At 38.5% G+C, this 211,486-nt stretch overlaps 13 protein-coding genes across 23 annotated transcripts; 7 read left to right on the forward strand and 6 right to left on the reverse strand.

Annotated features, from left to right (window-relative positions):
- Nucleotides 1–2,686: 2,686 nt before the first annotated feature.
- Nucleotides 2,687–28,420, forward strand: LOC117297539 (vitellogenin-A2-like). The gene is made up of 31 exons (XM_033780632.1): nt 2,687–2,792; nt 3,843–3,872; nt 4,087–4,122; nt 4,824–4,987; nt 5,592–5,726; nt 6,954–7,070; nt 7,347–7,517; nt 8,102–8,250; nt 8,815–8,953; nt 9,575–9,732; nt 10,512–10,683; nt 11,335–11,577; nt 12,642–12,890; nt 13,580–13,797; nt 14,393–14,484; nt 15,087–15,211; nt 15,646–15,810; nt 16,777–16,969; nt 17,777–17,951; nt 18,420–18,605; nt 19,276–19,366; nt 19,931–20,137; nt 20,733–20,909; nt 21,357–21,533; nt 21,874–22,002; nt 22,698–22,857; nt 23,428–23,681; nt 24,278–24,455; nt 24,974–25,099; nt 26,498–26,673; nt 27,482–28,420. Exons 1-31 carry the CDS (start codon nt 2,753–2,755, stop codon nt 27,638–27,640), a joined length of 4,791 nt encoding a protein of 1,596 aa, XP_033636523.1. The 5' UTR covers nt 2,687–2,752; the 3' UTR covers nt 27,641–28,420.
- A 15,365-nt stretch (nt 28,421–43,785) lies between these two features.
- Nucleotides 43,786–57,507, forward strand: LOC117298007 (kelch-like protein 30). Of its 3 annotated transcripts, none has more exons than XM_033781220.1 (3): nt 43,786–43,916; nt 52,429–53,231; nt 55,499–57,507. In XM_033781220.1, exons 2-3 carry the CDS (start codon nt 52,463–52,465, stop codon nt 56,563–56,565), a joined length of 1,836 nt encoding a protein of 611 aa, XP_033637111.1. In that variant the 5' UTR covers nt 43,786–43,916; nt 52,429–52,462; the 3' UTR covers nt 56,566–57,507. The 3 variants fall into 3 exon arrangements, with proteins under 3 accessions (XP_033637111.1, XP_033637113.1, XP_033637112.1); XM_033781222.1 differs by lacking the exon at nt 43,786–43,916 and adding an exon at nt 44,067–44,139; XM_033781221.1 differs by lacking the exon at nt 43,786–43,916 and adding an exon at nt 51,303–51,360.
- Nucleotides 45,051–50,903, forward strand: LOC117297709. The gene is made up of 3 exons (XM_033780859.1): nt 45,051–46,012; nt 46,718–47,145; nt 47,305–50,903. The coding sequence occupies exons 1-3, from the start codon at nt 45,051–45,053 to the stop codon at nt 50,901–50,903; spliced, it is 4,989 nt and encodes a 1,662-aa protein (XP_033636750.1).
- Nucleotides 57,508–63,420: 5,913 nt separating the features above from the next.
- On the reverse strand, nt 63,421–81,524 carry LOC117297596 (eukaryotic translation initiation factor 2D-like). Its single transcript, XM_033780709.1, has 13 exons — nt 81,434–81,524; nt 78,057–78,247; nt 76,413–76,496; nt 75,045–75,243; nt 73,631–73,884; nt 72,941–73,058; nt 71,812–71,961; nt 70,845–71,003; nt 69,204–69,293; nt 67,446–67,538; nt 65,951–66,083; nt 64,495–64,669; nt 63,421–63,869 (listed from the first exon to the last, which is right to left on the reverse strand). Exons 1-13 carry the CDS (start codon nt 81,487–81,489, stop codon nt 63,796–63,798), a joined length of 1,776 nt encoding a protein of 591 aa, XP_033636600.1. The 5' UTR covers nt 81,490–81,524; the 3' UTR covers nt 63,421–63,795.
- A 2,961-nt stretch (nt 81,525–84,485) lies between these two features.
- LOC117297962 (small integral membrane protein 15-like) lies at nt 84,486–86,498 on the reverse strand. The gene is made up of 2 exons (XM_033781159.1): nt 86,384–86,498; nt 84,486–85,438 (listed from the first exon to the last, which is right to left on the reverse strand). Exon 2 carries the CDS (start codon nt 85,394–85,396, stop codon nt 85,085–85,087), a length of 312 nt encoding a protein of 103 aa, XP_033637050.1. The 5' UTR covers nt 85,397–85,438; nt 86,384–86,498; the 3' UTR covers nt 84,486–85,084.
- Nucleotides 86,499–87,400: 902 nt separating this feature from the next.
- Nucleotides 87,401–92,791, forward strand: LOC117297979 (cytochrome c-type heme lyase-like). 2 transcript variants are annotated; one of them, XM_033781182.1, is made up of 5 exons: nt 87,401–87,526; nt 88,908–89,282; nt 90,298–90,569; nt 90,981–91,064; nt 91,258–92,791. In XM_033781182.1, exons 2-5 carry the CDS (start codon nt 88,926–88,928, stop codon nt 91,469–91,471), a joined length of 927 nt encoding a protein of 308 aa, XP_033637073.1. In that variant the 5' UTR covers nt 87,401–87,526; nt 88,908–88,925; the 3' UTR covers nt 91,472–92,791. The 2 variants fall into 2 exon arrangements, with proteins under 2 accessions (XP_033637073.1, XP_033637074.1); XM_033781183.1 differs by lacking the exon at nt 87,401–87,526 and adding an exon at nt 87,549–87,788.
- Nucleotides 92,792–93,944: 1,153 nt separating this feature from the next.
- LOC117298037 lies at nt 93,945–101,342 on the reverse strand. Of its 4 annotated transcripts, none has more exons than XM_033781263.1 (6): nt 101,275–101,325; nt 98,440–98,854; nt 97,460–97,682; nt 96,115–96,330; nt 95,099–95,307; nt 93,945–95,037 (listed from the first exon to the last, which is right to left on the reverse strand). In XM_033781263.1, exons 2-6 carry the CDS (start codon nt 98,800–98,802, stop codon nt 94,987–94,989), a joined length of 1,062 nt encoding a protein of 353 aa, XP_033637154.1. In that variant the 5' UTR covers nt 98,803–98,854; nt 101,275–101,325; the 3' UTR covers nt 93,945–94,986. The 4 variants fall into 4 exon arrangements, with proteins under 4 accessions (XP_033637154.1, XP_033637156.1, XP_033637155.1 ...); XM_033781265.1 differs by adding an exon at nt 100,393–100,544 and having other exon boundaries at nt 93,945–95,307; XM_033781264.1 differs by having other exon boundaries at nt 93,945–95,307; nt 98,440–98,857; nt 101,275–101,342.
- Nucleotides 101,343–104,397: 3,055 nt separating this feature from the next.
- On the reverse strand, nt 104,398–124,268 carry LOC117297631 (ubiquitin-protein ligase E3C-like). Of its 2 annotated transcripts, none has more exons than XM_033780766.1 (22): nt 123,979–124,268; nt 122,246–122,365; nt 121,673–121,726; nt 120,562–120,789; nt 119,507–119,619; nt 118,526–118,680; nt 117,492–117,642; nt 116,775–117,010; nt 115,800–115,945; nt 115,071–115,252; nt 114,367–114,453; nt 113,895–114,049; nt 112,720–112,934; nt 112,320–112,427; nt 111,342–111,515; nt 110,781–110,922; nt 109,757–110,001; nt 108,232–108,353; nt 107,481–107,670; nt 106,485–106,641; nt 105,905–106,035; nt 104,398–105,256 (listed from the first exon to the last, which is right to left on the reverse strand). In XM_033780766.1, the coding sequence occupies exons 2-22, from the start codon at nt 122,309–122,311 to the stop codon at nt 105,086–105,088; spliced, it is 3,228 nt and encodes a 1,075-aa protein (XP_033636657.1). In that variant the 5' UTR covers nt 122,312–122,365; nt 123,979–124,268; the 3' UTR covers nt 104,398–105,085. The 2 variants fall into 2 exon arrangements, with proteins under 2 accessions (XP_033636657.1, XP_033636659.1); XM_033780768.1 differs by having other exon boundaries at nt 122,246–122,384.
- Nucleotides 124,269–124,536: 268 nt separating this feature from the next.
- LOC117297615 (protein Asterix-like) lies at nt 124,537–128,829 on the forward strand. The gene is made up of 4 exons (XM_033780733.1): nt 124,537–124,729; nt 126,056–126,152; nt 127,382–127,479; nt 128,076–128,829. The coding sequence occupies exons 1-4, from the start codon at nt 124,674–124,676 to the stop codon at nt 128,143–128,145; spliced, it is 321 nt and encodes a 106-aa protein (XP_033636624.1). The 5' UTR covers nt 124,537–124,673; the 3' UTR covers nt 128,146–128,829.
- A 5,737-nt stretch (nt 128,830–134,566) lies between these two features.
- LOC117297462 (glutathione peroxidase-like) lies at nt 134,567–156,164 on the reverse strand. 2 transcript variants are annotated; one of them, XM_033780511.1, is made up of 8 exons: nt 155,949–156,034; nt 150,199–150,289; nt 141,525–141,604; nt 138,730–138,877; nt 137,639–137,784; nt 136,834–136,858; nt 136,560–136,619; nt 134,567–135,187 (listed from the first exon to the last, which is right to left on the reverse strand). In XM_033780511.1, exons 2-8 carry the CDS (start codon nt 150,271–150,273, stop codon nt 135,143–135,145), a joined length of 579 nt encoding a protein of 192 aa, XP_033636402.1. In that variant the 5' UTR covers nt 150,274–150,289; nt 155,949–156,034; the 3' UTR covers nt 134,567–135,142. The 2 variants fall into 2 exon arrangements, with proteins under 2 accessions (XP_033636402.1, XP_033636401.1); XM_033780510.1 differs by lacking the exon at nt 150,199–150,289 and having other exon boundaries at nt 155,949–156,164.
- Nucleotides 156,165–156,188: 24 nt separating this feature from the next.
- Nucleotides 156,189–161,065, forward strand: LOC117297463 (NADH dehydrogenase [ubiquinone] 1 beta subcomplex subunit 7-like). The gene is made up of 3 exons (XM_033780513.1): nt 156,189–156,389; nt 157,665–157,833; nt 159,594–161,065. Exons 1-3 carry the CDS (start codon nt 156,278–156,280, stop codon nt 159,691–159,693), a joined length of 381 nt encoding a protein of 126 aa, XP_033636404.1. The 5' UTR covers nt 156,189–156,277; the 3' UTR covers nt 159,694–161,065.
- A 984-nt stretch (nt 161,066–162,049) lies between these two features.
- LOC117297819 (elongation of very long chain fatty acids protein 7-like) lies at nt 162,050–177,274 on the reverse strand. Its single transcript, XM_033780968.1, has 8 exons — nt 177,176–177,274; nt 175,016–175,111; nt 172,664–172,851; nt 171,635–171,715; nt 170,687–170,743; nt 168,109–168,214; nt 166,895–167,031; nt 162,050–165,906 (listed from the first exon to the last, which is right to left on the reverse strand). The coding sequence occupies exons 2-8, from the start codon at nt 175,062–175,064 to the stop codon at nt 165,703–165,705; spliced, it is 822 nt and encodes a 273-aa protein (XP_033636859.1). The 5' UTR covers nt 175,065–175,111; nt 177,176–177,274; the 3' UTR covers nt 162,050–165,702.
- Nucleotides 177,275–179,116: 1,842 nt separating this feature from the next.
- On the forward strand, nt 179,117–202,919 carry LOC117297981 (FYN-binding protein 1-like). Of its 3 annotated transcripts, none has more exons than XM_033781186.1 (11): nt 179,166–179,252; nt 180,938–181,063; nt 181,759–182,458; nt 182,972–183,095; nt 186,992–187,053; nt 193,918–194,057; nt 194,868–194,923; nt 197,751–197,982; nt 199,111–199,276; nt 200,881–200,958; nt 202,569–202,919. In XM_033781186.1, exons 2-11 carry the CDS (start codon nt 181,058–181,060, stop codon nt 202,625–202,627), a joined length of 1,623 nt encoding a protein of 540 aa, XP_033637077.1. In that variant the 5' UTR covers nt 179,166–179,252; nt 180,938–181,057; the 3' UTR covers nt 202,628–202,919. The 3 variants fall into 3 exon arrangements, with proteins under 3 accessions (XP_033637075.1, XP_033637077.1, XP_033637076.1); XM_033781185.1 differs by lacking the exon at nt 179,166–179,252 and adding an exon at nt 179,447–179,607; XM_033781184.1 differs by lacking the exon at nt 180,938–181,063 and having other exon boundaries at nt 179,117–179,252.
- The last annotated feature ends 8,567 nt before the right edge of the window (nt 202,920–211,486 follow it).

Raw genomic sequence — 211,486 nt, forward strand, 5'->3', positions numbered from 1 at the left:
CTCTTGCCCAATTTCATAGTGCCGCTTAACGTTAAGCAAATTTGTTGTGCTCACTGTAGCAGAACAAATTGCTAGGGTATTAACGTTTTTCACCGGTTAGCAAAGAAATTAGTTGGCCTTCTTTTCATTCATTTTCGTCCAGTAAGCATCAGATGGTTAGCATGCCGTTTTGCGTGCTTACGGTTAGCAGCGTTAGGAAATGGAAATCACGCAGTAAGCACAAAATCATCTGTTAAGCAGAGCTATGTAATTGGACCCTGTTGATGCTGTGAGTTCATGGATGGTCGATTCTTCCTCAAAATGTAGCCTGGATCTATTTGCATAAAGCCATCAATGCATAGAGCAAAGCAAAGAAAATGGCCTTCAAAATCCTTGGAATTAACAATTCTGTTGCCAGATACTGGGACTGACTATAATAATACAAGGGCAAGCTTACAGATAGGGGATACTTTTTTGTTACCAATTTGGAAAAGTTGGTAACAAAAGAAACTCAAGAAAATTGCAAGTTTTTGGTGTTTTACTTGGGCTGTACATTTCACAGACATGACAGCCTCCGTATGTTTTGGACACCAGGGCCAAATTTCCTAGAGCTGCTTAAGCAACAATTAGTGCTTACTTACCATTGTCATGCTAAGCAGAAATGGGCAGGATACCAGTCACAAATTGTACTTGTGACATGGTAGTTTGTCTGGTAACATTATTCTAGTAAGCACAGTTTTGTTATGCTTAGCTAAATGTTGTGCTAAAGCAGCTCTATGAAGTTGTGCCCGGAAATTGTAAGTAAAAATTGCATTTTTTTGTAAAGCATTGAAACAGATTTGCTGTCAAACAAGATGTTTTTGTTTATGCACATAGCAGCTTTAAGAACTCTGCCTGTGGCCCTGAATAGATTAAAAGGGATTTGTTTGCCAAGGTTGGGGGGGGGGACCTTGGTCATATCAGCTGATTTATACTTGGTCACTTGCCAACCAGTACAGGAAGTTTATTTTGTATATGGGCTGACCTTGTTTTTAAGAAAGGAACTTTTAAAAACTTATTTTCTCCTTAGATCTTTTTCTTTACTGTTGACTTGCTCAGTGAACACAAAATCAGACATAAGCTCAGCCCAATTTCATAAAGCCTGTAAGCACAAAAACTTTTGTTCAGCAAAAATAGGTTACCAGCCAGTATACCATATGGTTTGCTACGACTGGTACTTGGCTTAACCATTACCCTAGTAATGTCTTGCTTAGCCAAGAAATTTGCTGTTTTGCTTAACAGCTTTAGAAATTGTGCTAAGCAAATCTTTCTGCTAAGCGAAATTTTGTAGGGTACCAGTCACAAATAGTAAACATTATATGGCATTTTGGCTGGTAACCTGTTTCTGCTCAGCAAGATTGCTTGTTTCCTGGAGGTGTCTTCGCAGCAACAGTATACCAGCAAATAAATTTGTCCAGATTTCTCTCTTTCGTAAATCATGCCCCTGCATTAGGCATTCAAATGAAAAACGAAAACAAATGTAATTTTTTATCCTAAAAAGCTTTACTTTAAAGGCAGTGGACACTATTAGTAATTACTCAAAGTAATTATTAGCATAAAACCTTTCTTGGTGATGAGTAATGGGGAGAGGTTGATGGTATAAAACATTGTGAGAAACGGCTCCCTCTGAAGTGCCATAGTTTTCGAGAAAGAAGTAATTTTCCATGAATTTTATTTCGAGACCTCAGATTTAGAACTTGAACTCTCGAAATCAACCATCTAAACGCACACAACTTCGTGTGACAAGGGTTTATTTGTCTTTCATTATTATCTCGCAACTTCGATGATCGATTGAGCTCAAATTTTCACAGGTTTGTTATATTATGCATATGTTGAGATACACCAACTGTGAAGGCTATTTTTTGACAATAACCAATAGTGTCCACTGCATTTAATCAAAATGAGAAATGGTCAGTATCAATAACTAAAAGTATATTTTACTGCCATTTTCAAGGGGGTTGAACAGTACCTCACTTTAAGAATAATCATGCATACCATCACTGACAGACATAAACAATTATTCTGGAAATTTTGACAACACTCCATGATAAAAATAATAATAATAATAATAATAATAATTTTTTGAGACATATCATAGGAATTATTTGATGGAACAAACTCTAAAAAAAACAGATTATATTCAAATCAACATTATGATATCCTGCACTTGTAGCCTATAACAACAACAGCGGCAGATTATAGCAACTCAACTTTACTCTTATCTTGGTATGAACATTAGCTGAATTTTGGTCCCGATATAATAGCAATTAGAGTTGTTTATCACGTCCCGTAAAAAAATTTTTCCATTTACCAACCCACCAACAAATCCATTAAAAGAAATCTGTCACAAATGGGTACAAACTGCCAGTGCATGCTAGGAGCCTCCTGTCCAATCACATGTGATTGCAGCATAACCTTATCCAAGGTCAGTCTAGATTGACCAATCAGAGAAGAGTCTGTCTGCACAGCCCTGGTCAGCCCATGTAGCTGTGACTAATCAGAATTCCGCCCCCAAAAGTTTCAGCCAATCGGATGCTAGCTGTAGTCCAGTGTCCATTCTGTGTGTTCCTGCACTTTGAAGCCAGCAGTGTACTATGATGTTGTCTGGCAATTGTATGCAAATGAAGTTGAGGGTATAAAATAGAAGACAGGACCCAGAGAACTTCAGAAGTGGGGAAGAAAAGAGATTCTCTAGTTTCATCAGCAAATCGCTAGGAAAGAGAGAAGAGAAGTCATGAATGTTTGGCTGCTCGTGTTAGGCTTTGCCTTGGCAAGTAAGTTACAACTTTTCAAACATTGTTTTATTTCATCTCTGTTAAGCCTGGTTTCCTATACTTTCTGCGAGTGCAAATGCAATCTGAGTTTTGATATGACTTGTGCTCAACTCCTGCGAAACATTTGCAGCAAAACTTTGTATCACTTTGGCATTCACAGAGAGTATGAACCAGGCTTTACTTTTTTCATATTAGCTGTTCTCATTTTTGTCATTCTTTTGCTAGTTGAGCAACTCCAATGTATTCCAGTTTAACCGTGATAACTTTGTGTGTCTCATGCATTTTATTTATTCTCATGTAGTCAAATTTTTCTCAAATTTCTTGGATTTGAAAAATAAGTGTCAATTTGTATGTTTACTTCAATGTCAATTATTAATGTAAAGTTCAAGATTTAAATTGTCATTATTCTCATCAACAGTTACCCTTGAGGTACCTAGTTATTATTGACGATTCATTACCTACGTTTGGATGATTTATGAAATTTATCAGGTCTATAAATATTTGAGTAGATGATTGATTGGTTCTTGTTGGCATTCAGCCAAACTTCAGGTTCAAGACTTTGAGGCAGGGAAAAGTAATTAATCACTTAACATCCTATTAGAATACTGCCCTCTGTTGGTAGAGAAAATGCTGTACCATTCACTGAAGAACATCATGCTTTAATAACAAATTTGGTGCAACATATTTTGACAAGTTGATGTTGGGTTTTTACTTAATTTATTTTCAAGAAATCTAGTTTTTTAAAAACTTGAAGTAAAAATTTAAACTCTGAGACAGGCTGGTGCTCATAGTTAAATTAACTCATTGTAATAATTATTTCAATGTTCTCCTTTGTATATTTTTATTTGGCTTTTGTAGGAAAAGAGATTTCCTAGTTTATTTATATATTTCCCCCTTTTCCTCCTTTTTTTAAGTCAGTGACTGTTTGTTTGATTGCTTCTCACATGTGTGGACTGTCAAGCTATATTCAAACGCAAAACCTTGTTTTTGTAGTTTCTTTTTCAAACCAGTCTCACTCTCTTCTTTATCTTTTCTTTTGTTTTATGCCAGATGCCGCAACCACCATCGTTAAGAACAACGGTATGTTAGCAATTCTTCTTTTATTAATTTTAAATATTTATTTCTAAAAAACTTAACTATTGTCTTTTTTGAAAGAATTTTAACAATTTCTTTTGGAGCTTAAAATCTTCTTACAGCTTTTACTGTGCAATTTTTGTTGATTTTTGTTTGTAACTTTCTATTCTCAATAGAAAATTTTCAAAAAATTGTATTACTTTCTTTATTTGAATCACAGATCTTTATGACAGCATTACCATCAACCGTAACTCTCGTAAGTACAATTAAGTCAATTTTCTACAGAAAATTAGGAAACTTTAAAGGTTTTCTGTTAATGAACTGATGCACATTTTGTAAAGAAAAGTTAAGTTGATCTTTAAAAACAAGAAAAAGACAATATTATTTGGTTTTCCCTTACACCGATGTGTCTAAGCACTGTAAACTCAGTACTTTCCTAAGTTCTGTGAAAGGGCAATCTCGAAAATAAAATTCACAGAACACTGAAAAGTACTGAGTATACAGTGCTTACACACATCGGTGTAAGGGGAAAGTACTGAGTATACAGTGCTAACACACATCGGTGTAAGGGGAAAGTACTGAGTATACAGTGCTAACACACATCGGTGTAAGGGGAAAGCACTGAGTATACAGTGCTAACACACATCGGTGTAAGGGGAAAGTACTGAGTATACAGTGCTAACACACATCGGTGTAAGGGGAAAGTACTGAGTATACAGTGCTAACACACATCGGTGTAAGGGGAAAGTACTGAGTATACAGTGCTATAACACATCGGTGTAAGGGGAAAGTACTGAGTATACAGTGCTTACACACATCAGTGTAAGGGTAAAACCAAATAATATTCTTTATCCTAGATGCAAACTTATCATCTATTAAAGAAAAAGACGGGAGATTTCGTCATTGTCATGTATTGTATTCTTTTAACCTACCCCCCCCTTCCCCTCCCCATTACAGCGGAGAAGTACCCCACTGAGTTCGAGCTTGGCAAGACCTACAGGTACAACTTCACCGGTGATGTCAGGACAAGCTTCCCTCAGACCGGCAATGAAACGATTGGACAGAGAATCAACTGCACAGTCGAGATCGTCCCACTCACAACTGGCTTGTGGAACATGAGGGTAAGGCTCAATTTCAGGATTCAAGATTCAAAATAGGCTTGGGCGATACATAGCAATCAATAGTCGCAACTATGACACTAGTCGCACTAGTCACCCAGGCTTAATTCAAAATACGTGTTGTCATGATAAAAAGCATGAAATTTGTCATTCCTGTGTACATGGTAATTTAATACAAGTAAAGACAAAACAACAATGGACAACAAGAATTAAATTTAAAACTTAACAGAAATATAAAAGAGTGAGGGCGTATCAAACTTAAACCAACAAATATGGAAAGGGAACCTTGTTATCTCAACCATGTACTATTAAAAAGCTTTGTTGCATTAGGGGAAACAAGGAGTCTTTAAATGTGTCAGTCTTTAGACATAGTTGGGGGACCCTGGGCGAGTGACTTTGAATAATTTGAGAAAGTTAGATTGAGCTCCTTTTTTGTTTGCTATTCTTGGCATGTTTTGGTAAGAAAAAAGGGAAAAGGGTTGGGGAGTTTTTGAACTGTGGGGGAGGGTTGATACTAGAAGAGACTAAATCCATTTAGATTTATATCCATTAAGAGAAACATTCCTCTCTATATATACTTGAGTTTTTCTTTTTTACTCATTTCCAGATGGTGAACACGACAGTCTTTGAGATCAATGGAACCCATGATAGACTTGAGACGATGCGTAACTCCACCAACGCTACAATGGAGCTCCGTAAACTGGCCAAGCACAACGTCACCTTCCAAGTGTCACAGGGAAAGGTATGAAATTCATTTCAAACTTTGTACAATTTGGAATATTTTATGGTTGAATAAAAAAAACAAAATTATTGAGCGGGATTTGAACCTGGGACCTCCGGATTAGTGGATGACAAATCTGTTTTCTACTCTTATAGGGCGCCCTCCTGTGTCAAAACAAAGGCAGTATAATCCAGGACTCGTTTATTTTCATTTTGTTCTCATCGTGTGAGATTACCTTTTATTATCGTCATATTTTTCTGAGGGGTCATGGTCTTTAATGTTTCAGTTTTTCTTTTCCTCATAAAGAGATTTCTCCTTTTTAAGGCATGGGTTACTAATTGTGACATTGATTTTGCTTATAAACAAATTTGTTTGATAAGTTTTGAGATAAGTTTGTGTCTGCTCTTTTGGTCTTGGATGACAAAGATAAACAAGTGTGTCAAATCTCATTACCAAGATAAGGTTTAAAGTTCTAGTGTTTTCGGTATTTCTGCAGTCAAAGTATAGGCAAGGTCATCGAACTAAAATGACAATTGTTTGTGATCCCTGTGGAACGCTTTTCGTTTTTTTATTACATAACCCCCCCCCCTCTCCAAACCACTTGAATTGCTATAAAGACGATTTATAGATAAAAGTCACCTTAGTTTATCTTGTTGATCAGACAATGGCTGTTGTTAAATAATAACAACAATCTTTGCCCCCGATGTCATAATCTGGACTTTAAAATGAAGAGGTTCACTTTTGTGCTTGTTGAACAAGATGTAATTACATTGTCACGTGCTTGATAGATTTTAAAGATAAATGCAAAGTATTAAATCAAAATTGACTGATGATTGTTGTCTTCCAACTTATCGATAGAACACCCTCCTGTTAGTTTTGTTGTTTTTTTTTGTGTGTTTTTTTTTTACTTCTGCTTGATATTTTTTACAATACTCTCTAGGAGTTCAAATTGAATGCATCCTCTTTTGTTATCAAAACATTTAATGCAAAATTATTAACAAAAATGTTCAAGACATGTAAATGGAATACTTCGCAAAATGCTTAGCATTCCTGCTTACCAGAAAAAGTTTATTAGCTGAGTTGCTATGTATTGTACACAACGTATGGCTGTTTCCTCACTTAAATTTGCTAAGCAGATAAATATGTTTTATTTTACTATACAACAAACACAACAAAACTTAGCAGTTTTTGCTGTGAGGTGAAAAGATTTTTTTAAAAACTGTTCTCTGACCTTGCTTGTATTTGTAGATTGAGACCATCTTCACCAACAAGACAGAGCCAGAATGGATCACCAACATCAAGAAGGGAATCCTCAACATGATCAGCCTCCAGCTGAAGAAGGACAAGGTTTATGAGACAGACGAGGTCAGTCTAAAAACAACAAATATAATTAATACATGTTGAATTTGCTTCCTAACAACGACAAATATATTTAATACATGTTGAACTTGCGTCCTAACAACAACAAATATATTTAATACATGTTGAATTGGCTTCCAAACAACAGCAAATAAACTTAAAAGATGTTGAATTTGCACCCTAGCTAGGAATATATTTTATAGATGTTGAATCAGGGATAAAGAATATTAATTTGGTTTTACCCTTAAACTTAACTTAATGCATTTATTGTCTTGTGTACAGGAGGGAGTGTCTGGTACCTGCAAGACCCTGTACACTGTCAAGGAGACTACCAATGAAGACCTAGTCACCATCCTCAACGTGACCAAGGTCCGAGACCTGACCAACTGCACCAAGTCTGTTGTCAACAAGGAAAAGAACTTCAAGGCTAAAACCTGTGACGATTGTGAGAAGGTACAACATTGTTTCTTTTAATCACTCTTACTAAACTACTCATTTCTTTGTAGGTGTCTTAAGAACTTGGCCTAAATATTATTTAAGTTTTTCCATTATAAAATGTGCAAACCCTGGTACCAAGTGGTAGACCCTAATTTGTGATAATAATAATATCTAAGTAGAAAGATCGGTTTAGGGAGCCTTATGATAATTTCTAAGTCTTATAGCCCTAACCTCTACCCTAACCTCTACCAAACAAGGTACTCAAGGCACTGAGTATACAAACTTTCAGAAAGATAGGTAATTCCAGAAGATGAATTCTGAGACCCAATGAGAATTAGCACCTTATAAGGGTTTACAAGGTGCTACGGCGCATTAAGCAGCCACAGCCAGGAACACCGGGGCGAACCCCTTCTCTTTTCGATAAGTGCGCTGGGTTCTTTTACATGCGTTACACAACACATGGGACCAACGGCTTTACGTCATTGTACCAGACAATATTCAAACTAACGCACAAATGGTCTATTTCATCAATGTGTTACACAAATTTTGTTTGTCTAAAAAGCTTTCCTTCTATTTATCTGCTTCTCTCGCAAATGCAGACCGAGGACTCCATGGATGCCACTGCCACCTTCCAGTACAACATCACTGGTACCAAGCAGAGATTCATCATCAACCAAGTCAGGTCCGATGCTCGCTATGTTTTCTTCCCTCTTGGAGTTAAGGGAGGTTCCATTTCCGTCCGTGTCAAGTGAGTAAATCTTCCTAGTGCTCCCTCTTCTTCTATATTCAAGAGCTTATAGACCTTTCTATAGACCTTAATCGTGTTGCCTCCATCTTGGTCATGTTCCTCGTATCGAATAACAACAATGATTGCTGATAATGATTAGGAACCAGACTTTTTTGTTCTTCCAGCCTCGGCTTGGTTACATTGATACAATGGGAACAATTCAAGATGGCTGCACCGTGATAAAGATCTATTGCAGTGTCACAACTCAAGTTTTTGCCGACCAAGATTGGAAAACTATGGAAAGCCATGAATGCAAATAAAAAACCAGATAGCCATAGTTTGAGGAATTGTTACACAAAATATTCAAAAGTATACTGAATTAGGAAACAAATCAACAAATCATACTAGAATATGTTGCCATAATGTATTTTAAAACGATTGATTGTTTTGCTCACATTCAGCTGGCCATGCCAATCCCGTTGTTGACTTTGTTAACTTTAAGATTTATAGTTCACTTTTAGAGACATCACTGCCTGGACATTATATCACTTTATAACATTTGTGATGATTTTTTTCTCCTTGTAGCCAAACTCTGAGGCTGTTCAGCGTGACCGAGGATCCCCTCTTCGACATCTCCAAGGAACAGGAGTCTCGTGGCAATCTCATGTACAAGGTCCCTGAGGTGGTTAAGGTTGAGGAAGAGATGCTCAACACAGTCAACAAGGTAAAGCCACAGACAACACTGTGAGGGCAGGGCCCAATTTTATAGGGCTGCTTAAGCAGAAAACATTGTAAGTTTCTGCTTAGCAAAAGTAAGCAGGATACCAGTCATCAGTTGTATTTGTGACTTGGTAGTTTAGCTGGTAATCTTGTTGTTGTAAGCAAATTCGACAAAACAGCCTCAAAGCACTATGTACAAAAATAATGCTAGACATAAAGATAAATGCTTTCTGCTGAAGACAAGCAGAGTATACTGTTCAAAACGTCAAGACCAAACTGGCTCTTTTCAGAGCCAACACTGCCTCATGAGAGAATAAGTAACATCTCTGACCGGGGCACCAGACTGTTATCTTTAAAGTTAGCTTTCTCCTGAAGCCAAGCAGTGAATGTTTGAAACTGTTTGAAACGTCGAGACCAAACCGGCTCTGTTCAGAGCCAACACAAAGAGAATTATTACCGGGTTGTACCCACAAGTTTACTATTATTTATATTTTATTCTTACAAATGTCATTAGTAGAAAAATTGCAAACAAAAGAGGTTTTATAGAACTACTGTATACTACAAGCAAAGTAAAAAAATTTGTGGTTATCTGTTTTTACTAAGCAACTTTGTTTGTGGTAATCAGGTTCACTTCATGCTGAAGAAACTGGAGTCACAGTCCCTTGTCAACTTCACCGTTGATGCACCAAGTCACTTCATCCTCCTTGTCCGTAGTCTTACTGAGGCAAACTTCAACACCCTCCAAGACATCTGGAATCTTGTCCGTGACAAGCCCCTCCAGAGGTAAGAAGACATTCCCTCATTATATTTTTTTATTTTTTTTTTATTTTAATTCTTCGGGCAATACAAACATTATAAAAACAAGCAGAGGCCGTCCAGGGAAAGGCAAAGTCGTAAAAACTGTCCTCCCAGACCTTGCTCGAAAAAAGGTAAAAATTGATTTACTATACATAAACACAGAAATCAAAAATCTCAACAGAGTCTTAATGTATATTAATTTTGGTTTAACCCATTGTACACTGATGTGTGTTAGCACTATTAACTCAGTACTTTCCCTAGCTTTATGAAAACAAATCACAGGCATATTATTACTTGTGTGGGATTCAAACCCATGACCTATGCAATTCTAGAACAGTGTCTTACCAACTAGACCACTGAGGTTGCCCTGTAGCTAGAGGAATTTTGGATCCTTTAGCAGCGGGTACTGCAACGATTTAATAGTTGGAAATTAGCGTCGGGATGAAGAACATTAACTTACACACATGTGTGTTTGCACTGTATACTGAGTACTTTCCCAAGCTCTGTGAACAAAATCACAGGCATATTACTAGGATAGGATTCGAACCCACGACCTTTTGATTTGTCCTCCTGGTGTCATTCTTCAATTTTATAACTATTATCGGGTCTATTGGATTTGAGGAATTGCTTGGTGAGTTATAAAGGTTTGCGGTAACACCATGTGTTTACCTACTTGATGGGTAGATTATTTTCTTTCTAGAACTTGTCTTGCTGTTTATTTCTCTTTTGCAATCATGTCTGTCTCCCACCTCTTCTCATCCTAGGAAGTGGCTGATTGAGGCCCTCCCGTACGTCAACCAGGAAGAGATGGTCCTTCTCATCAAGGAGCTGATCACAACCGAAGAGACCCTTCTGACCACTGAGGAGAAAATGACCCTCATGATGAAGATTGGAACCATCAGGAAGCCAACCGTTAAATCTGTTGAATACCTCAAGGTTTGTCAAACTTTCTCACGCTATTTCTAAATCAGTTTCCTGGGTTTTTCCTGGATGGACAATGTGACAGTAGAGTGTTAGAAGTGTAGGAGAGCTGAGAAGAGCAATTGAAAGAGAACAGGTGATGGCGGCGACTCCAGGAGTGCACCGCTATTACAATTCAAAAATGAGCTGGCCATGGACCAAAGGCTTTGTCGAATGATGATGATGATGGGTGTGCTTTTTTACAGTTCTTTTAACTTTGTTTTGTTTTGTGATCGTGAAGTTATATTTGCAACTTTTTGTTATTTTTTTATATTTTAAGCTTAGTTTTGATTACCTAGGTAACTTGATCTTTAATTCAAGATACCATTTTGAATAAACTGCAAAAAAATCTCAAATGAAATAGATTTTTTCACACTTTGGTAAAGCCAACTTCATAAGCTTACTGCAACCTTTTAAGCTTTGAAGCAATTCATGTGTTTATTAATATAACAAGTCAAGCCATGACAAAAGCTTTAAAACTGTAATTCAAATTTGGTTTCACCCTGTTTCATCACTCAATTAAAATTTTGTTTTTGCTTCAAATTCTTCTATGATATTTACGAGCCCAAAATTCCTCTAGTTTTAAAACCCTAACTTACAAAATATTTTTGCATCGTATTCTTTTAGGACATTTGCGAGCACAGATTCCTCCAATGGCCCCACAACAAGAAGGTCAACACCGAGTACGTGTACAACATTACCAGTGTCCGTTATTCCTGCTGGCGCTCTCTTGGTGTCCAGATCAACATGCTGAAGAAGGAACACAAGTACGTCTCCCCATCATTGGTCCAATCTGTTACCAACTGTGAGAAGACCTTTGACAAGATCACCAAGCTGACTGTTTGGGACGAGACCGTCTACAAGACCAAGGTAAACAACTTGGGGGTTTAAAAGGGAAGGTACACGTTTAGTATTTACTCAAAACAAATACTAACTTAAAAACTGACTTGGTAACGAGCATTGGAGAGTTGTTGATAGTATAAAACATTGTGAGAAACGGCTCCCTCTGAAGTAGCATAGCTTTTGAATAAAAGTGATTTCTCACTAAAATAATAAAAGACTTCTAGCTAGAAGTCTTTTATTCCTATCTCAAAGCACACAAATTCGTCCAACAAGGTTGTTTTTACTCTTATCTTTTTCTCCCAACTCCGATGACCAATTGAGCTCAAATTTTCACAGGTTTGTTATTTTATGTATATGTTGAGATACACCAAGTGAGAACACTGGTCTTTGACAATTACCAATAGTGTACCTTCCTTTTAACCATAGTTTAACCATTCCATTTTTTATCAATTTAATTCAATGCATTTAGGTTTTTATTTTACTCAAAAAATAAAAGATTATATGAATGTATTGGAAAAAATAAAGATAAGCTGTACTACAATCACAGATTTTTTTTCAGCAGTTAAATTTTCAGAGCTACCTCATAAGAAACCAAGTTACATACTTTCCCTCATCCTATGTAAAGATAGAAGCTACTCTTTCAATCATATTTATATATTAATTATCAGTTTTTATATAGCGCTTTTTCACACCCGAAGGGCGTCCCCAAGCGCCTTAAAATTATTACCCCTGGTCACTGGGCCTTAAATCATTCCTTGAACCATCTCAGCTCCCTGGGGAGTATCAAGCCTGTGCAACAAATATGCACTACTCGGCTAAATTATTCACAAGAACCATCTCTGCCCTAACAGGTACCCATTTACCCCTGGGTGGAGAGAAACAATTATAGTTAAGTGTCTTGCTCAGAGACACATCTGTCATGACCGGGATTCGAACCCACACTCTGCTCAACAGAATCACCAGAGCTTGAGTTCAGTGCTCTTATCCGCTCGGCCACGACACCCTATTTCTCCGTTTTAGGAGAATATGCCTAACAAAGAAATTACCTTTTTCAATCCATCATAATCTTGTTTCTTGTTTTTTCTGCACAGACCGCTGCCCAGCAATCCACCAAGGTGCTCGGTGACTCCATGACCCTTGAGGAAGCCAAGTCTCTCCTGGAAACCGTCAAGACCACCAAGGTCCGCGAGATGTGCTTGGTTGCCATGGGACAAACCGGCCTCCCAGACTTCATCCCAGTCATCCAACCAATCATTGAGCAGAAGTTCACCCAACAGACCCTTGATGTCAGAATCGCTGCTGTGCATGCTCTCAGGAGACTGAAGGACTTGCCCAACAAGGTAAATATGAGTATGATCTACTTCAGTCTCCTGACGATGACTAGAGCAAGCTAGTCGGAATGTTGAGACCAATTTAAGAACTCACTTCGCGGTAGTGCAGTTAATAACAATCCTATAAGCTGAAGTAGTAGTCCCAGTCATTTTTCTATACCTTCCGCCCAGTTACATATTAGTTAAAAAGCAGGACAGTTCTTTGCAGAACTGAGAAGACTCCCGAACAATCCAATAAATCTACTTCGCGGTAGTAGATTATAGAAAGACAGTTCTCTAAAAAACAAACTCTACCCGGCAAGTAGATACACACATGGTGTAACTGCAAACCAAAGGTGTGTGTAAATATATATCTGGTTTGTGGTAATACCATGTGTGTATCTACTTGTCAGGTAGATCCTGTGTGTATCTACTTGCCAGGTAGCTTATGTTCTTTTGAGAACTTGTCTTGCTTTATGTTCTATTACCGCCGAGTAGATTTTCGGCACTTGGGAGACTTCTCAGTTCTGAAAAGAACTGTCCTGCTTTTTAACTACTACCTGGGCCAGAGGTAGAAAATCGGTCGGGACTCTAATGGATCGAGGAGAAATTTCTTGGATTGGTACATTTTTACTAACTCTTGTTTCATGTGAGCAGATTGCATTTTTTTGTTTAAAAATGAAATCTTTACCCTTTCTTTATTTGTTCTTCTCCCATAGGTTCTCTCCATCCTGCTGCCCGTCCTTCGCAATCCCTATGAGGACTCTGAACTCCGTGTCAACTGCTACCTCGTGATCGCCAAGACCAACCAACGCCCAAGTGTCTTCACCCTGATTGGCCAGGAGTTGAACAGAGAGAAGTCCATGCAGGTCAGATCCTTCATCTACACCCACCTCAAGTTCCTTGCTCAGGATGTTCAGCCCTGCAACAGGAAAGCGTGAGTAGTTTTTTTTTGGTAACGACTTTAGTCATGTAGGATTTGAAACTTTGCATGGTGGAAATACAATATGGAAAGGGTTGCGGTAACACCATGTAATGACTATCTCCAATGAGTTGGGGTGGTTCTGAAAAGAACCGTGTGTTTTAACTCAGCATTTCGATCAGTATGCTCTGATCATCTTCTTGAGAAAGCTGTTTGTGGACTTTCAGTCATTTTAAGAAATGGTTACGCATAACAAATTATTATGATATTTTTCCTACTTTAGACTGTTTTCCGATTTTTATTGCCCTTGGACAAATCAGAAAAATTCAGATTAAACAGCCTAAAATGTCTATAAGAGCCTATACTATGTGCACGTGTAGGAATGTACTTGATAAAATATTTATACTTAATGCAACGGGTCTTTACAATATAAAGAACAACTGACAGGCTCGCAATGATTTGTAACAACTTTCCTGTCCTGTACAGAGATTTATTTGTTTGGTTTCCCTTGTGTTGTTTACTTGTCTTGTAACAAGGTTAGCCTATAAAAACTGATCAATTTTGCACTTTGCTGAAAAAGTATTGTTCATGTATTTTTTTTATCAATCAGTACTTTGGCTGCTCGTTATGCTCTTCGTTTCACCAAGCCAGTCGATATGGGACCTACCTACTCCAAGGTCCGCGCTGTTCGCACTTTCGACCGTAAGTGGAAATATAGTTATAAAAGTAACCTAACACTATTTCTTATGGGAGGATGTTGCAGCCAAGTAAAGAATTTACCCACCTGTTTCATTAGAATGAATAAAATTGTGGTTTTTTTTGTCTCACCAATAAGGATTCTAACAGGGTTTTTTGTAACTAACCTTTTCTAATAAGCATAATTTCCTAAATGATTTGAGAGTTAGCAAAGAACAAGTAGAACTATTACAAAATCACTTGATTGTTACATAATCAACAATTGCTGCAGTAATTTGGGGAGTAAAAACATCAATGGTATCAAAAACCCAGGACCCAATTTCATAAAGCATGCAAGTACAACAATTTCCTAAGCAGAGAAAAATATTGTTTAGCAGAAACTGGTTACCAGTCAACAAATTCCATAATGTTTACACTGTGTGTCTGGTGCCCCACTCATTTTTTGCTTACTATACAAATTTCCTAAGCAGCGTTTTTTGCTTAACAGCTTTAATAAATTGGCTCCTGACCCTTTCATCTATCCAAGCTTCCTTTTGGTTTGTTTGGTTTACAACAACATTGCATGGCTGCATCAGGATTTTATTTTTAATTTTTTGTTCATTAAATAGAGGAAACTAAGATGGGAACCAAGATGGAGGTCCAGACTATCTTCTCAGAGGGAGAGCTTACCCCAAAACGCACCAATCTTGTCGGAGAAGTTGAACTGTTCGGAAAGAAGACCAAGATTGTTGAGGTAGCCATAATATTATTTTATTTATTTTCTCTTTCCACAGCATGCTCTAAGTTCCTAAAATTTGAAGAGAAGGTAGCCGTGTGGTAATCACTCCTGAAATTTATGGAAATCAAAAGTTACTTAGTTTGAAAGTACAGCAGTTGCCAACAGTATAATGCAATTTGAGAATCATTTCACTTCGAAATAATGTGGTTGTGGAAAAAGATACAAGTTTTTTCCCCCCTCAATTTCAATTTGATAATTGTAACTGTCAGAAACCTATCTTAGATTGGGTGTTCCAATAACAAATTATTCTTCCTGCGTGGGTTTCACCATGGTTTTGTTGTTGTTTTTCTTCTTCACTTTTGTTTGTTTTCCTGACACTCAAAGAACATCTTCAATTTCTAACATTTGTCTTAGGAACTCTAATCAAAGTTACCTTCTGTTGTCTTTAGGTTGAGGTCAAGACCAGTGGCATGACCAACTTGTTGGAGAAGATGCTCGGGCATGACGGATTCTTCTACAAGCGCAAGAGTGTCTTTGATCTGCTCAAGGAGAACACACGCAAGAGGCGCTCAGTTTCCACCAATGAGGAGGAGCTTCTCAAGATCAACAAGAAGGTAAAGAACTTCTTCTCTTCAACATTTCTTCAATTCATCTGCTTAAAAAAACCTGTTCTTTCCACTTAAGAAACAAGACTTGCATGAAGTGTCTTGAAGGTCCACTTCATTCTACTCACCTGTGGAGCGAATACTACAATTGCATTGTTCCATATGCCGCCAGGCAATTAGAGTTTTACACACAATAGCGCCCTCTTGTGTCCTATCCCCTGACGCACTGTGACATTCCTTACATTAATGCACGTATCGTCTAGCCTGTTTCACTCCACTGCAGGAGGAAAGCCTCTTCACCAAATCTCCATCTCACTCTATCCTGCGCTGTCTATTGCCAAGCAATGCCCCTAAGTTCATCTCTCCATCTTTGTCGCCTTCTTTTTCATGCACGTATAAGAAAGTTTGTCCATAAGTACTTAAAATCAAAGTCTGGGTACATTTTCAGTCTAGTATTGAGTGGAGTACAGTACTTCGAGTGAGATTATTTTGCAAGATGAGTGGTGGTAACAAAATTGCTACTCGAGTTACTCAAGTACGTGAGCTACAACACTGATTTATAGTTGAGAAACAGCCCTATGAGATGTTTATACAACTCTTCTTTGATTCTTAGTTGAGAAACAGCCCTATGAGATGTTTATACAACTCTTCTTTGATTCTTAGTTGAGAAACAGCCCTATGAGATGTTTATACAACTCTTCTTTGATTCTTAGTTGAGATACAGCCCTATGAGATGTTTATACAACTCTTCTTTGATTCTTAGTTGAGATACAGCCCTATGAGATGTTTATACAACTCTTCTTTGATTCTTAGTTGAGAAACAGCCCTATGAGATGTTTATACAACTCTTCTTTGATTCTTAGTTGAGATACAGCCCTATGAGATGTTTATACAACTCTTCTTTGATTCTTAGTTGAGAAACAGCCCTATGAGATGTTTATACAACTCTTCTTTGATTCTTTCTTTGGACTCTAGGTGAGCCCATATGAGGTCAAACCTGAGGAACCCCGTATGCAATTCATTGTCTCCATGTTCGGCAACCGCATCAACCATTTGGACATCAACAAGGATTACCTCACCACCCTGATCAAGGAAGGAAAGTTCAAGACTGACTTCAGCAACCTTGACGAGGAGCTCGCCAAGAAACAGGTCTTCAACACCACCAAGGGTAAACATCATTCTTCATATTTCAACTGCTTTTTATTAAGGGAATAAAAGGGTAGCGACGAGTTTAATGGCCGTTTAAACCTGGCAGGATCGTTGCCGTGTGAAAAAAGGCCCGAGCCAAAGGCGAGGGCCTTTATCGCACGGCAACGCCCCTGCAAGGTTTTAAACAGCCGTTTAAAAACAATCACTACTCTTTTATTCCCATTCATAAATACCTTTTTGGTTAAAAGGCGTAATAAAGGAAGACACTGTGTAAAACTTATCCATTTCCGATGTGTTTGAGCTCTGTACGTCCGTGTGTTGCACTGTTATGACTGAGATGCTTATTTCCGACCGTTTCTTGATTCGTTCGTGCCCGTATAGTCTTGGTGCAAGACGTTCTCGTTTTCCTTTCACATACAGCGCGGCCAACTCACCGACAGCGCCCGCATCGACCGTAACAAGAAGTGTCTTGCACTAAGACTAACCGGTTATAAACAGAGTCCAGCTGGTCATTATCAACCATTTAAACACCCCCACTTGACGCGCTCTCCACTTATAGGAATAGCAAAAAGGTATTTATGAATAGTGTTTTAAGGGCACCGGACACCATCGATTGTTACCCAAAATAATTGTTAGCATAAAAATTAACTTGCTAACGAGCATTTCTCAAAAACTGCAGCATCTCATCAGGTAGCATTAAGGGATGCTTTCTATCATCATTATCTTCAAGCAGTGGAAGTTTAATAAAAAATCTGTGGACATTGTGTTCTGTGTCAGACAAAAAGTACCCAGACCCTTAAACTAATTATGACTAATGTTCTGATAGGAATGATGCTGATGGACCAGAGATACGAGTACCCAACCATCATGGGTCTGCCTCTCTCCTTCAACACCACCGTTGCCAGCATCATGAGAGTAACCATGAACACCACCGTCACTGCTCTTCCATCCCTCATCTCTAAGCAAGAGAGCTTGTCTGCCAGCTTCAACATCACTCCTGAGTAAGTGCTCTTTAAAGGGGTTTGATACCTTTTGTATATCAAGTTTTCTGTCATGTCATTTGGTTATAATTCGCTATTTTTATTTGGTGCTTTTGCCCTGGTTTACTAAAGTCTTCAAGGACACCAGCAAAATAGCGCTTAGAAATGTAGTATTAAGCGTGGTATAAATATAAATTGTTATTATTATTTATAAGTATGTCATGAATTCCAACTCACTGTGAAAGAAGGTGTATGTAATATATAGTTTACCTGCAGAAGTGTCTTAGAAAAAAAATGAAAAAACCCCAGACTGGGTTGCTATGAGAAAAATATGTATAAACTAGCAGGGCTAAAGCAACTGGCTGATGACATAATGTAGGAGCTTTACTGACTATAAAAGAGAGCTATCCCACATAATGGTAGAGAATAAATAATTCTTCTGACTTACATGTGATATAATAGTTAACTGATTTGTTTTTCTGTTAATAGGGTTATGGTGAACGCCATCTTGAAGATGGGAGTCCACACCCCCTTGATTAAGTTCGGATCTGCCGTCAACTCCACCTTCAACTTCACCCTGCCAGTAAAGACCAACATCACCATCGACTTCCTCAAGAAGAAGTATGAGCTCCTCATGCCACAGATTGAGCAGAACCTGACCTTCATGAACTTCACGTAAGTAATAGAAAATAATAATAGCAGCTTCTTATATAGCGCGCATAACTGTCACTCAGTAATGCTCATTTCGCTTTAACATACAGTATTTTCCTGCAAGGTATGTGGGACTACGTTTCAATTATGAGACCTACTCCTTTTACATAGCACCATGTAATGGTGTACACGGTACTGTGTTGCAATATGGCTGCCAATCATGGTTAAGTATCTTGCTGAAGGACACAGCTGTCACGACTTGGACTCCAACCCACACTCTGCTGATCAGAAACACCAGACTTTGAATTTGGTGCTCTTAATCGCTCGACCACGACACTGCACAAGTAGAGCATCTTAAAGATGGTTATTTCTGAACTAAGCAGCATCAACTATAGCTATTGGACATTATATTTATAATAAAAATACACAATTCTTATATAGCACCCATCACAACTGATGGGCGTCTCAAAGCACTCAGTATTATTCCTACAAGGTATGTGGACCTACGTGTTGAGGTTTGAGACTTTTTTCTTTATATAGGAGTTTGAGAATCAAAAAGAATCTCCCTTGATGTTTGTTTCAACCAAAATTCACCAGCGTTTTTAGAATTCTTGTTTAAAAGTTTTTGCTTTCAGTACTCGAGTTGTCTACGTGCTCATAATTGATCCATATTTGTTACTTCCTCTCTCTTTAGTCACAAGATGTACAACTTCTGGCAGGGCAACCAGACGACCGAGAACCACACCGTTGTGAACACCACTCTTACCAACAGAAAGCCAGTCAAGGTATGGAACAAACAAACAAACCTGGGACAATAAATCAAAATGAATGGCTAGACATACCAAAAGTTTATTTTAGAAAACAGCGATTAATGTCAAGATTCATTTATTTTCTAGTGTTTGATTTATCTTTGTTCATACACTTTACATAGCTATTTTATTTCTTAATCCTTCATAACTAAAAACTTATTGTTGAGCATGCAGGGGCATTTTGAAGCAAACATTTTTGAATGAACAAAGAAATATTGACCAGTGCAGGACTTGAACCTGCATCCTCGGGATTGATGTGCCTGCACTCTACCAACTGAGCAACATATCACTAGTTTGGCAGCCTCCCTATTTTGTCAATATCTTTGTTCGGGCTGCATTTTGAAGCACTCTTTAAAGACAATTCCTGTATTGAACCTGCAACCTCCGAATGAACGTGCTGGTGCTCTACCATTTGAACTATATAGCCCTGGTTTGGCAGTCTCTCTATTTTTTTGTCAATATCTTTGTTGGTGGTTGCTTTTCGACGCACCCTACGAAGACATTCCTTCATCCTTGTTCTTGTCTCATCTCTTCATCCAGAATGTGATGTGCATGGAGCCCTTCCAGGACCAACTCGTCTGCATGAACATGACCTATGTACCACGCCTTGGTCATCCCACATCCCCCTTCCATCCACTTACCGGACCCAGCCATCTTTCTATCTTCAGTCTCAGGAAACCCATGGCACCCAAGACCATCAAGCTTCAATACAATGTCAAGAATGTTGATAACTGGGAGAGAGAGAAGGTCAGTTTAATCATAAGACAAATTTGAGGATTAATAATTATAAGGTTAAAGATAAAGATATTTTTTTATCAGAACTCCTTGAGCAGGTGAAGCTCAAAACTTCTAACTTAGATGTTCGAGGCCACGCTGTTTTATCAGACGCCAACCAAACTCTAGCTAAATTGGTGAAGGACTGATACACCAATGCACTAGTCTCTAGTTCAAGTCCTGGCCATTGTCATGAGTAACTTTGTTTCTTTTAATCCTTCGCCACGATGAGTTTCTTTGAGTTACCAGAGGAAAATTGTCTGTGCCCCTTCTAGAACCAAATTCAATGCCTGAATACTTGTATGAAGCATTTGCAGTATGGAAACAAATGTTGAGTTCAATTTAATAGATTTTGAACTACAATGACAATTCCGGCTTTTTATGACGTGTTTGTTCTCTTGTACATTTATGTGCCTTTGTAGGTTGTTTTTGTTTGGATGTCTTTAGATAGTGATTACTCTCACTTTTTGATTATCTGCAGTCTTGTTCTCTGTAGTCTTATTTTTGGTGTTATTTCTTTGTTTGTACTGTTTGCCTGGAAATAATTAAATAAATGAATTCCTTACAGAACATCGACATCATCATGACTTTGACTGGCAAGAACTGGGAGCAGATGGAATACACCAACACCACCACCCTTAACTTCCTTCTGAACCATGCCAATAAGAGAATTGAAATCACTGTTAGAGACACCAACCGCCCAAGATGGAGAGCTGGTGTCGTCGCTGTCAACAAAATGGGAGAGGTAGGTTGAGTCGATTATTGTGGAATAACTCATACGTATATGAATGGGTTTTTATATTCAAATGAATAAGAAATTTGACTTTCATTGGAGCAACAATGTGAAATGAAAAAAATGAAGTTATTAACTTTCAAAAAAAGAGTCAACTCGCTTATTCATTCTCAAAGATTTATTGCAAGATAAGAATTGTTGAAACAAACAAGTGTAACAAAGTGTGCAAAATATATCCATGTCCATTGATCATCACTAAATGTGGAAAATACAGAAATAATCTGACCTCGTCTATAAAAAATACTTACAAAATAGTCACTGAAATAAAATACAAAAAGCACTGATCGAATAGTTTTTGTCAACACAATGGTTACTATGAAAATAATAATTCCTAGCCTTTCAAAAGTTTCAGAATTTCTTAAAGATAGTGAATATTACTTTCCAACCGTTGAATTTCAGGAGGTTGACATGGAAGCCAAGTGGGGTCTGCCAAGAACCTACACCCAGAAGATCAACAACACTGACAAGGACTTCAACCGCGAGTACTTCCTGAAGGTCAACAGCCAGAGCTGGACTTGGAACAACACCCGTAACATCACCATGTTCTGGGCTGACACACCACAATGGCTCAAGAATGTAAGTTCTTTTGTTTAGACCCCTTGCAATACGCGCAGCGTACTCACATGCGCCTATCCTGGGTGTCATGTTGGGTGTTAAAATCGTATACAAACATGCACAAAAGAGAGTCGACACCCAAAATTACGCGCATTGTTCGGAGGCTTGTTATGTATTGTGTAAGAGATCAATAGCTCTCCTTGCATAACGCAAAACGCTACAAGTACGCTGAGGTCAAATTGCTTATCAACTGCAAATCCAATAGTGTTATTAAAAAGAGTGTAATTATTTCCTGTTTAGTGTTATTATTACCTTGTTTTAATAATTTGTTTCTTGTGTATCTCTTTGGTGAAATATACAGGTTACCTACATCACTAAGACCCACGTTCTGCCAAGGATCTTGGATATGATGACCACCACCACCGAAGTTGACATCCGCCGTGAGCCAGTCTTCAACCCCATCATCAACTCCACCACTCTCTCACTCAGGGTGAGTTTTATTCCATGTTTGTTGAACGCTAAGCGTCATGTCTGCACACTCAGTACAGTACAACACACTCAGACCTGGGCCTGATTTCAAAAACTAGCAAAGCACAAAACAATTATTGCTTACCAAAATTAGCTTACCACCCATTGACTGGTATCCTACTTAATTTTGCTTAGCAGAAAAGAGTTGCGCATGATTATCTGCTTAAGGAGCTCTATGAAATTTGGCACAGACTCCACTTCAAATACAAACTTCTTAATGTATATCTTAGTTTCAAACACAAAATTTTAAAAAGCCAGAAGCGATGTTTTACTCGTCTTTGTGATTCAAATAATTATGATTCCTTCATGTTATGGTTGGTGTTTTTATACCACCACAATGACCTCAAAGAAATTGATGTAACAGCAAGAAATGGGACCTGGTGAGCATGTGTATGAAAGATACATTGCTTCCTGTACGGCAGGGCACTTTATTCATCAGCAAAGTTTGAATCTTGTTACGGTAACTTGAGGGTACTATAATATGGGAGCACCCCATATACAGGAAATTTCGTTGTATTTGTTTTCTTTTTTAAACCAGAACCCCTAATGATCAGCTTTGCTAAATGGACACATACCCTCAATATAAATTTATAAATAAATCAATAAAATCTATCGGGAAAAAAACCTAAATATTCTTTGAATATTTGTATGTATTAGGTTAAGGACAACCGTACCATGGATGTAGAATTGCACATGCCTATTGAGAAGGTGACAATCTTCAATGTTACCGTCCCCGTCAACTCCTCTGTACTGAAGGAGACCCTCCCCAAGGCTGTCTCCATCATCCAGAGACGTGTGGTTGAGAAATACCTGTCTGGTAAGATTTCTTGGATATATATTTTGTAGTGATATATATTTGGTTTGCTGTAACACCATGTGTGTATCTACTTGCCAGGTAGATTATGTTCTTAAGAGAAAGTCTTGCTTTATACACTACCACCGCGAAGTAAATTTTCGGAAGTCAGGAGACTTGAGTTTTGAAAAGAACTGTCCTGCTTATTAATTACTACCTGGGCGAAAGGTAGAAAATCAGCCTGGACTACTACCTTAGCTTTTAGTGGATCGTTACTAAATTCACTATCGCGGAGTGAGTTCTCAGCATTTTGACTAGCTTGCTCTAGTCATCGTATGGAGACTATTCTTACTGATGCTGTTTTGCGGGAATTTACCCCTTTTTTTGGCCCCAATTGTGGGCACTGTTTGCCGAAAATTTTCCCCATTGTTTTTCCAAAATTTGAACAACACTTTTAGACTTTACAAACCATGTTAATTCGATCAAGAACCATCAATCTACCTATTGCAGTAGTATTTCAAATACAATATATTGAGGGACAAGAAGTTGCTTTTCGTAAAATAATATTTATTTTTGTTTTTTTTCCATTTTCAGGCAACTGCACCTACAACACTACCGGCAACTTCAAGACCTACGACAACTTCACCTACAACTACAACTTGACCGGAAGCTGCGCCCATGTCTTGACCAAGGACTGCTCTCCCAACAAGCGTTTCACCGTCTTGGTCCAGAACACACCAACACCCAACAACCTTGTACACACTGTACCCATCGTCACTGTCTTCATCGAGAACAACAAGATTGAGCTGCTCACAAGATCCCATCAAAATCACGAGGTTGTCATGAAGGTAAGAACTCTTTTGATTTTGATGACATTTTGTAAAAATGTCGGATTTCTGACTGTAGTATTGTTGTATATATACAACAATACTACAGTCAGAAATCCGACATTTTAAATATATTTAATTCATGTTAAATTTGCATCGGGGACAAAGATAGTCATTTTTGTTTTACCCATATTAAACTGATGTCTGTTAGCACTCTACTCGATACTTTTCCAAGCTCTGTGAAAACAAATCACAGGCACATTACTCGAGTGGGATTCAAACCCATGACTCTTGCAATCGTAGAGCATTGTCTGACCAACTAGTATTGCTGTAGGTTTGTACAATAACTTCTCCTGGTTGTGGGTCGACATCCCACCCAAAGTGTTTCTGCTGTTTCAGGGGTTTTTTTTTCTGTTGGGAGTTGGGAGTAAGGAGAAGAGGGTTTTCTACAGGTCTCAGAAATGTCTTAGTATTCATTGTTTCAACACTGTTAGGAATTTGTTTTCATTTGCACTTTAAATAAGTTAGCATTTAACTAACACCCCCCCCCCCCTCTCTTGGGACTGTGGCGATGGTATCCTAAAACTTTTGTCCTTATTTTTGTTTTTATCTTAAAGTTCAACGGTGTTGAGGAGATGAGAACTCACGACTCCCCAGCCATGGACTATGAGTTTGGTAAGATTGAGCGCAACCAGACCCACTTCACCATCAAGGCAACTCTTGGTCTGACTGTTGTGTACTGCAAGGATAATGTCACTAGCTCTGTCTCACCGTGGTACGTCAACAAGACTTGCGGTAAGTATATTTTTGCTCTCTTTTTAAATTTTTCTAATTGGCATAAGTCACAATTGTGTACCCTACCTTGAGGATAAAGGCACTGGACACCTTTGTTAATGGTTAAAGACCAGTATTCTCACTACGTGTATCCAAACATATGCATAAAATAACAAATTTGTCAACATTTTGACTCAATTGGTCACTGAAGTTGCAAGAGAATAATGAAAGATAAAACACCTAAGATTTGCATGAACTTTTGGGCGTTCAGATGCATGATAAAAGGCATCAGGCCTGAAGTCTTTAATATTTGAGTGAGAAATTACCTCCTTTTAAAAAGCTTTCCCTGGAATAATCCTCTAGGATTTTCAACCCACATCTAAGACTAACACTTCCTTCCTTGTCGTCTCGCCATTGGGAGTGATTAAGTGCCCTTTTTTAAAAGTACATGGCTTCACAGCAAGAATAATTGTAAAAGAAATGAAATTATTATGGAAGCAGATTTGAGATGATTTTTGACTCCTTGTTTGATTTTGTAGGACTTTGCGGTGACTTCAACGGAGAGACCTTCCATGAGATGAAGAACACCATCAGGGAGGAGCAGACCAACAGCACTAAGTTTGCTGCCAGCTGGCTGGTACATGGAGATAGCTGTGAAGACCCCAGTAAGTAATCATAATAATATAGGTTTTCTCGGTCGAATTCAGTATTATGAATTTTCATGCGTTCGAATTAAAGTTGTATTGCCTATCCACTTGTTACTGCGTTTCAAATTCAGAATTTGGCCATTCAATTTCGTTTTGAGTCGAGTCAAATTCCTTAGCACTCTGTTCAATTTAGCGTATCGTCATTCTTTTTCGAGACACACAAGTCTCAGAAGCGTCTGCGAATTTGAATGCTGCTTTGATGAATTGTTAAATTGAATGGTTATTTTGTGAAACCGAATGACGCAACATTACCTTTGACTAATCATAAAACGAAATCGAATGACCCTTTTCAGTAGCATTCGATTTCGCGCGAAATAGAATAGCTTCGTAGTTAAATTGACTGCTCATTTTCCGAAATTGACCGAGAAAACCTTCAATAATATCAAAGTCTTATATAGCGGTCGTATCTACCAAACAAGGTACTCAAGGAGTTGAGTATATACAAACTTTCAGAACGATAGGTTATTGCAGTGATGAATTCTGAGACCCAGTTGAGTAGCACATTATAAATGTCAAGGCTTGGGACAAGTAATACAACCACAAACAGAACAACAAAATTAATTTAGTGGTAGTTGTGTGTTGTAGTCGAGCGGATTAGAGAACCAGACTCAAGCTCTGGTGTTTCTGATCAACAGATTCTAGGTTTGAGTCCAAGCTGTGACGCTTGTGTCCTTAAGCAAGACACTCAACCATTATTGCTGTGTCCTTCCGATGGGACGTAAAGCTGTTGGTCTGGTGTGTTGTGTAATGCAAGTAAAAGAAACCAGTGCACTTATCTAAAAGAGAAAGGGTTCACCCTGGTATTCCTGATTTGATTGATCGCATATTGTGCCACAGCACCTTGTAAACCATTACATGGTGCTATAAAGAAACAAGTCTTAGTTTGACCTCAGCAATGCATGGGGCTGAGCAAAATGTGTCGTCACAATACAAATCATTATGGCAAGACTAATTATTAAGTTCAAGACTAATTCTTTGTCTCTGTGTCCAAATTCATACAGCTGCTTAAGAATAATATATTGCTTAAAGAATTTCCGTTAAGCAACCAATTTGCAGGATATCAGTTAAAAATGCTGCTATGTCTTGTTGTATTTTGGCTGGTAACCATATTTTGGTGAGCATAAATTTCTTGTGCTGAGCTACTTTTTGTGCTTAAGCAACTCAATGAAATTTTGCCATGGGGTCGATTTGACAAAGAGATAAGACTAGTCTTATACAAATTAGGACCAGTAACTTGTCTTAACTTACTACTAGTCCTATCTCTTAGCATTGGCTAGGACTAGTCCTAAGTTTGGGAGAGTGTGATTATTTGTTTTAAACTTTCCAATAAATGGTGTATGATATTTATCCTTACAGCATGCAAGCTGACCAAGGAGCAATTGCACCCACTTCCTGAGGTTGTCTACCTTGCCAACAAGCCCGCTGCTTGCTTCAGCAAAGAGCCCATCATGATGTGCCCAATGGGATGCTACAACGATAGTCCAGAGAACATCTTCACTGGAACTTTTATCCCAACCAAGCAGTTCATCAAGGTCAGTTTAATACTAGGATAATACAAGGATAAGTTTCTTTAATTATGTGCCTCTCTTAATATTTATGCATGACATCATTATTCTTACAAAAAATGAGGCTATGGGCGCAAGTCTCCTATCACTTGCAGTGGCTGCGCCCATCGCCTCGTTATGGATTAGCATTGTGATGTACCTCATGCATAAATATTAAGAAAGGCGTATTATTGCTGCGTCTTTCGGATGGGGCGTAAGGAAGTATGTCCCGTGTGTTGTGTAAAGATCAACAGAACTAAGATTTTGCAGGAGAATTATATAAATGATTTCTCATACAAGTTATGGAATCTGAAAAGAACTGGTGATGTAGCAACTCAATAATTGATTACATTTTTTGAAATTATTAAGAGATCTTGCTTAGATATACAGCATTAACAATGTGCTTTGTGTGATTATAAAAAAAAATCTTTGGGGGGGTGAAACTTTCTAGTTCTTATATAGGATTTGAGGCATTGAATGGTGAGGTATCAATATATATTTGGTTTGCGGTAACACCATGTGTGTATCTACTTGCCACAGTTTGTTCTTAGAGAACTGTCTTGCTTAATTCTACTACTGCAGAGTAGATTGTTGGGGTGTTCGGGAGACTTCTCAGTTCTGAAAAGAACTCTAGTTCTTATTTTCCATGACAATAAATTTGAATCTACTGTGTGCACATTTTCTTACATTCTTTGGCCAGGTGGTTTCAACATTGGAGGAAACAATTGGCTACATCGTATTGACAAATACTGTGCAACTGAATTAAATCTGTTTCTTTAACTGTTATCCTATGTAGGTCGGCTACTTCTGCATGGCATCTGAGGATGTTAAGGTGACCAAGTCTCAGATGCAAGCCCGCAGCGAGCTCATCAAGGAACAGCCAGTTGACTTGTGGCGTGACGTTGAGGTCCCACATGGATGCATCTGCAGCAATAATGCTTGCAACAAACAGTAGACACCCTAAGAAAGATGTACTGAACTTTTTGTATGTAAAGACCCCCGACTAAAGATTAACTGGACATGTAACTAAATGAATTATATCGAAACATTGAATGCTTCACTTTTATTGACTTGCCTGAGTGGAAAATCCTCATGATGAAATTTAATTTCTTGGATTTGGGATTGGTGAAGGCTACATGTTAAAGGCCAATAATTTTTTGGAAAGATCTTGAATTGTGCTTTTTTTTCTTCAGTATTAACCGTAATGTTGTGTTACTTTCTGGTCATTTTGTTATCGATTAGTCTCTATCTTTATATTTTGGAATAAGAGTTTTTTCTTTTTCTGTAGTGGTAGAAGTTTATCCTTGTAGTCGATGCTCGTAGAACTTTCCCTCCTAAATTTGTTTCTGAATTTTCTTTCTCTGCTAACTCCCTATTTTGTTTTAAACATTTTGTTTCTTTCACTGTTCAACTCCCCAGTTCTTCTTTTTGTCTCTTTTAAAAGTTTATGTAATCATAGTCCTTTATAGAAGTAAAAAAAATGCAAAAAAATGTAGTGCTCCTTCGTAGTGCACCTTTTCTGGTACAACGTCCCTACCTTATAGATCTTTATTAGTGTGATTTCGACTAGACACAATACTGTTTTTTGTTTTTCAGCTTAGATCACTGTAAAAATGGATGCACTGTTTTTATATTGGCCGTTTGTATGTTTTATTATGTTTGAGTGGTTGAGGTTTGAGAGAAGGAATGTAATATTTAATTAATAGAAAAATAAAATAAGGCAGGAAAAAGTAAATTCGTGTTCGTTTCATTCTATGATTTTTGATACTAAGGGAACTTTTTCATCCAAACAATTTTAGATGCTTTGTCCTCTGTCAACAAACTAAATCTTGAATTTGTGTGTTAGGAGTCGGAGGTTGGGGTGAGTGTTTGTCAGGTTTCGGTTATTCTCCATTTTAACTTGACCAGACCTATATAGTGTTTATACACAGTAGTGTGTTCATCGTTGGCCATAAATAATTGACAAACAGAACATTTGAGCTTTTCAGAATGTTTTTCTTTATTTCTTATTTGTTTATTATATTTTCATGATAATTTTTTTTTTTACAATTCTTATATGATCTTAGACTTCACTTGATTTTACAATAGGATATAAAAAGGGAAACGGAATGTATATTGAGCAGAGTGGTTGAAGTTCTGACTTATAAACAATACCAAGTTTTATTATTTGTCAAAATGAAAATGAAAACTATTCCGGAAATTTTAATGAAAAATATTGGTATACTAGTGACTCAACCCTGATTTACAAAAACTTTTAAGTGAATCTGGTCATGCGCCCTCTTCTTGGGCCCATTTTCTTATTCATTATCCGACACTTGAATTCCTCGATCTCCTTAACCACTACGTCCACTGTTGGTCGATCATGAGGCATCCTTCTCTGACACTTCTCACACAAGTCACGAAAGAAAGACAACTTCTCAATGTTTTTGTAGGAGACAAGAAGAAACAAGTGTCCCAAACTCCAGACGTCGCTTTTGATACCTCGTTTGCAGACGCCCTCTATCACCTCCGGTGCTATATGCGGGCAGTTTTTGTAGCACCACGCCTTTCTTGCAGAGGTCCACATGAATTCAGGAGATGGAATGTCTATCCGGGCGGCAATTCCTAGGTCGACTACTTTCGCTGCACACTTATTGGAGTTATTGCTATCACACCATACCACAATGTTCCCAACGTGGAGGTCATTGTGAGACCATCCAGCTTCATGTAAGGCAAGAACTCCTCTTGACATATCAAGACATATCTGGATCCAGTCCAAGGTCTCCAAGTTGGCAGGAGGCTTGGACAGAAAAGAATGTAGGTTACTTGATTTTTTAGTGACTGGATCTCCCACAAACTCAAGGGCGAACGATTCATGATCAATGATGCCCCACACCTTGGGGATTTCCTTGCATTGTTGGACTGCCAGCATGACTCTGATTTCGTTTACCATATCGTTGTATTTCACAGTGCCTGTGGCTAGAATTTTTTTGACAGCAACTAGAGTACCATCTGATATCTTCTTCTTCAGGAATACTTCTCCATTAATCCCCTTCCCAAGACAGGTTGGTTTACCTTGTCTCATCACGTCCTCTAACTCGCTTTCGTGAAGAACTGGGATGAACGAACATACAGCAGGTAGAGGGACAGCTGTGAAGAAAAATGGGTCTATTTCTTGGGCAAGAAATGGGTCTATTTCTTCAGCAAGAGTTTCTTCGGGATGAATTTCTACGGGATGTGAGGGTCCCTTCCTCTGAGCTTTGAAATCAATCTCTGGAAGAGTTTGAGTTTCATTCACAAGCCTCCTATGGAAATAGAAAAAAAATGGATTGTTTTAGTTGGGGATGGGTTTGAGCGTCTTTTATCAATAAATTCCATTGTCAACAAATAATTAAGTTACTTACTAACCCCGGCTCCTGCTATTTAAGAGGGTTAGCTTTCTCTGATCATGTGTTCTTTTTAAAGAAAAACTGTTTCTTTTGAAAGTGATTCGATCTTGGCCTCACAACAATCGATTTGCCATTCTATGTGGGAGAAAAAAAAATAACCTTTTATTGATAACTTTCGGTGAAATATTTGCGGCAGGCTTGGGTGGGCGTTTACGGATTCTTGCCCGGAGGGGCGCAGCCCGGTGTGTTGGTAACTGTAGTTGGCACTCGGGGTTTGAAGCCCGGTGACCTGTCGGTGTTTGGCATGCAGGGATTGAAGTCTCACGAGCCATTGGTGGCGCCATCAGAGGAGGGGCAGCCGATGTGGCCGCAGTCGGTGGAAGGATAGGGGACATGTTTGGTTGTTCCATTGATTGTCTAGGGGAAGGCTGTCTTGGACGAGTTGAATTATCCTCTTCATATCCCATAGCTTGCAACCAAGGTAACATAGAGCCAGTTTCGCCACTATAAAGAAAGTTGGTGGCAATCTTAGTAAGAACTTTTCATACGGAAACATACTCTGCGGCTGAAACTTCAAAATAATTAATTTATTGAATGGAAACTTCAATGTATTCACATTTGTCATGTTCACATACTTTTACACTTTGTGTTATTATTGTAATGAAACAGATGTTTTGTACTATTTTTGTAAATAGACTTATGTGTTGGAAATTAAAATATTATTCTATGAAGTTGCTGTGGTATTTACCCGATATCTAGCGGTTGTGCCATCATGGCGTCTACCCTTTCCATTACTCCCTCAAATGTTCGTCCTTTTTGCACACTTTCCTGAAACCAAATAAAGGGGAGAGATTTCATTGAAAAGGAGATCAACACAAATGAAGAATATGTCTTTATTAAAGAAAATGGATTATTAATTTGATTACTTTGTTGTCGAGGCTTACCTGTGCGTGCGTTGAACCATCACCTTCACTCTGAGGTTTGGATTGGTTGACTTTATCCTCAGGCGATAGGGAGCCACTTGGATCCGCGAGTGTAGATACAGAGGCAGCATTTTCATCTCTATTGGAGGCTGGAGATGTTCTTTTAGTCTCACTTGTCGAAGGGACGTTGACACTTTTATTCTCTGCACTTGTCGAACTGACTTTGACACTTTTATTCTCTGCACTTGTAGAAATGACTTTGACGCTTTTATTCTCTGCACTTGTCGAAATGACGTTGAAACTTTTATTCTCTGCACTTGTCGAAATGACTTTGACACTTTTATTCTCTGCACTTGTCGAAATGACTTTGACACTTTTATTCTCTGCACTTGTCGAAATGACTTTGACACTTTTATTCACTGCACTTTTCGAAGGGACGTTGACACTCCCCTCAAGAAATACTAGCCCAGAGCATTCTTGTTGGGCACCGTTCCTTGATGATGAGGGAGCATTACAGCTACCACTCGGTGGGGTCTGAGGATTCTTTGGCGCCTCACTCGTTGTTTTCTGCTCTGAAAGTGTCTCACTTTCACTGTGAAAACAACACTCGTTTGTGTTAACAACATAGTATTGTCGGTAATCAACTTTTAGCCACTACCAATTTAAAACAATACTCATCAAATTGTACGAAGCCATCTGGCTATATCAACGATCAATGAATCTTCATTTTAGTGCTGTTTATCCTGTTTTGTTTTGTGTTGTTGTACCGGGCACATCAATCACAAGCATCGGCTTTTAGGGTGGCCTCCATGTGCAAATAATTAGACAATAAATGTTCCATTGAATAGAGTTGAATTGCATTCTTACCTGAGTGGTTGGTCATTTATCATTTGAACCAACTCTGAGACATCGTTGACTGTCTCATCATCTCTTCCTTCGTCAGACTTAATGGCGTTAGCATCTTGCGATGATGGCGGACGTGCCAGGTCTACGTCTTCCCCTGTGATGCCAAGTCCTCCCTGGGAAGATGATGTTGAACTCACATCGGAGGAGGATTGCTCATCCTCATCCTTTGTAGCAGATGTGGCAATTTCAACATCAGGATTGATATCAATTTCAAGATCAAGATTGATATTTTCAAGATGCACTTGAGAGCAGTAAGCATCTTGGTAGATCTGCTGCCTCATTTTCTCCATTCTCAAAACTCTATCTTCTTGCTCAGCTGATCTTCTCAACCTTCGAGAAAGGACACAAATGAGTATTACAACTTTATATTGAGGTCATAAAGTGAATATCCACCTGTCATCATGTCAATAAGTGCAAGTGCGGTTTAAAAGTGTTAAGTCAACCGTTGATGTATGCAGGCAAATAGTCACATTCTTCAGTTTAGTGCAATTTATTTAGTGCTGTTTAATTTTTGTTTGTTTTGTATTGTTGTAACGGACACATCCATCGCAAGCCTTGGCTTTTAGAATGATGCTCGATGTGGAAATAATGTTCAGTTGAATTTAATTGCATTGAATGGAAGTTAATTGAATTCTCACCTGAGTGGTTGGTAATTTATCATTTGAACCAACTCTGAGACATCGTTGACTGTCTCATCATCTCTTCCTTCGTCACACTTAACGGCGTTAGCATCTTGCGATGATGGCGGACGTGCCACGTCTTCGTCTTCCCCTGTGATGCCAAGTCCTCCCTGGGAAGATGATGTTGAACTCACATCGGAGGAGGTTTGCTCATCCTCATCCTTTGTAGCAGATGTGGCAATTTCAATATCAGGATTGATATCAATTTCAAGATCAAGATTGATATTTTCAAGATGCACTTGAGAGCAGTAAGCATCTTGGTAGATCTGCTGCCTCATTTTCTCCATTCTCAAAACCCTATCTTCTTGCTCAGCTGATCTTCTCAACCTTCGAGAAAGGAAACAACTGGCTTTATATTTGAGGTCATAAAATGAATATCCACCTGTCAATCATGTCAATTAAAGTCAATTGCGGTTTAAAAGTAGTCAGCCGTTGATGACACAAGTATTTTTCTTTGTTTACTTTCCATTATATTAAGAGAAGAAGTTGTCTAAATATTTATATCAAGTGATATAATTGTTAAATAAGATATTCTGGGAGAGTGTGAACATTTACCTGTAAAGAATCCTGCTGGTTGTTGGAAACCTTTCGGGTGCATCTGGGATGTGCCATTTTGGCAGAAGGGGTTTGGGATTGTTGTTGGTATCTTCCACCAACCGACCGGGCGGGTATGCCTTCCATGCCCAGTATAACTCTCTGTTGATTATAGATATACTTTGTTAGTTTCACATCTCTCTGGGGACAGTGCCTTTTATGAAAAAATGAGCATTGTAAAAACATCGGCGACGTTTGTTTACTGTGGTCATGCAGTGGGACGACTCTTTATTTAATAAAAAAACCAAGATAACAACAAAACACATTATGATTAGGAGAGCCTACTTTTTATTCGGGCAAAACATTCACAAGATATACCTGACACACAAGTATGTATACAAAAAATACAAAAAATAGTTAATGGCCTGACGTTTCGACCCTATCAGAGTCTTTCTCGAAGGCTAAAATGATTATATAAAAAATACTTAACAAACTTAAGTTAACAGTGGAATGCCCAGCAGAGTTGGCCTAAAAAGGTAAAAAATTAAACTGTCGTCAAAAGGCGTATGCGATACTAAAAGTATTGTGTATTGGTTTCATCATGAACAAGTGAACAAAATTGAAAAGTTTATAAACTACGGTATAATAATTTGTTTTAGACTTACCGGTAATTCACCGAAGTCAACTTCTCAATCGCTTTAAGCACTGTAATCATTTTGGTCGAAATTTCTCGTATTGAGGCAAAACTCAGCTGAAAAACTTGTTGATAACATTCGGGAAATGTATATCGCCAAAAAATCCCTGTCTGTCGTACAAACGCATAACACGGACAGAGTTACTTCTGTTATGTTTTGTGTTTATGTATCTCAGGGAGGTGCGCACGTGGGAACGGTTCGGTTCGAACGGGCGCGCTAAACGCAGCTTGTGTCGTCACAATAGCTTGCATTGATTACGTCATTTAATATTCCACACGCGATGCACCACGCAAAGACCTTTATGCAAATATATTTTATTCGATATCCATGGTTTCATTGTTGACTTTAAACATTGGGTCAATACGTCACATGTCGATGTCCCGGCCGCGTTTTAGTCATAGATATAGAATTATATTCTATTCTACATCTATGGTTTTAGTACCGGAACATGGGCGCGCCCATAGATATAGAATATTAGTACCACTCTATATACCACTCTTAAATGGCCAGCCACTGTCTAGGATTATATTTGTAGCCCCTTATTATTTGTTTGTATTAGTTTTTAATTAATTATGTTTTAATTAGTAACATTTTAAGGACCAAACAGGAACATCTATTAAGCTTATCAGCCTTCTTCCAATGAATGGTGTATGCTGTTTATCCTCACAGCATGCAAGCTTGCCAAGGAGCAATTGCACCCACTTCCTGAGGTTGTCTACCTTGCCAACAAGCCCGCTGCTTGCTTCAGCAAAGAGCCCATCATGATGTGCCCAATGGGGATGCAACGTTGAGAGCCCAGAGAACATCTTCACTGGAACCGTCATCCCGACCAGGGCCCAATTTCATGGCTCTGCTTACCGCCGAATTCTGCGCTTATGATCGCGATTCTCCGCTTACGTGCAAGCGCCGAATTTCTGCGCTAGCCTTGTATATAAGCGTAGAATGCCTAGTAACGTGGAGTACGCACGCGCAGAAGCCCAAATTCGCCGCTTACCCGTGAAATACGCTTGCCGTAGGCACATAATTTCCTGCTTCCGTACGTGCAAGCGCCGAATTTCTGCGCTAGCCTTGTATATAAGCGTAGAATGCCTAGTAACGTGGAGTACGCACGCGCAGAAGCCCAAATTCGCCGCTTACCCGTGAAAAACGCTTGCCGTAGGCACATAATTTCCTGCTTCCGTAAGCGCCGATTCTGTGCTTACGGTAAGCAGAGCCATGAAATTGGGCCCTGATATGCTAATTAGCGCTTGCGACCAGCGACCAAACGTGATTGGCTAAACATGCCTTGCAGGCGTGGCTTATACTAAACGCTAAACCACCATGGGAAATAAAGTTTACATGTAGTTTCCCAACATGTACGTTTACATAGGCAGTTTTACGTAAGCAATTTATATACGTGTACCCTACAGACAATTCAATATGCATCGGAAACTTGTAAAATACTTAATTATTTCAACAAGATCTCAGCTGGATAATTATAGAACATTCTCCCATGGATTCTTAACAACTGTTCCTGTAAACCTTAAATATAAAGTAATGACCATTTATTGGCATAAATACAGGTATTGTCCAAGGCTGTGTCGTGAATACTGCTAATGTGCAAGTGTCAAGCACAATAAAATACGATAAACCCTCGAACACCATTTTATTTGACAGCTCTATATTTAGCAAGGATTTAGCCTAATATCTGGGGAATATGCACTTTTCGCCACAATATGCATACAATAACAAACCTGTGATATTGAGCTCAATCGGTCATCGAAGTTGCGAGATAATTATGAAAAAAAAAACACCATTGATGGTTGTCTTCGAGACCTCAAATTCTAAATCTGAGGTCTCGAAATCAAATGCGTGGACTACTTTGAAACTATAATGGGACTTCTACGGTGGCTCATATCCGCCGATTCATAGATAACTCTTGTTTTATTTTACGGCGATATATCACCATACTATTGCGTTATATCGCCGTACTAGTGCGTTATATCGCCGTATTATTGCGTTATGTCGCCGTATTTTATTGCGTTATATCGCCGTATTTTATTGCGTTATATCGCCGTTTTTTATTGCGTTATGTCGCCGTACTTTGATAATGTTGGGACTGCTTGAATCAGCAATAAACGAGTATAATTCACAATTAATGTGCCCTAATTAGAAAATAAGTAATTAAAACAAGGTCTCAACTCACCTGAAAAAGTGGACCTCGGACGTCGTACCTTGTGTCTTTGCCCCGTAGAATGCTGATATCACAATAAAAAACGGCGATTATAACGCAAAAAAATAGTACGGCGATATAACGCAAAAAAATACGGCGATATAACGCAATAGTACGTCGATATAACGCAATAGTACGGCGATATAACGCAATAGTACGGCGATATAACGCAATAAAATACGGCGATATAACGCAATAAAATACGGCGATATAACGCAATAAAATACGGCGATATAACGCAATAATACGGCGATATAACGCAATAGTATGGCGATATATCGCCGTGAAATAAAACAAGAGTTCTCTAGGAATTGGCGGATATGAGCCACCGTACACTTCAGCAGAGGGAGCTGTTTCTCACAATGTTTTATACCATCAACCTCTCCCCAATACTCGTTACCAAAAAATGTTTGATGCTAATAATTATTTAGAGTAATATTACCAATAGTGTCCACTGCCTTTAATTGTACTCTATGTACACAACTGGCAACTGAGGGCCCAATTTCTTTCAGCTGCTGCTAAGCACAAAAGTATGTGCTTAGCAATGAAATTTCTACAAAATTTCCATTTATTGCATTGCTTGTTACTGGTATTCAAGTGATGTTTGCTTATCCTGAAAATCACGTGAAAATTTGGTTGGTAATTCTGTTATTAACAAGGAAAACATTTCAATGATAAGCAAATTTTTGTGCTTAGCGAACCCTGCTAAAAGAAAAAATAAGTACATCGGCGGCGTGTTTTGCATTAGCGCCCTCTACCGACACAATCAGCCAGGTACTGGGCGCGAATTTTTTTTTCAAGGATGGTAAAGGCCAATAGATTTGCATACACGCTCCCATTGGCTGCCACGCACTTGAGTGTACCATAGAGAATGTATGCACTGTATATTGCTTAGTCTTGGTGCAAGACGTTTCTCGTTTCCCTTTTCACGCACACCGCGGCCAATTTACCAACAGCGCCCGCACCGACTCAATCCGCACCGACTCACGTGACTTAGTTCACTCACCGCTCCCCCGGAGAAACGTCTTGGTCCGTGTACATGTTTGAGTTATGTGACCTCCGTATACATATTCAACGTGTGGGTCAACAAAATACTACGCACGCGCACAACTGGAAACAGAGAAGCGGGCCAGCCTGGTAACCTGCATGCATCGTTGTCCGAGTAAACATCGCTGCTGCCGCGGGAACCCGGGAAATGCACATGTGCGTTTGTTGTTGTGCGGTGGAAATCCGAAAAGTTTGCAATGTATTATAATAACAATGACTTCCCTGGCACCGCCGCCGGGCCGTGGCCGCCTCGGCAAAACTCGATGGTGTTTATTTGCGGCAGAGAACTTGTTACTTGTAGAATAATAATTTCGAAATTAAAGAAAGACAGTCAGTTATTATCGGTATTAAGCACAATTTTGGGAGAAGAAATCACACCAACCGCCAGTATGAATATATGTGAACAATGTGATTCCAAAGATGCCAAGTGACGAAAGGGCAAAGTGATAGGGAACGAAATTAAACAACAGTTCTCGGCCAATGTTGGTTGACATCCAAATGTTCACTAAGTTGGTAATGTCTTATAAGTTATTGTACACTACACTAACTTCTGAAGAAATTTAAGTCGTAACCACACTGCTTCTCTAAGAAATGCAACTCTTCTTATAAAATCTTTTGTGATTATTTAAAAATCAAATGTCTCTTTGTTTTTTTCCTGTGGCAAGTTTCATTAAAAGCAACAGATATAATTTAAATGCGAAAAGGGACTCATTAGCCCTTTCAAAAACAACGTGAATTACTGCAAGATAACCGGGCCAGACAAAATTTGACTGGTCTTTTGATCATTGTTTGGACAGTGTGTGTACAGCTTAAAGTTTGCTAATAATAGTCCACACTTGATTGAATCTGAACAAAGATACACAACAGATAAGTGTTTCATTGATTGAAAGACATTCATTTTAATAACATCCATTTCAAGTGCCATCAAAATAGTTATGTACATATTTACATGTATTTTTTAGTAAAAGAACTTGTATGTAAAACTTAAAACAACAGATGAAGCCTTTGTAACTCGATTGTAAATAATTGCAGGTAATCATTTAAATTTTGAAAGGTATACATTTACTGCCTATTAGTTGATGCTGTCCAGTGATATATAGCCACATACATGTAAACTGTTTTTGACTAGGAATTTACATGTGACCAGCACACCACAAGATAAAACTATGTCTCAGTCTGACTTCATGTGCCAGAGACAGTAACTTGTTGGTTGTTACAGTAACAAAAGGCTATGCATAATGTGTCAGTTGCTTTTCAAAATCATCATTTGCTACTCAATATTACCATTCAGGATGCAAAAATGCTGGATGAAATTGTTCACTGCTAGTATACATAGAATGCCATGAAAAAAAGCAGATTTGCATTGAGGTTGGCAAACTACAACATACTATACAACTTTTTTTTCACCAACAATCTTACTTGGTTGTTAACGTTTTCAGCAGCCTTTTTTTAATTTGACTACATGTTGAGCAGTTTGAAAAAGAAAAAAACAAGAAGACCTAATCAACATGTTTTTGTCTTGAACCTTTGGCAATGATACAATAATAGTTGTTTAAAAATTGAGACAAGTTCACTGTGCTTATTATTACAACAGGATGAAGAAAGGACAATCATTGTTTGGTTTCAGTGTAAAAACTCACTGTTCATGAAATTAATATAATAACACATGTTGACTACTTCCCTCTAAAATAGTGTCGTATTGGAGAACACACAGTTCTATCTGAATTGGACTTGTCTTTTGATCATTGTTTGGACAGTGTGCCTACAGCTTAAAGTTTGCTAATAATGGTTCACACTTGATTAAATATGGACATAAACAAATACATGTACACATAGTCATTGACTACAACCAAAAAATCATCATTTAATTGAATATGGTCAAAATTCAAGTGCCATTAAAATAATTATGTACAGTTATTTTTGGTTTTAAAAACAACCTCAGGTGAAAACGTGATATTAAACAATTGACTGGTTCAGGATGGAGCGTAGCTGTCCCAGCTGGCCATAGCACTTCCGGAATGCTGAACTCTTGGTTGATGAATTACCCCTGTTAAATTAAAAAGAAAAATTATGTTAAGTTAAAAATGTGGAGTATCCATAATTTTTTTGACTAAAAGTTCTTGGCTTTTTCCTTCTCACAGTAGAAAAGGAAGTAATTATTATTTGGTTAAAACAATAGCACATACAATGTACATGTATTGATATTTGCAAAACATCATGGAGATAATCTAGCTCTCTTTTAAATGATTAAAATAAAATCCCTTTCATGACATTGCTGCAAACAATTACAAGTATTTTAAAAAGTTGGGTGAAAACAAAACCTTGTAAAGCTTGATTGTCAATTAAGGCCACATGTATACAAAAAATATATGTTGATAGTCCCGGCTTTTCAAAAAAAGAGGGGGATGAGGACTGTTTATTTTTGTATTTTTTTTTTCAAAGGTTGCTGCCAAGCATTGTAGTTCAAACTGGCCACAAATTCTCAAGTTTAGAGTCATCACTTTAAATAGTTTTCAAAAGATTTGTGTTGTTTTCAAGTGCCCTTGAATTACTCTAGAAACTTGTAGAAATTACAAAATTCCTCATTATACTATAATTTTTAGAGTGCCCCTTATTACCAAGGAGGAAATGAATTGGTACCCTTGCCCTTTGCAAAAAAGGAGCATACATGCCTGAATATTTATAAGCTAAAGCCATTATAAGAGACTATGGAGAATGGTTCACTAAAGAATAGAGGCTGAGCCACCCATGTGAATAGGTCATAAAAACATGAAAGGAATGAAAGCCTGGGCATGCAAAAAGCTTGGTTGAAAGAGCTTGCTGGGTATTAGTTGACAAAGCTTTTCACAAGAAGCCATTCACAGGTCTGTCATAAACTCCAAATGGCATAAAGGAATAACCCTCTAAGTACTTGAGTTGGTAAATAGGTAGAGCAATAAAAATCAGCCACAATACCATTCTTGGAAAAAAGCACCGACTCTTGAGCAATGAATTGAATAGAACATCAATTACTAATTATCAAAGTAGAGATTATAGTTATACACCATATCTACCTTGTTTAAGCCAAGAGACTATGGCAAAACTCTAAAAAAAAATTAAAAAAAACCTGCCTACCACTATGCTATGTCACTGTGATTTTCTTCAAGATGCCTAAGATTATTGGAATGTCACACAATAGTCAGATAGTAATCATTTTTAAAAGGTACATACCATTTCGATACGCAATGACTTTCGTCAACAAACAATCCACAGCATCTGTTTTTGACCAGCAACAGTAGTTCCTTCCCTTTGCTTGATCAAAGACTCTCTGGACTTGCAAACAGGATCGAGTACTTGGGCGATTGTTCCAAAACATGATCTGGTATATCCGAAGTAATATCAGCAGCCTCCAGACCGAGTTTGCTTACTCGGTCTAACCATGGCGGAATACATTCCTCCATGGTCTAACTGATCTACAGCCAGAGCCTTAAGCGGCAAGACGACAACAACCAATGATTTCTCGTCAGCGCCGATGTCGTCGTTATCATGGTTATCGTTTCCACCAACAACAACTTTCAAAAAGTCCACAATAACTGTGGAAGCTTGGAAGATCAAGCTTTTTCCAAACCCCATTGGTAAATTGATAAATATATCATTACCCTGGGCGAAGAGCGTTAACTTGTTGGCTCTTAAACTTATCAAGACTTAACTTTCTTGCAGCAAAATCGATAGCTTCGTCTCTACTCTACCAAACGCCACTTTATACTTTGAGGGCTAGAGGTTATAGGGCCCCCACGCACAAATGCACCGTCGAAGATTTTCCATGCGCGACGCTTTTGTTGTCGTCGTTGAATTGTACAAGTAGATGCCATGCCAAGCTGTTCCCACCAAAGACGTACAGATACCAGACTGATGCCGATACTGCTACGTCAGAGTTATGCAGGCCAAGCGCAGCGGCATGGTTGGAATGTGCTCGGAATTTCCCGAGCGATTTGTACACGGACCAAGACGTTTCTCCGGGGGAGCGGTGAGTGAACTAAGTCACGTGAGTCGGTGCGGATTGAGTCGGTGCGGGCGCTGTTGGTAAATTGGCCGCGGTGTGCGTGAAAAGGGAAACGAGAAACGTCTTGCACCAAGACTATATATTGCTCTATGGTGATACCATGGAGGAAGATGATTGTACACGTATTATGGCTGCAATTCATATAGCTCTATGCTGCAACTCTATGGCTGCAATAACCTAAAAGTAAAATACACAATGTGTGGCCTACACTACGTTCGCGAACGAACGCCACTCACGTCATAGCAATTCTCTGAACTTTGCAAAAAAACACTAGATTTGAGTTTCAAACTTTAATAATTCACAGTTGACTGCGGCTGTTTTGGCAGTGCATCAACCTTGGCTCCATCATCAGTGTGATATGCCTGCAAACAGCTCTTATTTCGGGAAGTCCCATGATGGGGTTTTCGCTCAAATGGCTCTGCTAGGCCTCCATGCTGCCGTAAGCAAAAAACCAACGCTTGCGGAAGCAGGGAATTCTGTGCTTACCTCAAGAGTATTTCACAAGTTGTGGGGGGATTTTGGCTTGCGCGCAAGTGCCTGCTCCACGTCAGCACTGGCAGCCCATAATTTCAACTGCTTTACCGCAAGGGTAGAAATCGACGCTTGGAAGCAGGGAATTCTTTGTTTCTTTCCAGCGTTTTACGGGTTTTCCCAGCGTTTTACGGGTTAGCGAGGGATTTTGTACTCGACTTTAGCATTCTACGCTTACACAGCTAGCGCAGAAATTTGGCGCTTGCTTGCATATTAGCGGAGAATAAGGATCCTAAGCGCAGAATTTGGCGGTAAGCAGAGTCATCAAAGAGAAATTGTATCTCGACAGTGTTCTGTGCCAAATTTCATAGCTCTGCTTACCGCCAAATTCTGCGCTTAGGATTGTGAAGTATCCCCGATATGTGAGATGGAAATAAGTCACCAATAATTATGAGAGGAATCACCAAAGTGTAGAATAATAGATTTGCCTTAACGATAACTGTTTTATTGCTCAACAACTTTAACTCGTGAACTGCAATAACTATGTGTCTGCATTACATGTGCATTAAAACAAGAAATTTCTTCACTAGCTTTGTAAGCATAGAATTCCTCGTAACATGGAGTAGGCATGCGCACAAGCCAAAATCCCCTGTTAAACCGAGAAATACACTTGACGTAAGCGAAGAATTTTCTTTTTCGCATGCGTAAATTCTTTGTTTACGGTAAGCAGAGCCAATAAAATTGGGCCCTATAATTGCACGACAAGCGCAAAATTTCTGTGCTAGCTGTGTAAGCTTAGAATACTTAAGTTGAGTACCAAAATCCCTTGCTAACCTGTAAAACGCTTGACAGAAACAAAGAATTCCTTGTGTAAGCTTCGATTCTTTGCCCTTGCGGTAAGCAGCTGAAATTATGGGCTGCCAGTGCTGACGTGGAGCACGCATGCGCACAAGCCAAAATCCCCCCCTCCCCACTATCTTATGAAATACTCTTGACGTAAGCACAGAATTCCTTGCTTCCGCAAGCATTGATTTTTTGCTTACGGCAAGGCATGGAGGTAGCAGAGCCATTTGAGCGAAAACCCCATCTGGGGACTTCCTAGACTTGTGGACAAGTCGTTAAATCGGCCCCACGTGCTGAGATAGTGCTCCCCCGACAACACTGCTCTCGCGCGAACTCACTGCTCTCGCGCGAACTGATGGCTCCCCGATTTTGACTCGAACTCACTGCTCTCGCGCGAACTGATGGCTCCCCGATTTTGACTCGGAGTCAAAATCGGGGAGCCATCAGTTCGCGCGAGAGCAGTGAGTTCGCGCGAGAGCAGTGTTGTCGGGGGAGCACTATCTCAGCACGTGGGGCCGATTTAACGACTAGTCCACAAGTCTAGGGACTTCCCGAAATAAGAGCTGTTTGCAGGCATATCACACTGGTGATGGAGCCAAGGTTGATGCACTAAAAACAGCCGCAGTCAACTGTGAATTATTAAAGTTTGAAATCTTTGCAAAGTTCAGATAATTGCTATGACTACGAGTGGCGTTCATTCGCGTACGTAGTGTAGGCTATGCATAGTGTAGGCTACACAGTGTGTATTACTATTAAATTAGGCTATTGCAGCATAGAGCCATGTTATTATGTATTGCAGCCATAATAAATATGTTACCACCATAGAGCAATATACAGCGCACACATGGTACACGTGGTTGTGTAGCTGAATTCCCACTGCCTGATGAATAATTCAGCGTCAAGTGCGTGGCAGCCAATGGGAGCGTGTATGCAAACCTATTGCCTTTACCATCCTTGAAAGATCGAATGCAAACGACCGTAATGTCCTTCACTTGTTCCATGACATGTGTGGTATCGATATAAACCATAGAGCTATTTTATGATTAGCCTTTATAGTGTGTCAAACCAGACGACCTCGGCAGGCAGAGTGACGTACTAAATATTCGTGTTTGTTGCACCGACCTACTTCTAGGCTCCGTTTTTAGACAATTGGTGCAAGATATGCGAAGAGATTTCCTATGGTAGAATGCAAATCGTTATGTCCTTCACATGTTCCATGACATGTGTGGTATCGATATAAACCATACAGCTATTGTATGATTAGCCTTTAGTAGATGTCGGTTGGTCAAACCAGACGACCTCAGCTCGGCAGGCAGAGTGACGTACTAAATATTCGTGTTTGTTGCACCGACCTACTTCTAGGCTCCGTTTTTAGGTATCAAATAGTGAACCACAAGGGGAACCTGTCCTTGTATTATATACCTGATTCAGGTATATAATTTATAAAATAAGCATATAATCCGAATAGACATAGAGCCGTCGTCCAGTGCTAGTGCAGTATAGTATAGTGGTAAGTAAACTTGATCAAGTTTTGAGGTTGGTTAGTGTTTTAGGTTTTATGGGTTTCGTTCGTCCGCTATCGTCTCTCCCGTAACGATAGATAGAGACGATAGTGGACGAAACCGAAATAGTTCGGGAGTAGGAGTATTGTGACCCCATATTCGATCTTTTCCTCATTCCAGTGTATTGACCATTGGCATCCACTACCTACCTACGTACAGGACAGCTTGTTTGTAATTTCAAACTTCCCCGTCTTCCTTACCACCACTGCCTACCTTGTTGCCTGTTGGGATTTAATGTTCATAAATAATATAAAAATGGCTCTCTTTTAATTTTTACATGTCATTGCTTGTTCGTTTGTTTGTTTGTGTCACTGCAGCAGTTTGTGCAGTGAGTTTCGCTTATTCATGTGTATTACCTTTAAGTTGTATTTAATATGTACCCATTTTGCAGTGCATGACCTTTAAGCCAAGTAGCCTAGTGACAGTGCATTAAGGTCATCCTGTGTATGCTAATGAGGTCAACGTCCCCCACAGCCCCACACAGAGTACATGTGTGTGTTATGTTACATGCAGCCCATGCAGCCCATGCTTGCCCCATCCCACAGCATTCCATTGTGCATCCTTTTACATTACATGTGGTTGTTTTTAACATGATAGTTCCAGCTTTTCAGAAGTATTTCTCAAGTTCTCTATAATTTCATCCAGTGTAGAAAGCCCAATTCGGTAAGCATATTTTTCTCTTTATATTCTGCAACAGTTTGACTTACAGTTTACAAGGCAAAATCAGAGTTTTTAGACAAAGTTTTGCAGTCTGTTTCAACACTTTATTATGATCTTGTTCTTGACAAAGTTTACATTTGTACACATTTCTATTGTTAAATGCCAGTTCATGTATTTCCATGTATCTTATTATTGTTTATGTTTGGCATTAAATTACAGATTGTATCTTGACCATTGCAACACAAGCTTCAGTTTGACAAGTGTCTTCATTTGCTTCAGTTACGTTGTTTGGTTATGAATACTCAATCCTTTGGACTGTAGAGACCTTAAAAGTATGACGAAACTCCTTGGTGTTTAAGTAAATGCCAAGGCAGCCACAATACAATCGAACATTACTACCTGAGTGGATAACTAGTTACATCATGTCACAGTCACGTTCAAATGACTCATCATCGGAGGTGTGTTTTCCGAAACAATCAAGTGCAAAGTCAATCAGATCATCACGATCACATGGAAGTTCCCGTACACAATCAACATCAGCCTCGGCTAGGTCTGCAAAGATGGAGCTCGCTAGACAGGAAGCCGAACTCAAAGTTAAGCTTGAATTCGCAGAAAAAGAAAAGTTTCTGAAGCTTCGTGAGCTGGAAGAAGAAAAGCAGTTTGAAGTGGAGAAAATAGAGCGTGAGTTGAGGAGGGAGAAATTTGAAATGGAGAGGCAACTGGCAGAGAACCGTGCTGCTGCAGATGTTTTCACTCAATTTGAAGAAGCTGCATCTTGCCGATCTGAGCTTATTGATGTGCCGGTTGATACCAGTCATAATCTGAGGAAGTTCCTCGACGCAGAGAATGCTGACCCCGTTCCTGCAAGTGAAAGCCCAGCACCAGTTCCGAACATTTCACTGAACCCCTTTGCAGAGCCCTTCGACACGATTCAACAATTCCCTAATCATGATGCGACGTTAGTCACCAACAGCTCACCAATCCAACATCACACTCCACAGGATGGGTGGACCAAGATAGCCTCGTCACTTGAGAGAGTAATTACCCAGCTAGCTGAGAAGAGTATCCAGCAAGGTGAAGTAAACAAGCGACTTGCGGTCTCAAGCCAACTTCCAAAAATTAATGTTCCTGTGTTCGTGGGAGAGCCACTTCACTATCCACTATGGCAGAACGCCTTCAACGCCCTCATCGACTCAAAGCCACTAGACGTGGACACCAAGCTAAATTATTTGAACCAGTACGTAGCGGGAAAACCGAGACAAGTCGTCGAGCACTACATGCTGATTGGAACCGAGGAGGCGTATCAAAAGGCTAGAGATGTGCTTGCCGATAGATATGGCAACACAAGTGTCATCAGTTGTGCTTTCACGACAAAGTTGGAGAAGTGGAGCAGGATACCCCCAAGAGATGCCGTGGCTTTGAGAGACTTCTCAGATTTCCTGGACAAGGTCAGTGCCGCTAGACTTACGATACCGAGCCTTGGTATTTTGGATTTTCCCAAAGAAAACGCCAAACTTGTTGAGAAGTTGCCCCATCATCTGGACTCCAAGTGGAGAGACAGTATCGAAAGGTGGAGGTTTAAAGAAGGACCAGGTACCTACCCCCCATTCTCGGAGTTTGCTTCCTTCGTCCGTAGAGCAGCTGATCGAGCTAACATGCCAGAGCTCGAGGCCATCACAAGGAGCAAGGACCCCCCCAAGTCGACTAGCCAGACCAGTCCCCCCAGCAGACCATCAAAGGGTCAGAGTGCTAAGTCTTTCTCCACGACAACAACCGATAACGAACGTCCCTCTAGTAAGCCATCCAAGAATGCTGCAGGCCCATGTGTGTTTTGTGATGGAGATCATCACATTGAGAAATGCAAATCATTCAGGAGGAAACACTACAAGGACAGAAAGACGTTCTTCTTCCAGAGACGGTTATGTATGGGCTGTGCGTCCAGTGATGAGCATCAAGTTAGAGAGTGTAAGGACCGACGTAAATGTGAAACATGTTCTGGTAGTCACTTGACCAGTCTCCATCGCAACGACACGAGACAACAGCCGGTGAAATCTCAAGATGAGGAAGCGAAGGTCGCTAAGGACGAAAGTACGTCACATTGCACAAAAGTTTGTGCCAGTCCCCATCAGAATGGTGAAGGTGACCACTGCATGATCATCCCGGTGATAGTTCGAACCAAGAACAACCCAAGTAAAGAGTCCATAGAGTACGCAGTTCTTGATGATCAGTCCAATAGCTGTTTCGTGAGCGAGAGTCTTTGTGATCGTCTTGATGTTCAAGGGCCAGAGACTCAGCTTCTTCTGACGACGATGCAAGAGCGAAACGCATGCATCACAAGCAACCGAATCCTCGGTTTAGAAGTTCTTGACATCGCCAGAGAACATGCTGTTGACCTCCCTGTCTGTTTCAAGCGTGACGAAATCCCTGCCAAATGTTCCCAAATTCCTAAGCCTGATGTAGTCATGCAGTGGCGCCATCTTGAGCCTATAGCCCAGAAACTGATGCCGTATGATCCAAGTATGAAGATTTCCCTGCTGATAGGCAGCAACTGCCCCAGAGGAGAGGAAGACCCGTATGGTCAGAAATCACTTTTAGACTGGGGTGTAATTGGTCAGATGTGTAGATCTCCTCGAGTAAAAGATGATGCTGTCTGAAACAAGATGTTCTCGGCTGAAGCTTACCCTCACTTTGTGTATGGCACAAAAGTCAAAGAAGTGTTTGATGCTGAGAAAGTTCTGCGAGTACTGGAGTCAGATTTCCAGATGAGCACCAAACACAAGCCATACTCAGTGGAAGATGCGAACTTCATTAGAATTCTCGAGACTGGAATCACAAAGAAACCGGATGGCCACTACGAGATGCCTCTACCCCTGAAACAACATGTGTCCCTTCCCTACAACAGAGCGCTAGCTGAGAAACGATGGCAGCAGCTAACAGCAAGATTCAAGAAACGACCGAAGTTCTTTGACGATTACTGTGTTTTCATGAAGGACGTCATTCAAAATTGTGCTGAGCAAGTCCCTACTGAACGTCTTGAGGTTCGAGACGGCAAGGTGAACTACGTTCCTCATACAGGTGTGTACCACCCTAAGAAACCAGACAAAATCCGTGTAGTTTTTGATTGTTCTGCTCAGTATAAGGGAGTTTCCCTCAATGACCACTTGATGCAAGGTCCTGACTTGATGAACGGCTTGGTGGGCATCTTGTGTAGATTCCGCCAGGAAGAAGTAGCCATCATGACTGACATCAAAGGAATGTTCCATCAGTTCTTCGTATCCGAAGATAATCGAGATCTCCTTCGATTCCTGTGGTGGAAAGATGGTGACCCAAATAACAAGGTTGTAGACTACCGGATGAAAGTTCATCTGTTTGGTGCAGTCAGTTCCCCTGGTTGTGCAAACTTTGGTCTCAAGCGAGCAGCCGATGATGGTGAAGAAGAGTTTGGGAAGCAGTCTGCCAACTTCATCAGAAACGACTTCTATGTTGACGACGGCCTGAAGTCAGTAGCCACAGTGAAGGAAGCAATCGACCTGATCCAAGCCAGCAAAAGTCTATGTGCAAGTGCAGGGTTGAAGCTGCACAAAATTCTGTCCAATAAGAAGGAAGTGCTTGAATCTGTTCCCGCTGATGAAAGAACAACTGGAGTTAAAGATCTTGATCTTCATGTAGATCCACTCCCTCTAGAGCGAGTACTTGGAGTCACATGGTGCGTTGAAAGCGATACTTTCCAGTTTCGTATAGAATTACGAGATCGCCCCTTCACTCGTCGTGGTATTCTTTCGGCAGTCAGCTCGATCTACGACCCCAATGGCTATGTAGCACCCGTGACATTGAAGGGTAAGCAGATTCTTCAGCAGATGTGCCGTGATAAGCTTGGATGGGATAACCCAATCCCAGAGAGTCTTCGTCCGCAGTGGGAGAAATGGCGTCTTGAGTGTGTTCACCTTGAACACTTGAAGATACAACGATCCTTCAAGCCAGAAAACTTTGGTAGTATCATGGATGCCGAACTTCATCACTTCTCCGATGCTAGCGAGGAAGGATACGGCCAATGTTCCTATCTCCGTCTTGTGAATGAAACTGGAAACGTTCATTGCTCCTTCGTCATGGGAAAAGCAAGGGTGACCCCACTGAAGCATGTGACCATCCCAAGACTGGAATTGGCTGCAGCAACCATGTCTGCAAAAACAAGTGAGTTTTTACGAGCCGAGCTTTCTTATCAGAACATGAAGGAGTTCTTCTGGACTGATAGCAAAATTGTTCTGGGATATGTGACCAATGAATCCAAGAGGTTCCACGTGTATGTTTCAAACCGTGTACAGCAAATTCGCAACGCAACCGACCCAAGTTCCTGGCAGTACGTTGACACACAATGCAATCCTGCCGATGAAGCTTCCCGTGGTTTGACTGCTGAACAGTTGGTGAATAAATCTAGTTGGTTGACTGGACTGGAGTTTCTTCATCAAGGCGGTGCCCACAAAAGCCCACAAGTAGAAATGCCAAAGCTCGATGAGACAGATCCCGAGGTGAAGAAAGCTGTAGTCTACGCGACCCATGTTTTGGATGCAAACAACAAGTTCCCTGACCATTTTGAGAAGTCACGATTTGATCGGTTCTCCAGTTGGCATCGTGCAAAGAAGGCTGTTGCTATATGTCTGAAGTTCAAGACGAGGCTTCACCAAAGAAATCCCCAAGGTTTGTCTAAGGTGGTTGACATTCATCCATCACCGAGAGTAATCATCCAGGTGTCTGAGATGAAGAAAGCAGAGATAGAAATTCTCAAAAAAGTCCAGTATGAGCACTTCAAGAATGAAGTTGAAATTCTCCAACAGCTCGGAACAAGAGGAGAGTTCACAACGAGAGAGTTAGCTCGGAAACGTAACCAGAGTCTCAAAGCGACTAGTTCTCTCTTCAGACTTGACCCATTCCTTGACGATGCTGGTTTGATTCGAGTAGGTGGACGGATTGAAAGAGCCAATGTGTCATCAGAGTTGAAACATCCAGTCATCTTGCCTCGCAAAGATCACATCACTGAGTTAGTGATAAGGCATCACCATGAGAAAGTGCATCACATGGATAGATGTACTACACACAACGAGATGCGCCAGAGAGGGTACTGGGTAATCGGCGGATCAGCAGCAGTTTCAAGCTACATCGCTTCATGTGTAACATGTCGAAAGCTCCGTAGACCTCTGCAGAAGCAGAAAATGGCTGAGTTACCAGAGGACCGACTTCAACCTGCGCCCCCGTTTTCGTACTGTGCTGTGGACTATTTTGGTCCATTCTACATCAGGGAGAGACGAAGCGAAGTGAAACGCTGGGGTGCACTGTTTACCTGTATGGCGTCCCGAAGTGTCCATCTAGAAACAGCGAATTCCCTTACTGCTAGCTCCTTCATCAACGCCCTGAGTAGATTTCAAAGCCGAAGAGGGCCCATCCGTCAGTTGCGCTGTGATCAAGGAACTACCTTCGTTGGTGCCCGTAATGAATTGAAGGATGCACTAGCAGACATGGACCAAAACAGAGTAAGAGAGTACCTCCTGGAGTCTGACTGTGAATGGATCCCCTTCAAAATGAACACTCCGCACTCGAGCCACATGGGTGGTGTATGGGAGCGGCAGATAGGCACGGTACGTAGTATACTTTCATCTCTTTTCCTGAAGTCTGGAAGTCAGCTGGACGATGAAGCCTTCCGAACCCTTATGACCGAGATAGAATGCATCATTAACTCAAGGCCTCTCACGACTGTCAATCTGTGTTCTCCAGACGCCCCCGAACCGCTAACTCCAAATCACTTGCTAACCATGAAGCCCAAGGTTGTACTGCCCCCGCCGGGAAGATTCCAGAAGGAAGACGTGTACTCGCACAAGTGGTGGAAAAGAGTACAGTATCTGGCTAACGAGTTCTGGGTGAGATGGAGGAAAGAGTTTTTGCACAACCTACAGGAACGCAAGAAGTGGACCAAGCCCGAGCGGAACATCCAGAAAGGAGACGTTGTCATATCCAAGGAGACCGACACAACCCGTAACCAGTGGCCCCTTGCTCGAGTGATCGATACTTATCCTAGTAAAGACGACAAGGTGAGGACCGTCAAGCTGTTGATGGCAGATGGTGAACGAGACAGCCAGGGAAGGCGTAAGCGCCCTCCATCTATCCTCGATAGACCAATACACAAGTTGGTACTCTTGGTTCCTACCCAGGACAAATGTCTACTTCAGAAGACCAGAGACGTCCCCGACGAAGAGCCAACATGGACCACTACCTTGACTAAGTGAACTGTTTACCGTAAGATTGATTGATAAGCCATGGCTTAAAAATTCCTTACTGATGCTGCGCTAAGTGTATAACTGATGCTGCGCACAGTTGAGGAGCCATGTCACTGCAGCAGTTTGTGCAGTGAGTTTCGCTTATTCATGTGTATTACCTTTAAGTTGTATTTAATATGTACCCATTTTGCAGTGCATGACCTTCAAGCCAAGTAGCCTAGTGACAGTGCATTAAGGTCATCCTGTGTATGCTAATGAGGTCAACGTCCCCCACAGACCCACACAGAGTACATGTGTGTGTTATGTTACATGCAGCCCATGCAGCCCATGCTTGCCCCATCCCACAGCATTCCATTGTGCAGCCCTTTTACATTACATGTGGTTGTTTTTAACATGATAGTTCCAGCTTTTCAGAAGTATTTCACAAGTTCTCTATAATTTCATCCAGTGTAGAAAGCCCAATTCGGTAAGCATATTTTTCTCTTTATATTCTGCAACAGTTTGACTTACAGTTTACAAGGCAAAATCAGAGTTTTTAGACAAAGTTTTGCAGTCTGTTTCAACACTTTATTATGATCTTGTTCTTGACAAAGTTTACATTTGTACACATTTCTATTGTTAAATGCCAGTTCATGTATTTCCATGTATCTTATTATTGTTTATGTTTGGCATTAAATTACAGATTGTATCTTGACCATTGCAACACAAGCTTCAGTTTGACAAGTGTCTTCATTTGCTTCAGTTACGTTGTTTGGTTATGAATACTCAATCCTTTGGACTGTAGAGACCTTAAAAGTATGACGAAACTCCTTGGTGTTTAAGTAAATGCCAAGGCAGCCACAGTTTGTTTGTGTGTTTGTTTGTTTATTTGTTAATTTGTTGGGGTGTCTGTTGGCTTGTTTGTTGATTTGTTGATTTGTTTGGTTGTTTGTTTGTTTGTTTGCTTGCTTGTTTTGATGTTCGGCTGGGTCTTTGTTGTGGATTTTTGGTTGGTCTCAGTTGGGTTTGTTAGTTAAGTGTGCTTGTTAAAATTTATTGTCTTTGTTTTATCTAATTTTAGTTCTCATAAATTTGTAATTTTTCTTGTGTATAAATATTCTCCTGTCCTCTTAAAAAATTATATAAAAAGGTAAATCTGTATTTTAATTCAGTCCTTGGACTGCGACAATTACATGTTTTTTTTTACAATAAACCAGTTATATTATAATAATAAAACACGATGTTCATTTATTTGTAAAGAACAGGCCAACAAGGTGGGCTGACAAATTATTCAAGGGAAACAGTTTCAGAAAATTTCGCATGTTAGGGCCTACACAGTTTCCGTACTAAGTCCCCATACACTGTGTTTTTAAAACAAAATTATGTGCCAATCCTGTTAATTTCCCTGGTTGCCTCCCAGATGAAACTGTCTTGTTCCGCTACTGGTAATATTATCATAAAGTTTGTAAACATGTTGTTGTGTTGTTTTTTTTTTCTTTTATGTGTGGTTGTTTTGGTATAATGACTTGACAAGTTTCTTGTGTCTTCGTTTCAGGTTTTTGACATTGGACGTCTCAACAATTACAAAGATGTCCAGTAAAGCTTCATGCGATCAAAGCCTAGGTGTTGTCAATTCCATGCCTGACGCTCTGCATCAAGACTCATCTGCCAATCGTATACATCACAATGCCCATCCTGCTATACTCTTGGAGGGGTTGAACACACTACGCAATGAGGAGAGCTTAACGGATATATCCCTTGTGACTGAGGATGGGCAACAGATTGCCTGTCACCGTGTGGTTCTTGCTGCTTCTATCCCCTACTTCAAGGCCATGTTTACCAGCGGCATGCAAGAGACCAAATCCCAGCAAGTTCGCATGCAAGGTATCGCTGGGTCTACTCTGAGGTTAATTGTTAACTACTGCTACACAGGCTCCTTCATTATCACAGAAAATAACGTGGAAGAAGTTGCAAATGCTTCAAACATACTTCAGTTTGAGTCACTAGAGGAAGAATGTGCCCGATTCTTGGGTAGTCGTCTCAACGCCACAAATAGTCTGGAAACAGAAATGGTTGGTCAGCGGCTCTTTAATCGGCAGCTGAGTTCACAAGCTCATGACTATTCGGTTGGGAACTTTACCGATGTGACTTTCTCTCAGGAGTTCTTGGAGTTTTCCGAGGAGCAGGTAGATGACTTCATCTCAGAGAATCTATACATAGATTTGGAAGAGGAGGTGTACTATGCCGTCATGAGATGGGTTAAGCATGACTGGGAGAACCGCAACAGTTACCTCTCAACCTTGTTTACGAAAGTCTTTTTTGAACTGATGGACAACAACTTCTTGCTGGAAATTGCAGGTAAAAAAGTGTAGATTTCTTTCATTTACAGCACCAAAATTCAAACTTGAATGTGAATAAAGAGTTTAAAGTCACCTGGAAGTGGTATTTTTTCAAAATAAAGCTTTTGTCACTAATATATGTGTTTTGATGAGTTGAATGTGAATAAACAGTTAACTAAGGTTTTAAAAAATCAGTTCTTATGTTATTTACAAATTTAAGAGTAGACCCCGACCCGAGAGGGCGCTGTTCGTGACGTCAATCGAGGCAGACTTTGCCTGTAAACACAATTGCAAAGTACATGTACGGACCAAGTCGTGAGTTTGTACGTTTAAAAAAAAATTTGTTTTTTTCCGGCAATGCCGACCAGGTGTATTGCTGCTGAATGCAGAAAAACACTTTTTGAAATGTACCAACTCACGACTTGGACGTACATGTACTTTGCACGTGTGTTTACTATACGCATTGCAGGCAAAGTCTGCCTTGAACGATGTCACAAAAGGGGTAGGCGGAGTCAGCCCCAAAAACAACTTTATATATTTTTTAAACATATAAATCACAAACAATTACTAAAAAAATTGTTTTATTGTTCGTAAGCATATACTCTTATGCTTGAAAGAAAAAAAATTATATTTCCAGGTGACTTTAAAAACTCTTTATATATTCACATTAAAATTGACTTATTGCTGTTTGTAAAAAAAACCATTCATCAAATATATACGTTGCATGAAGGAAGTTGAAGGAACCTGAGTGCGTTCACATTCACTTTACAATTTGAAATCAAGCTGGTCACCAGAAGCTGACGGGGAATTGCGTTCATGCTGGCCGGGGCTTGGCAGTCAATACTCCAGTATAAATTTACAATTTTCTCATAGAGTGCCCTTTACCAAGGAAAAAGGTGCTCTTGCAGTTTCTAGACCGAAACATATAGGGCTGCATGCCTCAACAATTCATTGTTGTGGCTGACTGTGAGTGTGGGTTCAAGGCCTGGTGTTGACACAATATGTGTCTATTTTTAGCAAAATACTTCATGGGTGGTTATGCAGTGAACATGTACATGAAGGCCTGATGTTGTGTTATGCACATTGGAGAGCTTAGACAGAGCAGCACTGATTGGTCCCCGTGTTTTCATAGCAACATGCGCTTGTGATGCTCTGTATGGTTCTTACAAACATGTGCATTGTGTATTAATATTTATTCATAAATACCTCAGACAGTTTGGCTATTCCTATTTGTGGAGAGCGCGTCACGTGGGTGTGTATAAACCTTTGTTTATGTCCATCTAAAGGGTTGAAACATGGGCATGACACGCGAGCTTGCACCTGTGCTTATAAGACAGTTCATTCATTCCTATTGGTCGAGGAGAAACGGCTGAAACAGTTGTGCCACATCACGCAATACGCGCGACGTGCACAGCATTCCCTTATTGAGTTGTTTACCCGATCGGGCCGAGGGCCTTACCATTTCATAGCTGGAGGGGTGTTGTGTTGAAAGAAATCATTGAACAATTTAAATTTTTGCATTTATTTTTCTTGTTGACCAAAAAGTGTTAATGTTTTTTGACCGAAAAGGTATGAATGGGAATCAAAGTGAGTTGGTTCGGTTTTCAACTAGTGGATAAACCAGCCGAGGCCTGGTTCTTGGTAATTACCTCGACTTCATCTCGGTAAAATTATCAATTATCGTTGGGTTTAAACCACTAGTTGAAAACCTCTTCACCACACATTAATTCCCTTAGCATGAGCCCATTCAGATGCTTTGTTGTTTTAAGTGCTAGGTGTACATGTCATGTCGGGCTATTACGATCACCTGCATGGCATTTGGTCAGTAACTGTACATCACAGGACATCTGTACATCACCTCACAGTTTGTTTTTTGTTTGTTTAGATGACTTTCTCAGTAAGGGAACTTGGCAAACCTCCCCCCCAAAAAAGGATCAACACCAAGTTGGCAATCAGCCAATCTCTCTAACGATCATTGGTTTTTAACGTTAATGTTCATGAATTGCACAAATCAAGAAATTTTGATTCATTATAAAGTAGACGACAATACTTAATTCTGGTCAATGTGAAATCAACAGTTACATACATGTAGCTTGGTAGGATTTGAACCCACGATCTGTAGTCTAACCAATGTACCACGGTGACCATGTAACATAAAATGATTTCACATTGTCCCTCTTTCTCTGTCAACTGCTAGGCGATACGAAATTATAGGGTTGAACTTCCTTATTGCTTTTAATTTATATTAAAGGATAATTCTTCATCTTCTTGTACTTTTCTTTGTAGCACAAGAGGCCTTACTGCATGTACGAGAAGCGGAAGATTGCTTAAAGATCGTTAAGAAAGCACTTTCATTTCACAAGGCACACGCTGACTCAATGTTTCTACCAAACAGCCAATCCCACCTGTCCGCTAAAGTTCACACAATGAGGAATTTTTCAGAAGTCATGATTCTCATCGGAGAGTTCCGAAATCAAGCTGAGGGTCTGAATCCAAAATCCAGCAATCTTCTTCTGTACAACCCTAAGAGTTGTAAATGGGAGGAGTTACCCCAGTCCCCTTTTGACGGTAGTTGGGAATTCTCCACATCAGCCACAAACATCAATAATGATGTTTTGGTATTGACCAGTCGCCATCGAGCGTGGCTGTACATAACTTGCGAGAAGAAGTGGTCATTGTTGACCAATCGAATGGAACACCGTAACGGTGAATGTCTGGTGACTCATGAGAACCAGGCTTTTGTCCTTGGTGGTATGACGCCGGTTGCAGGTACCGTTATGACCAGCGTTCAGTATTTTCAAGCAGTCACTAAGCAGTGGTTAGATGTTTCACCTATGATCAGCGGTCTAACTCGCACCTCTGCGGTAGACTGTCTGGATAAGATCTATATTATAGGAAGCACCGGATCGCGTTTGATCTCCGAGATGTTCTGTTACTCCTTTCACTCCGATGAATGGGTCAAATGTTTGCCGCTGTCGCAGCGATTAATCAACCCAAAGATGGTTGCTGTTAAGGGTTGCTTGTATGTCCTGGGTCATCTGGATGACTTCACCATGGCTATGCTCAAATATGATGTCATTGCCGCAACGTGGAGTAACACAGAGGCTCCATTAGTGGCAAGGAAGGGTGCCTCGGTCAGCGTTTGCAACAACAAAATCTACCTCTTTGGCGGCAAGGTGGAGAGTAACGATTACCAACAGGCATACGAGTTTACGATCGAGTGTTACAACCCGGAAACTGAAATTTGGAGTATCCATGATACATCGCCTTGGTTACTGAATGGAGAGCAGACGGTCACCGTATTAAACCCTTCGTTCCCGCCTGCGTTACATTTTGGCCCCAAGAAACACTGAATGTTTCAGGCATGACACTTAACAGCTGAAAAGCTGATGTCCTCTTCTTTTTTGGAAGTACAAAGAAAATCAAATATTGTACACAGCTTGTTTGACAAGATTTGTGTAAAAATAATTACTGAATATACATGATAATGTAAAAAAAAACCTTAATTTGTGTGTATTTTCATTTTATTTTTACTTTTTTACAATACAAAAATCTCCAAATTACTTGTCACTAATAACTGTTTGTCAGATGGATAAATTAGGAATAAAATAAATAAAAAAAACTGGATGTATGATTCAATGGCACGTTTTCCCTTAACAAACTTTAGTCTGCAAAGTTCCCACCCAAATGTGTTGTCTTTTACCCAAGGAACATTAATGCATATATTCATATCCTGTTTTATAGTGATTTACAGTACTTTACAGACCTTGTCAGTACATTGTATTCAGCGCTGGTTGATACCAGCATTAGAGCAAGGAAACTAGGTTGAAAGCAAAGGGAGAAAAGTGGGTCTCAACCATGAATTTATGGTGTACTCGTTTCTGTTTCTACAAATATCTTAGTTCAAAGCAACAGTACGGAATTGGTTTTTGCTAACAAAACTTTTAAAAACATACGTACATTGTACATTCTAATCCATGAATCTACACTTTCTTGTCCATTCTCCTTATCGTATTAAAATCTCTTATTTCTCATTTTCACCACTTCCTATAGAAGTGTTTGTTTTTTTGGCAACTGGTACGTGTATATTCAGACACACCTACATGTATGTTCCAAAAACCCTATGTTCATTCATTCACTCATTCATTTATTAGAAATCACATGGCAACCAAACGCTTAATTGATTGATAATTGTTAGCATAAAAACTAACTTGGAAACAAGCAACATGGAGAGGTGTTGGTAGTATAAAACATTGTAGGACGGCTCCATCTGAAGCAACGTAGTTTGTGAGAAAGAATTAATTTTCCATGAATTTGATTTTAAGACCTCAAAATTAGATTTTGAGGTCTCAAAACCAAGCATCTACCCGGTAAAAACACACAACTTTGATTTTGTACAAGGGTGTTTTATTTTTCCATTAGGCCTATTGTTTCACAACTTCGAGTTCAATTTTTCACAGGTCTTTATTTTGTGCATTTGTTGAGATACACCAAGTGAGAAGCCTGGTCTTTGACAATTCGCAAAGGTGTCCAGTACCTTTACATGTTACATGTAGGGTTGGGGGTAAGGGTTATGTATGGTAATGGTTAGGGTTAGGGTTATGTATGGTAATGGTTAGGGTTAGGGTTATGTATGGTAATGGTTAGGGTTAGGGTTATGTATGGTAATGGTCAGGGTTAGGGTTATGTATGGTAATGGTTAGGGTTAGGGTTAGGGTTAGGGTTAGGGTTATGTATGGTAATGGTCAGGGTTAGGGTTAGGGTTATGTATGGTAATGGTTAGGGTTAGGGTTATGTATGGTAATGGTCAGGGTTAGGGTTAGGGTTATGTATGGTAATAGTTAGGGTTAGGGTTATGTATGGTAATGGTCAGGGTTAGGGTTAGGGTTATGTATGGTAATGGTTAGGGTTAGGGTTATGTATGGTAATGGTCAGGGTTAGGGTTAGGGTTATGTATGGTAATGGTTAGGGTTAGAGTTATGTATGGTAATGGTCAGGGTTAGGGTTAGGGTTATGTATGGTAATGGTTAGGGTTAGGGTTATGTATGGTAATGGTCAGGGTTAGGGTTAGGGTTAGGGTTATGTATGGTAATGGTCAGGGTTAGTATAAGGTTAGAAGAATATTTAAAAGCAGTGGACACTATTGGTAGTTGTCAAAGACTAGCCTTCACAGTTAGTGTATCTCAACATAAGCATATAAAATAACAAACCTGTGAAAATTTGAGCTCAATCGGTCATCGAACTTGCGAGATAATAACGAAAGAAAAAAACACCCTTGTCACACGAAGTTGTGTGTGTTTAGATGGTTGATTTCGAGACCTCAAGTTCTAAATCTGAGGTCTCGAAATCAACTTCGTGGAAAATTACGTCTTTCTCTAAAACTATGGCACTTCAGAGGGAGCCGTTTTTTACAATGTTTTACAAACCATCAACCTCTCCCCATTACTCGTCACCAAGAAAGGTTTTACGCTAATAATTATTTTGAGTAATTACCAATAGTGTCCACTGCCTTTAATTGGGGGTGTCAAAACAGGGATTGTGGAATATCTATGAGGGTTGTAACCATGCTCTGTTTACAGCTCTTGCAATACATCACTGTATCATTTTGTTCATGTGTACATAGAGTACATGCATCCATAAACCGTGTTTAGACTGGATTGGTGTATAGCAGCTTGTGGCCAGTATAATGCCCATATTATGTAATATAATTTCTATGTAGGGCAGCGATAACCATAAATGTGTAAATAAAATGAAAAGAAATAATTATTTTACAAGGTTATGCAATTCTGTGTATCTTGTATCATTTTACAAGACAAGATAAAATGAGTTTGCACAAAGTAAAGAAATTAAAAAGATTGTGTTGAATGTGTTTTGTACCAGGAGATGGTTTACTAAATTTATAATAATTTTTAATACTGTATTTTATACAGTATTTATATATGAGCATTCAAACCACGCATTATTACTGAAATAAAATATATAATTTTTTTTTTAATTGTAATACTTTTTTTAGTAATGAATTTTTATAATGTATAAATATTCTTAGGATTTGATCAAAATGTATCTTGAGTGGGTCAGTAGCCCTGTTGTAACAGCTGCTAGACAGTTAATGATAATGTTTGGCCATGCACCCTTGAACTAATCATGTTAAAAAATCGAATTACATGTACCTTGTGCATTCAGGGGCATTTCCTGGTATTGGTAATGTGAGATTTACAGTTTGTTGTATAGATTCAAGTTGAGTGAAGGCAAGAACTTGGGTTATCTGCAACCACATACAAATATGCATCATTGTTATGTTCCTTTCTTTTATTTTAGTTCATTTTCATTTCATTATGTTACGAAATTCTGGTTGTGAAGGCAATGACTCTCAGAAAAGTTAACTTTATTACCCAGGGATGATATTTGGTCCTTGGACAAAAGTAGGAACATTTTCTCAAGCACAGGGGTTGACCTAGTTCATGAAGTGTATGCTGTGATAAAGTTTTCAAGCAAACAAATTTGAAAACAAAGTAGGAAGAATATTAAGCCTGATCACTGTTCTATAGCCAAGAGCCCAATGGAAAGAAGACAAATGAGGAAGTTTCAGTTTTAGATGTGGGGGAAATTACATAAACCCCAGAGGATTATTCCATGGAAAAACCCAGCCAGTCAGGTAGGGACTGAAAACCCAATCCATTCCAACCAGCCCTGAGGACCAGCTTTCCCCTATGTAACTTTGGCCCAGGCATGTCAAATTGTATTTATATTTACAACTTAATACCGCAACATAGTCTCTGTTATAATACATGTATATTATGCTTGAACATGTGTGTTTGGACCTCAAGAGCATGCCCTGAAATACTGGTTTACAATTAAAATAGCTGTGTAATGGTGTACTACTGTAGTATTTTGACAGATTTATGAGCTTGATTTTGAAATAATTAAAATATATGGTATCGGTAACACTTGCAAATGAGCCGAATGTGTGATTAATGGTAATGAGGCTTGTAACCCAAGGACTGTAGATACTTTTACTTTCGTAGATGTGTGTATAGATGATTGATATGATATGTGACCTGTGACCTTGTTTACATAAGAGCCACCAAGCCTGGACTTCCTGGAAGCTTGGCAGTATTGCACATAGCCATGGAAGAAAACAGGAAATCTTATATTTTTTGGAGATCGCATTGACTAATTCTTATCAACTTTTGATATGTCAAGCTTTTACTTTCACAACTCTTGGATTTATGTGGAAATGATGACACAAAATGTCAACTTCGCCCTATGACCAGTGCAGTATCTTGCCTGCCAGAACAGCTAAAGTACAAGGTCACACTTATTGTGAACTAAGGTCACATGGTCTATCTCTCTTGGTTACTTACACTGACCAATTTTGTAATGGGCAACCTGGTTTCAGGAAGGTTTTTTCTACTCGTTTGTTTCTGGTCTTATTCAAACATTTTCTTGTCTGGAAAACATTTGAGCTACTACAAGTCCTGCAGTCCTTGTGGATTTTTCTTCCAAACTCTCGCCCCAAAGAAATTAGGTTGGCACAAATCTTCCTTTCAACAAATCTTCCTTATTTGTGAATATGATTTAATATTATAGTTTTGGTTAGTACAATGATTTACTAATGTACAATAATTGTATACTTGTGCTCCCCTTTTGGTAGAGACTTCTTCATGTTTGCGTGTGTTTTTTGGGTGTTTTTTTTTTTGGGGGGGGGGGGTCTGGTTGAAATCCGTCCTAAAAAGTTGGCTTTTTATTTCCTGACGAAAGGGGACCCAGTTCTGTTGCATGTATTGATGTTTGAATTACATAACATGTATACTAACATCACGTATTGATTGACAATCGAGCTTGAAAATGTCGGGCATCTCACCAATGGGTTTATTTCTGTCAAAGGTATGGGGTTGTGGGGATTGTTTAAAATGGGAACTTCAAGAGGGTGGTATTAGGAGTAAAGTAAAGATAAAAAGGCTTGGGATGTAAAAGGATAAAACAGGAGGAAAACATACTGGTACAAAATGGGAGGGGTGGGGGATAATTGTATTTTTGGGGCAGGGATGTCAAAAACTGCCGGGAGAGGGGGGGGGGCGGGTAAACCTAGCATATTATTAAACAAATCATCCGTTTGAGCCCCAAACATGAACACTGGCAATCTCAAGGAACCAAAGGTGTAGTTAACAATTGTTCCCTTGTCCATTCCATTCCTCGCCCCTCTCCAATGTGACCCGGTTCGATTCCTGGCCAGGGCCATATGTGAGTTGAGTTGTGCGTTGGTGCCAGCAGTCTTTTTAACAAATAGAATATTTTGAGTTGTTAGCACAGGGTACACATTACATCTGAGAAGAATAAAACGAACGTTTCATTAATTCAAGTTTGTTTCAACAAAGATATGTTCCCTTATAGTGAGTCATTGCTAAAGACAAGCAAATTTCATGGCACTGCTTACCATAAGAATGAGTACCAACCCAGTCGCATTAATTCATTGATTTGTACAGTCACTTGAGACAGGAATGCATCACACTACTCCTCATTTTAACAAAATAATGCCCCCATGCATTAACATTGAGTAAAATTGTTGCGCCGATACTTGCTGCTAAAACAAAGGATTCAAACGGCCTCTAGCTACTGGGTCTAGAATCGTGAGACATCTGCTATAGAATGGCAACCAAAGGTTGTGGGTTTGAATCCCACCCGAGAGGGATACGCCTGTATCAAATTATACACCGAGTTTTATACAGTGCTAACACACATAAGTGTGTAAAGGTAGAACCATGGAGAATCTTCTCTATCCTTGATGCAAATTTAATATACTGTTAATAACTGCGGCCAGTTTAAACTGGATTTGTGAGTAAACATTCACAGGACTTGGGAAAGTACTGAGTATACAGTGCTAACACACATCAGCGTATGGGTAAAAAGTTGAATATTGTCGACCATTAGGCGATTTTGCCTGGTACCCAAGATTTACTTCATACATAGGTAAAGTTGGGTGACAAGATTGTCGCTGATCGAACTTGTTCCATATTGAAGCATTGACCAGTGTTAAATTGTACATTCTTGGGCCTTAAATTGTAGCCTTGAAACAGTGTTAGAGCAATTTATAAACGCAATTAGTTTAAGTTAATTAAATTAATTTAAGAGACCAGGGTTGGAGTGCACACAGTTTTAATGACACAAGAAGATACAAATTAACTGAATGTTCTGCCCTTGTTCAGGAGCTTTATTTACACTCAACAAGTCATTATACACGCGAGAGAAGGCCCAAACCAGAGGACGCCCTCTCTGGCGAGCAGATTCCCCGATTGGACTGCAAGGGCCGCCATCAGTGTTCTGACTAGACTGTGGGCCCCTGTCTTTATCCGTCAGATGTTCAGGCTATGTTCCGACAGGAAGTCATGCTGGCGTCCTCTAATGGTCGATCGGCACAGCCGCTCCACAGCCGCTCCAATATAAACCAAGTGACTTTTTGTTTACAAAAGTGGGACTGGGACCTTGTACATTTTAAACATTCTTGGGCATTTTGACCAGGCAAGATCAAGCCTGATACGTCACAGAGCCAACGAACGCGATTACCTCCATGTCCCCTGGTCATTGCGTTGGTGCCCTTGACATGCTCGAGTAGAAATTTACAATTTCCTCATAGGATGCCCTTTTTACCAAGGAGAAAATGCCTTGGTACCCTTGCCCTGTAAAAAACGAAGCACCAACTTCTCTGTTAGACTGCAGGCTGGTCGCTTCATGTTTGATTTCTGTTTACCTTTCAAAGTCATTGTCACTGTCCCAGTGTGCTAAGGATAATGGCGGCCATCGTAACTAAACAAGCTTAGTAATGGTTGTTCGGACAGGTATTTCACTACTCCTCACTGACTAGGCTAAGACCGGCTTATTGCACGAGGCTTAAAGGCACTGGACACCTTTGGTTATTTTCAATGACCAGTATTCTCGCTTGGTGTATCCAAACATATGTATCAAATAATTTTGAACTCAATTGATCATTGAAGTTGCGAGAGAACAATGGAAGAAAAAACACCCTTGTTGCACAAGTGTGGTTTCAGATGCTTCAATTCGAAACCTCAGTTGAGGATGGTTGAGGTCTCCAATTCAACTCAAATATTTCAGTGAGAAATTACTTCTTTCTCAAAGCCAACAGTACTTCAGTTCCTTGCTCTATGTTCAGAGGGAGCCGCTTCTCACAATGTTTTATACTCCATCCACAGCTCTCCATTGCTCGTTACCATGCAAGTAAGTTTTTATGCTAACAATTATTTTGCGTAATTACCAATAGTGTCCATCCCAGTGCCTTGATTGACTGACTAAGCTTAGACTGTCAAAGGTGATAGCTGGCTATAACTGCCTGGTCTGAGACCACTGGCTAAGACCATTTTATTGCTGAATGCCCAGGATTGAAACACACATTTCACCACTCTCTTTGCATAGCACAAGATATATTAAAGCCCTTTACATCGGGAACCCTGATCAAAGGGTTTAGTTTTTTGCCATAAGAGTTCCTTAACAACAAGAACACCACTGTCTTTCTATAGCACAATGACTCGTCCATTCACCATCGCTGACTCGCTGGTATGGTTGCTATGTCACCTTTTCTTTTTTCCTGTTTTGGCGGCAAGCTCTAAACCTTGGATGTGTTTCTTTGGGATCTTGTAATGATCTGTATGCACATAAGGGGGGAATTAATAACAATAAATAATAACTAGATTTTATACAGTGCTTTATCTTCATGCACCTCGAAGCAGTATTGTTTTTAATTATGAGACTATTTGTAGCACTTCTTAAGGGTTCACAAGGTGCTACGGCACATTCAGCAGCTACTGTCAGAAACACAGAAGCAAACCCCTTCAAATAGTGATAAGTCATGTTAGTGTTTACTGGGTTCTTTTACAACACACAGGACCTACAACTTTAAGTCCCAGCAAATGGAAAAAGCAATAGCGGTTAAGTGTCAGAGCCAGAGCTTAAATCAAGTGTGCAACACAGGGACTTATTTTTTCCTCTTTATTAAATCTTTAAATACATCAGAGCATGATGTTAACACCACTGTATAGACACTTAATTTAGGCTTAAAGAAACTCAACACACAAAGTTAATATTATTGCTTGTCTCTGTGTATTTCTTATTAATTGAAGATCATTTTATAGAAAACGCATTTCCATTACTTTCCAATTTTTCCCCTTTTTACTCTTTTATTTTTGAGTAGATTAATTGCCCCTTAGAACAAAGCTTTGCATAAAACCGAAAGAAAAACAAGGAGAAAACAAAGAAAGACTTTTACTGACCTGTTAGTAGCGTCTCAATGAACCGAATCTGTTTCCCTTGTATGATGACCTGCGACCCTGACCCTTGACCTGGCATCTGACTGATGGAGCTACTGGCTGCCACACCTACTTGAAGTCGGTGTGCAAACTCCTTGGGCTCTATGCCATAAAACTCCAGGTTTTGTATGACTGTAACCTGCACACACACAAACACAGAATGAGAGAATTGTTTTTACCTGATCATTTTTCAAATTAATGAAGAATAATCTGGTGCACACTGCTTGCCAGCCTCAAAGGCTTTGGGTACTTTTAGCCCGACACAAACACAAATTCCACAGATTTACATTAAACTAGGAAGTTTTAAGATAATGATGGTAAAAAGATTCCCTTAAAATACTACTTGCAGTGGCACTGTAGTTTTTGAGAAATAAGTATTAAAAAATTTCACAAAACTATTTTTCGGCTCAGGAGATGAAAACTATTTAAGTATGTACAAAGGAATAACGCGACTCTCCTGAAATCATTGCTCTGTGATTTTGCTTTTTTTCTCAAAAATTGAGGACTAATGAAGCTGAAACTTCTACAGGAATTATGTTTACATATTCACTAACAGTGAGTAGGGATTCATGTCATGGCAAAAAACTTGATCTACAAAAGTTTTTAGAGAACTAAAAGATTAGTGTGATAAAAGGACACAAGTTTAATGACTGAGGCTCGAACCCACACTCCGCTGATCAGAAACACTAGAGCTGAGTGCTGTGTGCTTGACCCCTCAACCATGACATACCAAAAATATTTTGAAGAATGTGTTGATTGAATATGATGGTCTAGTCATGTATATCCGGGCTCGAATTCATGAATTCACCGTAACATGAGTTGTCAGTATCACCAATCACCATAGTGATTTGAATTGTGACATCACACTTTACTAAGCAACTACGATTGATTTGCAGATAAGACCAATCATAGTTCTTTGTGAAACCATAGTTCTTTGTGACATTTTGACAATATTTTTAACCTGACGGGGGCCTATTCCTAAGCATTATTGACAATGACTATAACAAAGAAATCAATAAGATGAAATGGAAAAAAATTAATATATATCTTTTCTTTTGGTGCTACATTGTTATACTTTTCTTAAAGCGGTGGGCACTATTGGTAACTACTCAAAACAATTATTATCATAAAACCTTTCTTGATTACGAGTAATGGGGAGAGGTTGATAGTATAAAACATTGTGAGAAACAGCTCCCTCTGAAGTAACGTAGTTTTTGAGAAAGAAGTAATTTTCCACGAATTTGATTTAGAATTTGAGGTCTCGAAATCAAGCATCTGACGCACAAAACATTGTGTGACGCATGGAGCGACAAGGGTGTTTTTTTCTTTCAACTTTGTTATACGCCCTTGAACAGGCTGGTCCTGGAGACAGCGCAATATAAATTCTATAAATTATATGTTAGAAAAAGGGCAAACTTACATTCTTATTGCCAGATTTTTTCTCAATCTTGAGCTGGATTGGCTGCAATTTTCCCTTTCTTACACTTTTTGGATTTGATGACCTTTGACCTCCAACTAAGACCTCATAGCCAGATGTCATTTTCCCATTACACCTTGGACAGAAACAAGACAAAAGTAAATTAATCCGTAACTTTTAACAAATTTATTTTTTATAAAACTCTGCATTTTAAACACAACTCGGCCTTTAGCTGCGACGATTGAATGTCATAATAGAGGACCAGATTTAGACATTTTGTTCATGTCGAGTCACACAAATTGCAAAAGTTTGTTTTATTGTTGAATGTTGATTCTTGTTTATTGGGTGGTTGTTGATGACATATCCAAAATCGGACGAGAATTTCAAGCCAAAAGTGACCTAATTTGCATATTTAAATTAGGTGGTAATTAGCAATCTTTAAGGTCAATTATCTCTAAAACAGTTCATTTTATGGACAAGGTTTGTGTTAGAGGTGAATAGAAACCTGACCTTGAGTATCTAAAAAACACATTTGTATACTCGATTGACCCTTTCCAAATAACTAGGTCAAAGGTCACGGGGTAAAACATGCGTTTAATTGGTTTCCCCACTCAAATGCATTTACATGGCATATCATGAAAGTGTAATAAATACCATGAATGAGTTCTTCGGGTTGAATGATTCCCCTGTACCAATTGACCTCTATCAATGACATTCAATGAAACAAAATTCACTGAAATGACCTCTCTTACCAGCTAGGTCAAAGGTCAAGGTGTCAACTTCATGTATTTTAACAATTGACCAGAGCTGGATTGTTGTCCTTTTTCTCTGGTAGCAAACATTCACCTCTAATATAAACCTTGTCCATGAAATGAATAGTTTTAGAGATAATTGACCTTAAAGATTGCTAATTACCACCTAATCTAAATATGCAAATTAGGTCACTTCTGGCTTGAAACTCTTGTCCGATTTTGGATATGTTGTAAATAACCACCCAATAAACAAGAATCAACAATAAACAAACTTTTGCAATTTGTGTGACTCAAAAGTCTAAATCTGGTCCTCTATAAACCAATAATAATAATAATTTAAAAACAATATTAACTGGTACAAAAAGGGAAGAAGAAAATCACAAAGCAATGAATTAGGTTGTAGTGTTGGTACAGGTGCTTGGGCTGCCACTTAAAGGCAGGGTATAACTTTGGTAATTTCTCCAATAATTACTGACCATAAAAATGACTTGGTGAGAAGCACTGCAGCTGTTGGTAATAAATAACATTTTGAAACTGAGTTCCTTCTAAGGAATGTGGTTTCAGAGGAAGGGATTCTAAAAAATGTCACTCTGAGAAAGGTTTCATTCGCATATTGTGTATTTCAATTGTGTATTCCTGCGTTGACACAACTGCTCCAGATATTTGGTGATATCTCAGAAATGCTACCACAAGCTGTAGGACCTACATTAATAGAGGATTTTGAGATGTTGAGATTACTGACTGACCTGCTAAATAACTGATCCCATCTTAGCTTGTCCACATAGCCTTCAGATCGGTTGATGAGAGCATCGTGCAATGTGCCGTCTAAATAGACAAACCTGTAAATGAAGCAGAAAGTCAAATGCTCGGTCAAATGTCTCGTTTAATAGGAAAAAAGCTTTGTAAACAACTTTGATATACTTTAAAATTTTGGTTCTACTTTTGCATGCCCAAGACCTTTCTTATCATTATCCATTGTTTGCTCATAAATATTCTTAAATACCCCTGACAGTTTCGCTATTCCTATTGGTGGAGAGCGCATCATGTGGGGGTGTTTAAACAGTTAATAAAGACCAGCCGGAGCTGTTTAAGACCTGCTGGCTTTCCGCGTGTTGGGCCCGCAAGCTCATGTACGCCAATTTTATTACGCGGAATGCAATTAATCATAGCTTTTATAGAAACAGTGCGTAATCTGTTTTTAAACACGAACACACAAAACCCAACACACACCAAACAGATTGTTTAGAAGGTTTTTGAAACAAATATGTTTGCTACAAAGGGGCATTTATGAATGGGAATAAAAGAGTAGTGACTCGTTCTTAAACAGCCGTTTAAAATCTTGCAGGGATGGACAAGCATATTACTTGAATTGTAGTTACAGAGATGCAACCAGGTGTTGAAAAAAAAATCTGACAATTTTTGTGGTGACGTTTTGGACACCCCAACCTCGCAGCCAGAAATAGGGACAAACCTGGACTGAATATACGGAATCTGTATATTTTACTAGTTTGGGGGTCAAACAGACTTTGGGTCGCACAAAAAAAGTTTCAACAGCCCAATTGTAACATTAATGCAAACAAAATTCAAAACATAAAAAAAATAAAAAAAAATAAAAAAAAGTTTTTTGGGGGGGGGTTTTTTTTGGACGATCTTACCCGCTAAATTTTTTTTTTTAATTCTGCCCTTAATAACCCTTTTTTTTCGTCAACAGCCATTTTCATGGGTTTATGATTTGAAGATCGGTTGTATAAAAAACTTATTTTGCAATAAAAAATGTTCGGTCAGCAATGACACTTGTAAATAGCGCGGATGTAGAAATACATGTACAGATATTATGTAGGCTGATAGGGTCCTACCTAAATACTTCCTTGCCGTTAACTAGTCAACTCGCTAGGTGCCGTCATCTCGCTGTCAACACCTCCAATTTGTTTTTAAAATCCACAAAAGAGGCATAAAACTGTAGTGTATTAGCTTAAGGAGAAGTTTCATAAGTTTTAGGTAACATTTCGGTGTACAAATTTAGGTTTTTTTTCTTGTGAAAAAAATTATCTCTCATCAGCAGAGCAGAGCTGCAGTCGGCCGCCATCTTGCATTTCACAGGCTTGTAAAACACGACAACAGAGGGGCCCTTTTCTGCATTTGGAATAGTCTTGACCTAATTCGTCAATGATCGGTACTGCATGGTGTTTTATGTACTGTGCTACGTGTAAATTGATCGGTGCCGTCTTGGGTCAAGACTAAAACTTATCCATGCCTGCCATATCTGTGTGGTTGAGAGTTGACGGCGAATTGACTGACACAAGCGAGTAGATGGCGAGTTGACGGCAATTTGTAGGACCGGGTGCATGCGTTGTGATTCGCGCGCGATACCAGATGGGATTGTGTTAGTTTCTCCATGGTTTGGGGGTAAAAAATAAGAAAAGTCGGTTTTCCGATTTAAATCGGAAAAGTTGCATCTCTAGTTATTATTCTCGAGACCATGAAAAGCTTCAAACATTACTTACTTGGCATCAGCTTTATCAACAAGGTCATTGAGTCTGATGTAGTTAGTCACAGCATCTCTCAAGGTTTCATGGGTCATCCAATCACCTTTGCTGAAATGATGAAATGGTATTGTAAAACATTATATATTTGTAGGATTTGAAACTTTGCATGGTGGAAAAACGATATAGAAAGGTTTGCGGTAACACCATGTAATGACTATCTCTATTGAGTTGGGGTGGTTCTGAAAAGAACCGTTGGTATCAACTCGGCGTTTCGATCAGTTCGATCAGCATACTGATTGAAAGGTCGAGTTGAAACCAACGATTCTTTTCAGAACCACCCCAACTCAATAGAGATAGTCATTACATGGTGTTACCGCAAACCTTTCCATATTAAATATTTGGTTTGCGGTGACACCATGTGTGCATCTACTTGCTAGGTAGATTTTGTTCTTTTGAGAACTTGTCTTTCTTTATATTCTACTACCACTAGTGTAGATTTTTGGACTTCGAGAGACTTCTGAGTTTTAAAAAGAACTGTCCTGTGAAACAATTTTATTGTGAAACAATTCCGAATCTGAAGCCTCGGGCATTGTCCAAACCTCGGCTCAGGCTCCAGATGCAATTTGATGGTGGAGATCATCTATAATGCACACTGCACACTGATGATGGAGCCCATGTTGGAGCCTAAGCCTGTGCCTAGGTTTAGAAAAGGCCCATTGTGACTTTGTGTACTGAATGAAAATAAATACTGGAGGTTAATAACATCCACTTCAGACTGGTGCTCAAGATTTGCGCCGAACCTAATTCTGAATACGGTACGTAACAAGTTTGTCGTCTGAAAACCGTTTAGAAGTCGAAAGATCAACTGTTGCAGTTGCTTAGGTTAATATTAGTTCGCCTGTCTTAAAGCCATTATACACTTTCGGAACAGAAATAAAAATAAAAGTTCACACATTTACAAATAACTTACAGGGTTTACAGAAGATAATGGTGAAAGACTTCTCTTGAAATATTATTCCATGAAATGCTTTACTTTTTGAGAAAACAGTTATCAATTATCGATAGCTAGCGAGAATTACGGATTAATTTTAAACACATGTCATGACATGGCGAAATATGCGGAAACAAGGGTGGGTTTTCCCGTTATTTTCTCCCGACTCCGATGACCGATTGAGCCTAAATTTTCACAGGTTTTTTATTTTATATATAAGTTGTGATACACAAGTGTGGGCCTTTGAACAATACTGTTTATCGAAAGTGTCCAATGGCATTAAACTAAAATTTATTTGGGTTGACCTAGAGTCGCTCCTAACTAATCCATTTGGTTCAGCCGACTCTAGCGCGCCTGTCTTTCACCGTGGTGCAGCTATTCTTCATTTACTAGTCAGCTCATTAAAAAAGGTAGATCTAGGAAAAGCATGACATTCTATCAATATAAGGACTCCATGTCAGACCTGTTGTGTGATTTTAATAGCGTTTGAGTGCAATCTCCTTTTTACAATTATATAATTATTTTCTTATCAGTGGCAGGGGTCTGGTTGTACACATCTTAAGATGACAGTTTTTATACTTTTGTATAACCTTGACAGCCCCTAACCAGTTTGTAATAATTGTGATGTCTAAAGATTTAAAATCAATAAATCAATAAATAAATCTTACCTGTACCCCGATGAGCGTAGTACTGGCAGCATATCACCAGAGACACCACATAGAAGTTTGACCTCGAATGAACCACCACCAGACGCAGCAGGTTGATTCTTACTGTCCCTAGGGTCCTGTGTTTCACTGGTTGATGTTGGCACAATGAATGAGCGCAGGCTACAAAAGATTTTTGTTTAAAACATGACAAGATGATTTGTTTGTATTTCATAACAATTCTACATATTCGTTTGAAGTTGTTATTCAGCCGGCAGATAATTAGTGTAATTTTGTGGATGATTGAAGAAGTTAAAAACTTAATTTTGTGGATGATTGAAGAAGTTTAAAACTTCCCAACCATTACCTGCTTCACTATGACAAACAAGGACAGATGTGCCTTGTGAAAACCACATTTTTTGCGTCCCATCCGAAGAATGCAGCAATATTGTCTTGCTTAAAGACACTGGACACTATTGGTAATTGTCAAAGACCAGTCTTTTCACTTCGTGTATCTCAACATATGCATAAAATAATATGCATAAATGTCACACAAAGTTCTGTGCTTTCAGATGCTTGATTTCGAGACCTCAAATTCTATATCTGAGGTCTCAAAATCAAATTCATGGAAAATTATTTCTTTCTCGAAAACTACGTCACTTCAGAGGAAGCCGTTTCTCACAACGTTTTACTATATCAACCTCTCCCCATTACCAAGCAAGTTTTATGCCAATAATTATTTTGAGTATTTACCAATAGTGTCCACTGCCTTTAAGGACACAAGTGTCACGACTGCAACTCGAACCCACACTCTTCTGAACAGAAACACCAGAGCTTGAGTCCGGTGCTCTTATCCGCTCAGCAACGAAATGCCACACATGTGTGTAAACATCTCTGTGTCTAAAATGTGCAGTTACAAACAGAGCAACTTATACAGAATCCCTTATTCATGTTAACTCGGTCTCAAGAAACAATGAAGTAAATATGTTACTCTGGATGGTCTTTGTCCACAGACACGATGAAGTCAATTCCTTTCTTCTCCTCTTTGACCTTGAGTAACCCTTGACCTTGCAGCATTTGAAGGAACTTAGACAGCTTCTTGAAGCTTGTCTTCTTCATGTCCAGCGTCTGGTCCTCTGGACTTGGTAAAAGAAAAAATAGCTTCAATCAGGGGGTGAGAGTCATTTCTGACAAAAACATCTCAAACTGGGACCCATACTTTAGGAGGGTATGTTGCAATGCTGACATTTCCATCTGTTTGTTAACATCAGGGCCCAATCTCAAAGAGATGCTTAAGCACAAAAAGTAGCATAAGTACAACAACATTATGCTTACCAGAACAGGGTTACCAGCCAAAATACCATGTTACATATAAAAAAAAATGACTGGTATCCTGCTCATTTCTTTTCAGCAGAAGATTGTTAAGCAGCTCTATGAAATTGGCCCCTGGTGATGTAGATTTGTAGGAGCTGCTGGGAACAGTATCTCAAAGAAATAATCAAAGAGCATGATTTCCTGATATGTAAGGAACACAAGTGCGCCCTCAGTGTTCAAGTATCTGATCTAGCATATTTACAACAACAAGGTCAAGTTTGGGGTCGCAAATTTGGGGCTCAATCTCTTTTCCATTTTAGCTTTGAGCTTTGAGGCTGTTTGCGGCCGTTATGGGCACTTATGTGCAAGCCACCTATTGTGGCCACTATGGTATCTAAACGGTTAATACAAGAGTAGTTTATTGGTAAACTTCTACAGTGTCAATCTGTGGCACTGATCGATAATTAATAATTAAAACATCGGGAACATGTGTCACGGGTTATCTCCTCACCACTGTTTGCACAGCATATTATGAAGCATCTTCGAGATAAGGCCTGTACATGCTTGGTTTTGGAAAGGGCAAGGGAACCAAGGCATTTTTTCCTTTGTAAAAGGCACATGAGAAAATTGTAATTTTTTACCGGAGCATTTCAAGGGCACCAGGGCAATGACTGGGGAAACTGTGGGCAATCGCCGCTGTTGCCTCTTTGAAGTATCAGGCATGCATCTTAGAGTACATGTATGTGCCTTTATAGGAGGGTTACTATGAAACTGAGACAAATGATAAATAATAAGCTAAAACTCACCAGCAGGGTACAATATGTGACCTATAGAAGTTGCTTGTAAGGAGGGGTAAATCAGTGGACTTGACAGACGATTTGAGACAATGCAAAGTGCATTGGTATAACAGCTTATCCATCCGATCTACAGAGGACCAACAAGATAATCAACACTGTTTGAAAGATGAAAAGCAAATTATACCCATTGTAAAAATACATGTTGTAAAACTACTATTATGTCTTCATTTGTTAAAGGCACTGGACACCTTTGGTAATTACCCAAAATAATTGTTAGCATAAAAACTTACTTGGTGACAAGCCATGGCGAGCTGTTCATAGTCAAAATCATTGTGAGAAACAGCTCCCTCTGAAGTAACATAATTTTTGAGACAGAGGAAATTTCTAACCCAAATAATAAAAGACTTCATGCCTGAAGCCTTTTATTATACATCTGAAAGCACACAAAGTTGTGCAACAATGGTGTTTTTGTTCGCTTTATTATTCATTTGCAACTTTAATGACAAATTGAGCCAAAATTTTTGCAGGTTTGTTATTTATATTTAATGCATATGTTGGGATACACCAAGTGAGAATACTAGTCTTTGACAATTACCAAAGGTGTCCAGTGTCTTGGTTTTCATTGGTTAGTCAACACACCGAAGGCAGGAAAGTTTCTTGCAAATGGATCAAATCTTCAAGATGGCCGTCTCATCTTACCTGATGCAGATATTGGATCTTCTTCTTCTCCTTCTTCCATCTCCCCAACTCTGACATCATCACCTGCAATCCCGGCTGAAGCATCTTCAAGACTCAGTCCATCAAGATGAAGTCCCTTCTCATCCTGACCAGCATCAGGAAGAGGATTCCCCGGCTCAGGAGATGATGATGGGTTGGTGGAGTTACCGTCTTGGGTATCAACTTCTAAGTTAGGCAGAGGAAGTTCAGGCAATGGTGATTTATCTCCAATGGACCTGCATCACAGAGGAAATCATACAATCAGCGCAACAAGGACAAACTCAGCTCCATTAAAAGGTCACATTATATAGATTTGTCAGTACAAGATTTTATAATCAGTCTGGTTACCAAAATCAATCCAATTGAAAAGTATTGTATTAACTTACGCATAGGCATTGGTGGCAAAGACTCTACTTCAAAGTAATCTAGCGTTGTGCACACAGCTTTATAATAACACTATAGTACAAATACTTGCTTTTCTGTCCCTTGTTGTGGAGCTTTATAAGCTTTACACTTGGAAAGTCAAGACATTTACACAGAGCAGAAGGCCTAAACCAGAGGACGCCCTCTCTAGCAAGCAGATATACCGAGCGACCAGCAGCGCTCCGAAGGGGAGTCATGCTGCACCCCCTACCGGTCAAGCGCTGCCGCTCCACTATGCTCAACACAACAGGGTTGTACACTATTTACTTGCATAAACCTTAGAAGCTTTGGAAAATCTTATGAATAAGTACCATAGGTTTTATTCACTCCATCAGTCACAAACAGTATACAAATATTGAGTGGCTCAGAGTGGAATGGGAGGAATATTATCGCAAGGTAAAATTTGGACTGTTCCATTTCACGAGGCAAAGCCGAGCGAAATGGAACAGTCCAAATTTTACCGAGGGATAATATTCCTTCCATTCCACGAATTAAAGCCACTCAATATTTGTTTCAAATAACTGACATATGGATCCTTGTCATTTAATGTATTTTAAAAGTATAACATTATGAAAAACCACACAAATTACTATTACTGACAGCCAAAAATCATATAGCGCCGCGTAGCGGCAACAATGCACAAATTGGATCACAACCTTTTGCACAGGTGCTCCTTTGTTTTAGCAGCGGCGCGACGTCGCTGTACTGCTCAAAAAATTCCACCAAAGTTCCACCAATCAAATGACAAGGATCTGTATGTCAGTTATATAACTACTAATATTGTATGTTAATGATGAGGTTCCTTTTTATTTGTCACAAAACTTTCATTTCAAAGCATTTTCCTTTTAAAAAAGGGAGATTTTTCATGGCTTTCCTTTAGTGCTCAAACTAGAAAACCATTTATTTGTGGAGATTTTCTAGAGCTACCATCAACCACTTACTTTTTTCCCCCTGATTTATAAGAGGTACTCACCAAAGCATATCTTTAAAACAATGGATGACCTGAACACCTCTCCCTTTCATTCCATTGGCTACCATATCAACGGTTGCCATGGAGGCGCGGCCTATAGCAACAGCGGCTTGATTTCCAACAAGGGCAACGGCACACAGCTGCCCTTTGCTGAGTTGTGGTAAACCTCCATTCTGTGGTACAACGCCTGGTAGCATTAAGTCTGTCAACATTTCAAGGGATGAAGGAAAACACAATTTATGTGATTAAAAAAATGCCGAAGCCATCTGACCATTCAATATCATCCCCTTTGGTTTTGAATATTGGAATAAAAGAATGGTCACAAGGTCCTAAATGGCCGTTTAAAATCGGCAGGGTCTTGGTCATGTGACAAGGAACCTGACATATCTGACAGTAATGTTTCTCGAAAATCCATTTTGGGGGATAAAAAATGTGATATCTTTTTTCATAACCGAGTTACTTTGAGTGAAATGATTCTCAAACACTTTATACTATAAAAAACTACCGTACTTCTGAGTAAGATTTTATTGCCATTAATTTTACATAAGTAATTACCAAATGTATACCTTCCCTTTATTACAATAACGCATTCAAAGTTGTTTGATGATTTCCTATATGAGTTATTATATTACTGACATACAGATCCTTGTCATTTGATTGGTGGAACTTACTTCACGTGACATTCACTATAACTCCCAACCGCAACAGCGATCAAAAAGACATATTCCCCCATGGGGAATAGCATTTCCAATTCAACAGTTAGGATCATCCTTGTTCCCAATGTTTTTGAGCAGTACAGCACCGCCACGCCGCTGCTAAAACAAAGGAGAACCTGTGCAAAAGGTTGTGATCCGATTTGTGCATTGTTGCCGCTACGCGGTGCTAAATGATTTTTGGTTGTCAGTACTTTGTGTGATTCTTCATAATATTATACTTTTAAAATACATCAAATGACAAGGATCTATATGTCAACTATATAAAACAAATATTGAGTGGCTTTAATTTGTGGAATGGAAGGAATATTATCGCTCACTAAAATTTGTTCCGTTTCACTCGGCTTCGTCTCGTGAAATGGAACAGTCAAAATTTTACCTTGCGATAATATTCCTCCCATTCCCCTCTGAGCCACTCAATATTTGTATACCAAAACAGACTACCAACAGCTCTGGATTTGTTTTTTTGACCCTGTGAGTGAACAGTCAGGAAAAGTTTAAACATTTAAATGACGCACAGTTGTGCGAAAATACTAAATGCTATGGAAGACAAGGAAAGAGTTGTAAAAGATCACGGTTTGTGAGAGATAGGGAAAAACAGGAGTCATTCCCCATCCACCTAAAAGATAAACAACAAAAACCAGCAGTTTAGACAGACCTGCTCCTCCAGATATCTTGTCCAGGACTGGCGGCCATGTTGATAGACTGGGAAGTAGATCTGGGTGCTTCCACAGTGTGTAAACTGCAACATCAAAATAACACATCATCATTATTAGTGACAGTTTCTTTGGTTCTGTGCATTTTATACACACTGTACTCAACACCACTTTAAAATCTTAAAGGCACTAGACACCTTTGGTAACGTCAAAGACCAGTATTCTCGCTTGGTGTATCCAAACATTTATGCATAAAATAACAAATCTGTGAACGTTTTGACTCAATCGGTCATCAAAGTTGCAAGAGAATAAATGTGTGTGCTTTTAGATGCCTAAAAGGTCAAAGATTTCAGGCCTGAGACCTTTTAATATTTGAGTGAGAAATACCTTCTTTCTCAAAACTACGATACCTAAGAGGTAGCCATTTCTAACAATGTTTTATATTATCAACAGCTCTCCATTGCTTGTTACCAAGTAAGTTTTTATGTTAACAATTGTTTCGAGAAATTAACAAACATGTCCAGTGCCTTAAAGCAAGACACTTCACCATGTGATGATTATTGTGTGATTTTATATGGGTGGTCTTCAGTGAGTATGATTTAATGTGTATTTCGATATTTTTAGACAAGCAAAACCAAAGTGCATTTCACTGGTGTGTCGTGAACGAGCGGATAAGGCCACTGGTCTCAAGCTCTGGTGTTGCTGATCAGCAGAGTGTGGGTTCCAGTCCCGGTCGAGACAATTGTGTCCTTAAGCAAGACACTTAACCATTTTCCATTGTCCTTCGGATGGGACGTTAAAGACAGTGGACACTATTGGTAATTGTCAAAGACCAGTCTTCTCACTTGGTGTATCTCAACATATGCATAAAGTAACAAACCTGTGAAAATTTGAGCTCAATCGGTTGTCGAAGTTGCGAGATAATAATGAAAGAAAAAAACACCCTTGTCACACGAAGTTGTGTGCTTTCAGATGCTTGATTTCGAGACCTCAAGTTCAAAATCTGAGGTCTCGAAATCAAATTCGTAAAAAATTACGTCTGTCTCAAAAACATTGTTACTTCAGAGGGAGCCATTTCTCACTGTGTTTTATACTATCAACCTCTCCCCATTTCTCGTTACCAAATAAGGTTTTATGCTAATAATTATTTTGAGTAATTACCAATAGTTTCCACTGCCTTTAAGTCGTAGGTCCTTTGTGTTTGTAATGCACATACAAACCCTGTGCACTTTTTGTTAAGAGAAGGGGTTTTCATCAGTCCCTACCTGACTGAATGGGCTTTTCCTGTAATAATTCTCTGGTGGTTTTCCTCCAACATCTTATACTGAAACTCTCTCTCCATTGGGTTCTTAGCTAATTATGGTGATTAAGTTTGCTTTTCTGAGAGTCCTTGCTTACAGCCGAAATAGATAATAATAATAACAATAATACCCTTTTTATCATACCCATAGGGGCGAAACAAAGTGCTCAATATTTTTCCTGCAAGGTATGTGGAGCTAGGTTTTTGAAGAATGAGACCTTTTTCTTGTACCACCATATAGGTCTTTTCACAAGTGGGTTTTACAAGGTGCCGCACGGAGCATGCTGCTGAACAAACCGGGAACACCAGGGCGAACCCCTTCTCTTGAAATTAAATGAAATCATACCTGTTGGATAAAGCTGTTTCTCAATCTGGAAAAACACAGGTGTCCCCGTCAAGCAGTATACATACACAATACAATCTGCATGGGTAATAATCTTCATGACAGTCATATCATCTTTGTTGGGCGTGAGTTCGGCAACTTGATCTGCGTCCAACCTTGGAAACTGCTCACAGATTGTGCTGCGAAGCTTGCGCCTACACATTAGGAAGACAAAAATAAACAAGATAAAAATAATTCAAAAAATGAAATAGACATTTGTAAGTAGTTTATCTTTAAGTTGGCTAAAATCCTTGATTCTGATTGGTCGATCCATAGCAACAAGAGTGTGATATAAACCTTTATATAACACCCAAGCAGATCCTTGCCATTTGATTGGAGGATTGTCCGTCACGTGATAGCAAATAACAGTACCATTGCACGCTGAGTCACTCACCGTGCTTTTTCGTTCCATCCGAAAAGTACCATTGCACACTGGCAGCGTGCAATGGTACTTTTCGGATGGAACGAAAAAGCTGAGTAAAAACATCACTGCGTGCGCGTGTCTTTGGTAACGCAGCAGGTGTTCTGCAAGAAGGCATAGTAAAATTACTAGCATTCGGCTTCTACAGTTGAAATTGTTTGTTTTGAAAGTTGTATCTTTCAATCAAAATTACAAGGTTCTACTTGGATGTTAAATAAAACAAATAATGAATGTTTTTCATTCGTGCAATGGTGCGAATATGTTCATTCATTGAAAGCTGGAATGTTCCATTCAACTCGGCTCCGCCTCGTTGAATAGAACATTCCATCTTTCAACTCATGAACATATTCGCACCATTGCACTCATAAACATTCATTATGTGTATAATATTGCACGGCTCATATCACACCCAGCGCCTTGTGTGTTCTAACTGCACGCAAAGTTTGGTTGAAGATACGTTATCAAACACGTGCTCGTGGAATACGAACAAGTATAGCGCGTCTGCGTCCATTATATCCAACTTGGCCTCTTTGGATATGTGATAACTTGCAATAGCAAACAGCTGCCCTTGGTATTGCCGCAGTTGGGACCTCCACCAGCTTTATCTGGACCTTCACCAGCGACAATTCCCAAAGAAGAAGTTGGAGTAACTTGTAGAAGTGCCCGCCGTGGTTTCCTGCCTTCTGGTTGATGCAGTAATGCCATCCCTCTACGCCGTTGTTGGTTCTGATACTCCTCATGAATACTGACCATTACAGACTCTTGTCTGCAATATTTAGGCAATGAGCAAACTCCAACAGTGCATCATACAAATGTAGATGCCCCAAATCACCACGTCTTTAAGGTACAGTTTCACCCCCTAGGGCCTCCTTGTTACACTTCCTTGCAGAGGATTTAGGTCATATGTAGGAGTAATCGTTAAATGTCCTTGATTCTTAGTACTTATCAAGACAGTACCAAGTAGTTCCATGCGTCCTCCTAGTTGCGATAATGTAACCCACCTCTCTCCGTTGGGAGGAGGCTTCTGTTATCGCAACTAGCGTCATCCATGCTCTGTCCTTGCCCCATGTTTGGAGTTATCGCAATTTCCACTAGGCTGATTTTGCTGAATTGTTGAAAGACACCGTATGGGAATGTAACGGGCATGCCCGCACCGTTAATGTTGAGCAGTGATGTTTCAGGCTACTGAGTTCCACAACGTCAGAGGGCGGGCTGCCGGTCGTCAAACTTCTCTTGGTCTTCGGGGAATATTGGGACTTATTCGGGACCAGGGGAGGGGTGGACAATAGTCACTATTATTTTATCACTTAGTAAAAGGGACGGGAGAATTGATCATAGAAGGGGGATGGCGTGGGACAACGACTGGTTCCTGCTGAAGATGAAGGCTGCAAAGGCTGACTAAAGGCTGACTAAAGGCTGACTAAAGGCTGACTAAAGGCTGACTAAAGGCTGACTAAAGGCTGACTAAAGGCTGACTAAAGGCTGACTAAAGGCTGAAGTGTTATTTGGTCCTAGAACTCTTAAGAGTCCCTGCCTGTAAGAATGTACCAAATTAGGGGGGGGTGTGATTCATGGGTTCGCAGATCTTCTTCTAAAAAATTAGAATTAGTTTAGAAACTTTGTTCATCATCAGATTAGCCCAGTGTGGTAGGACGGTACTCCTAGAACTATTTCGGTTTCGTCCGGCTATCGTCTCCTGTTGTGGGAGACGATAGCCGGACGAAACGGAAATAGTTCTAGGAGTACAGTCGTTTGACCAGTTCTGGATCACTTTTTGAATTCACATTGTTTTTTGTTGCAATCTCTTTGATATCTTAAACAAAAAAGTTTATCAGTTTACCTAAACATGACATAAAACTCACCAAGTATTCACTGACAAAAAAAGATTAGTTCTTTTGAAGAGGCTTTGAGAAAAGTATCGTCACCTGTTTGACCAGTTCAGGATCAGTTGAATCTATTCTGAATCAGTAGAGTGCCCTTTATTGCAAACCCATACTCCCATTCATAAAACTGTCTCTCAAGGACACGAAACTTCAGAGGTGTTTTGGCATGGACTTGGACTTCCTTTCTTTAGTGAATGTCATGCAAGTGTCTTCAATAGCAGTGCAAAAACCCAGCGACAAAACCACAAAACAACAGCAAAGGCAAATGAAAAAGTGAAGCGAACCTAAAAAGCATTATTGACCCCTCCAAGTTTAATTTCCTCAACAACAAAAAATCTACAAGAATTTGTTGAAGTAGGCCTAATGTTTCTCAAAATCAACTAAATAGGCCTAACTTTCTACTGCAGTAGTATGATTTTACCTTACTTAGTAAGTTAGTGCGGCACCATTTGACGCAATGAGATGTTGAGTGATCCTGAACTGGTCAAGGGTAAGTTGCCCCCACAAAGAAGATTTTGATAACTTTGTCTCTTCAAAAAAACAAGATGACTGCACAGTATTTACAGGATTTTTTTTTTACACATTCTTATCATTTTACATAAATATTTTTTGCCCCGGCACTCCAATTCTAAAGGTAAGACGTTTTAACAGTGTTTTTCAACCAACATTTTTAAACAAAAACAACCCTCAGGAAAACGGCCATAATTTATTTGCTGATGGGAGTGATGATGTTTGGCACCTTATTTTGGGTTTGTTGGTTTAATGGGTGTTAATCTTCACATTTATCAACAGAAATTGGTAATAATGAGAAGTGATATAATTATTTGGTTTTTGCAAAGTTGAAGTGATCCCGAACCGGTCAATGATCCCCAACTGGTCAAATGACTGTAGTAGGACGGCAGTCAGTACAGTATAATAAGTGCATGGACTTCTACCATTTATGGTCAGTGCTACTGCTCCATGGTGCTACCATGGAGGTAGAATAGTGGTAAATCGTTTCAAAATACGGTCTCTTAAAATGTGTCATTAATACTTACCGATCAGACCCACGAATGGCGATATTCGACCTGGTGTGGAACGCTTTTCGAAACATTTTTAATGTTAGCTGTCATCAGACGATACGACCATGTGTGAGATCCCTCCCTACCTTGCAATGATTTGTTGTGAAATATTTTATGTGTTTCATACATACCGCCCTCAACCGGTGGTAATTTTAAGAAATGATTATGAAAGATAAAAACTTTCACAAAATAATTAAAATAGTTATGTCATTGAAGTGAAAACTATTATTCACGCACTCGGATTTAGAAAGATTAAATTATCATACATTTTTGAGGAGTTTTTCCACCAAAAAGGCTTTTCAGATAACAGGGTACTTTGATATAGGCTTAGAGCCAAAAAATGTTCTTTGTCTATAGATGGTCAGATTTATAATACTAACATGAAATTAAAGTTTTTTAATTGAACATCTCGAGGTTTGTAATGTCCCCCCCCCCCCACTCCCATAGATGCACACACAACAAAGGGACATTTTGTTAGTGTTGGCCTGGGATATACACGACGGTAATTGTTACATTACATTTTAGTTTTTGCTACAAATCATGTTAAAAAAAAGAAAACACCCACTGTGAGCGAATCTGTGACATTATTTTGTCTCAAATGGCAACAATTGACACTCTATGCATCATAAGGGACTGAGTACACACTCATATTAGGCAACTATTATGATTGTGGAAACCAAATAAGCAAGAAAATTTCTCTGGAGGTATAGTTTCAGCTGGCTGTCAGGGGGTCGGTGGGGGACTCTAACCATCTGAAATGTCTAACACAACTCAAGCGTGCAATTCTATGTTACATTAAAATCGTTTGTATTTAAGTGAATGGGGTGGGGGGGGGGGCGTGAGACAAAAAAGAGAAACATAAGAATGAGTCACTTCAATGACAGCTCCATTCATGATGTTTAATGATTAAATTCTACAGAATAGTAATGCCATTTGCAATATTTTAATAAACAAAACAATTTTCTCTTAGGACAATTTCTACTTGAGAAACAAAATGGCAAAATGGAAGTTTGGTTTCATAATTTTAATAACTCTACAATAATAATTTTATAAATGAAGCACTTCTTCATTACAAGGGATGGGTTTGGCAGGGGATGTTACCTAACCTTAATCCTTTGCCTTTCTGCGTATAAATGTCTTTTATTCTAACTGGATCTGACAATGCTGCTTACATTCTATTCTTAAAATAAAGAAACATCAAACAGCACACCATGTACATTTAAAATTTATATAGCGCCAAATCCATCAAAATCAATACTCCATTGTGCTTACAGAGTACATGGTACATGATGGTTCAAATGGTGGAAAACTTCTTTTGAAATGTTTTTACCTGAAATGCTACAATTTTTGAGAAACGCATTTTATGAAACAATTATTTTTTGAAGTCCGACATCCGATGTGAAAACAGTGATAAGATTTTTACTATTTTTGAGTGACTTCTTAAACATTCATAAGGTTTATTATTTCATGTGCATATTGGGCTACACATGCAAACCTTAGTCTTTGACACATACCGATGTTTGCTTTAAAAATACATTTTACTCCACAGCAAACAAACAGTAATACAAATCACAGTCACAACACCAGGGACTCTCACAAATTGTTGTATCTTCACATAATATAAAAACCAACTACAAATGGTCCTGAGAATGAAAGAATACAATTGCATACAAATTTTGTTACAAATTATGCCCTGCAGAAACTTGGCACAAGTAACAAACAATTCTTTCTCACAGCAAATGATGTGAAGAAGACTGCACTTTCGTTAAAAGGGTGTATTGCCATGATTCAAAGTCTTGTGGCTGTACATTGAATTATTAATATTAATTTTTGTGTTAGCAGTTAGCAGTTAGCACTGTGTGCTTGACAGTACTTTCTCGAGCTCTGTGAACAAATCACAGGCATATTACTCTGGTTGGATTCGAACCCATGACCTTTTCAATTCTAGAGTAGTGTCTTACTAACTAGACTTATGAAATGATTCTCACCCAGTTACTTCATGTGCAAATCATCCCTTTATATCTATAGAGAGTGCACATGTGTATGCTGTAACAACATGTAGTGCGAGTTCATAATTCTATGTACAGCCAAAGGCCTGCTTTGATAATGACGATACAGCACCTAAAAAAAATGTATACAACAATTGTTTTGAAAGACCCAAATTCTCTATTAAAAACAAAATATAGCGCTAACCTGTAAAACAATTATGCAAATAGGGTATAGTCACACTTTGATCAAAACACTGAATAAAAGTTAAAGTTTTGTGTGGGATTTTACGAATAATCACATAAGTATGTTTATAAATATTGATTCATAGGAAAAATTGAAATAAGAAACTTGGGTTTGGGAACTATTTCATAGCACGTGGCAGTAGTACAGGCTAAACAGTTCTCAGGACATTTGATTCTGATACCAAATTTATAAAAACCAAAAGCTTTAAAATGAAAAACAGTTAAATGTTGAAGATCATAACCAGTCATGTATTTTCTACATACTTTATTTATAACCAAATCCAGCATTGTAATGAAGACATAGAAAGTGCAAGACCTCAAGACAAACAATACAATTAACCAACAAAAAACAAAACAACTACATAATTAAGTTAAGTACATTTGACCATTTACACCATTAAGCAAGGAACACACCAAGTTAAGGTCATAGCTCAGTGCCAGTGTTTCTGCTACTAATTAGACATGTAGGGCACACTCTTTCTCTAGCGTTACCCTGGTGCTTTGGTCAAATATGCCAGAAGCCTGTGTAATGAGTAACAACATTTAAAACACTGCGACAGGACATATGCAAAAGATTGGTCTACATTCAACTACAATGCTGAAATGTCCATTTTATGCTTATCTACTCCATTTCAATAGAGTTGGAACTCTATATCCCAAATCGCACTTAGAGGGTTTGGGTACTTTTTGTACAACACAAAACAGAAAATCCACAGATTAAAAAAAACTCATACACGGTTTGAAGATAATGATGGTATAAAGCTTCCCATAAAACATTACTTGCTAAGGTGCAGTGCTGTAGTTTTCGAGAAATTGAGTAAAATAATTTCACAAAAATAGTTTTCGTCTCATGTGATGAAAATTATTTAAGCATCAACGTATGTACTGGTAAATACAGTGTACACGCTAAAATAATACCATATTTACTTGACTCTCCTGAAAACATTGCTCTGTGAGTATCACTTTTTTCCCTCAAAAACTTGAAGACTCATGAAGCAGAAACTTTGACAGGTAAATTATATTACATACATCTTCATTCACCACTGTGAGTAGGGATTCACGTCATGACCAAAAACAAAAGGTAGGCCTATCAAAACCCATAAAAGCAAGGGGGGGGGGGGCCAATCCAATTGGATAAATTTGTTATATTATAATTCTCTATCTCTAAAATCAGTCAATGTTATTTTTACATGAAATTCATGGGGACCTACTCTCAATGTTGGTATGGATATATTGTGAAGAATATTTCAGATAATAACTTATTACATTATTTATCCTTTCATATTTTCTGTATTTCATTGAGAGTTGGTCTTTCATAAGAGAACCGACAATGCAGCAAAATATCTAAATCAAATTTATATTGCTTGCTCCACTGCATTTTTTCTTCCTGGCATCATCAATCCGTCTTCTTTGACGTCCGACCCCGGGCACGCGCCATGTTGGCATCTCTCTTGGCTTTTCTCTTCTTATCCTTTTCCTTCTTATCAATATCCTTCATGAGGATGTAAGACAAGATGGCGCTGATGATGAACAGCGGAGTTAAGCAGAGGAACACAGTGTACAAAAATCCATAAGGGTCCTTGGCAACCCACATGATGATGTTCTTCTCCAGCCAGTATCGCCAAGTTCCATCATCCACTCCTGGGAATTCGTCCGCTGCCCCTGTGGGTGCCGTTGGGTCTTCTGATCCGTCCTGACCATCCGCCATTTTTAAAGATATCGTTCGATGAGTAACAAAAAGTTGTTGACTCTGTAGAAAACAATAAACATTTATCATAAGATTGATTAAATCTTTCTCTTCACAGTTATGAGTTTATGAAATTAAATGTTGTAAACAAAAGTCAAAACAAATCAAGTGACATTAATTTCATTATTTGCTCTTGGCTCATAACAAAAAACTATGTTTGTTGTTTGTTTAGAGTAGGGGATATTATAAACACTAAGCTGGCAACAGCCTACTCCTAGAACTACATGTATATCAGGTTCATTTCTCTATCAACTCCACGAATGAGACAATAGTGAAAAGAACCATAGTTTTACACAATGTTCTAGGACTCGGAGTATAGCAACAGCCTCCTCCTAAAACTATGAGGTTCACTCCGCTATCATATCCATGAACGAGACGATACCAGAACAAACCACACCTCAAACTCTCTTGAGTGCGACAAACATTAATTTATTTAAGCAGTAGGAAGGTATATGATCGATTATGAATATGATTAATGTATTGCACAAATCAAGAAAATGTGATTCTTCAGCAACTTTTGTTTTTGATCAATATAAAATACAAACAATCAATCAATTCAGTAAACTAGCTATGAATTAGCGGGTTTGGAAGTCTAATAATGTCAGTCAGTGTCGTGATTGCAACTTGCAAGTTCTGCACTCGTGACTCTGCACTGCAGTCTAACTCTAACTACCTGGACCTAGGTTATAACGAGAAAAGACTAATAAGACAATATTTTATATTTAAGTAAGGAGCAGAACCATTATTTTGGACTAAGATTTTAAGAAACACTTTAGACAAATTGTGAAAAAGCGCCCTCTCGTGTCTTGGCCTTCAGGACTTGCCCTTCTTTAATTTTAAGTTCTTGTTGGTAGGTAGCCTAAATAAAACAAGGAATCGTGTGAAATTAATGCTCTATTCACAAAATTTAGCATAAAACGTTAAAGGAAATAGCTTAAATCGACTTACTCTTAATAACAACGCCAACGGCTTGCTAATTGTGTATTTCCTTCAATGTAATCGTGCTCAAAAAGTATTACAGGACGTGCAAATCAGCAGAATGTAAATTGACCATGGGCGCTGCCATTATTGTACAAAGAATGCTGGGTAATATTAGTCATTATTTTATACCGAGGAACACAGTCGAAAATGAAAGTTCGTAATCTTTATTTTTTTAAATAGAAAAAAAAATAAAAATCAGAAATAAGCTTTAAATATTATTTGATTTAAAACAAAAATGGATTTGTAGTATCTTATACATTTTTATATATTTTAACCATTTGCAAGGCTGTTAGAAATATAAAAGAACGATTAAATAACGTATTACGCAAACTTTCCCGGTCCTACTAAAAGCCGACAACTCGCCGACAACGCCGACAACAAGTCCAGAGCGCCGACAACTCGCCGCCAACAAGTTTTAATTACCTCAAAAATGGCCAATAAACCATAGATGTATTAGAACTATATGTGTTCTGTAATATAAACATAAAGTTAATGGAAAAACTTCACAAAAAGTGTGAATTTTTAACCAGAAAAAAACTTCACTTGCACGCCATCTTGGCTTAAAAACCGTGTTTGGACCAGACCATTATGATACGGGTAGATTTAGCACTTGTCAACAACAGAGGGCGGGCTTCATGTGAAGACCTTCACTGCAGTGTGCACAGTGCATGACGCCCGCCCTCTATTGCTAAGTCTGACTCACCCGCATCATAATGGACTGGTCCGAACACGATTTTAAGCCAAGATGGCGTCCGACCGTTTTCCGTGAACGTTCAGTTTTTTTTCTGGTTAAAAATTCACACTTTTCGTGAAGTTTTTCCATTAAATTTATGTTTATATTACAAAACACATATAGTTCTTATACATCTATGGTATATTGGCAATTTTCGAGGTAATTAAAACTTGTTGGCGGCGAGTTGTCGGCGCTCTGGACTTGTTGTCGGCGTTGTCGGCGAGTTGTCGGCTTTTAGTAGGACCCAACTTTCCTAATACTCACGCGCGTGTGGAATTCATAGAAGTTGTTTGGTTGCGGTAACGTTTTCTTGCACTTCCAATTTTTTGCAGCATTTATTCTTAGTTTCCCCTTTTCAAAAACGGCAAGCGCTGTTGGTAAGTTATCATTGTTTAGAATTAATAATAATATGTAAACAACTGAAGTTTAAAAAGTTGTTCGGGTCAGCAAAAACTCGAACACTCACCTCTGACAGTGACACACTCTGCTGACTCGGGTCCTACTACTCCTAGTACTACTTGCCGTCAACTCGCCGTCAACTCACTTGTGCCGTCAACTCGCCGTCAACTCCTCCAATATACATTTAAAATCCACAAAAGAAGCATAGAACGGTGACGTATCAGCTGGAAGAGAATTTGCGTAAGTTTAAGGTCATATTTCGGAATAAAAATTGAGTTTTTTTTTCTTGTGAAAAAATTATCTCGAAGCAGCAAAACCGTCGGCCGCCATCTTGCTTTTTCATATGGATTAATCTTGGCCCAAGATGTGAATGAATTTGTACCGAAAACCATGAGAAATATGTAGTTTAGCCCAGACTTAACACTTCCGTGCCCCATTTATAAATTTGTCAAGTAAATTTAATGAGTTGACGGCACGAAAATGATTTGACGGCGAGTTGACGGCAAGTCGGCGAGTTGACGGCAAGTAGTAGGACCGGCTGACTCTGATCTCAGTCTGAGGTCTGAGTCTGACTCTCACTCAGTCTCATCAGACAACGATATGATTATGTTATACTTATGATGATGTCTGTCTCGGCTCTGAGCAGTGAGTTCCCCTCCCCCCCCCCCCAGCTCTCAGTCTCAGTATGGTCTCAGTCACTGTGCTGTGTCGGGTCAGTGAACGCGTCTCGTTGATTTGAATTTAGTAAAGAAAAAGAAACTTTACTAAAAGTCTAAATAGTTAAAAAGTAACTTAAATTAAATACTTTATAAAGTTTAAAAGTTGAGAAACTTTCTTGAGAAATACAGTGTATACTCCAGGCATGGAGGCTAATTCTACCTCCATGCTCCAGGTGAGTCCGGTGCAGGGCATAAGGTTTATCGCGATTCGGAACCTCAATGCGTTGTGGGAAGGCAGATGGGGCAGTTTGCTATGTGTTGTATGTTGTCATGCACGACTCGCGCACGCATCGCCTATATCTTTGTGTGGAAGTGTGGGTTCAATGGGGCCCTCTCTTGATATTTTGCTATTCGCGATAAACCTTTGGAGTTGACCCTCGCCTCAGATGGCTCTCTTTTCTTAGACTAGAGTTATGTATACTCTTTGGAAGGCTTTAAATGCAATAAGAAAAAAAGAAAGAAAAACCTACCTACAGAACTATTTAGTGACAGCAGAATATTTATTTAGTTTTTGTTAAGACGGAACAAATTGCTGTCGATGTTGGAACCAGTCCCACCAAACTACATAGCCCAGTTGCAACAATTATCCCTCAATCCTCCTAAGATTTAAATATGTTTTTAATTATTGATCTGTTCACAGCAATAACTCACAGACAATATGGGCGGTGCCAGCTCAGCACAGGTCCAAGCTTCCACACTAGCGACGAGTATCATACCCTCCAAACACTCATCAACAGAGACATTAGATACTGAAAATGTGAACAGAGCAGTAGCACCACCAAAAGAATGTCCAATGCACACGTCTAAAGGAGATGGTGATTCTTCATTGGACATTAGGAAGATGGCTCAAAGTGGTCAAATACCCAGTGGATGTCCAATGCATAAGGGTGGGTCATCAACAGGAGCAGCAGTGTCTGGAGGCGGGGACTCGGTCAGCGAATGTCCAATGACTGGTGCAACGTCTGCTACTCTAATAACTGATAGTAGAACAGACGATATAGATCCACAGAACATGGTGAGTGAGTTAAGACCTCGGACGATGGACATGGTCGCCAGTCAGCAGGCCTTGAAATAATCCACGGCACCCCCAGCAACAGACCGATGCAGTAGGCTCTGCCCACGACGCATGTGTGAGCAAGAACACATGAGCCTCTCCAATGCTTTTCTGCACAACTCTGTCGCGCGCGCCAAGCATATGCGCACGCATGGCGGACCTTATTTGTCGGACCTTCGTTGCGTTGTGATTGGTCAATACGCAAAGGGGCGGAGCTTAAAGGAACACGTTGCCTTGGATCGGTCGAGTTGGTCTTTGAAAAGCGTTTGTAACCGATTTTGATAAAATGTATATGGGTAGAAAGAAGTTGTAAAAGTAGAATACATTGATCCACACAAACATGCCTCGAAATTGCACGGTTTTCCTTTTACCTCCTCTACTAACACTGTCGGCCATTTATTGGAGTCAAATTTTTTACTCTAATAATGGCCGACCGTGTTAGTTCGCACAGTATAAGGAAAACCACGCAAGTTCGAGGCAAACGTGTGGATTATTGTATTCTACTTTTAAAACATCTTTCCAACCATTTATGCATTTTATAAAAAAGGGTTACAAACGCTTTTTATAGACCAACTCGTCCGATCCAAGGCAACGTGTTCCTTTTGGATTGGTCTATTGCAGTGTTGCCCTGTGTTTTTTTACTATGGTGCCCTTTGCAAGGTTCAAATATGAATGGCCAACTGGATTCTACAACTGTTTACACTAATTTTTGCTTTGATAATCTTGCAGGCCTGGAATTTCATTCTTTTTCACAATGAAAGGGCAAGGCCATTTTCATTTTGCAAAGGGCACTCCCAATGGAAAATCTTAAAGTGAATGGGAAACTTTTGAAGGGCACCAAGGCCAACACGAGGGGCAATGGAGCCTGTATTGTTTTGCCAAAAGTTTAGTTTTTATACCGTACTTTAGCCCATTAATAATTGTATCGACGTCTGTGTTATTTAATTAGTTAAGTTTCAACCTATTCAATCCTCAGATGCCACCACCAAATCAGAGACCCGCTCCCGATCAGCCTTTCTCCCTCCCGATAGATCGTCAAGTCTCCAGCATCCCCAAGGGGGGCAAAGAGAACGAGAAGTGGGTTTACCCTTCTGAGCAGATGTTCTGGAATGCTATGCTTAGGAAGGGCTGGAGATGGAAGCCTGACGACATCTCTCAGAAAGACATGCACGACATCATCAAGATACATAATGCTAACAATGAACAGGCATGGCAAGAAGTCCTGAAATGGGAGGCTATGCATGCCAAGTAAGCAATTTATAAATAAATGTGATCAAGCTAAACGAGTCCTTCGATGGAGATATCAGTATGGAGAAACAAGCCAAAACATGCCAACAGTGTTATTTTCAAAACTATTTTCATAATATATCTTATTTTATATAAGCAATTTTCTTCCTGATAAATAACACCAAAACAACCTTATTGCACAACTTTGTGTGCTTTCGGGTGAAGAGTAAAAGGCTTCAGGCCTGAAGTCTTTTATTATTATTTGAGTGAGGAATTACCTCTTTCTCAAAAACTTTGTTTCTTCGGAGGGAGCCATTTCTCACAATGTTTTCTACTATCAAGAGCTCTCCGTTGCTTGTTACCAAGTACTTTATTATGCTAGCAATTGTTTGAAGTAATTACCAGTTCATCATATTTAATTTTATTTAACAGAGAATGCGGAGACCCAAAGCTTTTGAGCTTTGGTGGCAAGTACACTGATGTTTCACCTCGAGCAAAGTTCAGGATGTGGCTTGGGTAAGATTCAAAACAATTTAAAAATATTTCAACATTACGTAAAACGGAATAAATAATGTTTCAATTCTGAAAGTGGAAGTTACAATTGTCATCATCATTGTGCAATCTAAGACAAGGCTGTTTTAGTGTGACATGTACATGATTGATATTATGACCTGCCATCCATTTTATTATAATTTAAATTTTGTTTTAGCTATGAACGTCCATTTGATCGCCACGACTGGACAGTTGACAGATGTGGCAGAAAGGTCCGCTACATCATTGATTACTATGACAGTGGAACGGTTGAGAAAGATTACAAGTTTGCCCTCCTTGATGTAAGACCGGCACTAGACTCTCCTGGTGCTTTGTGGGATAGAATGAAGGTCGCTTACTGGAGATGGATGTACGATAGCAAACAGGATTAGAGCTCACTCAAGTTTCATTTCATGTATTTTGTATTTGATGTTTTTTCTTGAAAGTCAAGTTGTTTTTTCATTCAAAGTCCTAAATCTGTGTGTATCTTTCTTCTACAGTGCAAATTGATGGTAACTTAAGATAACATTGCCACGGAACAGAAATCTTGATGTCTGAATGGGTTTTATATCTTGATATGATGAAGTTTGAAATTGATAAAGACATTTCAACATCAAGTTGTAAAACATTGTTTCCGACAACCATGTTTTGGTATCTTGTCAATGTATTTTGGGTGATCATGCAATTGCAGTTTTATTTTACATATAATTTTAGGGGCAGTTGGGTCAGGCAAGTGCCTTCCACCTCTAGGAGCCTGGTTCAAAATCAAATCCCACCGAGGGCACTAAATGGGTTTTCAGTCCCTACCCGACTGCGTGGGTTTCCCTGGATTAATTCTCTGTTTTTTTTCTCCAGTATCTAAGTATAGACTTCCTTCTTTGTCTTCTTTCCATTGGGGTTCTGCACCAGTATAACGATTAACTTTGCCTTTGTGATAGTCCTTGGCTCCACAACCAGTATTAACAAATGAATAAATTAAATTATTTAAACATGTCAACATTCACAGAAATTGTAAAATTTTGCTACACACAGATTGTAAACCTTTGGTTAAACTCAAAACTCTTTTGTTGCTTGAAAAAAAGAAATCTGGATCTTTGCATGAACAGAAGTTGAAATTATGTAAAATTTGAAGTGCTGCATGGTGTAGGACGTAAGAAGTAAGAACCAAGTTGGTTGATAGGTAACGACTATATGTGAATAAAATCGCTACCGAGAGAAGTGTTTGTTTTGAGAAGAGCTGGGGTTGAGGAGATATACATAGTGCTTCTGGGCTGAAATACGTGTGCTAGCATTTGTCCATGTTAACTCGATGGAGCACCCAAACAAAAAAGAGAGTATGTTAACTTAATCTTTCTTAGAAGTTTGCACAATTTTAAATTCGTTTTCTCTTGTACTATTGTGGAAATAATAGTGGTATCTTTTCCAAGGACTTTGCCAGCTTGTGGAATAATTTTAATAATTCATGTACATAGAATTTTAAGGAAAAGATTGTGTTGTAGTTTGTATGAAATAAATAATTCATGTTTTTTTTCATTCTGCAGAAACATGTGGAGTTGTTTAATTTGAAATTTAAAGCAACAATTTTTAAGGAGTTGTTTTTTTCAGGGAAACTTAAGTCAGCTAAATTTGTTTCAACTTCCTGATGCAATCTTGTAATTATTTAATGTATAGTGATAACATCATTTACCAATTAAAAGCATTTTAAAATGGAATTTGTGTGAAAACTGTGTTATTGGTTTGATTTATTTCTTAATAATTCTTGTTGCTTTGGCAAGGTTTTAACATACTATCATGTTCTATATCTGCCATCTCGCATTATTGAATCTCCCCTTTGGTCTTTCACTCTTAGCGCCTTGAGCATCACCGAGTGACAGATATGTGCGCTAAATAGACTATGTGAACTTTGTTTACAATAAGTGTGACCTTGTACATTCTTTGAGTATACTGGCAGGTACAATACTGCACAGATCATGTGAGAAAGTTTACAATTTGTGTCATAATTTCTACATAAATCCAAGAATTATAAAAGTAAAAGCTGAACAAGTTTTTAGATGTGTCCCTTTCATATCAAAAGTTGATAAGAATTAGAATCTTCATAAAATATAGGATTTTATGATTTCTTCCATTAGGCTGTGTACAAATCGTGCCTGCAGGAAGTCCAGGCTCTTTGGCTCTTTTGTAAACATGTGATGTCACAGGTCACATTGTCTATAGGAACCCACTATTTTTTATTATTGTTGAAGAAACTAAACTTCAACAAGTACATCATAGTTGACAAACCTGGTTGTATCTGTGTACATAGAACATTGATATAAATTAACAGCTCCAAATTGCATTTACTGATATTTATATTTTTAATGAAACACATCTCAAATCTGAGTACAAAAACTTCTATTCTACTTGGACAAAATCCGGTTGGCACAAAAGTCATTATGGTTAACAATCCTTACAGAATTTGTAAGAAAAAAACTTGCCCATGTTCACATATTTACATAAAAACGTACCACACTGCCAGCAACTGTTTGGTTAGCAAAACAAAATTCTGTAATGTTCCTTTAAAACCATTATACACTTTCGGTACAGAAAAAAAGTTCACAGATTTACAAATAACTTACAGGGTTTACAGAAAGTAATGGTGAAAGACTTCTCTTGAAATATTGTTCCATGAAATGCTTTACTTTTTGAGAAAACATTAAAACAATATCAGTTCTCGATAGCGAGAATTACATATTTATTTTAAACACATGTCATGACACAGCGAAATGCACAGAAACAAGAGTGGGTTTTCCCGTTATTTTCTCCCGACTCCGATGACCAATTGAGCCTAAATTTTCACAGGTTTGTTATTTTATATATAAGTTGTGATACACAAAGTGTGGGACTTGGACAATACTGTTTACCGAAAGTGTATAATGGCTTTAAGAAAAAAAAACCATTAAAGCAACAAATTGTAATGAAAGTACATACATTGTCCAAGTACATACATTGTTTGGGCACAATTATTTAGACTGAAAATTAACCAACCTAAAAAACAAAATCCAAAATAAAAACATAAAAACAGAACTGTATTTGCATTTATTGAATAAAATTTAACTTCTGTTTAATTATCTAATTTTGCACAACTCAATGTTCCTTTGCAAGGCAAATATTATTTATGTTTCAAAATGAAGAAAATATTTCAAAAATACTCGAAACACTTTTTTGAAAGACTGGACGGTATCAAACTAAACAAAATATTGACTTTAACTTGTTACGGGTAAGCCTAGAATTATAAATTATAATAACATTGAAACAAAATATAAACAACTGACATCAAATGCCAAGCTCTGGAATAAAATGCAAACTATTGCTTTATGGCAATTACAAAAAAAAGAACTTGATAAAAATGTGTTTTCTGAAAAATAATTCTTTAATGCACTTGTAGTTAGTGTATACAAATTTAATATACAATGTGCCCTCTGACACAATGGCAACAAATTATTCAGGCTTATTTCGATTTCTATGTGTGCATACATCATGTTTTGCAAGGTTGGTATGGAACTATGTGAACTGTAACGAAGATTTTGCTGGAGGGCATTTTAGATATAAACCAAGTTGGGGATTTCCAAACCTTGTCTTGGGCTCCGTTATCAACTTTTGAAGTCGTGTTACAAGGTGTTTCCAACATCCAACATACCTGAAACCTGAGCAGAACCCAAAATTTAGAAAATACCATTGGTCTATTATCATGTAAAGCCTGGTTCATACTTCTGCTGAATGCTTCGTGCGAAAGCGAATTTCACTGCGTTTCTCTCAAAGGGAAATGGAACGCGTACCAATTGTTGCATCACCAAAATTCGCTTTGCATTCGCATTCACAGAAAGTTTGAACCCGGCTTTAGATGTCCACATTATTAAACCGGCCTTCTTTAAAGCTCACTCTTTTCAGCGTGTTGTTTCTCATCCTTCCTGCTGACAATCTCAGACCCTTTAAAGCTCACTCTTTTCAGCGTGTTGTTTCTCATCCTTCCTGCTGACAATCTCAGACCCTTTAATATTGCGCAACTCTTCCATGTACCTGACGTTAAATCGCTGACCTTCGACCTCCATGACATCATCCATTGTCAATACGTCCTTGTCATCGGCCATGTTGTTTCCAGGTAGACTGTGTCGAAACTGGATATTGATGCTGTATAGGAACCTCACCAGGTTGGGGTAGTTTAGTTCACCTTGTCTTTCCGCGGTGAAGCCTAAATGGTATAAAAAGTTGGTCAAAACAAAATAGTGTTAAACTCTTAAAATTTGATGCAGCATGTTGTACTTCATCTGCGTTGCTCTGATTAAATTTGCATCAGGATAAAGAATATTAATTTTTGGTTGTACACCCATACACTGATGTGTTTGAGCACTGTATACTCGGTGCTTTCATGAGTCCTGTGAACGAATTTCACAGGCATTTTACTGGGTGGGATTTGAACCCATGACCCTTGGAATTCTAGAGCAGTGTCTTGCCAACTAGACCACTGTGATTGCCCGATAGCTAGAGGCAGTTCTAATCTATATTAGAACACATCACATCTATAATTCGCCAATTACATTGGCTGCCTTTTTCGTACAGGATTCATTTTAAAATCCTGTTGTTGACTTTCAAAGCTCTTCATGGTCTTTCTTCAAAGTACATAAAGGATCTTGTTTCCCTCCGGAAAGTATCTTCTTATAAACTTAGGTCAGGGAATAATGGTATTTTCTTGGAGTATCCTTCTGGTAAAATGTTGACTACATTTGGTGATAGGGCACTGGCCTGGTGACCAGTCTTTTTTCTTTGTCCTTTTCTTCCACTCTGTACTTTTTAACATGTGGTCTGCGCCTTTGATCATTTTGTATGTAAGGGGCGCAATATAAATTTTAAATATTATTATTATTATTATTATTATATTCCCGCAGGTACCGCAACAATTTAATAGTTAGTCATTTGATCTGGATAAAGCATATATAAAGCCACTTCCATCTAGACGAACAAGCCAGGTTAAATTAGACCCCCCTCTCATCATCCATACCAATGCTCTGAAACTTGTAGTCGTTCTCTCTCCAAGCCTCCTCAGTGTCAACATCGTCCCCATAATCCTCAGACACCAGAGCAAGGAGTCCTGGGATAGCGAGATCATAACTCAAGTTCTCCAGGTCAACGGAAGTTGGATTCCTGACCACACCAAAGTGAAAATAGCGATTGTAGTGTAGCGCTATGGACTTGAATCTGGCAGGCATTTCATTCCCTGGGAGATGGAAAGACAATATAGGTTTTCTCGGTCAATTTCAGAAAATAAGCAACCAATTTAACCACCAAGCTGTTCTGTTTCGCGCGACATAAAATGATACTGAAAAGGGTAATTCGATTACGTTTTATGATTAGTCAAATGTAATGTTGCGTCATTCGGTTTAACAAAATAACCATTCAATTTAACGACTCATCAAAGTTCGCAGACGCTTCTTGAGGCGTGTGTGTCACGAAAAAGAATGACGACACGCTAAATTGAACAGAGTGCTGTAAAGGAATTTGGCTTGACTCAAAACGAAAATGAACAGCCGAATTCTGAATTTGAAACGCAGTAACTACTGGAGAGGCAAGACAGCTTTAATTCGAACTCATGAAAATGAAATGGCTGCTCATTTGACGAGAAAACCTATATTAAAACATTTAAAAAATTAGTTTATGTAAAAATAAAACCCCTTCAAAATGTTTATTTTAAAGCATGCAGACAATGTTGGCAATTTCCATAACATAAAGTGACCTAACATACACATAACAAACTGTAAAAGAACAAACTGAATGGATCGTTGGAGTCACATGCAAATAGTGAAAAACATAATATGATTTCATTCTTTTCAAACATTCGCTAGCCACCGGTTGGCGCATAAAAGAGTTAGCAATAAAAAATAAAATAAAAAAAAAGCCAAGGAAATGGATGCATTTGTCTCTTAAGACCTGCTCGAGTATCACTAGAAACCCGTAGGAGAAATGCCAGTCTTACAATGATGTATCTGATCTCTCACAACCAACTACCATTCATAAATCCACTCAACTTTCTGACTCTTGTTCCCCCCGGTAAATCAACAACCAGTTACCATCCACTGAAATATAATCTCTTTTTTTACCCAGCACCAACATTTACAACAACAAAAATTTCCCCCAAGAATTACCCCTGCATGGAACAATCTTCCACTGCCTGTTGTCACTGCCCCGCTCTCCCAGTTCAAAACCACTCTTAATCTACCCTTGTTGCTTCATCGGTCAAATGCATGCGTAATCTTGGCGTGATATCCCATCATGGGACTTTGCCGAGTAGTAAAATTAGAAGTAGAAGCAGCCTACAGTACAACAACTCAGGGGGATGGCAAGCTTACCAATGACGAAGACTGCAGGGAAACATGGTGGTAACATCAGATAAGAGTCATAGATAAACTGGTTCATCTCCTTGAGGTCAATCGTCTTGCTGATATCTGGTAAACTATAAACAGCGATTCGTTCAGCCTCCTTGGCTGACTGAACATCTACCCATTTACCCTTCTGCTTTGTGCCGCCATACGGATAAACTCTTGCAGGGGGATTCTTCCGAACATTGAAGTCCTGTTGAGATAAATACAACATAGTGTGTCAGGAACTGCCTACTGGATGAAGGCAACAAAGGAACTACGTGGCTTGATTTTACAATGCACTAAGATTCTTCTTAAGATGAGTTGTTACGATTTAATACCATAGTGATTTGAATTGTGAAGTGATTCACAGGTTTTATGAAATCGAAACCCAGGATGTTTTGTTCAAGAAAGGCATGCAATAGTTGGGGGTTTCGCCTACCTCATGAAAAATTGGCAGGCCATAACATGTTTTCAATTTTGTATGTTAAATTTTGGTGAGATGTCTCCTAAGACAAACAACGGCTTGAGTACAAGTTTTGTAAATGTCGGGGCCCCGTACTTTTTATATGATACAACACAAATGTCCACAGATTTACAACAAACTTGTAAGTTTATGATGGTAGAAAGCTTCCCTTTGTATTAGGGCTACTTGCCGAGGTACTGATATTTTTATAGAAATGAGCAAAACAGTTTCTCAAAAAATTATTTTTGCCACAGTGAAATTTTCCGCTTGAAAACTTGATGATTAAAGAAGCTGAATCTTATACGGTAAAATATATTACCCAATCTAATCTAATCTAATCATTACTTGTTTAAAGTGCACCACATACAATTATCTCACAGCACACTGTACATAGCAATAATTAAAAGATATACATCATGAAAAGACATACATCTTCATTCACAGTGAGTAGGGAATAGGGATTCATGTCATATGGCCAAAAAGTTGACCATTTAACTGGACTTACAATTTCTTCTAAAAGGTCCTCTTGTGCTAGACGATTCAGAATACCAAACCACACAACACCCCTGAGCGACACGGCTAATGTTTTCCATTCTTTCTGCAGCATTCCTCCGGTGAACAACACAATCCAAGGATCCTCCGTATCTAAAACCATCTCCTCAAAATTATCTTCTGTCAACTCGAACATGTCTTTAAATTTTTCATTTTCGTTGAAGTTTTCAGTCGCAGAACCTGTGTCCAGACGGATTGTTTTCTTGGTGACATATGTTTCCGAGGTGGTGTTTTTTATTGAGAGAAGGCATACGAGAAATAGGAATAGGCAAAATGATGGGTTGGGACCAGCTGTAATGACTGGTAAGCTGCACATTTTTTCCGAAGCTCAGTAAACACCTCAACTCTTTAGTGATCAGCCAAATTATCTGCTTGAAAAGAAATTTTCAGAAAGTGAACATTATTTGACCATGTTGAGGTTGAAGTGTATAGTAATATTTCACAAAAGACACAAGAAGCAATTGCCTCAATGCCCTAAATGCCCCATTACCTTGGTTGTGCCCCTGTAAATGTTCATACTATGTTGAAACTAAATTGTCATAGAAATAGTAGGCCTCTAGAGGTACATTACCCTTGATTTAGGAAAGTACAATTTAGGCCTAGGTACTAGCCCCATTTGGGGCCAATCCACTTTGTACATCTTTGTCCCCAGTGCCGGAAAGCAATCATATATTTCTGCCTGATGAAGCTACCTGACCCTTGAGTATGAAACTTTGATCAAATGCTTCTCTGCTTCTACAATTTACTTGGAACCATCGCAAGTTCGGGGAAAATCAAATGATTTTCAAGAGTGAACTTTACAAAAAATCCTTGTTGACAACTTGCTCAAAACCAAGTTTTGTAGGGCTCCCTCAACAACTTCATCAATCTGACAACTGGGTTGGTACCAGACTAATTTACTCTGCACAGTGCGGATCGGGTGCTTCATTGGGCACAACAATATGATTAACTTGGTGCTTGGGCCAAGGATACAAAGTGGTTGGCCCCAATTGGGGGTTGTTCTAAAACCCCCTCGACCCCCGACCCACGACTTTGGAGCCGCCCCGTGTTCGAAGAATGTCCAAATTCTGAATTCATAAAATGTCGCTTTACGCCCGAGTAAGAATGATTTCCCTGTTTTAGAATTCACAGTGTGTGTGATCCGCGACGCAACTTCCTTCCACGACTAGACTTGATTTCAAGTCTGAGAATGCATGCGGTTATTTATCTGCATCAGCCACACAGTTGTATTACTCTACACCGATTTGGGACCCCAAAACACGTGTGGGCCATTTTGGTCGGTCGGGTCTACAACCTCGAGCAACTAGTAGTACACAGAACGGGAGCGATCGGCCGGAAATGGGTCTGCCTGATCATCACGTAATAAGTTGGCCGTAATCGTACTCGGGCGGTAAACGCAGGTTCCCAGTTGGGATAATAATCTTATTCAGGCTCGGATCGGCCAAGAGATACGTGTGGAAATGCAGTGTTTTATTATCTGTACATCACGCGCAGTTTGCTTCGTGCATACCACGTGTGTATGGTTTGCCTCGTACGCCGCGTGTTTAGATGTGCGAGGCATGGTGTAGTCGACATCAGCATACAAATGTGTACGTGATTGGCTGAGGTTGTGAACTGTAGCAATTTCGGTGTACAGAAAAAAAAAAATTGCAATAAAGTCGAGTGGTCGAGGGGGTCGTGGGTCGTGGGGGTCGAGGGGGTTTTAGAACAACCCCCCAAATGGGGCTAGGCATATACGGCTTCGTAAAGCTTTGTAATATAAGGCACACTACCAATACCATAGATAGGACTCTGGGAGTTCAAGACAACCAGCCTACCCAGGGGGCTATTATATAGGACCCAGGAGTGCACTGTTTGTGATATTTATAAAGGCCTAAACAGGCTCAGCTAGGGAATTACTCAATACCAAACAGTGCAGTTACGTGTCAACCATCCATAGGAAACTAGCTATCCTTGGCGTTTGTATCCTGACTGAAGAAGGACTATGCCAAGTATCGAAGCAGAAGTAGAAGAAGTAGTAAAGTCGGTGGTGCCGTGATAATGTGGTAATGTGGTAGCCTAAAAAAGTAAAAGTAACACATGTTTCATTTTAATCGAAATATTAAATATAGAAAACAACATTATTTTTATAAGCATTTCACATCAAATTATACACCAAGCATCACTGTTTGGCCGAAAGGATCAAATTTATTTTAGATTCAAGAAATAAACCACAACACAAGCCAAGGCTCGGGTAAATTTTACAGACACTGGCTACTGTACAATGGGGAATACAATACAATCAAATTTCACAGGGCAGGGGGCCGGAAGAGAAAAATAAACGTGTACAAGTATGCGCAAAGTAAACAAAAATTGAGCCGTTGGGTTTGCGCAAGTTTCAACATACGCGCGCAAAATGATTATAGTGGGCCGTGTCCGAAACGACGACTTCGGCTACAGCTACGTCTAGATCAGCGCGTCTAGCAGTGTTGAAGAATAGGCAGACGCGCGCGATCTAGACGTAGCTGTAGCCGAAGTCGCCGTTTCGGACACGGCCTAACACTTATTTCTTATCACTCTTTGGAAAGCGCTCCTTAAAGAATTGCGCAAAACAGACAGTGTGTGAGGGTCTTTTCAAGTTTTAAAAACTTGAAAAGTAAAAAGAAAGTGTATGTCATGAAGGGAGGAGAATGGTTTAAATAAAGCCTTAGCCTAGCAAACAGATGAGGTTCATGCTGCAACTTCTAAATACATCATTCTAAACTACAGAATGTGTTCAAACCGTCTTTGAAACGGAATCAATACTCACCCAAAAGTCGGCAAGCCTGTGATTATGAGATCCACACACTTTCAGTTCTTCACTGCACTGCATTGCACTCTTCTAGTTTGTTTTCCTGGGGACGAGGTATTGCGCAATCGATCCCAAATGGCATTTTTAAAGAATTGTACACGTGTACTTATGAAAATGGCGGGTGTTCAACTTTTGATGCAGTTCAAGTGAACTTATTATTTTCATTCAGTCATGTTTCCCAAAATCTTGCGTAATTGATAACCAAGATTCGCATGATGATTGTTAAAAAAATATAATGAGATGTATGTTTAAAAAAAAAAATGAAGGCTATGCCATGTATATGTCTAAAAGTTGATTTCAAAGTTATAACCCAACATTTTTGTTTTGCATTTTAAATTGAAATGCTTGTATTGACAAAAATTAGTGATACCATAGAGTGTACACTTGATAAACAAGCATCCTCGTAAATCACAAGTTTCACATTTTTTGTATGGACACTAAGATTACTATGTTTAAAAATCTTGATTTATTCAGTTGGTCATCTTCATAAAGATTGATTTGTTTAGTTATAGAGTGGAAATCCTGACCACAGCATCCGTTATTGTAAACAACAAAATTCATAATGTTTTTCTAAAAGGTTATTAACTTTTACACAAATCTATCCATTTTACCCAAGACATTTTTTAAACAAAATTCAAACTGAAGTATGAAATCAACACAGGAAATCCAATTGCTTGTTAATACAATAATATAACTTTTATTTCTTAATTTATAATTTTGTACAAGTTTTAACAAACAAGAATAGTTACATCAAATACAAAAGTGTTAACAAAAATTATTTACTTTTGTTCAGTATAGTATTTTCAAAATGAATGTAATATAGTTCATTCAATAAATTACTCAAAGTCAGTAAAAGTCATGACAAATTATCAAGCGATTTCTCAAAGGAATAAGGTTCCTTTCACATTTCTTGTATGATACCTTCCCCTTGAACATTAATCAAGAAATGTTGACAAGTCGCTAAAAGGTTGTTTAGTAAGAATACAACGATCGGCATTATCTTCAAGTACGCGCTAATCCTCCAATCATATTCGCAGAATGGAGTGGTGATAAAAACCTGTATTGCACGGCTAATATCACTACCTGAACCTCGTATATACTATGTCACGCGCCAAGTTTGCTTGAAGATAAATACATTATCACACGCGCGCTCATGGAAATACAGAAAATAAAGCGCATCTGCATCCCAACTCGGCCTTCGGCCTCATTGGATATGGGACGCAGAAGCGCTATATTTTCCGTATTCCACTCGCGCTTGTGTGATAACTTATAATATAGTTTCATCATGACTAGCTTCATGTCACATATTTTCGGTACAAAAACTTTCAAATCTTTATACTACATATACCTTGGCTTGTATCAAATCAATCATTTGATTTTATACTTATCTACGATATTATTTGTTACTAAACAGTATAATATTCTCTACAACTTTTGACATTACCTGAACAAAGACGGATTAAAATTGAGAACAGTTTTACTCCAGGCAGACCAGTCAGCCTTCCATTCCCTCTCATAACCCCACCAAAGTAATGTCTTTGTGCCGCCAATTGCCCCCACTACCAACTGAAAATCTCTTGGAATGCCACTACTAGTCGTAGTGCTACATCACAAAGAAAGTAGTCAAACTCATCAAAGAATAAACCTTAGTTTCAGTGCAATCTTTGCAGTGAGTACTCAATCAGAGAAGTGACAATTGGCGGAGAGGTATATCGTTCTAATTCCCTAAGAACCTTAAACTAAAATGGTGACAATTTTGGATGACGCTGTCAGGAAAAGTTGTTTAAAAAGTGACAACATGGAGTCATGGAGTGGAAAAAAAACGTTAGGACAAGTGTCATTGTGTATTAGTTTTAGAACCTTTCAAAATAAACAGGTTTTATCGGACAAAACAGACAAAATTTTCACTTGCCACAAAAAACTTCAACCCAACCATACTGAGATATTCATTTGGGATTCGTTTGGGTCATATAAATGCATCCACCATGTGAATGCAAAAAATCAACATTTAAGTAATTAACATCATGTCTATAAATACTTTGATAGTTAGTGTTTGAAATATACAAAAAATTGCCAACATATTGCTGAAAATATATAAATATGACATAAAAGAGTTTTGACAAAACCAAAAACATTTTTGTAAAACACTCTTGTAAAACACTCAAACACAATAATCATCTCTGCATTATTGGTTTTAAAATTATATCAAAAAGTAATGACTCATTAACAGAACTGGCATCCGATTGCATACAAAAATACATGTCAGTGACTCAATCAATTAATCAATGAACCAATCAACAAATCAATCAATCAATAAATACTTTTTGTATACTGTTAATTTGAAGAATTCAAGAATTGTAAGGTTTTCAAAACCATACAAGGTTGTTCATACCATACACTGAGACAAATCCTATTGCTTGAACACTGAATTCAGTATAACCCAAGCCAAATGGTCTGTTTGTAATGGTGGGAGGAACTGAAAATATTTAAGTGCTTTATGGTTGGCAAACAGTGACTTTGTACAATGTGCCTGAGCATCAGAATTCTCAAAACTCAACAAGGCTCTAGAGTGTTTTGCTTCAGGAATTTGGGCCAACAAATCAGACTTCAGAGTTACATTTGCAGAGCAGTTTGGTCTGCAGTTTCCAGTACTTTTTTGCTCAAAAGTTATTGATGTTATTAGTTTAGTCTGCAGAATTTTCCTCTCCAGAGTTGATGTTGCAGAGCAGTTTCAACCTCCATAGTCGATTGGACAGAGCAGTTTTGTCTGCTGAGCTTCAACCTCCAGAGTTATTGGTGAAGAGCAGTTTGGTCTGCAGAGTTGCAACCTCCTTAGCAGGTGTTAAAGACACTGTACACTATTGGTAATTGTCAAAGACCAGTCTTTTCACTTGGTGTATCTCAACATATGCATTAAATAACAAACCTGTGAAAATTTGAGCTCAATTGGTCGTCGAAGTTGCCAGATAACTATGAAAGAAAAAACACCCTTGTCACACGAAGTTGTGTGCTTTCAGATGCTTGATTTTGAGACCTAAAATTCTAAATCTGAGGTCTCGAAATCAAATTCGTAGAAAATTACTTCTTTCTCGAAAACTCTGTCACTTCAAAGGGAGCTGTTTCTCACAAGGTTAAAACTATCAAACTCTTCCCATTATTCCTTACCAAATAAGGTTTTATGCTAATAATTGTTTTGAGTAATTACCAATAGTGTCTACTGCCTTTAAACAGGTTTGGTTTGCCGAATGCAGAGCAGCAAAGGCCTCCAAATGCTGTTAACAGGCTCATCTGAAACCCTCCTCTAGAATCGTTATTGCAGAACAGTTTAGTCTGCAGAGTTTCAACCTCCAACGTCAAGGTTAAACAAGTTTGGTTTGCAGAATGCAGAGCAGCAAAGGTCTCCAAATGCTGGTAACAGCTTCATCTGAAACCCTCCTCTAGAATCGTTGTTGCAGAACAGTTTGGTCTGCAGAGTTTCAACCTCCATGGTCAATGTTAAACAAGTTTGGTTTGCCGAATGCAGAGCAGCAAAGGCCTCCAAATGCTGGTAACAGCTTCATCTGAAACCCTACTCCAGAATCGTTGTTGCAGAACAGTTTGGTCTGCAGAGTTTTAACCTCCAGCAGATTGTTGTGGTTTAGGCATTCTCACAACTGGCTCTGCTTATATCGAGAATAAAATACCTGTGTGAACAGTGTTTGCTTTCACTCTTTTATTGCATAAAGCAGTAAGGTACGTAGAACGCTGTGGAATTAAAAAATTCCAACAACTAGCTGAGCTCAAATCCTGCTTCTGAGTCAATAGCGTACAATAGTTTGGTCTTCAGAGTGCTGTCATCTTTAAATTCAGGCAATTTCAGAAGATTCATACAAGTGCTTGCCGATGGAAGACGTTCCTCATCGCTTCCCCCGTACTGGATGCAGAAGGGTGGATACAATTCCTAAAATTTACCCCCAAAAAACCAAAAAATGTTTACATTTGAATACGCAATGACCAAACACCCTTATAGTATTATTGCAGCCATCTTGGTCATGTTCCCTGTTCACTTAAACTAAATGAATACACATCACCAGACTATTTTTTAATTTTTAGTCCATTTGGTGACATGGGTTTGTTCTATACAAGATGGCTTCCCAACATTGAATGTACATAGGCCAAATCTCGAAACCCACTGCTTAGGCTTCAGTTCTGGCTCAGGAAGTGTCCGCCTGGTTTCAAGTCCCAGACCGAAATGTTACTTTTGTTAAAATACTAACGGAGCCTAAGCTGGAACTTAAGCCAAAGCCGTGGTGGTGAAAATGGTGAAATATTTGTGGTACTCACACAGCATGTGACTATTTCAAACCTTTTGCTCAGCAGATACATTTGTCCAGCAATGTGTACTTACATCATTGCATTGAATAGATGGATTACACATGGTGTCATCAACCGCCATATTTGATTATAAACAATGGAAAAGTGCAGCCAATGATAGCCTTTCATGCGCGCACATTTCATCAAAGATGGTGGTCAATGGCGTCGTTTGCAATCCATCTATAGTTTCATGATTTGGGCTCCATTCTACCCATCAGAAGAATTGCATCCTTACCTTAAAGCCAAGGAGTGGAGGTCGAGAACAGCTTGTGACAAACTTGAGTAGACCTCGCTTCTGGTTGTCATCCATGGCATCAACAACCTTCCAGAAGTTCTCAATCAGAGGATGATCAACCGTGTAGCCACCTAGAGGAATTATTAAAACAACAATAAGTAGGATTTAAAACTTTGCGTGGTGGGAGAACAAGTAGGTGAACTTTGGCGGTAGCAGGCCTGATACTTCACAGAGGCAACAGAGGCCAAAGGATAATGCCTTGTTGTCCTTCAAATGCTTAAGAATAAATTTACAATTTCCTCATAGAGTGCCATTTCAAAAACAAAGCATACAGTCATGTGGTAGCACCATGTGTCAATCTCTCTTGAGTAGTGGTGGTTCTGGTGAGGACACACTGAATCCTCACCCACTCCTAATAGGTTTCAGTTTAGTTGTCAGTTTTAGCTCCAGAATAGTTTTAGCTCCTTTTCAGTCTTGTTATTGGCTTCCAAATTTCTATGAGAAGATTTGAAACCAAACTCTATCTACATCAAGGGGCTAGTAGAATCTTGGGTTTAATGACAGTGTGCCTCTGACATACCTGAGTAATTTGTATTTCTTTTGAGATCGTCCACGTCGATGGGAACCGAGGCTCCAGAGATCAGCACCTGTAATTCTTGATGATCAAACATCTGCAGCCACTCGGCATCAATCACGTTGGCTAAACCCTGACGGAATGCTAGAATGTGGGGACGCATCTAAAGACAGAAAACAAAGAATCAAATTTTGAGGTTCGGCGAGTTTCAAGGAAGGTATTAATAATAATGCAGTCTTTTATAATTTAAAGACACTGGACACTATTGGTAATTGACAAAGACCAGTCTTCTCACTTGGTGTATTTCAACATATGCATAAAATAACAAACCTGTGGAAATTTGAGCTCAATTGGTCATCGAAGTTGCGAGAAAATAATGAAAGAAAAAACACCCTTGTCACACGAAGTTGTGTGCTTTCAGATGCTTGATTTCGAGACCTCTAATTCTAAACCTGAGGTCTCGAAATCAAATTCATGGAAAATTACTTCTTTCTCGAAAACTACATCACTTCAGAGGGAGCCGTTTCTCACAATGTTTTATACTATCAACCTCTCCCTATAACTCGTTACCAAGTAAGGTGTAATGCTAATAATTATTTTGAGTAATTACCAATAGTTTCCACTGCCATTAAGTATCCACCAATAAGGTGCTAAGGTGCTTGAATTAAGAGAGAAACTTTTTAATAGGTTTTAAAGTTTTTATGAATTATAAGACCAATTTAAGTAGCACCCTACAAGGTGCACTCAACAGCCACTGCCTGAAACACTGGGCGGACCCCTTCACTTAATGATACTTAAAGTATCCTGGGTTCTTTTACAAGCATTTAAGAACACAAGGGACCAACAGCTTTACGTCCCATCCGAAGGATGTGGCATTAATGGTCAAAATGTCCTGCATGAAGACATACGTGTCAAGACCAGGACTCGAACCCACACTCTGCTGATCAGATACAACAAAGCTTGAGTCCAGTGCGTGCGCTTAGACTGCCCCCCCCCCCTTACCTGTTTATTGAGTCTGTAGTCAGCCATCAGGTGAATGTACTCAATACGATTGCTTGCAGTTACTGGGATATCATGACCTCCAGTCTTTAACTCATACACGCGCATCTCCCCAAGGTCATTATCGACAACAGTAAAGTTCAGTCCAAGCTCGGTAATGTCTCCTGTGTAGTCCTTCAAGAACAGAAGATTCCTGTGTTGGGAAGTTAATAAGTAATCAAACAAGGAAACAATATGTTGGGGGACAGCCATGTAAGTATTTGCTCTTATGAGAAGTTTGGACTCTTTTTTTAAGCCCGTCCCTATTGGTTTTGTACATGAACATCCTCACTCTGTCAAACACCTAGCCTTTAGTAAAGACCTTCTTCTTGGTTTGCCGAGCCATGATCCCAAGTGACTTGAACAAGAGACCACACACGCGGGTGGCGAAGCCACGAGGGCCCTTTCCAACTTGTGTGCGATTTTTAATGTTTTTCTGTATATTTTTGATTTTGGATTTCAAACCAATCATTTTGTATATTTGTTAATTTGTATCATTTGTTAATGTAGGCCGACACTCTGGCCCCTGTCGCTTCTAATAGGTTTAGAATTTGTCCACCCTAAGGGTGCAAGTAATATTTTAAAGGAAGCGTTCTACCATCATAATTGTCTTCAAGCCGGGTAAGTCTAATCTGTGGACAGGGTGTTTTGTGTTGTATAAAAAGTACCCAAACCCTTTAAAGATAGTGTGGAGCAATGACTAAACTGAACCTACTTGTACATCTCCGGATCCAGAGAGGCAAGATGGTGGATGTCCACATCAGCGTGTTTGCTCAGCAGCTTAGTCAAGAAGAAACTGGCAAAGGGAAGCTCCACTAATAGATTCTCATACAGTACCTGATATTTGAAAGAAGGAAGGTAGACAAAATACAAAATCAAAAGCAGTTCCAATGTTTCTGTTTACAATACTTGATGGGGAGTTTACAGCCTGGGCTCAATTTCATAGAGCTGCTAAGCACAAATAGTAGCTAACCCATAGAGCTATATATATTGACTAGAGCGCTAACACCCCATTATACACGCACTAAGGTTTTGAAGCCGTGTGGGCGCATCCATGTTTATGTCCAAACCAATACAAAAGCTTGAATTTTTGTACGGCAATTGTGTGGCTATTTGCATGATAGTGCGTTTGTTCTTTTCCATATGTCATCGAACCAAAAAATGCAGCAAATGTGAACGCACAATCTGCTGATGAGCGTACAAACTGCGAGCATCATGAGCGTCATGTTTTAAAGGTGCGTATACTTTTTTTTTTTTTTAGTATGTCAATCAAGTCGAACTTACGGTTTTTGTAGCGCGGACGTACGCGAAAGGGCAGTCGCGTACGTAAGCACACACGCCGAGTGTAAAAAAATCGCGGCAATGTGTGTTCTCTTAAAATTAAAATCGTTCCGTAGTCACGCAACACATCAAACATGTCTGCGCTCGGGGTTGCTTCAAAACGCAGAGCAAGTTAGCGCTCTAGTTAATATATATAGCTCTATGAGCTAACCACAGCAAAGGTCCTGGGTTTGAATCCTGCCCAAGTAATGTGCCTGTGATTTTTTCACAAAGCTCTGGAAATTACTCAGTATACAGTGCTAACACACATTGGTGTACATGGGTAAAACAACATAGCATGTCACATGTACAATCTGTGACTGGTATCCTGCTTAAGTTTTCTAAGCAGAAACTTTGTAAGCACCTTTTCTGCTTAAGCAGCTCTAAGACCCTAGTTGAAATATACAACTTCCTATGTTAAAGGGTGACTGTCGCAGAGTTACCAACATCTGCATCTTGCAATCAGTGAGGTTTTAAACAACAATCGGCGAGATCATTTAAATTACATTCAGCATAATATGGAAAAGGTTTCCATAATCAGGGAGGTACATGTATTACATTTGTTCATCAGAACACAAATATATTAATTTATATTCAGGGAAATTTCTGCAGAATCAGGAAAGTTTGCAGCTGAGAGTGAACATTCCTGTAAAACTGCTTGCATGCCTAATTTCCTTCTCATTTTAGAACGGCAATCTCCCTCCCAGATGTTACATTCAGGAGGTTTACAGATTCTGTACATCACCAGAAATACAAAACTACAGGTTTGGACAAAATGTCAGTTGTTTATTTCTACCTCATTGGTGACTTCTTGACTTCTTTCAAGAAATTTTGAAGGCTCATGAAGGTTTGGAGAAAAAATGAAATCTGGAAAAAACTTGTGAGATCACAAGCCTATTCAATAAAAGCCCCCAAATTACCTTGCCCAGCATTCTCCCAAAGAAGTAGTAATGTTTCTGGTAGTCTGGCACCAGCTGTGAAGCCTGTGGGTTCGGATACAGAAGCTCATCAGCAGAAGACTTGAAGAAACCTCGGTTTGGATCAAAGGAAGACTTAAGGAGCTGAGAGAGAAACTCGCGAGTCAATCCTCCTCCATCGATTCCCGCCTCTTCAAGACCCTGGACATTTCTCATGATGACTCGCAGCTTCTTCCTGAGATTGGGTTCTGCAAAATTGCAACAAATGAGGAAAAGGGTGTCAAGTTAGATTGATTTTTTAACCACAAAGCTTACTCGTTACAAATGATTTTGTCACTGAATACTGACCAGGTCTCAAATTTGAGGGAAAAATCCTTGTGGCTCAGAATCTTTACTGGACAGGGAGTTTATTTACATGACCAGAATCAAAATGAAAAGAGACTAGCACTGAAAGGAAAACAACACAATTTTATCATCTTAACCGCTTCATTTAAACAAACCACCTTGAGAACATTTATCTCTTCTGTTTTAGCGGCGAAACTCGGCCAGATTGAAAGATATCTCTGAGACTCAAAATCAACATTTGAAAATCATTTTTTTGAGACAAAAATGTTGAATTGAAAAAACCGAAACCACCGGACTTGTCCAGTCTTGAGCTTACATGCCCAACACCGAAATCACCATCCTTGGGCCAGTGGTCAAGTGTAAAATCCTACCCCTGGTGCCTGGATTTTATAGGTATCTGAAAAGTCATCACCTTGTTCTCGAAGAACAAAAAAGGAGGTTGAACGTTCTAGTTAGCAGATTCTAATGGCATAAACAAATGCTGGTGACCAATTTGTTGGACCACTCATGCATTAAGCACACAATCTCACACAACAGAAAGCTTTTATTGAAAGGCATATTTTACAAAACTCTATTATTACTGTCAAAATTTAATTTTAGAGCAAATTAAATCATAAATAATGCCTTAATTATTATTTAATTTGACTAAAGTCACTATTGAGGCTGAAGAAATGTCTCTTACCATTTTCTGGTCTAAGGCGATCGTAGGCATCTTCATAGATGTAGTTCCTCCTGATATTGATGTCTATCGTTCTACCGGCAATGAATCCAGCAAACTCACCCTGGTTCTCGTCCTTGTCTCTATGAATCCAATCCCGGAAAATCTAATCAAAATAAACAAATGTGTATAATTATGACATTTATGACTGAGTTGTTGTTATAAAATGAGCAAAATAACAATTCATTGGCAGTATTTTGTAATTATGTCATCAAGACTGGCCTTTATCACCAGTGGAGCTAAGGGGTCTAGTGGTTAAAGTCATCTCTCTTCTAGAATGCAGGTAGGGCTCAAGTTTTACACTGGATCGCAGGCCCGAGTCCTGTGATTTTAGTGTCAGGGCCAGTAAACTTTGACAGGATAAGTATGATGGTCTTGTGTTTTGAGTAATATCACCTCACCTTGTTACATAGTTAAGAATCTATTTCTCATGGGATTTGAAAATACTTTTCTTTTTCTTCTGAATATCAAAATGGTTGAAAAAGATAAATATTTAAAGCTGATTAAATCAAATTTGATTCTTACCTTAACTCTGTCTTCAAATGGGACTACAAAGGGCATTTCGGCCAGGATTGTCATCTTCCGGGTCTCAAGGGTGGACATTGGGAGTGGGCCTTCTTCAACGGCCATACTTGACCGCATGAAGTGAAGCCGCCGTGGCCGGAATGCTGGATGGAAGTGACCTCCTGAACCTTTCATCTGAAGATATGTTAAAAAAACAAAATACAAAAATTTACCCCAAAAAATATACATAATTTTTTTTAATTTAACTGCATGTACAGCGAGGCCACAAGATGGCCCTATTAGGGATTAAAGGAACACGTTGCCTTGGATCGGATGAGTTGGTCTATAAAAAGCGTTTGTAACTGTTTGTTATAAAATTGATATGGTTAGAAAGATGTTGTAAAAGTAGAATACAATGATCCACACAAGTATCACTCAAAACTGCACAGTTTTAATTTAACGTCGCAAACTAACAGGGTCGGCCATTTATGGGAGTAAAAAAATTGACTCCCATAAATGGCCGACCGTGTTAGTTGACGAGGTAAAAAGAAAACCAAGCAATTTCGAGGCATATTTGTGTAGATCATTGTATTCTACTTTTACAACATCTTTCTAACCATATCAATTTTATACCAAACAGTTACAAACGCTTTTCAAAGACCAACTCATCCGCAAGGATAAAGACAGGTATTGGTTTTACAGAACCAGTGATTTTATTGGATACAATAATTTCATTGGATAAATGTGCAGTGTTGAAGCACATCTGTGTTTTGATTAGTCCGATGTGATGTTTGGCAGCTGCACGTTCAGTTGTCTGCATGCAGCAGCCTGCGTATACAAATCTACGTAGGATTTGACTGCGAATCTCCATGTGAAATGAAGGAAAGGTCAAAGGTGTTTAAGCTAGCAGTACCTATTATTTGATTCGAGCACAATAATAAAAGTACATAGTAGTTGCATGAGATATCTACATAGGATTTCAGTTTCTGAATAACTTACCCTGTTATCAGTAAAAACATTGACGTGTGAAGCGAGCCAGTGGTTTGGTGGACAGAAGGGCTTTCTTGTATCTCGATCATGAAGCTGTTTCACAAGCTGGGCTGTAACCTGAAAAACAAAAAAACAAAGACAAAGATTTGAAATTCGCCCCCAATCTTTGAATCACATCTTTCAATAACTATAACTTGGCCCAATTTCATATTGCTGCTTTAAAAAGTGGTGATGTGCATGGACGACCAGCAACCACACAGTCACAAAATAAATATAGGGCTAATTGGTTGTTGGTATGTTCAAGTGATTGATCGCAGGCACAAAAAGTGGATTTTTTTTTTTAACCATTTAATGAATATATGTAAAACAGATCCAGAAGACAAGTTTTTAAATATCCTAAGGAATTTACCTTAAAAACATGCATCCATGTAGAAGCCACATCAGAGGATCTACCATGGGCCGAGACACCAACGCTAGCCATCGCTCTGGTGTAGTCCTTGGTGACAGTGGGTCTAGTCTCAGGATGGGCGCACTCAATCATTCCAAGACAAGCATTACGTAATGAAAGACTCATGTGTATTAGTTCATCCAGTCTAAAGGGCATCAGGCTGTGATGAGCATCACCTGATGGGTCAAATGGGTTGAAGGAAAGAAAGACAAAGCATAATAGACGAGGACAAAATTTCATAAAGCCTGTATTAAGCACAAACAACTTGCTAAGCACAAAAAAGTATTGCTTAAAAAATAAGTATTGTTAGAAGCTTTCCATGGTGTGGAGAGATAAGAAGAACCACTTAGGGCGAGTGTTGGCTCTGAAAAGAGCCGGTTGGGTCTCGAACAGTATACTCTGCTCTTCTTCAATTCTCTTGAAGAAGAGCAGAGTATACTGGTCGAAACGTCGGACCCAACCAGCTCTTTTCAAAGCCAACACTCACCCTAAGAGATTTACACATGGTTGTACCTGCAAGTTTACTATTTATTTCTAGTTTCTTCTTATTGCTTAAAAGTTAACCAGCCAAAATTACATTTATTTTTCCATTATTGTGACTGGTGCCCTACTCAGTTTTTGCTTTGCAAAGAAAGTTGCCAAGCAGTATTTTCTGCTAAACAGCTTTTTGAAATTGGGCTCAATTTCATTTAAGCAGGAAATTTTGCTTAAAAATTTCATGCTAAGCAAACATATGTAAGAAACCAGAAATCAGTTTAAATTAATAATGCAGTGAGGTGTTACTATTTAAAATCACAAGACCGCTACACTTACGATAGCAAGTTTACGATAGCAAGTTTACTAGCCCAAGTTAAAACACTGGCTTCAAGCCTGCAGTCCATTGTTAATTTCAGGCCCTGCAATAGACCCTTCCCATGAAATATGCTAAATATATTCACGTATGCGCACAGACCCTTTTGGTGCACAATAACGTCTGCGTCACACAGCCATCAGCCACATACAAAGCAGCCCAATGGTCCCTCATTTTACCAAACAAAATATTAGTTCGCACGCACTATGTTCAAATTACATATTTCATGTGAAGGGTCTATTGATAGAAGTTACTGTAGAATGCCTCTCAGGTTCCTTAACCTTACCTCTTGTATCACCATGGAACTCTGCATCATGGAGAGACAGGAGTAAATGTCCAAACAGAGAGCAGAAGACAGATAATAGAGGGATGATACGATCACTGTCTGTGGATGTCAGAGGGAAGCCGCTGGATAACATCTGAATCAATGGAGTCTGAGACCTTCAAGAAAATCATGGACAGAATAGTTGGTATCTTTTCAGATTTAGTGAATGTTGATAACTAAGCTGTGGTTTAAGACATGATCAAAAGCCCTCATAAAAACAGGCAAGGGCTTCGATCGCTACTGAAAAGTGGGGGGACGGGCGAAATAATACCTTACATTATTTTCACCCATACCATCTTATTTCCACTAAGCAAATTTTCAGTTTTAAATAAAATTCTGTAATTGGTTGCTAACCATCATTAATTTTTGAGCATCTTTAAGTAGCTGTTTGAAAGAGGCGAAGAGAAAACAGTGATAGTGAGTTTATATTCACCCTGTAACAGCCGGTGTAGAAACTGACTTGATCGCCTCCCAAAGATGCCTCAAAAACCGCTCATTAAATGCTAATAAATACAGCAATCTGGATAAAAGAAAGAACAATAAACCAAATGTACATGTATCAATAATCTATACATTGGTAGGCCGAAGAACTGAGACAAAATGTTATACTTAACATAACAATTTTAATTGGAAATCACCTAAAAATTATTAACAACTAGAATCAGAAAAAGAATTGAATGTTTAAAATTTTCTGTGCCAAGCAAAGTAGTGGCTAGAAACATTTGTGTGCAGGCAGCAATATTTGTAGTTCCAACCAAGTGTGCACAATTCTGTGCTTTGAGAATAACTCCTGTATTAAGCATGCTAGTGAGATGCAATCGTACCCGACAATTTGCGTAAAACCTAAAAAATAACAAGCTCAACACATTGTATATTTTCTGATAATTGCCACACTGTGTAAAATTGGTGCATTATATGTAATGACACACTTACATGCACCAACAGTGCATGCTTCACTACGGGCCTGGAATTTCATCTGTGAGAGGCCATTTTCATTTTGAAAAGGGAACTTTCATTGGAAAATCTTAAAGTCTTTGGGAAACTTGTGAAGGGGCACCAAGGACAAGATCAGGGCAACCGAGGCCATGGCCTCTGTGAAATTACAGTTACACTAAAATCAGACATAAAACGTCTTACTTTGTTCTTGGCACATGAAGCTTATGTTCCACCATGAGTGTATGACAGATGCTACACAATGCTGTTAGGACAGAGACATCACTCTTAGAGACGGCAGTCAGAAGCCAGTTGACATGGTCAGCTGAGTTCAGGGTCTGAAGACAGTGATCTCGAATCTCAAACAGAGACGAGGCTCCCTCGACCTAAGACCGATTAGAAGAATCCAAGGCCACATATAATTAAAGGGTTTGGGTACTTTTTGTAAGATATATTTCACAAATGTCCATAAATTTACATTAAACTTAAACGGTTTAAAGGTAATGATGGTAGAAAGCTTTCCTTTAAAATACTACTTGCTGTGGCTGTAGTTTTTGAAAATTTTTGAATAAAATAATTTTGGGAGAAGCCTGTTAAACCCTGTGGGCATTTTTCCTGCTGTAAAAGTTTATTAGTAATGAAGAGTATATATTAAAATAAAACTTCTTCCATGGGGGAAAATTGTCCTGCGTTTCTGTTAACAGTTATATGCAGTTATAAGTTAAATAGCTACTGACAGGCACCTCTAAACAAAGATGAAAAAGTAGGGACACCGCCAACATGAGGACTAGATGGCTCAGTTGGTAGAGTGTCGCAACATTAATCCGGAAGGTCACAGGTTTAAATCCGGCATTAGTAAATTTATCTTTGATCAACCCAAAATTCATTAATTTTTTAATTAAAGAACAAGAAGTAAAACAAAGGTGACTTTACTTGATTTTCCATTACGTCCATATCATCTTCAGAGTCCGAGTCGTCGTCGTTGCCATGGAAACGGCGATCACTGGTCCCCGGCAGCATGGGAAATATCAGCTTGATGAGGTGAAGGTATCGCAGGATGTCATCATTATGAAGAGTTGCTATAGCAACAAGATAAATTGCATGAGAAACAAATCAATTATTGGTTATTGTTTAAATATGTCTAAAATTGGTGTGATTAAAGGCATCAAAGAGTACAGTAACCATGGCATTGGCTCAACGCCAGATGATTGACATCCAGCCTTTTATTCTTTGAGCCATTTCATTAAAAATGATTGCCTAGGTTTTATAGGTTGTTAAAGGCCACAACGCGCCACAAACAATAAACCTGGGAAAGCACAAGTCCCGAAAAATGTTTAAAATAGAAGTAAGACTTATACACTCTATTGGAGAGTCTGGCTGGTTTTACAGATGGCTACAAAAAGGTTTATTCAATCCACAGCTCCTTGTATCACCTCTAACTATCTCATAAAGGATTAAAATAAGCTTGGGCGATATCACGATATTATCGAATATCGCGATATTAATTTGGACACGATTTTGATATCGGATGGATTTGGTTTTAATCGAAATATCGATATATCGCGATATATCGCGATATATCGATTAAATATGGCGATGTATTTGCTAGCTGAGACATCTTGCACCCCATAGGTTTGGAGTAAAACCAGAAATATAGGTCATTAGAACACCTCTCTTATGCTAGGACTGTCTCTTCTACAACTTTCACTTGGAGTTTTAAGACTGATGATGTCAAATTTCATTAATCGCGATTATATCGAATATCGCGATATATTGTCGGCGATATATCGTGAATAAAATAAATCGATATCGCCCAAGCTTAGATTAAAATAATGAACCGATTTGTATTGGAAAAGATAAAGTCTGTTAAAACATTGGATTAAATATTGTTTTAAAATATCTCTGTACCTAGAAGTGGTTTCACTAGAGTCATCACTGAGTACAGTAACCATGGTGTTGGCTCCACCCCCAGATGATTGACATCCAGCCATGTATTCTGATTGGTGGACACAATGGCTTGTAGCAGCTGGGTTACTGGAAAGGCAGAAGGGGATTGGCTGATGGCTGGCAGGAGGAAGGAGTTGATTGGCTCGGTGAATTGGAGACAGAGGAGTTCTTTGCAGAGTGAGCACAGGACAATATTCCTAAAAGTGAAAGAAAGAATTTGGGAAGTTCACATTTGAAAGAATTTCCCATCAAATAAATCATTACAGTGTTTCTGTCCAATAGTTATTTCGGACAAATTTGGTTTTACATGTAATGCTATTATATCTAAAGAAAATTTGTTTCAATTATTTTATAACTTGTTTTGAACAGTTTTGTAAACGAACAATACTAAATTGCACTTATTCTGGACTCTCAGAAAAGCGAACTCAATAAATGTACTAGCAAATAACCAATGAAGAAGACAAGGAAGGATTTTTAAGTTTTAAATGTAGGAAAACCCACACAGTCACAGGCAGCAACTGATAAACCAACCCACGTAGTGCCCCCGATGTGATTCGAACCAGGTTCCCAGAAGTGAAAGACGAGGAAAGATACCACTAGTCGACCTGAACAATACAGTAAGTCTGAGAACAAGTTTGCTAGATTTAAAGACAGCCACTTGACCTTTGACCTCATTACCTGCTTGTCGTCTGTTCTTGTAGTCTCTTGACCAGCCTGGTTGGTCTCAGTACTAGTTCAAGGGCTGTCTTAGCCAATGTTGGTATATTAGGATATTCCATCCCTGGTGGTAAGCGGTCATCGATAAGAGCTCTGAGATATCTGTAGTAACCTGGAGAAAAATGTCTTGAAAAGTTATTATACAGGATTGGCAGCACAGCTGACAAAATTGCTTAATCTGTTGTGTGAGTCAGGAGGAAATAGTGTAAAACAATGCAGTGTTCAGGATGTAAGAACATTGTCCTTATTTTCGGTTGTTACAACTGAAAACAAGATTTACACAAGAAGTTCAATTATACTATGGATATTGTTTGAGCAGAAAGTATTACAAGTCTGGTCAGGAAATTTGTTAAAACGATGACTAAACAAATCTTGAGATTCTTATGGACTGGAAACCAGGGGCCTTTATCAAACCACTGCTTTGGCTCCGGCTCAGGCTCCGCGTGCTGATATCCGTGCAATACGCGCTGCTCCAAAATGCAGGTTAAATGCAAGCTGCGTACACAGCACGCGGAGCCTAAGCCTGAGCCGGAGCCCAAGCCGTGGTTTGAGAAAGGGCCCAGGTGTTGCGCACTTTCATTGATTTTGGTATAATCAATAAGACAAAAGAGTGTCCTTGGGCAATGAATCAGGCACACCATAAGATGTAAACATTGCCAAGGGCAATATGATCTTATAGGGGGTCAGTCATCATACATGCGGGAAAAAGTACCTCTTATTATGACAAAAATCATACCCACAACTTATCCTCAATAATTTACCTATTATGTGTACACTTTTCTACAACTTAAGCCTGGCTCGTACTTCCTGTGAATGTGAATATGAATTTGAACGTCTTAAATTTGCAACTATTAATTGAGCTGTGCGCAACACTCGCTACGAAAGGAGCCCTGTGAGGTAAAAGTTTGTATCCCATTCGCATTTGCAGGAAGTATGAAACAGGCTTTAGCATGGACTAGTTTTTAGAAGGTGCCTTGGGGAAACCTTAGACTTACCTTGCTTTACAAGGTACAGAAGAATATCACGCACTGCTTGGCTTATCTCAGTCTCTGTGATGCTCTCTGATTGGCTAAATACCCTCTCATCGGTAAACACTTCAAGCATCCTCAAAGGCATAGCAATGGGTACCGATGAATTGCCCCTTAACATTCTGAAAAAGAAAAAAAAACAATCATTCTATCAACCTTCAAAAGCGTATTTGTCTTTGGTGACAGAAAAACTACAATGAAAAACTGCTAAATGGTAAAACAAAATCTGAGATTATTCAGATCATCAAAATATTTGACTCTAACTACTGATTTTTAAAGCCATTATACACTTTCGGTAAACAGTATTTTCCAAGTCCCACACTTCGTGTATCACAACTTATATATAAAATAACAAACCTGTGAAAATTTAGGCTCAATCGGTCATCGGAGTCGGGAGAACATAATGGGAAAACCCATTCTTGTTTCCGCGCGTTTCGCCGTGTCATGACATGTGTTTAAAATAAATCTGTAATTCTCGCTAACGAATATTTACATTGATTTAATGTTTTCTCAAAAAGTAAAGCATTTCATGGAACAATATTTCATGAGAAGTCTTTCACCATTACCTTCTGTAAACCCTGTAAATTATTTGTAAATCTGTGAACTTTAAAGAAAAAATGATTTCTTCCAGCTGACATATTATTTTTTGTTCAAGATGTTACACAGCGAGGTATTTTTCTTCATTAATTTTCAATTAAAAAACACTAGATCGCTATAATTGTCCAGACAAAAGTTTACTGGTCCAACACCAAAACTAATGACCTCGGGCCTGTGGTCCAGTGTAAAATTCAGGCCCTGCTTTTGATTTAGACCAAGACCGAGACTGAGTCTTCAAAATTCAAGACCTGGAAACAGCCGAGATCTCAACAAATTGGGTCTCAAATCAAAAACAGTCTCAAGATGTACAACACTGATCCAAATCTAATTTTGCAAGTCAAAATAACATACCTGCAGCAAAGCAGCAATAATCTTCTGATTTGATGAATCCATGTCGACCGGTGATTTTTTAATAGTTCTGTACAAAGACTTTTCTGCTTTAATATCACTTGACAGAGAACAGTCTGAAAAGAGAAGTAAAAAGGGTTCCACATAAATAAAGATTGGAGACTGAAAGGGTGACCATACAGACATTACATCAAGAACAAATCGTATAAATTTTCACATTTGTAAAAGTATTGCATGAGTCTTTCTTTAAGGCTTCATGAGAAATACTCAGTAAGGGTTGGAACGTCAGGCCGTTAACTGTTTTTTTGTAACCTCAAATGTTGGAACAAAACTAAAAAGCAAAACCATGTTCCTTTACTAACAGAAACTATAGCTAGTATGTACAGTTTAAAGCTTCAACACCAAAACATAACAAAAACAGCACTAAACTTACCAGTTTTAATCTACATGAAAATAAATTTTTGATATAAAATATGATCAAATTATATGAAAAGTGACAAGCCATCTTCCCAATGATAGATAAACAATACCACAATAGATACATAAACCATACCAACATTAAATAACAAAGCCATTAAGTGATTTTTCATTTCCTCTGGAAAGAGAGACCAAGGTAGACATTGGCTACCAATACTGGCTCGAAATGATTTTAAAGTTCTGGTTCTGACTTATCAATGTATCCATGGTATTGCCCCAGTTTAAATTCAAAGCTTAGCTCAGGAGTACAAATCTGCGATCTTCACATAAATCCCTTCTGACTCCTCCAGTCAAAACCAAGTCGTACGGTTCCCGCTCTTTCCAATATGCAGCAGTTCAGTTGTGGAACAGTCTTCCACAGGCTGAGACATCAGAACAATTCAAAACCCAGTTAAAAACATATCTGTTTACTTTGTACAATAATTGTTGGTTTCCTTTCTACAGCGCAGAGGGACCTCACGGTGATGTGCGCTATACAAGAATGGTTTTATTTTTATTATTATCAAAGAAACACATAGGATTTTTGGCCAACTTCTGTGGGAACAATTCAAATATCTTGTGTTGAGTTTTCAGATTCTTACCAATCTCTGTGAATCAACACTTTCGTTGAAGAACATGACCAGATGACTCTGCAGTGCTAGTAATGTGTCGGGATCTAGGGAAGTGGCTGTCGAAGCACTCCCCCCTTGGACCCGCCCCATCTGGACATCCCACTGCCTCCTTAGCTCGGCCTTCAGTCTCTGTCTTGACAGCGAACCACGGAGGAAGGATTGTATTCTGGTTGCACTCAGCTGTTTATTTCTCTCTTCCTGCAAAAAGAAAATAGAGATCAGTATTTGTAGACTTGCCTCAATACAGTGTATGCTGGTCCAGGGGTTGATTTCACAAAGAGTTAGGACTAGTCCTAAAACTTAGTCCTAAGTTAGGATGAGTAACTTGCCTAACTCGACATAAGACTAGTCTTTACTCTTTGTGAAATCCACACTTGTTAATACTGCACACAAATGCAGCACTTTGCACAACAAATTTGAGAAATTTTAAAAGAGGTTTGTTTTCACAAGCAACCAGGCTGCATTAAAACCAAATCATTTAATGAGTGTGTTCTTCAAATTTGTTTATTGTTATACGTCAAATTCACCAATTTGTTTATGGTACACTGTATACATCAGGATCATATTTTTGAAGATGATTCTTTGAAAGATAGGGAAACAATGTATGTTGACCAGATAAGGACTGAGGGAATCATATTTGTGTTTATTTAGAATCGATCTTGCAGCAGATTTGTGAACAGTGTGAAGCTTTTTTTGTTGTCCTGCTCCAAACAACGAAAATGACATGTTTTCTAGTTGTTTAAGCCGGTAGTATATACGATAACAAAAGAAAACAAGGCTACACACAACAAATAGTATATTTTTAAACTTTTGATGACATTTATTTTATTGTTATGTCTTTAATAGATTTTAATCATTAGTTTTCTTCCCTTGAAAAAATAAAAATACCTAGAGTCGGCCGTATTTTTAGGGTAGGTCGGGTTACGCCAACATAACATTTTTTGTATGCCTTTAAGCAAGTTTGTTTGCTTACAGGCTTCATGAAGTTGGGTCCAGATAACTTGGCCACCAACATGACCAAGCAAAAGAAGTTTAGTCTTGCTCTTCAGACAGGGCACTTATGACAAGACATGTTCCTTACCTGTCTCTTTTTTCTCTCATCTTGATTTCGCTGAAGGAGAGATGATGTTGGTTCCTAAATCAGAAATAAATGCAACAAAGTGGGTAATAAATTAGTTATAACTAAAGTTTCTCATCAACCTGTGCATTAACATTTTTGCATTCTTTCATTTCATAACCAAATCAGCCCTGGAATTTCATCTTTTGAGTGAGCAAGGCCATTTTCATTATGAAAAGAACATTTCCGTTGTAAAATCTTTAAGTCTATGCGAAATTTTGAAGAGGCACCGAGGTCAAGACGCCTTTTACAACAATACTTGTTATGCATCTTTAATTTAATTCTTGTTACATCAATGGGGTTAAAAAACAAAATAAGGGATAACTTACCGTATGGCACCACCACCTTTTCCCTCATTTTTACAAAAAGGGATATCTCAATGAGGTTAATTAGATACTATATTATTTTGAATGAAAAAGTGGTGGCGCCATACTGAAACTTTTCCAAAATTAGTTTGTTTTTTATACTTTTACAATGATGAGTGAATCTAGCAAAGAGTGGAGGGACTTTGAAAAGTTCTGCCCAACTCCTAATTACCTTTTTACTGGCTCCTCTTAGGGACACCACAGGACGTCGTTTGAAATCACCCTCAAAACTGTACATCTCTGGATCTTTGATGAAAGAACAATACGTCTCTTGATCTGATGATCTTATTACCTAATACAGAAAAACAAAGCTAAAGTGAATGGAATGTCGTTATTCATAGCTAAAATTATCCTCGCCGTATGTCATTGGTTGACAAGGACGCTTGAATGCAATGCAATCTGTGTATTTTTCTGTAGTGTAACTGGGTAGCTAGTTCTTTATACTTCGCTCGTTAGGAAATGCGGCCACAGATGTTTCTGCCGATTAGCGCTGGTCGTTATACGCCCGCGGTAACACACATGGAACCTTTGAAGACGACTAGTTGTAACTCCTTCTGTTCCTTGCTCTATGTACAGATAATAATAATAATAATAATAATAATAATAATAATAATAATAAAAACCCGTTTTTATATAGTGCTTTTCACACCCGGAGGGCATCCCAAAGCGCTTCACATTATTACCCCTGGTCACTGGGCCTTAATTCACTCCTTAAACCATCTCAGCTCCCTGGTGGGGAGTATGCAGCCTGTGCAACATTAAATCATAGCGTCTAAATCAATCACAAGAACCATCTCTACCCTCACAGGTATCCATTTACCCCTGGGTGGAGAGAAGCAATTATAGTTAAGTGTCTTGCTCAGGGACACAAGTGTTACAACCGGGGTTCGAACCCACACTCTGCTGAACAGAAGCATCAGAGCTCGAGTTCGGTGCTCTTATCCGCTCGGCCACGACACCCTACAAAAGATGTACCAGAATAAACTGCACCTGCCACATGGGAAGAAGTTATGTTCATGATTCCTCAAGAACAAAAGTTAAAACGCCAACAAAACAAGTTGTTTTCAATAATTTAATCAATTACCAACAACCAAATGCCACTTAAATTTAAAACACCTGAGGACCAGTCACAAATTCTCTCCAAGGAAGTGGTCCGCGGAGGCACAGACATAGCTTTAAAGTGTACCTGCATCTGTGCATTCTATTAAATGTACATCATTACCAAAACATGACACAAGAATCAACTGTTAGCATGGTTAGTGTTAGTGTTAAACTTAAAGCAAATTGTGTCCATTATTGCTAAATTATGGCATGTATGGCATTTGCGATTAAAAAAAAAAAAAATGAAATGTGAAATGACTGTTCTATTGTTCGTTTTTAAAGCCATTGGACACTTTCGGTAAACAGTGTTGTCCAAAGCCCACACTTCGTGTATCACAACTTCTATATAACATAACAAACCTGTAAAAATTTAGGTTCAATCAGTCATCGGAGTCGGGAGAAAATAACGGGAAAACCCACCCTTGTAAGTTGTTTCCGCACATTTCGTAGTGTCATGACATGTGTTTAAAATAAATCCGTAATTCTCGATATAGAGAATTTATATTGTTTTAATGTTTTCTCAAAAAGTAAAGCATTTCATGGAATAATATTTCAAGAGAAGTCTCTCAGTACTCACCATTACCTTCTGTGAACCCTGTTAGTGAAGTTATTTGTAAATCTGTGAACTTTTGTTTTTGTTTCCGTACCGAATCGAAAGTGTCCAAAAATGGCTTTACAATAGCAATTTCAGCAGTTGCATAACACTAACAATTGAATTCAATATTAAACACGTGAATATCAGGTACAATAAACACATACATTACAAATGTACCAAACAAAAGTATATTAAAGTTTATCACTCACTATTTTGTTCAGTAAAATCGACTTCTCGGAGATTCAACTTCTCCTATGCTTCACCGCACAGTACACACTCACAACAAATCAGCTGTTTTCAAGTTAAATTTAATTTTACTGTTTCTATAGGCTGCAAAAACTCATCTCTCAATTAGTACACCATCAACCACTCACGACATCAGTAAAAGTGGGTTATGCGTCAAATATCTAAACATTTTAAAACCGAAGTGCAGAAATTTCTGGAACGATTTTCCTGATACAGATGTGTTTTCAGCAACTCATCGTTCTTCTTCGGTCAGTTCTTGTATGCGTTGTGCGTGTGCTCGTCGAGTCGCCGCCTGCTATTGCTAAAAATTAGGGTGTAGTTTGTTTGAAAACCAGACTAAATCTTTACACACTGGAGCATAAACGTTCAGTACCAACAAATGAACGATTTTAAGTTAGATGTATTTAAAGTCGTTCCCCCTAAAGACCCTGCCTTGAGCGTGCATAGTACACTATTTTAATTGAGGGCGGTATAAAAGAGTGCTTGGACGGTTTGAGATACAACTAATGATCCCTTTATTTATGTTACATGCATTTTGTGCTGGTAATCAGTAAAGAGGCACAATTTTGCAGAGAATCTACCTTGAAATGACGTGATTATCCTGGTGAAGTTGAAAAATAAAAGGTTTTATATACTTCCAGATATATAGCAAATCAATATGTCATCCTCACAAAATAACTCTTCAGACGTGAAGCGTCCTAACAAGATTGTAAGGTAAGATTTAAAAAAAGAATTGGTTGGAACTTTTAAAATTTAAAAGACCCTGCAATCTCTTTGCATGTAACATTGTCATTGAGGTCTCCAAATACAAAAGAGCTCATGTTGTTTTTATGATGTTAATATTGTGATATATCGTTGACTAAACTAGCCTAAATGATTGTTGTATCGCGATATACTTTTCCGTTGTTATGTTGCTGTACTTAGACTTAGAGTCTTAGCATGATCATGCCGGTTTAGAATGCTGGTCATCTCGCCACCTGACAAGCTCGCCACCAACAAAGTCGCCCCCTGCAAAGTCGCCCCCTACCCGGCTCGCGCCGGGTTAAAACAAAGTCGCCCCCTGGCAATGTCGCCCCCAAACAATGTCGCCCCCTAGCAAAGTCGCCCCCTGACAATGTCGCCCCCAGCCAATGTCGCCCCCTAGCAAAGTCGCCCCCAGATGTTGTTCGGAAAATAATTAAGGCTACAATAATAATTATGGTAAAAAAATATAGTTAAAACATTTTCAGAAAAAATTCTGTATGAAGTAATGTGCTTGTGGAGGGTCTAACCCTACCCCTAACCCTAACCCTAACCCTACTCCTAACCCTAACCCTAACCCTAACCCTAAACCTAACCCTAACCCTAACCCTTAACTATTTTCTAGGGGCGTCTTTGCTAGGGGGGGCGACATTGGCTGGGGGCGACATTGTCAGGGGGCGACTTTGCTAGGGGGCGACATTGTTTGGGGGCGGCATTGTCAGTGGGCGACTTTGTAACAACTCGGGGCGAGCCGGTTAGGGCGACTGTGCAGGGGGCGACTTTGTTGGTGGCGAGCTTGCTAGGTGGCGAGATGACCAGCCCCCGCCGATTTATATTATTATTTATGTAAACTAGGCCCTTAATATTATAATAATATTTATATAAAAAATTAATCGCCATATTTGCTCTTTTTCTTTGTTGCCCTTTTTTGATTAATTAAATAGGGCAATTGCCAATGCAATGCCAATGGGAACCCTTCCCCCCCCTGTCAACACCTGCCCCTACCCCCCCCCCCCCCCCACGCTCCATCCCATCCAACACCCCACTTAACCTCCTCCTCCTCCATGGCCTCTTTATAATTTTTCCTCCCCTTTCTCCACATCGTACAGGCTCTCCGCATGGCTGACCGTTCCACAACCAAACTATCCCCCGCCCCTTCCCACCATACTCCCACCTCTGGCTTCCCTCACCTCACCTGATTTTTGGATCACCTGGGTAAAGCGGACTGGCTTGCGAGGCATTTATTATGTTTACCATAAGTCCAAACACAACTTTTCTTGTTTCCATTATTTGATGCAGATACAAAGCCCCTGAAGATGCCCCACCAGATGACCCAACGGCTGATTACATGAACCTGCTGGGAATGGTCTTCAGTATGCTTGGCCTTATGATGAAGGTCAGTGAACCTCAATAAACCTTTGAAGCTTCAACCAGGAAGGAACCTTAACCCCAAGGAGCCTATGTCACATTTTGAAAAATCTCTAAAAACAGGGGAATATCAGTAACAAAAGAACTAAGCACCACTGGCACATACATGCTACATTTAAACACATAAAGCACAATCTGTCATCATACCTTTTCACTTTTGCAGCCTTACCCAAGGTTTTATCAAATGACCAATTTCCCTAATGAAAAGGTTTTTTTCTCTGAAAAAATAACACTGACCGGAAACGAACACTTACAAAGCTCTGTAGTCGGTGGGCCACCTAAATCAAGCAAAACTTAGCAATGTAATACTAACAGCAGTGCTGTTAAATTCATTCAATCAACCCAAACTTAGCAATGTAATACTAACAGCAGTGCTGTTAAATTCATTGTCCAGACCATTGTACTTGTAGACTTAATAATTATGAATAGGTTTGCAAAAAGGGCACACAGCATATGATTATTATTATTATAATTTATTCGACCAATACAAACAATCAAGTTACAATAACATATAAGACAGAACATTAACGGAAAAACAATTATAAAAAGCAAGAAATAAGGACAATAAATACATAATTAAATAAAATAATAAATTAGGTTAAATTATATTAAATTAACTTAAATAAATTATTTTAATAAGAAAACAAAAGCAAAAAATAAACACTATGAGAGGGCGGCTGATGAGGGCAGAGCATGCAGGAGGAAAACAAAACCAAGTGGAAACGACAACCAGAAGGGATAAAAAACAAGGACAAATCATGCGGGTCAGGGTAACAAAAGTAAACCAAATTAGTGTTGCTCGGAAGCATGCTGCCCCACACATGATCAATATGCAAGTTGTTTCTCCAATGTTTTACAAGCATTATAAGCATAGCATTTTGTGTTGAGTTCTTTAAAAGTTTACAGCACACAAGCATGCATTGCAATTTATTGTGTGTACACGCTTTAGGACATTTGGGGACTACTCTAAAAGTTCGGAAACAATTCAGGGTTTTTGTTTACAGTCAAATGCTCAGTAGATCCAAATCGGAGTCACAGTTATTTTCTGAGTAAGAAAACTCATTTGTGGTTGAATGAGGACAAATTGACTTGAGCGGGATTTGACCACTGACCTTCTGTCTACCCAGTCAATTTCCCTTGTGGTTTATAACTTTATATTTGAATAATAATACATTACATATTTGTGTCTTTCTGTAGATGAAGTGGTGTGCCTGGATTGCAGTGTTTTGTTCCTTCATTAGTTTTTCGAATACAAGATGTACAGAAGATGGCAAGCAGATGTTTAGTAGCTTCATGTAAGTGTACACCAGACTTAAAATTCCCCAACTTAAATCATCCCAACATTACGGCTGGGCCAATTTGAGCCATAAACCCAGATCAAACCTGTCACCAACTCCTGGGGCTGATACAGGGTTACCCTCATCACAGTCTCTGGAGATGTAGGCATGGGTATCGTCCAATAGGAGCCTATTTGGTAGAGTAGAATGCACTACCTTACAAACTCAAACAAAGCTGAGAAATACAATACAAAATTGCTGCTTTGTAAGAATGTTAAAATCAAAGAAAATGAATAAACCTAATTTAACACAACAACCCAAAATTTGTCAGCTTTTCAAACGTATTGCTTGATCGGCCTCTCTTGGGGCAAATTGTGGAGCGCACACTGATTGATAAATTGCATGAATTCACACATGGTCTAAAGACAGGCCTCTTGGTAAATGTTCCCAATGTTGGGAACACAAACAAAAAAACAATGCAGGACTAGATAAACACACAGATTTAAGGAAACTTCTTTTGGTTCACCTTATTTCCCCAACCCTTTTGCCCACTTGGTGTGTACTTTTTATCCAATCAGTGACTATGATATTGGTTTGTTTTGTTGTCGTTACAGGTTGTCTATTTCAGCTGTAGTGATGTCCTATCTGCAGAATCCTCAACCGATGACATTACCATGGCAATAGAAAGATTTGTTTCCTTATTAAAATACTTATTCTCTAAATAACTCCTCGATTTGTATTTATCATTCCAATATTGACTTTACAAGTCTTGCAAAGATTAAAACTTCTGGAATTTTTGACTACATTGTTTTGTTTTCTAAAAAGGCAATCTACGTTAGAACTCAAGGTTACCAAAACATTTCAAACATGTGCAACACATTGTATTGTCTGTGAACTTGGCAAGAAGATATCAGAAAGGTTTCTTGTAATTTCTGAAAATTTCAATGGTGTGCAAAGGTTTAGATGTAATCATTCAAATTGAATTTCTTTTAACGAATTTAAAAACTGATCGAAGGCAACAATTTTTGTATAAACCCAGTAAGATTTTAGGATAAAAAAATGAGGCATAATAATTAAACAAAAGAAATCGTTCCTAAATTCCCTTCATTATATTTATTTCTTTGAGGCGTCATTAATAAAAACAATTTATGTATAAAGTAATAAATATTTGAGATCAGAAGACTAAATGGCACATAATTGCTCAGGGAAACTGCAAAAAGATAGTTATTTTTAAGGGGACATTTCTTGCATTAATTAATTTGTTTTTAAAATGATTTCAATACAATTAAACAATGGCATGATACACACTTCTCTTTTGGAGTGATGAATTGAAATAAAAAGATTGAAATAACAAATTTATTGACAGACTTTTTTGATGTGTTGATGTTTGATTCATTCTATGTTTTCCTATACAAGGATTTGCAGTGTGATGGGAGATTAAAATAGAAAAGAGGTTAAAGGCACTTGGCATGTTTGGTAATTGTCAAAGACCAGTCTTTTCACTGTGTGTATCCCAACATATGCATAAAATAACAAACCTGTGGAAATTTGAACTCAATTGGTCATCAAGATTGAGGATGCAAGAGAATAATGAAAGAAGAAAAAAAACACCCTTGTTGCACAAAATTGTGTGCTTTCAGATGTGTGTAGGAGGCTTCAGAGAAATTACCTCTTTATCAAAAACTTTGTTACTTCAGAGGGAGCTGTTTCTCACAATGTTTTAAACTATCAACAGCTTGTGTGCTATTTTAATACCAACAAACAATTATTTTGAGTAATAACCAATAGTGTCCAGTGCCTTTTTAACAAAAGTTTAACATGGAATTCTTTGATTTAAAGACTATCTAGCCTGCAGCTGTTAGGATGCAATCGGGCCAAGTGGGTGATTGTCTTGTAGAGGTGGGTTGGTGGATGGGGGATGATATAAGAAACCTTCAAGAAGTATTGCAAAATTATGTCAAACACCAACAACTTTGTGTTTAAAAGTCCAATGAAAACTTCACTTCTTCATCCACGTATATGAAAGATGGACAGTTTTAATGCTCTGTGATCCTCAAAAGTATCCGAATTGCATAAGATAGGTATTTTATGCATCAGAGTAGACTGTCTTTGCTTGGCTTCCATCAGGGTTTGATTGAAATAAATCTGAGGGCCCTTGTCCGATGTAATACCAATGATTTAAAGCTCTGACCGGCTCATATCAGTTGAATCTGCCATCGATGCAAGCTAGAGATAAAAAAAGAAAAGATGACAAATCAACAATAACCCACATGTTAACTCAAAAGTTTTCTGTTGTTCAGGGTCCATTAGGAAAGTCTTGGAGACAAACTTAAGCTACCCAACAGGCAAGTCTTTGAGATATACTTAGGCTGCCCAATAAGCTGTTTGTGGGTTAGACTAGTTCTCAGACTGTGACTCGCAGCGTTACTGTGTCAAATGGTTTTAGGATTAGGCTTTTTCTGGGTAATCTTGGTCAAGTTTTTGGCAAACCAGTCTTCGCTGATCCAGAGGTTTCAATACAAAAGCTTGCCCCAAACCATGTGACAAAGCAACACTAGATTTAGTCTGTGGAATTCAAATTGAGCATTTATTTGTAACTGAAAGAAGGCATTGACCAATCAACTCCAACTCGCAAATACATTATTCCCTGGCAAATGTAATATCAATGCCCTCTACCCCCTAAATTAACCCCTTAAACCCACCAATTCTTCAGATAATTTCTTCAGAACAAAGATGTACCTCCAAGCAAAGCTCCATCTTCCCTCCTTTACTGAAATGCACCTGGATGCCCCAAGTAGTAACCCAGTACGCCAATACCACTCAGCAGAATAATAGCTCCCAGGAACTTAGCAGCCGTCACTGGGAGCGATGACCCTTTGTCTGCAACTGGAAAATCCTCCTCAGTTTCCTCTGGTGAAGCCCCCATGTCTTCTTCACGTTTACTTGACATAGTTGTTGTGATGTCTAAATGTCATTCGTCTGATAACGCCCAGATGAATTGAGTACAAGGTGTCAATTTGAGGTATCTCAACACACGTATGGCCAGGGGTAACTTTCAAAAAAATGTCATCAAGTTGCACAAGATTGGGCGAGGAATCATATATCTGAAGAGAGCCTCCACAATATCATTAGTGTGGTCATCATAAATATGCAACCAATTGACCATAAACATGCAACCACAAAGACATAGAAAATATCTGTAGATACTTTCCAGAACAACGGCTGAGGACTAGAGTCCTGAACTTTAGACTTGTCGTCACTAAAACAAATAAATAAACACCTCAAATCTTATCTACTAGTCAATCATTAACTGGCTCAAATTTAGTGGATGTAAAAACTGTATCAGGGATAAAACATATTATTTTCTTTAGTTTCACTGTGTACTGGGTCCTTCTCAGTACTCAATACTCAATCCTACACAAACAAATCACATATTTTGGTACATTTTTGTATGTACTTGGGCAAGACCAAACCATTTCTGTACAATAAGGATGGTGCCTCTATAAGAAATGTACTTTACAGTAGTGACCAGATCAAGACACAATGTTCTTTATTCCCGATGCAAAACCAACATCTGTTAAACTCTTGCTAACACATAGGATTCCAACAGCCTTTAGCCACTGGGCTAGCTCGGTGGTCTAGTGATAAGACATCTGCTCTAGCAATGCAAAGGTCATTGGTTCGATTCCCATCTGAGTGATTGTGTTACCCACTGCTAACACATAGGATTCCAACAGCCTTAAACCACTGGGATAGCTCGGTGGTCTAGTGATAAGACATCTGCTCTAGCAATGCAAAGGTCATTGGTTCGATTCCCATCTGAGTGATTGTGTTACCCACTGCTAACACATAGGATTCCAACAGCCTTAAACCACTGGGATAGTTCGGTGGTCTAGTGATAAGACATCTGCTCTAGCAATGCAAAGGTCATTGGTTCGATTCCCATCTGAGTGATTGTGTTACCCACTGCTAACACATAGGATTCCAACAGCCTTAAACCACTGGGATAGCTCGGTGGTCTAGTGGTAAGAAACCCGCTCAAGCAATGCACGTTGCGCAGATTCAAATCCCACCCGAGTGGTTTGCTTGTGAATTTTCACAGAACTCAGGAACGTACTGAATATACCGTGTGTCTCAAAAAAATCTATACACTTTTGAAATGGCTGCCGAATGAAAAGTATATGATTCTGGAGGAAAAGGTTTAGGTGTATGGATAACTAATGGTCTCAACTTTCATATGACACCAAAAAGTCTGAAAATAATTCATGATTGTGTGAGCAATGCTCACTTTTGTGAAGGGTTGAAAATAAGGCTGCGCAGGAATTAGCCTTCCTGTTGTGAGAGGTAAGTCCTTTGTAGCTTACATAATTCAATCCAAGATTTCGGCTACTTCAGGTCAATGGGTAACCTGACGAATAAGTAGCCAACAACTTTGACATTCCTGTTTTCAAAAAAACGTATTATTGAACAATCTTTGTACATAATCCCCATCTGATTAAGAAAAACCAATGAAATGTTCAACTCATCTTACAATAACTAAAATGCGGGATGAAGGTTTTTATTCAAAGTCACAGATGTTAAAAAACAAACACAGTTTGTAACATGGAAATTGCTACAAGTACCATCACACCATCGCGACTCACATGAAGACACCACTGAGTCTACCAGGGAAAGTTACAATGCTACAAGAAAAAAAATGCATTTCCTGTTCACTTATGAATATAAAAAAAATGGTTTAATAAACCATAAACTTCACTCAGCAAACCAAAACTGATTGTATTTGAGCATGAATTTATTACATCACCATCAATTTTGTAAGCTCTCAAATTGGAAGGCTAATTCCTGCGCAGCCTTGTTTTAAACACTTCACAAAAGTGAGCAGTGATCACCCAGCTATGAATTATTTTCGGAATTTTTGGTGTCATATGAAAGTTGAGACCAGAAGCTATCCATAAACAAAACCTCTTTTCCCCAGAATCGTTTATTTTTTATTCGGCAGCCATTTCAAAAGTGTATACGTTTTTTTGAGACACCCGGTACAGTGCTTAATATACATCGGTGTCAGGGTTAAAATAAAATATAAACACTAAATGTTGTACTCCTTTTGATGCATTTAAAATGTATCGTTTAATTTGGTTTCACCAATTCAGAAAGTATTACAAACACACGTCATCCACAACATAATTCTAAAACTTGGCATAAAAGCTGCATATTGGTACCAGATCTATGATCATGTTGCATAACAGTTAAATACTGCCATTAATCTTGCCATTACAAATAGAAACAAATATATTACTCATCACAGTATGTAAACAAACTGTTTCAAACTGAATACATCTTTGATAAAAATAACAATAAAAAAAATGTATTACGGTATAAATTTGTTTATATGGTGATCAGTGAAACTGACTCATGACAGATATTGAAATAAGATCATCTTGATATACTAGGTTCAAACAACGAAAGGGGGTACACTCCTTTTCCCTACCCAGTGGCAGAGGTACCTTTGTGGCACCCGAGTGCAAGGCTAGAGGTTGGTACCCCGACGCTAACTTTGTACTTGAAAACCGTAGCAATATTTTGAGATATTTGTAACGTTTTCTTTTTTAACCACAGGATTAAAAGTCACAATCCAGGAAGGCACTTTAATCTAAGCGGATATAATCACCATAAAAGAAAACAAATAATTAAAAAATTTAAAAATATTTAGAAAGCTTTGCCTCATTTTGGCACCAAATCAGGTGGCACAGTGGCATGGGCCCTCCACCCCTCCCAAGTAGCACCACGAGGGCAATTTCACAAAGGACTTAGGACTTTTCCTAGGAGATATTAAAAACGTACGGTTAGTCCTAAGTTAGGACGAGTAACTTTTCCTAACTCGAGATGAGACTAGTCTTAACTCTTTGTGAAATCCACCCCAGCACTGCTCAACCCCAACATCCAGTACCCCCGAACCTGGGCACAAATGGGTGGACTGTAAGTTCCACAATGACTGAGGTCGAGGGGGGGGGGGGGGGGGGAGGATGAGGGCGAGTAACATTGATAACTAATAATTCATGGTAGCACACTTAAGCATCCATCCCAAGATTCTGTGGTTCAATTCTAGCAACAGCCAATTTTTGTGAAAAAAATGTACACTAAACCATTAATAGTACATCTATACAGTAAAAGACCAACATTTATACACATAATCATGCACTAAATTTAAGTTGATTAAAATAGACAAACAAGTTGAACAAGATTTGTCTTTCTTTCATTTTGAAGGCAGTAGAAACCCTAAACGAGGCAAACAGACCCATGTTGTTAGCTGTGGCCATGGCGGGCACGCAAAAGCATCCGGCCAATTCCGCTGTCACATTGACGGTTTAGGAATTGGCCATCATAGAGCCTGGACCACAACCAAATCACACATTGGAGTTTGCCTCACTTACATGGTTTCTACTTCCACAAAGTGACTACATTCTCAAACAACTTCTAAAATAATTTATGTTCTACCTTTGAATTTGTATCCGATTTTTTTTCAGGACAACAGAGAAAAAAAAAGCTTTAACTTTCCCTTGTTCAAAGTAGTTACACTTAGTTCCAGAAATAATGTTTTAGCCCCTGCACAACTACTTAAGTTCACCATGGTTGACCCCTGGTTGTCTTTGATGGGTGCTCCAAGGCCAAGACTGGGACCTGTGTCATAGAGCTGCTTCTAGTTCTTTACAACAACAAACCGCAAACGAGTTGCAGTCGTTAAAGGAACACGTTGCCTTGGATCGGTCGAGTTGGTCCTTGAAAAGTGTTTGTAACTGTTTGCTATAAAATTGATATGGTTAGAAATTGATATGGTTTTTGTTTTACCTCGTCGACTAACAAGGTCGGCCATTTATGGGAGTCAAAAAGTTGACTCCCATAAATGGCCGACCGTGTTAATTCGCGACGTAAAATGAGTGATACTTGTGTAGATCATTATATTCTACTTTTAAAACATCTTTCCAACCATATACATTTCATAACAAACGGTTTCAAATGCTTTTTTATAGAGCAACTCGTCCAATCCAAGGCAACGTGTTCCTTTAACTGTCTTTTGGTAAACACAATTGTTTTGTTCTTTGCAATGTTTCTGCAGCTCTATGAAATTAGGCCAAGGTCAGGATTTTTATGAATGTCAAATGAGTCCTTTCCTGAAAAAAAACATTTAAAATATTCTCACAGGTTTGAACAATTTGTTATCCTAAGTTCCCTTTGCTAAATGAAATGACTATGTCCCATCAATGAACAACTTCCAGGCTAGAACTGCACTTTCATAATGCACATATATTTTTGTTTTTAACATTTTAAAGTACTGACACTGGAATACAATGAATACAAGCTCATACTGACACTGGAATACAATGAATACAAGCTCATCTTTTTAAAACCAAGTTGTAAAGCTCTGTAATGAGTTAAGTTTGAAGGTGACTAGAAAATGTTCCAGCCAAACTGCTCTGATGGATGTCAAGTTCTTTCCTCTGAAGATTCCAGCAGGACGAGGCAGGATGCAGGAGAAGACAACTTAGGGCTCCAAGTCGCACAGTTGATAAGAAAAACACACACATACTAGCTAGTAACTTGTTTCTACTTTGACAAAGAAGTTAACTGTGATTGTCATATCTGTCCGATTGGCAGTTGTTGAGATGGATTGTGAAGATTCAGCTTATTCTGGTTTGTCAAACTCCTTGATAAGATCGCCCTCAATACCCTGCAAAAGATAACCAAGAAATCAAATTAATTAAATTCCAAGTAGGATATGAAACTTTGCATGGTGGACAATAATAACTAAGAGAGGTTTGTGGTAACACCATGTGAATATCTCGTTATGGGTAGTGTTGATTCTGAAAAGAACCGCTGGTTATCAGTATGCTCTGATCATCTTCAGGTCTCCAAAACTAAGGATTCTAACTGACTCTAGCTACCAAGCAATCTTGAAGGTCTAGTTGGTAAGACACTGCTCTAGAATTGCAAGGGTTGTGGGTTCCAATCCCACCTGAGTAATATACATACAATATTTTTTCCCAGGACTTGGGAAAGTACAGAATATACAGTGCTTACACACATTGGTGTATATGGGTAGAACCGATATTCATGTCCCTTATATCCCCGATGCAAATTTCCATCTATTAAATCATTGTGATACCCACTGCTAAAGCATAGGAATCGAACTGCCTCTAGCTACCGGGCAACATCGGTGGTCTAGTTGGTAAGACATCTGCTCTGGCATTGCAAAGGTCATGGGTTCGAATCCCACCTGAGTAATATGCCTGTGATCTTTTTCACAGAGCTCAGGAAAGTACCGAGTTTACAGTGCTTACACACATCAGTGTTCTGGGTTAAACCAAAATGAATATTCTTTAAATCCGCGATGAAAATTTAACATCTATTTAATGAACAACTAGAATTTGCAAGAATGTTGAGCCCAGCACTTATAATGATGACAGGTATCTTAACAAATAAACTTAATAATTGTCATTCAGAAGAACTATTGTTATATTTAAAGTCACCTGGAAATAGATTTTTTTTTTTTTTAAACATAAGAGTATATGCTTACGAACAATAAAACAATTTTTTTTAGTAATTGTTTGTCACGATTTATATGTTTAAAAAATATATAAAGTTGTTTGGGGGGCTGACTCCGCCTACCCCTTTTGTGACGTCAATCGAGGCAGACTTTGCCTGCAATGCGTATAGTAAACACACGTGCAAAGTACATCTACGTCCCAAGTCGTGAGTTGGTACATTTCAAAAAGTGTTTTTCTGCATTCAGCAGCAATACACCTGGTCGGCATTGCCGGAAAAAAACAAAAATTTTGAAACGTACACACTCACGACTTGGTCCGTACATGTACTTTGCAATTGTGTTTACTCTACGCATTACAGGCAAAGTCTGCCTCGATTGACGTCATGAACTGATTTTTTAAAACCTTAGTTAACTGTTTATTCACATTCCACTCATCAAAACACATATATTAATGACAAAAGCTTTATTTTGAAAAAATACCACTTCCAGGTGACTTTAAAAAAAAAAAATTAAAAAATAATGTCTTCAAATATGAAACAGCTTTAACAGTACATACCATTGGGCTTGTTTGGGGACCATATCTCTTCACTGGTTCTCCTTTCTTATTGATTAAAAACTGAAGAAAAAACAACAACAAAAACATGATATTATAGTAAAATATGACTAATAAGCAGCATATCTTGCTTTTGAACAAGTTATGAACTGCAATCGTTTTCAATTCTGCGGTCTTGTGGCATTATGCCCCCAATTAAGTTCATGTGATGTTACCATTTAACATTATCACCTTTTATGTATGAAAGTCATGAATTCTGAATCAACCTAGTCCTTACCTTTGAAAAATTCCATTTGATTGAACTGCAAAAGAAAAGAAAAAATTATGTTAGTCTTTAGTCAAGTTCTATAAATCGAACAGTATCTTAATTCATATTTTTGCAAGAAGATGATGTGAATCTTAGCTATCCAGCAAAAAGCTGTTAAAGCTGCTTAAGCACAAAAATAGCTAAGTACAACAAAACTATGCTTACCAGAATAGGGTTACCAGCCAAACAACCAGGTCACATGTATAATCTGGACTGGTATCCTTTTATATTGCTTAACAGAAAGTTGTTAAGTGTAATTATCTGCTTAAGCAGCTCTATGAAGAAACTAATATGAGAGCAAAGCAAATTTTCTTGCATCCAAATTAGAAGGCAGCACAAATTGATTGTTTGCATCACCAAGATTCACATTTGTGTGATGTATGAACAAGGCCTCCCTACACAAAAGGTGAACACTCCAAACATGGAGCAATATGCCAATGCCAAAACCAGGGTTTGAAAAAGGGCCTTTAAGACTGGACTTCCAAAATGCAAATCTTTTTCTGACAGGACTTGGGAAAGTACTGAGTGCACAGTACTATTTTAGTAAATAAGGTGACACAGTTAAAAGCAAATTCTAAAAAGCAAAGTTATAAAATGGAGACTTTTAGAGACTATAGGTGGCAGCAGACTTACCAGGTAAATCCGTTGTTCGTGCTCAAAACAATTTAAAGTTTGGAAATTTACCTGGTAAGTCTGCTGCCACCTAGCGATCAAAAGTCTCCCCTTTCTAAAAAACAGTCATCGTTGCTGCTAATATAAAACTATAAATACATACTTTGTGAGTAATCCTGCTTGCTTCTTCTTAAGGAACTTGTAGAGAGGATCAGCGCCGTTTCCATTGACATCAATCTTAGCGAAGAGGTCAAACTCGGCACCCTTTTTTTCTGCAAACTTCTTGATTTCTTCATTGGTACCCGGTTCCTGCAATGCAAGATACAAGTTGAAGCTCAGCTAGCCCTGTAGGATTTTTCCTTTAAAAAAATTTTTTTTTAACGAGAGATCTTGCAAGTTCACAAGGCCATTGATGGCAACGTCAAGGTGAGGGCTACACTTAACTGATTTGATCTGTCAACCCAAAAAACTGCCACCAGGGGCACATTACCACTTACTCCTGGGGCTGAAATAGGGTTACCCTTTACAGTCTCAGTAAGGATACATGACATGGGTACATAGAGCTATATATATATATTGACTAGAGCGCTAACACCCCGTTATACAGCACTAAGGTTTTGAAGCCATGTGGGCGCATCCATGTTTATGTACAAGCCAATACAAAAGCTTGAAATTTTGTACGACAATTGTACGGCTATTTGCATGATAGTGCGTTTGTTCTTTTCTATGTGTCTTTGAACCAAAAAATGCAGAAAATGTGAACGCACAATCTGCTGATCAGCGTACAAACTGCGAGCGCCATGTGCGTCATGTTTAAAAGGCGCGTATACTTTTCAATCAAGTCGAACTTACTGTTTTCGTAGCGCGGACGTGCACGAATGGGCAGTCGCGTACGAAAGCGCACATGCCGAATTAAAAAAAATCGTGGCAATGTGTGTTCTCTTAAAATTAAAATCGTTCCGTAGTCACACAACACATCAAACATGTCTGCGCTCAAGGTGGCTTCAAAACGCGGAGCAAGTTAGCGCTCTAGTCAATGTATATAGCTCTATGCATGGGTATCATCCACTAGGAGCCAAAACGCACTACCTTCCCAACTTGTTCAAAGGCACAATTGCCATGACTTTAATTTTAACCCACACTCTGCTGCTGACAGCAAAAGAGCCTGGGTCCATTGAACTAGACCACTCGTCCATGACACGCAAAGCTTTAACAATAAATGTCTGAATTTAAGCTTGTTGAATATAGACCTACCTGTCCACCAAATTGGTTGCAAGGAAATGCCAGGATTCTCAAGCCCTTTGACTCAGCATACGTAGCGTGCAATTCTTGTAGCTGAGCGTAGTTCTTGTTGGTTAAACCTCATTTAGAGGCCACGTTTACGATGAGACCAACATGACCCCTGGAAGAGAAAAACAAACAGGTGTTAAGAAAATGCAGAGGTTACACAAGGAGATCAGTGCCTCGAATTTGGATACGGCATCTCTGGGGTCAATTTCATACACTAGTCCTAACTTAGGACTAGTCCTAGGAGATATTATTGTGAAATCCACCCATGGACAACTGAAGGCAAAGTACAGGGATTTGTGATTATCAGAGGGAGAAATATTTTCATTTGAAATGCTGCCAAAGTCGAGAAAACACCATCTGCATGCTGTACCTCATAAATTATTGAGTACAGAGGGGGATGGATAATGATGGTGATCAGAAAATAATGAAATATCTTAGCACCCCTAGGGTTGAGAACTGACTTATCTACAACAACATCATCTTCAAGCAAATCTTCAGGGAAATTTGTAACTATTGGACCCCATTGACCTTTACACATCTCAACATAAGTAAACTAAGTCTGAGTCTGTACAAAATGTTTGTTTTCATTTATATGAGTCTGTACAAAATGTTTGTTTTCATTTATATGAGGCCGGGCACCCCACTTCTTTCTGAATCCAAATACTTTGGTGTTGAGCAGTTGTTGACTGGGGTTCTTAAAGGAACAGGTTGCCTTGGATCAGACGAATTGGCAGTATAAAATGCATTTTGTTATAAAATGCATATAGGTTGGAAAGATGTTTGAAAAGTAGAATACAATGATCCACACAAATATGCCTTGAAATTGAGTGGTTTTCCTTTTACCTCGTCGACTAACATGGTCGGCCATTCATGGGAGTCAAATTTTTACCCCATAAATGGCTGACCGTGTTAATCGCAAAGCAAAAGGAAAATCACGCAATTCCGAGGCAAATTTGTGTGGATCATTGTATTCTACTTTTAACATATCTTTCCAACCCGTATGCATTTAATAACAAACGGTTACAAAATGCTTTTTATACTGCGAACTCGTCCGATCCAAGGCAACGCGTTCCTTTAAAAGAGTGATTGATGTGTGTACAGGTAAGCTAAATTACATGATGCCAGCAATAAGGCTTTTTTATCACACTATGAAGAATCTGTGTGTTGGACAAGGTTCAGATCTGGCATTGACACTTGCACAGCCCTGTATCCCTGTATATAAACAAACCCTGCTCAAGAGGTGTGTTAAAAGTTTATTACCCATGTCCAATAGTAGGTTTGGCATCGGCAGTGGGAAAGCTCAGTGGATTTGGACCTTGTTGAAATATGATGAAGGCATCTGGGATTGAAACCTTGCTGCTTTCAGTGCAGATCAGAACTTGATCATGTGAAAAGGTCAATATTGTACCAACTACATCCTAGTCTACACATTGAGGTGTTGAGTTACCATACTTCAAATAGTTTTCAGTGCAGAGTCTCAGTCTGTTTAATTTTGAAGTTGTTTTCTCAAAGAATATTGAATAAATACTTGGAAACGTCAGAAAAAAATGCTTATCATAAATTATCTTTAATAGCAGACTTGCGGGTACAATAGTACAACCATGTTATAATTCTCTTTTGAGGGAGCCGGTTTGGTCTTGAATTCTCTTTTGAGGGAGCCGGTTTGGTCTTGAATTCTCTTTTGAGGGAGCCGGTTTGGTCTTGAATTCTCTTTTGAGGGAGCCGGTTTGGTCTTGAATTCTCTTTTGAGGGAGCCGGTTTGGTCTTGAATTCTCTTTTGAGGGAGCCGGTTTGGTCTTGAATTCTCTTTTGAGGGAGCCGGTTTGGTCTTGAATTCTCTTTTGAGGGAGCTGGTTTGGTCTTGAATTCTCTTTTGAGGGAGCCGGTTTGGTCTTGAATTCTCTTTTGAGGGAGCCGGTTTGGTCTTGAATTCTCTTTTGAGGGAGCCGGTTTGGTCTTGAATTCTCTTTTGAGGGAGCCGGTTTGGTCTTGAATTCTCTTTTGAGGGAGCCGGTTTGGTCTTGAATTCTCTTTTGAGGGAGCCGGTTTGGTCTTGATGTTTCGGACAGTTTACTCTGCTCATGTTCAGGACAAGATTATTTTTTCCTGAAGATGAGCAGAGTAAACGGTTCAATCTGTCAAGACCAAACCGGCTCTTTTTAGAGCCAACACTCCCTCAAAGGATAATTAATACATGGGTGTACCAGCAAGTTGACTATTATCCATAGACAATATCAAATATGATGTGCGTGTAAAACCGGGAATGCTGCTTCTGCGTGCTTCATTAATTAATCTATAATGCAAAGACATGCATACAGCCTGCCCTACATTATGGCCACTTTCATAGCAACATAAAAAGGGTTTATTTGATACGTTTTACAGTATAACAAATATTGACTACTTCGAGTGCTATGGTTAAAACTAGTACGACTCCCGAGGTGATCCCGAGGGGCAGCCGGGGATCACCGAGGGAGTCATAGTTTTAACCATAGCACAAGTTAAAGCAGTCAATGTTCGTAGCACATTTCAGATCCATAGATGCACAACTGATTGGGTTTGAGGCGGTAAAAAGACGTCTGGGTACTGCACGCCGTGACACGACCACCGTCTAGTAAAACTAAGACATATCATGTGACGCGCTCTAAACCAATAAAAAGGCAGAATATTTGTAAGGGGTGTTATAATTTTGTTTCGTTTTATCCTTTACACCATGCAAAGCTTCAAACAGCACAATCCACTGAGTCTACAAAGCTTCTTACCTGTACTTGGAGAGTGAGACTTCATTTCCATCGATGTCTTTAACTGAGAATCCGTAGATATCATTGGGGCCATCAGTGGCCTGTTAAGGGTAAACAACACAAACAGATACAGATCAACTATTGACCCAATTCACCTGACGTCATCATCAGAATATCTTGGATGCGCTATACTGGTGGGCAACGTCATTTGTGTGTTCCATTCAGTGAAGTGCACATTTTAGGCGACGCAACGTTTACACATAAACCTATTGACCACCAACATGGTGAGCTTGGCACACTCGCCGCGTGTGACATGCGTGCAACGGGTCAATAGCCAAGGGATACAGCTTTTCAAAGGCACTTGGACACTTTTGGTGATTAATCAAAATAATTCAATTGAAGCATAACAACTTATTTCGTAACAAGCAATGGAAAGCTGTTAAAAGAATAAAAGATTGGGGAAAAAAGATCACTCGGACAAAACGTATTATTTGAGAAAGAGGAAAGAGGGTGTTTTCATATGACCAATCGAGTCCGATTTGTTATTTTATGCATATGGCATGGGATACACCAATAACAATGCTGGTCTTTGAATATTACCAAAGGTGTCCAGTTTCTTTGAACTGGGTGGGTTGTAAGTGTAGTAAATGGAACAAACGGATCAGCAAACGTTTTAGAAAAGGACCTTGGACAGGCCGACAATTCTGCCATAGGGTTGAAAACGTCAGCTAATTTTTCAGCAAGTTGACATACATGTAGAATGAAACAGAAAGACATCTTGTCGCTCAGGGGAAAACTACAGTACACCCCAAATTTTACCCAAGAGGGGAGGGGGTTCCCCCCCCCAGTCCACGCCTGCTGAAGATCTATGGTTCAACCCTCCATAGACTACTTCATGTATGGTATGCATCCATAGCTATGGAATGAGGTACATTGCTAGTCTTAATTGACAAACTTGGTCGTTAACAAGACCCATGAAACTAAAATCCACAGCTAAGGCAAACTCAGACCATGTGACCTGTGACATCACATGTTTACAAAAGAGCCACAGAGCCTGGAACACATTTTGTACACAGCTCAATGGAAGAAGACATAAAATCTCATATTTTATGGAGATTGCACTGTCTAAATCTTATCAACTTTTGATATGGTAAAAGGAGACACATCTCAAAACTTTTCCAGCTATTACTTTCATAACACTTGGATTTATGTGGAAATTATGACACAAAATGTCAACTTTCCCATAGGACCAGTGTAGTATCTCGCCTGCCAGAATACCTAAAGAATGCTTAAGATCACACTTATTCTAAACAAAGTTCACATGGTCTATAATATTATGAAATGGTCTTTTACATTGGTTACCGTCTACCAACCATGCCAACCTGTGTACATGTACATTGGTACTATCGTCTACCAACCATGCCAACCTGTGTACATGTACATTGGTTCTATCGTCTACCAACCATGCCAACCTGTGTACATGTAGGCCTACAGCCAATGTCCAAATTGCATCATCATGTTATTGAGTATTAAACCACGATACTTTAATACAACTGTATTTTTTTTCATGCTTTGTCATGTGAAATCCAATAAAAAATGCCAAATCACAAGATTTGAGTTTGAGGGGGAAATGACAATTGCAGTGTTATTCTTCCTTCCTCAAACATGAGGCAATAGCTTTCAGTGGTTTCATGCACATTCCAACTGGGGACCCTATGACCTATTCTATTGTCCTCTTTTGTCAAAGGTTCCCGGATTTAATATAAAACTACTCACACACCCACACACCAACATAAAATGTTAATAGTGCGGTTTTGTTTTCATACATGTAGTTCATTAGAAGGTTAAGAGGAAATCAGCTCATAACTTGAGCATGAATGAAATGGGACAATTCTGGGCAATATAAACCCATGGAGGAAGGAATAGAAGGAGCTCGAACGACCCGCAAAACCGCAGAGTAATAAAAGAATACCCTGACAATGCCCCCGTCTAACCAGTGGAAAAAGATAGGAGACCTCCAGCTGGACGGCCGATTAACGAGCAGGATTAGATTTCTTTGTACAGAACGTGCGGTACCGCCGCTCTGCACCGTTGCCTTCGTGTAAAGTTGAATCATTGGAGACAAGAATTGTGAATATACACGTTTTCATTTACCGTTTGTGGTGTTTCACTGAAACATCATGGCATATTTTTTCATTTTTTTTGACTTTCCGGTCACTAGCGGTGGTTCAAAATTTGGGTATTAGCACACGAGGGTGGTTGGTATTCAATTTTGTTTTACGATTTGGTGAGCACAAGTGTACACAATTTTTATCAGGTCTCAAAAAAGTTGTTTTTCTGAATTATATCCATACGACATATGACACCATGGTTGAGTGAAGAACCAAGTGCGCACGCGCAAACTCACATACGCCAGTTCGCCCATTGTCTGTATAAGGTATGACGTTGATTACGAGGTGTTGTTAAACGACCGCGGTACCGCAGGTTCGACTTTTGAAGTCCCTTCGTTCGAGCTCCTTCTCTTCACTTCCTCCATGATAAACCTAACTTTCATTGCCATGTTGGTATTTATAGTACAAAGTACAAAAAGTAAAAATGAAACCTAAATTTCTTAAGTGATAGTCAAAAGTTGCATTCCTTAGTTCAATCATCAACTGGAACTGGTACAGACTGTTGAAACATTGGATGACTGTTTGATTTTTGTAACTTGATTGATGTGTCAATCAATCAATATCAAATTTAAACATAAGAAGCAACTATAACTTGCGGGTACAACCATGTTTAAATCTGTTTTGGGAAAAGGGTTAACTCTGGAAAGAGTCTTTGTGGTCTCTGCGTTTCAAACAGTAGGGCCTATTACTCTGCACATCTTCCAGAAACAAGAAGAGCATACATGTACTTTTCATAACGTCCAAGATGAGCAGAGTAGGCTATACTGTTGGAAATGTCCAGACCAGAATGTCAACTCTTTCAGAGCCAACACTCCTCAAAAAAGAGAATTGTACCAGCAAGTTGACAAGTTAGTTACTTCCTATTTTAAACCACATCACGCAAAACTTCAACCATCACATAAATTTCACACATAAAGTAAAAAGAAAATTATTCCGAAAGCCAGATTTCTCTTGTCTTGTGGTTAATGTAACATGAGTATACATTGTAGTTTACCCCAAAAATTTCAAAATACGTTACCGTAGCTTTGGGCATAGTTAAGTACTACAGTGTCGCTTCATTTACTTGCTGCAAAACTTGACCAAATGATTTCACATTAAATTACTAGTAATTGAAACAGCAACCTCTTCTGTGTTGATGTTATAATTACTCACAATACCCCCATCTGGTTACACTTTGACCCTGTGTAACACATGAGAATAATGTAAGCTTTGAACCAATAGAGATAAGAAATATGGATGTTACATAATCTCTCCTGAGTATAATTTATACTGAAGGGCATGAGAAAATTATGCCTGTATGAATTCTTGCTCTACAGTATGCATTGAGGATTCTGTGTGTGTACACCCAAGCAGATTCTTGCCATTTCATGGGAGGATTGTCAGTCATGAATGTCTAGCAAATATAAATGTACCATTGCACACTACGTCATTCACTGTGTATTTTCACCATAATTTTTCACCATTCACCATAATTTTTTTGTCCATCTGATTTGTCCAATTGCACGTTCTGACCTCATCACGATGCATGGCACACATTACATGTTTATTACGCGTGTTTTAAAATTTACAGCAGTACAGTTGGCCTTTAGTCACTGTCAACTCCAAACAGTCAGAAATGGGTGTTATGTCACAATTAAATATTGTTTGCTTTGTTTGTTTTGAAAGAAGTATCCTCAAATCAAAATTTACTTGGATGTTATATTAAACAAACGAACGTTTTGCATTCATGCAATAGTGATAATATATGTTCATCTGTTTGAAGATGGAATGTTCCATTCATACTCGACTCTGTTGAAAAGAACATTCCATCTTTCAATCCATGAAAATATTTGCACCATTGCACTCATAAACATTCATTATTTGTATAGCAATTCAGCATATTTTTTGTCTCTATGTAGTCTGAATGGCTTCTGCCAGACACAAAAGGGAGCCAGCAAACATTACATTAGGGGTAGTGTAGATAGCTCAGTTGGTTGAGCACTGGCACACTAATCCAGAGGTTACTGGTTGAAATCATTTTCTTTTTTTCAACCGAAAAATACAAACCAGTCCATTGTACTTCTGCCACACAACAAATGAAACAAGTGATAAATACCATCCAGCTTTAAAAGAACAGTTAACTTGTGTACATTTTTTTCAGAAGTTAAAGATGTACTGCTGTTCATTATTATTACCTTGTATTGTGTTGTCAAAATTAGTTAAATTGTCAAAATTGGCTGAAATAATAAAAGCTCTCAGACTCAGATATTTTCCTGTAGTGGAGGAAGTTATTAAGACTCACTTGAAACATTGAATGGAAATATCTGTCAGTGATTAATCATTTTACTTAGTTATAAAGATGACCCAATGCATAGAGGTCATACAGCCAAGGTAAACCGACTATGAAACAATGGAAAAAACACAGATATGTATGCGTGGCGCACAGGACTAGCCAACGAACAACCGACTGGCCAATGAACAACCGACTGGCCAACGAACAACCACCTTTTGACCTCTATGCCTGGGTGCCCCACTCAAATGACAATGGGCCAGATAAATAAAAACTAGCAATTACTTATCAAGTTAAAGGTTCAGCATTAGCAAGAAGACTGAAAAGTAAAAGATCAGGCATGAACATTTTGCTCGCTGGATTACCTTTCACTTATAGACATATAAATAAAAACGACATTTTACTAACATACTGTAGCAATTACTTGTATTTTTACAAGCTACTGCATGAGGAGCTTGAGATTTTACTTAAACAACAGTGTTGCATATATGGCTCGGTATCGTGTCAGTATTAACCATTTAGCCACTGGACCGCCCAGCCGCCTATCGATTTACTGTATGTGGTAGGAGGAAACCTTGCTAGCTTGTGTTTGTAGAAAAAAAGGAACGCCAAAAGAATCCTTGATAGTCATTATTAAGCTAATGAAGCTAATGGTGATGAAATAATTTAGCTCTTACCCCAACAAAACGCTCATTAAAGGAAACTGTGTTTATTCATCATTCATGATAATATTGTTGGAAACTCACGCCTTCGCATTTAATAAGTATAATAATTGAGTCAGATAAAAGCCTTGAAAAGCTATTGTGTCCATTTTATCCCTACAAACAAATATTATTCGCCATAAAAATTACCATAGCCGTTTAACGAGAGACATTCATTGTTCTCATGCGAACTTGTACTTTTATACAAATATCAAGGTTCAAATTGTGCATAAAGTTAAGCTGTGGCTATCTTTTAAAATTTGGACTACGATTCCAGTAATTAACTGCAAGAATCTTGATATATTAGTTTTCAGCAAACTCGGGCGGTGCAGGGACTACAGGGTTAAAGTGTTATTTTTCCCTTGGCCTAATGATCCAACTGTAAATGTTACTTAGACATTTGTTGTGTACTTTAATTGCTCTAAAAGAACCAATCTCTGGAGCTCTGGCGTGAAGAGGCTGGCTGTTTCCTCATATAGCCACTGCCGCCATCAAAAACTTGACTAAGTGGAAACTGCCACGCCTGCATTTCAGTTAATCGCTATTGATCTGCGAGTCCATGCCTCTATTGTTATACTCTTGAATACCCCGCTATTGTCTCCGACCACTTACTAATCCGTTCAAGTTAATGGTGTTTTTCTAGTAAAAGGTTATTTATAGAGATTTGAGCAAATTCTCATGCCTGATCTTAAACTTATCGACATTTTGTTAATGCTGGCCTTTATACGGCCCAGCATCTTGTGAAACTTTTAGGTAATAGTAAAATGTCGGTTTTATTTACATCTCAATAAGAAGAGTCCCTCAAGCATTGATTTTACCCAATTACTAGCAATATTAAGGCTTTAAAGACTAGTAAAAGCAAATACTAGTTGTTATTTATCTGGCCCATTATGCTTATTAATTGTCTACTATGATTTCTTTTCATTACCCAATATTTCATGCATTGGGCATGGCATGCAAGAAAGCATGGTTTTTGTTTTGAGACATTGAAACAGCATCATCTATTAAAATTTGTTGAGAGAACAAACATTCTTATAATTCAAGTCCTTTCAAAACAAAGCGTGATGCAACTTTTACTCAAAGTCTTCTGGAAATTTGTAAAGAAAGCAAAAGGAACCCGAAATTACGCATGGCATGCAAGAAAGCATGGTTTTTGTTTTGAGACATTGAAACAGCATCATCTATTAAAATTTGTTGAGAGAACAAACATTCTTATAATTCAAGTCCTTTCAAAACAAAGCGTGATGCAACTTTTACTCAAAGTCTTCTGAAAATTTGTAAAGAAAGCAAAAAGAACCCGAAATTACGTTAGAATCAAAAATTCAACAAATGCCGTTAGTTGGGATTTAAATCACCAGGTTGCTGGGCTGAAAGTTGGGGGAAAGTTACACTCTAAACTAATTTTTTTTAATATCAAACCACAACAGAAAATGGTAAACTGACTGGGTAAATTTTCACTTAATTTTATCAGAAGGGGATTTGAACCTGTGACATCTGGATTTAAAATGTGTCGGTGCTCTTCAGACTAAGCTATTTTTTCAGACCTCTAGTAAGAAGCCAAAACAAAGATATTGAACAAATAGAGAGACTACCTACATGTACATTAAGGTGAGAGACATAAAGCTTAGTTGGAGGAGCACCAGTACATTAACCTAGAGTCCACACAGGTTCTAGTCAATTATAATTTGATTACTTTATTAAAATTGATTTAAAATTTACCCAGTCAGTTTGCAGCTTAAAACTAACAAGTCATAAGTGAACTGCCTGCCACGTTCTCGGTTGTATCCTGAACTTGGGCACAATACCTTGTTTCATTGACAGTTTTAAGTTAAATGGCTTCTGACTTTACACATGACATGGTACTTTGGCTGACGTCGATTTCACCAAACTCTTTCCAACTTAGGATTAATTTTAGGACTTAGGACAAGTTTAGTTCCGCAAGGACGCAATGAACCCATCTTAAGTTAGGACTTGAAGTTACTCGTCCTAAATCGAGATAGGATTAATCCTAGCGTTTGTGAAATCGGCTGTGGGTAACCTTATTCTAGTAAGCAAGATTGTTTTGTGCATGGCTACGTCCATGACTTCAGTGAAACTCCAAGTCTGTACTCAAAACACAACAGAGCAAAATTTCATTGCTCTGCTTATCCAAAGAGAAAATAGAGCTAACTGTAAGTAGAAAGGTTTGTCACACGTTAAGCAAACGCTAGGCAAGTAAACTTGGATTCTTTATTCATGCTTAAGCCCCTTTCACAAGAGAGCGATTTAGCAAGGGTTCCTTGCTAAATTGTAGCCTGGTTGCAAAATTTTACAAAATGTACCTTGTGTGAAAGGACAACAATTTTTAGAGTGTCCAGGGTCGGTCCCTTGTAAAATCTTGTCCAACATTGCTACATTTTGTCGGAGCTCCGGACCTACGACAAAATCTTACACTAGCGGAATTTTTTACCAATGACGTGCGCTACATCATCGTGTGAAGGGAATCCTTGTTTATTGACTGACGTCATGGGTGAAGTTGCCCATACAGCGCATGCTATTGTAGGTGCTAACTTGTCCCATCGAGATGATCAGGATTACCAATACTTTCATGGCACACAAGGGTTGTTAGTTTTGATACTTTGCAGTGTGAAAGCTCACAAAATTAGTCACACAAGGAGATAACAAAATCCATGCTCGTAAATTTTGTAGCAAGGGACCCTGGCTCTATTTTTTGTCGTGTGAAAAGGGCTTTACACATCACTTGTTTACAAGGATAGAGCACTAAGCAGAGAATGGAGGGTGTGAGCACAGAATTCTACTCATCAAATAAGCAAAGCCACAAAATCAGGCTCATGTCACCCCATTTACAAAGACAGCTCTTGAGCATTATAAGGTCTCTCTGAGAGGCAAGGAACTGAACTTAACTGTGGATTATGGCCGGAACTACATCGGAGCCCCTGCAATTTTTGCTAGCAAAACAATGTACTGATTAATGCTTGTAGTATCTTTGGGGGGGGGGGGTATTGTGTGTAATCCCGGTTTACAGATGATCTCTGTCCTGTTGCTGTACAAATTGGGCATACAAGAATGGACAGGCTGTCTTTGAATTCGGCTCAAACAGGAATAAGTCCGAGCATGGTCCGAGCATTGTCCAAGCATGGTCCGAGTATGGTCCGAGCATGGAGTATCCGAGATTCCAGCATGTACCATATCAGCCATAGGTCGCGGTCAAAGTTCTGCAATTCACAGTGATTGCCTACTCATAGTTTCTCATAGACAACATCAACTCCCAGTGCTTAATATAATGTGAACCTTCATTGTCTTTCCTTTGTAAAGCCATTGTTTCATAGTGGCAGTGTTTTCAAAAGTATACCTGCAAAAGCTGCAAAAGGTTCTGTGAAAATAATACCGCTGTTTGGCACGAAATTTTTTTGGGAAAAGCAACCGGAAGTGGTTAAAAAGCAAGAAACATTTTTAAATGTACACACATCGATGTATTCGGGTAAAACCAAAATGAATACTCTTTCTACACGATGCAAATTTAACATCTATTAACTTGCATCATGTTTACTCACCATGATGCTACATGTAGTGTTGCTCAACAGTCTGTATGTTAAAATACTTAATGCTGTTGCCTTCAATCGCTGCATTATTGATCTACCATAACTGAATAAAGAGGAAAGAAAATCGAGGCAGTCCAACTTTACTAGGAGACTAATCTGAACAAGTTCCAAATGCTTTAAGAGGACACAAACACCATCAGTGCATAATTGCAACTGTAGGGACCCCACTGTGTGAATACATTGTACATTATAATAACCTATGGTGCAGCACCCTCATCAAAATCAATATCAGAATGTAACTTATGCATTGTGGGGGAACACCATACACATGTAGCCTGAAGCATGGAGGTAGAAATACCTCCATGCCAGAAGCATGTATTATCGGGACTGTATACTTTGTTTTTGAAAGGGGAAACAGCACCAATGCATTTTCTCCTTGGTAAATGAGGAAATTGGAAATTTCTATTGAGCATTTCAATGGCACCAAGGCATGACTATGGGGGCATGAAGTCAATCGCCTTCATCGGGCATGTATGTAGGTTCCATACCATTGAATTGAGAAAAGCTGCCAAATTTCAATTGATGATTTGATTGCCAATTCATCAGCAACACACCGTTTCTACATCACAGTACATGTAAGGTTACAATGTATGATAGTTTATGTATAGTCGTTAAAGGGGTCAAACTTAAACGGCTGCTAAATTGCTTTAAAAGTGTGGACCAAAATGATACATTGTGTAGTCAGCATTCAAGATGAGGAATTGTTGGCTCACAACTCAAGCAGAAAATTAGAGCTTGTCATGGCCAAGTAGTAGGGCCTGAAGAGCATTGAACTCAAGCAGTCAAAAGAGAGTGGGTTCCCATCCCGGTCATGACACTTGTGTCCTTGGGCAAGACACTCCCAGGAGTAAAAGAGTAACTGCAAGGGTAGAGATAGTTGATGTGAATGATTAGCAACCTGTGCCCTTATTTGTTGCCGGTGGTGCAGACTCTGGAGAAGTTGAAATGGTTTCAAGAGTGAGGCCCAATTAACAAGGGTAGTAATTAATCTGTAGCACTACAGATTTGTGCTTTGAAAGTTTAAAAGCGCCTAATAAAGGGCCATTTATTATGATTTAGCAATTGAATGTTAACCACTGCAGCTACAGCATAAAAAAAACTTGTTACCCCAGCACATTTAGAGCTTCTTAGGCAGAAATTTGTTTTGCTTCTTAAAGGATAATTGGTTTTTGCTAACAAAACAGTTGCTGGCAGTGTAAGCACTTAATGTAATCCACCATATATACCATAACTGACAATTCTGTGGAAGTTTGAGATTGATTGGCCATCTGGGTCACGAGAGAATAGTGAAAAACCAATTACAAATTTTTCATTGCATCGATGGCAAAGTAAAAATGAATAAAACGCTCACTGAGCGATAAACTCCAAATGCGAAGTTAGATTATTTATTTTTATGAAATATATTTAAGACAGAAATATTTCAAGGGATGTTTTCTACTATCATCTATACTATAATAGCGCTTAAATCGCATGGGCACCGCCATTGTTGTCAAGTCAAGTGGTGCCCGTGGGTTGGGGGTTTGTGTTGTTTGTGACGTCACAGTCAAAGCGCGAGCGTGTAGTAAATTCAAGTTGGGGGCTACCCTCGGGTTGTCAGGAAGTCTCTGTTGTTTCACACCTGTCCGGCGCCCTTTGTGATGTCACAGTCATCATAGCGCAAGCGTCCAGTAACTTTGCGAATACAAGGGGAAGCAAATAACAATGCACGGAATCATAAACGAGGATCACAATGGAGGAAGGCACGACGGATGTGTGGGTTACAAGCACGAGGGACGTGGCAGGGAGAGTGTGGCACACAGTGGTATGTCTTTGGGATGTGACCCTCGCAAAACTGGAAAACATCAGAACAGGGTAATAACGAAACTGAGAAAAAACCACTAGCGGGACCCGCGCGAAACTGGAAACATGAGTTATGGGCAAACAGTAGCAAATCACAATGCCAACGCACGGAGGGACGCAAGGAGACGCATGATTATGGGACGGGGAGAGGGAAGGGGCACACGGTGGGCCAAGGAGTGATGAAACGGCAAAATAAATGACGGGGAAAAAAATAACCGGGCTGTGAATGATAGGGGAAAGAAAAAACAAGGAAAAGGGACTTTAGAACGATACATGACAGGAAAATAGTAAAGTGAACGGGAACAAAATAAACGAAACGGGTATAAACGGGACTAGCAAGAACCACTAACAGGACCCGCACGAAACTAGAAACATAGATGGGACCGACAAATAAAAAGAAGTGGGAAAAACGGGCAATATTGACAGGGGACGGAGGAATTGCAATAACGGAGCCGGGGTTATAATAGGCCTACGGGAAAGTAAATATAAGACTTATAAATGATACGGGATAGGACAATAATAAACTGAACGTAAAGTTAAACGAAACAGAAAATAAACGGGACTGGGAAAGAACCACTTGTGGGACCCGCGCGGCGAAACTGGTAAATGAATGGGGAGATCAACAAATAATGAAAAACGGAAGAAACGCAATTGTATACGATTTCACAAAAGCACGGTGATTTGTGTTGTGACCCCGCCCCCCTCCACTCACCACCCTCCCCCCCCCCCCTCCGTTCACAATGCTCATTTTATACACCATAATTTTGAGCGGGGTTGCCACGCAAAGTGCAGCATCCCGCTAGTCATCATTAAACCGTGTAAGTTTTATGTAAATCTGTGATCCTCACGATTTTTGTTTCTTACCAATTCTGTAACCTTCCTTTAAAGAGGAAAGGAAAAAGACGCATTCAATGTGGTGGAATGTACTCAGTTTCCAATAAAAAATTTACAAGTCTCTACCCTCCTTTTTAAAATGGTGTAAATTACCATTGTTTTTCATACCAGTCCAGTGCAAAATTTGAAATTGTCAACATCAAAAACATCAGGGTAATGATATTGTTTTTTGGTAAAATGACTCTCAATATTTTTGAAAGGGGATGTTTTGGTTCTTTCTTGACTTTTGATAATATTTAATAAAAAACGGCTGTGACCTTGACGTTTGGACTGACAAAAATTCCTCTTCGGAATGTAAATTCTTTTAAGTCTTAAAATTTAAGGATTAAATGTTTCAAATCTCCATCCACTAAATTCCATCAGATATTTTTTATGCTGACTAATTTTGCACTGGATGCTGGAAGGGTATCAAATATGCTAATGGCAATTTGCACCATTTTAGTGTAAGATTTTGAAAAACTTGTAACTTTTTTCCAAAGTCACATAAATTAAAATAGCATGCGGTAAGACCAAGCTAAGACCGATAATTGCCAGGTGACTATGGAATAAATAATTATAGGATGAACAAAACAAATGGTGTGATTCACTGTGGATAAATGCATTGCTCTTAGAAAATAGTTACGCAAAAACCTCTTTAGGTGATGGATTTTTAAAGGTACACTGACGGGCCTGGATGATGCCCTTAGTTAGCTTCATCCCTTTAGCCGAGTAATCCAGATGGTTTTCAACAATCTGCACTTCAAAATAACCTTCATGCCTACTCTTTTCCCCATTAGTAATCTGTTTAATATTCATTTCCAGACATATATCCAGGTATGTGTTTTTTACAACACATTTATGGAACAGATGTCCAATGGTTAAATGATCTCTTCATCACACAAGCAGACAATTGTATAATTGTCCTTAAAGGGAAAGTACACGTTTGGTTATTGTCAAAGACCAGTCGTCTCACTTGGTGTATCCCAAAATAAGCATAAAATAACAAGCCTGTGAAAATTTGAGTTCAATTGGTCAGCGAAGCTGCGAGAAAATGATGAGAGATAAAACACCCTTGTTGGACAAATTTGTGTGCTTTCAGATAGGAATAAAAGACTTCTGGCTAGAAGTCTTTTATTTTTTTAGTGAAAAATTCTCAAAATCTATGCTACTTCAGAGGGAGTCGTTTCTCACAATGTTTTATACTATCAACAGCTCTCCAATGCTAGTTACCAAGTCAGTTTTTAAGTTATTATTTGTTTTGAGTAACTACCCAACGTGTACTTCCCCTTTAAAGGGAGTTTTACTGGAAATTTATTATTGGTTGGTCGTGTGGGTATTGGAGTGTGGGTTCAAATCCCGGTCGTGACACTTGTGTCCTTGAGCAACATACTTTACTAATTAGTTGCTTCTCTTCACCCATGGGTACAAATTATTCTGCAAGGGTAGATGTTGAAAGCCCCCAAGCACCTTACTTACAGGCAGCTCAGGGTGTATACTCCCAATAGCTGAGAAACATTAAAAAGGGATGTTATGGCCCTATACCCAGGGCACTAATGTAAAGCGATATGTTTATTGTGAAATGCGCTATATAAATAAGAATTTGTTAGTCACTTTTTTTCAGTATTATTATCATTATTATTATTATGATAGAGATGAACTTCTCAAAAAGTAGGCCTAGTTCTACTTATTTTTAATGTCAAAGTTATAGGGGAATACAATTCGAAAACAAAATCATGCTTATTAGGCCTAGACCAAGTAACTGGGGCGCTGTACTCCTTTTTTCGAAATTTTGACATTCTCTGTCATATCATATTCATAGTACCCAGTAACTGGGGCGGCGCTGTACTCCTTTTTTCGAAATTTTGACATTCTCTGTCGTATTAAACTGGGGTACATATGGCCAGCGCCCCAGTTACTGGGTCTACAATCTAAGCACCCCTGGCCTTACGTCCTCACTTAAGGATTCTGCCAAGTATCAGCGTAAACGCAAACGTAAAGGTAAACATCTAGATTAGGCCTCCCTAACAATTGGGAGACAAAAAAACATTCCTAATATTATTAATAAATCAAACAGCTTCATATTAATCCAGTCACTTGCTTTACCCGGTCTCTTTCTTATCCCCCCCCCACCCTCGGGCAAGGAAGTAAGTGCCCTTTACAAAATGAAAATGCCTTGCCCTCTCCAAGAAGCAAGGACTGCAAGAGCCTGCTATAAAAATGCTCCACTTGAACCAGGTTCCACTTGACTGGCTACTCAGTCCTTTTTATAGCTCCGAGTCCATGGTCTGACGAATGCTGGTCATCTCCCCACCTGACAAGCTCGCCACCAACAAAGTCGCCCCCTGCAAAGTCGCCCCCTACCTGGCTCGCCCGGGTTGAAACAAAGTCGCCCTCTGGCAATGTCGCCCCCAAACAATGTCGCCCCCTAGCAAAGTCGCCCCCAGCCAATGTCGCCCCCTAGCAAAGTCGCCCCCAGATGTTGTTCGGAAAATAATTAAGGCTACAATAATTATGGTAAAAAAATATAGTTAAAACATTTTCAGAAAAAATTCCGTATGAAGTAATGTGCTTGTGGAAGGTCTAGGTCTAACCCCTACCCCTACCCCTACCCCTAACCCTAACCCTAACCCTAACCCTAACCCTTAACTATTTTCTGGGAGCGACTTTGCTAGGGGGCGACATTGGCTGGGGGCGACATTGTCAGGGGGCGACTTTGCTAGGGGGCGACATTGTTTGGGGGCGGCATTGTCAGGGGGCGACTTTGTAACAACTCGGGGCGAGCCGGTTAGGGGGTGACTTTGCAGGGGGCAACTTTGTTGGTGGCGAGCTTGCTAGGTGGCGAGATGACCAGCCCCCGGTCTGACACTGATTACATATGACACCAGCTCAGCTGACTGAACGATCAGGCTATAAAAAATAAAATAAACAAACTTCTTCTTCAATCCTTCACAAATAAAATAAAATTAGCTTTTAAAAATTTGTCAACTTACCATGTCAGTTTTACTGTCAAAAATGTTCCACCAGTGCCACCAAAAACTTAAGAGCACTACGCCAACAATGAACAAACAGGAATAAGGTCTTTGAAGAGCATAATAAACAATTTCAACGAGTGTGTTAGTCATTTGAACAGCATCAATGAATGAATTTGCACTCCAGATAATGTACGGACGGACGTCTGACCGCTGGCTGGCTCTTTCGCCGGTGACCAACTAAATACCGCCCTCTTTTGACGGTCCTCTTTTTGTCGGCTGATCTCTTGCGATCGAAATCGTGGAAGTTTCTTTTTTTCGCCGGAGTACCGGCAAAAATCGCTGCAAAAATGGGACATTTGTGGTCTGCATATATCACTAATCCGGACACAGCACCAGATATTTCCAAGCACTCGAGTTTTGACCCCTTGTATGGATTTCCAGAAGGCAGAGAAGAAAGGGGTATGTGAAAAAATCAGGATAAATAAAAAGTTAGGCCTATCATTTTGCATTGCAATTGCAGCAAAAAACTTATGGGTGTGTGTAAGTCTATGCGAAAGATTATAATTCCGACAGTTGTTCTTTGTATGAAACTTTTGTTTGCTGTCTTTATAACAAAATTCCTGTTTTAAGATAAGAGGTAATCCAGGTAGGTACACATTTTGCCAGTCCCAGCGACCTTGTCGCTGTACTGTTAGTGTTATGTTTTTGATGGCCAGATTTTGACAACTTTTGCACTTTTTTTTGTGTCTGCGACTGTGGAGAGTTGAGCCCTTGATTTGAATTTGAATTTGATTGACTTCTTCTTCCAAGATAGTGCAGAATTCATTGTTTGTTAGCCCCACTTGTGTGGCCAAGGCTATCTGAATCCTTAGTAGCCACATGTCCATACCATTTCTTTATGCAGCTAAGCATGCTAAGAAATAACAAAAAAATGTCGTAGGCATGGCGCATTCCCTTCGAGCCACTTGGCAGTTTAAACCGGGTCCTACTAAAAGCCGACAACAACTTAACTTACTCGAAAAGCGGTCGGACGCCATCTTGGCTTAAAAACCGTGTTTGGACCAGTCCATTATGATGCGGGTAGATTTTGCGCTTGCCAACAACAGAGGGCGGCCGTCATGTGAAGACTCTGCAGTTAGACCCAGTAACTGGGGCGCTGTAGTACTCAGAGATATTTGGAAAGCTTACACAATTTCCTTTCCAAAGACACCAATTTGACCTAAAAGGTTACCGATTTATGGTCGTTTGAATGTCAGAGGTCAGGCGCATTTTGACCGAAATCAACAAGAAAGAGCATGCCGTAGCGTGAAAACCGTTTATCGGATGGAGCTGAAATTTAAAATTTGAGCTTGTTGAGCCACGATTACCCCAGAAAACAAATATGGGCAAATTTGAAGAGGGTAGGGTTTAAAATTGCCTTTTTTGGGGTGATTTGACACGGAATGACCCCTTGGTGCCCTTCAAAATGTTCCCATAGACTTTTCACTTTTCAAATTTGCCTGTTTAAAGACCAAATTCCAGGCCTAGTTTTTTCAGTGAGTGCTACAAATGATTACAACCCTAGCTCATGGAAGAGGTATATCTTTGCAACCAAACATCCGATTTTCACATTTTAAACCCTGAATCACTTCTTAAAAGGTGTTTATTGTCAGTCAGACTGCAAAGTTTCAGAAAGTAACCCTTTTTAGAACATCGTATCATTTATAATCTCATGATCTCCACTTTGACTTTCAGTGATGGTAGCCACTCAGCAGGAGATGAATAATGCTCAAGTCCCTCTGCAGCACAGAGATTACTGCGCCCATCTTTATATTGCTTTCTTCCAATGTAAACGGGATAACTTCCCCAATGTGTTTGCCTGTAAGCACGCAAAACACGAGTATGAGCAGTGTGAATATGGAGAGTAAGTTCAATTTTTGCTGTGATTGATTGTAATAAAATAGTTGCAGGGCTCAAATTCATAAAGCTGCTTAAAGGCACTGGACACTATTGGTTATTACTCAAAATAATTGTTAGCATAACTGACTTGGTAATGAGCAATAGAGAGCTGTTGATAGTTTACAACATTATGATAAATGGCTCCCTCTGAAGTAAAGTAGTTTTTGAGAAAGAAGTAAAGCTCACTTAAAATTTTGAATTGAATTTGAGACCTCAACTGAGGTCTCGAATTCAAGCATATGAAAGCACACAACTTATGCGTGCGACAAGGGTGTTTTTTTCTTCCATTATTCTCTCGCAACTTCAATTGGTCGTTGAAGTTGCGGGAAAATACTGGAACAAAAAACATTTGCTTTCAGATGCTTGATTTTGAGACCTCAGCTGATGTCTTCATCAGCTGAGGTCTCAAAATCAATTAAGATATTTTACTGAGAAATTACTGCTTTTTATACTATCAACAGCTCTCTAGAAGCCTTTTTGAGGTTTGGCTGACATGATAGGAGAGTGTACTGTTTGGTTTGGGTGAATATACACAAATTTACCCAAACCTTATTATGTTGTAGCATTGTGTCCGTCATATCTCAAAAAGGCGTATTGCTCGTTACCAAATAAGTTTTTATAACAATTATTTTGAGTAATTACCAATAGTGTCCAGTAGGCCTGGGCGAATTATTTGAATATCCGGTTAATGGCGAATAGGTTTTCCTATCCGTAACCGCGAATGCCTTTTTTTTCTTAACCGGATATCGGCACAGGGCGCGAATACCTATTTATAAACCGGATAGTTCTGTAATTACAACCAAGTAACCGGATATTCTTTAATATCCGAATATCCGCGGACATCGGGAGACAACTGATAGGAATGTTTTGTCTGAATCCTTATGAAACTTCTATTAAGACAGCATAAAACAGCATAAATTAAGTATTTAATTATGCTCACCTTCGTGAAGAGCTAAAACAATGACATTTCTGACGTAATTTGTTCAAAGATTACGAAAGTTTTCCTTCACGTAGAGTCAATCACGATCACAAGAAAAAGCAAATCGCCATCTTTAAATTAGATCCGGTTATTTTTATGAATGAACCGAGTGACACTGTCTAAAACTAATAAATTAATTATTATTATTTTTTTTTTAATAGCGCCCTCTAGCGGCGAAAAAAACTATTCAAATATCCGGTTAGTTTCGGATAGTTGGCCAGCGGTATCTGAATATCAAAATTTCACTATTCGCCCAGCACTAGTGTCCAGTGCCTTTAACGCCTACTGATACGCCATTCAAAACCATTGTTTTTGTACACACATGGCAGTACCATTTGAGCGGGGTTGATGATTAGCTGTTCTACCACTCAAAACCATTCAGATGGTTTCGAGCTGTGCATACACTGTACCTGTGTGCATTACCATAGCCGAATAGTTTCAGATGGTCAGCAAGCTGTTAAACAAATCCTGTAGCATCTATGACATAGTGTATGGTAACTTATAGCCAGGGACAGATTGGTCACCCCCACACCGCCTGGTATCACTCAGTCATGACAAAGTGGGATCCTTGATGCACCACTTAAAACAATCCTCATAGGATTCTGTACCAGCTGCACCACCATTCAAAACCATTTGGAGAACCAACTTAGTGCACAGCTATCATACCAGTCAAAACTATTCACCTGAATGGTTTCAAATGGTATATCAACTTCTTATGTCTGTCATATTTTTTCATTTGTCATCAGCTTTGTGATTCGGATGAAGGAGTATGAACGAGAGAGAAGACTACTAGCCCGGGCCAAGAGGAAGAGGATTCAAGCCGAGAAAGAAAGCCTCGACGATTAACATCTAATATTTCATTGTTCTGCTGTGTGAATTTGGTTTTCAAAATTTGCAAGAATTATTATAGTATATTTTAATTCAGTCAGAAAGAAAAAAATCCAGGCCTGAAGAAGTTGGAAAAGCCTAAAGAAGTTTAGTGAATGAAATCCTTGTTCGTCCTTTATGAGTGATTCTACTAACTGTTTCTAGAGAGCTGTAGACAATGTTTGCGGGAAATGTAAAATTCACCTAGGCTAATACTGGGTGGGGGGAGGGGGGTGGCTGAAGGCTCTTTGGCTTGCTTGTAATTCCAGCCTAGAATGCACTAAGGACACACAGGAACCAACGTCATGGCATTTATGCTTACCACATAGTTCTGCATCATTAGTTTGCAACCCTGTAAAACGTGTACCGGTAGATCTATGCATACGTGCACAATTCCTAGGCAAGCAGTGTCATAAAATTGATAAAACATTGATGTTCGCCGTTTGCTAGTTCCATAGATCTGCTTAAGCACTCAAAGTAGCTTAGGATAAAAAGCATGTGTTTCCCAGAGTAAGGGTACCAGCCAAAATACCATGTAATGTGTGCTATATTTGACTGGTTTCCTGCTCATTTTTGCTTAGCAGTAAAAAAAAATGTCAAGCAACATGTTCTGCTTAAGCAGCTCTATGAAAATGTGCCTTTAGCATCTGCCAATGCCTTGCTGTTTACCAACTGACCATGACCCTTCTTTATGTGCTTCATTCATGCATAGAACTGGGGTGGATTTCACAAAGAGTTTAGACTAGTCTTATCTCGAGTCAGGACTAGCCTTAAGTATTTCATATTTCCTCCAAGAGGCCTAACTCTGTGAAATCGACCCCCTGAACATTTTGCGAGACACTGACTTGATCGTTAAATATGTATATGAGACTTTTGTGGCAGTAGATTTAACAGATAAATCCATTGTTAACAAAACCATGAACATGCTTAGAATTATTAGTTAACAATGGAAATATACCTGGTATGTCTGCTGCCACCTACATTGTAGTGTTCAAAAGTCTCACTTTGCATGCAGTTTTTACCTGGATTCCTTCCAAATCGAGATAAACCTTTGAAAGCAGTTTAATCTTTTCTGTGTTGGCTCTTGTTGGTCACTTCAATTTTATGTTCTTACTGGCTGAAAATATCTACTCTGTATAACATTGTTATTTGTAAAGAATATAAATCATACCAAAATATTCAGAACGGAACGGCACAATGTTTCCCAAATGTGTTTAACTATAATGTGCAAAATAAAAACATCAATACTCAGTGATTCATCACAACTTTCAAAGACAAAGCCCTGATTTCCTAAAGCTGTTAAAAGCACAACAATTTGCTAAGCACACAAATGTCTTGCTCAACATAAACAGACTATCTGCTTAAACAAACTTTAGGAATAACTACTGGTGTTTAATCAGCACATTGTACATTTATAAGAATGTTATCAGTTATGTTTAAAACCCATGATTTGATTTCAATAGTATTATTAAAAGTGATTTTAACAAAATAAAGTGTGTACACGATGTCCTTATTGTGGGGTTGATTTTCTGTAGATATTTACTTTTATGTTTTCCCTGCAAAATTCAGTAAATTCCAACAACATGGATGGCTTGACTTGTAGTTAGCTTTTCACACAATGAGTATCAGTTGAGATTGCAATTGATGGTCAGAAAATATTTCCACAAAGTTTTATTTTCATCAGTTTGTGCACATTTTATTTAAATAAAACCTGTTTACACAAAATCTGTTACAAATGTGTAAATTATACAAAATAAAACACTTGCAAATGGTGCAATGTTGAAAATTTATCTTATTTATGATGAATCACAAAACGACCCCCTTTTTACATATAATTTATGCTCAAACAGAACAGTCATTGTCCAATTTTTAGGCATGGTGTGTACACCCCGTGCATTGTTTGTCATCTTTGGTAGCGAGAAATGGAAGAGGTCTGTGGCATTACATAACATCGTCACAAATTTGGGTTCTAATACTGGGCCAGATTTCATTGAGCTGCTTAAAGACCGTGGACACTTGGTAATTGTCAATCATTAGTCTTCACAGTTGGTGTATCTCAACATATGCATAAAATAACAAACCTCGAAAACTTGAGCTCAATCGGTCGTCGAAGTTGCGAGATAATAATGAAAGAAAAAACACCCTTGTCACACGAAGTTGTGTGCTATCTGATGCTTGATTTCGAGACCTTGAATTCTAAACTTGAGGTCTCGAAATCAAATTTGTGAAAAATTACTTCTTTCTCGAAAACTACGTCACTTCAGAGGGAGCTGTTTCTCACAACTTTTTATAAAATCAACCTCTTCCCATTACTTGTAATCAAGAAATGTTTTATGATGATAATTATTTTGAGTAATTCCCAATAGTGTCCACTGACTTTAAGCACAAAAAGTTGCTAAGCACAACATCATCTAGCTTACTACAGTAAGGTGACCAGCCAAATACCATGTCACATGCATTTTCTGTAACTGGTATTCTGCTTACTTTTGCTTAGCAGAAAATTGCCAAGCATTATTTTGATATCCTCATTAAGCAATATTAAAATTGCCCAAAAAATGTTTGTCTTTAACCTACCCCAGAACTATGTAAATAAAACCCTGGGCAGGTGCTACTGATTATAATACAGTAAACAATTGTTGCACGCCGTGACGGGGGTCCATGGTGTTTTGTACACCTGAGTGCGCCATCTGCCCTGGAGGGTGACAAAACCCATGGACTCCCGTCACAGCGTGCACCAATAGACCGATCCATTAAGCTCCGCCCCAATGCGTATTGATCAATCACAGCGCAACGAAGGTCCGACACTAATGTCCGACATACGTGCGCGTATGCTTGGCGCGCGGCAGAGTTGTGCAGAAAGGCATTGGAGAGCTCCACGTGTTCTTCTCGCACATGCGTAGTGGGCGGAGCCTACTGGATCGGCCTATTGTTTTGTTAAACCATGGTTACATATTCCTCTTCTAAGGAGGCGCTCTGTTGTCATCTTCAAACATACAACAGAGTAGGCAAAGTTTAATAAGCGAACGAGCAGTTGTTCAAAACAAAACTAATTCTTCACTGTTCCCTCGAACCCAAGGTTCTTTCGTAGTTGTATGTTAAACACACAATAAAGGCGCTGTTGTCCCTCGGGAATGACCGTCATAGGAACAAACTGGGTAACTAGTAGGGAACATTGCAAGATAGCTCGGTTCTTCTTTCAACTAAACCCGGTTCATACTTCCTGCGAATGCGAATGCGCAGCGAATGTTGACGTTACAAAAATTGCAGCGAATATTGGCAGCAGTTCAGCTCTGTTCAACTCACTTGCGATCACGCTGCGAAAGGATAGTTGTGACGTCAAATTCACGTCAAATTCGCTTCGCATTCGCAGGAAGTATGAACCGGGCTTTATGCAGCTTACTTCTACAGCCACTAAGCCCTCAAAGCACTGCTCCTCCCCCCAGAAAATTTTTATAAATCAATGACAAAAATTGAAATAAGATACATTTATACAAAAGCAGTTGCAATGTGAATTTGAAATAGCAAATACAAATTACCAAGCCTAAAGTTTGTGTTCCCATTACTTCAGGGTTGTTAAAGAGTAAAGGCCAGTTTATAGTCGGTCGCCGATGGAAATCTTGACAAGCGATCCTAAAAACACATTTTATAGTCATCACTGAGGCATATAAACTGTGTGCTTATAAACTGTGTGCTTTTTTATTTCCACCACGCAACCGACTATAATCCGGCCTAAAGTGTACCTTTGGTTTTTGGAATTGTTTGATTGTTTTAATCCTTTATAAATGTAAATATTAGTTATATACAATTTAAAAAAACTGAGACAATTTCATTTCAAAAGGTGATAGCCTTTTCGAGATATCGGAGCAGTTACCTGTTCATGCAGGAAGAATAATCCATAGTTGGAATACACAATCTTTAAAACAGATCTGACATTAACGCTTCTCTGAGTCAAATTTTGGGGGAATAATACTGATATCTTTTCTATAACCACATTACTTTAAGGTGAAATCATTCTTCAAATGCTGCTGCTCTTTCTAACCAAGTCAGTTTTGATTGCCTTTAATTTTAAGAGTGATTATCAACACATACCTTCCCTATAAAAGGTACTGAGCTCAAATCAAAATTGTTCTGAACAATATTTTTTTTAAACATCATGGGTAAGAACACAGAGACCATTTGTGGTTCGCTTTTAAGCAGGCTTTAAAATTGGTAGAAAGGGACATTCCACAATCAAGCAATGGTTGAATGATCAAAAGTCATTACTCTCAACATTTGGGAAATGAATTACATTTTTTTAAGTCAAGATAAGCATGTTTCTCAGAATTGAGAAATTCTTTTTATCTGTTTATCTGCAAAATATATATTGTAAAAAAACTGTATGTTTATTTATACATTATTATCCAATAATTTAAAATGAATCGCATAAATATAATTTACATTTCCCTGTGCAGAGCATCGTTAAAACCTTTCAACAGGAGTTTTTCTTTATTAATACTGTTGTGTGCAACGTACTACTGGGCTGTAGGTTTAAACAATTTCTACATGTTACTAACATGTACAGTCAGTAGGTACATTGTATGTGCCTAAAAGGTTGTATAGATTGCATCAAATATGACGTCACCATTTCAAAACCTGCCTTACAATAAGGCGTATGTGTGAGTGTGTGTGCCAGAGAAATAAAACCAGAAAGGCTGTGTGCTACTTGCCTCATTCATGTACTCGTTTAGAAGTGTTTACAGCCTGCCCTACAAGATGGTCACTTTCATAGCAATAATGGGTTTTTTGATTCAGTCAATTGGGGACGGGTTGTCACTGTAATACTATGCTTCAAATGCTGCTCTCAACATATTGCAAGCTGATGAAGTGCACATATACAATAATTTAACAATCAGACAGTAAGCCACAATGCAGCAAACTTCAATTCCTATCCACTAGTCTAGGTTTAGATTCAAGGCATGTGTGTGTTACATAGCACTTCAGCAAATGATCTTTCAAAAGATTACAGCAATAATATCATCTGCAAAGAGACTGGAAGCAAACTAGTACACAATACTGATAGGATAATGCCCGAGGTGCGCACCAATCATGGGTGCGCATGACCAGAGGGCGAACCCCGAGGGCCATTGGTACCCACGAATGGTGCGTATACCGAGGGCATTATGTGACTTAGCCCACACCTGTGACATCATGCTATATTGTTAAATCGCTCCATTACTTCACACGAAAGGCGCCATATTGTTTAATTTATAGTCAATTGTTTGTATGTATTACAAAAGTATGTTCACTCCAGTGAACACCACCAGCATTTTGAATTAATTTTAAACAGTACTGGTTAAAGTGAAATTTGTTAATCTGACTTTGTGACCTGCTTAAAGGACTGTTGTAGTTATCATGTTTTAACATGTCTCAACTAAATAATAGTAATGTCGCTGGTTCATGTGTGGAAATAAAGTCTTTATGATCATTGCGTAGCTCTAACTTGTGTTAAAAACATGGTCTGTGACGTCATTTACTTAATAATAGTAATGTAGCTGGTTCACGTGTGGAAATAAAGTCTTTACGATCATTGCGTAGCTCTAACTTGTGTTAAAAACATGGTCTATGACGTCATTTACTTAATTACTTAGCTTCACTACTTTGCACAACTGGCGCAATGGGTGAATTGGACCCATCTCACCATTCCTGGCAATGGGTGAATTGGACCCATCTCACCATTCCTGGCAATGGGTGAATTGGACCCATCTCACCATTCCTGGCAATGGGTGAATTGGACCCATCTCACCATTCCTGGCAATGGGTGAATTGGACCCATCTCACCATTCCTGGCAATGGGTGAATTGGACCCATCTCACCATTCCTGGCAATGGGTGAATTGGACCCATCTCGCCATTCCTGTAAAATAATGGAGCCATTTAACAATAGCATGATGTCACAGGTGTGGGTTACGGACTTATAATGGACTGTACATTAAGTATCCTAATATGTACATTATTGGTCCTTGCTCTTGTCGAAACCATTCTGTTCACCACTTCTAAGTGCAGACTTCTTCTTGTATGTTTTACGGTAGAAGTCCATGAACATGACAAAGAATATGAGGCCATAGGACCAGATGACGATCGCAAAGAACTTTGGATACGGACAATCGATGAAAAGAAGTTGCCCACTGTGGATCATACACAAGGCAAACTGAGTCTGCAAATAAATGTATAAATGAAATAAAATGAAAACATGAGTAGGATCAATTTCATAGAGCTGTGGAGCAAATATTTGCTAACCACATAAAGTCTTCCTAAGCATCAACAGAGAGGTTTAACTTCATGCTGACTTTGAATATGTAGAGAACCTTTTTTCTTAAAATAACAACATGTATAGAGAATATGAAGCGAACCTGTTTTCTTAAATTAACAACATGGTCCGATGTTGAGGCAATAAATATAATTTTTAGCATAAAAACTAACTTGGTAACGAGTAATGGAGAGTTCTTGATATATTAAAACATTGTGAGAAACGGCTCCCTCTGAAGTAAAGTAGTTTTCGAGAAAGAAGTAATTTTCCACGAATTTGATTTTTGACACCTCAGATTTAGAATTTCAGGTCTCGAAATCAAGCATCTAGAAGCACACAACTTTTGTGTGACGAGGGTGTTTTTTCTTTCATTATTATCTCGCAACTTCGACGACCAATTGAGCTCAAATTTTCACAGGTTGTTATTTTATGCATATGTTGAGATACACCAAAGTGAGAAGACTGGTCTTTGACAATTACCAAGAGTGTCCAGTGTCTTTAAAGGATGACATTTGGCATGTGGTCCATAAATCAAACGACAAGAATGTTTGAGTTATATTAAATAATACATCATTACTCAGGCCTGGAATTTCATCTTTGAACTGGCATGTTGAAAAGGGCAAGGCCTTTTCATTTTTCAAAGGGCACTTCCATTAGAAAATTTTAGAGCCATTGGGAAATTTTTGAAGGGCACCAAGGCCAAGACCAGGGGCAACACGTTGCCTGTATGTAATTCAAGGCCTGATAACTGGTTTGTGGTAGCACCATGAATGATAATATTGAGCTCGGTAGTCTTCCAGTTTCAAATCAACTGCAGTAATCTACACAGTAAAGTAAATGTCATTACATCGTGCTACCATACACCAAATAAGTAATAGATCATTCCAATACGAACCAGTTGCATTGTTGTCATGTACTTTTTCCACCATAGAAACTTTTGGAAGGCTGGTCCCAGAGCAGCGAGGAAGTAATAAATGTACATCATGAAATGGATGAAGGAATTCAGCAGAGCGTGGAAAGTCCCAAAGCCACCTGTGAAGAAGAGACAACAACAAAATATGGGAAAAAGTTTCAAAATGTGAAACAAAATTTTTTTTTTTTTAAATAAACTTAGGAATGTGTTTTGGGCGAGTGGAGTCTTGATCCAATATTATTATCATTTATTTCTTGTAATGAAACCAAGGATGCCTCATACATAAGTGAACTTAATCACTGTAGCTCACAAGCCTGAGGGAAACCTGTAAACCAAAGGTACATGCTATGTGGACCAGAAACACTGGGTCAACCCCTCCCCTTCCATGATAAGTGTTCTGGGTTCTTGTACATGCTCTACCAATCCTAGTACACGGGACCTTCAGCTTTTTTGAAAGACAAAGGAATTATGTTTAAAGTATCTTTCTCAATGACACAATTCAACGACCGGGGCTGGAACCTTCACTCGGCTGATCAGAAACACCAGATTTTTAGTCTTATCCGCCACAACCGCCCGCACAACATATCAGTAATTGGCATTTAAATTTCACTATCACTAAGTGGGATTGGATCTCACTACCAGTAAATTGAGAATCAACTACAATTATATATTAGATGTTAAATTTGCACCAGGGACAAGAATATTCATTTTGGATTTACCCATGTGTGTTAGCACTGTATACTTTGTACTTTACCCAAGTTCTTTGAACAAAAATCACACGCATAATACTCGAGTAGGATGTGAACTCGCAACCTTTGAAATTTTAGAGCAGTGTCATCCCCCACTAGACCACCAAGATTACCTCTAGCTACCGGGCGGCGTACCAAGATTGCCTCTAACTACCGGGCTGAGTATACAGTGCTAACACACATCGGTGTAGAGACTGTATTGAATATTCCCCTACGTTGCTATAAAAGTCGCCATCTTGTAGGGCAAACCATATGCGGGTCTAAACGCGTACATCAATGAAGCACGCAGCATTCCCAGTTTGATTTCTACGGCACATGCACGCGCACCCCCACGCACATGCTCACAGACACCATGTTAAAGGGCAGTTATTTGATTAATGACTTCATATACAATACGGTCAACATGGATAAAACCAAAATGAATATAACTACGATTATGTTACAAACCTGGGACAAATTTGACTCCGATCCACCATGTGAATGGCATGAGGGCGTGGTGGAAGACATGGAGGAATGATATCTGGTTATTCTTCTTCCTCAAGATGAAAAATACCTAGACATTTGGTGGAAAGCAGGAATTGGAACAAAAGAAACAAAATTATCAGGCCTTGAACTTCTCTCTTGAAGGGCCACAGTAATTTCCCTCTGGTAAGGGGCACTCTAGGAGCAAAATGTTAATGGGTCATTCCATGTCAGACCAACGCACTTTTTTACCTCATGTCTTCCGATTTTGATAAAAATTGCTGTGATTGTAGGTCCTAATGAGCAATGAATGCACACCAATTTTAAGCCCGATCGGACTTTCCATGTGGTCAGGGCAGAAACCACTAAAATCTGACATTTTTAGGGTAAAATACCACCTTTTTGGTAAAAATATGTCATAACCATGTCAATTTTTATCACATATATGCAAATTTGGTATCAAATTGATGAGAATTGCATGCTCAAATCAATTCTTTCATCAAAAATAAATTTTCTGAAATGTAGGTCACTGTAATCTTTAATATGTTATCGTGACCTTTGACCCCGTTTTTGAAATAATGTATCATTCCAAAAATCAACGAAATAAAAATCATTTGATAGAGCATGTCTTCCTCTATCAGAATCAGTTGGGCTCTTCAAAATTTACAACTTTATGACTATTTTTGTACAAGTCACTATGATCTTTAATATGTTATCGTGACCTTTGACCCAATTTTTGAAATAACGCATCATTCCAAAAGTCAATGAAATGAAAATCACTTGATAGAGCATGTCATCCTCTATCAGAATCCACTAAGAAACAACTGGGCTCTTCAAAATTTACAACTTTAAGACTATTTTTGTACAGTTGGTAGGTTACAAATTAGTCAATTTATACATGTACTTTACTTTATAAATAAATAAAAATAAAAACTTTCCAAAGTTACTAAAAATTTTATTGGTTTGGGATTTTTTCATGTTGAGGGCTGATGTGGTCTAACCAGAATCATACTTTAAAATACCAGCAGTGACGCACCCAGGATTTAATTTGGGTTGTGGGTGGAGGGGGGTGGGGGGAGGGCATTTTCCCGAGACAAAATTCTTTCCAAGATGGTAAACAAAAAATGTCACCATGCTGCAACTCTGACTTCATCGGAAGGTTAGCATGCTTTTTCGTGTGCTATACGGTTAAATGGAAATCGCACAGTTAGCACAAAATCTGCTGCTGAGCAGCTCTATTAAAATGGGCACTGAAATCAGAGTTGCAGCATGGTGAACAAATTGTTCTTGAGGATTTCTCAGAAAGTTACTATGCATTAATTTGTTGTTCAAGATTCATCACAGGGGGTTAAAGTAAGACTGCATAAGTTTGTGATCTACTGAAGAAAGGCAGACAGCTTCTCCATCTCAACCTTGATGTAATCTCTAACTGGGATCACTAATAATCACAGTTGTGCACCCGAAAGGGGGGGGGTGGGGGACGATGGTTCTGGGGGATTGATCCCAGCCCCTCCAAGGTATTCAATTTGTTTGTTTGATTTGTTTAGATTTTTTGTTTTACAATCTTCGAAAGAAATTTTTGGGGAAAATATGGCCCACCCCCCAAAAATAATAAATCCTGGGTGTGTCACTGCCGATAGTTTAAATTCTGATTCTGGTTAAACCACATCAGCCCTCAACAAGAAACAAATCGCAAACCATGAACACTTTAAGTAACTTTAGAAACAGAAGAGTGAGGTTTGTTGGTGGATTTATTATGTAAAGTATATAAATTGACTAGTTTGTGACCTGTACTGTACAAAACTGTACAAAAATGGTAATAAAATTGTAAATTTTGAAGAGCCCAGTTGTTTCTTGGTTGATTATGATAGAGGAAAACATGTTCTATCAAGTGATTTTTATTTCATTGATTTTTGGAATGATACATTATTTCAAAAACTGGGTCAAAGGTCACGATAACATATTAAAGATTACAGTGACCTACATTTCAGAAAATTTATTTTTGACAAAAGAACTGATTTGAGCATGCAATTCTCAACATTTTGATACCAAATTTGCATATATGTGATGAGAATTGACATGGTTATGACATATTTTTACCAAAAAGGTGGTATTTTACCCTAAAAATGTCAGATTTTAGTGGTTTCTGCCCTGACCACATGGTAAGTCCGATCGGGCTAAAAATTGCTGTGCATTCATTGCTCATAAGGACCTACAATCACAGCAATTTTTATCAAAATCGGAAGACATGAGGTAAAAAAGTGCGTTGGTCTGACATGGAATGACCCTAATGTGTACAGGAACCTTGCACAGGACTTCGCAGCAAAAGCAAAGGGCACCATGGCAATTGCTTTGGGTGCCATAGACTATTTGAGGCCTGGATCATTGACAAGCAACCTTGAGACTGTGCAAACCTTGTAATTGTTGTTTGTCCTTCTACATTATGTAAGTTTTATACCAAGCTCTTGAATGTACATACGCCTATAAAGAGGTTTGTTTTTCTTACACTTTCATTCTACAGTATTGACAATCACTTGCTTTACTGTGTTAGGAGAAAACTTACCGTGTCTAGCATTTCAATAAACTTAGAGACGTAGAATACCCAACATACACTGGCCATCTGAAAATAACAAGAAGTAAACAATGAAATGGTCATGGAAAAGCTTTTGGAATATATTAACACTTTAGAGACTATACGCCTCTCTTAATATTTATACATGACGTCATAATTCTTACCCAAAATGAGGCTATGGGCGCACGTTTGCCATCACTTGCAGTGGGGGTGCCCATCGCCTCGTTTTGGTTTAGCATTGTGACGTACCTCATGCATAAATATCAAGAAAAGGCGTATATGGGCTGAAATTGGCTTGTACAAAAATTCTCAAAGCTGTCGCAAACGGTTGCAAGATTTGACCTACTTCCACTCAACCAAAAAGGTCAAATGTAAAGGTCATGAATTTTAAAATTAAAACCCTGACAGACAAGGCAAATTGGTTAGCATGTTACCTCAATCCTTCAATATCCTCCTCTCCTATGTCATTCCATTGTTTGGACTTAGATAAGATTGAAATGTCGGACCTTGTACACTGTACAGTAATTGTTATATGTGCCTACAGGCCCCAGTCCTTGTGGATCCTTCACAATTTTAACAGACCCTTCTACTGAAATATGCCATTTGTATTCATGCATGCGTACAGACCCTATTGGTTGGCAAGCGCCGTAGAGATGTGCACTAAGCAGACGCACAATCGCGTCACGCCTGCATTAGCTGCATATAAAACAGGGTGATATTCCCTCATTTAGCCAACCAAAATGTTAGTGCACATGCACTTCACTGTATACGTGTAGTTTACATATTTCATGGGAAGGGTCTATTGCATAAAGAGGAAATTGGGACTGTAACATGAGTTAACTTTGGAGCATTACCTGGTATGCCTGCTGCCACCAAGTAAACCCCAAGTCTCCCAATGTTCAAATATTAACCAAGTACAACCTCTTGTTTATAACTTACCCTCATGGCTTTAGGACTTGTTGAATAGTCGACTAGCTGACACCCTAGTGTGTACCCTGTCATCCAGCCACCCATTATGAACTAAACAGTCAAGAAAGAAAAAAGCACATTGGTGTCATATGGGTAAAACCAAAATGAATATTCTTGATCCCCGTGGCAAATTTCCATCTACTAAATCCTTGCAGGTGCCCGCTGCTAAAATATAGGATCCAGACTCTAGCTACCAGGCAATCCTGGTGGTCTAGTTGGTTAGACACTGCTCTAGAATTGCATCGGTCGTAGGTTCGAGTCCCACTCGAGTAATATGCCTGTGATTTTTTAACAGAGCTCGGATAAGTACACCGAGTATCCAATGCTCACACACATCAGTGTATATGGATAAAACCAAAATGGACATTATTGATCCTCGATAAAAACAAAACATTGTTATGATTTTAATCTATTGCACTCATGATTTTCTCCTAATAAATGTGCATGCCGACTGCAGGAACAGTTTAGTTGGTGAAATATTATCTAATTGGTTCTCTTAAAAAATTGGAAGCTGCAAGCCCTGAAATCTACTACTATGTTGTAGCTTTGGTATTTAATCCCTGTTCTACTTCAGCATGCATTAAAAAGTACAAGTGGAGAACAAAGCATTCTCTATTAAACTTAGTAATTTATCAAACCATTTATTTATATACTTACTTATTTTTTTATTAATTACACTTCTTTACCATAGGTTTGCCAAACTAGTAACCTTCATGCCATACACACTGTGTTTAATATTAAAGTTTAGGTAGTTTGCTCAATGTCTTTTCCATTCTTCTACATGAAATCCTTCCTTGAATTATGCATTTCTCCATAATAGAGCAATAAATAATGGTTTTCAATGTAAATATCTTACAAGTGAGTCACCCTTGTTCCACCAAAGAGAAGAATTTGAATTTGAAACCAAAGTGATTCTAACTGATCAAGAAAAATAAAGAAAGCAGAAAACAGATAAATTAACCAGCAATTGTTACAATACCACTCTGTTCTTCTACTCACCTCCCAACATGTGTAAAAGGACAGGATGACCATGAATAGGTTGAAGACGAGAAGAACATGCTTCAGGCTGTAAGGGGCGCGGTCCTTCATCATCTTAGGGCCGATCCACACAACAACAAGGTAGATAATCACCATAGAGGTACCTGGGATAGGGCTCTGCATCAGAGGCCATTCAGCCGTCCTGGGGTCTGTACAAACAAAAAGAAAAGGTCTAATCAATGAATGTGATACAAAATTTTTTGTTTAGGAGCTGTCCAACATCGATCTTAATTTTATGATCAAAGACTAACTCAGTCAGTTAGAATCATTTTTTTTATTTTTTTTTTATGTTTTCCCTAATTGTTACTTTGCTTTTTTGATCTTTCATATTATGTTTTAGTGTGTGCCTGGTATCGCTCGGCTTGGCCTGCACGTTCTTGCAATATCGATTAAATATCGCGATGTATTTGCTAGCTGAGACATCTTGCACCCCATAGGTTTGGAGTAAAACCAGAAGAATAGGTCATTAGAACACCTCTCTTAAGCTATGACTGTCTCTTCTACAACTTTCACTTGGAGTTTGAAGACTGATGATGTCAAATTTCATTAATCGCGATTATATCGAATATCGCGATATATTGTCGGCGATACATCGTGAATAAAATAAATCGATATCGCCCAAGCTTACCTACTATTATTATTATTATTATTACAACTGGCCTTGTACGTCACGGCACTCGTGTCCTTGAGAAAGGCACTTTATCATTATTAATAATACCAATAATAATAATAATAATAACCATATTTATAATGCGCCTTTTGCCAAAGGATACAAAGCGCCAGGTATTATTACTGCAAGGAGTGGGGCGAGTTTTGAGATAAGACCTAATCCTTAAGCACCATGTAAGGGTTCTTTTACATGCGTTTACACAACACATGGGACCAACGGCTCCACGTCCCATCCGAAGGAAGAAGCAATGGTTGTGTGTCTTGCTTAAGGACATAAGTGTCACGGCTGGGGATTCGAACCCAGACTCTGCTGATCAGAAACGCCAGAGTTTGAATTCGGTGCTCTTAACCGCTCGGCCACGACACTCCCATGTCTCTCCAACCATGAGTACAAATGGGTAAGGCAGATAGCTCTGCCTTCGATGGACTGGCATCCCGTCCAGGGGAATAGAAATATTCTCAGTCGTTTTTACACTAAACGGATTTTACACCAACCTGAAGAGTAGTGCTGGGCGAGTAGTGAAATTTTGTTATTCGGATACCGCTGGCCAACTATCCGAAATTAATTGGATATTCGAACAGTTTTTTCGCCGCTAGAGGGCGCTATTAAAAAAAAAAAAGTTTAAAAAAATTGCCAAATTGCCAAAGGATACAAGGCGCTGAGAAGGAAAAAAGAGGGGAAAAAAAAACAGAACAAAGAGGGCGCTGTTCGTTTGTGAATGAGATCTTATGGGCGGATTGATATTAGTTTTAGACAGTGTCACTCGGTTCATTCATCCGAATCTAATTTAAAGATGGCGATTTGCTTTTTCTTTTGATCGTGATTGACTCTACGTGAAGGAAATCTTTGAACAAAATACGTTGGGAAATGTCATTGTTTTAACTCTTCACGGAGGTGAGCATAGTTAAATACTTAATTTATGCTGTTTTATGCTGTCTTAATAGAAGTTTCATAAGGATTCAGACAAAACATTCATATCAGTTGTCGCCCGACGTCCGCGGATATTCGGATATTAAAGAATATCCGGTTACTTGGTTGTAATTACAGAACTATCCGGTTTATAAATAGGTATTCGCGCCCTATGCGGATATCCAGTTAAGAAAAAAAAGGCATTCGCGGTTACGGATAGGAAAACCTATTTGCCATTAACCAGATATTCAAATAATTCGCCCAGGCCTACTGAAGAGCCATATTGGCTCAGGGCAGACATAACTTAACTTAAAGCCATTGGACCCTTTCGGTACAGAAAAAAAGAAAAAAGTTCACAGATTTACAAGTAAAACTGGTTAATACGTTTTTACATGCTAAATCTGAGACAAAAATTATTTGTTTTACTCATTTCTCAAAAACTGCAACACCTCAGTACGTAAAATTAATGTAAATCTGTGGACATTGTGTTTTGTGTTAGAAAAAAGTACATAGACCCTTTAAACCGCACACTCACTAAGAGTTTAACACATGATGTCGCTGCAAAACTTAATCTCATTGAGTCATTAACCCTGCAAACCTTTAAATCATTTGTAATATCACTAACCATCTTGACTGATGGGTTGGCTAGACCTAGTAATCCTAATCCTAGCCCTGGTTCATTGCCAAACTTCAAACCATGTAGACCACAAGCATCAAAGCAAAGTGTCACTTACCTGCGTTGTCTTCAATGAGCCTGTCCAACCATTGTATTGCAGCCGCCATCTTCAACTTCAAAATCTTCAAATGCAGTCAGCAAGATGAAGAAAAACCTACATTGAAAAAAACAAAATAACACAAAGACACAGTATTTATACGATGTTGATGCGGTGCAATACATCATTCAAAACCTTGTCTGAAGATAGCCTCGACTAGACAATCATAAAATAAACATCATGCCATTTTAAGATATATATAGACTCTATGTGTATGTGGCATTAACAAGATTATCATTGAGTCATTGACCAAGGCTAGTAAATTGCAGCAGACAGATAGGGCATTCCATGTCTAATAAACCAATAGACCTTTTAAATGGGTGCATCCCCACTAAATAAATTGAACTCCCATAGCGTACAGTGCCAACAGCTAAATATTAAAAAATGCATGAAAACTAAAATTAAAAGTCTCACTATTAAGAGTAAAGGAAAAATTATTCATTGACCCCTGAACTTTAATCCTCTGCTCAATTTCAAATGAGGAGTCCCAGTGCCGTTGAGTTATTAACCCTCTAATAAACAAAACACCCCTAAACCAGTGTAATTTCCCAAACGTCAGAGCATAAATCAATCTGGAAAAATGTTCATACACCTCTGAGCTCCGGCTATATAGGACCATTTAATTCAAGGCCTATTATACCATCCAAAATACATGAAATCCCAGGTCACAATTGGGCAAGATTTGTTTACTGTCTGTTTAGGCCTATCCCTTTTCTTGGGCTCTTGAATCTGTCAAGAATAGAATAGAACATTTTGAGGGCCTACTCTACTACACAAAATTAATGAGGCCGACGCCAACGGCGACGCTCTGTTTACTCCCTCTGTAGTGAGATGCACCCTTTAGTTTAATCACTAATCTGCCTGATTTTGATAATATGGCCAAAAGGCATTGTTATTTGTGGGGTGGAAAAAGGGGCTTGGTTAATTGTGGAGAACTTGTGCTAACCCTCCTCCCGACAGCGAATTCACCGACAGCGAATTCACCGACGGCGAATTCAGCGTTGGGAGGAGGGTTATGTTATCGCAACTAGGGCTCGGTAAGCCCAATTTTCCTTCACATAGTGCCTTGTCAAAACAAGTGTATCATTCTCATCCCCTTTCTATTCTATTCACTCAATCACTGCATGCATATTTTTACTGGCTGCTGAACTTTAGTTGAAATACCTTCATTTAATCAATTCAAAGACTAACTTACTATCGTAGCGTCATACGATATCGACCCTCATGTGTTTTCGAGCCCCCAACTTTGATACCTTTTACAGCGAGATTGTGCAAGCTGCACCGGTTGCAGAAGCTATGCAGTTTACTCACGGTCTGTATTTTTATCAGGCTTAATCATGCTGTGAATAAAGTTTCCTGACGTTGGTTATGCTCAAATATTTATAACATGATTGATTTTTGGTACAAATCACTAGTGCATTATTATGCCAACATTCAAATGAGTCAAAGAAACATCATCCAACCTCGAAAGTTCAAAACAAAATTACTATCTGCTGCAAGATTGAGTTTCATTCTGTTTTAGTCACTAGATGGATCACATGAGGTGGTTACTATTTGGGATTCTATGGTGTGGCAATATGAGGAAAAAATTAAAATATTTTAAGTGAAAATGACAACAACAAAATTTTGTATTAACTGCATACTGTAATCAATTCCGATAAAGAAAAATATTACGTCTATATTAAAGAGAGAATATATCATAGATTGGTTTCTTATCAAACCAAACAAAACATTACTGGTCTAAAATGGGGGAAAACGGATTGTGAATGTTATGAAGTGTGTGTTTTAAGGGGGGTGGGGTGTTTTACGGATAATCTTCCGGACGTCGCCACCAATTTATCCGCCGTTAATTAACTCCAAAACCAATGAAAGGTGTGAAAACATATGACGTTGCTCCATGTCGTGCATGCATAAGCACTGTTAATGGCGGACTACGGACAGCTGGCCGGTGACAGACAGTCCAGTCCAACCAACTATGCCGTCCATCCAACAGTCCAACATGCATGACACGCTGTCTTCCCTGTCGATAATTCAGTTTTTACAACACAATTGTTTCAAAATCAAAGCTATTTCTTCATACCACAAGTACTGCCCAGATGGACCACGAAAGAACGAACTTACCGAGAGTATTTCTGCCTCGAAATCAGCTTTTTATGAGCCGTTATTAATGACAATCACCTTCAAATTCAGGGCCCCCAAGCATCAGCATTCACCGGCACTCTCGACGACGGGCGGGGAGACACGCAGAACACACGCCGCACACACGGCGCGCGGGCATGCAATGTTGACACGGGCAAAAAGCAAACTATGCAAAGGATCCGCTAGATTTGCTCAATCTTGAAACTGAGAGGCACAGCTGCGTGATTTTTGTCCCGCTGTTTTAGGACGCCGTTTTCGAAACCACGGCTCGAGCTTGGGCGGGCTTGGGGAATATGCGCTTCTCTTCATGGGACTTTATGCCGAGTAGACGAGGTTTAATCCCGTGGTTTCGAAAGGGCCATAACCTCTAGACTGCTACGTCTCCGCCCTTCTCCATCGGGGGAGGGGGGGGGCAACCTTGCTACCATAGGCAGCGCATAGGCAGCGCGCCGTATCACGCTAGCTCTGCGTACGTCTCTAACTCCTGGGAGGGAAACTCCGATCCGTGTCTTTGATTGGCTTTCATAATATACGCGCAAAACCTTGCTACCATAGGCAGCGCGCCGTATCACGCTAGCTCTGCGTACGTCTCTAACTTCTGGGAGGGAAACTCCGATCCGTGTCTTTGATTGGCTTTCATAATATACGCGCAAAACCTTGCTACCATAGGCAGCGCGCCCTATCACGCTAGCTCTGCGTACGTCTCTAACTTCTGGGAGGGAAACTCCGATCCGTGTCTTTGATTGGCTTTCATATACGCGCAAAACCTCGCTACCATAGGCAGCGCGCCGTATCACGCTAGCTCTGCGTACGTCTCTAACTCCTGGGAGGGAAACTCCGATCCGTGTCTTTGATTGGCTTTCATATATACGCGCAAAACTTGAAACAACGTGCGGCTCCAAAAAGCTCTATACGCCGAAATGCGTGCGTATGAAGATGTACGGATTCACTTTTTTTGTCACACAACACTGAACACCAAGGCAAGTTTATGACTTTTATTACACGCAGCAGCGCATGCAGCGTGTGCGCGACTAACGCCCAACACAGAATGGATCAACCACAGGACTAATTGTAATATCCCTTATATTTGGATATTTTTTAGTTACACTTTATGATTGAGCTAGGCATGCTGGGAAAAAATGGCGCGGTGAGATCGATCACCCCTGGGAACAAGGTTGGGGGGCAACTTCGTTCCCAGGGAAGCTAAACGAACTACTTCGTTTCCAGGGAAGCTAAACGAACTACCTACCTCAATTGATGAGGTGCGCACGAGAGGGTTGTCATAAGTATGGTGGCCCTGAAGGGACATCGCATATCGCAAACGTGTGCGCATACGTATGCAATGTCGAGAAACAAGTCGCAAATATTCCTGGGTATATACACATGCTTACAGAGGGAGCCTGCTGTACGCCACAGTACTCCCTATATCGGTAACAAATTGTCCACAACTATGACATCATCCTAATGGTATGCACCATGGTATGCAATCAAATTCACGACATTGCAAAACAAATCGCACTCGTGTGCGCACAAATTTGTGATTTGTTTCACGACATTGCATACGTGTGCGCACATATTCGCAAATTGTTTCACGATATTGTATCAAGTGCATATATTCACGATTTGTTTCACGACATTGCATACGTGTGCGCACACGTTTGCGTTATGCGATGTCCCTTCAGGGCCACCATACATAAGCCCGGTTCATACTTCCTGCGAATTCGAATGCGAAGCGAATTTGATGAGAAGTTCTATTTCTGAACACATTTCTTGCAAAGGAATGGACGGCTGTGTGTGTGTGTGTGTTGGTGAATAAAAAAACATTGGGTTGAAAATGAAAATACTTTTCTCACTTTTGTAATGCCGCCCTCTTGTGACAGGACAAATAAGTTTGTTGTGAGGAAAGTTTCATACACCGCATGAAATAGTCGTCGTGTGAAACACAGTCAAGCATACAAGTACATACAGTGAACACATCGTGAAAGTCAACATGTCGTGCCAAGAAATTTCTGACGAATTGTACGAAGACGTGACAGTTTCTGACGAAAAACCTTCGCAGGTAACCCTCGCGTCTTGTTCCCAAATGATTTGTTCAGCTGAATTTCTTATTCAGACTTCGTGATTGTTGTTGATAGACGTAGGGAAAATGATAGCGGATTTCCCGTTCATACAGGATGCGCTGATCTTTTTTTTTTAAACTGTACTTCCGCATTCCTATTTCGTTGTGTGCAATCAATGCAAGCCTAGTTCTTCCTATTGTTTTCATGTCATTATTGCTCTTTCTGCTTTGCTGTAACTAACTCGCTTTTTTTGTTTCGCTTGTGATGGAAACTGGTCCCTACTTGTAGCTGTCATTGAATGCAGTTGTTGAGACATTCTTAAAGTTAAAACCTGTCGGTCGGTGTTACGAAAGAGTAAGAAACATTGTTAAAATTATTGTTTTTATTTTAAATTCTGCTTTTAAGTTTTACCTTTTACCTTACCTTAATTTAACAAATTTAAGCTTCTATTCGGTAAAAAAAGGTTATACGACGGATTAGTTAATAACTATCACTTCCTTACAATACAATGTGTGATTACAATACAATGTGTGATTACAATACAATACTTCCATTCAATTGTTCCCCATCTAATCTTGTTGTTTGTAGATAAAGCAAAATTCCTAAATTGCAATCCATAATTTTATTGACGCTTTCAATGTTAATTCAAATTAAGACATTGCCGAGTATATTTTGTCATTTCCCTGTTAATTTAATGGTGTTTTTATCACAAAAAGTGTTTCCCCTATTTTTTGTTTTTTTAAGCAAGCAGCTAAATTGGTTTAATCATCTAATTTCATGCATTAGGCCAATTAAATTTAATTGGTAGTTTCTCGCCAATCTGTCTCTGAATGTTTTTCAATGCAAAATATCAGACTCAATTCAAAGGCAATGCAAAGTAAATTATTTTGTGTAGGTTGTACAAAAAGTAATATGAGGTATCTATCACAAGTGACATGTAACAAATATCTCTGATCAATCCATTGAGTCCCATCACCATGGCGACTGCCAATCACTTGCTCTCATGATAAGACTCACAGCTTTGTCTTCTGTCCAAGCAGAAAGCTGACATGGCTAAGCACTGCCTACAAAATTCACAACGTACTTTATATTAATATGGTGTCGGCTTCTTTACAACTTGTTGTATCAATGCAACAACCTTGCACCTTGCATAGATTTCCTTCAAATAGCATTATCTGTTTTCTCACAGTCCAGCATGTTTGAAAGCTCAAAACTGTGGAGTCACGCTAGTATCCCCAAATGAACACGCTAATACAAAATGCTACGGTTTTTGAACACGGTTTTGCTCAAGATTAAAAGTAATGCCAAATACAGCCCTGTTTATACTTCCTGCGAATGTGAATGTAATACAAATTTTGATGCCACAAATTTGCAACAAATATTTTGCAGCAGATGAAATGTGCTCAACTCCAGCGAAACATTTGCCGTGAGAAACAGGGCTGTGATTTCAAAATTCATATCGCATTATCATTCGCAGGAAGTATGAGCTGGGCTTCGTTGCACTGACGTAGCAATTTTGTATTGAGATTTTTTAATGCGTGTGAGAATTTCTTTTGGACACTGTGGCGTAGTCTTGGTTGCACCTTGCACTACGACCATACTGACCATGAGGGGGTAGGGCTTGATGGATTGGTCTAGTACAAAATGATGTTTTTTTAAAGCTGTAGTAATGCTGTTTTTGTAGGTGTAATCCCACGCTTTGCAGTATTCTTAATCAAGCTTTGTTCTGTGGTGGCTACACGAGGCACTAACCTTAAGATTTATGCGTAGATAATGCAGTGAACAACAACTACAAACCATCAAGATGACGGTAAGTTCAAAGATGCAAAAAGTTTTTGTAAGGATTTAAAATTTTAAAAGAAATTGCTGCGTACGTAGACCCAGTAACTAAACTATCCTCCTTTAAATTTTGTTTTAAACATCTTTGGTCGTACAAGGGTTAGTACAACTGAAAGGATTTTGTCAATGTACACAAAAACATTGAAAACCTGGTATTAAGTCTTTTTAACCTGTTTTACTTTTTATGCAAATGAAGTGTCTTCCTCAATGATTTACATAATTTCCCTGACAGGACAGCCTTACCAACATTTACATACTGGAATTCTGTCAAAAAAACCTTGCTGTTGAAACACAATGAAAACCCGACCATGCAGTTTCCATTTACACACCTAGATGTTTCTATTTAGGTGCAGATAATGGTCAATGCTGTACTCTACACCATTATGTCAAACTGTCCGGTTAAACAAACAATGAGAAAGACAATAAATTCACATAAAAATTTTAAAGAGACAAAGGTAATCCATTTCACTATTTGCAAAATCTTGCACTCCCGGGGTCCTATTCTTGGTTCCAAGACCCTGGTGTTTGCTTGCACAACAATATTTTGACGGAACAAAATCATTTCTAAATTTGTCTTTACCTTTTCAAGGTTTTTTTAATTGTCTCCTTAGGAGATATGTATTGATGTTTTATAGGAATTAAAAAAAAAATATTTTGACCTTGCAGGACCAATCTGTGAAGAACCTGGCCTCTATTTTCACCCAATCCATCCAGTCACCAGGTGGCATGGGTCGACCAGTGGTATCCCCCAAACCCGGTGTCGCTGCAAAGCCACCAACCACTTCCAAACCGGGAAAACTTGACTTAACTAACAGCCCTAAAATAATTGGCGCCAGCCTCTGCTCGCCCTCCAATGGCTCTCATAATAAGACACCAACACATAAAGTCTCGCCAACACACAAGGCTGCTTTACCTCTCGGTGGGGCATTACTAGGACCCAATCCCAAAGACATCTTGAATATTAAAAACCATCTTAAAAAACCACCGATGCCTCGGCCACCGATATCATCGACAGCTTCAGAAGGTAGCAAAGTAGACTTTAAGAGGTCTCTGAGGAAGGCGCCCATTGCAGTCCCGCCTCCAAAGATAGGAGGCTCCCAGAAACCCATTGAAGAAGAGGAGAATACCGACCCCAAAGAAAACATCTCCACTTCGAAATCGGATGGAGACAGCTCCTCGCTTTCCTCTTTCACTAGTGATTCATCCATCTCAAGACGGGGTTCTTCTGGACGAGGGTCTTCGGGGGCAAGTCCATGGAACGGAAGCAAGAAGCCGAGATTAGAACCATTGCCTCCTCTGGATGTCCTTGGAGCACCTCCTGCAAAACCAGCTAAACCACCTAGTGTTAAACTCCCTAAAAGTGCTGGTAAGTGTTTTAAATGATCATTTGAATAGGATGGTAGCAGGCTTGGAATGTCCTCTAAATGGGCAAGTCAATTATATTTTGCACAGGGCACTTACTTTGGAAATTCTTGAAGTCTTTCCAAGGTTCCCAAGGCAAAGCCCAGGGGCACCATAGGCCATGATGTTTGTTATTACGTTTTTGGCCCAAATTCATAAAGCTGCTTCAGCACATCAAATAGCTATTTTTGTTGTGTAAACGACAGCTAAATCCCCAAGTCACATACACCTTCTGTGACTACTCCAGCCTGCTCAGTTTTGCTGAGATCACTGCTCTTGCATGAAGCTACTGGCTGCTGACTACCTTCTTCTCAGTGAGACTGCACAGCGAGAGAGCGGTGGTCTTGCGGAGGGGCCAGCAGTCGGAAAAAGTCAGAATGCTCTCACTGCGACAGACATTTAATGACTTATCCTCAAGTCAATAATTCACACTGTACAGCTCATATAAGATCTATTTGAAAAAAAATTGTTTTGACAGCGCCCCCTCCTGTAAAACGTAAGAAGCCATCTGTAACTGCTCCTCCAGAAGAGGAGGCGGGTGAACTTTACGATGATGTGGATCTTGACACAGCAAGAGGAGCAAATAAGAGAATTTCACTCATGTAAGTAGCTCATCTATTAAAGACACTGGACACTAATGGTAACTGTTAAAGACCAGTCTTCTTACTTGGTGTATCTCAACTGGTGTATCTCAACATACTTATGCATAAAATAACAAACCTGTGAAAATTTTAGCTCAATTGGTCGTCGAAGTTGTAAGATAATACTGAAAGAAAAAACACCCTTGTCACATGAAGTTGTGTGCTTTCAGATGCTTGATTTTGAGACCTCAAAATCGAATTCTGAGGTCTCGAAATCAAATTTGTGGAAAATTACTCCTTCCTCAAAAACTACGTACTTCAGAGGGAGTCGTTTTTTACAATATTTTACACTATCAACAGTTCCCTATTACTTGTTACCAAGTACGGTTTTATGCTAACAGTTTTTTGAGTAATACCAATAGTGTCCACTGCCTTTAAGTTATAAAAACAAGTACTGGATCTTTAGAATGCATTCTTGAGTTGTACAAGTTTAAAGGCATTGGACACTATCGGTAATTACTCAAAATAATTGTAAACATCTAAACTGGAAACTGAGTTTCTGGGCATGTTTCACCATGGTTCACAGAGTCACTGTGGTCATGGTTCTGTAGACGCTGTCAAAAGGCAACAAACAAAGATCAAATTAAATATTTTCATGGATTTGTGCCTAATGCCCTTTAATATCTAAAACCTGTACCTTTCACATACATGTACCAGCCAAGTTCTTTAAAGATTTTTAATTTGTTAAACATTGCCAAACAGAAACTCTCACTTTTAACTTGTACATAATTGTTAGGACTCATGGTGAACTCAAATAGATTTGAAACACTTGGCTTTAAATAAACCCAATAGACTTGACATGAATCCAAGTATCATAACTCATTCTTATATGGTTTGAAACTTTGAAGGAAAACAGTTCACTTAGGAGGACACTGTTTTTATAACAACTTGGATACTTCAGTAACACAATTGTCTATTCATGAAATCTTCAACAAGAGCCTCTAATCCATTTATGTTATATCATGTCCAGAGTGGTCCCCATGCCCCCCCCCCCCCAAAAGGATCCTGTTAAAAATTTTGAAGATCCCCAGGACACAATGGCATATAGGCCCTAATGGGGGAGTTACACTGTGCCACTTTGTAGAGCACTTATAGAGCACCTCTTTCTAATGTTACATTGTAATCTAAAAGGGGAATTCCCTAAGTTTTACCATCCTATTCATCATTGTTGATGTGTAATGCAAACAGCTTTGGATGAGATTAGGGAAATCACTCAGTTGTGTCATGGATCTTTTCTAGTTTATTGCTCCATGGTTGTGTCATGGATTGAAAGGCATAGTGTACTATGGGTGATTACTCCTAAAATGAATGTAAAAACTTATTTGTAAAGAGCACAGAGCACTGCACAGAGAGCTGTTAATACTAAGTAAATTGTTAGAAACGATTCCCTGTGAAGTTTGTAGTTTTATAGAAAGAGGTAAGGTTTCACCACAAAATTTGAATCTGAGGAAGGCTTCAGTATCCCAAATTGTCACAGATTTGTTATTTTAAGCACATGTTGGAACGGGCAAAGTGAGGATACTGGAGAAGGCAAGACTAAGGAGAAAAGAAGTGAATTTTCCTATAACCTAAAGGTTCAATCTGCCGATACAATTACTTCTTAAAGATACAGACACGCAAAATATATCACAGGAGGAAAAGGGATATTTTTGTCTGAGTAGCCGTAACCGTGCCATAGCAAAAAATACCCATATTGAAACCATCAATCTACAAAAAAAGGAAGACAACAAGGTTGCCAGCAGAAAAGACCCCCCCCCCCAAAAAAAAAAAAAAAAAAAACTATTTGGTGTATGTACCTCTGCAATTTAACGAGTGGCTGTACTGTGTAGCAACTATTGCCTGTTTTTATAGGACTTGGTACTTTTTTTATGGCAAAAAAGTTCACATTTTTAATAATGACTGTTGTTACATCATGTTAACTTGTGGTAGTCCATAACATAAAGCCGTTTTCACAGTAGACTTAATTCATTGGAAAATATATTCCAAACCATTGTGTAATGCATTTTGAAAAATCTGATACTATGCACAATGTCTTGTTATGAAAATTTAAGAAGTGCCCAAATCCAAAATGTCCACGTTCTACAGCTCAAATTTCGAAGGCTTTTTCGTTCTCTTTCCTTCATTTATTATGCCTCTAAATGTGCCTGAAACCCACGTCGTAAAGACTTGGTGCTCCGCATTCGCATGCACAATATTTGAACATATTTGCCCCCCCCCCCCCACAAACAATTTTGGTCTGGACACGCCCTTGTTCTGATGTGCCCCTCTAGACAATTTTGTGCCACCCCTTGTGCCCCCTAAATGTTTACCTTTCTTACACTGCTGTGTGAAAAGGGCTTTATATAATGAGTAGTGTTTAGGAAAACAATTGTTTCTATGTTTCAGTCAGCACGCTTTTTAGATCGTCTTTAAAACATTGTCTTTTGGAAATTGGTGGACTATTTAAATAGACTTGGAAATGAAAACACCTGTTGTATGTTTCCCACAATAACTTTCACTTCCAGCTTGCATTTTAATTAAGATTATAACCTCAAATTTGTCCCATTGGAGAATTTAACGAGTTGTCAGACACAGGAAGTTGCTCTTAACTCATCAATCAGTTGGTGACAATTTAAATCACTGTGAAAAATAGAACCACAGACAGGCATGTTGATATAAATATCTCTACTCAAGAAAAAAACTTGCTTTGCAATTAGATAGCTCCATGAATAAATATGAAAAAACAATGCTTGAATTTGGGTTAATATTAAAAAGGATTACCGGACCAGAATATAAATGAGAAAGAACTTTTCAAAAGTAATTGCAATAATGATAACTTTATTTGCATTGCACTTTCTACAAATTTGACACGAAGCACTTAAAAGAACACGTTGCCTCGGATCGGTTGAGTAGGTCTTTGAAAAGCGTTTATAACCGTTGGTTATAAAATGCATATGGTGAGAAAGATGTTTTAAAAGTACAATTCAATGATCCACACAAATATGTCTCGGAATTGCATGTTTTTTCTTTTACTTTGCGAACTAACACGGTCAGCCATTTTTTTGAGTCAAAAATTTGACTCCCATAAATGGCCGACCGTGTTAGTCGATGAGATAAAAGGAAAACCACGCAATTTTGAGTGATACTTGTGTGGATCATAATATTCTACTTTTAAAATATCTTTCTACCCATGCATTTTATAACAAACGGTTACACAGTACACACTTTTTAAAGACCAACTCAACCGACCCAAGGCAACGTGTTCATTTAAGAAATACAAAAGCAACCAAAGAAAGAAATAGAGTAGAAAACTACACATTTTACAAACAATAACAATGCAGTTTATAACAATACAAATTAGCGTAACTTAGCTCAACTTAGCGTGGATAGATGTTTATTTCATGTTAACTGTTTCCATTTGAACAATCACATAGAGAAGATCCATCTTAATCATTTTTGTAAAGGCTGGTTTATAGTCGGTTGGGCGATGGTCGCGCGATGGAAATTTTGACGCTCAATCATAAAAAGACACAGTTTTTGGGCCTCAGTCTTAGCATCGCACAAGATTTCCATCGCACGGCCATCGCGCGACTGACTATAAACCGGCCTTTATGGGTAAATATACTTTGATACTCAAAGGCTTTACCTACAGACTCAAACTCAAAGTTTGAACGTCATTTCTTTTTACCCAGTGAGGTATTATTATTTTTCAATCACACAAAACCGCTGGACTTGTTCAGTCCAAAGTTAACTGGCCCGATGTTAAAATAACTGGCCTCATCGACTGCGGTCCAGGGTGTAAAACTTTCGGACGTGTATATTTGCTGGGCCGGCTAAATTTTTAAAACCTTTACATACTGGCGTTTGTTTGTTTACAGACCAACGATGGATTCTGATGAAGAAGAGATTGCAGAAGATCTCCTCTATGATGACACAGAAGGTGAGTAAAGAACATAAGAGGCCCTGATAACGACAATGAAAACGAGAACGATGAAAATGCAGGCCCTCTATTGGTTGAATGAGCATGGGCGTGTTCTGAGTGGAGAATTTCCACCAATCGAGGGCGTGAATTTTGTGTGACCGGGCCTTAAAGCCTGGTTCATACCTCCTGCGAATGCGAAGACATTTTTGACATCACAGGACTGTTTTCGCAGCGAATATTTCCCAGGAACTTTTGAATTTTATTCGTTTGCGAAATTGTGGTGTCCAAATTCGCATTGCATTTGCATTTGCAGGAAGTATGAACCGAGTTGGGGGGGGGGTTCAAATGCAAAACATTTGACTTGTCTAAACAAATATTATTTGTTTAGTCTGGGTAGTGCCCTTCTATTCTCATTTCTTTGGAAAAGTCAATACCTTGTCAAACTTTGAGTGTAACACCATTATAGTTTCAAGAGAAAAACTCTTTCGTTGCTGAGAATGTTACTTTTTAGTCTATTTGTGGTAGCCTTTGTTGTCAGTTTTGTGGACTATTCAATGTGTCAGCATAATCACAAAGTAGTGAATTTGTTCTACATTGATTTTAAGCGTGAATGAGAAATCACTATATTTGAGTTAATATCAAGTGGTGAATACCGATTTTGTACTTGTCTTATGTTTTAAAATACTTAGCACTGTTGCCAAACATGCATTCCTTAACTGTTCGTTTTCACAACTTGGAGAATCATGTTATTTTTTTAAGTTTAGAATGTTTATAAAATGACAAACCCCGGCCAAGTATTGTTTTGTACTAGGCGCTCTGTTGGCACATCTTGTGTGAAATTAGTTTAGGATCTAGTAATTTCAACCAAACTGCTGGAAACAGCAGATATAAATAGTTCTGTACATTCTGGTTCTGAACGGACTGTTGTTACAAATAAAAAAGCTGATATTAGAAATGGTAATGGTTGAGTAATGGGAGACTTTTAGACAGTCCTTATTCACAGTATTGTGCATGCTCAGACCTACGCGTACACCACTGAGCATGCGAGAGACGCAAAAAAAGACTGTTATGTCTGCTGCCGCCAGGGTCTCAAAAGTCTCCTATATGGCCTGTAACAGTATTCTGTTACACTTTGCAGAGATGCCAAGTCCAGTGGCCAGCTATGCGTGAGATTTGTACACACAAGCGCGATTTGGCATGCATTGTCGTAAAAAAATTAAAAAAATCCCGGTCTGGCCCCAATTCGTGAGAAACTGGTTGCTGTGCGTGTGAGCGTGTGACAGAGCCCAAATGCGTGAGTCTCACGCCTAATGCGCAAGACTTGGTAGGTCTGACTTTGAGCACTATGCCATTGAATGTTCAAATACAAAACCTTCCTTGTCTCAGATTATCATGGCATTATTTGTTTAGTCTCTCTGCTGATTTTGCAGGAAAACATTGGTAACACAGTATATACATCTGCCCAATGAGATATGATAGTGTCAACAAAGGCATAGCAGTCCAAAGATCAATCAGGATATTGGATGTATCTGTTACATGGAGGCCTCTGTAGTGTGCCAGTATTAGGCGCGATATTTACATTATAAAAACACAAGTGATAAGGTTTCCTAACACCAATTGTGTTTTGTGCAGCACAGACTTTTTGGCACTTTTTTTTTTCACTGTACTTAATGTTGGACTCACTTATCAATTCTTTGAAAAGACTTAATGTGTTCAAAGGTTAGTTTGCGCCACCCTCTAAGAAACAAAATACAGCAGGGCGAGCTTGAATATAGTATTATGTATATCTGGTTTGCGGTAACATCATGTGTATACATGCTAGGTAGATAATGTTCTTTTGAAAGCTTGTCTTGCTCTAATCTACTGTAATGGCCAAGTTATGCTTTTGATTATTTGTTATTCTTCTGGGCTCCTTTTTTCTATTTTGGTATGAGGTTTGGGATGATTATGAAAGTAAGGTCTTGACATAAGACAGAGTTAAAGGTAGTAGTGTTGGGTTTAAAAAAGCAGATTTCTGGTTGATCCCCTTCCATTCTAATAAAGGACACAATCAACAGAAAGCATCATTCAAAAACTTTAAACAAAAATAATAGTAACAATTAGCCATAAACAATTTGTTTTAAAATAAAATATTTATACAATGAAATAATAAGAAATTTTACTACAAAAATATTTCCATTACAATAAGGAAATACATTTAAATAAACCACATAGTTAGTATTACATCACATATTGGCATTAAAGTAAAGAAAGCAATTACCCCCCCCCCCCAACAAAAATAATAATAATAATTATACTTTAAATGTACAGTAAGTGTAATTGAAAGTTTTTAATTTGATTCAATTCAATTCAATTAAAACAACTTTATTTATCCTTTACAGGCAATTACAACAGTAGACCAGCTCCATATAAAAATATTAAGAGAAATATACAATATACAAAAATATAAAAATGTAACGATTACTTGACAAAATGACAAAGCAGATATGTACAAATGGTTAAAACCAAAGCAATTATATACAAGTGAATGAGTTGATGAGTTGTTTAAAGTAGATGTTGTGTCATAACCCATTGCTTTCACTGCAAAGATAAATACTGCCCTCTTTTGACAAGTGATGTTAATTTTAATTCCACCCAACTCCATAATTAAAATTGTACTCTTTCCAAGAAAAGAAGTGGAGACGTTGTAAATTTTATTGTGGAAATTGGTCACCAGTCTTGCAGCAGTTCCAGATTTGTTGTACATCCTTTTAAAACAAGTCTTTGTCACCCTATAAACATCGCTAGTTCCTATAAATGCACTCTTTCATCCCATTTTTACTTTTCTGGTTTCCCAAAAGGACTTGAAAGTACTTTTAGAGTCCACTCCCTTGTAATTCAAGGGCAAAGTATACCTTTGAGTTTTGGAACAGTTCGGTTGTTTTAATCCATATATATAAATGTAGATATACAATAAAGCCAACCTGTATAACAAAATGTTGTAATGTTTTTAGATATTGCTGAAAATCAGAAGCTGTTAAGTCCATGCACAGGACAATTAGAACAAACAAAAGAAAAATGGTTTGTGCAGAAACATTTCTCAGATTTAAAAGCTTTTGAATCCCTCTGCTTAAACCACCTTCATACAGAGGAAATTGTTGCCAAAAATGTTATACATTATCAGTTCCTCTAACCAAATAAGTTTTTTTTTAATAATAATAATAAACGGCTTTTATAGAGCGCCCTTAAATTAAAAATGCTTAAAAAATTACAAACGACCAAAGACAATTATTAAAAAGTTAAGCAATTAAGAACAAGCTGGACAGTTTAAGAAAAACGGATTAAGAATTCTTAAGAAAATTACAAATGACTACAACAGTGATAAAAATATAAATGGACAGTCTCAAATTGATGAAACAGGTAGGCAGATTGAGAAACATTAAAACGAGCAATGAATTAAAAATCTTTAGTCCCATGGTTTCATAATTATACAAGCCCAATTAACGATTAAAAAGGAAAGTTTTGAGTTTGGATTTAATAATGTTCACAGATGATGCAAGCCTGATATGTTGAGGCAGTTTGTTCCATTCTGTATGAGCAGCTTCAATGAATGAACGTTGTCCATATGCAGTATGCGGTAGTCGAGTTGGTAGTTTAACTAAGCTTGGGTTGATGAACGAAGCGAATGACAAGGAGAGTATGGCGTAATGAGTTCTCTTATGTACAAAGGGGTGCGTCCATTTAGTGTCTTGAATGTCAGCCGATTGATCTTAAATATGATTCTCTGGCGGATAGGAAGCCAATGAAGCTGTATCATTACATCCGATATTCTGTCGTACTTGTGTTTACGAGTTACCAGTCTGGCAGCGGTATTCGCGACTCTTTGGAGTATTGTGATCTGGGAGTCAGGTAACCCGTAGAGACGTGAATTACACTGATCCAAACGCGAGGTGACATATGCGTGGACAAGTTTTTCTGTTATGTCTTGATCAAAATTATGTCTAATTCTTCCTATATTTCTAATTGCATATGTTGCGTTACGACAGATGATGTTAAGATGCTCTGACATTCAAAGGTGGTCATCTAAAACTACTCCGAGGTTACGAGCAGAAGAAGCTGGTTTGACAGTTGAGTCTCCTACTTTTATTCCAGTTGTATCTGTCTTTTTCAAATTCCGCGATGTGACATGAAGTACTTTAGTTTTGCTATTGTTGTGAATTGTCCATGATTTTATTTCGGCAAGACCCTGTTCAAGTTTTGCGATGTAAACATTTCTGTCAGCAGGTTTCATGGAGATGTGCAGTTGGGTGTCATCTGCATAATGTCATACACTGAATTCCCTTAGTACCTGTAGTACATGTCTTTAATCGGTGCACTATAAAGAGTTAACATCACGGGTCCTGCTACGGATCTCTGTGGAACACCGTAGTTGAGAGGAAACAATTTAAATTTTCCATTTTTGGTGTAATTACCAAAAGTATACCCTCCCTTTAAAGTGAAATTAGGAACCTTACAATCAATACTAGAAATAGGACTTTCCTCAATTAAGTTTTCTACCAACCTGACACATAGGTCAGTGTGTGAATATCATTATTCCAGCTCTGGGCTCAGTTTCCTTATAAGTTTCCTTCCTGGTAAATTAACCTCCTTTCTTTTCTAGAGTAAATAAGTCAAAACTAAAAGCAAAAATAAGGTGGTTGGATTTGATGAATAATTTGATGAGTTTGAATGATTGGATGCATACATGGTAGATTGATTGTTAGAATGGACAAATGGATAATTCACTCAAATTAAATAATGCTTTTAAAAATAAATTCTGGAATATTTTAATTTTGATAACTAATCATGATGTACAAGACATTTTCTCTGATGAAACTTTCCACTCTGAAAAGATTTACATGTTTTTGTTTGTGCATAACAATTAAGAAATGATTTCGGTTGAACAAAGAAAATTGACTAGTCTGAGTGGGAGCCAAACCAATGGCCTCTGGATTAGTGTGCCGGTGCTCTACCAACTGAGCTATCTAGTTTGGTGGTTTTCCTTTTTTTGTTGATGTCTTTGTTCTGGGTTGCCGGGTGTGATTTATAATAATTATTTTATAACAATGAAGAAAATCAGTTATTTTGCAATGCTGTTTTGCAAACTTCTCAAAAACATGCAACATGTTTATATTTACTCAAAACTTACAGACAAACTTTCTTTTGCAGTCTGCAATATTAATTTATCAACGATTGACCCACATCCTTAAGTCATCATGTTCATGCTGTACTGTCAAAACCACTCCTATCCTGACCAAAATTTGATCTACAAAAGGTATCAAAAACCTTTAAAGAGACCTTTCAACCACCAACTCTGTTTCATTCTAGTACAACATAACATGTGTTCATAGTAAACTGACTATAATAAGGAAATAAACTGAAACAAGTAATTGTTGAACAATCAACAACCCTTTACCACAGAGCTCTCATTCAATGTATAACAATAGACGGGTCCCATTTTGAAGTTATGTGAATCAGTAATCATTATTACTGTATACACACAATGAACAAGACCAAGATTATGATCCTGTAAGTGATATTGCATGTTCATATCCTCTTTGGAATGAATGACATCACAGCTGTACTCCGTTACGGTAAACATTTAGAATTCCCAGAGAAACTACATTTTCTGATCAATGCTTCCTTGATTTAACTTATGAAGTCAACTTGTGATGGATATTGAATCCTAAATGAGGGTTACAATACATGTAAACATGTTGTTTTTAAGACTTCACCTGTTGTTGTCGTTTTTGTTAGCGTTCCCGTTGGCCTTGGTGTTGTCATTGTTGGTGTAAGGTTTGTTTTGTGTTTATGTGTGGTGGTCTTCGAGTTTTAAAAGATAATTAATATGAATGGAAATTTAGTTTATATTGACAAATAATGATAAATGTGTAAACATATTCAAGGATGTTGACATCCAAATGGCATAACCAAGATTGTGTGATGATGACACCAGGTGAACATGGTCAATAGTGAAATGTGTTAAACAAAGAAAATCTTGAAGAAATGAAAGTGCACCCTACATGAAGATACTCAAACGTTTTGTTTTTTGGGGTTGGGGTGGTTGTTGGAGTGTTTGTTTGTTCGATCTTCCCATCAAGGGAACTTGGCAAACTCCCTCAAGGGTATATAAACACCAAGCCAGCAACAGCCAATCTCTCATACAAACATTAGTTTACTGTTTATGGTCATGAATTGCAAAAATCTGGAAATTGTGTCCAAAACGTAAATACTTTTTCTAGTCATTATGAAATCAGCGGTTAGTTTGGTAGAATTGGGACCAACAATCCTGGGATTGCGCCCACTGGAGCACAGTGACACAGTGACAGTAGTAGTCCCCTTAAAGGCACTGGATACCTAAGTTGGTTATTGTCAAAGACCAGTAATTTCACTTGGTGTATCCCATTATATGCATAATATAACTTGTGACAATTTGGACTCAATTGGTCATCGATAAGTAAAACACAAAACACTCTTGTTACACAAACTTGTGGAGTTTTTTTCCAGATGAAGCTTTTTAGTGTATTAGTGAGAAATTGCTTCTTTATTAAAAACTACGTAACTTTAGAGGGAGCTGTTTCTCATAATGTTTTATACTATCAACAGCTCTCCATTGCTTGTTTCAAAGTAAGCTTTTATGCTAACTATTATTTTGAGTAATTACCAATAGTGTCCAGTGCCTTTAAGATGCATAGTTTTGAGTAAAAGCTTGCTGTCTAAGCCTTCCAATAGGGAAACCATTACAAGACTTCAGAAGACCCATGGGAAGAAGAAGCAGACATAATAACTTTCTTCCCCAAGGAAAATACTTAATCTTTAATACAAGGTTGTTAACTTACCGATTTCATTTTTAATTTCTTTTAGTGATAGCTACTCCGACATTACCTGATATCCCAGTACCTCCTCTGCCATCTGTCGAGCACATACCAACAGTACAAGTAAAACAAGCCAGCGTCAGCGATGACATACCTCAAGAAATATACGATGATGTCTCTATAGATGGAGTGAGTACTGACAAGAAGTATTCATAATTTGGTTTTTGGAATTAATTGGTTGTTTTAATGTGGCGTGTCATGGCCTAAGAGCAACGGATTCAAGCTCTGTTTTTTGATCAGCAGAGTGTTGGTTCGAGTCCCAGTCATGACACTTATGTCCTAAAGCAAGACACTTAACCATGATTGATTTGTAAAATTGGGGAGGTAGTGCTTCTCGCTCTACCAGCCAGGCTTCTGATGGATGACTGTATGAATGGACTGTAAAGGGGTAACCCTTTTTCAGCCCTAGGAGTAGGTGGCAACGGCCCCTGGAAAATGTTTTTTTTACCCACACCTTGAAGTGGCCTTCAGCCCTGTGTGTCTGGCAACTTGCATAAACAAAATATTTTTGTTTAAAAGAAAAAAAATCCTTTATAGATATGAACAAACAAACTTACCTGTGAAAAATTAATTTCAAAAGTTGGTAGCATTTTTGAGATATCACTGAAGTTTTGAGTGGGTTTAGGTTTTTAAGAAAACAAATTCCATTGGAGTGCTTAATTTGAAAAACCTTTTGTGCAGAAACGTTTTTTACAGATTGAAGTGAGTTTTAATCACTCTCTCCAAAGCCACCTTCCTTTGAAAGGAATTGTTTCTAAAAATGCTAGGGTTGGACATTATTGACAGCTGTGATGCTTCTTACCAAGTTTTAAAGTGACCGACTGGTGTCTGTGGAAACTTTTTTAATTGAATGGATCCAAGGGACTTTATTTAGATGTTGTAAACTGCAAATTTGAAAACATAGAAAAATAATTAAATTTGTATATTTTCTTTTTTTAGGATTGTGAAGAGCTTTATGAGGCCCTAGATGTAAGCACTGAGGATGCTCAAAGAAGGTAACAATTATTCCAATTCAATAATTCAATGAATGTTTTAATTGAACACCTATTTATGGTAAATGCCTTCCTACATTGATACCTGGGGTGTGTTTTGGTGCCCCTTACCTAAAACAAGGTTTTACATTTTCCAACTTTCCCAAAGTAAGTGGTTGACCTGAATCTCTCGTTTTAAAAATATTTTTAAGAAATGTATTTTTTGGGGGGGAACTTTTTCTGTAGAATTTTGCGTTAAAATTTTCCAAAACCTCACATTTTCAACCCTAGCAGAGTCTTTCTCAAAGGCTATCAATGAAAACATATAGTGAAACAGAAGTCAGTTGGAAAGAAGTGACAAGCAGGAAGTGACCAGGAAAAAAAGTCAGATAAAGTAAAGGATTAAGAAAGGAGAAGGGGCGGGGGAGGGGGGGCCTAGTTGAACCACAATGAGTGGAAACACAAAAAGATAAAATAGGATCTTTAGAATGTTACCATCATTTTTGGTTTTCTATACTATAGCATTAGGTGGGTTTTCTCCCAGTTGGGGTTTTCCCTCCTGCATTTAAAACTAGAATTCATTGTTTCCTCATCCTGTTTATTGTCAGTTACACCATTTGATGTGTTATGTGCACTGACATTGAAACAAATAAATAGATACAACTATAAGTAATTTACCTCTAAGATTTTCCATGAAAGATGACAACTTGTAGTTATGGAATGACACTACAGGATGTTCGGTTGCATCTCTATCTATCATTCAAGGAGAGCTATAGATGTGGCAAGACAATTAAATATAATTAAGAAGGCCAAACACACCCTCTAAAATTAAAATTGATGGTCAGTTTCCCTGGATGACATAAGACTAAGGGATGTAAACATGATACATTTAAGGCACTGGACACATTTGGTAATTGTCAAAGACCAGTCTTCTCATTGGGTGTATCTCAACATTATAACAAACCTGTGGAAATTTGGACTCAATTTGTCGCCAAAGTTGCGAGAGAATAATGGAAGAAAAAACACCCTTGTGTGCTTTCAAATGCCTTGAGGTCTCTTATTCAATGCAAGTACTTTAGTGAGAAAATACTTCTTTCCCAAAAACTACGTTACTTCAGAGGGAGCCATTTCTCTCAATGTTTTATCAACAGCTCTTGATTGCTTGTTAAAGCCATTGGACACTTTCGGTAAACAGTGTTGTCCAAGGCCCACACTTCGTGTATCACAACTTATATATAAAATAACAAACATAAATAAATAAATTTAGGCTCAATCGGTCATCGGAGTGGGGAGAAAATAACAAGAAAATCCACCCTTGTTTCTGCACTTTCGCCGTGTAATGACATGTGTTTACTATAAATCTGTAATTCTTGTTGTCGAGAATTGATAATGTTTTAATGCTTTCTCAAAAAGTAAAACATTTCATGGAATAATATTTTAAGAGAAGTCTTTTACCATTACCTTCTGTAAGCCTTGTAAGTTATTTGTAAATCTGTGAACTTTTTTTTTTTTTTTTTTTTGGTAAAGTGTATAATGGCTGTAAAGCCATTGGACCCTTACGATACAGAAAATAAAAAAAAGTAAAACAATATAAATTCTCGATAGCAAGAATTACGGATTTATTTTAAACACATGTCCTGACCATGGATACAAGGGTGCGTTATTTTCTCCCGACTTGGACAATACTGTTTACCGAAAGGGTCCAATGGCTTTAATGCTAACAACTATTTTGAGTAATTACCTATAGTGTCCGGTGCCTTTAAGGATGAATTCAACTCCTCTACAAAATGTAACACAAACAACTATTGTATGAGGTCACCTGTCGCTGTTGCTACCCTTGATTCACTACATCCTTGTTTCCAAGAATAGGTCCTAGGACTATCCATTGGGGAAACAAGGATCAAAGTTGGTGTTTCTCTATGAACAATATGAGTCACTAGACTGGGTCAGTCTGCCAGGAGTTTCCCAGAACCGATTTGGAAAACGCCAGACCATCTTTATCACCACCTGTTTGAATACTTCCCCTCTGAGGATTAAATCTTCAAGTTTAATTTCTTGACAAATTTCCCTCTGAGTTCTCTTCATTAAGAGATGACAGTTTGGTAGACATTTTAATGGATTACTGGGGTTTTTATGTGATAATAAAGTTAGTACTTGCCTCTTATCTCGTTGCAAAGTTTGTACATATTGAAAGCATCCCAGGAAATGTCTTGTGAAGTTTTGTTTTTTTGTAGTTTCCCCCAGGATTTATTAATTATTTTTTACAACAACAAACAAAAAACTTGCCATCAATTTCTTTCCAGGCATATTTTCAGACAAATGTTGTGATTTATTTGTTCTAAATCATGACCCTCAACTCGATAGAAATGACATAAGGGGCCTAGTCGTCTAATTTTATGAATTTTTCTAAAACATGATGTTTTAACAAAGTGCGATATAATTCCACTGTAAGCCACTTCCACTTCACACAAACTGGAGTTGCAGTGAGTTAATGTTTTAATTATGATCTATTCAAGAAAAGTTTAATAATGAGATTTATCTTTAACATTCCGTCTTTAAAGACTAAGGTCTTCTCAGAATTACAAGTTTCTGTCATAATAAAATGCTTCTTTCCACCATGCAAAGTTTCAAATCCTACTTAAAATGCTTCTGAACGATGAAATCTGTGGGATTTCTTTTTGTGTTGGGGGAGGGGGTTGGTGGTAAATACACACAAAAGTTGCAAGCTTTGGAGCCAGAAGTAGCACAAACTTTGGGTGTGAGGCGGATATGCACTTGATGCAATGACTTATCAAAAGGATCCCATGTGACATTTTAAACAATTTTAAATAATGTATTTTTGAACTTTCAGACCCTCAATAGAATCAGCAGACTCAGGGGAGGCCGCCGCTAAGGCCCCACCTATCCTATCACCCCGGAAAATATCCTCTCAGAAGAATAAACAAGAAGAGAAGATGAGACGAGAATTAGAGAAACAAGAACTACAAAAGCGTAAGAAGGAGGAAGAGCTTAGGAAGAAGAGAGAGAAAGAAGAAAAAAAGAAGAAGGAAAGGGAAGAGAAAGAAATTAAGAAGAAGTTTAATGTGAGTTTGTAAGAGTTGACTGATCCATTTGCTCTTGATTTGTTAAAAAGAAGAAGGAAAGGGAAGAGAAAGAAATTAAGAAGAAGTTTAATGTGAGTTTGTTAGAGTTGACTGATCCATTTGCTCTTGATTTGTTCTCCAAATATTTGTTCAAGGGAAAGTATACCTTTGTTATTTGAAAACATTTGATTTGATTATTTTACTTCTGCGTCATACTGCTCAGAGAATTTATTCAACATTTTCATAAAAAGTTATACTCAAATTTGTATTTGTGTTTTGTTTTGTTTTATTGACCCAACCACTTTAACAGGGGAAAAAAATACCAATCTCAACAGTGACATTTATGCTTGTGCCCTTTTTCTGCTATTAAAAGCATTTCCTTTTCATTGTCAGCATGTCTTGTGTTTACCAACATTTTTTTACTTTTTGGGTGGGGGGGGGGGCTGAGGCAACCCTGTTTAGGTTGTGGTGGTGCTTGAGAGTAAACCCTAATGTTTAGTAGAAGTAGGAGGACACTGGATACAATCAAACTGATCATAGATGAATATTGTGGGAAACAGACAGTGTGAAGAGCCCTCATTCCGAGAAAGCATTTTGCCTGACGCTGCATCGTTCTAAAGAAAAGAACACTCCCAAAAAGGTCATTGATACTTATCAAAGTAATTAAATTCTTCACGCTATTTGCCCTTTTCCTTTTCATAATACAAACATCCTTTCTGTCCTCCCAACCCAGACGTTGGGAAGAGTCAGGATGGCAGTGTGATAACTTTTTTAAATTAGTAATGTCTATTTGTCTGTAGACTCGGTCTGTTTTTACATTAACTTACCTTTGCATTTAAAAATATTGTGTATTTCTTTTGTATATTGTGTATTTTTATGGCATTCTGTATATATCTTTTGAATCTTGTGTATTTCTATAATTGCTTGTTGTTTTTCTCTTGTAATTCTTTGGTGATTTTAAACTTATTTTTATACCTTTTTTGTTAATTTTTGTTAATTCTGATAACAACTTTGTGTTATCTATCTATAGAGATTTTCGTTTTTAAATGTTTCTCTGTAAGCGGCGCCATGGAGCCTTGTTTTTGATGGATTTGGCGATATATAAATCTTTACTCTTATTATTATTAGATTCGAGGTGACATCCAAGTAGTTGACCATGGCACGGCCACCCAAGACTGCGGTGCGGATACTGAGAAGCTGGATCTGATTTGTAAGAAAGGAGAGAAGCTTGAGATCCTCAGACGAGAGGGGAACCCTCCTGGCAAGTGGCTTGCAAGAGACACCCAGGGAAGATGTAAGACAATGATAAGAATGAGTAGCATAGTCTTTAGATCCCTTACACTGATGTAACATGCATCTACTGTCTGCCCAGGGTCCACTATTTCCAGATTTCCATGCCAAAATGACATACCGCACATAAAATGCACTTGACAATATTGGGTATTACTCAAAATAATACGCTTATTAATTAAATTCCGATCCAGTATTAGTATGAGCTACAAGCCCTGCAGTCTTGTGGAATTTTACCCCATTTTCGAGCCCTGTTAAACATAACACATGTGGTTGTTGACCGTTTCAAAGCTTCCTTTTATAAAATCATCACAGGCTCCTGTCGTTGGATTAAATGTCTGTCTGAAACACTGCCATGTGCGAGAATTTTTTTACCCCAAGTCTTTGGTTTGAACCTTGATTTACCAAATGAGTCAAGCACGTACAGGATGAACCCGTATAAAACCTTGTCATTAAGTGTTTCCTCAAACACTTCTCCACTAATTGAATGAATTGTTGGGTATTGGTTGTATGAATGGTATGATGTGTTTACTGGGGAAAAAAGGCAGTAATGCATGTACTCATCAAAAATATATGGTGTCCAGAGATGCAACTGTTCTTCATTTCAAAGAGGAAATTATTCACTTTCTAATTATTATTTTCTTTGGTTCTGACAATAATGATGCATTTTACTGATTTTTGTTTGTAATCACACCCTTGTCTAACATTAAAAATGTCAGCCCTGTCTGTAAAGGATGCATGCTGTGTCTCTGACCAGACTTCAGTCCTGCATTCTCTGGTCATTTAAAAAAACAAATCCTGTATTATTTTCCCCCGTTTTGTGTTGCCCAAAAGCTGGATTTTTTTAAGTGTATAGATTTTTGTTTGATTGTTTCATGGTATCATCTTTAATAAATTGAAGACAGGGTACACCTCCACTCACATCAAGTAGATTTTAATAAACCTGTCACAAAGATTTCACAAACTCCCCAAATATATGGAATCAACCAATTTGATTTTGAAACCGGTTCTTCAAATTTGTGTTCATCTCTAGATTTTAAGAAACATTTTTTACAATGGAATAAAACTTACATAAAAATTATGTGCGCGCGCTTAGAAATAGATTACGCTCTTTTACTAATAGCTACGAATTGCGTTCCGCATAATAATCTTGCGCGCCTGACAAGTGGAAGCCAGCCGGTTATAAACACTGGTCATTATCAACCTTTTAAGCACCCCAACATGACGCGCTCTCCACCAATAGGAGTAGAGAAACTGTCTGGGGTATTTATGAATAGATGTTAAAATTGTATCAGGGAGAGAAAACAAATTTTCTAGCAAGTTTTACATCTATTATAACGCTGCAGTACCTGCTGCTAAAACATAGGATTCAAACTGCCTTCTAGTAAACTGGCAATCTCTGTGGTTTAGTTGGTATGACACTGCTCTAGAATTGCAAAGGTTGTGGGCTTGAATCTCACCGAGTAATATGCCTGTGATTTGTTCTCACAGAGAACTCGGGAAAGTACTTTAAAGTGCTAACACACATTGGTGTATAGGGGTAAAACATTTCTCTGTGGTGAAACCCAAAATATTTATGTACATTCTTCTCCTCTTTCCTAATGCCAGATGGCTTCATTGACACTGATTTCGTAGCCGTTGATAGTGGAGATTGTCAAGAAACATACGATGATGTCATTCCTTGGGGTAAGAAACTGACTACTTAGCATTTATTGAAAGCCATACCCATGACTACTTAGTCCAATTTAAAAATTGTGGTGAGCAGAAAATATTGCCAAGCAAGATGAAAGCAGGGCACGATTTGCAACACTGTGTAGTAAATGGCATTTCAGCTGGTAACCCGTTTCTGCTTCACAATATGTGTATGTGCTTTTAAGTTTTTGTGCTAACGAGCATCATGAAATTGGGCCCCGATGTGATACTCTGAAAACTTTAGACACTAATGTTCTGTAGGCCTGAGGCACATATTTTCTATGGGCCCTGGCACTTATGGTGTTCAGACAACTCGTCCGTAGGACAACTCAACCTTTCGGACAACTCGACGGTTGAGACAGCTGGACCGTTGGGACAACTTGACGGACGTTTTTTTTTCAACTGTAAGACAACTCGACTTAGGACCAAGACAAGTCGACGGATGGCCGTGACGGATGCCTCAGCTCAGATCCGTAAAGAGGGGCTTAGGTTAGGGTTAGGGTGAGATTAGGGTAAGGGTAGGTGTTAGGGTTATGGTTAAGGTTAGGATTTACATGAAATTCGTGTAAACATGTTACTCACGGAGGTCTGTTCAATTGTCGACTTATCTTGGCCACCCGTCTCAAAGTCGAGTTGTTTGAACCATTGAGATGTCCGAACGGTCGAGCTGTCTCAACCGTTGAGTTGTCCGAACCGTCAAGTTGTCCAACGGCCGAGTTGTCTGACATCTGACTTATGTTCTATAGGCCCTAGGCACCAATGCTCCACAGGCATTAGTGTTTGAGTTGGCCCTAGGCACCAATGCTCCACAGGCATTAGTGTTTGAGTTGGCCCTAGGCACCAATGCTCCACAGGCATTAGTGTTTGAGTTGGCCCTAGGCACCAATGCTCCACAGGCATTAGTGTTTGAGTTGGCAATAGGCATCAATGTTACAAACCTTCATTCAAATTGTATACTGCATTTTAGCGCTTGTTTATATTTTAATCATTACATTTATTAAGGTTTGCAAAAAGCTTTGAACTAGTCTAAAGCTTTCTCAAAATCAAAACAGACAATGTTTACACGCAAACAAACTTCTTTAACAAAAGTGATATCGATGTGCTTTGACTGGGCAAGGATGTGCTAGGTTTACTGAGTCAGTGATATTCAAACTGAGGTCTTATAACAAAAGGGACAATAGGTCCAGGATTGCTGTCACAAACAATGTGGTTCTTGTTTGTCAGGACAAAGAGTTGAACAAAGGAGGATCCACAATTTGAGGCCATTGCACACTTGTGTGTACTGTGTGCAAAAGTCCTTTCTGTTCAATCAATCATTCTGAATATATATATGGTGCCCTCTTCTGTTGTATTTGTTTTTCTGTTGTATTGTTTAAATTTGTTGTCATAGGCCCACTTTTTATCAGCAAAATCCTCTACTGTGATAGATCCTGCAACCTCAAAGTTACTTCAGAGTTTTTCTACAACAATTTAGTGGTCTGAAACTGTGACCATTAAACACATTTAATTATAAACACTTCAAATTAAAAGGTAATTTTGATTAGGATCGTTTATTTTACTCTTAATTGTAAATTGTGTTCATACTGTCCTTTTTCTTTCCACAGACGACAGTGAATCGGAAGAAGTAGAAGAAGAACAAGAGATTTATGAGGCCTTTGATTAATCCACCGATAATGTCAAATTAAAAGGTCACTTTTATAAGGATCGTTTATTTTTCTACTACTCTACAAATCACAGCCATTCTATCTTAGTATCCTCCGAGCAAATAATGAGTATTATTGTGTATATTATTTGATTAATCAACCAATCATAGACGATCTATTAAAATGTGCTAATATACAGTGGCATAAACAGACATTTCCAAATCGAGGGGCAAGCAGGGACAAAGGTATTATTTGGGGGCTATAATGTATCAAACAATCAATTTGTGGGTTTTTTCTTCTCATGGGGTGGGGTGGGTGGGGGGGGGGGCTCTGTGGGAGTGGGCTCCCCCCTCCACACTCCATGGTTTCACCACTGCTGATATACCTACCAATCAGATCAGTCGTTAGTGAGGACCAACTCCAACAATCAACCAATCACGGCTAGCTGCATATAATCTTTTAAAAGGTAACCAATGAACACTGTTGACTTGTTTGACTGTTTAGAAGACAGAAGAGTGAAATATATGATATAAAATGATCATCTTTCAGTTGGCAATTGTTTTTAGTGTAATCAGTTTAAGATTTATTTTATTATTATTATTTGTTAATGTGGTCACAGCTTCGATGCCTCCGACAAATTCTTCTCCAGTGGTTCTATCATTTGCAGTAGAAAATATAATAATCGCTAGAATATTAATCAACATTTATAAATCAGTTCAATCATGTACATTGTAATGGATTTATGTTTAAATTATAAGAACCATTTACATTACATGCATTACACCACACAAAGGACCTATAACTACCAATCCTAAGGACGAAGCAATAATGGTTAATATTAATGGTGTTTGGCCTAAGGACACAAGTGTGAAGACCATGGCCCAATTTCATGGCTCTGCTTACCGTAAGCATGGAATCGGCGCTTACGGAAGCAGGGATTTCTGTGCTTACGGCAAGCGTATTTCACGGGTTAGCGGCGAATTTGGCTTCTGCGCGTGCAGAAGCCAAAGGGTATCGCACTGTTCATTTAAAAATTAAAGCCAAAGGGTATCACAGAAATTTGGCGCTTGCATGTAAGCGGGGAATCGTGATCGTAAGAGCAGAATTTGGCGGTAAGCAGAGCCATGAAATTGAGCCCAGGACTTGAACCCACACTGTGCTGGTCAGAAACACCAGAGCTTGGCTGCTTCACTGCTTGGCCACACAAATCCCAAATTTTGGCTGAAAGCAGCTGATAATCATTTCTACTAAAATGTTTGAATTTGATTTCGATACCTTCATAATTAGATTTTGAGGTCCCGAAATCAAGCATCTGAAAGCACACAACTTCAGGTGACAAGGCTGTTTTTTCTTCCATTAACTTCTCGCAGCTTTAATAACCAATTTAGTTCAAATTTACACAGGTTTGTTAGTTCGTGCATATGTTCAGATACACCAAGTGAGAAGACTGTCTTTGATAATTACCAAAAGTGTCCAGTGCAGTGTTGTTAGTCACGAGACCTTGTGTCCGTCTCTTTCGGTAGGGCTGGTCTCGGTCTTGGAAGGACTGGTCTCGGTCTCGAGCTTCGTGGTCTCGACTACAGCAGTGGTGTAGTGTCTTTAATACAATGGTCTGAAGTTCAATTGGATGAGTCCAATTTGTGTGTACAATATGTTCAACTCCTAGTAATCACACTGTTCATTTAAAAATTAAATATCTGAAATGTAAACAGTATAAAATTTTCTATTTTTTGTAAGATGAAAGTTTAGGATATTAGTAATATTATGTTAAATGCATCTTTGGCGAGTGATGTGTACATAATGTCAAATTAAGGAGACTACTTTTCTATATTTTTTAAAGAGATACACAAATTGATTATGACTATATTCTGTATGTGTATGTTATATATCCTTGTGAGGTACTGTACTCTTAAACATGTCATGTCGGTTGAGAGTTCATGTCCACCCAGGGCCCAATTTCATATAGCTGTTAAGCAGCAAATGAGTAGGACTGGCTAGCATGCCAAGGGTAAGTTTTGTCTGTGCTTAGTAAGTTTTTATACTTACAGGTTTTATGAAATTTTTACCTTGGGACGAAACCATAAAGACCTTGATACTCAGTTCTGGGTCAGAATGGCCCATTTTGGGGTCAACATTAATGACTCTGATTCTGGGGGTCATGTTGATCTCCAAAAAACAGGTCATGATGATCTGGCATTAGTAAAAGAGTTTTGGAAAATTTCTTTAAAAAAAAAGTCTTGGGTCAGGGGTCAAGTGATGATAGGTGGTGCTAACAATCAAAGGAATCAAGTAGGTTTGACTTGATGAAATTTAAAAGGAAAGAATTTTAAAATTATTGTAACTTTATTATATTTTGTTTGAGCAGCTATTTTACTGAACTGGGTCTTGGCAGTGTTTAGCACGCAGATTAGATTGTGCTCTTACATGATTTACAGGGCATTGTAAGCACATAGTTATGTGTTAAGCAGTGCCATGTTATTTTGACTTCATAACAAATTGTAGAGCAGACATGTTAATGTTGTCATTTAGAGATGTATTATGACAAAGTGCTAGGGTGGTATGTGCCTAATTTATTGCGCTGCTCAAAGGAACGAGTTGGTCTTTAAAAAGGGTTTATAACTGTTTGTTATAAAATGCAAATGATTGGAAAGATATTTTAAAAGTAGAATACAATGATCCACACAAGTATCACTCGAAATTGCGTGGTTTTCCTTTTACCTTGTCGACTAACACAGTCGGCCATTTATGGGAGTCATATTTTTGACTACCGTATAAATGGCCGACCGTGTTAGTTCGCAAATTAAAAGGAAAACTGTGCAATTTCGGGGCAAATTTGTGTGGATCATTGTGTTCTATTTTTAAAAAATCTTCCTAACCATATGCATTTTTTAACAAACGGTTACAAGCTCTTTTCAAAGACCAACTCGACCGATCCAAGGCAATGTGTTCCTTTAAGCACAACTTGTGCCGTTTTTATCATACACAGACACAAACTAAACACAAAATTAAATTTCAAAACTCATCACCTTAAATTAGAAGAAATTGAGGTTTGTGAAACCTTTGATACATGAGCTTCCATGGGTTTGTCAAAATTCACAAGCCGGTTAAGCTTGGTAGGGAGATCATCACAGTTAAATTGGTCCAGAATTTTGTTCACTTTTATGGGTTTTTTTGTTTTGTTGTCCACATCTAATGTTATTTGCAGCTCGCTGTTCAAAGGAATAGTTCAATTACAAATTTGTTATGCCCAAGCTATATATCTTGGTATTTTTGTTACTGGGTTACTGTATGTCGATGTGGCCAAATTAAGTACACACAACCATTTTAAGAGATATCTATAACGTAAATTAAAATAAATTTGGAAAAGTAGATTGATTTCTATAAGATGTTTATTTAATAACTTGATACAGTAATGATACTCTAACAGGTGGCCTTGCCACTTTCAATTTATTTTGTATCGAAGAATAAACGCTGTGTGATGTCTTGAGAAGTTGTTTTTAATTTAAATTTTTTATTCAGGAGTGTATGTGTTGTAAGGAATCAGAGATGGGTGTTTTGTTTTTGATTTACGAAATTCACCTGACATCACCACTCAAATAATTCGAATTGTATAAACTATATCAATATTAAAAGACTTAACAAATAATATTGTGCAACAAGGGTGTTTTTTCTTTCATTATTCTTTTGCAACTTCGATGACCAATTGAGTTTAAATTTTCACAGATTTGTCACCTTATCCCTTTAATGTTCGGATTCATCAAGCGAGATTACTGGTTTCGACAATATTATCAAAGGTTCTGTGAACGGGTGTTAACAAATCATATTTGTTATCCCATAATGCAAAAACAAATAACATACACTCCATTGGAAATGAGTGCAACATTATAGAGTGCAACAAGCAGAGCAGGAAAATGATGTGTATTCGAACAGAATCATACTATCAATACTATCATACAAACGCAGTTTAGCGTGAAATGTCACTTTGAGTATGGAGGCGGTAATTGCGTCAATATAATGAATTGCTTTTACATGAGCAGTCGCCAAAAATACTTTTTTTTCACACTTTGCGTGGAAACGGTACATTTTCAACGGTGATATAATTAATTTGTTTCATTACGAAATCGTACAATTGGGATTGAATTTATGTTTTATAGTGACTTTTTGTATACAAATGACGGGTATTACTAAAAATAATATACATATAAAATAAAAAAAAAGAGAATATCTAAAAAATAATTGTACAGTTATATTTAGTAAGTATTTAGTTTTTCCTTATTCTCCGTTTCTAAAAAGATCTGCCATAATGTCATTTTTCGTGAGAGTCGGATCCAAGTGTTGCGTTAATTACAGAGTAGAGCGCCCTCAATACAATTGTTTTGAACGATTTTTCGCATCCATGCGGACGAGAAATAAGACTTTTGAAGTCAATCTTAGTCTATGTTGTAGACAAAACAGCCCAAAGAAAGCCTGTGTGTCGCGTTAACAAAAATAGCACTTGTTGTGAGTTTACACCCCAATGATGTATTTGTCGTTTTAATCTTTTTAATGTATTGTGTTTTGCCGATCCTTTTGAAATTAAACCAGAAATCATCTGTCAAAACGGAAGGTTAACTAGATTATGATAAATTATTTCCGATTCAATTTTTATCAAAATTACTTAAATAATTGCAATGACGTATTGTTTTCATTATTCTGCGAATATCAAGCTAGTAAATACGGCTGTTTATCTCTCTGCTGTCAGTTGTAATGAATGGCTTTTGGGATATTGAATAACTTCATTCTTCCTTTGGGATTTGAAGAAGGTTTATCTATTTTTTAAGTGAGATGGCCACATTGGCTGAACTGTTGCGATAAGTTCGATTCAAACTCTGTCATTTTTTGTCTTTGGTCTGTCATGGCATAATATAGGCAAGGGCGTTGTTACCATTATTTTTGCCTAATTTTCCTAAGAGGAAAAGCAATCAACTCATCATTTCTAGCTTGGTTGACTATTTTGCGCGCGTGGACCTCTGGTGTGGAAGGATGTTGTTGTTTATGTTTTGTCAGATTTTTTGCCCCAAACATTAAAAAACAGATTTTTTTTGAGTGAATGGTATTATTTCAAAGAGTATCACCCGCTCTAACGAAAAAAAGTTTAACTTTTACTTTTAATGGTCAGGAACCATGACAAAAATTTAAAACGTTTCTTATAAAACACATAAGAATTGGTCACGTGATATATTGTCGGGATCCCGATAAAAACTAATTTTGAGCACTTTATTTCACTGCTACTAATTTGGCGGATTTTTTCGAGCAATGGCTCAAATCGGCCACAAATCTGACATAGCATCTTTAAGGGAAAGTATATTATAATAACCCCGTTCATTATTTTTTTTAATAGATTAATTACAGGGCCTACATATTTTCAAAACTAGGCCATCTAAATATTAAGTAAAACCTGATAAGATGTATGCATGCAAAAACATGCACTTGACGAACATTTGAAATAGACCTTATCGCAAATACTGGGGCGCGCGCGTAAAGCTTGGAATTAGGTGCATTGTGGTCTAGCTGGTATCCAAATTTGATCCATATATATCCCACAATGCACCTCATTCAACAGTCTGCGCTTGCGCATTGGTATTTGCGATAAGGTCTATGTGGGAAATGTACATTGCAAATAATTATGTCTCCCTCCTCCATGGCCTAAACTATGCAATGAAAAATAATAAGGATGCCTGGTGGTCCTTTCCCAATTATCACCACACTTGTGTTTATAATTTAGGCTTTATGACCCAACTGTCTCGGTGAATGAGTTAAAAGCCTTGGGTTTCATGCGGTCAGAGTGCGGTCCCAGACGCACGCGCATTACGGTTTATAGGCAACCATTATGCGGTAATCTGCGTCCCGTTACGAGTGGTAGATGTTAGTTTCCAAACGCCAGGAGTCGATCGCTACTCGAAAGGATCCGATGTAATCAGTAGTCGTCAAACGGAGCAGCAATACGTAGACTCGCTACCATTCCTTGAGCTTTTTCTCCCTAAGATTTGTTTGTGTTTTTTTGTATGGTAGATACACCGATATTTTGGAGTTTCGCTCTAAAGTTCAGACATTTAGTTTATTTATTTTTATTCACAACCATTAATATATTGCTGATTTTTAAAGTATATTTCAAGATTTTTAAATATACAACAAAGCAATGCGTATCCACAGAATACAAACTCTTCATCAACTAAAAGGGTATGATTTGTTAAAAACGGTTTATCAATACGGTATTCTTCAGATTAAACTAATCAAAGACTGCCAGTACCTATACAAAGGATTCCTGTGTCATTACTGATTTTATCGTATTTTTATAAAACTCCATTACATTTATTTCAGATTTTTAAAAATTTAAGACCACGAGTCCCTTTGCAGCATACTGTGCGTGTGCATCAGTTTACGATTTCATCAACGCCACGGGTCGATCTGTAAAAACAGTTTATCAACACGTTATTGTTCAAACGAAACCAATCAAAGCCTGCCAGTCCCTTAACAAAGCATTCATGTAGCATTACTGATTTTATCATAATTTTATGAAGCTCCATTATATTTATTTCAGATTTTTGAAAATTAAAGACCACGCGAGTCCTGTCGCAGCATAGGCTACTGTTCGTGTGTATCCAACACCGCTGTGCGCACAGTTTAAGATTTCATCAACGCCACGGGTCGATTTGTAAAACAGTTTATCAATACGGTATCATTCAAATTGTGCCTAACAAAGACCGGCATTAACCAAACAAAGGATTCATGTAGCACTACTGATTTAATCATAATTTTATAAAGCTCCGTTATATTTATTTCAGATTTTTGAAAATTACACACCACGAGTCCCTTTGCAGCATACTTTGTATGTGTACTACACTGCTGTGTGTACAGCTTAAGATTTCATCAACGCCACGGGTCGATTTATAAAACAGTTTATCAACATGTTATTGTTCAAACGAAGCCAATCCAAGACTGCCAGTACTCAAACAAAGCATTCATGTAGCATTACTGATTTAATCATAATTTTATAAAGCTCCGTTATATTTATTTCAGATTTTTGAAAATTACACACCACGAGTCCCTTTGCAGCATACTGTGCGCGTGTACTACACTGCTGTGCGCACAGTTTAAGATTTCAACGCCACGGGTCGATTTGTAAATCGGTGTATCAATTCGGTATCATTCAAATTAGACCAATCAAAGACTCTCATTACCTAAACAAAGCATTCATGTAGCATTACTGATTTTATCATATTTGTATAAACCTCCATTATATTTGTTTCAGATTTTTGAAAACTACACACAACGAGTCCCTTTGCAGCATACTGTGCGTGTGTACAACACTGCTGTGCGTACAGTTTACAATTTCATCAACGCCACGGGTCGATTTGTAAAACGCTTTATCAATACGTTATCATTCAAACGAAGCCAATCAAAGACTGTCATTCCCTATAAAAAGCATTCATGTAGCATTACTGATTTTATCATAATTTTATAAATTTCCGTTATATTTATTTCAGTTTTTCGAAAATTACACACCACGAGTCCCTTTGCAGCATACTTTATGGTGTACATCACTGCTGTGCGTCAATTTACAATTTCATCAACGCCACGGGTCGATATGTAAATCGGTTTATCAATACGTTATCATTCAAACGAAGCCAATCCAAGACTGCCAGTACTCAAACAAAGCATTCATGTAGCAATACTGATTTAATCATAATTTTATAAAGCTCCGTTATATTTATTTCAGATTTTTGAAAATTACACACCACGATTCCCTTTGCAGCATACTGTGCGTGTGTACAACACTGCTGTGCGTACAGTTTACAGTTTCATCAACGCCACGGGTCGATTTGTAAAACGCTTTATCAATACGTTATCATTCAAACGAAGCCAATCCAAGACTGTCATTCCCTATAAAAAGCATTCATGTAGCATTACTGATTTTATCATAGTTTTATAAAGCTCCGTTACATTTATATCTGATTTTTGAAAATAACACACCACGATTCCCTTTGCAGCATACTTTGTACGTGTACTACACTGCTGTGCGTACAGTTTAAGATTTCATCAACGCCACGGGTCGATTTATAAAACAGTTTATCAACATGTTATTGTTCAAACGAAGCCAATCCAAGACTGCCAGTACTCAAACAAAGCATGCATGTAGCATTACTGATTAACCATAATTTTATAAAGCTCCGTTGTATTTATTTCAGATTTTTGAAAATTACACACCACGAGTCCCTTTGCAGCATACTTTGTACGTGTACTACACTGCTGTGCGTACAGTTTAAGATTTCATCAACGCCACGGGTCGATTTATAAAACAGTTTATCAACATGTTATTGTTCAAACGAAGCCAATCCAAGACTGCCAGTACTCAAACAAAGCATTCATGTAGCATTACTGATTTAATCATAATTTTATAAAGCTCCGTTATATTTATTTCAGATTTTTGAAAATTACACACCACGAGTCCCTTTGCAGCATACTTTGTACGTGTACTACACTGCTGTGCGTACAGTTTAAGATTTCATCAACGCCACGGGTCGATTTATAAAACAGTTTATCAACATGTTATTGTTCAAACGAAGCCAATCCAAGACTGCCAGTACTCAAACAAAGCATTCATGTAGCATTACTGATTTAATCATAATTTTATAAAGCTCCGTTATATTTATTTCAGATTTTTGAAAATTACACACCACGAGTCCCTTTGCAGCATACTTTGTACGTGTACTACACTGCTGTGCGTATAGTTTAAGATTTCATCAACGCCACGGGTCGATTTATAAAACAGTTTATCAACATGTTATTGTTCAAACGAAGCCAATCCAAGACTGCCAGTACTCAAACAAAGCATTCAT

Source organism: Asterias rubens, chromosome 12 (assembly GCF_902459465.1).
Source record: "Asterias rubens chromosome 12, eAstRub1.3, whole genome shotgun sequence".
Lineage (NCBI taxonomy): Eukaryota > Metazoa > Echinodermata > Asteroidea > Forcipulatida > Asteriidae > Asterias > Asterias rubens.

Excerpts from the sequence above, each read along its gene's own strand:
- LOC117297981 (XM_033781184.1), top strand. The coding sequence starts at position 179,184 with ATGTCGTGCCAAGAAATTTCTGACGAATTGTACGAAGACGTGACAGTT. Across the intron at positions 179,253-181,758 it reads CTGACGAAAAACCTTCGCAG|GACCAATCTGTGAAGAACCT; the intron begins GTAACCCTCGCG and ends TTGACCTTGCAG. Across the intron at positions 200,959-202,568 it reads CGATGATGTCATTCCTTGGG|ACGACAGTGAATCGGAAGAA; the intron begins GTAAGAAACTGA and ends TTCTTTCCACAG.
- LOC117297615 (XM_033780733.1), top strand. The coding sequence starts at position 124,674 with ATGTCATCCTCACAAAATAACTCTTCAGACGTGAAGCGTCCTAACAAG. Across the intron at positions 124,730-126,055 it reads CGTCCTAACAAGATTGTAAG|ATACAAAGCCCCTGAAGATG; the intron begins GTAAGATTTAAA and ends TATTTGATGCAG. Across the intron at positions 127,480-128,075 it reads CAGATGTTTAGTAGCTTCAT|GTTGTCTATTTCAGCTGTAG; the intron begins GTAAGTGTACAC and ends TTGTCGTTACAG.
- LOC117298007 (XM_033781220.1), top strand. The coding sequence starts at position 52,463 with ATGTCCAGTAAAGCTTCATGCGATCAAAGCCTAGGTGTTGTCAATTCC. Across the intron at positions 53,232-55,498 it reads CTTCTTGCTGGAAATTGCAG|CACAAGAGGCCTTACTGCAT; the intron begins GTAAAAAAGTGT and ends TTTTCTTTGTAG.
- LOC117297463 (XM_033780513.1), top strand. The coding sequence starts at position 156,278 with ATGGGACATTTGTGGTCTGCATATATCACTAATCCGGACACAGCACCA. Across the intron at positions 156,390-157,664 it reads AGAAGGCAGAGAAGAAAGGG|TGATGGTAGCCACTCAGCAG; the intron begins GTATGTGAAAAA and ends TTTGACTTTCAG. Across the intron at positions 157,834-159,593 it reads GAGCAGTGTGAATATGGAGA|CTTTGTGATTCGGATGAAGG; the intron begins GTAAGTTCAATT and ends ATTTGTCATCAG.
- LOC117297819 (XM_033780968.1), bottom strand. The coding sequence starts at position 175,064 with ATGGCGGCTGCAATACAATGGTTGGACAGGCTCATTGAAGACAACGCA. Across the intron at positions 172,852-175,015 it reads GCTCATTGAAGACAACGCAG|ACCCCAGGACGGCTGAATGG; the intron begins GTAAGTGACACT and ends TTGTTTGTACAG. Across the intron at positions 168,215-170,686 it reads TTATTGAAATGCTAGACACG|GTATTTTTCATCTTGAGGAA; the intron begins GTAAGTTTTCTC and ends CCAAATGTCTAG.
- LOC117297539 (XM_033780632.1), top strand. The coding sequence starts at position 2,753 with ATGAATGTTTGGCTGCTCGTGTTAGGCTTTGCCTTGGCAA. Across the intron at positions 19,367-19,930 it reads CCAACAGAAAGCCAGTCAAG|AATGTGATGTGCATGGAGCC; the intron begins GTATGGAACAAA and ends CTCTTCATCCAG. Across the intron at positions 24,456-24,973 it reads GTACGTCAACAAGACTTGCG|GACTTTGCGGTGACTTCAAC; the intron begins GTAAGTATATTT and ends TTGATTTTGTAG.
- LOC117297962 (XM_033781159.1), bottom strand. The coding sequence starts at position 85,396 with ATGGCGGATGGTCAGGACGGATCAGAAGACCCAACGGCACCCACAGGG.
- LOC117298037 (XM_033781264.1), bottom strand. The coding sequence starts at position 98,802 with ATGTGCAGCTTACCAGTCATTACAGCTGGTCCCAACCCATCATTTTGC. Across the intron at positions 97,683-98,439 it reads AGGACCTTTTAGAAGAAATT|GACTTCAATGTTCGGAAGAA; the intron begins GTAAGTCCAGTT and ends TTATCTCAACAG. Across the intron at positions 95,308-96,114 it reads CTACAAGTTTCAGAGCATTG|GCTTCACCGCGGAAAGACAA; the intron begins GTATGGATGATG and ends TATACCATTTAG.
- LOC117297979 (XM_033781182.1), top strand. The coding sequence starts at position 88,926 with ATGGGCGGTGCCAGCTCAGCACAGGTCCAAGCTTCCACACTAGCGACG. Across the intron at positions 89,283-90,297 it reads ATATAGATCCACAGAACATG|ATGCCACCACCAAATCAGAG; the intron begins GTGAGTGAGTTA and ends TTCAATCCTCAG. Across the intron at positions 91,065-91,257 it reads AAGTTCAGGATGTGGCTTGG|CTATGAACGTCCATTTGATC; the intron begins GTAAGATTCAAA and ends ATTTTGTTTTAG.
- LOC117297596 (XM_033780709.1), bottom strand. The coding sequence starts at position 81,489 with ATGTTTCGAAAAGCGTTCCACACCAGGTCGAATATCGCCATTCGTGGG. Across the intron at positions 78,248-81,433 it reads GCCATTCGTGGGTCTGATCG|GCGCAAGCTTCGCAGCACAA; the intron begins GTAAGTATTAAT and ends CCTAATGTGTAG. Across the intron at positions 67,539-69,203 it reads GTTGATAAAGCTGATGCCAA|GTTTGTCTATTTAGACGGCA; the intron begins GTAAGTAATGTT and ends CTTCATTTACAG.
- LOC117297631 (XM_033780766.1), bottom strand. The coding sequence starts at position 122,311 with ATGTACAGTTTTGAGGGTGATTTCAAACGACGTCCTGTGGTGTCCCTA. Across the intron at positions 112,935-113,894 it reads GTTCCATGGTGATACAAGAG|GTGATGCTCATCACAGCCTG; the intron begins GTAAGGTTAAGG and ends TTGACCCATCAG. Across the intron at positions 106,036-106,484 it reads AAGAAATACAAATTACTCAG|GTGGCTACACGGTTGATCAT; the intron begins GTATGTCAGAGG and ends TAATTCCTCTAG.
- LOC117297709 (XM_033780859.1), top strand. The coding sequence starts at position 45,051 with ATGTCACAGTCACGTTCAAATGACTCATCATCGGAGGTGTGTTTTCCG. Across the intron at positions 46,013-46,717 it reads TTCACGACAAAGTTGGAGAA|TACGTCACATTGCACAAAAG; the intron begins GTGGAGCAGGAT and ends TAAGGACGAAAG. Across the intron at positions 47,146-47,304 it reads ACTGATGCCGTATGATCCAA|CTTACCCTCACTTTGTGTAT; the intron begins GTATGAAGATTT and ends TCTCGGCTGAAG.